Source organism: Strix aluco, chromosome 25 (genome assembly GCF_031877795.1).
Source record: "Strix aluco isolate bStrAlu1 chromosome 25, bStrAlu1.hap1, whole genome shotgun sequence".
NCBI lineage: Eukaryota > Metazoa > Chordata > Aves > Strigiformes > Strigidae > Strix > Strix aluco.
Window position 1 is genome coordinate 4,281,976 of NC_133955.1, and position 241,684 is coordinate 4,523,659.

At 48.8% G+C, this 241,684-nt stretch overlaps 7 protein-coding genes and 1 long non-coding RNA gene across 24 annotated transcripts; 4 read left to right on the plus strand and 4 right to left on the minus strand.

Annotated features, from left to right (window-relative positions):
- Positions 1 to 2,802: 2,802 nt before the first annotated feature.
- On the minus strand, positions 2,803 to 3,578 carry LOC141934788 (uncharacterized). The gene is made up of 2 exons (XR_012626427.1): positions 3,524 to 3,578; positions 2,803 to 3,079 (listed from the first exon to the last, which is right to left on the minus strand). It is a non-coding gene; the product is annotated as an uncharacterized LOC141934788 (long non-coding RNA).
- A 990-nt stretch (positions 3,579 to 4,568) lies between these two features.
- ANKS1A (ankyrin repeat and sterile alpha motif domain containing 1A) lies at positions 4,569 to 131,965 on the minus strand. 12 transcript variants are annotated; one of them, XM_074850434.1, is made up of 25 exons: positions 131,712 to 131,965; positions 104,167 to 104,247; positions 103,205 to 103,361; positions 101,221 to 101,283; positions 95,100 to 95,396; positions 94,342 to 94,417; positions 93,948 to 94,049; positions 92,561 to 92,656; positions 92,254 to 92,450; positions 90,336 to 90,431; positions 86,325 to 86,442; positions 78,700 to 79,271; positions 60,403 to 60,469; positions 51,636 to 51,742; positions 35,730 to 35,828; positions 35,174 to 35,326; positions 34,905 to 35,012; positions 31,398 to 31,562; positions 30,925 to 31,050; positions 30,641 to 30,712; positions 30,121 to 30,207; positions 29,618 to 29,755; positions 28,730 to 28,900; positions 27,395 to 27,492; positions 4,569 to 4,761 (listed from the first exon to the last, which is right to left on the minus strand). In XM_074850434.1, the coding sequence occupies exons 1-25, from the start codon at positions 131,918 to 131,920 to the stop codon at positions 4,755 to 4,757; spliced, it is 3,462 nt and encodes a 1,153-aa protein (XP_074706535.1). In that variant the 5' UTR covers positions 131,921 to 131,965; the 3' UTR covers positions 4,569 to 4,754. The 12 variants fall into 12 exon arrangements, with proteins under 12 accessions (XP_074706535.1, XP_074706536.1, XP_074706533.1 ...); XM_074850435.1 differs by lacking the exon at positions 4,569 to 4,761 and adding an exon at positions 21,246 to 24,355; XM_074850432.1 differs by lacking the exon at positions 4,569 to 4,761 and adding an exon at positions 21,246 to 27,288.
- Positions 15,982 to 21,158, plus strand: TCP11 (t-complex 11). Its single transcript, XM_074850444.1, has 10 exons — positions 15,982 to 16,201; positions 16,586 to 16,639; positions 16,717 to 16,850; positions 16,900 to 17,034; positions 17,107 to 17,569; positions 18,105 to 18,155; positions 18,473 to 18,561; positions 18,605 to 18,619; positions 18,740 to 18,823; positions 19,719 to 21,158. The coding sequence occupies exons 1-10, from the start codon at positions 16,003 to 16,005 to the stop codon at positions 19,968 to 19,970; spliced, it is 1,476 nt and encodes a 491-aa protein (XP_074706545.1). The 5' UTR covers positions 15,982 to 16,002; the 3' UTR covers positions 19,971 to 21,158.
- Positions 131,966 to 133,864: 1,899 nt separating the features above from the next.
- On the plus strand, positions 133,865 to 136,884 carry TAF11 (TATA-box binding protein associated factor 11). Of its 2 annotated transcripts, none has more exons than XM_074850557.1 (5): positions 133,865 to 134,093; positions 134,182 to 134,321; positions 134,635 to 134,722; positions 135,162 to 135,339; positions 136,443 to 136,884. In XM_074850557.1, the coding sequence occupies exons 1-5, from the start codon at positions 133,893 to 133,895 to the stop codon at positions 136,571 to 136,573; spliced, it is 738 nt and encodes a 245-aa protein (XP_074706658.1). In that variant the 5' UTR covers positions 133,865 to 133,892; the 3' UTR covers positions 136,574 to 136,884. The 2 variants fall into 2 exon arrangements, with proteins under 2 accessions (XP_074706658.1, XP_074706659.1); XM_074850558.1 differs by having other exon boundaries at positions 133,872 to 134,093; positions 135,243 to 135,339.
- Positions 136,885 to 137,172: 288 nt separating this feature from the next.
- BLTP3A (bridge-like lipid transfer protein family member 3A) lies at positions 137,173 to 173,227 on the minus strand. Of its 4 annotated transcripts, none has more exons than XM_074850553.1 (21): positions 173,105 to 173,227; positions 158,805 to 158,967; positions 157,164 to 157,202; positions 156,604 to 156,695; positions 156,204 to 156,393; positions 155,618 to 155,758; positions 154,843 to 155,013; positions 153,236 to 153,413; positions 152,128 to 152,214; positions 151,378 to 151,542; positions 150,725 to 150,867; positions 149,817 to 149,958; positions 149,094 to 149,287; positions 146,831 to 148,374; positions 146,392 to 146,588; positions 145,719 to 145,870; positions 145,465 to 145,612; positions 144,265 to 144,536; positions 143,256 to 143,364; positions 142,561 to 142,676; positions 137,173 to 141,150 (listed from the first exon to the last, which is right to left on the minus strand). In XM_074850553.1, exons 1-21 carry the CDS (start codon positions 173,146 to 173,148, stop codon positions 141,025 to 141,027), a joined length of 4,413 nt encoding a protein of 1,470 aa, XP_074706654.1. In that variant the 5' UTR covers positions 173,149 to 173,227; the 3' UTR covers positions 137,173 to 141,024. The 4 variants fall into 4 exon arrangements, with proteins under 4 accessions (XP_074706654.1, XP_074706656.1, XP_074706655.1 ...); XM_074850555.1 differs by lacking the exon at positions 173,105 to 173,227 and adding an exon at positions 171,927 to 172,053; XM_074850554.1 differs by lacking the exons at positions 158,805 to 158,967; positions 173,105 to 173,227 and adding an exon at positions 157,340 to 157,613.
- A 2,863-nt stretch (positions 173,228 to 176,090) lies between these two features.
- On the minus strand, positions 176,091 to 181,802 carry SNRPC (small nuclear ribonucleoprotein polypeptide C). Of its 2 annotated transcripts, none has more exons than XM_074850256.1 (6): positions 181,574 to 181,802; positions 181,279 to 181,321; positions 180,180 to 180,288; positions 178,701 to 178,793; positions 177,749 to 177,853; positions 176,091 to 176,484 (listed from the first exon to the last, which is right to left on the minus strand). In XM_074850256.1, exons 1-6 carry the CDS (start codon positions 181,579 to 181,581, stop codon positions 176,360 to 176,362), a joined length of 483 nt encoding a protein of 160 aa, XP_074706357.1. In that variant the 5' UTR covers positions 181,582 to 181,802; the 3' UTR covers positions 176,091 to 176,359. The 2 variants fall into 2 exon arrangements, with proteins under 2 accessions (XP_074706357.1, XP_074706358.1); XM_074850257.1 differs by having other exon boundaries at positions 178,701 to 178,790; positions 181,574 to 181,791.
- A 742-nt stretch (positions 181,803 to 182,544) lies between these two features.
- ILRUN (inflammation and lipid regulator with UBA-like and NBR1-like domains) lies at positions 182,545 to 215,398 on the plus strand. The gene is made up of 5 exons (XM_074850255.1): positions 182,545 to 182,849; positions 197,395 to 197,549; positions 201,191 to 201,388; positions 203,793 to 204,121; positions 212,838 to 215,398. Exons 1-5 carry the CDS (start codon positions 182,692 to 182,694, stop codon positions 212,871 to 212,873), a joined length of 876 nt encoding a protein of 291 aa, XP_074706356.1. The 5' UTR covers positions 182,545 to 182,691; the 3' UTR covers positions 212,874 to 215,398.
- Positions 215,399 to 237,679: 22,281 nt separating this feature from the next.
- SPDEF (SAM pointed domain containing ETS transcription factor) lies at positions 237,680 to 240,658 on the plus strand. Its single transcript, XM_074850254.1, has 5 exons — positions 237,680 to 238,127; positions 239,165 to 239,362; positions 239,454 to 239,501; positions 239,959 to 240,099; positions 240,188 to 240,658. Exons 1-5 carry the CDS (start codon positions 237,680 to 237,682, stop codon positions 240,364 to 240,366), a joined length of 1,014 nt encoding a protein of 337 aa, XP_074706355.1. The 3' UTR covers positions 240,367 to 240,658.
- Positions 240,659 to 241,684: the final 1,026 nt, after the last annotated feature.

The following is a 241,684-nucleotide window of genomic DNA, read 5'->3' on the forward strand; positions in this document are numbered from 1 at the left end:
GGGGGGGACAGGGGGAGGCGCACGGCATGGGAAAAGGCAATGGGTGGAAAAGAAAAGGGGAAGGAAAAATATATATATATATATATATAAGAAAAAAAAAAAAGTTTGCAGATGGCACGACCTGGCCGGGCTCGGTGGCTGCGGGAGCGTCTTGGGGTGCTGGGCCGGTGGAAAGTGGGACTGAAGAGCAGCTCTGCTGTTGGAAGGGAGAGGTGTGGAGGGGGGGACTGGAAATAAGCATGGAGGGGGGAAGAAAAAGACCTTTCTGAAATATTCAGGGGTTTTTTGTTTACTTGCAGGAGCCTCTTGTGGCCTGGCCCCCTGCAGCTGGCACCCCAGGGGTGCAGGGGGACCCTCTGCAACACCCCGTGACCATCCCTGTGCTGGGAGCTGCTGGTACCATCTCCTTTCCAGGGTGTTTCTGCTCCCTGAGTCAGGAAAGGCATCGCCAGCCAGGAAACTGCAGCGGGAGATAAGGCTGGGAGCCGGGAGCGGGGCCAAGGAGGAAGGTGTGCGGTGATTCCACCTGTCCAGGGACGTGGGGTCCCATGGCCCCAGGGGTTCTCCTGCCCATGGGGCCCTTCCCACCCACCGTGCTGCCCCTGCAGCCTCTCATGTCCCCTTTTGTCCTAATAACCCCTAAAGATACAATAAAGGGGCCTGGAGGAGATGGAAAACGTCCAGTTAAGCCAAGGCACCCGCTGCCGTCTTGCTGTGGAGAGGAGGGGAGGGATGGCAGCTGGACAGGAAGATGCTGGGGAGTCCCTGGGTCTAGTGATGCTTTCCCTACAAAAACACATAGCCCTTGGCCCTTGCTGCCAGCGGGTCCCCTGTGCAAAGCGTCGGGGTCCTAAACCCATGCGGGAACCGACCCCTTCCAGGGGAGCAGGAGACCAGCATCAGCTGAAGGACAGATGCCTGTCACACCCAACACAAATCTCCAACGTTCAAATTCACGTTTGCACGATGGCTGCAGGTGAACCTGGAGCCAGGGGAGTCTGCGTGGCTCTCATCTGCCTGGGCTGGCTAAAAGGGGCTTCTCAACAGGGCCAACTGGCTCTGTCATAGCCCAGTTGGATAAGAAATCCAGTGGAAGAGCACTTGCACTGACATGACCAGCTCTAATAACACACAGCACATCTTGAATCAAACCAGTAATGCAAAACCAGGGGCAAAGATGCAGAAATGACTATTAAAGCTGTAAAACTATTTTATATGTAAAAACACAAATGCAGAGGTGTCATCGTTAGGATGTATCGGGAGAGGACCGTGACCCACCAGTGGGAGTGTGCTATCCTGCTCGGCACTGCCGCTGGAGGAGGGTCCTGGTTCTCCTGCCAGCCCCCAGCTCCGGGGGATGAAGGCTGCTCCTCCTCACCTGCGGTGCCAAACGGGAAGGGGCTCTGGTCTTCGCAGCCCACGTCCTGGCACAAGCCGAGAATGTCACTAGTGGGATGCCACCACCCTCCCACGAGCATCAGCTCAGCAGCCGTGGCACCACTTTTCTGTCCAGGCTGGGATTTGCCATGTAAACACAAATCTCTCTTAAGGCTGTCGTAAGAGCAGAGTCAAAATGGAAACTCTCTGCTCGCTTACGCCGGCGGATCCCTGTGCCCAGCCCACCTCGGTGCGGGACACGCTCTATCCCATCCCGTGATCCTTTATCCCATAACCAGAGGAAAACTAAACAGTCCTTTTTTTTTTTTTTCTCTAACCTGTCTTCTAAATCTGGAGACCGATCTCAAGGCATGAGGGACAAGACCTTCAGCGACGTTGATTTATAACTGAGCTTCTAAATTACAGGTTTACGCATTAGTATAAACACCCATAAACCAGTCTTAAATACACAGTATCGTATGTAATCAAAACGCCAAAACACCGGGCAGCCACGTGACGGCACAGGGGGATGAGCAAACTCCTCGCTCGTGCCTGGACTGCCTCGGCAGGGATGGGTCTCCGGCCAAGTGCTCCCAGTTAAACCAGTGCTTTGCACTGGGGGGTGGATCTCGCCTTTGAAGGCAGGTCCTTGGCTGACGGCAGCATCGCTTATGCCACGGGGAGCAAAGGGGCTGAGCTCCATGTCTCGTTCCTCCAACAGGGTTGTAAAGCACCACGGCAAAGCAGCGGGGTTGGGGTGAGCTGCTGATGTTCAGAAACTCCCTAAAAATATATATATATACACATATATAATCTTGCTTTCTTCCCAAAGCATGTTGCCAGGTTGAGCAAAAGAAGGGCGGATGGAGGTCCCAGGGCTGCGCACGCCGCAGTGCCCCTCCGAGCGCAGGGCCGTCCCCCTGCCCAGCACGCAGATGGGGAAAGTCAGGCAGATGGAGATTCCCGGGATCACACAGGGAGTCTGGAGGGAGGGCTATGAATCACACTTAAATCGCCTGCAAGACAGCCCCACGCTTCGGCCCCGATGGCTCCTTACCAGCTCCTGCTGCCGCGGCGCGGGGCTGGCTCGGGTCCGGCCCGGGAGCCCTCTCCGGAGCCTTCAAAGGCATCGGGACAACCCTGGAGCCCAAGCCATGTGTGCACACGTGTGTGTGTGTGTGTGTGTTTTGGGCAGGGAAGGAGGTGGCAGAACTCCCCTCCCTGCTGCCTCCACTCCCCGTCGTGCACTTCTGGGCAAAATCCATTTGCTTTGGCTTCATGTAGGGCCAGAAGATTCGGTCCATTGTGCTGCGACGCTGAAGAGCCGGCGAGGGATTGTCAACCATGCTGAAACGGTTACATGGGGAGTAATGAAAATTTACTGCACCCTGCTCCGGTCCCTAGCCAAGAAATAAAAGCAAAAGATCACAACAGGCATTTTTTTAATTTGAAGCAAAATTAAAAAAAGAACGGATCCGCACTTAGAAAATAACAACCACATCCACAGATCAAAGCAGCTGTTCTCCGCTCATTCGGGGTTTTAAGAGGTTTCTGCAGCTACAGGGATGTTTACACAGGGAGAGAGATACATACATTGTGCTGTCTTGGTGCTGCCTCTCCCCCCTTCATCTGGCAGAGCATTCCCTGGGAGGCGATATGAGGTCATTCCTAGACCCTGTGTTGTTTTCCTCAAGCTGCAAGGCTTCGGGGCAAGAGGCAATTCATTTCCCATTAGCACACACACATTTGCACTTGGAACCCTCCCGTGTACATTTTGCCGGGGGAGCTCGGGACGGGCAGGGGACGAGCCTTCACCAGCTTGTTATTGCGTTCCCGGAGGGAATTCCAGCAGCCGGGGCTGCCGGGGGGGTCAGCGGCTCCGGCAGAGCCACTGGGAAGGGACAGGGAGCCAGGAGGTGGGCTGGCATCTTCTGCAGACCAGCATCTTCTGCAGACCAGCCGTAATGTTTCTGTGGCTTCCACCACTTTTATTAAGAGAGGGGCTGAGCAGCTCTGGGGAGCACTAATGGGCTGTAAAAAGCTTTTTCCCCTCTGCCTCCTTGGCTCGAGCCCAATTCAGAGCGGCAGTGAGCCCCGCTCTGGTGCTCACACAGGGACGGGCGTCGTGGGAAGACTCTCCCCTCACCTCTCAGCATCAGCACGTTGGTCCATCCGCTCCATGGGCAGCACCCACTTCGGCAAAGCGGGCAAAATCCTGCTTGTGAGCCACCTTGAACTGTCTGTGCAAATGAAAAAAACCCTTTGAAACTAGACCTCCCCATCCCTAGCATGAATTTAATGCCATGCACTACGAACAAGCTGCATCTTCAGCTCTGACTGTGCATATTTGTGTGATGCTGGAGCCAAAAGGGGGTTCTGAGGCTGCGCAAGAAGCTGCTGAGACACAACAGGCAGAAGCAAAACTCCCATAAAGGATCTTAGGGCTTGCAGAAGCAGTTATTGAATCAGGCAGGGATACTGGAGGAAGAAGAGGCCACAGAGCTGTGAATCAGGAGATTCCTCCTCCGCTCCAGTCCACAAGGACCAGAGGCACAACACGGCCAGTCCAGGGCAGGACCCGACCTCTTTGCTGCATCCAGAGCTCCTGGCAGTTGGGGTGATCGATGCTGGTACCGTACCCCGACACTGTGCGCCGGACGGAGCTGGCTCAAGAAATCAGCAGCCAAGATATTTCGATGCCTTAGTGAGGGGCGTGGGCTACAACTGAGAACAGAATAGACTATTTTTAAAAACAGAGAGGAAAACACTGTATTCCCAGTAATACACCAACGGCCCAGCTTGAGCGACTCAGCCAGTCCCCATCACAGCTCCCAGCTCCATCCCTCATTTCCCCAACCTACAATTTTATCAAGATGCCTCCAAGGTGGGTAAAAAAGCACCGAGTCCCACTAAATGACTGCCTGTCACCCTGTGACACCTTTTTTCCAGTGTCACGAAGCTTCCCAAAACGCTGCGTGCGGAGAAGGTCCTTGTTTGTAATTCCCAGTTTGCAGCAGGAGAAGGTGACACACGCTGAGGTGAGGTGACTTACCCAGCGTCACCGGGAAGGTCGATGGCAGCGCCAGGAATAGCCCCGTTCCCAGCTAACCACTAACCACACTTATCCCAGAATAAGGGTCCCTTTTTCCAGCTGAATTTATAACAGCTTTCCAAGTGACATAAGCTCTTACAGAAATAGGCAGGCTTTTATTCCAGAATAATTACTGGGAAATCGTACTGGAGCGGGTATAATTACACCGGTGTTGTTGCTGCTGGTGAGTCGGACCCTGTGCCGCCGTCAGACTTGCTGCACGCTCCGGACGGCTTTTATCTTGTCCTGCTTTTCCACGAGCATGTGTACGTCAACTGGCAGATTGTCAGGATCTGGGTGGAGAAGGAAGGGGCTTTGAGTAGAAAGGAAAGTGCTATATCACTCTTTAAAGCTCTGTTAATCGTATTTCCCATAGAAGATACACTGATAATAATAGGTTTTACAGCTACTGAATTCAAAATGAGTCTTTTGGGGTGCACTGGATCACACCCCAGGCAGATTCAGCAGCCCTCTGTGCCTCTGCTTCAAGTTCATCCCAGGCATAGCTTTGGAGCAGGTGTTTTATTTTAAATGCATTTTATGTCCCACACAGGTAAAATCAAACTCAGAGTTCAGGCTGAGGCCTGAAATGCATTTCTGACATAAGCTGTTGGAACACATCGTACTTAATACCCTTCGAAAATAAACTCACAGCATTTATCAGGTGTTGATATGTCTATATATTCGTCAAGAGCGCGATCTGCCAAGAACAGGGCTGCCTGCTCTGCTGCCGTTGATCCGGGGCCGGCACGCTGCGAGAAGGCAAGGGTTAACTCGGCACCAGTGACACCACTTTAACTCCAGGACCCAGACGCGTGTGTTTAAAAGTAGCACTTCTCTCCTTAAAATAGTTTATGAATCTTACTCGGGGATAAATCCAACACCCCCGAGCAGAAGGAGACCTATTAATTCCTGAGTTTTTTCACGCTGTAGTAAAGCAGCGATTTTATTTGCCCGCCTTGCGTAAGATGTCAGTCATTTTCCCACTTGCATTTCCATCTACAATTTAACAAGGCAGCAGTTTATTTCCAGAAGCCCCAGCCAGACCCCAGCCAACTGCGTCAATATTTTGTTGCTTACACAAATGCCACCGTTAGAGTCAACACTGCGTTTTGGGGGAGGCTTTTTTCTCTTTTTTTTTTTAAAAAAGGGTTCCTCCGGGATGATGTATGTATAGCTCTTAAAATACTAAAGGTAATATAAGCCTTTCAGAGCGGCTTACCTGGGTGCAGAGGCATTGCTTTAAAGCATGAAGCACACTACTCCAGGGCACTGACCTGACCAAAGGCATTTGCTAATTAATTCATTCTTCCAAGAGACTTAACTGCCTCTTGCCTTCGGAAACCAAGGCAAACCCGAGCCAAATCCAAAGCCTGTCGGAAAACACGGAGAGACCCTTATTGACTGCAGAAAACTTCAGCGCCAGGAGCCGGCTCCTGCTCGGCCGGTGCCAGCCACAGAGAGCTGACGCGGGGCAGCCGTGCAATTCAAGCCGGCCGCTTCGCTCTCCCGCACGCTTCCTCGGTGCCGCTTTAGGGGTAGAGGAGGGACACAGAGCCTGGCCGAGGCAGGGGGTCCCCAACGTCCTCAGCCCCCTCCTACGATGCTGTTTTGGGGTGTTGCTGCTCTGCTGCAGCAGCAGCAGCGCACGGGCTTACCCTGGCTGTTGGCTCGTTTGATGGGTGCTCCTGCAGCCCGCACCGTCCTGTTGCCTTTGGCACGCTCTCCCAAGAGCCCCCAGAGGTTTTCTGCTCCGGTTGTGAGCTCAGCACGTCAGGTTCATCCCTCTGCCCCAGCCTCCTGAGCACAGTTCCCGAAACACGGGGCTCTCGAGATCCCCCACAAGCGCCTCCCTGCATCCTCGCCCAGCGACACCCCCAAAAGCCGCGTGTTTTAACCCCGCACACAGCTAAAAGGTCTGACAAAATCCCAAGCCTAGCGCAAGCAGAGGAACAAGGGGAACCCAAAGAACAAGGTTCCCCCAGCACCGCCAGCCAGGAAAGCCCTGCAGGATCTCCTCCGTGATCCTGCACCAGTTTCGCACGAGAACAGAGCGGCCTTAGTGTGTCAACAAGCCCTAAACACCCGAGGGCAGCTGGAAGTGAGATGCCATTATTATTTTTTTTAATTTAAAACGAACTTCTTAACCTACAGGAAAGTAAACGTTCTTCTAGGATGGCCAAGAAAACCACGCTGGGATTTTCCAAATGGGTATGACTGACTGTTTATGAGCAGAGGCTTCCAAACGCAGAAATAAATGGCTTGCTCTCAGCAGGTTTTCCTTTCTATATTTACCCTCACCTGAAATGAACATTATTGCACACTGCAACATTTATTCCCTCTGATCAGGGGAGCGGGCGAAGAAGCTAACCAGCCGCAACACGTCAAATAAATTGTTAATCTGCTGTTTGTGCTGGGGCAGGGGGGAGGAGGGAGTCCCCTGGTTTTTGGGCAGCGCCCAGGTCCCGCTTACAACTTCCATTTCAGCTCGGCAGGAGCGCTTCGCTTTCCTGCTGCCGCTTGTGGCTGCCGAGAGCTGGAGCTGGGTCCTTCGTGGAGCTGATCTGTTGGTCCCTGACGGGTCTCTGGCCCCCGAGCATCCTTGAGCACAGGCAGCTGCTTTAAAGGGTCTCTCCCCATTGCATGGGAGGAACTGAGCTCCGAGGTGCAAGGACCTGCCTGAGGCTACACAAGAAGCCTTTTGCAAGGCAAGAAAGTGCACCCAGATCCCAGGTGAATGCACAAGCATGAGACCACCCTCTCCAAAGCACTGGGCTTTGCAATCCTCTTCCATGAGTCCCAGTTTCCACACTGGGTGTTTCTCTGCCTGTTCTCAAGGTGGGAAGTCCCTAGGGACATGTAAAATGGCCATAAAAGACCTAAAAAACCCCTTCCTGACAAGGGGCCAGGAGGGCTGAGCCACTGCAAACTGAATCTTAACATGAGGCTGGCCACTCAGCTGTAAAATCTCTCCTAATCCCAGCCCTGGGGAAAAGAGAGGACGGGGAGATCACCTGCTTCTCCAGGACGTCGCCCACATCACATGGCTCCCTGGGTCACGCTCGTGCCCACCACCACCTTCAAATCTGGGTTTGACCTCCAATTTACCTTGAAGTTCACTAACTAATTGTGCCAACCGCTTTGGCATGCCAGATGAAAAAGGGGTTCCCATTGCCCCAGAGACAACCGGAGGATTAATCCTTCACCAGCAGCGGGGGAAGTCGATCAGTCATTAGGGTACATGGGTGCCGAGGATGACCCTCGAGGGACCCCTTGGATTTGGGCAGCGGGGATAAAAGCAGCCTTGCTCTGTTCGCAGGGCTCGCACGTACTCAACACCAGACAGGACCTGTCTTTTTTTTTTTTTCCCAGCTCAAACTTTTCACTTTTGGAAAAGTCTGTCCTTGTCAGAATAGCTGAGCAAACCCTTCCCCAGCCAGCTGTTCCAAGAGCATTTGTGTTAATCCAGATTAACGAACATAAAGCAATTTAGATAAACTGCATTAAGCCAAAAACACCTTTGAACTTTTTTTTTTTTTTTTTTTTTGGATCAAAATCCCTCCCTGAGCGCTGTGTGTGGTTTGGGCCTCCCTGTACCGCAGCTTCGCCAGAGCTGAGCTCTCCACCAAGCAATAATTAAGTCAAGTCAGCAAATACGAAGATTACCCTGAGCCAGCGGCACCGGCAGTGAACTGGAGCTTTGCACATGGAGCCCAAAACCAATTCTGGGTCTGGGGGTGTCCGATGGGGTGAGATGCCAGGAGAAGCCTCTCCCCAGCTCCGTGGACATCTCCTGGCCACAGCTCCTGGGCTCTAGCCAGGCTGCCTACGTGACCACGAGCCAAACCCCTCCAAGCCTCCGTTTACCCAGTACCAACCCATCCCCTAAGTACGCGGATGACGGGATCAGTCTGAAATGCCCCGAGATCGGGCGCTGGCCACAGGAGGCTGGGCAGGACGGGTGAGGGTTTGCTCGAAGTGGCCAGTCCCCACGGCTTGGACACGTGCGCCGTGACTGAGGTGGCAACAGCCAGCTCATGCATAGGGGGTGTCTCATGGAAAAGGTCACGCGCCAGTTTAGGATGAGGGAATTAATAGATGCGACAGTCGTTGGTGAAGCATGTGGTGTGTTACGGGCACGTCCACACCTCACACACCCACACCAGAGCCATCATCGCAGCAGACACTCGCCTCTCCAAAGGACTCCCAAGCTGAAATCGGGGCTATGGCAGACCCGACACCAAGACATCCTCTCACCTCGACAAGGTGGCCAACGCCACTTCATCTGCCCGCAGGGAAGCTGTGAGCTCCTCAGGATCCAGCCACCTGCCCACATGTTTGCACCAGCATCCAGCACAGAAACAATCCTGACCTTGTCTGGTGCCACAGCAGCTCCTGCAAAAAGAGCTTTCCTGGCTGATGAGGCAGAGGAAAACTCCTGGTGTCCCCAGCGCCCCCCTCCACACCCTCCCAAAACACCTGCTAACGCTTTCTGCCCTCCATCCCGACTGCCTTCCTTCTGGAAAGAGAATTCCTAACAGAGCCCAAGCTGCAGCTTGCAGGTTCCAAATTCCCTCATTTTTTGGAAGCGGGGAGCTGGGACACCAACTGGGCTTTGCCTCTCCCGTTGGGACAGGGTTTGCTTTTTTGCAAAGAGAATGTTCCGCGGCTGGGCGGCTGCTCACAGCTTGGTGCACTGTGCTTGCTAAGCTTCGCTCCCAGGTGATTTGGATCAGGATACACCAGGAAGTTTGCTTTCGGCTGCCTCCGTCGGCGCGTGGGTGTGCAAACAGTGACCAATTTCACTGCCGGTTCAACTCCTTTAAATGGGGACTTTCACATTCGTCAGGCCTGAAAAAACAACGCCATCTTTTAAACAAAAAATCCATTTCCCTTTCCATCAGCTGCCACCAAAGGTATTTCTGTTTGGACGAGCAGGCCCTTCCCACCCGCTGCCACCTCGCTGCGCCCAGCGGGGTCGTGCCGGTGGGTTTGCAAAAGCGTGGCCGTTCCACCGGTGAGGATGCTCCAGCCACGGAGGTCTCTCTGCTCCTTCCAGGAAAATGGGAGGTTTTTTGGAAAGCTGATCCCTCCCCACCAGGCTGGTTTTGCTTTCTTAGGGGAGTTGCTTGAAACAGGGCAGAGAGGAGACGCACGGGCTCTCCACGGCACATCACTGATGCTGTCGGTGATGCAGACAGGTTCGCAGCTCAGATGGTCCCTTTCCAATAGGATCATCAGGGTTACAAATTTCTGAGGTGATAAAAGGGCAAATTGGAAATGTCCCTATGGAGTTTGCTGCCTGACACTCAAGCACTCACCCTGAAAGACTCAAAATCCCAATTTCCTCTGTTGGGATTTCAGCTAGACGGCTTGGCTAAAATAAATGAGATTAATCTAATCAGAGAGATGGATGGAGCTCATTAAAACAGTAGATTAAAAAAAACCCACCCTGCCTATTACCAGTGCTCCTGAGATCTTCTGCCTTTGTGGCAAGTTAAAGCCACCCAGGAATTGGATTCCCTTGCAGAAATCTGCAGGAAATGCATTAAAAGTACATTCTGCTATTACAATTCTTCATGCCACCAGTCACTTGGGAAAGGAAATGAATGCAGGGCAAATGCATATATATTTAAATATATACAATCACCTCCTCTGGGATCAGGATTTATAGGCTGGGAGCAGCGGGCTCTGCTCTGAAACAGAGAGAGACAAGAGCAAATTGAAGTCACCTCAAGATCTGTGCTGTTTTATTCTCTATAAATCCTATTTCCACACCCTCAGCTTCCTCACACGAAGCTGAGGATCAGAAAGGGGCAGAAGTCAGGTCTGTCAATGCACAGAGCTGAACAGGGAGTACTGGGGGGAATTCCCGGGCAGGATTTGAGCCAGACTGGTCCCATGATGACATTTACTGGTTTTATTTCTCATGACCAGTTGCTTTCCTGCCCACAAGCTGCCTGTCTGCCCCTTCCTGTGGCTTTAAGCACAGCAACCACCCCCCAAAGTCTCTTTGTGCCCCTGTTCGTGGGTACAGGAGCTCTCTGGGATGAACCCACTGCGTGGATGTCCCTGCATGTGCAAACATGACCTTCACATCGCATGCACAGAGCCCCGGCGCTTTCTCCTGATGTTGAGTTTTCCATGCGGGAGCCACCAAGAGCCGCTCCGGTTGCCTCTCCAAGGCATCACACATCGTATTTTTGGAAAGTTTCACACAATAATTGTCAGCTTGCACATGGCGAGCAGACAGCTCTGCTTCTGCCCAGGGTCAGCCTGCTACACCAAGACATGCGTTCTCGCTTGGAAAAATAGTTAAACTAAAAAAAAAACCCAACTAAAACCTCTGTCCCCCTGCTTGCAGAGCTCACAGAAATCAGTGCGAAGGCCTGTGCCGCTCAACTGCACATCCCTCTATTCGGGAGGAGGTGAATTCTCCCTGGGGCTGGGGGACCTGGCAAACCCCACACGCCAGAAGGGTCCTGGGGTGCTTTGAGTGAGAGGAAAGAGCTGTCTGCGCTTTGGGGTGGATGCTTTTCCCAGCTCATTTCTCAGCGGCATCCACCCCCAAGCCAAGGGCCAGTCGCCATCCGATGTAGCTGCAGCGCTGCCCAAGTCAAGCAGTTTTCCCTTATTGCTTTTTGATTTTTACAGCTCCCCAGGGGCTTGAGGAAATCACTGACAGTTTAAGCAGATCACTCCAGCACAGCCTTGTGCTGCAGATGTACAGTGGGACAGACGTGGTTTCAGGCTATGGCTACCCCTGGGCACGCAATCATTTATGACAGCTAAACCGGTTACAACTCATTAGCTGAGCTGCATTAATTGCACTCGGAGCTTGCTGCAAACCCAGAGCCATGGTGGCAGCTCCAACCACCTTTAAACCCACCTGGGATGCTTTCTTTTCCAAGGGCAGCAGGCTGAGAGAGCCACAGTGTGTTCATGCAGCCCAGCTGTGAAGCTGTAACTAATTAGGGCTGGTAATGGGGTTGTCTGTCCCCACATGGCGTGCCAGCCCTGCGCCTTTCATCCTCTCTATTTCTCCAGCCACAACACCCAGACATCTTAAGCGTTTCGCAGACTTTGGAGGCCGGAGCTGTGCCAGGGCTGTTTTACAAGGGGCAGATCAAGGCCCCAGCTCCCGAAGGGGCTCGTGCCCGTCCCTCGCACACGCGGGGCTGAGCACTGAGCTTGGGGGGGGGGATGGCAAGACCCCGAAACCCCCATCCCCTGCCCCATGGCCCCGCGGTGCTCCAGAACCTCCCAGCTCCTGCCCCGGGCTGCGCAGGTGTCAGCTGGTGGGTGTTATGGGGTGCTTAGGAAATAAATTAAAGGAAATTAATGCCGGGAGGGAGAAGAAAGGCAAATTGTTTATTGGCGCACAAGGAGCCTCATCCCAGACTGGGTGTTTTGCCCCACAGATTTAATGCCAATCCAGGCAGAGTCAAGGGGAGGTTATAGCAAACGGTAAGTGGCTGGAGTCAGACACTGCTTTCTGGGCCCACCAGAAAGAAAAATGGACAAAACCAGATGAATAAGGCAAGGAGGAACAGCTGTTGCAAGCCCAGCAACACTCTCCAGAGCCTTTCCAGCACTACCAGGGAAGGGATCTGACCCCTGTACTCGGCACTGGTGAGGCCGCCCCTCGATGAGTGGGTTCAGTTTTGGGCCCCTCACTCCAAAAAGGCCATTGAATGACTCGAGCGTGGCCAGAGAAGGGCAACGGAGCTGGTGCAGGGTCTGGAGCACAGGTCTGATGGGGAGCGGCTGAGGGAACTGGGGGGGTTTAGTCTGGAGAAGAGGAGGCTGAGGGGAGACCTCATGGCCCTCTGCAACTCCCTGAAAGGAGGGTGCAGAGAGGGGGGAGGAGTCTCTTGAGCCAAGGACCCAGCGCCAGGCCAAGAGGGAATGGCCTCAAGCTGCGCCAGGGCAGGGTCAGACTGGCTCTTAGGAAGGATTTCTTTGCAGAAGGGGTTGTTGGGCGTTGGAATGGGCTGCCCAGGGCAGGGGGGGAGTCCCCATCCCTGGAGGGGTTGAAGAGTCGGGTTGACCCAGCGCTGAGGGATCTGGTGGAGTTGGGAACGGTCAGGGTGAGGTTCATGGTTGGGCTGGAGGAGCTTCAAGGGCTTTTCCAACCTGGATGGTTCTGGGATTCTGTGCCACCGAGTTGCCATTTTCCCTCCATGCCCGCCGGCAGGTCTGAGGTTCATACCCTGGCAGCTCACAGGCACTAAACCCCTCACACACCTCAGAGCCCCCGGCTCGCCGACCCGCACCGAGGGCCTGAGGAAACTCCCCACAGCGCGGCCTCCCGTGGCCGCCGCCCCTCTCCTCCCCCCCCCCCCGCCTCCAATGGCACAGCCCCTCCGCGCCGCCTCGGCCGGGGGCCCGGCGTGTTCCATTCGCAAAGGAGGGGGGGACACACACGGGACCCCGCGGCTGCGGCCGGTCCCGTTGCGGGGCGGCCCATCGGCGCCAGCGCGGGGGGGTGCTGGGGCCACCGGGCTCCCTCCGCGAGGCCGCGGCCGGGACACGGCGGCTCCCCGCGGCGCCCCGCGGAGCGGCGGCCATTATCCGGCGCTGCCGAGGTGCGGCCGCCCGAAGGATGAGCGCGGGCCGCCCCCCGAGGCAACGGCAGCGGGCTCGCCCCCCTCCGGCGGCCGCGCCGTGGTACGGCCCCGTTTGAAGGGGTGGCGGGCCGGGGCCGGCGCGCGCCGCGGGGCTAATGGCGGCTCTGTGAGGGGAGAGCCGCTGCCCCGGCCCGGCCGCCCCGCCACCCCCGAGCAGCCCCCGCGGGAGGACGGCGGGCCCCGCGGCGACGAGCTGCCGGTTCCCGACCCGCCACCCGGTACGGGGAAGGGGGGGTCGGAGCGGGGGTAAGCGGCGAACTGCCGGGCCATCGTACCGTGTGGGCCTCGGGGCTTTTCCCCCAGCCCTGCCGCCGACATTCAAACGGGGTTAAATATTAATATTGGGATATTGAATTCGGTGTTCACCCGGAATGAAGTAGCGGCGCTTTCACCCTCCCGGCCGTCACTAGGTGTCAGCCGCGCTCCGTGGGACCAGCCCGCGGGGCTTCGGGCTCCGCTGGGCGGGTGTGGGGAGCGCTGAGGAGGAGGAGGAGGGTCCCTCCACACGTGCAGAAAGTGAGATGTATGGTCGATAGAGAAATCTGCGTATTTCCACTTAGTCACTTCAAAGTTTAGTAATTTTTTTAAAACCCGCTTCTCTCACAAGACTGCAGTTAGCATTCCTTCTGTCATGCATTTTTATTCTGCTTTTCTACAGCCTTCCACAAGTTCTCTCCATGAACAAGCTACAGGAATAACTAATGACATTTCCAAGTTGACCATTGTGCACAAAATTGTACTCAACAGTGACTTCAAACTGCAAGTGGGCAGCTTCTCCCCAAACGGGGGGTTGTGTGTATATGTGTGTGTATTATATATTCAGGCTTGGCTTCTCTCTGTCACGTTGCAGAAAACGTGAGAATGTGGAAGGGAGGTGGGTTTGGATCTGACTGGATAAGTAACAAGAAAATAAGCTAGCTCCTGAAATAAAAAAAATGTTGGAGCTTGTTTTATTTATTCATTGCTTCATACTTTACTAAGAAGTACTTAAATATGACGAGTGTCAGATATGACTCACGAATATTGAAAGATTTAGAGGCTTCAGCTGCGTAAGCTGTGACTTTGACATGAACAAAGCAGACTTTTCAGTGCAGGTCTCCTCTGAGGTGTCTGTGTTTTAGCTGAAGATCTGTTTAAGTGACTGATGTTCTCTCGTTGTGAGAACAAGCACTAGATAGAAAAACATTCTGTTCATCTTCTCTGAGGGCTTGGGGAGTTTCCTTGAAAAATGCTATGCTTTTTTTACCCTTCAGTTAAGACAGATTAAGTGCTGCATGTTATGAACAGGGTTGAAAGGAAGGAGTTCCACTTTAGAAAATTCTGGTTGAGAGAGATTTCCACAAGATAGGGAAAGGCGAGGTGTATTGCTGCCAGTTAGGAGGAAAGAGAAGAAAATGTCCAAAGACGTGAACTGCAATGAAAGCCAAGAGGAAGGGTCCCATCAAACTGAGAGGTTGTGTTTGATGTTAATAGAAAACCCCTCCCCTCTCTTTTCTTTCTTAGCCTGGAAAACTGAGTGAAGGAGACCTTGCACAAAGCCTTCTGGGACAGCCTGGAGGAACAGCTCTCTGTGAGTCCCCCAGTCTACACGGGGAATCCAGCTGCTGCAGGAGGTAAGGGGTGAGTTGTTCCTGAACCAGAGAAGGTGGTTACCTTAGAATTAGTCTTCTCTGAATCATCACCTCACCCCTGACATCCAGTATTCTTACGTGAACGTGCGTAAGAGGGAAGAGAAAATAGGCTCCCTTTAGTTTATAGAAACACACAGGTTACACAACTGCACCTTCTAAAACCTGTCTGAGAAGGAAACTCATTCTCTGGTCCCAGATCTTTAAAACACATAATTACCAAAGGATGGAAAGCCTTTGTTTGAACTGTTGGTTGTAGTAACAGCCACAGGCCATTCCCAGTATAGTGTCTGCCAAACAAAAACTGCAATTCTCTATCCAAAGACATCTCTTCAGGTATATGAGGAGCTGTATCTCCTATTTAAGTGTACGATATGTAGCGAATAAGAACATGGTTTAGCACTAAAAGCCGTGTTCTTAGCGGGGCATGAAGCTGTGTGTGGTTTGCTTTTTCAATCTATGCTTTCCTATCAGACTCCAGACAGCTAACTCCCTTCTTTCATGCATGACAGTAAAGGAGGTTTTGCAAGATTTGAAACAGTGGCCAGACACCCTGAAGTGAGTCATTAGAGTTGAGCATTCCCTTAAAGCGCTCGTGTGCCCCAGAATTTGTGTAGTGAGTAGTTAGTAGTTAGTTTAGTCTCGTACAAGGCCAGTATTGGTTCCTGTTGAGTAACTCTGGAGAACTGTTGAGTTCCTGGAACAAAAAGAGATTGCTGCTTCTTTGGGCAGGCCCTGCTATCGCTGCTGCTGCCACGGCACAACCAACTGCGAAGCCAGATTGAAGAGGCCTTGGGCAGGGAGTTGGTTCGGCAGGCGGCTGAGCGTGGGGCTCTGGGTGTCCGCGGGCTCACCACGGACGTCCTTGGCACAACGGCAAGGCCGCGTGCGCCCCGTGAGGTGAGGAAGTACGAGGGCTGCAAAGCCCCCCAGCCCCAGCTCAGCTGCTCAGGTGGGCGACGCTCACTGCCTGGGTCTACACAGGCCAGCAAAACCTTCAACAGTAAAACATTGGGTTAAGAGGAAACTGCCTTGGAATTACAGCGCAAGGACCCTTTCATGCATTCTGGGCTACAGTTTCCTTTTTTTTTTTTCCCCCCAGTGTAGACATATTCCTGTTGCCCAGCTGCAATTTAGACAGTTGAAGAGTCTTTGGTGAAGTAAATCTGGTTCATCTAGTAATTTTTAGGGATCACTCCAATTTGACTGAACAACCTTTTGTGAGAAAACAGAATCAAGTCAGAGGATCTGAATTCCCCTTTCTCAGCATTCTAAAATGGCCCCAACTGCAGCATTTACTGCCGTATTAAACCTTCAATTCACTGTGTCTCATCCCAGGGAGACTTTTCGGGTGTTAGGCCTGATGAAAATGGATATTCTGAATTTTACCATCCAGAGCCTCGGTACCCACCTGCAAGAGCACAACGTCCCGTATGAAGGGAAGAAATTCCAGGAACTCTTGGATAAGCTGCCTTGTAAGTTATTGGGGAAGGGAGAGGAGAACTGCCACTTCTACAGGTGCTGTTAAAGCCCTAAAAGGGAACCCGAGTATTCCAAAACTGATGCTTTCATCACGTGCTCAGTAACAGATGAGAGCAATACCTCTGAAAGCTGGAGGACTCCTGGGTCGCTTCCTCAAGGCTCTTCACTCACCTTGCAGAAAGGAAGTTACTAGTGTGCTTCACTTTCTGCATGCATCAGACAGAGTTAAGAGCTTTCTCATGAGGAGCTGTAAGCTCTCACGAGTTTAAAGTGTTTTGAGATCCTCAGAGGAATGAGCAAAATGCTGTTAGGAGGCATATTTAAAAAGCAAAACCTGCATTTGATGTACACATCTCTTTTTTTTTTTTTCTTGCTAGGCTGTAGAGGATTTCTCTCCGGCTGCCTCTCCCCTTCATCAGACTCTGTTAAAGGTGCTTCTTGGCAACTGAAATCCGATATAATGTTCTCTGGATACCAGTCTCAGTAGCCTAACGCTGTGCCCTGGCAGCAGGACGTTCATGCTGTGCGTTAGTGATGGTGAAAGCCATTCCCCACCGTCCAGGAGCCAGCACGAAGCCTTCGCCTTCCAAACGCACGTCCCCTTCGGCCTGCAGCATCCCACACCCGCTTCTTACTGACTTGGCCTGACCATCTCTTCCTATAAACGTCCATTTTTGTTACCCCCTTGCAGGCAGTGGGGATCGCAGGGGAGAGGGGCAGTGCCAAGCAGCAGCAGAAGTGTCTGTGTCCTCGCAGGCGCGTGACGGGGGGCAGCAGCAGTAGCAGAACTCTGCCAAGTCTCAGGTCCGTGCTGAATCGAGGAGACGTGAATCTACTCTGCTGGGAGCCTGGGCAAAAGGAATACCCTGAGGTAGGAGAAGTGCTTTGGCACCTTTAGAGCTTTTTCATAGACAAAAGGAACAAATGGACCGATTCTGCATCTTCTATAGAAGGAACTGGCCAGACTCTGTCCCCTCTACACCACGAGTCACTGCACATGTTTTTTTCTCCCTATGTGAAACAAATTGGATTTTTCACAGAACTAAACGTCCCTGCTGCCAGGCAGCTGCCTTCCACTCAGCTTCACAGGGACATTACAGCCCTGCTTCACGGCTTGAGGTCTGCCGAGTTACCACAGCTGCTGTTTCTACAGCGCACAACCCGATTTGGTTTCTGTTCACAGACACTGTTTAGGGATCAGGCCCGACTGCAGGAAGAACAAGCGCAGGTGAATCAGTTTACCATCAGGGCTGCAGTCCTGCTGGTGACCAGGGCCATGTGTGGAAGCACCTTCTGTGGCTCACCTGCGTTTGTAGCTAGGCTGAAATGGGTAACAAAGGTCCTCTTGGAAGGGCTATCTTGAAACAGGTGGGTTACTTTGAGTTTTCTTTTCCAGAAGGAGAAGAGTGAGTATGTGGGCACTGGTTGGTTGTGGGATGAGCAGCAGGAATCTCCCCTGGGAGTGGAAGCAGATTGGAGATCCAAATAGCAGCCAGGTCTGCAAGGAGCGGGGGAAGCCAGCCAGCCTTTTTGGCTGGGAGTTAACTCTCTAAAGCAATAGTCCCTTCTTGATTAGAGGGGAAAACTAGTAGTGCTGATCACTATTGCATGAGTTGGCCGCAGGGCAGCCCAGTGCTTCCCAAAGAGCCAGGAGGGGAAGCTTAGTTCACAGAGCTCTGGCTGAGTGTTGGCTGTCCTGTGCAGAGACGCTTCCCTCCCCGTGCCTGCAAGAGCCCTTCCCCACCCAGCACGTGTTGTGGCCAGAGTCCACGTGCCTTTGTACGATTTAGGTGTGAAGAAGATTTAGAAGACACCAGCGACCAAGTGCTCTGGGAAGGCAGCAGGACTCTCGCAGTTACCCTGCTTGTACCACTGCCACATGGGCTTCCCCCAAAGGCCAGATAAAAAACATCACAGTCAAGGGCAACGCAGTCTGGCACATCACCGGTGAGTCTCTGAGCTTGTCTAACTCGACCTTGAAGCCACTTTGCACTCCTAGGCCACAACTTTGGTTTAGGCCCGTGACTCTGGAGCGCCCAGGACAGCTCTAGGATCGGTCCTAGCAAACTCCCTGCGCTGAGCAGAACTAGTGCTTGAGGGAGGGAGCCTAGGTCAGTGTCTGGCCCCTCCACGGTCTGCACAGGAGAGGAGGGTCAGGGAAGCTAGGTTTAGAAACTGCCTTCATTTTCCTATTCCAGCCTGAAACACTCCCAAACAGTAATTGCTTTGAAAAATCTCTTAAACCCTCCCCTTCCTGCTAAAAGCTAACCAGGCCCAAGTGCAAGGTCTCTTCCTGGGTAGTGTTGAAATCTTCAGGCTAGGATACAGAGCGAGAGCTGAATCACTGGCTGTAGTAAAGCACCATGCTAAGATCTTTAAATAATGTTTATCCCTAGAGAGTGCACTGCTTGGTATTCAGCTAACCAGCTGCCCTATAATGCTGCTCCATCAAAATATTTATTCAAATGGTTTGGATAAGAGCTGGTTATTCTGACCTTTTATTAGTACTCTGAACGCTAACTCCGCGTCAGACTGCAGTGCCACAGGCAGCTAGTGTGCTACAGGAAAGATTATTTCCACATGGAAGACTAGCTTTTATCAGCTATGAAAATAAGGTGAGGCTCTTCCTGCCCACTGCTTCATCTAGTTAAGTATCCTTCCCAGCCCCTGTGGACTCCACCACACTGTTTATTTGGGTTTATTCTTTCCATGTCAGAGCAAGGTATTTTGTTTTGATGTAATTCAGAAGACTGAATTAATAGCCTAAACCAAACCTCGATAAACTACAGGCTGGGCAGTGTGTGACGGCCGTGACTCACCGACGCCGTGGCATTAGAAGCTGCAGAACTAGAAAACCTTCCCTGCTCCGTGTCTAAAAATCCAACCCGCGTTTTTGCCTGGGCTCTTGGCCACTATCAACATTTTCCACTTACTCACTTCAGGTGTGAGAACATCTGAGGCAGCCGGGTGGTTGAATCTCAGCTCTGTGTTCCTCAGAGAGGCTTCTGGAGTCAAAACGCTGCTGTGGCAGGCAAGATAAATCCTGGGCTCTGAAGTTCTATATTCCATTACGCTTCTAAGATGCTCGACACTTCAAGTGCAGCACAGAAACTCTCAGAGTGGGTGAAAAATCTTTACTGTTGACCTGCTCCACTTGAACATCAGGTTTGATGGATTTGACCCTTCTTAAGTCCTTCCGCCCAGTACCCCAGCGATCAGCCATGGTTAGAAGCAGCTACCCAGGACAAAGTGAAAACAAGGCGAGTACACCCGATACTCGAGTGCTCCCCTTGTGACACAGTTTCACCTTGGTTCCTGTGCTTGATGCTGTTTCATCTGCTTAGTATTTGGAAGAGGAATATGTTAATCCACTGTTTCCCTGAATCCAGCCAGAGCTACTTGTCCACAACATCCTGCCACGCCGTGGCTGTCCTCAGATTTGCTCGACTGCCTGAGGAAGCCTTTCTCTCAAAAGTAGCTTTCCGTGCAAAGGCTGATTGCTGATTTATTTTTTTTCTGTTTCCATACTTTTGCTCCCTACAGAGCACTGGATTCACTCCTTCCTCAGTCTTTTCATTTCCCCCGATGAACAGAATTCTCAAGCGTTTCCCACAGGGCCTTGATTCCATTCAGGAAGAGCTGCTGGAAGTTGGGTGCAGGTTTGGAAGCACGATCCACCACAGCAGGCAGGTGTTTGGACTGTACTACTCAGAAATTCTCAGGAAGGTGCTTCTCCCAGACGCAGGGATGGATTCTTTCTGATCATCTTCACCACAGACTGGGCAGGGGCAGAGCTCCTTCTCCAACAGTTCCTCAAATAATGTCGCAGCTCGTAAAAATCAGACAAATCCACTGGGGCCAGCATCGCTGCTGGGAAGTGACTCTCAGCCTGTCAGTATCTGAATAAACCTCTCAACTACAAAAGGTAGTGGCTTTTTTCCCAAAAAACCCTGCCACTATTTGATGGGGAAGGTGATGGGCTGTGGAGCTCATAAAACCGCAGTGCAGCTCAGGCTTTTTTTAATTCAAGGCGTTAATTCTGCCATGGGCCTGTAACCTACTTTGCTGAAACGTTAGTCTCAGCCCAGGGACACTGTTTGCATTTGATAAAGCCACATGGTATTTAAAATCATTAAAACTGCTCAATATATTTCAATGTTAGCTTGAAAACCTGACTTACTGAATTATTAGAAAAGGAACATATGGTATAAATTTAGCAGTCCCTGGTGTATTTAATATTTTACATCAGTCAGATTTTACTTGACATGAAAATCTGAACTTTAACCTGTATTTAAGTGTCTGGATTTCTTGCTCTAATTTTACATAATGAAAATGTCCTACTTCTTGGCAAGCCAGAAATCTTCGCTGGGTAAATACTATATACAATGGCTACCCAAACTGTTAAGAGTTGTTACATGAATCAGTTGCTGCCGTGCTGCAGAAAAGTGATTTGTTTATCAGGAGTAAATTCATGTCCTGGCAGTCCCCAATGGATCAGTCCTTGCAGATGGCCATTTGGGGGTAAAAATGAGCTTTTCCCACCATCACGTGGAGAACACAAAGTGACTGGAGAGTGCTATGGCTCAGTCTGCCTTTAACAGAACACGGGGATGCGTTTTCATGCATAAATTAGTTTGTCTAAAAAGAACTGAGTATTCAGTATTTGGGATGTTATGACTAACTGCAGCAGGAGCAGCTTCGTCCACAGCGACTCCTCGGCAGCCAGCACTCTCCCTCCTGGCAGCACAAACCCGTGTTCCGCTGCCGCCGGACTGCTCCCAGCTTCTCGGCCTCCTCTGCTCTGCTTCCACAACCGCAGCATCTCTGCCCCACCTCTCCTTGATCCTCAGCTTTACAAAGCGGAGAAGCGCAGGTATGGCGCTAGACTGAGACTAAACACCACGAAGCTGCTCGCCCTCACCCCTTTTCTGTTACCTTCACAGGCCGGGCCTGGGACGAGGATGAGAAGTGTTGCTTTAACACATCACACCAGGAGGCTTCGGTGTAACACTGAGGTCACAGTGACAACGGGGCGAATGCGTGTCTAAGTTTGTTTATTAATTCAGTCTGTTCTAAGTTGTACAATTATGAAAACAACAAAACGACTGCTGGAAGCCCAGGAATATTTACAATCTCGCCTTGTTGTAGTGAGGTCAGTCTATGTTGTTGCACAGATTGGTTATGTTTGGTACCACAAGATGTTTTAAAATTCAGACAAATTTGAACAGATTAACAATTGTATATACAGGAAATAAAAGGAAATTCAAGTATCAAAATACAGACAGATTAAATAACATTTGTATTACAAATCAGTCCCACTGCCATACATCACAATTAGCAAAAATGTCTACATTGCAAACTGAACTCGACTGTTCTCTGCCCTGTTAGGGAATCTCAGGTTATTCTTCCATGGGTAAGAAAAATGTTTGAGCTAGATCGACTTTGCAAGAGCAGCACAGTTACTTTCTTTTTTGGGGGGCGGGGGGGGAAAGACAGTAAGTACTGCCAATATGAGACCCAAAAGGGAGACCTTTTGCAACAAGACAGCATTGCAACCACCGTGCTTGCTCTAAAATAAAGATCTGATTGTGTGGAAATGATGCGAGCAGAAGAAAGCCAGGGGAGATTCTGCTGCTAGAAACTTCTGAAGTGGGGCAGAAGGAGCATTAAAGCAACTGACTCCACTTCAGCTGCACCCAGAACTGGACGCGTGCGGGGGGACTATTTGGCATCGGGTCTGTGTCTCAGCAGCCTGGTGAAGGAACAGACGTTTCCCTAGAGGTACATCCTGGAAGGTGCCGTATCTTCTCCCCAGGAGGGGGACAGGCACGTACCCCGCAGAAGTTGCATAATTTCTTCTAAAAAGAACGATCCCAAAGCAAGTTGAAAGACAGCTGAACAGCTAAGATTAGCTTTTTGTAAATACAAAAAAAGGATAAAGCAGCTTCAATTCGGAAAAAAAAAAAATCATCCCCTCCTATATAAAAAAAGACAACAACTGCATCTTAGTTTACTTCTCTGGAGTTCTCAGCCCGGACTCGTGCCATGCACAAACCACAGTCTGTGAAATACAACCCGGCCCTGCAAAGGGGAACAAGGCCCAGGGCAGCACCACCTCTTCCCAGGCCGGTAATACAGCAGATGCGTTTTGATTCAAAGTCTTATTCAGCACCAGAAATTTAGGGCACTTTCCTCCAGATGCCACAAAACTCTGGAGGGAGGAAGAGCCAGAATACTGTGGAAGGGAAGGGTTAACAGATGACCGGGAGTCAGTGACTGGCACGGTCCAGGATCAGCCTCCAGCACAAGAACCTTGAGAAAACCCATCGGAAAGAAAGGGGAGATGCACTGCCCAAACGACTGCTTTGTCCGTGAAGTGAGAAAGAGTATCTGGCTAAAGAACTGTTGGATCACTAAAGACAACCACAGGATTACATGCAGGACTGGAAAGGACCACCAGGGTCACTGAACCCAGTCCCCTGAAGATTGGAGTCTTCATCACCATGTCACCTCCAAGCCAACCTTCAAAAAGCTCATGCATCAAAAAAAGAAAGGTGTCCCTCCTCCCAAGCAGAGGTTCAATTTGCAATCTCTCCAAAAAGACTTGTTGCCAACACACCAAATATTTACACTTACACCAGTATGAATTGCAACATATGCATAACAAGGAATGTTAGGTTTCCTAAATTCATCAACTTTAAAAAAAACCACCTCCACTTCCCCCTCCTAATCATTTACAGGTCTATGCCCTTGGGATTACGGTTCCCTTCTCTCCCAGCCTTACTGGTTAGAGAGACTAAATGAAATCCTGACATACAGCAGCAACTGGAGTTAAAACAGAAATTATTCGGGCATATCACTCTAGTAAAGCAGCAGGGCACCACATCCCCAACCATCACAATGCCTGTCGAGGTGGTAACAAACGGGCTGCGTTACATTTTTGCGTCTGAAGCATTAAAATCACATCCATTTTAACATCTCTCCCTGGAGGGGAACAGTAGTGTGAAAACACATCAGTCACAGCCAAAACGACTGTTAAATACTCTGGTAATCTGAAAGAAAAGTAAGCACACAGCACCTTCGAGATGGTGGTATCTGGGGATACCGGACTTAGGCGGGGGCCAAGCCATCCTCCGGTTGAAACGATTTATCCTCAGGTATGGACTGTTTCAGTGTAATGCCCAGAATTTAACTCCTTATTTGTTCATCTTCTGAAACTTGCACTAATTAAATAATGAGCTAGTATCAAAAAAGTGCTAAATCACAATTGGATATATTTAAAAAAAAAAAAACCCAACCCAACTCTTCAGGGCATAACTGCATTTAAAAACAAGACAGGTGCACAAGAGGCTGGAGAAGGGAGTCGTCTCCAGGTATTCAGTGCGTAAATGGGAAGAAATTGTGTCCTTGCCATAGAAATGTCAAGTACTGCAACGCAACAGTTCTCTGTAGGGGAAGGAAGCTTTGTACCATCGGTAATACTTGGCCACAACCACTCTGGGGTGAAAGATCCTTTGCAGACTCTTTTCCTTACGTTATTCCATTTGCTAGAAAAGCGTGGAGTAGCTTTGAAAACAAAGGATGCAGACTTACCCTGCAAGGCTTCTCACACTGGAGGAAGTTATTTCCAAGAATTTGGCGTTCTCTACTGTTCACCCAGAATTGAAGCAAATTTAAGTACCATTAGAGATGCGCACACCACTCCCACTGCTAAGACTTTCTATTGTACTCTTTGCCGGACTGCGTGGATTCTCAGTAAATAAGGATATATATAATTTTTGTTTTCCTCGCCAAAAAACTGCAGTGCTACATTTAAACCGTGAACTGGATTTGCTCTGTATCATTTCACACGTTAAAAAAGAAACGGATCGAAAGACGTTTGTCTCAAACTAGAAAAGATGACATCGCTCTCGGCCTCGGAAGTTTCAACTTTCCTTTGCTAGAAATGGAGGGAGCTGCTTTCCTCAGCTGGTGGCTGGGATCCCTGTCCCCCCTCTGCTCTGGGAGCCCTCACCGAGCAGCCATGCACCCACTCCGAGGCAGACACCAGTGCCAGGTGATGATCTTCGTGTCAGCAGGCCACTGCTTCTTAGGTCTCTGCCCCGTTACTACATTTCCGTGGTAGGAGACAGCTGCCCGCAGATCAGCTTTGCAGAGGCAAACAGAAAGGAAGATAATGGAATGAATGATTTCCGAGTCATACAAAAACAAGTGCTGGGAAAGACGAGGCGTACGGCCCGGAGACGAGACACAGCCGTGAGGGTTACGGACACACAGTGGAAGCTCTAGTTTAGGCGGGGCTGCCTGTGATCCCAGCTGGGCTCGGACGGTCACCCTTCGAAAGGCACATGCTCTAGTGACCCGCGTTCAGGAGGTGCTGAGGAACCTGCCCTGCCCCGCCGGGGGAGCTGCAAGAGCTCAGACCCTCTGAAGTCAGGGGGGTGTGTGGGCAACTGCACGGTAAATGCTTACGCGCAGGAACTGCATCACCATCACTACCGTTGATTCAGTTTCTCTTTGAAGGATAACAAAACCCTCAGGGCACTCTTACAGCTTGGGAAGATGCTGATCAAACTCAAACCTGACCTCTTGGAGCACCGTGATACTCCACAACGCTTCGGCTGGCAGGGTGGCACGGCAGCGCTCCGGGGGGCTGTAGGTGGAGGAGCGCTGGCTCTGTGTTAAAGGGCTCCATGACATGTGAAATATCAGTACTAGACTGAGCTTTCCTTTTACCTTTTTTTTTTTGCTTTAAGACAATCCTTTTAGTCCTCTCACTTGAGTTCTCACTAGCCTGGCCCTCGGTTTGAAGTCAGTTTGCCACTCAGTGCCATTAAGCCACAAATGACTTGGGAGACCAAACTCATTCCTGAGAAAGAGCTAAATAAAGATTTTGAAACATCAGATTTTACTGCAAGTCTGGGGAAACAGAAGCTTTGAGGCAACAGCTCTAAAACCCCCCCAAAACTCGGACAAGCCTCTTCTAGCCCCTAAATACCAGGTGCAAATAACCCAGGGCTGCTCTTCTGACCTCTCCCCACTGATGCCAGCTGGTGATCGCGAAGGGAGGTTTGGGGTAAATTCTAAAAGCTGTTTTGGAAATGGAGCTTTACTGGAGATCCGAGCGCACCCTCTTCCCCATTTATGTCTACGATGCCCACCCAGACACGTCATGCCGAGGTGAGTGGGTACCTGCCGTCCACCTTTCTGCACAGCTCTCTACCACTGCCCCACCCTGACCACCAGCGCTCCAAAACTGGGCTGCGAGGGGATTCTGCCAAGATGCGAAACCCAGGGTGAGCGCAGACACTCACGTCAAGGGGCACATCAGCGAGTTTCGTGCAGCCCAACAACCTCCCCACGCTGCAGCCCCTCTCCCGCTGCCCCATCTGCTCAGCCCCTCTCCCCGGGAAAGGCACAACAGCTGCTGCCGGCGAGGAGCTGGTCGGGGTCCAAGATGCAGCTTTGCCACGAGGCTGCCTGCAAGAGTTAAATACTTCATCTGTCAGGAGAGCGAGGCCGAGCGCCGGGGGTTTGCTGCCACGGTGTGGAAGTCGCAGCACCTTTCACTAAAGGGTCTTAAAACTGCTGTGAACGGAGCGAGCCCTGCACCCCCAGAGGTAGGTCAGTACGTCCCTGTCCTGTACGCGGGGGAACTGAGGTAAAGAGAAGCCAAGTTGCTTGGACACAGAGCAAGTCAGGGAGAGGCAGCACCGGGGCAGGAGTCCTGCCTCCCAACGCTGTTTAGTCATCGGATCCTCCTCCTCAGTTTCATCTTGAGCTTTGCAAATGCAAGTGAAGGAACCAGGGGCAGGGCCGTGGATGGTTCATAGGGGCTTTCACGGGGCCGTGAACCGCCATACAGCATCCCCAGACCTCTCCTGGCTCTGCTCCGACCTGTGACAAGCGCCCTGCAGTCTCATGCAAATGATTCCCAGTCATATTCTGGAATTAAAAGCTGCTTCTACTGATATACAGAGAAATGGGGATGGTTTCCCAGAGGACAAACATGCGCACTTGAGTAACAGCCAGAAAAGGCAGAGGTGCCCACTGACGCAGGGCCATCGCTAAGTGAAATCCTCGCTCTCAAGGATGGAAGGCGACAGATGTTTCAAGATCCCTATAGCCCTCATTGTGTAGACTGAAAACAAGCTTTGGGATCGGCAGCAGACTGATTTCAATCACGTTTCTCCCTTTGGCAAAAAAAAGTACAACTGCAGGAAGCCTGCTGAACGCAGCAGAGCTCTGTCTGCTTTATCAGACCTCTACAGCGCAGCCTCCAGCCCCTCTCAAACACCTTCCCAACATGGGGCTAACAACATGTGCCTTTAAAAGCTTAACCCTTTACAATCTGCCAAGTGAGAACTACATCCATAGCTCACGAGAAGTTTGGTGAGTGTAAACAGGACTACGGGGGAGGGAAAAAAATCCTACAAGGGACTGAAATGCATGCAACCAAAACCACACCTCATCTCTGAGAGGGGACAGAGCTCACAGTGGGAACGATCACGCCCAGCGCTCCCGTTGGAGCAGGTTTTCTGCTCCAGGCTTTGAGGGGAGAGATTGTGGGCAAAGGTCCCCGTCAGGAAATCTAGTGAACGTGTGTTATTTGCAGACAGCATCACAGTGGTTAGTGTCGATTCGAACGGCAGGTAAGAAGAGGGGTGAGTTCACTGGAACAGTACGCAGCCGTGGCTCAGTCGGGAGGAAGAGGACCTAGGAGGAGGGAGTGCGTGCACCGCAGAGACAAGAGGTCTCCATCAGTCCAAGGATAAGAAGGTGAAATAGAAAAAAAGGCCTGGGGAGTGTCACGTCGCCCCAGGGATTCACAGTGCCAGAGCGAGGGGAAAGACGTGAAAATGGCAGGTGGCTTCCTGGATCCACATCTCCACGATTCCCCCAGCCTGCATCCCTCTGCACCTCCCACCTCACAGACATCTAACAGTGCGTTACCCTTGTTTCCGAGTAAGGAGAATTCACAGTGTTCAGTAGTGATCAGGTACAAAAGCCGTTTAAGTCTACAGTCTCCTAAGTGCTGCTGCCTTTGACGTAGTGCCTATGCGGGGCTCAGTGCGAGCAGCTGGAGGAAGAGGGAGTTTAGAACAGCAGACAGATCAGATCGCAAAGGCACGGTTAGACTAGGTGGACACGGGGTGTGTTTGCTTTAGAAGATAGTGGTCTCATACTTAGTGCTGAGGGTCCGCTTGGAGTCCTGTTTGGGGTCCACGACCCAGGAGACACTGGCATGAGACTGGGAGTCTTGGTCCACTTCAGGGGGCTCCAGCTAGAAAATAAGGAGAGAAAGGGCCTGTTAGGTCACCCATGCCTCTGGGACAGAACGAGCGGGGATTCAAAATACGGAGAGGCTGCTGCTCTGCCTAATGCCCATCCCAAAAATGTGCACATGTGCGGGGAAGCAGCTCTCACTGGGGAGGCGTTCGAGTCCTTCACAGCTAAAACATGTCTAGTCACGTCAGTCTCAACCCAGCACCCTGAGATGACTTCCTGCGTTAGGTCTGCGAGCCCCTATTACCGTTAGCGACAGCTTCACTTCATCTCTCAAACAAGCATGAAAAATTGAACGCTATAAAGATGGGACTATAACAAAAAAAAGAAAAAAAAAAAAAAGAGGCAGAGGGAAAGAGAGGGAGACAGCTCCTGGCAGGTGAGCTCCCATGTGATTTACTCTCCTGACCAAGCAAGGCTCTTTCATCTTGTCCTCCTAAATCGGGATCCTACAGGAAGGTTAACACCACCAGAAAGAGCAATGCAGTTAGTTGAGAGCTGCCACGCTGCATCAGCGGGGGCGGATACGAGCGGTTTGTGCCTGGGGTTCATCCGAACCCCTGGCACGGCCATGAAACGAGCAGGGAGGGAAGGCAGCAGCAAGGCAGGACACGGGACCACAGCAGGAGAGGCGGGAAGCGGGGAGGCAGGCGGGCCGGCGGCAGCTGGGGCAGCCCGGGTCGGTTCGTAATGGAAGATGGCAGGAAGGAGGGTAAAGACCTTCGCTCCGGGACTAACAGACTGCAGCGGCAAGTAGGAGGGGCGGTGTGTTGTACAGGTGTGACAGTAACAACAGCGAGTGTCGGGAGGGAGCGGCACCTGAGCGGGGGGAGCAAGCAGAACACAGACAAAAGGAGACATTAAAGGAAGGCAACGGCTTGTGCAACAAAACCCAGTCTTGGCTGGGTTTGGCTACAGGGGCACTCCTGTGCTGCAAACCGCAGGTCACCTACTGATCTTACCCAGGGAAGCTGTGCTGGACCCAGCAGGGCACTTAAGCCCCGTCCCACCCGAGCTATTTCCAGCTCCGCTTGCCCGCATCCTACCAGGGGAAGCCCAACCAGGACCGTCAGCAGAGCCGCGGACGCTGCGGCGCCAGCGCTGCCCAGAGCTACACAGGCACCTTGTCCGCATCTGGGCTCCCCCCACCACCAAGGGGGAGGTTTCAGCGTGTGGTGCCCAAGAGAAATCCCAGCTCAGACCATGCAGATCGCACCCGGCCCGCACATACGTACTGCAGATTTCCTCATGCCCGCTCGCGGTTTAGGCACCGGTTTGGAAGATTTTGTTTCGATCATTTCTCCTGCTCCAGCACCCAGAGGCTTTGCTCTCTGGGCTTGGAGGGCCAGCTGGTAGGCGACCTCGAACGCCTGCCCCAACGTGAGGATGATCTCGTATGTCAGGTTCTTCGGAGAGAACACAGAAAACACGAAGCCGTTAGCTGCGTACGAGCTGCCTCGCCCCGCAGACTCCTTGTTCTCAGCACCTTGCTCTGGAGACGCAGACCTCGGCCAAGCTCATCGCCTTGCCATTAGCAGGTCGCATCCTGCTGTACCCCTGGCAAAGCTGCTGAGCTCCTGCCCCACGGGGGGAGCCAGCACCCCCGCTGCCTCCACACTCACACAGCCCCGGCTGGCGGGACCACCGGCGAGCCTGCCACAGCCCCGTGGGCATCGCAGTTTAGCAACGTTTTGCATTGTAAAGAGAAAAAGCCGAAACGTCTCATACAGCCGATTTTGCCCAAGAATAAAAGCAAGTTATGCTTCTGCTCTCTCCATGAATTAAAAGGCTGTTAAATCAGCCTATTACGCTCAACATAATTGAGAGCGTATTAGGGTTTTCTTCACGGCGTATTCCCCAGGAGGGAAAAACTCTTGCCCTGCTTTATTCAGCACTGGAGACTGCAGTAATGAAGCCAGACAAATATTCTCTTTGTCGACAGAGCTCCAAAGTAAAAGCGTTTTAAGCCAGGACTCTAAAATGAATATTTTAGGGTAGTTAACAGGTAAAAGAGCCCTAGAACAGACCCGATCCTGGTCTATGACTTGCCAATAAAGCTGAACGATGAACCCAGTGGACTGCAAAGGACTGCAGCGTGCTGGGAGAAGAGGTAACCCACTCACCACATCCACGGTGCTGAAGACGTGGCAGTAGTGGTGGCTGGTCTGCAGGTCCTTGGTGATGTAGGCGAATGTGCAGAGATCCTCGGGGTCCTGAGCAGCGCAGGAGATGTTCCGGATCTCGTGCTCAGCAATGACATTCTGCCGGGGTCAACCACAAGCACCTGTCACCCTTCTGGGGATGGCAAATACACCCGGCGAATGGTGGTCGTGGCAAGCATGTACTGGGGGCTGGGAGCAAAACAGGCCCTGGCAGGGAGGGGGAGTCTTCCAGCCAGACCGGCTCCCTCCCGTGGCAGGGATAAACGGCAACACAGTCCACAAGCAGCCAGTCTGCCAAGCCTTCGGCACTCAGGTCACCATCACCACCCTGGTGCTCTCCCATTGCCCCAGCAGCTCCTCAGGACCAGCTGTGACTTCTGGAGCCACTAAGTGTGACCTGCATCCCCCCCAGGCAGGTGGGACCGAAGGTCTTGTCCCTCCAGACACCAACTTCTGAAGCTCACCTTGTTAGAGGCGTCGATGAACTTCACCCCTTTGTATGTGATGGACAGTATTATGGTCGGGATCTTCTTCATATGCTCTGTGGATTTCTTCAGAAACAAGAACATTCAAGTGACCAGTTGTGAATAAATGTTCCCTTCTTCACCACCGCCCCAGCCCACCCCAGAGACCCCCAGGCCGCTGCCCACAAAGGCGAGTTTTGGGGGTCCTGGACCCGGAGGAGGAAAGCCTGGTGGAAGCAGAGGGGAAGGAACAGGGACCTGAAGTGACCCCAACACCCCCTTCCCCAGTGAAAACACCCATTTCTCCCTCTGCAGAGACCTTCCCACTACAGGGAGAAGTGCTGGGAGGAGCAGCTCGGCAGCGGCACAGCCTCTCAGGTGGCCTGGGCCCCTGCTCTGCTCATGGGGAACCTGCAGCGTTTGGGGAACCACAGCTTCACTGGGATCCCCCCATTCCCGCTCCACATCGTCCACCGCAGGCTGTGAGCGAATTCCGCCCCCGTCCCCGTGATCTCCGTACCCTCATCTTGGCACAGGCGTCCTGCGTAGACTCCGTCCCTCGGAGGTCTTTGATCAACATGGAGCCCAAGTACTGTTTGGACGAGGGAGAGACGTTAAAGGCTTCAGGCAGGAAACCCCGTCAAACCCACAGCAACACCACGGCCCCGCCAGCGGCCAAGCAGCCGCGGCTGGGGAGGGACAGGTCAGCCAGGGAGGGGCAGGAAGTGTGACAACTCCAAACACAACCACCCAAGCCCAGAGCCTCCTCATCCTCACCACCCCCAAAAGCCAAAAGCCACTTACGTTGGCCTCGTACCCGCAGGACTCGAAGATTAGCTTCTCTGGCTGGTGCTGCCAGTTTTGGACTGGGGCGTACGGGGCAGCCAGGCTGGGGGGGCGCAGGGTCAGCTTTGACTCCCGACGGTCCTCCTGGAAGGGAAGAAACATGGATGTGAAGCCACAACAGAGCTAATCTGGACTGAAACACGGGTCCCAGGAGGACTCTTCGCATTGATGCAGTTGAGGTTCCCAACAGCTGAATCCCACAGGGGCTGGGAGGAAGCAGCACGCCGGGGTGAAGGTGCCAGCACTCACGGAAGTGCGAGTCACCCATTTTCAAGGTGAGACTGAGGCATAAACGAGTTGGTGGCTCTAACGCTTGAGCCAGCAACAGCGTGGGAAGCTGTGCCCGACAGCTCCCTGGCTCTCCGTGCGTCGCCCCAACTCCTCTCTGGCTCCAGAGAGGGGCCCCGGGACACACAAAAGCACCCACTGACCTGTGCTTTGTAGCGCTCAGCTCTGGAGTAGGGAGCAACCTCAGTGCCGCGGTCATGTTGCCTCTTCCCAGTGTCCCCGGAGGGCAGCAGGAGATCGGCAGATCTGCCCGTGCAGGAGTCGTTCTGACTCAGGGGTGACGACGTCTGGGACATCAAGTCCTGGCACTGAAACAAGCAGACACCACAAACCACCCTCGTCAGGCTGTGCCGCAGCTGTGCCCACCCCTTGCTCCGCTCTACGGTGCCTGACACAAAGGGTGCAACGAGCAGTTAACGGGGTCAGCTCCTGCTCTGCAGGCTCCCGCCTCAGTGCCACCAATCACACCATTTATTTTCCACATGATATTCCCGTTTTGCTCCGGGATGGTTTCAGGCAGGTATGCAGCCCTGAGCACGCCTCTGCCTCCCGTGAGCTCACCCCAGGAGGGCAGGAGACACACCGAGCTGCGGGCAGGGTGTTTATTGAGGAACAGGCTCTGCTAGAGCACTAAGCAAATCACTCAAAAGCCGCTGACGATCAGCCACCCCAGGAGAAAAGCCCTGGGAGCCCAGCGAGAGCCCAGCCCAGATGCCTGACAGCCTGGCTCTTACTGCAGGCAAGATTTGCTGCCTGTACGTGCCAACCGGCCCGGCAGACAATGCGGGAAGCTCACAGCTGCAACACGCATTACTTCTATTCAACGGACTTGCTTAATTTGCCATTGACGTCCTTCCGCTCCCCACGCCGGAGCCAGGCGCTGGATCGCACCAGCTGTAGCACCAGGAAATGCTGCAAATGGCCCATTCTCTCACACAGCCTCCCCGTCCAGCATATCAATCAGTGGATGCTGCACCAAAGGACTCCTCTCCCCCCTCCAACCACCCCGCCTGTAGTCTCATCGGCCTCAAGAGGACGTTTCAGAGAAGTGCAGATCCTCAGCTGGCTGCTGCCCGTTTGGGCTTTTGTTGTCTGAAAAAGGGGGCGGTAGAGCAGCAGAGTGAAGGTGCAGGGTTTGTATGTGGCACCTTCCCCGCTCCCAAGCACCCGCTCCCGGTGTGGTACCAGTGTGAACCCTTTTTTTTTTTAACACCTGAACCCCAATTCCTAAAAAAAATCCAGTGTGAGCAAGCAGGGCACAGCAGCCCAACTCGCTTCAGCTAAGACTGTTTTGGCTGAAAAGCCTTGGGAATCCAAGGCAAGAGGGAAGAGCTCTCCAGCAGGGCAAGGACCAGATGTTTGGGAGGGGAAACTCCAATCACTCCCAATTCCCGCTCCAGGAAGCTGATCTGCAAACACCAGGAGGAAGCAGCACGAGACGCTCGCGCTCCGTGGCACGCTGCCCTGCTCCCGAGCTCGCAGGTTCGCTGCAAGCTCCACGGGTTTTGCCAAACTCAGCTCTCAAATGTTGGTTTTCAGGAAGAACGGTGAAGGTGGCAGCTCCCTGCCCGTCCAACCCTGATAAAGAAGGGCCTGACATCCAAAGGCTGCCACTCTCGCTGCAAAAAAAGTCAACACCCACAAATCACGTCGAGTGCTATTTGGCAGCGAGAGCTCTAGAGAAGCCCAGGGAGACCCATCTCAGAGTCCCAACCAGCACGATGAAAATGCCAGGTCCCAGCTGCATCCCATGGCCCCAGCTGAGCCACGTCACATTCCTGCCTGCGGGAAGGCTGCCGGCCTTCTGGCCAGGAAACGAGGGGAGGAAACGCAGCTCAGCGTTCCCCTTCGGTGCAGGGCACAGCGCTGGGGGTAGCGCCCTGCTACCTGCATGGAGGCACCTGATCCAAAGGAGCTGCCTGAGCATTCCCCATGCATCCAGAATTGGACCTGCAAGGGCTGAATATTACCTTCCCCCACTCATTTCAATAGCAGGGTCATGCCTGTGCGAGTGTTTGCTGCTTGGGTCACTGCTAAGGTGAAGAGCTGAACGGTACAAATGGCCACGTTCAGATTTCTTGCAGCACTGATGCGTTTGCACGCTTCAGCTTTGTTTTGCACAGGGAAGATGGAGTTTGACCCGCGAAGAATCATAGAATGGTTTGGGTTGGAAGGGACCTCAAAGATCGTCTAGTTCCAACCCCCCTGCTATGGCAGGGACACCTTCCACTAGATCAGGTTGCTCAAGGCTCCATCCAACCTGGCCTTGAACCCTTCCAGGGATGGAGCATCCACAACCTCCTTGGACAACCTGTTCCAGCGCCTCACCACCCTCACAGTAAAAAACTTCTTCCTTATATTTAGTCTAAACCTCTCCTCCCTCAGCTTCCACCCATTACCCCTCGTCCTACCATTAGAGTCCCTTGTACAAAGTCCCTCCCCAGCCTTCCTGTAGGTGCCCTTCAGGTACTGGAAGGCCACTATGAGGTCTCCCCAGAGCCTTCTCTTTTCCAGGCTGAACAAGCCCAATTCTCTCAGCCTGTCCTCACAGGAGAAGTGTTTCAGCCCTCTGATCATCTTGGTAGCCCTCCTCTGAACTCGTTCTAACAGTTCTATATCCTTCTTGTATTGGGGGCTCCAGAGCTGGACACAGTATTCCAGGTGGGGTCTCATGAGTGCAGAGTAGAGGGGCAGAATCACCTCCCTCAATCTACTGACCCCGCTTCTTTTGATGCAGCCCAGAATCTGGTTGAAAAAAGAATCTGGTTGAAAGAAGAAAACTAAGGGTTGGTAAACTCGTCTACCGCTTCAGCGAGAGCGCGTCTGTCCAAACACACGGTGACGTTTGCTGTTGTGGGGCCCAGCCAGAGCACAATTTGTGCAGCACGACGCCAAATTTGTAATCTGTTTTCATTCTGCCCAAGTGCTCCAGGTGCTCCGGCCAAGTCAGAGCCAGCCGGGCTGTTACATTTCCCAAACTCTGCCTGACCATGCCCGGAGTGGGAGTACTGGGCTCTGCATCATCTCCAGCAGCAGCCAAGGTGCATCCATGGGAACTGTTTAACACAAAACACTCCCTCCTCCGCACAGCCAGATGTGCAGTTGCCTCAATGCTTCAAGAACTTTCTTCCTAAACCACCAAGTATCTGAGAACCAGAAGTAACCCAAGCTGCCAGGTCAAATCGATTTGTTTTAATAAGAAAGAAGCCATTTAGGTTTTACCCTTTCCTGTTTTTAAAAAGCAATGCAATTTTCAAAGATTACTCTCTGTGCTGATTACTCTCAATACTTACCTTCAAAGGAATTTTAACTTAAATATTGACATTTTTTCCCCCTTTTTTATTGATTTTGCTAGGCAGAATTTCCTGTCTGTGAAAGCAGCAGAGTAAGGCTGAACGTGCCTCCCTCTCTGGGTACCCATCCAGGACCTGAGCTCTCAGTAAACACCCTCTACAGATCTCCGAGTCCCCCAGAGGTGACAGCAGCTAATCAGAAAGGGGACAATTATTCCTGACAGACCCAGGTTAAGCACTTCAAAAGAAAGGGAGGAAAGTGAAGGAGAGCCAGGGCAGAAGAAAGCACCCCGGCCACCGCCGAGCACGCTCCGCACAGACACATCAGCCCGGCAGGGAACACAAACAGTGACTCACTCTCAGCTGCGAGAACCGCGGCGGCTTTGCCGGTGGCTCCTCGTAGGGTCTGTCTGCCAGGGAGGCGATGATCCTCTTCCGATGGCCCAGCAGATTCACCTTCAACACCTGCAGGGAGAGACCACGGTCACTGTAGGTTTTCCTGCCCTCAGCACAAAGCAAAGCTTCCCCTCTTCGAGCAGCGCTGCGCCCGTTTAACACGACTCCCCGCAAGTCACAACCCCCCAGGCAGGACCTCACGGCTGTGGCAAGAGAAAGGCAACACTCACGTTTACTATTTCAAGCTCCCAGAGGTTTTTCACAGTGTCAATAGAGCTGTAGCCGCTCGAGAGGAAGGACTGGATGTAGTCCTGCAGCCCCAAAGAGTCGAGCCATGCGGGAACCGAAGGCTGGCTGTTCCCATCACAGCCCAGGGGTTTCAACTGTAAAAACACAGGAAAGGGGTTAAAAGCCCCGGGGGGCTGGGATCCTAGGGCATACAGCATCAATTAAAATCAGTTTAAAGGCCACCATCGCCTCCACTAGCAGCTTTGAAGTAAAAAAACGTCACTGTATAAACAGGGAACGCACTTGGGATTGAGACTGGCAGGAGGAACAGCCACCCTCTCCCCAGCACGGAGTCACCCCATCCTCAGAGCTCGGCAGACCAACGTACTCCTCCTCCTCCCTGCTAGTCCCAAACCCCTTCCCACAGCCCCTGCCGTCCCTCCGTGGGTCGCAGGGCCGTGGCTGGAGTCACAGGGACTGGCTTTAGTTTCCTCTGCTTTCACAGCCGTGCTGGGCAATGCCCCGTCCCTGTTTCAGGTGAGGGGTGTCGGTGCTGACCTTGGGGAGGGAGCGAGCAGCCTGGAGGAGCTTCCGACGGTGCTGTGGGTCACCGATCCCGATGTCCCGAAGGTCCTGGTCCTCCATGACATTACAGCCCTGCAGGGACAGGAAGGAGCAACATGGGAGCAGAGGGCAAGAGAAGCCACATCAGCACCCTCCTGACCTCACCTCCCAGCGTGTCCCCACATCAGGAGGAGGAGGAGGAGGAGGAGGAGGAAGAGGAGGAAGGCTCCCACGCATGACAGCTCTGCTCCATATACCAACCTCAGGCACCGAGAGGGCTGACACGAGAGGGGCTGTGGCACACCCAGCACCGGTGGGGCAGAGCACTGCCACCCCCTCCTGCCTGCAGAGATGCTTTCATCACCGCCCGGGTAAACCCCAGCCCCGCTGCACGTGTGGAGCCTGAGAAGGGGCATCAGCTCTGCTCAGCCTCCCTCCACAGCCACAGGGAAATCTGAATTTCTTTCCGTGAGAGCAGACAACCAGGTGAAGGTCAGATTTATCCGCCATCCTCTGGGCAGGGAGGCAGCCCACCCCGCTCTGGCAGAGCAGCTCTCGTTGCCACACAGCGCTCTGTTAAAGCCCATTTTCTGCCCCCCTTCCCCCTGCAGAACAAGAGTGGGGGCATGCAGAGCGAACTGACTTTACCCCCCTCTTAAGAGCCTCCAACACAACCTGCTTCCCTGCCCCTCATACCTGGGGAGAGCTCAGCAGGAAGCCCGGGCACGTCTCCCCATGGCTGGAAGAGCCACGCTGCTGTTTGACCGAGGGCTTCGGCTCGAGCCTGGACCCCCCCCACCCCAGACCTGCCTCCCTCTGCTCTCAGGAGAGTCACAGCTGAAGGTCTGAGCTGACAGCGCTTCGCTGTTCCACATTTTGGTTTTATAAAAGAAACCTAATTAAAATTGGCTGTCGGGCAATACGCTGCTGCAGGGGCAGGCAGGCTGCGGGAACAGCGGGCTGAACGGCCAGGGCTTCAGGAGGGAAAGGCGAGGGGAAGATCGCCAAGTATCCTCTTTAAAGGGCAGCAAATGTTTTATATTCCCTCCCACCCCGCACTTTCTGCAGTATTTCAGCACGTATGTTTTGCTCTCCGAGCAGCTGACCCACCTGAGCTTGCCCCTGCGGGGACGATGCTGCCTCCTGCAAGGGCAGAGGAGGAGGAGGAGGAGGAACAGCCCTTCCCACTGCCCCGGCCACTCTGGGATGCTCCTGGACAAGCCAGGACAGCCCGTGGGGAGAGCTCGCCCTTGGCAACGGCTTTAGGAGAGTCACCCTGAGCACTTCACAGAGCCAGACGCCAGTCCTGCGGCTCGCTCCCGGCAGTGCCAGCAGCCGCTTTGCTCCTGCCTTGCTCGGTTTGTGCCTGGTCTACGACAGCCCCGAGCCCGGGCAGCGTCGCTGCCGCCACCTTCGCGGCCTGGTGCGATAACTGCCGGGTAGGACCCCGCGCCGCTCGCCGCCCCCGCCAGCCGCAGAGATAAGTGTTCACAGAAACACAGAATTAATGCTACAGATAAGAGATGCCCGGAGCAACACGCCGTAGCTGGGAGAGCTGCCCTCGGAGGCCAGACTGCAGAGAAACAATTATTTAGCAAATGACAGTGGCAAATTAAAGCGGCGGGTGGCGGGGAAGCGGGGCCCTGCAGACACTCCGCCACCGTCAGCACCCACCGCACCGAGGCGGAGGCTCCTCTGCCTCCATCCTCCCCTGGCAGGCAGGGATGCCCGACGCCCTCAATTCCTGGCAGGACCGAGCCCACAGATCTGGAGCAGCCAGTCACAGTACAAAAACATTTGTCTGAGTTGTTTAAACAGGAGAAAGAGCTGGGACTACAGACCCTGCAGCCTATTAGGGTGGTTCACTCCCTGTTTTCTAAAAGGTCACACACTTCATAGCAGGAGGCTGCAGTGCTGGTCTGCAGTGCCACTGCCCGCTGGAAAGAGCTGCTGCCACAGCTCGAGATGGCACGGTGGTGGGTGGCAGCTTGGCAGGGGCACGGGGCCACACCGATACCTGCCCTGCCCTTCTCGGATTGCACCCCACACCCTGCAAGCAAGGCCACGGGAAACCCCTGGGTCTCACCCGAGCGGCAACGCTACACACAAAGCTCCCTGCAAGGCGTAACTATGTCCTACGGGCTGTTCTGTGCACCCCTCAACTGCACTAAATACATTTTAAAAAAAGGCTTTTTGTTGGTTGAAGGCTCCGAGGGTGCCCATTAGGTTCAAGAGCAGCAGCAGGCTCTGTTGCATTGAGAGCAAACCCCCTGCGTGAGTAAAGCGGGGAGGCTGCTGCTGTCAGAGGCAGCGATCGCTCCGGCTCATTAGCAGCAACATCCCACCAAAAAAAATGAAAACACCCCTCCCCTTTCTTGCTCACAAATTTTAAGCCAAAGAGCCACATTTAATGTGCATTCTTGTAACAGCAGGAGATGGTGTGCTCAGCTCAGGGGAAAAGGGAAAGGATTAAAGGCAGCTTAACTCCCCTGACATGCACCTTACCTGGCACAAGCATTTTTGCACTACAGCGCTGCTACAGGGGTTGCCAGAAGGTCCTTGGGAGGCGGCATATGTGCGAGGAATCCATCTCCTAGAGGGAGATGGCTTTTAAAGGGCTTTTTTAAACGGGCTGAAGAGCACTAGAGCAAGTAATGGGATTTCTCCTGTAAGCCTGGAGAGCAAAGCACTACTGCCCTGCCTGGGGGAGGCAAAGGGAAGCACGGGAGGGACTGACCCACCGAAATCCCTGCGGCAGGGTAACGTCACACCTCGGGTACCCAAAACCTGCAGTTCCTGACAGCTCAGCCCGCTGCGCTCCCCCAGCCTGCCCATCGCCGTGCTCTGCTGCTGAATCCCTCGGTGAAGCACTCGAGGAGCAAGGGCACGGCTCACAGCAAACCCTTCACACACCGACCAGGACAGCAAGAACGATTCGCAGCCAAGCGAACTGCGACAACGGTGATGGGTAATTTTCATGTATAAAAAGTAAACAAGCTTGCTGGTCCTATTTACATTTTTACTCATGCTTATTTTTCCAATGTTGAGCCTTTTTGGTGCTAAACTGCTTTAGCACAGCGATGCCTGGCGAGCACAGCTGCGCTCCCAAACAGCAGCACGGGGCTGGCAGCTCACGCTCTCCCAGGACGCCTGTTTTATGCCAACACAGCCAGCGCCAGGCCCAAGACAAGGCAACAGGTGTTCTCCCACTTTTGGCGTCTCAAATTCAAAGAAAATCGTTTGCTATGTAGCAAGGATACAAGCTAGTTAAAAACCATAAAGCCTACAGCTTTCTCCAACACTCCTTATTTTTATGTGTCACATTAAATTCCCCAGTGCCAGTCCGTGTTCTCAGGGTACTTAACAAGGATAGACAAAGCATAGCAGCTCCGAATAAATCATTACAGTCTATTGTGCATGAGCCTCCGCTTGGAGAAACGTCCTTTAAACCCATCCGGATTTCGTCTCCTATGAAAAAAATAATCTGCCACTAAAATAGATAATTAAATGCAAACACACTGGAGATCTTTTAACCTTTGCCAACCGAAGAGATGAGTTGTTTAAACCAGACTGTAAACCTGTTTGCATTTAACACGCCCTTCAGACAAAAGCCAAGGGGCAGAGATGCTCCACCTGGGCCACCGCTGCCACCTGCCTCCGAGCCACACTCCTCAGGCACAGCAACTGCCGCGGGTTTGCTTAGTGCCCTGCCCTCTGCTCGGGCTAAACCACCTCTCTGCTCGACTGGCAACTCATGATGGAGCACAAAAAGCCCCTAAGGAAGGAGGGTTCCCAGCCACGGAGACCCAGCGGCTTTCGACCTTCCCGGCCTCTCCCAGCACGTCTCGCCCGCTTCTCACCGCCAGCCCCATCCTTCCTGACCCCGCAGCACTGGCTCACGCCGGGCACGCGGCTGCTGAAGGGTCTTAGGTCTGTCCCTGAGCCAGGCAAGAGCCATTTCTTTGCTGTACCGAGGAGGGGATGACCGCAGACACGTCCACACCCAGCAGCTCGCGGAGGAAAAGGGAACAAGGCATTCATCACCGAGATGAAACAAAGCCTCTTCGTTACAAAGGGCTGCTCCAAAGGGAGATTGCCCTGACGCAGGGCTGCAAAATTCCAGAAAGACTGCTGTAAGGATTTCTGAGGGGTTTTTTTGGGGAGTTTGTTTTTGATTTTTAAACAATATCCCAATACAGGTTTTTGTTTGATCATTTTTAGATTTTTTTCCTTGTTTTTTTTTGGTTGTGGGTTTGTTGGGGTTTTTTAAACAAGTTCCCTTCAGTGCTGACGCAGGTTGGCAGCCAGGTCAGAAGGTGCCACCTCCCAGGTGCCCGCTGAAGGCCACAGAGCAGCGCTGGCAGCCGGAGCCCAGGCTCACGGTCAGTCCCTCGCCGGGTCCTCTGAGGACAGGTTCAGCAAATACCCGAGGCAGGGGAGAGGACTCACTCTGCTGTTATCCCAGTCCTCTACACTCCTCCAGCAGCAGTCTCAGAAATGCCAATTAGAATCAAAAAGACTTTCCAAAGACCTATTTCAGACTTTATTCGTTGTGACAAGTGCTTTTTACCTTGCGCACTTCTCCCGGCTGTGGGGCTGAGTGGAGCCAGCGCAGCTCAGGGCTGCACCTGGACCAGAGCTCTCACCTTCCCCATCCCAACACCTCACCGGTTTCTCCTCGCTTCCATCAGGAACTAGCTCTCAGCATTTCCTGCACCACAGGTGCTTGTTCAGGATTTGTTCCTAGAACACGCATCCTTGTGTTAATCCAGATTTTAGTACAGCACCATGCACACGTGTTAATCAGTCTTGGTAGAAAAATCTTCAGCAATTTTTTATTCCCAGAAGAGCTGGGATGATCCCTAAAAAAATAATCCACCAGGAAGCAGAGGCTGAAATATTTTTTGCAACAGGCACAGGAGCAAATTTCCCCCCTAAGCTTCAGCTGCACACATGTGAGTTAGGTCGAGGAAGGGAGTACTTCCCCAGCGCATCTACCAGGGGGTGAAATGCATCACCCAGATGAGTCCTCCTGTGCTCCCACTGGCAACCTGAACAATCAGTCCAGCCGCAGACACCTGACCCTGGGCAAGGTGAATCCCACTCCCCAGGTCTAAACTGGCAGCGACTGGCTGCAGACAGGCCAGAGGGGGGGCTTTCATCCCCCACCCTGGCCTTCAGCTTCCTCAGAGCTGAACTGAGCTCCCGCCATGGAAAGGCACAAATGCACATGACTACGAGGGGCACTTCTGAACCCTGTCTCTGCCCTCCGCATTGCCCCAAAGGAGGGGCAAAGATCTGCCAGTGACCCACGTCCCTGTCTGGGCTGCCCCAGGGAGCCCCAAAGGATGCTGGTGGAGCCGACCCGCCTGTGAGAACAGCAGCTTTTAGAGAAAGGGTCTGCTTTAGTCACGCTTCCCATCTTGCACTGTAATTAAACAGCCTGCGAGGCTCCAGGTTTCTCATTAAAGGGAAAAAAACCACCAAAAAGCACAGTCAGAGGTTACACGGTAGGAAGGTAGCGTCCCCTCCTGCGGGTTAGGTGACCCCAAAGGCAAGCGTGCCAAAATCAGAGCTGCTGAAGTCTGCCAACATTCCTCCTCCAGCCGGGCACTCTGCAGGCACTTAACTACCCAATTTTCAGATGCTGCTTCTCGCACAGAGCCTGGCTTCAGTCCATTCTCTCTTTCCAGCTAAGGAAGGGCCCGAGGCAAAGAAAGTTTCGTATAGGACGCGTAGTCTTATCCAGCCAGCAACGCAGCTTAATGAATCCCGACTGTCTCACTAAGCTCACGCTAACACAAGTGCTGCCTCTGTTACTAAACCCTGTATTAAAGACAGGCGACGGACTGCAGGGAAGACGGGGACCAGAATGTGTTTGCTATTAAAAGCAACAGATGCAAAACCCAAACACAGCTTTTCCAGACTACAAAGGCTTCTGCAAACATCTATAGCAGAGTGCCTTCAGCTGCATGAGCCAAAGCATCCATTTTTTCTTAGATTAATGCATACAAAGCTCTTTTTCTTTCCCCCCCCTCAGTATATTCAAAACAATTTGCATCTTGTCAAGGATTTTGCTGCCACTGCTATTGCTTTACTTTTGGCAACCAAAAGCCTGGATGTGGGAGATGGAGACGCATCCAGCTCACCACAGACCCAGCCTAAACAGGGATAATACGCAGCAAGTCCTGAAAACGGAGGTTGCACCTTCCTCAGCCTCAACACCACTTCCAATTTCTCCTTTTCAGGTGAAAAAAGAATCAAGAATCCTCATTTTGGTCATCTTGGTACCAGCCAGCTGCGGCTTTCAGGAACTTAATGCAAAGCAGGCAGTTCAGGGTTTGCAGTCCAGAAGATAGTGGCTCAATTACGTGCCCAGCAAGGGGATTTGGTGAGCCCCGCGTGGCTCTGCCTGAGCTCCTGGGTGCTCCTCCTGCCAGACTTGTGAAAATCCACTGGGCTTCACGGCCTCGCAGCCTTGGGCAGCATCCGAGGATAAGGGAAAGCAGTGAAACTCAGAAAGATGAGCTATAGCGAAGGTATTTCTGGGAGCTGACAAAGCCACTGAAGCTGGCAACGAGCTCCCCGTCCCCAGATCTATTAGTGGTTAATGAGGAAGCACCTTCTTTCCCTGCAGGTTTGGAGGCTGCACATTTGGCCTCATCCAGCCCCTCCGAGCTGTTCAAACCCATGCGAGCAGGGTGCAGGGAGCCACCAGCCGAGCCCTGCAGAGCCTGGCCAGCCCACCCCTCACTGCACAGGGGCTCTACGGATCTGCCCTGGGAGTGAAAAGCCCCGCTAATATATCTTGTTCAACAGGACAAGAGCAGCTAATGCCTCGTTAATGGACTAATTTATAAGCTTGTCCTAGAAACAAGCTTGCATTCTGTCTGTATATCTGCATGATCTGCACTTGGGGGCTTTTCACCCGAGACCCCTGGTGATAGCACAGAGCATCACCCCCTTTTACAGACTAAAAAGTGCTAAAAACTCCAAAATAGAGCCTTGATTACAGGCAATGCCGAATCCCTATGGCTCCATCATCCACCCCTGGCTGCTCAGCCCCTCCAACAAACCTGTGCCAGTGGCTTATTTATCTCAGAGCAGGCTGACGACCCCAGAGCCGGGACCTGCACACCCCGATCTCAGAGCCAGGACACCAGCACTTGGTCACACAAATATATATTTGTAATCAGCCTTGTGATCCACAGGGTTTCATGCCTTCCCTTAATGGTATCTGCAGTTTGAGATAGTTCAGTGGAAACTAAGGGAAAAGAAGTATTTGTTTAGCTAAGGGCGCGACAACAAAGCCCTAGCTCTTCGGAGCACTGATTGTGGAAAGGGCTCATATACAAAAACCTACAATAAATCCTAGATTAGCACACAGCCACTTCATTTTTGTTTAATTTTCTTCCCCATGCAGACTGGCAGCATGACAATAGCAACGGAGGGAATCGGTCATGGTTGTCAAGTTCAGGCAATTTTATTGAGAGAAAAAAAAATTAACTGCTACTTTAATGGCTTTTTTAATGTTTATTGGGCCTGGAGCTACTAATGAATCAAATGTAAGTATCCTCTAAATTACCAGTTCTGGTCCACCCACTTTGCTCCTCAAAACCCCACTCCAAACTCACTGCTCTCCGTGAAGTCTGTTCCCATCATCTGCGGAGCTTCAGCGCAGCTCAGCCACGTTTCCCCGGTCAGAGCCGCGGGTGAGCGGCCAAAACGCTCTCTCAAACCCCGAACCATTGCACGTCTCTGCTCTCGCCCTTCCCTTCCAGAGAAAACCCAAAAGCCCATACCATCGTGGACAAAGCACGGTCCTTGTGAACCACCCAAGTAGCATCTGAAACCCACTTGAGAGCTGTCAAAAAAAATTCATTTCATTGTATGAATTGATTCCCGCTCAGACGCTTGGCAGAAACCCTCACACAAGGGTCCAATTCCACTCTTCGGGGTGTTCATCCAGGGCATCGAAATCAGTCTGGGGACCAAGGGAGAAATGCATTCCCAGTAGGTTGGCAGCAATGATAAACACTAGACAGTATCATGTAACATGGCTGATGTACTCCCTGCCTATGTCAAAAATAAATGAAAGCCATTTCAGTAATAAATCTGCCAGCCTGCATGAACCAGGCCAAAGAGATCCCCAACTGTGATTAGCAATTGTTAAAGGGTAGATTACCAGCACATCTAGGTATTAGCAGTATTTGCTTCCACCTGCAGCAGCTCAACACACACCCATTTACAAGCTCAGTCACCGAACGCTGCTGCAGGGCAGAGCTCTGCAGCTCAGACTTTGGGAAGACCAAGTCCAGAACCAACCTGGATGAAGAGAGCTTGCTTCAGCTTGAAACCAAGCCTACCTACGCAGGAACAATCTACACAGACTAAACTTACCTGGGTCTATGCTAAAATATCCTCCGACATGCCAAGTTGTTTCACCACGTGTAGAAGCAGTAAAACCTTCTCTGTGGGATCTCTGATAGGTCACTGTTCTTCATAGATCATTACTGGGTGCAAAACACTACTGGAATATGTCCGTTTTCCCCAGATGACTACTGTAAAATAACTTTTATATAAAAATAGATAAAAAAGCTCTGGGGCACACACATTCTCAGAGCATGCTAAAAGCCTGGTTGCTGCCCAGGGGACCAGTATCTGCCAGCCAAGAGGGGTAGGTACGAGGTGGATCATGGAAAGCAGCGATGAGGACCCCAGGAGACACCCCATGCTCCAGCAGGACGGGTATCAGGTGAAAATGAAGATCGTGTCGATGTCAGCCAGCACCCAAAACACGGGGGTTTGCAGGGCGAAGGAGACCCTGCTCCGTGCTGGCAGGGCTGTCCTCGGACCCAGCCTGGCAGACACTTGCTGGGCTCTGCTCACACACCAAGCCCATGCCTCAGCTCTACATTTTTATCAACTGTTTGCTTGCACACACACACACACACAGAGGGGAGAAGAGAAAGGCTCTTTCATAACAAAGACCACTGCAGGCTAATCTAACATGGCACTGAATTACATTTAATCAAATTAATGTCAGTACTCTAAATTATTTGTGGACATCCTGTTCTTCCAATGCCATCAAGTTTCTACCACTTCTCCCCAGTATTAAAAAAAAAAAATATAAAAAACACCCCAGAGGAGCCCACGGCACTACACAAGGAGAACAGATTTCCGTTTCTGATGCTGTCTCATTGAATCAGCATTAGCTGCTTTCCACACACTCCATGGGAATCCAGGCCTGAACAATAAAAAAAACCAATAAAAAATGGTTTATGTTCTGTTTTACCTGCTCATTTGTGAATCAAAATATCTTTGGACTGAATAAAAAGTTCAACTACAGAATCATCGTACAATTGCCAGAGCATGTGAGGTTTGCCCTTCTCAGATGTCAGCCTGAAAAGTTGTCTGGGGTAGCAGCAAACATTCAACCCTCCAAGGGAAGGAAAAAGCTTTTGCAAGTATCTCAGACACATTTATGGGATCCGTGGGATCACAAAATACTGCAGTGAGAGTGCAGGTAACGGCATTTCCTTCCCCACTTCTGCGGGGGAATTCCACCACAATTACCGCCATGCCTTCTCATTACACTGCCAACGTTCCTTCTTCCCCCAGAAGAGCAGAGTCCAGCCCGGCCTCTCCCTCTGGGTCACTCCTGTGTTTGCCATGGAGCACTGGGATGCACTGGGATGCACTGTGCATCTCAGCACAAAACCAGTTTCTCCGGGGATCTCCTGAAGAGAGCACCTGCTGCAGGGGCACTGGTGACCGCAGGAGACACGATGGGACCAAGCTCTAGGAGCGGGAAAATCCCTCTTGGTCCATATTCTTGTGACATTTTCCTACTCTTACAGCTCCCCCAGCTCATCACCGGTCAAGGACAGTTAAGTCAATTTACAGCGCATTTTTTGAATGACACTGCTCACTCACTGCTACAGTTTTGTGATCTGACCTTTTAATTTCCTCCTCCGGTGAAGGATGAAGCGATGGGTCTCCTGAAACCCCACGCACATACAAGGGCTGCATTCCTCCACGTGGGAGGTAGCAGTGCTGCCTTCTCTTGGGTGGTGGGGTATTCTTGGTTCATTAGTACTGTTAACATTTGGCATGCAATTCTGCTGAGGATTTTATTCTACTTGCAAAGCTGTATTTTTGCTAAGTCAAGGACAGCACAGCCAATGCCAGTAATACTCAGCTAGCAGCTTCAATTCAGTCATGTTTACCCATTGCACAAATAAACCTTTTCCCTCTAATGAAAGAATTCCAGTAGGCTGCGAAGCAGAGAAGGAGAATTTGAAGCACCATCTCCGTTTTAGCTTTTTTTAATCCCCAGCTGGCTGAACAGACTGCTTTTTGAATTAAAGCCCCATATTAAAAGCAGAAGCTGAGTGTCACAGTCCGATTGCCCCAAGCCAGCGATGCTGGCAGTGAAGGTCACCCAGTGGCAATGGAAAGGATGAGCAGAAGAAGCTGCTCCCTTGGACGATGGGGTTTGTGCTGGAGGGTAACAGCAAGAAAAATGGGGAAAGTCTCTTTCCTATCATTGCCCATAAACACAACAAAGCTACTGTAGGCAACTTAAAGGGAATATAAGAATTTCTCCAGACACAGAAACGTGGCCCAGTATGCAGATGTCAGTATTTGGAAAGAGAACTCAGTCTTTTAGAAAACTAAGCTACCTAAATCCATCTCTTACAGCCCTTTTCTTCCCTCAACCAAGGCAAAAGATGACACACAATCTGAAATAAACAGATTTCAGTCCCTTCCCAGAAACACGTACTGACAAGTAAGCTTTAAAGTCATGTCAAAATGTTTAAATAATCCCGCTGATTTGTGTTAGCAATATCCGCCCTTGACTGGAGTCAATCTTTGATCAAGATCATTTACCCTGAACTAGTCATAAACACTCCTGGGTTTGCATTTGACTGTGAAACCGGTCAGCGTCGCCGAGATGCTCTCGTGTGCCTTATCAAACGCTGCAGCATTTTGTGTTGTTCTGCAGATTGAACAAGGATTTTACATCATGGAAACGATGATCAAGAAACCCTGCTTTCAGTGCCAGAACAAAGCAAGACAAACTCAGCCCGGCTGCAGCGTCCCGCCCCAGCTCCAGTACCTGAAACACCCGGCAGCGGTGTCCAGGCAGGCTGACAGTCGCTGCATCGACGCGTTAACACTCGTGATTCCCTTCTCCTTACGATGGCTGCGTCGACTTGTTCTTCCCTGACAAGCAATTCACAAGCCCTCAAAAATCTCTGCAAGTTCCAAAAGTGAGAATATTCCCAACAAGCCCTGTCAGACACCGCTCAGAACCAACTGGTACTACAAGTAATACTCTTATTTGTCCTGAATTCCCCCCAAAAAGAGAAACAGCACTTGTATAGACACACACACACGAAGAGGATCTCCTGACTGCAGTCATCACTCTCTAACCAAAGCAGACCTGAACTGCAACAGAAAGTTTTAGTTTGCTGACAAGCGAAGCGCCGATCTCACAAGCCTGCGGGCAGGGGCTCCTGCTGGAGCACGAGACCTCCAGCTGCAAGTTCCCAAAACTCTGTCCCAGACGCCGAGCTGGAATTCCCAAGAGCAGAGAAGCCTCAGCTTGACATTCACAGCCCACCCCAGCTATCTGCTAAAATACACTCCGACCTCCCCTTTTTATAAGAAAACCTGTGAAAGGTTCACAGCTCACATTACTATTTAAATCTCCAACCCTGCCTCTTCCACTGCAGGTCTCCAAAGTCTCCTTCAGCTGCCAGTGCTGCCTGTTAGAGCCTACGAGCAGGCCCTGAGAGAGGGAGCAGGATTGTTGCCTCCTCCCCACTTCTCCTGGGTGCTGCTTGCACAGAGCTGTCACCAGCGAGACGGGCAGTGGCGTGTCCAGAGAGCGCAGTAACCACCCAACAACGCATCGCCGGATTTCTGCAAGTAACGGAATTATTACTCTTGGAAACAATGCATGTTTCTGCCTTCCTAGATTAACATCTAATTAAGCAGCCCAGTATGTTTACAGATCACTTTTCAAAATCACTTTACCATTCTGTGTGTCCATGAATCATTTCCCTTATCTGGGGGGTAAAGGCTTTTGTAATACAGGGCACAAATTAACGCAAGAGCCGGCTGAAACTACATGGGAAATTAGGAATTCCTGAAACCCAAACTAGCTGAAGTACAGGCTACAAGAGCACTAAAAAGCACCAGGCAAGCTTCTGCAACCCCAGTTTTTGTCTCTTACCTACTCTGTACTACCTGCTGGGTAGATAGTACATTTTAAACACATATTTTTCTGAAGTGAAGAACAGCACCAAACGCCACTGTGCCAGCAAACGCTGGATTTCAGCCAGTCCCCGCTGCGGTTAGAGGACACGCTCTTTCACAGAATCACAGAAACGTCTAGGTTGGAAAAGACCTTGAAGATCATCCAGTCCAACGACTGACCTAACATTGACAGTTCTTAACTCCACCAGATCCCTCAGCGCTGGGTCAACCCGACTCTTCAACCCCTCCAGGGATGGGGACTCCCCCCCTGCCCTGGGCAGCCCATTCCAACGCCCAACAACCCCTTCTGCAAAGAAATACTTCCAAATATCCAGTCTAAACCTTCCCTGGTGCAACTTGAGGCCATTCCCTCTTGGCCTATCACTTATTACTTGATTAAAGAGACTCATCCCCCCTCTCTGCACCCTCCTTTCAGGGAGTTGTAGAGGGCCAGGAGGTCTCCCCTCAGCCTCCTCTTCTCCAGACTAAACCCCCCCAGTTCCCTCAGCCGCTCCCCATCAGACCTGTGCTCCAGACCCTGCACCAGCTCCGTTGCCCTTCTCTGGACACGCTCGAGTCATTCAATGGCCTTTTTGGAGTGAGGGGCCCAAAACTGAACCCAGTAAATTTTTGATAGACTTTTCGTGATCCTACTGCAACTTACTATCTACTGCAGGCTGAGTATTCTTCACAAGTATATTAAAGAGCTCTTCTTCTGGGACGCAGCCCCCGTTTTCCAGCTGTACTATCCCCACACATCTAACAGTTTGCTCTTGCAATGCTTTTCTCGTCTACCCAACGTACAAGCTCCTTGTTTGCTCACCAACGAGACTGGGGCAGCAAAGGAGCATCCTCGGCGCACTGAAAAAACCCCACAGCACTGTACGTAGGGAGCAAAGCAGTGTGCAGTCTTACACAGAAAACGTTTCTGTATCAAAAGACACCAGCTTCTTAATTTTTACTACTAAAACTTAATTAGCCTCGTAGCCCATCTGGCAATTTGCAAACCATTACCCAGCATTCTTTGGACCTTGAAATATTTAACATAATGAGGCCCTAATAGGGACTAATCCTTTCACAGAAACCGTTTAACTTCAGGAAAATAATGCCACTTAGTTTGAAATATTCTTCATTAGCGATTGAAAGTGGCAGTTAATAAAGAAATTGTTATGTAAACCAGAGAAGGAATGGACAGCCTGCCATGTCAGGAGCCAAGCAGCCAGGTCCTTTCAGTACTTGCTGCACTAGCCAGCTTCAGTGTTTCCAACAATTTTAATAATTCATCTGAGAACATCAAAATCACTACTGAAAACAAGTTAACTACTTGCTCCTCATTTGTACTGTATCCGAAGGTTTCACACAACATCAGATGCTGAAGGCAAGTAACACCACAGAGGAAGAGATTCTTAATAATTAAACTTTCATTCTGGGCTGACTGTATTAGCTTGAAGTTCCCAGGCCGTGGATGAAAGGATTTAAGTCAGTCTTGGCATGGGTGCCAGAGTCAACTTCCTAGTAAAAGGGATAAGCAGCAAAATGGAAGTCAGCCAGGGTTTGCAGGAAATCTTTGTTAAATTATTTGACCTTTTAAATTTGAGAGGAACAAGCAAGGAGAGTGTCCCATTCCCCGAAACCAGCAGAAGCTGATTTCTTACACCGGGAGCGGTTACCCGGCATCGGATGGGGAACAAAAACATCCAGCCGTGAACAATATTAAAATGTAACTCCTACCACATACACCATAAAATCACATGGTGAGACATATACAACAAACCTTTTCTTTCATCTTACAAATGACAAAATTCTGCATCAGAGAGTTTGCAGCCAAGTGTTGCTATTTACTGCAAATAAGCACAGTCAATAAAAATCCCTGCTTCCGAGCCTCCAGCTCGCACCTCTCTGGGGACAAGTGGAAAGTTAATTTCCTTCATTATTAAAGTCCTGTGCTGAGAGAGATCTATCATCATGCTCGTCAGGCAGGGCCAGTCAGAGTAAAGGTGTTTTATCTGCTACCTGCTGGAGTGAGAGCAGCCCACTGGTACCACCGAGGTCACAGATCCATCACAGAGGATCCCAAGCAGGATCTACGGGGTGGTATTTAAATTAAATTTGTCGTACCATCTCCAGAGCACCCCAGCACACAGGGATGCCGAAACCTCACACAGAGCCGGAGGCACCTGCCTCAAGCACAGTGGTCCCAGTGGCCGAGGGCCACGACCAGCTGGATGGGACACGGTGGGGCTGGAGCCCCCCCGGAAGGGCCAGGGTGGGCATGGGGAGCAGCGGGAGCTGTCCCCCATCCTGCACGGCTGCGGGTGGTGTTGGAGCCCAGCGAGGGCACCTGGGATGTCTGTGGGGGCAGCTCGCCCCAAATCCTCCCCAGGGAAGAGGGAAGGTGCCACACAGAGGATACGGTGGAGGCAGAACAGCGTGTGGCAAGACCATCACCCACCGACGGCAGCTCCTCTACAGGAGGTGCACAAACAACAGCAGAATCCAGCTCTCGGGGGAGCGTTGGCCCTGCCAGGCTACGGGGACACAAGGGGTAAGCTGCTTGCCACGGGGGCCAGGAGGTACGGCTGTAAGTTGAACACTGTGGCAGCATCCAGGGCTGCTTGGGGATCCCATGACATTCGCAAGGACGCTTATCCTGTTGGTCAGGTCATTTTTTAAAAGAGTAATTACATCCAGCCTTTAAGTATCCCTACCAAGGCTGCTCCGATCTGCACTTCCTTGCCTCTCTACCCATGCCCTACCCAGCCTTCCTCCTTTCTCCAGCTGCCCCCACACCCCCTCCCCACTGGCCGATGGCTGCTGTGTTTTCCGAAACCCCTTCAGGCAGCTCCCAGGCACACAAGGTGAGATCCTCCGCGAGAGCAGCTCTCTGCACCATCCACAGTACCAAAGAGACACCCCCGCTCCCTTTCCAAGGCAGGATATTACACTGGCCCAAATGACTTTTCCGAAGGTTTACATCCATTTTTAGAAATTCTTTATTTGCAAAACTTGGGAGTCTACACTCAAAAAGCATTTTTTTAAGCCAAGCAGGAAGAACCCTCCTGCAGCACCAAGATTTCCTGTCTTTGCAGCTCATCATTCCATACCAATGCTCAGATTTTTCCACCATGCAGCTTTAAGTTTCTAGACACTGGTTATTAAAAAATCCCCTCAACATTAAGCATTACTGTGGTGTCATCATTAGGTTTCAGAGCCAACAGTGTCGATACAACTAGATACAGCTCATTAACATCCTGCCTGCATGCTTAGAGTAAGTATACTTCCAGCGAGAGGTCTACCACCTCCTTCACAGTCCAGAACTCAGACTGCTCAGTGATTTCTTCAAAACACAAGTGAATTTCGGTTCCCGTTTCAGGAGTAAATTGGATAGTAAAAATTTAGGGTAAATAAAATTTTATATCAAAGTTATAGCGAAAAAACTATAACACCTGAAATAAATGTGAAGATGACACACAACCCAACACAACCCTCATTTCTTCCTTTTGTCTAATCTTCTGCACGCCCCCAGGACCGTTCTGCCGGGCTGCAGGACCCCGACCTGCTCTGCAGCTGACACGGGGTTTGGCTAACAAGTAAAGGTTTGTTAGAGCCTGTGGGTCCCACCCAGCAACTTACCAGGAAGCGGACATCATCAAAGCCGTTCAAAAGCAGCTTACTCTCATATTGCTGCAGGCCAATGGACTCCAGCCACTCCCCGACACTCTGCTCCAGCATCCGCGAACCTGACGAGAGAGGAATCGGCAGACGCTTGAAAAGGGAAAAACCGTTAAGGCGGTAGCAGCGGCACTCTGAGGAAGACAGATGGCATTGCCACATCATAGTCATTACCATAAAGAAACTCAAAAAATTATGCTCAGAGTACAACAAATCAGCTGGCAGACAATTCCTCTTGTGCGCACAGACCATGGACCACAAGCTTCCAGTGCCGCCGCGGGCTCCGGGTTCAATTTGTATCCCAGTTAACACTCAGAAAAAGAAACACCTTGCCCGGGCAAACTGTTTAGAAGCACTCCTGGGACCATGACATCACATGCACTGCTCTCAGGGCTCAGGCGAGTTTCTTGCCAGGCAAACATACGAAGCCCAACCCCGCGGGGATGCGGATCCACTCCTTGGCTCATCTGAAGGGGGCGGGAGGAGGGCAGCAAACTTTCACCCGAGGCATTCCCAGCCAGTCGTAGGTGCGAGGGAAGGGAGCGGAGCTGCTCGCAAATGCACAGAGATGTGCAGGTCCTCTCATCCATGCAACTTCGGATGCACTACCCTGCTCAGCGGGCCAGCGGAGAGGGCCAGGAGCACTGGAGGCACAAAGCAGCTAGAGAGAAAATACATCTTCATGCAGCTGAGACACAAAACAGACACGACGGACTTTCAGAAAAGCAGCAGAAGCCAGACTAGAGCAGCTGTCCACAGGAAGACATGCAAGACAAAGAAAGCACACAAACTGCAGCAGAAGAAAAGAAGGGCTTATACTTTTTTTCCCCAAGCAGTCCTGAAAGAGGCAGACCATGGTAAGGGCTTTTTCTCGCCGTTATGGTGTTAAGAGGAGCAGAGGCGCGAGTGACCCCGAGCATGAGTCTGAGAGTCCTGGCACTGTCATTTTACCACCTAGGCGGGTGCATGGCATTTCAGCACGCTGCTCGGACCGGGCTGGCTGCACCGGGGAGTCTAACTACACCGCTGCACTGGGTGACAGCAAGAGAGACAGAGGAATCAGTGCGGTTTTCACCCAGTACATTCAGTCCCGCCAGGTGTTTGGTGCATGCTTGTATTTGCCCTTCCTTCATTTTCTTCAGCTAAGCGCAGCGGCTGCACCCGAGCCCCTCGTTCAGACAGGGAGCAGCTCTGGAGGAGGAGGCATTTTAGTTCCTTGTTTCTAAACCACGTCAAACCAAAAAGAAACCAAATGCAAGCACACTCTCTCCTCTTCCTGCAGCAGCTCAAGTCCGAGACATGCCCTGGCACCTCCTCTCAGCCTCTGATAAGTGAGATTCTTCCCGACACCCTATGGAAGCTGTGCAGACAAGCTCTCCCTTCCCTCACCCCTGGGAAGAGAGTCCAGTGACTTGTTACTCTCCTCTAGAAAAGCTTGAGACCTTAGATACAACCAAAAAAAGTTCAGAGATCTCCTTTTCATCGGGAAATTTGCTATGCAAGACAGGCAGAATTTTTCAGGCTTCTTAGCACATCTGTTTCAAGGGCATACGCAAATAAAAAGATGATCAGGAAAAGCAAGTTTGCTTTCTTTGAACCTTCAGGTCAGCTGAAGCTGTGTGGTACCTTCCAAGCCATCCTTCCCACCCCCGCCCGCTGCAATGGCTGCACAACGCAGAGCTCACGGTGTTATCTGGAAATTCTTGGGGTAAGGGATCCTGCTGCTCTGGTCCACAGGAGAGCTCCTCTGCCAGGCGAGCCGCGCTCGGCGAGTTCGAGAGAGCTGGCCAGTCTTTCTAGTGCACACTGCAGCACGAGAAACGCAGAGATCACAAAAGGTTTCCGTCTCCCTCCCCTACCACAGCCTGTGCAGAAGGGCAGCATCTAAACCTGGAATTCATGCAACAAGCTCCCGCTCGCCCGGGGTCTCCATCCTTCCCTTCCGCCGATCCTCGGCAGCAGCCAGGCAGCCGCGTCCCCTCACCCAGCGATTGTGCGTCCTTGCAGAGCGCTGCAGCGGCGTGCTTTGTCTGAAGGCAGCGAGCTCCACGCTTGCTGTTCCACTCTCAGTCCTGTCTCCTGCTCTCGCACTGCCTGTCCCTCCCTTCTCTTCATCCTCTTACCCCTCCCAGCTTTTCCATCCACTGTACGAGCAGCGAGCAACCTTCGCAGCAGAAGCTGCAGGAGAGGGGAGGGAGACAGCAGCTTTATAACTCTCTAGTGGAAATGACTGACTTCTCAATATTTACTCAATGATGGACTACACAGCTTGGGTTTTCAAAAAATGATGTTACAGGTCTGCTTTGACAGTTCCAAGTGATTTGTGGCTGGCTCATATTTAATTTATCGAGAGAGAGGTGAGGAAACTGCTTGCTGCCTACTACAGCATTTCTGGAAGCAGCCAGGGAATTGGCAGGGGGAATGAAACCACAGCAGTTCCTTCCTCTGAGCTCCTGAATTTTGTTTTAAAAAATTATTTACTCTACTCAGCATAGAGTGTACTTTGTACACTCATAAATGTATTTCTGCTTTTAAGGGGGAAACCTACAGTGACACCAAGTGCAGGTTTTCTGTTTTTAAAACCACTTCAAATCAAGACAGAACGAAGCAGGGGGTAGGTATCTGGAGGGAGAGGAATGGAGGGGTTTGCTTTGAAAAGAAAACGAAGAGAACAGATGCCCAAAACATCCTAGGCTGAAAGTAAATAAGCCCAAAACACGCTTGATATTTGCATGTTACAAGGAGGACACAAGAACAAATGAATCACAGTCACTGTGCCCCTCAGCAAGAGCCCAATCACAACTTCTGATGGAAACAAACTCCTAATTCTCAGGTCCACCCTTCTCCTTATGCTTCACATTTTAGGAATCCCACCTTTAAAAGGTCTGCAGATGGCAAAGGGGAAACAGTCAACAGAGTGTAGTTAGAAATAATTAGAGTATTTAAAAGTTGCAAAGAGAGCAAGCCAAGCCATTCAGTTCCTCTTGCAAGACATTTTTCAAGTAACACAGCATGCTTCAAAGAAAACAGGAAAGGGAGAGGGCTACCAGGGCTCAGAAAGGTCCAAGTTATTGTTTTAATAATGACCTTCAGTGCAAAGTTTGAGTCTGTTTGGAGGACGGAATAAGTATGTGGGCCACGCCGAAGAAAAAGCATCACCCTGTTTGCTCACAGAAACTGGAAACAGTTCAACGTGACCTGCTGCAGCCTGAACACACGAGCGTATGTGTTGATGAAACCACTGTCCAGACACAAAGTGAGCGTGCAAGAGAACCAAGTCAGGCAGTTATTGCCACAACTAGGGACATCATCAGCTCAAAGTCCTTAAATCCACTGAGGGGGCTGTAAAGTCAGTCAGTGCATTAGGCAAGATGGATAGGCAAGGAGGATGTAGTCATTAATGCTATCAGATACAAGAAACACAGCCAGCATCCAACTTTACTGGAACTAAGAGCAATTAGCCAAATGCAGATTGCTAACAGATTTCTCCCTCTTTTGTCAAGTAAAACACCAAGCACGTTCCTCATGTCTTAAGTCAACGGCAAAGTCACCAACCCAAATGCATGCCCTGTCCAGTGCAGCATGCCTCCTGCCTGCAACAAGCTGATTTATTGAGCAGAGACCACTCATCTCCTCTGGTTTTGGGGAGAGAAACGCTGCCCGACAAATCACCGTAACCCAGGGAGCAACACACAGGTTTCTTGTTCAAAGCCAGAGTGAGGCAAGACGCTGCAGTGCAGTGGGGTTGAGTTTCTGCTGCGAGACCTGTACTCCCCTACTCCTCTGACTCACATCTGGAAGGAAGAGATGATCAGAAGTGGGTTACTGGAGCTAAATGAACCGGTGACTGCAAAACACACATGCAGAGAGAGACAGACTGAACACAAACGTCTGCTCCCAGGCCAAAAAAACCTTTAAGGCAAAGGTTAGGTGGAATCCAGTATCCTTTAAGAGATGTTGTTCCTTGATTCCCCAACCTCAAAAAATCAGTGACAGACTTCTCCTCTCCTCCCGCCTGTACCACCCCACCCTTGGGAAATACATTTGAAAGACTTTATTACAGGCTCTACCAGGAAATCAGAGGGTCAAACCTGTTGGCCAAGAAATAGATTCTAGCCTCAAATTCTAGAAAGATGTCAGGATACATCTAATTAACGTATCATCCAGGGGCTTCAGAAGTTTAACGTGCTCATCTGTAACACCACAGCAAGACACGGAAGTTTTTTTACCCTGTTTTATGGAGAAAAGCTTTACGGTACAGAAACCAGCTATTTGCCCAAAATTGTACGGGAAGTCTGGGGCATGGCAGGGACCTGAAACTAAGCGTCTGTTCCAGCATGACTCCAGGGGTCCCTGCTTTCCCCAGACACAAATCAGTTGTACACAGTAACTGCCTGCACAAACAGACTCCAACCGTACTTCTCTCCGCAGTAACCGCCAAGCGAGGCATTTTACCTTTACAGACAAATTAGTGATTCCAGACACCAAACTCGTCTGGAGTCCCCACACCCTCAGAGTCCACCCGTTTTTGAGGATGTGAGAGCATTTGGAGAGTTCCCTGCAGCTCCCTGCACATTTGGGATGTGATCCGAAGCATTAAAACAGCCCTAACAAAGCCCTGAGGAGCAAAAGCTAAACACTGCTAGAAAACAAAAACATAAGGGCACACGCACCCCAGGCCACCCTTCATCCTCACAGCAGGGGCTGGCACAGCACTGCCCGCTCTCTGGCTGGCTGCACTCGTAGGAAAGGAAGGAGAAACAGGGACTATGTACAGCAGCTGATCTGCCTACGAGGGACCCCAAACCGAGCGGAACACAGCAGAGCCTGCAGGAAGATACTCGGCTTAAGGACAAGGCAGCTCCTGGGTCTGCCCGCTTCCAGAGACGGGTGTCCATTTTGCTGAAAACTCCCTGCACAACGGCAGCTTTTGCTGAAGAGCTGGCTCCTCCTCTCCCCTCCATGTTAGGCCTCTTCACTAAAGATATTGATCCATCACACATGCTGCTACAGCTACGGCCCGGCTTGGGGAGGGGAGGGCTTGTCATAAGGCAGGATGTTAAACAGTTGCTGTCGGATCAGACTAAAAACTACACAGCGTTCTGCATCCCTCTGCAAAGCCATTTGACCCTAGAAAACATAAGCCCTAATCAGTACGTTGTATCTAGGGCGGGCACAGGTTAAACTCCCACTGGGAATGCACGGTGGATTCCTCCTCACCAAAGCAAAAACCCAAGTGACAAGTGGATACGAGATAAGCTTTATTATGGCAAGCATGAGCAGCGTGTGCGGACACGTATTAGCATCTCATCAAGAGGAGACACTGCCCACCCGGAGCAGTTCAGCTGCAGCAGTTTGGAGGTGAAGGATTTAAAAGGACAGAACCCCTCGCGGTGGCAGCTCTCCAGCATCCTCCATCACGCTGCAGTAACGGCAGACAAGCTCTCAAGTTCTGCTTTTGTCTTTGCTGCTGATTTAAAGGCAGAGAAGGGAATTCATCCTTAAAGTACAGGGGGGAAGCACCTCTCCTGCAAGCAGCCTTGTTTAGAGGCTATCTGTTCCTACAGGAATACTCAGAAAAAGCCTGGCATCATCCAAGTTGAGGCACGTGGCAGACGAACCACAAGCAAAGGGCACGGCCACCACGACACCCGTGCTGACCTGCAACTGGCACCACCCCAGTCCTGCTCTCAGCACAGCCACTGCCCTAACAGAAGTGGCTGGGGAGGATGATCCTCCCCCCCGCAGAAATCCAAGAGGCACTGGGAGAAGGACGTGTCCCCAAACCGGCAGGACTGTTCCTGGCTATTGGGATGGTGGCACTTGGTCAGCACAGGAGTATCCCAGAGGACAGCACTGCCACAGCTGAACTGGTCCCACCATCAGAAAGCATTTCCTACGACAACATTTTCCAGATGTAGATTTTCTAAAACCCTTGAGCAGTACATGATATTTAGGCACCTTCAGGCCCTAGACAGCAGAGTTCATCAGCATCCATTTAATCAAGCTCCATACGTTCTGTCTCACTACAAACAGCTGTTTCAAAAGGCACCATTAAAGCCAAGCAATTATCTCCTCCCTTGAAGGCCGCAGAGTCGGCTCCATACAGGAGACAACGCTCCCGAGGACCCACAGCTCTGCCTGCAGCAGCGCAGAGGGCAGGTTCCTTAACAAACTGCTGGTTTCCAAAGTGAAGCTGCTTCCCCAGAAGAGAAGAATTAAAATAAACCTCCCAAGCAGCTTGGAAATGTAGAAGCGTTGAGACACTCAGCTGGGAACGGGGCAGGTTGTTTCCTTGCTCTGCAAACAGCATGGAGACACATCTAGGGACTTTTACACTGATATCAAAGAGTCCTTCCTCTATTAGTTCCACCTCCCCTTCACATCTACTCTCCTCAAAAGGAGGCACAAGAAGTATAGAAAAAAGCTGGTAAAATGGCAAAACGATCGTGTTTAATGTGCCGAGCCAATGCGTGCAGCGAGGTTGCTGCAGGAGCAATGGAGAAAGATTTTTAACTGAGACTTGGTTCTCTCTGCTGCTCCAGTCCGGATCCTGAACACAAACTCTTCACAGGGTTTGCTATTCCCCACATCCCAGCTGCCTCTACTTACAACATTTATGGAAATGAGAGTGTTTTAACCCAGGATTGTTTCCCGTCGCTCTGATGCTGCATTGCGGAGATAAGAGTTATAATAGTTGCAAACATGGCTGGAGGAGGATGTTGCTCTGTTTGAGGAAAATCAATGCACTAAATGACACTATGATTGCTTCTTCACCTTGTTTTATGGAAATTAGAAAAAGCAAAGACAAAATGCTGAACTAAACTGTCTCACTATTTATGAAGTTTTATTATAAAATTATAAAACTATATACTTCAAGGTCATAGAAGTATGTAGGTGAAATATATAGAAAAAGAAATTGTCGTGAATTTTATCTGACTTGAAGCAACAATACGGCATCTAGAGTTTTACAGGTGGAAAGTTGGAGAAAAAACGTTACAATATTCTGGCAAAAACATTTTATGGGCTGCAGAAAAACAGCAGTTTTGCTGGAAAATCACTGCAACACGCCAGCTACTCTGGACAGTTTGTTTTAGAGGCTGGGTGGCAGAAGCTCCTCTTTACACCTTATTCTATTCCAACCAAACTAAAACCTGGCCCTTGGTAAGCTCCAGTTAAGACAAACTGCCTGAGCAGGACCCTTTGCCCCACACAGGCTTTGCTCAAGCATTCCTGGTCCCCAGGAAACGTTCCTTAATCTGTGAAATACAAACAGCCTCCAAGGGACACCTCACACAACCCAGCGCACCCCAAACCCCACCGTGCCTCACCACACAGCCCCTCCGAGCCCGTGCAGCAGCTCTGAACCCAGCAGTGAACGTGCCACTGGGATGGGTGAATTCCCGTGGAGATAACACGGATATTTGACATCTTGGTTATAGTCTGATGTACAATTCTACGTACAAAATTCCCATCCCATCGTCCGAGCGCTGAAAGGATTTTGTGAGCCTTAAAGAACAAAATACTAGAATGTGGAGGGCTATAGAGAGGTTCTGCTCATTTCCAAAGGGACAGACCCACACTTACATAATGAAAAAAAGCCAGAAAAAAAAAAAGAGCATCTTGCTACTGCATTATGTATTTGAAACAAAAGCAAGACTGTTGTGGGGATTGTGAGACCAGCCAGAAGACAAATATGCAGCAGCTCTGTTCCAGACTGGCTGCTTAAGGAAAATTTTGTTGTTATCCACCAGAGAAGAACAGAAACTTGAGACAAACATATTCTGAAAGGCAGGAGAGAACTGTAAGCAATCAGTTCGACTTTCTCAGAGGCTATGTTGAGAACAACAGTAATTGTAGGAGCCAGAAGATCAGGAAAATTTCTGTCCCTAGGATACTGGCTGGAGTCTTTACACTATCTTTCAGCTGCAAATGAGATTTTTTTTGTACGTGCAAAAAACCTGATCTTCCTCCTACACATTGAGCAAAGACTCAGAGAAGTATCAGAGCACAGTGGCTGTTGGGCTGTGTGAGCCGGGGCAGCGAGCCAGCCACTCTGGAGCTGGTTTTACTGCTGCAAGCTTGCTGAAGAGCACAAGAAGCACCCCAGACCCCTCACACAAACCAGCAACTCTCATCTCCACCTAAAGGGAAGGACTATAAGAAGTCACTTCAGGTATTGGAAGGCACCAATAAAAACCCCACAATTCTCAGCAATAAGTCTTTGTTTAAAGCTATTCAAAGGTGTAAAATGTCACCACAAAATTTACCATATCCTAAACAGTAATACTATGCCCCAAAATTTATTAACAGGCAGTTTCAACTAGAAAAAAGACCCCCTACACACACACACACACACACATTGCTGTCACTGGGTGAGTATTAATCAATACTGGGGTAATCAGGGTCCCCCACCTTCCCCATCAGGCTGGGGGTACCAGCTGCAATGCTCTTCACCCAGCCCATTTCCCCCAAAAGCCTGCTGGGAGGGAAGAGCAGCTGCATTATATAAAATTAAATGAATCTACCTAGGGGAGTATTGAATTAAAATTGCTGGTAGCAGTATCAAGCATTAGGCTGGGAAGCCGAGGTCTGCTCCTGATGTGCCAGAGCCTTCCTCTCCCTTCTGGGAGCCAAAGCAGGTTAAAAAGATCTGACCACAGGAGCCTGCACCCTGTTTTTGTCCAGAGCACAACCAAGACGGACACACACGAGCTGGGTACACTACCTGAGATCCTCTGCTGCTCCTGAGAAAAGTCAATGCCTTCGCCGATGGAACTCATGATTTTCTCAATCTGAAAATAAAGAAAAAAAAAAAAGAAGCACACGCTGTATTATTCATAAAGCCTGAGGAAAAGTTAAAGGCAGCCCCAGGATTTCATCTGCCATGTGACTGCTGAAGAAATCCAAGAAAAGATGTTAAGATACCTCTGACACAGAAAAGGTACCCTTAACACCTTGTCTGGAAAAGTCTTCGTAAGGATGGATGACTCAGAAGGGATGCGGAGAGGTTGGGACTCCACAGAGCCTTCCCTTCCACAACCTGCCAGTGCCTGAAAAGAAACAGCTCCAACAAAACCATCCCTGTGGAGCACAAAACTCAGAAGAAAGGAACCCCAAACTCCTCAGCTCACCCTGTGCAAACATGCAGCCCCATCTTCACCAGCAGCAAAGCCTGAGCAATGCAGGTCACTAACTCTTTCACAGCATGCGGCAAGGAAACTTGGCTTCACCTCAGTCCGGGTTTTGTTGGGTATTTTTGTTTTGTTTTTTTAACCCATCACATTTCCCAATCCTGTGCATGTACGCTGCGCTCCTCACCGCTGCCACTGAGAGCAGAGATGCTTAGAAAGAGTTTGAAAATAGATCAAGTTTGCAAAAGCAGCATCATGGGGGCAAATGCCTTAACTACCCAGGAGAGGGAGCTAAAGACAATTCCATCCCCTGATTTAAGCGATTCAGTCAATAGCTCAAGGCAAACCTCATGCAAGTAAGAAAAAAGGTAAAAACTACTGCCTGAGATGGTGTCCACTTAAGAGTTGCATATAAATAACTGCATTTACACACAAAAAAAAATAATTAATGCAAGTTGCAATTTTTATACAGCCTCCAGGATACTTTCTAAATGAAAATAGAAACTTTTCAAAACCAATTCTTGAGCACAATTTGTAAATTGAGGCTTTCTAAAGCAATGCTGCAGAGGAAAAACTGACACTGACAATTACTAGGTTAATTCTGTTAAGATGAAAGACCTGATAAATTGTACCTCAGTTAGTCAATTCAGAATTTCCAATAATCTAAAGCTCTAAAGCCCACTATTTTCCAAAGAGCAATGAGACACTGAAGAGGCTCAGGTCTGGTTGCTTACCCCAGTCTTCAATCTATAATCAAGCAGAAAATTTAAAAAAAAAAAAAAAAAAAATTAAAAAAGGGCCCCCAGTGAGAGATTCCTGAACAGAAATCTCCCAAGAAAATACTCCTGTGAGGCACTTGAGAGCAGTTGCTGCTGAAGGCAAAGCCGATACATTGACTGGCAACAGAGAGTGGGGGAGAAATAAACTTCAACCCTTACACAGCTTCCTTTATTTTTTTTTTCTGGTCTTTTAAGGATAGATTTGGGGAAGGAGTCCAAGTTTTCCTGGACCCCCCCAGCATCCCAGCATGATGCTTTGCTTGGTGCAGCTGCATGAGCTCCCAAAACTGCCCGGCCAGTGAGTGGGGCTCCTGAAAACGCTGCGAGGGGCCGGGAGTTTGCCTTCCGTTCAATACCAGTGGCAGCTTGAAGCTGAACTCCACTAGGGAGGGTGTTTTTGGTGAAACAAAAAAAAAAAATAGACAGTCTTAAAAGGCTCCTGCCAAGTCAGATCTCCAATAAAGTCCTTCCTGTTTGTGGGGGAGCAGACAGGCAGTGCCCTTGCAGCATTAAATCTCACCAGGGAGAAGGCATTCAGGCGATCTACAGAAGAGTCATTAGGGATGTGGATCCTCTGCCCCTAGAAAACCATGAGGACAAGCACTTCTACAGGGTTTGAAATACAGTTAATGCTAGCTTACTGGGAGCTTTGAAGACCACTCTGGAAAAAAAAAAGTATTCAGAATTAAACCATGTAAGGAAAAGAAGTAAAGTGTGTTCTAAAAAGAGATTTTGGTTAAAGGAAGGGTTTTGAAGTCGCTGGACGCACAGGTCCTGCCGTACATAAGGCAAAAGTGTTTATTGCTCTTCTGTCCCTGGACTCAGCCAGAACTTGAACGTGACCTTCACTAAAACAGCCAGGAGATACCTGACCCCAAGGCTGGGCTCTCCATCGGGCTGCTGGAGCCGTGCAGGTCTCGGACAAAAACCAGACACCATCAAACGCTGACACAAGGGTTAACAGTCACTAACGGGGCGACAGGATGAGTGATCAGATCCCCTGTTTCGTAGGAGTAAAAATGACAAAGGAGAACTGATATGATAGCCTGGGACATGAAAGCTTTTACTTAGAGAAGTCACTCAGAACTTTAATCAAAAACTGCCAGCTAGCTGTACAAGAAATGGGATTTTTGCGCTTTAACTGAAGTTTAAAAGGATGCACTAAAAAAGGATGAGGCCACGTAAAAGGCAAAAATAGCCCGATTTCAAGTGGACAGAGGCAGCCCTTAAATGACAAAAATCAAACACAGACAGGGTGGTTCATTTTGTAGCTGCTCACATCACTAGCCATTGCTTCAGATAAAAATTACATGGCTAGTCATCGTGTCATCTGATCTTGCTATTTAGACTCACTGTGGCTGAATAAGGAAGCCCCAGAAATATAGCTTTGAAAACTGCAAGAAAAAGTCGGGTTTTTTTCTCAGCTAACCTAAAGCTCTTGTGTAAATCAGCAACTCTGCAGTATCAGCAACAGAAGTGTGGGATCAGCTAAACTGGAACCAGTTAAGAGGAAAAAAACTGAATTTAAAGCCTGCCTTGTGATGCTGAGTTTTGCTTCTACCCCAATGACGCCTTTTAACCGTTTCCAAGGCATCTGGGGCAGTCACCTTCACTCCACCAGCCCCACTCCTCTCCACGGGCTTGGTTTTAAAAAACTTTTCCACTTCTCATTAGTTGTGGTGGAGCCTGAAGGACGCGTGAGCGATGCAGCAGCTTCTGCTCGAGCCTGTAGACAATGTGAAATAACTGACAAGTATCAACTGCCTCGTATTTCTCAGAGGTTACTGACTGGAACCCAGAGGTAACTTGGGTCTCACGATGCACATTTTTGCCAGTCACCGTTTTGGCAAGAACCACCTGCTTTATCTGCTTTTGCCCTTCCGAAGCAGCAAATGCTCCCCAGCAAAGCCTTGGAATTTCATGGTGCCCTTATGTGTCATCAGGACATAAAGGCCATGCGAGACCGGAGGGAAATACAGGGATGGTGCAAAACAAGCCTCATTTCCAAATAAGACCAAGGGCTTTGGTACTGCCTGTTTTATTCACTTCCACAGGCAGCACCGAACCCGAGCTGGGCAGGATTGCTGGGATACTGCCACAACCCTGAGGGCTCGCGGCAGAATTGGGTCTTGAGGTCAATTCAGTTCAAGCTCCAGAAGTTTTAAGGGCATTAAGCTTTGAAGATTTATGTCAATTAGCTTCATTACAAGGTACATTTCTAAGCTGGAGCCGCTCTTGTACCTACTGTCTGGGATCTTTATCTGAAAGATGTTTACTTCAGCGGATCTGGAAGGCTGTGAGGTTCTTTAGTCTCATGGGATCATTTGGAGCAAGAATCACTTGGTTCCAGCCAAGCTTTTCCTATAACCAGTCACCAAGAGGAAAAAAAATAAATAAAAATAGGTGGGGAGGGAGGGAAGAGAGGAGGCGAGGAGAAAAGCATGTTTGTTCAAGCAGCCCCAGTTCCCTCCGACTGTCTCCCAGCAACAGAGGCAAAGCGCTTTGCAGATCTCTTACGCTGTGCCCGGACCCAGCTCTGAAGACGTGCGGGGACTGCTGCCGGCGCTGCTGGGAAAGGCAAAGAGCACAAGAGCATGTTTCCGTGGCAGATTCAAACCCCACATTTGCGGCCCCTCTTTGGTCAGAGCTGTGACTCTGAACACTATTTGGCAAGAGCCAGGTAAGCTCCCTCCCACCTGATGCTCATTACAAAAAAGTCCCATTTATTTCCCAGCATTTCGCCCTCCCCACTGCACTCCATGCCTGGATGCCCTCTTCCACCCTTACCCAGTTTTGCTCTTTCCCAATGCAGGATGAAGAACGAGAGTTTTAACTTGATTTTAAGAAAGGTCAGCTCCTCTGCTCTGCTGCTTCTGGGAAAAAGCAATGCCTGCTGCAGTACTATGGCCCTGGAGAGGATGGTGCAGGATAAAAGCACTCTCCCCATCTTTTCCTCTAAATGTAGATAAGAGGTTCCAGAAAGCAACTTCTCCCCCATGCACAGAGGTAACGGGCACTCAAAGCTGCAGACGAGAGGACAATGTGAATTCAGATCACAACCCGCTCTGCTCTCAGACAGGATGAGTTCCCCTGCCCAGGGCAGGTCTGACACCGTGAAAAATTTGCTTCCTTCCCTGCATCCCTTTTCCATATCTGGATTCAAACTGCAAATTAATTGAGTGCCAGGCCAAGTTCACTTGTTTCCATCGCACTGCCCTCCCCTAATAGGAGAGAGACTTGATGCTTTTCAAGGTTCAGACCCCAGCACTGACAACTCTGCAGTCAAAACACAGCGGTGAGGGCTTGCAGGTGCTTCTTCAGCACTAAACCATTCACGAACTTTTCCTCAAAAGCAGGGAATTGCCTTGTGCTGTATAAAACTGAATGGAAATGAAATAATCACATGCAAAGGATTGCCTTTCACAACCCGTCCTTTGCTAAACATCGGTTTGATCTGGAGGCGGTCATGGTTATGCACAGCCAAAACTGTATTACAATTAATGCAAAAGGAAATCCTGCTTCATGCCCTCGGCTCTCCATGAAAGGAAAACACTCTCCCAAGTCACACACCAAGTCAAACCCCATTTTATTGCTGATCATCTTGATTTAGCTGTTAGGAGGTTGCAAAGCTAAGAATACAGGGGAAGGACACAAGCCCAAAGAGAGAATGAGTGCTTTAAAGCATTCCTGTCCTCTGCAACTGGTCCTCAGCTGCACCCTACAGCACCAAGATGGGGCTGGAAGATAAAATACCTTGAAAATAGCCTACACTACAGTTTTTGAGGCTGTTCTTTCCCAGTGGTTAATTATTAAAATACAAAAATACCATGTTTAAATATAGTGCTGCAGTTCAGACTTAGTTGTAGCCTGAACACTCAGTTCTGATTTGTTTTGGCTTAACCTGTTTTTTTCCACTGAAGCATCAAGCATCTGACTCTGAACAGGTTGTGGGGTGGGTTTGAGGTAGGGTTTGTTCAGGTGGTTTGTTTTTTTTTTTTTTTTTTTTTTACACCCACAGAAATAAAACTGAAAAACGCTTTTGCCTCCTAAATTAATACAATCATAACTGTTATTCCTAATCTAAAGGGGTAGCTGGCTCCACGCTGTAAAAGTATTTTGGCCAATGAGCCCTGAAATCCTACCAGGAAAGGAGACAAACTATTGCAGAGCTGAAATACTTTGGGAGAAGGAAAGGCTGCAAGGATGGGAGAGTGTCCTTCGTTAAACCCCAAAACAAGGAACGTGATGGGAAGGAGCTGCAGAGCGGTTACCAGGATTGAAGCACACCGATTTATTTTCACATTTGCCTACGTTCTGCTGAAAAATAAAAATACCCTGTAAAAAGGAGCTGGGTGCGGTTGAGAGTCATCCCAGGGCTGGGGAAGTGGTCAGCTCTTCCATGCAGGCAGGCAGCCATGAAAACATAGCAACTGGCAATTTACTCCAAAACAGAACTTTATCTTAAAACAAACTATCCCGAGCAACTGAGCTCTGATTAGCGGAGAAAAAGGTATTTGTCTGTAGGCCAGTAAAAGCCAAGCCAGCTTGGAGGACATGCTGGATGCTGAGGTTTGTTCTGCTGGCAAGACAGAGGCCATTTCAACATCAGAGTCCTGCAAAGTAATTCCCCACCTCACAGAGCTCATGGCAGAAGCATCTACTGGCTTTCTACGTGAGCAGGATGCAAAAATCTCCTTTTCCTCTGATACCACCCTGCATGGCCAGCAGAACACCCAGAGATGGACAGGTCCCCCATCTTCTGTGAAGACAGTGGTGCCAGGTACAGGGCATCGAAGCCACGAGGGACCCTTCTCCCCCGACCTCCCTGCTCCGCAGCCAGCCCTGACGCGCTTCATTTCCACTCCCCTGCCCTGATGAAGCCGTGGTGTCCATATTAATAATCTCTCCAGTTTTTCCTCCCCAGAGCCAACGCTGAAGTTTGGAGCCAGTGAGTCCATTGAGAGAGACAGAGAAGGATTAAACAAGTCCCGGGGTCTTTTATCACCAAAATAAAAGACAGCTTCATGCAACACGAGCTGTCTGCAGCAACTCATTTGCATGCAGGGAAAGGAAGCTTCATTCAGAAAGCACAAAATTGAGCAGCGCTCCATTAGTGTGACACTCCCCCAGGGCTGGGGGCATCTTTATGCTACTAGAGCTTTCTGGAAGGGGCTTAGAAAAACCTCACCTATGGCTGAAAATCCCTTACACTTACCATCAATATAAATGCAGAAGTTTTGTTCTCAGTCTCTGCATGCAGCATCACTGATTCCCAAGGACATAGCAAGGTTGTCCTGAGAGAAGCAAAAATATATCTACACGTGCCTGCCAGCATTCAGATGACCAGATATTGCGGAGAGCTACAGCTATCCCACCCCAGACGGTTTCTGAGCAGGGTTTCCCTCTCTCTCTATCCCCTCTGAGAACAATAGGTGGTTGGAGCATCCAGCTGCTGCCAACAATGAACTTCATTGCTCTTCTGCAGCTCCACAGGCATATCCCCCCACATCCCCAGCCAAGCTCCAGGCTCTGAGCCCCACAAAACAGCTCTGTTCTGAGTAAATGCATCCTTCCTCGCTTCGAAATTAAGGCGGCCAACCAGGAGGGCAGGTTTGTGTATGTTAACGAGGAGGCTGGAAGCGTGCCTAAGACACCAGGCTACGGCGGCCAACCTTGTCCCACAGCACTCTCTTTCCAACACCTCCCTCACGCACACACAAACACACAGTCCTGTGCAGGAAGCTTATTTCTGAGAAGCCAAATATTACTGTTAAAATCCAGATATGCCTTGATATACAACGGAGAGCCCCTTTGATGTTTTTATCCTGGAAAAACATTTTTTGGAGTTAACTCAGGGGCACTGAAGAAAAACTCCAATGAAGCGTTTTCCCCTTAAATCACTATAACAACTTCAGGCTTGTTAAATCAGGTATGAACAGAACGAGACCTAACAGATTGCTTTATTCTGCTGTTTTTAACAGGCTCCTCACTGCTGCATCAGCCCCTGAGATCTGGGCAGCTTGAATAGGAGCAATGTGTTATCAACCAGGGGTGATAACGAGCTGAAGGGGTGTCTGTGCATGTGCACATACATACACGCACACACACGTAACTACAGCATGTTGTCTCTGGGAACCAAACCAGCAGAAAACGACTTTTTTTTTTTTTTAAACTTGAGGTGCTTTTTGTGGTTCAGCAGTTCACCCAAAGGTGACAGCAGCTTCCCCACCTCTGTGACACGAGGGGACTGTCAGCTTGTGCCATCCCCAAGAGCGTTAGGGGACAGTGTAACAGGGTGTCTCCTCAAAAACTCTCCTGTCTGCTGCTTCCTGGGCTTACCTTCCCTTACAATACGATTTCTGGTACCAGGCACCATTGCCCACCTCTGAGCTCCGCACATAGCAAGGAAAAAACCCTGTGTGGGGGGTCAATGCCTTCTGCTTCCTCTGTGGCCCCTTCCCAAGAGGGCAGCTTAGAAATCCCCAGTCCAGAGCCTGGTCACAAGGAAGATAAACTAGAGCATGCCTGCACATGCGTCAAAGAAACAGAAACACTGAGCAATAAAGTTATTCAGATAAAAGCCTATAATTAAATAAAACCACACAGAAACAAATGGCACGCTATCTACCATATGTATGGTATTAGTGCATTATAATGACACCCTGCAGCATAAGCATAATTAAGAATATATCAGGATTCCCATTATAAATCCTTATTATGAAGGGGTTCATAACCTATTGTATAAACTCGCCTGGGGCTAGAGCTCAGCAGACAAGATAGCATTCCAGCAGCATATTTTATTCTTGAAAGCGACTTACAAAGTTGGGTTTAAAGGTTATCTGTATTTTAAATTTCTGCAATTCCAAGCAAGTGTCAAGGGTTAAGACTTCATTATTTCTAAGCTTCTACAACTGAGGGATGGGGCAGATTTGGTTTAAACTTATAAAAAACCCCAGACAAGCTGCTTCTGCAGTTTAAAAACCCCTTTGAGTACAACAAACACTCCCCAGGGCAAAGTGAGCAGCCTCATTACAGGCTAACAGGTCAGCTCTAAAAAGCAGGGGAGAAAAATAAGGGGGTATTAGGTCAACAGGGGATGCTGGGGAAGAACAGAACGCCTCCACCCGATGCTTCCATTTCGTACCCATACCACAGCAACAAACCCCAAATACAGCAAAGGTAAGATCAACCAGCAGCTGTACAGTTGCCTGAAAAAAAGGATCCCGCCTGCACACAAAAAGTGACTCCCAAGCTTCAAGATCATGGTTGAAAGTTTGTGTCGGACAGTTACAAGGTGACTCTAGCTGAACACAAGATGCTGCTAGCAATTTCCAACTGTTTTATGGATTTTCTAGTAAACAAGAGCAAGTTATTTTGGGGTTGCTGGGAGGAAAAAAAAAAGCAGAGCTATTTAATCAAGATTTAGGATTTTCTGTTTTAATTGCTGACTTGTGAAATCATCTCTCAAGAGATGCAGTATACGGTCCGGAGGGGATGGAAGAGGTCAGCACAAGCAAATGACTCAAGAGGCAATTGCACAACAGTGCTGAATACCAACTGAATGAAAAAACAGCTTCGACTAGCCTTTTTGAGCATCTCCAAATTAATACCCAATTTACACAGCGTGTCCGTAAATGGCAATAGTGCCCCTTAGCTGACACTTCTACACTTGCCAGGCTTCTCGGTGCAGTGGTAATCGCCCTGGCCCAACTCCTCCAGCTTCTCGTTTCAAGTTCAGGAAATACATGGTGAAGACCCCTCGGCCAGCCTTCCCCAGCAGCCACACCACAACGAACTCGACTGCACATCTGACACGCTGCTTCACATTTATTAGCTGCATCTCTAAGCATCCGCTGCTCTTCCAGCCCACAGCCCAGTAAAGCGAGGCACAGTGGGTGCCCAGGGTCGCACCCTGAACTCGCTGCAGCTTCCAAGCATTTTGCAGATTCACAATAATTGAGGTTTGACGTGACAATAGCACAGATAACAATAGAGGGACCAAAGCCAACAAAGGCATCTTTTCTAAAAGCCAACACGACGCAGGCTCAAAATACCACTGTGATTAGGGCACTCACAGGCAGCAGGCAAGCCAAGAAGATGCTGTGTGCAGACATTCATCTGGGGTACAAGAGAGCAGGTGCTGCTTTACCAAGAAATCGGGTCCTGCCTGTTTCCCTGTTTATCCTGCTGATGCGAGACACAAGTGGTCCAACGCATTTTCCCCAGAAAGGTCTTTGGTTAATTGATTCCTGATATTACTAACTGATATTGCAGCCCTGCAGGTGGAAGCGAGGCTGCTCAGACCCTGCTGGGATACGTCCTCGGAGCAGAGGGATGGCTGAATGGCAGCACCCATCAGGATCTCTGGAAGGGATGGAGCCGCAAATATTATGAGCGGGAGAAGGATCTGGGACGATACCTGCTGGCTCCTCAGTGCAAGTGTAATCCTGGGAAATTTGGATCCGGGCCATGAATCCGATTTCTAAGTTGGTGACAGCACATAAACCACTTCTGGTTTAGTTTATGATGCTTCAGCTTATGTTCTCAACATCACCATCCCATAGAGCAGAAGCCTCGTATTTCATCGCTCAATATATTCTGCGTATACAAAAGATACCAGCCTGTGTTATGAACTCAGCATAACAAATACCAAAGGCCTGGAAAATATAATGCTCAATTTATTAATTCAAGCCTAAACTACAAAAGCAAAGCAGTTGTTTGAGGCTCATTTCAACACTTGAACTTGGGAGTTCCCATGCTATATCCTCCTCCAGCAGCACGTGCTTCCCACACACAATGCGAGGACTCACTGAATTTGTTATTTATTTCAAGATATCCTGCAACTGTTCATTAGTGATAAAGGCGCACGCATTTTCTGGCTTAATATGGTTTCTGAGAAAGTCATTTGGATCAGGATCAGGGACTGTTGCTTCATACCACTCTCGAGTCTGTGTTTTTGTACAAATCCCCAAATTACAACTCTGAACACATACCAAAAGGAAAGGAACCTATGGTATAAATTGGTATTTCACAACCAGTGTGGTGGATCTGCAGTTTCAGAGCCCTCCAAATATCAGTGGTTTTTTGACAAACGCCCAGTAAATGTGATGTTAACATGACAAGAAAAATGGCCAAATGCGACAATGCATCTCATAACAATGAAATGGCTGGACGCTGGTTACTTTGAACTCACAATAAAAAAGGCAAAACCCCTTAAAAAATACTGAATCAATTCACTGTCTTCCCAGCTATGTTTTCGTACTCTCGCATCCTAACACCCAAAGCCAAAAATGATGTCAGGCTCTTGGTGCAAAGGTTGTCTGCAGCTTGCAGGATGCAACACAGCACGGTGAAGCCCCCTTGGAGGCTTGAGACAGAGCTACAGAAACATTTTTTTTTTAAAAATGAAAGCTTCTGAAGTGCTGGAAGATGTGATGTAAAGTGGAAGAGAACATAATGAAAGACTGAACTTAGTAAGAGCACTGAGGCCAGACATTTCTGTTCCTGAAAAAGTCCTGAAAACTCTAATGATCACAAGATTGTTACATAACCAATATATCCATCAGAGCACGAATAATTTACATAGAAGAGTCAAAAGCTTCTGATTCAGAAATATTGAGTTAATATACTTGAAAAGTTAACACATAGCAGCAGCGGACTGAAATTGTTACATTATTCTAGTGCACAGCATGCACGCAGGCTAATGTAGAGCCACGTTCAGCCTGTAATTGGTGACCTATAAATAAGAGGAGAAAGAAGTCATTGTGCATTTAGATCTGTATCGAGGGCATTTTCACAAATCCTTCTGAATGCACGGCTAGAAGGCTTCTTCCATGCACAGGGCAGCTGATAAGCTGCAATGTCTCACTGCATTTTGCAAACCTGCCTTAAGGAGAGCTGCCCCGGATAGCTGTCTAGTTCCGGGTGAATTGATATGATTTTTATGTCTAAATATCTAAAATCTAAATATTACGTCTAACTATATCTAATATAATTTTTACATCTAAACTTTGCTGCTAAGTACAGGAATAAAGTATGCATGGTCTTTACATTTGCCTTCCAGATCAGAACACCAGCCAATTTTACCTACAAAACTAGTAAATTGTCCTAATTTGGCTTGGACTGGTTTAGTTCAGGATTGGTTTATCATGTTAACAGGCTGGCCATTTGCAATAGATACAAACCAAACCTGTACCGTGGAAACCCAAAAGCTTTCACTTCAAAAAGTTAATCAGGATGGAGAAAATCTTGCCATCGGAGGCAAAGGGAAAAGAGATTCAACATGAGGGATGATGTAAGAATTCCTGACCTTAGCACAGGAAAAACAAGAGGAAACATTGGGATCTGGAGATAATAGAATAATCAGCCCAATAATTAAGTTGATTACAATCCTGATGGACTTGCTTGTTTAGAACAGCAGAAATCAGAACAAAAACACTGACCACATTACTGCTTTTCCCCTAAATAAAAAAAACAATTCTAAAACATTCCAAACAGGCAAAGGGAAAACTGGAACGAGAGCTCCGAAACAAGGGCCAGCTCTAGGCAGGTGGTGTCGGCCCAAAAGCGTGCAAGCACACCTCCCTCTGAAAACAGGCTCTGCCTGGTCCCACAGGCCAAACCCAGGGCAAGGGAAGTGTTAAGATTTGAACACCTGAACCAAAAGAATAAATTAAACATTTTCAGGAGGCACTGGGCTGCTGGCAAGCAAGGAAGGAGCCTTGTGACCCACGCAGCAGGGATGTCCTTGGACCACGGCAGCCAGAGATGCGATGGCCAGCCCGCATGCTGCAGGTGGTATGAATATAGAGAGGCTGAACATATTGTTTTCTCAACTGCGTTTCTCACTGCAAATACCAGTATTTTGATCCACAGCATGGGCCATACGAGAGCCATTACCCCGCAGGTAAGCTGCAGGAGCTTGTCAGAACAAAAACCACTGAGCTTTTACAAGATGCAATTTCACCAGGCACAAAAATAGCAGCTCTCTTCCTGAATAACAAGGGAAATATTTGCATTTTCTTTCAACACCAGCTTGCAGCTCTGAATTTCAACTTCTAGGTGTCCTTTTAAGGCAGCGGCAGGTTTTGCATCAAGAGCTTTCCTGAAAGTTTCACATTTCCATGCAAATGTTCTTAATCCTCAACTGTAAGCTTGTAATTAAGGCACTAATTCCACTAGGTACTTAAGCACCCAAGCAGTCCTGACAAGGTTAATGGAGCTCAAGTATTTAAAGGCACCCCACAGCAGCCACAACCTCTAAAGACTTGCTCCCCAGCTCTTCAAAACCTGTGATGGAAGGCATGACAGATGTGCCATTTACTCCTGGCACCCATCCTTAGGTGACACCAAGACCCCCAAAATGGGTCAGCGACAGGTGAGACACCACATCCACAGTTACTGCAAATGGGAAAGAATTCCTTCTGCGAGACACGGAGCACCACTGCAAGTATTCACAGGAGATGACGGTTGTCCAGTGCTGTAATTAGCTACAGAATATTCATTAATTCTTCAACTAATTCACTTGGGGGAAAAAAAATGCATCAAAGTGGTGGACTGTGCATCTCATTTTTTCTAAAAAAAGCTAAAGTAAAATGCATGTTTTATTCAGTTCCCTAAGTTTCTTTTGAAGGAGGTTTAATCTCTTCCTAAAAGAGCTAAAGACAGAACACAAAGCAACTACCTCATTTTGTAAAATTGATGCTGGAACCTCTGAGCCCAGCGTTCATTACAAATTCAGCATCGGAGCCACTTACTTGATAGCAGACAGCTGGAAGCGGAGGATTAAGGGATGTCAGGAGCCAGGTCTGAGGCTAATTCTCAGTAGCCTGCCTCATTCTTTGCCCCTGAACACTTAACAGATCATTTTTCTTACTGACATCTACAACCCAGAAGAACAGCTAACTCAACGGCACCGCGCCTCAACTCCAGACGTCTCTGCTCAGAGCGTGGATCAGGTATGGGCTGGTGACATCAGACGGCACAGACGCGTCTCCTGGATCATACGTGTCTCAAGACCAACCACACTGCAATCCTCAGAACCAAACCAAGCTCCCCTGGAGCACGGTGTCCTGGCTGCACAGGCAGGAGCAGAAACGAACAACAGAGAACTGCAGGAGCAGAAACCTGGCATAAAGGCACTAAACCTGAATTCCTGAAGCCAAGACACCACCCAACGTCTCTGTGTTTTGCCGAAGCCAAACGTCTCCCCCTCTTCTTCCTCCTCTACAAACGGAGGCCATGTATCTGCTATTTGCATTTAGGGGTTTTCCTTCATCACCTCGCTTGCTCTTGCGAGAAGTGAGGCTGCCCAGGACGTGGCTTCCAAACACCCGCACATCACGTATCAACCTGACAGCATCTAAGGGACCGAAAGCGTTTGTCACAGCCCAACTTCTTCTCAAGCCACCGCAGTTTTCAGAGGACTATTTCACATCATCTTCAAGCCCAGCCATTGTTCTTCCGCCGCTTCCCCCAGGAGATTACAACCCTGCTAATTACTCTCACTGTCAGGAAGCTGCTTCCCCAGCGGAGCTATGGCAGCTCAGTGAGCGATTGTGATAAAGTTTTGCTTCGTCTTGGTCAGGCTCTCTAGCACAGACATGCTGATCTATCAAATCACAGAATCGTCTAGGTTGGAAAAGACCTTGAAGATCATCCAGTCCAACCATTAACCTCACATTGACAGTTCCCAACCTCACCATGTCCCTAAGCGCTATGTCGACCCGACTCTTAAACACCTCCAGGGATGAGGACTCCACCACCTCCCTGGGCAGCCCATTCCAAATGGATAAAAGGGCCTGGAAAAAAGTGCAACAGAAGCTGAGGCAGGGGAAAAAGGAACCATTCAACACTAAAACCTGTCTGAGAGTGATCAGATAGCATGGGCTCAGCACAAAGCCAAGTTGTTGCATACCGCTTAGCCTTTGTTAAACAGTTTACTATCCATATTAGACATGTATGTTGCCCTTCATCCAGAGACCTGAAATAGCTTATCAAGAGAGAAATCAGTTCAGCCCCTCCTGGACCACACCCTGCGGGTGGGAGGGTTTGCTGAGCAAACATCACGGGACCCCAGTACCATTTTGCACGACACAAGGTTTGCCAGCCTATGGCAGGGCTCGTGCACGAAGCCGGGCAGATGCGCAGGGCTGGCGCGGCTCTGCAGAGGAGGAAGGCAGAGCAAACGTGAGTTAGTCTGCCCTGGAAAGGGGGCTGGCAGCCAAGCTGGGCGCCGAGAGCCCCCGCTCCTCCTTCAGGAGTGCAAACACAGTTTCTTCGCCTATACAAAACTCACTGTGAGCTGCCACTGCCACGCACTCATCTGCCTTTGCCCTTGTTTCAGCTGGGATAGAGTTAATTTTCTTCCTAGCAGCTGGTATGGTGCTGTGTTTTGGATTTAGTAGGAGAATAATGTTGATAACACACTGATGTTTTAGTTGTTGCTAAGTAGTGCTTAGCCCAAGACAAGGATTTTTCAGTTTCCCGTGCTCTGCCAGGTGCACAAGAAGCTGGGAGGGAGCATGGCCAGGACAGCTGACCCGGACTAGCCAAAGGGCTATTCCATACCATAGGATGTCATGCTCAGTATAGAAACTGGGGGGAGTGGCTGGGAGGGCGGGATCGCTGCTTGGGGACTGGCTGGGCATTGGTCAGCAGGTGGTGAGCGACTGTGTTGTGCATCACTGGTCTTTCTTGGGTTTTATTTCTATCTCTTTTTGTTACCTTCCCTTTCATTACAATAATAATTTTTATTTTATTTCAGTTATTAAACTGTTCTTATCTCAACCCAGGAATTTGACTTTTTTTTCCCAATTCTCCTCCCCATCCCACGGGGCGGGGGGGGAAGGAGTGAGCGAGCAGCTGTGTGGTGCTTAGTTGCCACCTGGGGGTTAAACCATAACACCCATCTGCTAAATATTTATGAGCCAATTCCAAAAATCAAATTTATCACTTTAGCCCTCAGCCAATTTGGAAGGATTCAAATACTTATGCTGACTAGGAGCTCTACAGCCTCGCACACTTCCTCTCCCCCACCTTGCTTCCCACTTAAGTGGAGGATCAAGCATTTTCGGTCCTCACTCCTCTCCCTGGGCAATACATTGCTCTTTGCTTTAATAATTTCTCTGGTTTGCTTGCAAAGAGTTTCTGCCCAACAGCAGCTGAGGGGCACCCGCCGTATTCATTACGGCTCCCACGAAGGAGCCGGTGGGTCAGGAGGCAGAGGGGACACAAGCTGAGCAGACTCCTTTGCAGCTCGGAGCACAAAGCAGCGCTGTCAGCATCTGTTATTTGGGCCAGGTCCTTGGAGCAAGGGAGCTGCAACTGGGAACGGGGATGAGCTTTGCCAAGTGAATCATTTCTTCCCCATCCCACCCTTTTGGCAAAGCCGACACCACCTTCCACTTCCAACAAAGGGCATCGGCGGCGCTTGGCTGCGGAAGGGATGTGACCCTTTGCTTCCAAGCAGCAGATTTTCCTGCTGTCCCTGGTCAGTGAGACTAGCTGAGCACAGTCCCCCCTGGCCCAGAGCGATGCTAGCTCAGCCTCTGACACAGATCCCATCTGTCCACCGACATAAACACATCCCTCCCTAAGTCCCCAGCACCCCGAACAGACACACCTACTGCTGGCAAGGCCAGCGGGCAAAACCCTCAGCTTGCCTGCTACAGCTGTGTGTTGCACAGAGCTGCACATGGATCACTTTCCTCCTCAGTGGCCTGCATAAAGACTATTAAAATTAACAGAATAATGCATATAAATCTGTCATTGTTTCCCCTCAACACAGAGGAAGAGCCAAATCATTGCTAACAGGGGCAGCTCAACAAGGTTTTATATTAGCCTGGTAAATTCCGAGGCTGCAAGTTGCATCTAATTCAGAGCAGCTGCATTATCCCATTCAGTGAACTAATTAAACCTCCAGCAACAGTACTACATTTACGTTTAAATCTCATTGTTGCCATTACGACCAGCTAGATCAGCCCCTCTCCGCACATACAAATCACTGCAAAAAAACCCCAAACGCTCCCCAGAGGTACATCTTTACCATTTCCTAACAGTCGTAGGAGTCTGCTTTAGGATATTTTATAGCAAGAACTGGCCTGACCATATAAACTACTGACTATCAGCAGCTCCATTTTATGCTGCTTCTATAGAAGATTGCTCTGCCCCGTGAACCATGCCCCTCCTGCTGCCAGCATCGAAGAGTGCAACCGTAGCATCAGGAGTCAGAATGAGACCCCAAAGCTTCTATTACAGTCTTTGGAAATTAAAGAGCAAATCAAGCTAAAGGCAGTGAATCACCAGCTGCTGGCTTGTGATATATTGAGAATAATATGACAATATTTAACTTTACATAGGGATTTTCAGTGGGAACAGAAACTTTCTGCAAAAAGAGGCTATCGCCATCTCACAGATGGGGAAACCGAGGCAGAGAGGAGAAACCTTCATCCAGAATCATTCGAGCTGGTCTGTGGTCACCATGAGACCCCAAGGAAAAATCTGCATTCTAGCCACAGGATGCTACTACTAGATTAAAGCGATTCCACAAAATGTTTAAACTACGCCAGAACCCAGGAAGACAAATAAAACCATCAGGTTTTGATAATACACATTTTTTTTTGGAGTTAGATCTGCCCCATTGTAGACCAATGTGAATTTTTCACATTCTTTCTCCGATTTCCTTACCTAAACATAATGGGAAGGAAAAGCAGATTTTCCTCTTGTGGCTTGTTAGGCTGACACTGGGTGGAAATGATGTTTTTTGTTTACAAGCAGGGAAGCAGATCTGCGGGTTCATTCCTCTGAGCAGAGGAAGCACAGGCGCACTAACACTTGACCTCTGCTACTAGTAAAGTCGTGCAGCACTGCAAAGCCAAAGGCTTCTTCCCTTTCAACGTTTGCTGTAAACAGTTCAGTTAGGCACGAAAAGCACAGTGAAAATCATCCACTCCTTTCAAATAAGCCTTCTGCTGCAGAATCTTTCATTAACAGTCATGGTAGAACCGACCCAGGTAATTAACAGCAAAGCCTCTACAACCAAACCGGCTACGGAGGTAAATAAGACATATCTGACAGCCCTGAAACACTGCAGGGAGCGAGAGGGAGGGAGAGCATGAACTGAAGGATGGGTTTGTACTGAGGAGGGATTCCCTAGCGCTTTTGAATACCCCCCTCTTCCACAAAAGATGATTTTATCTCCAAGTCAGGATCAAGAAGCAGCTGAGCATCAGTCGGTGCACGGAGAACAGGTGAGCAGGGGCACAACCGTCCCACGAGTTTACACGCCTGGCACGCACAGCTCCACACCCCCAGCGCCACGCCAGGGGTTTTATTTCCTTTCAGTGTACAAAGAGTGGTTCATCTGAGCTTATCTCTTCTGCGGCGCTGCTGCTCTACCAGCAGAGAATCATCTCCAAAGAATGTTTCAGTAATGCTGCGGTGCTGAATTTCAGAGGGACACTTAATCTCGCCCGAGTGGTTCACCAGGGCCAACTTTCTGAGCATGAAATATTTAACTATCCGTGGGCCTCCTGTACTATAATAAAGTGACTTCTAACAAGCCTCTGAAATAAATATGTGAAGAGGAAAGCGGGAGCTATTAAATACCCAAAACACAGGCTAATTACTCTCTTCCTTCCATCCCCATGAACCCAGGACACTGCTTGGCCCCCTTAGCAGCAAGGACCCAGGAGTAAAACATCTCCTCCAGACGCTGGGAGAGTCCACAGGGGAAAAACTGGGAAGAGGAGATCAACATAAAGATTTGTGAGGAGCACTGTTCTCAACTCTCCCTCATTTTGGGGATGTAAAAAGCTTATCTGGTTTGCCTAAAAGAAGTCAAGCCCTGTATTTGAGCAACTTCAAAAAAACGTGGAAAAGGCCCTCACTTCTTGCAGTTCTGCTTCTCCCCCACTCCAGTTAAGCCTATCTTGTGGCATTTAACACCTTAAAGACTTACAAGTGAGCATTTGCCTGTTAATGCGATGCAAGAGTTAGTAAAAGTAATGAAAACCACCCAGAACCCCCTCCGAAGGCCAGTGTGGTAGAGAGGAGCTCGTGCTGTACAGATTCATTCCTGGCACAGAAGCTCTTAAGCAAGGTCAGCCTTACCTCATCCCACTCCGAAGCAAAGGACGGGGACTTCTCCAGCCTCTTCTTCCCAGTGCTACAGTTGGAGAGCGATTCGCTCCGGCTCCCCATGGCATCGTCCTCTGTTGGAGAGCAGGTCAGAAGATCAGAGTCTGATTTGGACAAGCTGCGGCTGAGTTTGAGCTCGGCTTTAGGCTTGTTCCCCGGGTGGGCTCTGCCCACAGCTCTGTCCCCCTCTTCCTCGGCACCGCTGGGGTGCTGTAGCACGTGGGGCGTGACTACAGTTTCAGGATCCGCCCGGTTGACGTGCGTGTGCTGGACAGTTGCGTAGACCACTTTCTGGTTTTGGTCCGGAGAGCTGGTCCGTACTGATCCCGAGGCAGGTAAGTCAGCATCCTCCAGCTGCATAGCAGGTGGGTGGCTTGTAGCTTCCGTGCCTCCTTTCTCCGTGGAGGAAACGAGCCTGAAAGGGTCCTCACTTATCTCACAGATGGGGGAAGAACCGTGGAGCAACCCTGAAAACTGCTCTGGAACCTGGATGTCCTGTCCGTCAGCAGAGTCCTGGCTGCGGCTGCCACTGCTCCTCCTGTGGTCTTCAAGGGGATGAAAACAGGGGAAGGAAAAAAAAAAAAAAAAAAATTAAAAATGTGGAAGAAGCAGCAAAATCCCAGCTCTCCCCCTGCCCTCCCTCAGCGAGGGAGGGAGAGATAAAGAGAGAACAGTTCAGTATTGTTCCGTGTGCTCAACTTGTACCCAAAGTCATGGCATTTATGAAATTCCAAACACTGGCCTGATTTATGCAATCTGGCAGCTCTCCTTGTTGTTTTATTCCTGTTAACACTAACTATCAGGCCTTGCTATATAAGGCTAAGAGAAGTGCTAACTATATCCTGCAGAGAGAGCAAGTGAGGTAGGAGAAGCAGAGACGGAGGCTCCTGGAACATCTGATACATTTCCATAAAGGCCAAAATGTTATTTAGAGCAGCACTCCCTGCTCTTGGCATGAGCTGCAGGGTGGGAAAACTTCTGGACTATAATCAACCTGCGAGTTCCAAAATCCGTTCCCCAAAAAAACCCACTGCTTTCCTCCCTAGTGGTTTCTGAGTTTAACCTCTCCTCCTTCCTCAGGGGAGAGAAATAAACAGTTTATGCAATAAAAAACTTGATCAAAAAAGTCTCTCTCTTCCAAGCAAACCACTGAACACAGAATTGTCTGATCTACTAATGCAACGAGCTGTGTGGAGCAGTGGCTGTCCCAGAAATGTGACACTGTTACTCAGCTACTCTTGCACCAACATCTTTAATATCAGATACCAGGGTCCTGCATAAATCATGAATAATTGACTGATCCCAATTGCCAAGCGTGTGCACAGACATACGTGTACTCACCTTGGTCACATCTGAATGTGCACTTGAACTGTAAAAGCAAAAGTCTGTAAAGCTAAGAAGTGTGACTTCTGTTTACCAAGGATTCCTATAACTGCCTGTAATTGCTTGTAAATTTTAACCGCTTCCACTTAGTGCTGAAGAAACACTCTTCAGTCTGCAGCATCGTTTTTTGGTCCTCAAAGGAACAATAAAGCAAAGCACCCCAATATCGTGGCTCTGAAATGCAAGGAGGATGTTTAGATGTGAAGAGGAAATTGCTTGTTTTGCAAGACAGCAGCTCTCGGAAACCAAGGCAAAGGAATCCTCATTTCCCATGAGGCAAAAATACACTAATGAATTTTACTTATCTTTAACTAAAAGCAGTCTATTAGCAACAACAGTGAGATCAACTCCTTCCCCCCCAAGCATCCTTTCCAGCACTAAGCTTGACCAGGTCATTTTCAAACACTAACACCCATCTGGTTTTGTGGTCTGTCCTTGCACCAGAAACGAGGCAGGAAAGGACCGAATTAGTCATTTGTCTTTGCAAGCCGCTTCAGATCCTGAGGTCTCCTGCGCCCTGTGTTTGACGAGCGGAGCTAGTCCCTCTCGCAGGCATTTGTTTACTCCACAGAAATGCTAAAAGCAGCTTGCCCAGTTGGCAGCCGAGTCAGGAACAGCAAAAGCCTGAACGGAGGTTAACCGCCAGGGCAGCACGCCGGCGGACCTTGCCTCTCGCTGGGATCAAGTGATGTGAGGGCTTATTTCATTCTGGATCCTGTGAGCTGAAGATTCCAGGACAATGAAGTAGCTGTTGATTATCTTGCACGGGCACATAAACCACAAGTTCTGCCACTGAAGCTGCCAAGGGGAGGCACATCCCCCACGGGCAGGTGGTGTCACCAGCACCATTCCCAGCGCCGGCTGGGGAGGGCCAACAGCAGCACCCGATCAGGAGATCTCAAGACCAGACTATGTTCAGTTACTTTGCATAAAGTTACGAAGCTGTAACGCTGGGGAGAAACCTTAGAAGAGATCAGACATGCTGCATTCATCAGACAGACTGGTATGAATAAGAAAAAGCTACTGACCTGGCAAGAGGGACACAGCATTGACAGGACAGTCACATTAACCTGACAGGGAGGGAAAAACTTGCAAAAATCAGCCGCCTTTCTTCTTATCCTCTTCCCTCGCTTAGAAATAATTTCTTCCATGCCCCAGCTTAACCTTTACTGACATTTCTGCTGAAGGCAGAGAGGCGGCTGGTGAAAGTTTATGCCACGTGCTGGAACACTTGGGTCCAGCCAGAACAAAGTGCTCCAAATCCAGCTCCAGAGACTCACAAAAGGGCTCCTGTTGAACAGAAATCACAGCCACCCATTCATCCTCACGCCACTGAGGGAGGGCTTCGAAATACAAGGCAGCTGCCAGGGAAGGAAGGGATGAAGCAAGGGCAGCAGCCCTCGCTCAGAAGATGCGAGGAACATCTTGAAGGAGATATTTCAGAGCACACAGCACAGGCCTGTGCTGGAAGCTGCGCATAGAAGAACCAACACAGGCAGGGAAGAGCAATCTCGTTCCTTTTCACCCCTGAGGGGCAGAACAGAGAGGGTTCCCAGGGGATCCCGAGGTTTCAACAAATCCTTTTGGGGTTTCAACTAAAGGTGCCTCAGGACGGCTAGCAGAGAGGCTAGAACAACCACTGGCCATCCCAGGAAGCTGCACCTTTTTTCGAATAGGTTACTGACATGTTTCAGCTCATGGGCTGATCACTTTTCTCATGGCAAAAAGATGAACAGTACTCATTTTTCAATGGTGTAGCAAATTTGGAGAAGGGGAAAATAATATTTAGGTGCTAGAAAAGCAGAGAGATCCCAGTTCTATCCATCTACTGCACTTCAAGGGATTTGAAAGCATTCTCCTCCAGTTACACCTTCTAACTCAGCAAGGGAGTCGTCCTTAACACAGTCATCCTTAACACTGTCCAACTCCCCTTGCTCATTTGACACCCAAGCAGAGACACAGCACTGGTCCTGACTTCTTCACCCAACGCCTGCTGCAGGTTTCACCAACAGGAGGAACTACCAGCACCTAAAGGGAACTGGAGCCCCTTTCCGGGTACAGACTGTCTGCTTCCCAGGGAGGATTCACTTAAGAGCTTCCCTGCCAGCAGCCTGATGATTCCAGATATGAAGCACTTCCCCAAACTTGTAACACTAAGCTGCAACTGCCCTGCCTCGACTGAATTTCTTTCCCTATATATCAATCATCAGCAAGATTTGTTTCACGCCCCTGGATTAGGGGGGCAGCTGCTTTTTGCTCAAGCTCCCCAACCTTAAAACTAGCACAGGCATATGCTAGCCTCTAACTTTCATATAGAAAAGGCTCCCCGTGCTACATCATGCCAGAATTTGTGAAGTGAGGAGCATGCAAATCTCTCTCTCGGGGCATAGAAGGCCAGAGAAGAAAAGGAAACTCGCCTTTAGGGTGCTACTTTAGAGGTGCAAAACTGCAGTAAAACTGAATCGAAGCCTCATTTACACAGCGAGGTACTGCATGCGAAATCCAGACATGTACAGTACACTCCTGTATCAGTCTCATCAGGCTCAGTTAATTTGGGCAGTTCATCCTCCAAAAGCTACTTGAACTTGTGCCCTTTTGTACTCCCTTCCCTACTCCCCTTTTAAGAAAGGGCAATAAAACACTGTCGTAGTTGCTTAGAGAGATCACTAATGTGACTCTGCACAGAAGCTTCTAAATACATCATGACAGCAGAGATGTAGGCTTGGGCCCGAGACGGACCCAAGGGGCCTGTCCTCCAGCCATGAGGGAACCAAGGGAGGGCATGTAGGCTGCGGTTCTGCACTGACATTCATCTCACAGCAAACCAAGAGGTTTCTGTCCCCTCCAACCTTTGTTTGCAATAGCACGTGTCCCCACAGATTCCCAATAGTGATACCCATCCCACTGCTGCTCTAGCCATACTCTGGCTCTCAAAGATATTTTCTTTAAGTCTCTTCAGTGTGTTCTGTCTTTTGTCATTGGCTCATTTCAGATCTCTGGTTTAGAGAACAGTCATACATCTGGTTGAGCCACTATAACCATAAAGAAAAACTCTAGCAGGAGGAAGGGCAAAGTAGGGACTTCAGTGATGTCCCTGCTCATTGCAGGGGGGTTGGACTAGATGACCTTTAAAGGTCCCTTCCAGCCCAAACTATTCTACAATTCAAGCTGGGCTTCCTACGGAAGCAGCACAGCAGAACCTCAAGAAATATTAGTTTTTAATAACTATCAGAAGGAACCAAGTCAGTCCTACCTGCAGGTGGTTACTGCTGACAGCACTTGTGGATGACTCTCCTGAGAAGCCAGCCAGACTTCAAAACTCAGAAGTATTTTCCGCATTCATCCTCCATCAGATCCCTCTGAACGCAGCAGGAGTTGTACAGTCTCCTCCTGGTCAGTTCACCACTCCTGGCCTATTTACAAATCCCGTTACAGTCTGAACGCCCTGACTTCATGCACGCGATTGCACGTAGTTTCCTTACCAAAGGGGATGGGAAAGCATTTGGCTCAAACCACTTCTGATACTCTGCCCAAAACATTAGGCCAACTTTTCCCAGTGCTCCAGCATGTGACAGCAAACTGCTGTAACATACACAAAAGGCAACCAAAGCCAGGCGGATAATACCACATTCATCTAGTCACTGGATACAAGACAACTTGCAGCAAGAGGAACAAAGGCAGCTATCACATATGAAAGGCACCATTAAAAACAGCGTGCCTGAAATTCAGCCTTTCAGCTGCCCTGAAAAGCCCTTCTCAATGGCCCGCAAGAATCAGAGTCCTTCTCTTCTGACCAAAGGCTCCTCCAGAACTCAAGTAACATCTAGAAGTCTGGCCTCTCAGATCCAGGGCCAAGAAGCAATTCAAAGCCATGCTTCAGCCTGCTCCTTGTCTTGGGATTGAGCTGCTGCCTTTGATGCTCCAGGACCCTTCTGATCCAGAGGTGGGAAAATTCTCCAACACCCCAATTAAGGCTTCAGTCCCTCACTCAGCCCTTGTTTAACTTTTTGCCAAAACAACTCCGCTACTGCCTAAATGCATCTTCTCCCCCTGCCATCAGCATATACCTTGCATTTCATACTCAGCTGTGTCTGCTTCCACATGCCCTTCTGGCATCTGACCCCAGCTACCGCAAAAGCCAGAAACATTTCCTTTTGTTCCCAGGGTAATAAAGCAGATTTCAAAGCTGATCCAGAGCAGTTATGCAACTCTTATACAGAAAGAAGCAACCTGTAATGCTGTGACAGAAAGCAGGGATGAACAACACAACAGAAAAATAGTCAGTGCTAAAAGAGAAAAGTAGTTGGTGCCTCATTTCCTACTGGGGTCGAGAGGCCTCAAGTCCCCGAGAGGACAAGCAGCAGGTGAAAGATGACATGGGGTCCTGTCGCAGCTCAGCTGCTCCTGCAGTCTGGGGAGAGCTGCCAGCTGGGGACACTGCCACACGTGCAGTCGTGCCACAGGGATCACTCCAAGATGTTTTGGAAAGCAGCTGGTACCCTCTGGAGAAGGGGGACAAACAATTGTGCCCCTTTCTCCAGGTCCACCACGAAGAGCCATGGGAGATGGCTCTGGCAAGCTTAAGGCAGGCAAGAGATGAGAAATACATCGGCTGGGCCCCTTCCCCCTTGGAGCAGCTCTTCACCTCCACCAGATCGAAGGCTCCACCGCATTAATCACAGAGATAACTGCATTTAAAAGAGCAGCCACATCCTAAAAGATGAGAAAACTCAACCGTATCCTTGTATTTCTCCCACTGCAACAGTAGGAAGGGCTCTAGGTTTGTTACAAACACAGTAGCACTTTCCACAGACTGCGAAGCCTGAAGTCACAGCTATTATCTTTGTGGCTGTACATTAAAGACAGGAATCTGCTCTGGATCCTTAACAGGCTATCAAGATGCTTCCTGCAACCTCTCCATGAAACGGGGCTTAGATGGCCTGCAGTACCCATGTCTTCAGGTGTTCAGGGGACGAGATTTGCATCACCAACAATCAGATGCATTACTTGGAAATTTTATTTTAATCTGACACAGCTACAACACACCTTCCCTTCTATTAATCAAGCCTAGACACAGTAGCCAGAGGAAGGAGCAAAGCAGTCCAGCACAGCTTGCACTTGAATCACCAGCAATAGCTGCACACTGAAAAGATACCCTGAAAGTTTCTGGTTCAGTGGCTGTTGCCCAAGGACTGTTCCTGGCCAAGACTGCGAAGCGCCAACCTGAAAAGCATCCTAACTTTGCCTCCAGCAGCAAGTGGCTTTGGCAAATGCTGGTGGGAAAACAATGACCTCTTGTGCCACCCTATACAAGCTAGGAGAGCAGCAGGACTCAAAGAATGAAAGTTATCATGCTGCAAGAAGGGGAAAAAAAAAGCTGCAGGTCTTACAGGACAGTCAATGAGGCATCACATCCAGTCCCCATTATCCTAAAAGTGAGATGGTTTCCAGGGTTAGAGTCCAAACTAAATCCTTCCAAATTCCTGCTCAGGAGTTTTGAATAAAGCAAGAGATGGTTTTCCTCTAAACAAATTTTGTTGTTGTTAAAGGAAAGCCAAAAAGCCCAGCAATAGCCAAACACAAGAGATAAAGTGTTCCCAGATCCTTTGTAAAGCAGAAAAGTCCCTCTGGGAGAAGAGAGACTAGTTTGATACTTAACTTGGCCATATAGTGGATTTTCAGTCAGTTCTAGAAATGGGTTTGCTCTACACATGTACGTTTCCCTCCTTTGTTAGTTAACACCTCGAATTAGCTTTAATACACAGCAAGATGTTGATTTTAAGAGCAGGATAGCAGGGCCAACCCTCTGCCGATAGGAACATGCAACGCCAGCAGGTCTTCAAATTCAGCTGGATGGAGAATACGGCTCATTTAAATGCTTGCATTGCTTCATCTCACTTGTAACAACATGGCACGGGCTTCACCCCTCTGCTTTTACTGACTGTGCACTAGATTTGCTTATTTTCTAAGTTAACAGAGTAGGTCCTCGCAATCTCTTCGTTGTCAAAATAGCAGAGTTGCCCTTCCTCCGTGTACATTTTGTACAGGAACATTTAGACCTCTCCTTTCTAAAAGTGAAGATTACCAGGAAACAAAACAATTGCAATCCAGCCGCCGCACCCAACAGAGTTTAATTGTTCCAGTTACTCTCTGCCCTCTCTATTTTCATTAAATGCATCTAAGCAAACAGCTCTGCCTTTTGGATGGTCACTTACCTTTTGTTTTCCTATCCACCGCAACTGGCTTTTTAGTTTCTGCTGTAAGCAACAACTCGTAAGGGTGTTCCTCTTCCTCAGCTCCACTTCCTCTGCTCTTTCCTCGTGCAACAGAGGCCTAGTAAAAAACAGCATAATGTAGTGCTCCGCAAAGCAATGCTATTTATCCCGGCAATAAAGCACAAGGCCTCTTTATGCCATGGTTTAAGCAAGGAATTGGCAGAGGCAACACCTTCGCTGTGAAGCGTGATCCAAAATGTAATAGCCCCTTTTTCCCCCGCCTCCCCTCAAAAAAACCCACCCAAACCCCCTTTATTTTCTAGTATTTAAGGTTGCTGACAGCTTTCTAGCACTGACCAACTGATTCACTGTGCAAGGTCTGCAGACAGCCTGGAGGGGGGAAAAGAGCTGAGACCGTTATTCCTGTTCATCCCCACTCAGACTTACTGTTGCTATTGGAATTTGCATCGTCATTCACTATTTAGTTGCTGGCCCTATTAGGACATGGCTGGGGGAAAAAAAAAAAAAAAAGCCCAAATCCCTGCCACCTTCTCAGAAGCCTCAGATCTAGCATTTCTAACTTCAGGATGCACAGCATATTTAGGACTAAAGAGCTCTCAGGCAACACTGTATAAAACCAGTTTAACCTCAGGATATGCAGCAGCAATTGTGCTCATTTAAATCCCAAAAAGCTTCTGATTAGAGCTTGTTTGTAATATTGGCAGAGCCTCCAAGCAAGCTGCTCTGGAAAGCCACCATCCATGTGCAGGGATTTGGTCTTGCTGCAGACTCGCACATTTTGGTCTACCTCAAGCCAAGAATGAGGAGGCATTCAACATCCTTGGAGAGCCACATGTGCCGTCCCAGTGCTAATGGGGCTGAACTGGGCTTCAAGGCACCCTGCCTGCGTGGTCAGCTGCCTTTCAGCACCATCTCCTGGCCAGACCCTGGCAGGCTGACGCAGCCCTGGCCCAGGAGCTGTGAGTGCCTACTGCAGCCCAGTCAACTGCGGTGGGGTCAAAGCCAAGCCAGAGAGCAAGAGATCCCGACCTGCTGCCAAGACCAGGAAGAACAGGTCTGAACAAAACATCCCCTCAGGGAGGGCTCTCACACTGCTCACAGACTCCTGGAACTGCCACTGTCTAGACAGCAGACTAAGCACCACCTCCAGTTTCTTCCCCAAAGTGAAAGCATCGGAGTTCCTTCAAGGGCAAATAGGTACCTACCTGACTGCAGTCGAGCCAGGACCTCTGGAAGCTTAGGGACTCTTGGGGAGCCACCCGGGAGTCAGCAGCACGGACAGGATTCCTACATCCGTGTACTGCTTCTGCGTAAGCCCAGCTGGCTTTTAAATCAACTTTTTCAATGGGAGGAAACAGGCCATGTCCGGTGAAGAAAGTATTTATTCTACCTGCTTTGAGCATGAGCCGTCAGGCAGAGCTGCTCCTTTTCAGGTGAAGGAGCTCATAATGAGCAAATTAGGGAAAAAAACTTCTGACCAGATGGTGGCACAAAAACATCAGACCATAACAGTAGGTAAGAGGCTCTCGCCAGAGATCTTGGAAAAATACCGCACAGCAGCAGCCTGTGATAACAGTTGTAGCCTGGACCTCAAGCCAGGCATTAGTACACTCCTAAGACTCCCACAGATGATGATTACTGTGCTGTCCTCTTTCAAATGCACTGAACACATTCAAAGAAGTAGCTCCCTGCCAGCACACAGTTCCCAGCTTTTGCTTTCTAAAACTTTTGTGCATGCATTTATAGGCCTATTTACACTTTATTTTCTCCATCTCTCATCCTTCCAAGCTTTAAACGGAGTTTCAGGTTCAGATTCACTCAAAATGAAGACCATTGTTGCTGGAGAACTGTGCTTGCTCTGTAGGCTCTACAACCACGAATAACAAAATCAAGTAAAACTTTCCTCCAACTCATCTTTCATTTATGTCTATGTGTTGGGTTAACATGTATAAATATTCACTATTAGCAAGGGCCAAAAATAAGATGCAGTTGGTATGAGGATGCTCTTTAAAGTGTACTTAATCCACGGCAGTGGACTTTGAAAGATTTTTAAAGGGTAACTCATCTCATTTCTCCCTCCTCCCCCACCAGAACTGCAGACCAAACTGCTAGAACAACCATGGCGCCTCGTCTTTTGTCTGCACTTCCCTTTCAGAGATGAGTAGTAAACAAACGAAACTGAAGTTTAATTTGACAATGCAGACTCTTATTCAGCTACAAGCCCAGAAGGTTTCTGCAGATAGTGAAAGACAGCACTCAAGCACCTCCAAACAATCAGCTCTTTTGCCTGTTTGTACTAATGTTTTTCCATGATGAAAGTGAAAAGTTTCTGGTTTACGCACATCTGTTTCGACTGATAGCCCCATCTTGGCAATGGAATAAAAAGACTACTTTTGAAACTAGAGTTTGGCCCAGCCCCAGAATATTCAATGACTAACTGTCCTGGCTCTAATGAGAGAGCAGGTCTGGAGGATGGCAGATCAGGATGCTGCTCCAAGACATTTCCAGCATTCCCTAAGCGTACTCCTGTTCACGCCTGCCTGACCCAGGGAGAACATGTACTGAGATGATAAATAATGGGCAAGAGTCAGAACAGCAGAGCACCCCAGAAGCAGCAAGCAAAGAAAAAGAATCAGACCCCAAAGTGCCTTACTGGCACATCTAGAAGGTCACTTCCAGGCAGTGACACACACTGTCTGTAAGCTGTATCAATGAAACTGGTGGCAAATCAAGATCTCCCCAGTGAGTCACTTTGCGTACAAGTCTATTTGCCAACAAGATTTCCTTTAATGGATCATGTTTCCAAAGCTGTTAATGGCAGGACAACACAGCAGGTGTTTTATAATTAAATATGGCAAGATAACTCAGCAGGAGCAGTCAATGCACGTTTCCCTCCCTCGTGTTTATCGTCATAAACAAGTTCTGCTCTCCAATTATGCTGTGACCTGCTACCCAGCTCTCCTCTGCCATGGGACTGGTTATCACACACTGCAAAGTCATTTTAAGAGCAGTGGAAAGATCAGCCCACAATTTCACATTTCAGTTTTACTGTTTATGCACTGTTCGGAGCTTTATTCTCTCTACATAAAGTCAGTTCCATTAAAGAAAATAAGGTTTACTCATGTCTCGTGTAGATTTGACATACGTCAGAAAACAGATCACATTTATGCCTTGTAGGAACTTCACCAGATCAACACGTTCAAAGCCAAGTGTCTGGTGAACTGGAGCCTGTTCTGACAGCTAGAGGCAGCATACACTCCACTTGTTTTACATACAACCCACTGCATTTGGAAAAGCAAGGAAATCCACAAGACTTGTTTTCGCTTTGAAGATTTTCCTGGGTGTCAGCAGAAGTTGCCAAGACAGATTTGTGGTTTCACACCCCCCCACACATGGGTCTCCCGGAGAGCCCTCACATCTGAGGTTCACAGGCTGGTGAATAAAAGAGCAATAGAAAGCCCAGGAGCAACAGTGCAGAACAGGAGAGCTTTAGTTTCATCAAAAAGCAGCTCACACGCATTGACCTCTCCAGAAGACAGCTGTAACATCTGCTGGGCCAGGTTCTCGGCTGAATTGAAGCCCCTGACCCTTGTCCAAGTCAGTGGGACCCACAAGCCCACGCATCCCCTTCACAGCTGGAGGCTAAGAGGAAGCAGGAAGCGACAGCCCTTTGGGTTTCAGTCTCAAGTGAAGAGGCATTTGGTGGGATCATTACAAGTGGGCAACAGTCCACATCGCAACGTGATGCAGAAAAAACTCTTCCTAAGGGAATTCTCAGCCAAGAATAGGAAAGTAAGGCTGAAGGTCAACACAGAGGTGCCCTGGAAGAAACGCGTAAAGGAAGTTCCCATGGCAAGTGACAGCAGCAATGCTGGAGTGACAGTCCTTCACAGCCACAACCCAACTTGCAAGGGAGGTAGCATCATACTTGGCTCCTCCCGATCTTTAAACGACGCTCCTATAAAAAACCCCAGATCAAGCCCCACATACCTCACAGGAAGCACCGTGGCCTATCTTCTTCTCCACATGCTGCTGCTCCTCCTCTTCATCGGGCGGTGGCTTGGCAGGCGGGGGTGGACGTTCTCTCTGTGGTTTAGAAGACCACTGTCAACCGCGTTGTGTTAAAGCACATCCCCTTCCACTTCCACCAACGCTAAGTCCACGCTGCTGTGAATGCAGCATGGTAAGGACCTCCTCAAATTAAGTTGGGTGGAGGAAAAGTTCAGTCCTAACAGCACAGAGCTTAGCAAGGGTTGCTGCCTTTCCTCCTCCTCCTCTCCTGCAGGACACCTGTCCAGGCCGAGCACCCTCCCTGCAGGTTCCTGCGGTCCCGGGGCTGGACTGCTCGGCGGCAGTGACGCTGCACAGGGCCAGCTCAGACCCACGTGAGCACAACTGTGCTTTCGGGAGAATAAAACTGCTCGGGTGGAAGTGCTGTTTACACAGGTTTATTGCTTCATTACTTAAACCAGTTCATTCAGACCCAGACTGGAAATCTCAATAGCAGAGCTTTCACAGTGAAGGTCAGTAATGAACTCATGCAAATGGGTAGAAAGGGAAGACTCATCGCTTGTGTCTTAATGAAACAGTAACAAGAATAAGTGATTCCAGAGGCACCTTTTATAGTGAAAAACCCTAGAGATCAAGAGACAATGCTGCACTGCATTCCTCAAATACCCCAAGATCGCCTGTGGGCAGTAAGAGCAGCGCTGCCTTGTCTCCATGCAGAGCTGAACACAGCTCTGGGTCATCTCCTGCCCTGCAACGGCTCCATCTAATGGCAAAGGGAAAGATGGCAGAGGCCAACCCCTCGCTCCAAAAACTCAAGGAAGTCTTGGGAGAAACTCTGGCAAGCTCCTGGAGAACGTCTCCTCTTTCTTCTCCCTTCTCACTGCAGTTCAGCCTCTCATCTTTTTTTATTTGTGACAGAGCTGAGCTTATTTCTCATCAGACACTATTAACACAGGACAGCACACAGATGGATATGCCAGCAAGATTTAGTTAGTAACAGAATAGTGCATCTTGTACTGCGTACCCTGAAGAGAGATCTGGCTGAAATGCCAGTCTTCTAAAGTTTTTGTCTCATTTCACTATGTTTGCTAATAGCACAGGAAAAGGGATGCACCTCTTTGCAGAGAGGAAACATGGTTACAGTACCACCAGCAGTTTAATTGTTCATTGCTGACTTGCCTTTTGTCCAAAAATACATCCACAGAACAGACTTTGTAGAACCAACCCGAAAACAAACCCTGAAGCTGACGCAGCATGCTGCAAGGCCAGCATCCCATCCGCCCCATAGCAGCACCGCCACCGCCTGCTAAGGGGGCAGCAGATGCAACCAACAGAAGGTGAGGAAGCCTTCTTTGGAGACAGTTCCAGGAGCTTTGCATTGACTTACAAAGCCTTGAGTACCCTCTACAGATTTCTGCAAGTAATACACAAAAAAAAAAAAATGTTTCGGCTGCCAATTAGTTTCCAACAGGATATTCTTAAAGATAATTTCTTGAGAGCCTTCTCTTGGGCAAAGCAGGGAGCAAGAGAGATAAGAAAAATGCTCCACACGCAAGTTCCCAAAGCTTTCTTCTAGACAAGAAGCTAGCCCTTCAGCTAAGTGCAACGTCCTGGTGAACCAAAATTCACAGGCACCAGTATTCAACTGCCAGCAAACAGAAGGATGCAACACCAGGTGAAAGTCAGGCACGTGGAAGTGGCTACTCGTGTTCACAGGAGAGGTTATGTAAACACGCCAGTGAAAAAGGAGAGGAACCTGCCTGCTCTAACAACGTCAGGGATGGGTTTAAAGATTTCCTCAAGCTGGGGGATTGGCAGCTTGCTGCAAAATCATGAAAACAGAGTAAGTTACCTGTCTTTCTAAGGCAAGCAGAGACAAGCACACAGAGCTACGTACAGGCCTGACTCCTGCTGCTTTGAGACCAGTTGATTCCGCTTCCTTATTCACAGACTCCCGATCTGAAGATCTCCCACTGGCAAGGCTGTCCAGGGAGTGGCAGGACGTTGCATTGTATAAAGCTTCATAGGGGCTCTCCTCTTCTGGGTTCACATCAAAATCTATGATCAGTTCCGTCACTGCTTTCTCCACATCACCTGTGAGAGGAAGAGACACACGAGTACATCACGTGGGGCTTCTGCTCTTGGAAAAGCAGCACTTGCAGGAAGAAGAGTGCTAGGGACTGCCGTGCTGTGTGGAAGCCTACCCTGAGATATTCGGCACACAGGATCAGTGGCTGGAACAAGCGGTGCTTGAACAGTCTTCTCTGCAGCTTTGGCACTTTTCTTCCCAATCGTGTAATCTGCAATGAGGTGGGGTGACAGGGTCAGTTTATCTCAGCCTAGTTCTATGTCCACTTCAGCATATGGTACCTCCTCCCTTGTGGATGGAAAGCCAACTGTCAGCTTATTAAGTCTCCAAAAAATAACCAAAGTACATTATTAAAACTTGCAGCTCAGATCCCAAAAATAGAAGCAGGCGGCCTCTTTAATCACATGCACAAGGTTAAGGATGGCTCTTTGAACTTTTACAGAGTCTTTAATCACAAAGCTGCAAAGCTCCTGTACGGACCCAACGTCATGGAGCAGATTACTTCACGTTGTAGACACAAGCTACATCACTAAGCAGAGATGTACTTTGGTCTTCTGGAGTCGTAAGACAGAGAAACCAATTCTAGCTGGGATCCCCTAAACACAGGCAAAGCCAGAAACATGAAGCTCACATAAATCAAGTCAGGCAGCAACATCTCACACAGCTAGCTCGCTCACAGGAGCAAACTAACAGCATTTACCTGCAAGAACTTCAGTTTTAAAGCCCATCTTTGTCTTCAGTTTCAGAATAGAGATAATACCTATCAGCCTCAGAGGCAAAGCTTAATTAAAAGTCTGCAAAGTGCTTTGAACCTGTAAAGCTCTCAAATACTAAGCATGAATAATGTACACCAGTTGCATACGCTTCTGATCTTTCTCCCCACAGCTGAGAGGAAATTGAGACAGCATAATTACAAGGTATGAATTGAGCTAAGATGCCACATTTCATACCCTAACTTGGACAGACACAAGGGGCCAAGCTCCTTTATGAACCACAAGTAATCAAGGCCATTTCTGTAAATCTCATCTGCAAAATCCATGCCCAAGCCTCACAATGAAGTGAGGAGTAGGATCTAAGACTATTTGCCTACGCAGACATAAAGGATAGTTAATCCAAACCCATTTCTAAATCTGTTACTTTACATTCTGCAAGCAGATTTAGGCTATCCTTAATTTTAATTAACTTCTGAAGTGAGTTAAACAAAGCTCAATTAAGCCCATTTAAACTGTAGAAGTCATGCCACGCTCCTTCAGCAAAGAAGCTAATCCCCCTAAATCCCCCCGAGACATCCCCATGCGAAGATCTGGTCTGGAGACAGTTCACCCAAGCATTTAAGCATCATTCCTTCCAACACCTGTAAGATTCTCATCGAGGGACCTGACCTGAAGCTGCTTTGCTTTCAGCACTTTCCAGGACTAGAGAACAAAGTCCTGTACTTGCACTGGCACAATTAGCAGCCCAGACTTTTCTCTCCTGCCTACACTCAGAGCTACACCACTTACCTTCGATAAGAGCTGCTATGTGTTGGCTTTTCTGAGAAGGAAGTTCCCTCACAATATCCAGAGCTGTCAGGCCTCTGTTGTCCTTTATGTTCACATCAATACCTATGGCAATAGGTGTAGAGAAGGTAAAAGCAAGAATATTTTCTAACTATGTGCAAATTCATGTCTTTCATCAAGTCAGATCTTGTATTTGTAATCATCACGGGGCGGGGGGGCACTAAAAAATGCCGTAGAGAGGCAGACCTAAAGCCGAACACCAAGAGATAACCTCTCCTCTCTCTGAGGAACTTTGACAGCTGGTTGGAGAAACACGCTGCCACTCTAAAGGGGTTTCCTCAAGCTCTGGGTGAGGGGATTGTCATGTTATTGCTTCAAAAGGGGATCATTCTCTCACCTGCAGCCAGCAATATTTGTACCACATCTGTCTTGCCAAACAAAGCAGCTTCGTGCAAAGCACTGCCTTTTTCAGTCTGCAAATTAAATGGAAAAATAGAAAAATAGCATGAAGCTAGAGAGTGGGGAATGGTGATAGAGGCATGTTTTAGAAGGTTACAGAAGCAATAAATATACAGCATCATATACAAAGTGTGGGCAACACGATCTACAGCTGAGGACAGACTATCAATATTATTACGATGCTGAGAGTTTGGAATGGAAAATGGGGATGGGCTTTTCAGAGAGACATGCGGGCCCAGGTTAGAGACCAAGAGAGGACTTTCTGCAGGTGAGCAAGAGGTCATGTCCTGAAAAGGAAAGACCATGACATACAAGCTATTGCTGTGAAAACAGCATATCCACAAGTGGCTTGACAGGAAGAGACACAGTTTGCCTCCATCACTATCAATAGCTCATAGTCCTGAGGGGCAGAATAGCTTCAGCAAAAGGTTTTTTCTCCCTCGCTATGCGCCTGGGGCTCTCTGTCCCACTAACAAGCAGGCGTGAAGCATGCACAGCACCAGAATCCCTCTGAGCAGCTTCTCAGAGCAACCAAGAGCTGAACAAACAACCCAGAGCAAAACAAAGCCAGCGCTCAACTTTCATAAACGATCCCTCTGGGAGGAGGGTGAAGTGCAGCTCTCCGTGCCACCACTACACGGGTTCTCCACCCCCCAGCAATCAGACCAGCCCTCCAAACACAGAAACACTAGATACCTGATAGTTGCTATCCATGCCAGCATCCAGGAGGACATGGACTACAGTTTTGTGACCGTTCCTAGCTGCCAGGTGCAGGGGAGTGTGTTTCTTAGTGTTGCAGCTTAAAAGATTGGGGTGAGCGTTCAAGAGCATCTTCACGACTTCCAGCCTCCCGTAGAGAGCAGCCAGGTCCAGAGGAGTCTCAAACTTGTTATTGCGCATGGTGGGGTCGGTCAGCTCCTCCAGAAGGACCTTCACCACCTCTGTGTGGCCGTACTGCGCGGCGCAGTGCAGCGCTGTCTCGTTGTCGTTGTTCTGGGGGGGGGGTGGGGGGGGGGGTGTCACAAACGCCAGCGCGTCAGAATGGGGAGAACAGAGCTGCTCCGTGCCTCGCTCAAACCATTGAAGTTTAAATGCAAAAACAAGACAAAAAAAGCAGTCGGGAAGCAGAGAGCCCAGTTTGAAACAGAGCCTGGAGCAATGTTTTCACCATCTTACTAGCCATTTACCAGGCACAGACATCCCCTCATGAACTCATCAACTGACCCACCCAGTAAAAGCTTCAAAACCAGTCAGAACAATAAGCTTTACTCAGATAGGGAAAATCTGCTCGATGGGAAATAGGTGCTGTATATGGAATAGCTTGCTTCCAAAGCACTGAGGTCAAAATCAAAGGACCACGCTAAAGTTTAAGAGATTGTCGAGCTGTATCTGGATTCCCATTAACTCTGCTAGCACTTGGGGAAGGCAGTCTGTTATTGGTGGCACCATCCCACACTTTGGGGTGCCACAAAACCAAAAAGCTGCAATATACGATAGGCCAACCGCAGCATGAATTCTATCTGCTGGAGTTTAATCGTCATCATTTTAGATTTAAACTTCAATTGTTTCAAATCCTACTTATCCTGATTATTAACAATCATTCCACCTTTTCAATTCTGAAGCTCGCAAGCTGGCTGGTTAGAGAAAGGGTGCGTTAAGTTACATGCAATTTGTGAATTAGAAAGCACTGCAATTAGATCACTCCACTAACAAGCCAAGGTCTCAGGTCAACTGAGGGAAGAGATGTCCAAGCGACAAGAGAACACCTCCACCGTGAAAGCCAGACCCAATTAACTCATGCAGCATCTGTCAGGTTAAAAAAATCAGCAATGCAAAGCACTGAAAGACAAGCAACCTAACACATTTCATTTGCAGGTGCAAAATAGGAACGTTGCCACATTTAAAAGAGCCTTTTCTCAAATTAAATTCACCTCAAGTTTCTAGTTTTGCTATTGCGTGTTATACACAGAGGGATTTCAGTTTAAGGACTTTAGAAACAAATAGTTATCTAACAATTTGACCCAAAAAAACTTCAGTACAAACCGTTACACACTTCAACTTTTGCTGAAAGAATCATGGTTGAATTTGTCATTTTAAGAACAGTTCCCATTAAAAAAAAAAACAAAACAGAGAATGTACTTGTCTTGATGAAATTTGGAATACTCTGTTAGAAACTGAATTTGATCAAAATACCTTCCTTTTTGCTTTGAGAGCACATGCACTTTTGTGGACACCAGCTCATAGGAGCAGTCAGTATTTTGCACCGTTTCACAACCACGCTGCAGAACTTGCTCTGTTGTACAAGCACCTTAATCCTATTAACGTGTTAGGTCATTCCAAGGATTACAGGAGTCATGCATGCAAACTCCCATTTGTTTTTATCTGGTATTTGCATCATTTTTCAGCCACGTGAAAAGCGTAAGGGAAGCAGGGAGTTCTGGAGAGGAGCTCTCTGCAGCTGCAACTTGTATAAAAGCAAAGACTGAGGAGGCAGGAAGGAGCAGCAGCCACATGCAGAAGTGAGATATTTAAGGAGGTAAGGAAAGCACGGCATCACTGTTAGCACAGAAGTTCAAAGTCAGACAACAGGCTTTATACTTGGAGTGGCAGAGGCAGCCATGGTGAGGGAAGGCACATACAAGTGGACAGAAGTTACTGCAGAATACAGGTCTGCACATAAAATATACATACGGAGTGAGAAGGGGAGAGAATAGAGAACTACAGAGATCACACCTAGCAATCAGCCTACGCTGCTGATCTCAAGGCATTTGAAAGGTTGGTAAATCACATTATTCTTATTTGACAGGGAATGGAACCCAGGTATCAGCAAGCCCACGACACGAGGCCCTCCGCCTGCCCCACAGCAAGAGGGAGGCTCGCTGCCAATTTGTGCAGAAAAAAATAGATAACCTCAGCCCCCCTCTGGAGCAGTGGGTATCTGCCAAAGAGCCACGGGGGGTATGCACTGCTCATGCCACGCTAGCCCTGGCTACCAGGGATTTCCACTGCTAGGACTGTCCCTGTCTCATCCCTCCCTGGCACAGAGGCCGTATCCCTCAGGGGCGCTTTAGAGCACGCAGCAACTCCAAACACCTGCCTGACACCTCAAAATGGGAACACAACATCCTTTAATAACATAATTGCTGGAGACTTGCCCCATCTTCATTGCAATTTAGTCTGATTTTCCTTAGGCAGGTCAGGGCTCTGACTCTCGGGGTGAAATCCCCAGACCTTCCTCCTGCAACAGCGATCACCAGGTGGTGAACTCCCCTGAATCACTACAGCAAGTCTTTCCCCACCACAGACTGTGTACTGGAAATTCCTGTTATTGCATAAGTCTTTATTGCCTCCATTTTGGGAGAGTTTTGAACAGCCAAAAGTACTAGAGCTGTGCCAGGCAAGGGACTTTGCCTCCCTTCCCCGCATTGCCTCTCCAAGCACAAACCAGAATGGAGCCTGCACGGTGAGCATGAGCACTCAGACATACATATTTATCAGAGATGGAAAAAGAAAATTTCTTCCCAGCAGCCAGAAGGCATATGAGTTCAACTTTCAAAACTTTTTAAGAAAAATAGAGCGCTCAACAGGGCTCAGGGGCTGCATTCTTGCAGGAATCCTAGCATCTCCCCAGTGCACAGTTGGGAGTGAGAAGCTGGGCTCACACGATGCCCACCTACAGACCACAAAATAGGAACACAAGCAGAAATGCCTCTGCTTTCATATGGGCTCCGTCAAATTTTCCAAGCCCTAGTAACTAGATACCACATACTGTAGCCCTTATGCTCCTCATCAGATGCTAAAATGGAGAATCTACCACCCTTTAAAGTATATCTGTCTGCAGGCCTGTTCCTAACACACTGTAAGAGGGCTTTGACTGAAGAAAGAGAGACTTGGTTTAAATAAGGGAAAGTTTTTGTATTTTCTAACCTGCAAAGATTTGAACGGTCATACAAACTGCCAAGGGAGACTATAGAACTGTCCCTATCTGAGGTGTTCTAGAAGCTGCCAGACAAACACTGCTCAGGAATGGTTTAGATAGACCTGATCCTGCCTCAGGGCTGGGAAAAGAGCCTACATGACCCTTTGGTCCCATCCAACCTATTTCTAAGATTCCTTTGAAAGGGTTTTTTCAGTGTGTGCATATCTAACAGAGGCTTGCCCTATTAAAAACCTGCTATTTTGCTGATCCTAAAGCACAGAGCAGGGATGTCCGGCTGGCACACACTCCACAAAGTTTCAGTTAAAGGCAGGCAGAAATGAAAAAGAAAAAAACATTAAGCAAAATCCAAACTTCACCAGGAGGTGCCACCCAAGGCACATCACAACCTCGGGCACAACACAGGCCAGGACAGTTGGCTGGAGCTGCCTGGTCAGTTGTACCATCTCCTTCCCTCCTGCAGCACACCATTTCCATCAGTATCCCACACAGCACTGCCAGGAGCAGAGTAAGGATGAACAGGCCTCATTCCTTCCTACAGGTGCCCAGCAATGCCAAATATATTTCAAAAAAAAAAAAAAAAAAAAAAAAGATCCCCATATGTCCAACAAGCTTTCGGGAGCTCTGCGGGTGGGTTCGCTGCCCGGTTTCATTTGCAGACTCCAGATGGTAGGCTTCCACTTTTCTCAGCAGCCCATTTAGATTTATAGCACTTTAAACCCAATCTGCATGATTCATTTGCTTCCAATTAAAAAAAGACCAGTGCACAAACCTGAGCTATGTGACAGCTTTTTCTACTTTGGCTCTGCTCAACTGGTTGGTTCCTTCATACAAATTAAATAACCAAATTCAAGATAGCAGGAGTTACTGAAGCAAAGTTGCTGCTCCATCTCTCAGCTCTGCTTCTATCATCTGCTTTTCAGAAGACCTTCAGGCCTGTAACAGACTGCAGGGACCTCCTATTGAACAAAAGATGTTGAAAAGGCAGGGGCATAAAAAGATAGCATTACCTATTTCTTTAACTTTTAGGACAGCAAGAAGCTTCTGGCTTTCTTATCTCTTCCTCAACAGGATATTAAATTGTAGTTCAGCCTTCTATAAATGCTTTCCCCCTCTTCTAAATATCCCAAAATGTTTGGAAAGATGAAACATGTCGCTTCAATCATTTCTGTATGACATCCCATCCTGCACGGGAGCTGGAAGCATCAACTAAGCAAGGACTCTTACACTCTGCACCTGGAATTTTTGTGGTTCTCCCACCTGCAGCCAGGCTATTGAGAAGGTTTGCACATCAAGGTTTGCACGATGGGGATGATTCCACATGCTCTTCACCAAACCTGGCCAGAAACTGGTGGAAAGTTGTTCAGAACTTGTGAGGAACCTAACGGATTGTGTATAAGTCCTATCTCCTTTAAACCAAGGCAAAGATTTTAAAAACGCTGGCCTTGGTCTTGAGAGCATTACAGCCATTCTTGAAAACTGAACTGAGAGTTTAAAATAATGCACTTGTCAAAAATGTAAAATCCAAATTAGAATACTTCATAAACAAAAATCCACAAGAAAGTGAGCTCACTATATAGCTCGTCTTTATATTCCTTCTTCATTCAACATTTTAACAGTGGAGTGTGTAAGGCTTTACTCTGTTATTGACAAGGCTTTAGAAAACTCCTTTCAGGCAACTGAACTGCTCACTATGATGTTTCCACAGAAGACATTTTTGTTGTAAAATTCCCATCTGGATTTTTGTAAAAATCACCAATAGGGCTGAGCTTCATGCAGATATATTTGTGCTTAAAGAGGTATGCACTAGAGTATTTCCTGAAGTATAAGTCTGCAAAAATCAAATATAATTCCCAGTGGTTAGCAAGCTCAGGAACTGCGAATGTGTGTTTTTAAGGTACTGCAGATCAAGCAGAGTGAAAGTTTTAACTAAACTTTGAGAGACAGAAATCTGCCATGGATGGCTGGATCTAAAATAATTGGCTGGAAGCAAGTGTGGCATGGTGGTTTACAGCAGAAGTATCTCATGATAAATCAGCAGACTATTATGCCATCGCTGGCCTGCAGCTTCACTATAAATAAAAATGAAAAATGGTGTCTGAGAAAACACCACCAGGAACTTTCTTATCTGCTTCCTCAATTGCTCAGCCTCGGTGCATCATAAGTGCTGATGTCATGCCTTTTTGTAGCTCAACAACAACTAAAAGCAAGAGAGGAGCAAAATAGGCAAGAAAACAGGAACAGAAGACTAGGGCTGAAGGGTCAGACGACACAACAGACTTAACATCAAAAAAGAGAGACTGATGCAATAAGCAGGACATGAAGGACTTGGGAAGGGAGGCATGAACACTACCGCCTTCCCTTCTCCCCACCACCACCACAAGAATTAACTGTCCATTCAAACGACAAATACAGCATTATGCATTTTGTAGGAGAAAAGGCATGAAAATTCACTCCAAACAGCCCACAGAGAAAATGCATCCATGTTTAAGCAGGGGGAAAAAAAAAAAAAAAATCCTTCTCTTTGCATTTATCAGCAACATTAGCACATGAAACAAAGCCTAAAGCATTTTAATTGAAATAACATTACCTTTTGGAAGTCATCCAGCCAAATCAAGCAAACTGACCATCACCGTGAGTCCTACAAGGCTAAGCAATGAAGGAGCCCCCAGGAAAGTAAGGAAAAGCTTCCCTTAAATTATGTTTCTATAACTGCTTTGAAGAAAGAAACCCACAGTAAATAAATGGTTGCATTTTACTTTTCCCCAAGCAGCTGCAAACTGAACAGGTATTATTGCAACTGGATGACATTGCACCTGGAAGCACACGAGTGCAGCTTGGAGTAATGATGCAGTGAAATGCTGACAGCAAAGTACACACCTTGGCATTGATATATGGGTCAAAGGGGCCGTACTTTTTGAGTTCTTTGATCTCAAGAGCATTCTACAAAAAGGAAGAGGAAAAAGAAAAAAAAAATGTGATCATGAAATGGGTGAGATATAGCAACAAAGCAATGGGTGACTCCCAAGGGGTGGAAATGACAGAACACAGCATCTTGTTCCAGTCAAAGCTATTAACAGCAGAAGCCATTCCAGCTGCCGATTCCTGTAACTTGAACCACCGTGCATTTCATTTCCAAGGCTCCAAACACAAGCAGCACAGGCTATTCGGCTGACTTCTCTCATTTAAAAAGGTTCCTACTAAACAGACATTAATGAAACATTACCTGGGAGAATTACACTAAGCTTTTAATCTTTTGCAAAGGTTTCCCCTGTACCTGCCCTACTCAGAGCAGAACAGTTTACACTCAGGGCCCTCAGTCAATTCTTATCAGATTGATTGTAAACAGCTAACTACACTTCTCGAACCTATTTAAACAGACTGAATGCCTGCAGCTGTGCCTGAAGACATTAATAACCACAGCCCCAAACTGGAAAACTATCAACAAAGACATTAAAACACACACTCGTAGTTATTTCTGCTCAATTAAGGAGTGGTAGTGAGTAGCATTACCACCATATTTTTCATTTTGTGATGGTTTAGAAGCAACCATTTAGCCTTGGAGCAGCCTGATGCACCACGTTAGCCATCATACTGAGGAACAGGAAACTTAAGCATGGCACTTTGGTCCCCACAAAGTATGGCTGGAAGCAGGATTAGGACTCCTAAGCCTGACTCAGAAGGGAGTTTGCTACTCAGCTTCTGTAAAGTATATACCCAGATCAAAATTAAACAGCAGAAAGTCACAGTTCCCAGCTGCTCATCTGGACTTTGACAGGTTTTGCTAAACCTGGGCCATGAGTATCTGACCTACTTGTGAATTAACTTCTGAGTGAATATACAGTTTTAGCCTTGTATTAAGGCAGACAAACTTATTTTGGTTTGCTCCTCCTGGATGAAAGCCTGAGTGGTTTAGGAGCTGATTCACAGGGACATTAGATATTCCTGCCTCAGGAGAACAGGACCACTAAGGGCTATTGTAGCTTTAACCATCCAATTTGGATCTATTACTGCATGTCTGCCCAAGCTCACTCAGCCATAAGTGGTTCAGTAACACTGCTCAGCTGGCCTCACTCAGTAAACCAGTTCCCTTATACCAAAACTCTTGAACAAAAGAAATATTTGGGTCTTTCAGCAGCAGCATTTCACAAGTTCCCTGGAATTGTAAGATACCTGCTGACTTCCACAGGGAAGTTACACAGGAGCCAGCCCTCCAAAGTGGACACGGCAGCCACTGCTGTCTCACACAAATCAATCCCTCTGCATCCTAACCCAAAAACTATCAGCTTGATAAAGGGAAAAAATCCACCAGATCTTTTTTCTTGCCTGATTGAGAAAATAATTCTTTAAGATTAAGCTAGGGATTTATCTGGGGGCAAGCAGGGTTCAAATTACCTTACAACTGACAAATTAGTTAACTGGAGCAAGTGCTAGAGACAAGCCAGGAGAGTAGCTCAGAGCGCATGGCCAAACAAAGACTAAACAAAGCTGCTTTGATTAGTCCCCAAAGAAGGGAGCCAGTGTATCCTCTGACAGAACTAGAAACCTTCTCAGCTATCCAGCAACTGAAAGGAAAAACTATGGGTTAGTTTCAGAAGCCCAGTATGAAAGCGGGAGACCACTTCTTAGGTGTGGAGTGGGTCTCATATTTCTGTATCTCTATATAAACATATATGCCTTACTCATTCAACCACTAGCTGAGAACTGGAGGTATTTGCTTTAGGCAGAGCCCTTCTTATCCCATTAGCAAGTAGGACTTTATAACAATTGCTACTAGTTTGGGAAGAGTCAGGCGTCAGCTGAAGTAGTCTCTCTCCATCCAAGGGAGGCGATTCAACAATATATTAAAGAAAAATACGCAGACCTGCTCATTCACTTTAGTATGTGAAGGTCCCTGGTGGATGAGGAGCTTCACTATGTCTGCGTCTCCTTTCCACGCCGCCAGGTGAAGAGGGTAACAGCCTTTACAGTCTGCTACGTTGGTTAGCGCGTCGTTCCTCAGCAGAACTTCTACCACATCCCTGCAAGAGAAGGAAACTTGAGTCCATAAGATATTCAGTCTTCATTTCACAGCTTACTTTCTGCAGTAAGTATTTTACAAAAAGTTAATCTCAGCAGGAGCAGCAGGAGTATTTCAGGGATTCTCTTGAAATGTCATTTTAAAGTGTTGCTATTAAATGCTGTCCAAGGGTGAGCGTGTGTGTGTGTGTGTGAAAGGCAGACTGCTGAGATGAGCTCAGGAAAGATCTATGTTACCTTCACGCTAATGGAGCTGAACAGGGACTGAGGTCATCCACAAGACACTCTGGTGAAAAGTGAATTGCACCAGCACAATGAAGATGAATAAAGATTTTTAACTCTATTCAATTTCTCAGTGTCTTAAGTAGCAATGAACAATACAAAATTTACCACGCTGAAGACTGGAGTTACTTAAAAATGTAATATGCACAAAAGCAAGTTTTAAGTGGTGCAGGAGCAGCAACACATTGGACACCAGACAGACTGCAGAGGACTGTTACTGGAGAAGCCACCTTTAATATGTTGATATATCTTACCCAAATTGCTTATGAATAGAAAGATGGTTGAAAACCTCAGGGTTTCGCCAAATTTTTAAAGAGATGTATGACCATACTGTGCAGCAGCCAATGCTTCTATGGCTTCACTGCACTGATGTTCTTCACTTCTTGTCCTGAAGATGGTGTAGTGCTGCACCATCGCCACATTTTCAGTGGAAGCAGTGAAGACTGGTGAATGAATTACACAGAAACCGTAGCTTGTAAAGCACACAGTATCCCCTATGATCAAAGGCATTGTAAGATGACTCACTTATGACCATTCAAAGCAGCATGGTGCAGTGGGGTGTATCCAGTACTGTCAACGCAGTTCACATTTGGCCCTCTCCAGATGCTGCAAGACAGAAAACGTACAGGGAACACTTAGGCATACACCAAACAGACGGAGAGCTGGCAAGGACAAGTTTCAGCAGCGTTCTCACACCAAGGTGGTTATCTGGAAGCAAACCCGTGGCTGGACAGCTGTGGTTAAGAGCAGTAATACAGAGAACGGAGCGCACAGCACTGCGTCGAGCAGAGGGGTTAGTGTCACAAAGCACACAGCCGGTACAAGGATTCACTACTCTGTGCTTTATCAGACCATCCCGGTTTTAAATCAGAGCTCCCACGTTCTCCTGCTACTAGACGTCTTTCAGCCATACATGTGCTTGCCAAAAAGCATCTTCAGAGGAAGAAGTGTCTATTAAAGTTAACCACAAGAGACAGTAAACCATCAACCACTGCTAATTCACACGCCTCTGAAGAATTTTGATGGGTCTGGGAAACCCTCTTCCCTCCGTGGCAAGAGTCACTAGGGGTGTAAGTCAAAGACTGTGGGATACAGAGCCCGCTCTTGGTCACCAGTGTGATTCCACACTGATGCCTCACTGTCCAAAAATCATTTCCATCTGACAGCTGTTGGCAGGCCATACGAAAGAGTAGGTGGTCTCTGAGCACTTCTGAGAATATTGTTAACTTCCCTCCCTCCTTCAAGAGTCAAACACCAAGGACTTAAGGATTAACCCTGTAGAGGATTAATCTTCCCTCTAACCCCTGCAAGGTGTCCTATTTAAAGCAGTGGAGAAACGCACGTGTAAGAAGCTGGCGCTGCTCTTGCTGTTCAAGGAGTTTGGGTTCTACTGCCACCCCTCACCAGTGCTACCACCCTCTCTCAGAAAGGGCACGTAAACTCAAATCCACATGTTCTTACAAGTAAATTGAAACCATTCACCTTTCCTGAAGGCCTCCCTCTCCGTTACAACACGTCGTTCCTTGTGTGCTGGCCTGTTTTAAACTTAATACATTCACGAATTACACAGGATTTATTATAAGCCTAGACAATGATGGTTTTGCCAATACAGTACATTTTCCTGCATTGTTTTCTTTAACTAGGGGTGGAACTTAACAGTACCCTCTAATGCCCAATTTAATTGGTTAAAAATAAAGTCAACTGTTGCTCTTTATGAAGTAGGCCTTTCCTGATCATTTCATTTCCTCCCCAGCATGTAATCGCCAGGACTCATTGTATGATACAGAGGCAGCCCAAGCAGTAACTAGGTTTTCTGAAATAACAGTCATTACTAGAGGGCTTCTAGCCAGAAAAAACTCTATACCACAGTGTATAAAAGCAGCAGGAAAGGCACCAAACCAACAGGAATCTCATGCAGACCAAGTGGAAATTCAGAAGTGAACTAAGCAGCACGCTCACTCTCAAGCACATTTCAGGTGGGACGCGGGAGCACGCTCTGAAATGGAAAGTCTCTCCCCTCCAAGTGACTCCTGATTCGGCAGAGCATTATAAAAGGCTTTGCAGTCCCGAGACAGACACGAGCTCCACTAGAGAGGCAGCTAAGGGGAAACTTTATCCAAAAGGACAGGGAAGCGAGCCACAAAATCCAATTTGCCAAGGATCAGAAGGCTTATCCAGAGGCATTCCCACACACCACCACACACCATCCCACGCTTCAGAAGCGAACAGCAAACCGACGCATGCACTGCATTTCAAGTGCTACTAACATCGTTTGCAGGGTGATCGCTTAAACTACATCCAGAAATGTGAGACACCAAAAAAAAACCAATCAGATTGAGTCCAGGAGGTGCCCTACCCCATCCAGCTGCAGCAGTCCTGAAGTATGAAGAGGCCCTGAGTAATTCTCAGGCTCTGGTTTATTTTTGGCAGTGGGCTCATGCAGTGTGGTTGCCCAAATAATTTATTGCTGGATTTAAAGGGGCAATTAATGGTTAAAACTAGTGCCAGAGAGACTTGCGTGTAGTCTGGAGCAGTTTTAAATACTGCACCTGTGCATCCCCTTGCACAGGCTTCTAACCTGACCGAAGCCAGAGAGTTCAGTGGTTTTACATATTAAACAGAGCTGGGTTTTGATGCTGAGCTCAAAAAGCTTCAGGGCGTCCATATGAAAAACCAGCAGCATTTCTTGCAGCCGAAGTCATGAAGTAAGGAAAACCAAGGTGAGTGGTGTAATGGGCATAAACCAAGTCACTTGCTCAGTGATCCACCCACTTGGCAGCAGACTGGGGACTGGAGCCCAGGCTATCCGTCCCCATCAGAGCATGGTCCCCCTGGGAGAGAATACACTGCCATAAACTTCTTTAAAATTTTTCTGGTTAATGCTTTAGAGTAAAATGCAAAGTTCACTCTAAGGTCTCAGAAGAGGAGAAAAAGTCGAAGTCCAGGATGAAGCTGGTTCAACAGCAAGCACTGGGTACTGCAGAAGTCAACTGCTAGGATTTGAAGATATTTAAAAAAAAAAAATAAAATAAAATCTGCTGTGTCCTTTCTTCCCCCTTGCCCTTTTACTCTTGCAAAGAAAGAAAGCTTTTATCAAAGAAAGGTCAAATCACCCAGAAGTTCAGACTGAAAGGATCCAAGAAGAGAACTACTTATATTTAGATGTGAGGACTGCAGTGAAGTATATCAGTCTCTTCCCTCCTCTTACTCTCCAGCTCCTCTAGGAAGGCCATACAGTTCTCCTGAGTTAACAGAAACCCAATCTTTCATCCCATTTTTATTTATGCTCTGCATAGCATTCGAGTGACAGACGAAGATAAGATCCCGAACTTCTCATGTTAGATCTAAACACAGGAAAATAACTCCACTATGGTCTGCAGAAACACGGAGTTGGAAAAACACTGGCATGGGAATGTTACTTCTGAAAGACACTGTGATTCCCTCAGAGCACTATTTGCAGCACCGGGTGCATCTGACTCAATGACATCTCGAGCATTATCTGTAGGAACTGTGGCAGAACTACTGGAAAAAAAAAAGCCCAGGCTCTAATCTAAAGTATTAGGAAAACCCCCTCAGACCACTTTGGGGAGGAGGTGGGTACTCTGGGATTAAATCTTTTAAAGTTACAAGTTTGTCAGGTCTTTTCAGGCCAGCCAGTGAAATTTAAAGAGGTTAAAGTTAACAGGAACAACGCAGCAAGATCTTGAGATGTCAGGCTCATGGGTACACAGAGCCCTGTTCAGCCACCCCCACTTTGGGAACTCTTATTAGACAAATAAATATGGAATAGTGTCTAAATCCTCTTGGTTCAGCCCAGCGCGAGCACATTTCACAACACGGAGAACAATAAAAATTTTACATTAAGAATCAAGTAAGCGGGTTTTATGGAGACATAAAAATCACTGCAGGGAAATCAGGAGTCCGCAGCAGCTGGGCAGGCTCAGTCCCTTTCAGAGGGGTTTCCTCTTCAAGCCACTAACCTCCCGCTGTGCTTAGGCACAGATGCTCACATCAAGGCCCAGGGCCCGCATCTCCACCTAGAATATATTACCTCCAATGGCTTGCAGATGAGAAATGAAATGAGAAAGAGATGAGCACTTATTTATGGGGGTGAGATCATGCAACGGTAAAGCCTGAATCATTTCATCTTAACAATACCTACTTACAGACCTGTTGCCCTGATTTTACAAGGCAGAGGGGAAGTAATTCAAAACAGGGCAGCATAAACGTTGCCTTCGGCAAAACTAGACAAGACAGAACCGAATGCAGGAAATCCTAACGCCAGACCACTGCGACACGCTTCCAGCCTTGCAAGCCAGGGTGTAGACGACTACTCTGGAAGCCACGAGGGCTTTATTCCCTGCTCTGCTACACAGCCTTGGGAAAAGCTTCCAGACCTCAGTTTGCCCATCTGTAAAATGGAAATACAGTACTGAGAGAAGCAGAGTACAAAGCCAAGTACGATCTGTGTACAGTGTGATTTTGGGCTGTTTCTGATTAAACAGAAAAACAGATCCCGGCACAGGAAGGAGAATGCTGTAAATACAAGTCTCCAATAAAGCTCAGAGAAGGTCTGGAGCCAATTCAACTACCACCACTGTTTGCCTTCCTTTCTCCCCCAACCCCCCAAAAAACCCTTCACATCAAAGAAGGGGTTTGCTTTTATATTAGCAGTCTCTGTTATGAAAGCAAACTTCTCAAAAGGTTACCCAGATTTCACTTCCCTTTTGCTGCACCAGGGTTCTACATTCTAATGACGTTTCTGATGTATCTGTTTGCTGAACATTAAGGATGTAAGGAAAGCTCTGAAAACTGCAAAATCCGTTCTGTTTAAACTAATTCTTGCGCTCAGTTTTCTCTTGCTCCATGATTCAGCAAGTGCTGCAGCCTTTTAAATAAAGCTTCCTGTTTGTGAAAATTGCTGAATAAAGCACATAGCTTTAGGTCACGATAAAACCCAAGAGTTCCTTTAAACAAGACCATATTTGTCCTCTTGCTTTCCCATTTATTTCTTCCTGACCGTAGTAACTTTACTCACAAAATCATCTGAGGCAGTGGGACTAGAGCAAAGGCCAAGCCACCTAAAGAGCAACTCAGTGTTTAAGTCAAACGGTGAGTCTTCAGAGCCAATTTATAGTCTCACTTATGTGGATTACAGAAGCCCTCAGAGACTTCAGGGACAGGTACTCTTACTCCTGCAGAGCAGACAGCAGAGGCCATTGCTACCCCAGTGTATTTACATACTCAGCACTAAAGACAAGAGGCACAATACTAGTGCTATCACTGCTTTAGATACAGGACACCAGCGTACATGAGTGGCTTGGCCCAAGGTCACAAAGGAAGTTTAAAGGAGCTGAGAACTGGTCCCAGATGTTTGTAGGCTTAGTTCAATGCCTTAGAGACAAAGTGTCACAAGGGCAGTTAAGGCTGGAGGCAGATTAACTCCTAGTCCATTGCCCTGAGGACATCACAAGCAAGTCAATACACACATCTCAGCTATTAATATCCATACAACTGCTAGATTTCTGCAATGCAAATGCAACCCTTGTTTGGTATTTCCTGCTTATGGACTGGTAATACAAACAGCCTCAATGCTTTGTGCAAGATTTTTGGTTTAGAAAGCGCACTTAAATTTTTCTGAAGAGTGAGAAAAGGCAGCGCTACGCCCACCTCACCGATGGGAAAGGGTACGGCGTGGTAGGGCTCTCAACGGAGCTACGACCCCTTTCCTTGCATGCCTCAACCACTAGATAATACAATAGCCTTTCCAAAAATAAACTGTTGATGCAAGGCTGGAGAAGATTAAAGCGGAATATTCCTGGGGCAGGGGAGAAGATGGCTAGATCCCAAGCAATACTTTCTCAGCCCCTCTTGGCAGGCTTCAGGAAAGACAGCGGAGAGCAACCCAGTTAGATTCCAGCTATTGGAAAGCCTGCAAAGGAAGTCAAAGTGGTGATCTTTGGCTTCTACACTCCTAAACTTCTTTGTCCAGATTTTTCTTTGCTATAAAAAAACCCCCAAGCAGTCAGTTGGGATGATTGCTCCCACCCAAAACTCCTTGGCTGTCCTCTTCCTATATTCTCGTCCGCCCTATCATCCTCTTACGCCTTTCACATCCCCCTTTTCTCTCTCTTTGGTAGATTCCTTCCAAACTTGGCTGTCCCCCACCCAACAAACCAAGGAATGTAAAATCTATTCATCTGCCTGGTCTGTTCTGCTCAGGCCTGAAGAGTCTGCAGAGCACCTTGCTCAATGGGAGTTTAATTTTGACTGCTGCATTGAGCTTATTGTGGAAAACCTGACAAAAAAAAAAAGCACTTTCTGCCTTTGTTAGTATTTTCCACTAACTGCAGCAGTTAGCTCTAAAAGCACAATATTTAAAAGCTTGGCATTGTCATTTTACAGCTGTAGCATCTTATCAGTTACAAAAACAAAATCAGACATACTATAGAAAATGTGGGTGGCCGCTTAATACAGAGGATAATTATATAATGCTTTGCAGAGAATCCAGGCATTTTAAACACATGCAGGAGTCTCACTTCACATTCCAGTCCTATGCATGAAGCATTTGCTGGATATAAAATTCTCCCACTAGCATCACTGCCTCCATTCTTCTATTAGAAAAAATAAAACACAGGAATTCACATTTAGCACTTCCAACATGATGATGTTGCCAAGCATTTTACAACCAGATTCAGTAATTACCTTCTACCTGATGTAGAAGAGCTCTGCTAAGGGCCAAGGGAAGAGGTACAAGTTGGTTTTGTTGGATTTGTTGTTTGACTTTGGTTGTTGGGGTTTGGGTGGGTTGTTTTTTTTTTTTTTGCAACAATTCAGACAAAATTTTCTTCTTGACTGACAAGGCTAAAATGCAGCTTCATACGCTTAAATGAAAGGGAAGAAGCTGAATGACTTGAGCTAATACTACACGTGCTTCTCAAGTGTCTCTAGACCTGGGAAAAATGCATGCAAGAACTGTCAGCAAGGATGCCATCCACAGATCACAGAGCCTGCATGACCTCAGGAGAGGTCTCAACCAGCTTTACATACTGAAAGAAGTAGGGAAGTTAGAACACAGTGTATTCCCAAAGCTGTCTGGAGGAGCGGTGGAAAAATCCTTCACACTGCAAGCACTTAATTTACATTGATAATTCTTGATGGCAAAATGAATCGGAAAAGAATTACAGAGCTTGAATGATTATGGGTAAATTAAAGAGCGGATCTGGACTGACGGGGCCGTCAGCCCTCCGACCACAGACACTGCGTACAGACAACTCAAGAGGCGCAAGGCTGAGTATCTCATCTTAAATTGGCTACGAGATATGACTGCTCACATTTCCTCCCGCTGGAGCTCACCGGGTCCTCAGTGTTGTGCTTAAAAATCTAAAATTAGAGGAAAAAGGAGACCATTGACTCCACACACAAGAATTAACGCACTGAAGAGTACAGCACTGCCCAGCTGCTACAGCATCAGCATAGACTGACACACTGCTTTTAATCTCTCTCTCCCTTCCAGAAAGCACCTATGATATGCAAAAAATCATCACTGAAATGCTGTTAGTTCTGGGCTGCAAAGCAGAAATTTTCCTGGCAATTAACACACAGGAGCAGGAAAGCAACACCTATAAGGAAAGAACACTGGGATCATAAACATCTGTGCAAAGCATCCACTTTTCAAACATGAAAAGAACAAAACCGCCAGAGCAGACAAATTGATCCTACTGGGATTTGAACACACCATTCCAGGAAATCTGGATACTTGAGACACGGTGCATAGGTTAAAGTCAAAGTTAAGGGGCACATGCATTAAACGTGCAGCCACTCAGACTGCTGAACCTGGACACAAAAGACTGGTAAGCATCAGTCCTAAACCGACACAGCATGCTAACTCCAGGCTCCTTCCAGGACAGGAGAGGATGCCAACGCCTCTGCAGAGGAGCCACTGGTGATGTGGGGATGACTCACCCCTTGCCATCAGCAGAAGTCTCCATCTGATCTCGCAGCTATGGGATTAATGTTGTGTCAGCCCATGCAAAGCGGGACTAAACGTAGAGGTAACAAAGCTACTTTCAGAGATTCACAAGGCAGCAATACGAGATCTTACTGTCTCTATTTTTCCACACTGTCAGAACATACCTTCTTTCCTTACAGAAATGTAGGCTTACACCAGACAGAGCTGAGTCAGGCAGTCAATCTATCAAGGAACGACAATTGTGTTTCCAATTAGAGCAAACAGGTGAAGACATGCAGTACATATATTCTAAAGAAGAATTCAGTGCCTGCTGGAGGTGCTTTTCCCCACTCCAATTGCAGGCAGCTCTTTCCAGAAAATTCCTTTCAAGCACACAAAAAAGAATACAGTTTCCCAGTGCACACATTTCTTTGCGCAAATACCTAACGAACCTTGAAAACTGAACTCAGTGGAAGCCTGCTGAAAGCATTATGTTGCAGCATGAAAAGATCTCCTTGAACAGGTAGTGTCCTCACCTTAGGGCAACTTCCAGATTTATGGACGTGTCCATAGGGAGAATTTGTTTATTTTGCAGCTGCATGTGTGTATCAAGCAACTTTTATGGAAGTAGTAAGTGTTTTCAACAGCCTTATCCATAGAACTCCCTTTAATTCTCACATACTCTCTGCGTACAACGAACAGCTCTACGTGGCAGGGTACGCTTTCACCTCATTTAGTAGCTGCAGTATCAACTTGCACTTCCCAGCAGACTGTTTCAACAGATTTTAGATCAAGTTTAGATCAGGATCTTAGTGAAAAAGTACTTGCCAGCTTCAGCAAATCTTAACTACACATCTGCAACTTTTACTGGAAATTACCACCTAAACTTTCCTGGCACCCAAGTTTTGAGGAGGGACAGTTAAGTAAGAGTACGAGACTAAAATTTCATCATCACAAACACAAAAATTAACAGATATTAAAACAAACCAAAGAGAGCAGGAGACCAAATCTCAGCTGGTTCTCTGGTAGGAAGGAGAACGTGGCTGAAAGGAGAAACCACAGCACAGCTTTGTAATGCTACAGTAACGAAGAAAAACTGGGGGCGAGTTTTTACTAGAGTGACTTTTTGATCTCCTACGTGCGCCTGGATTACTTTCCTTTCAAAATTTTGGCCAAAAGAAGTAGGTTTGGCACGTGAGAAAAACATAACTTTCTCTAGAGCGAAGCTGTCACACCGCCCAGTTTCCAACAGCGGGATGCAGAGCTGAAGCTTCCCAAGAGAGGAGAATCCATGTGTTCGGAAGACAGTCTTGTCAATGCATCAGGAGGAGGAAGGCACAAGCTTCTACCTGTGGGAATTACAGGACTTCCAATTTACGGTTATGGCTAACATCACATTTAAGGCTCACGTTCCCTGTAGTAAAGTATTTGCATATTACTAAGCATGCTGAACTGTGAGACCAAATAGACAGGACAGATTAAAAGACTTAATCCTATTGCACTAAGTTAAATATGCATGGAAGGGATGTGTTGATACCTGCAAGCAAGAGAGAGCTGATGGTAAGCACAACTGAAAAAGCAGCTACTGGGGGACGCTGATGCCTTGTAAAGTCTGAGCAGCAAGACAAACCTTTGGCCATTTCACCTCCCTGCACACCTCTTCCCTCTACAGCATCAGGACTAGAAAGAGAAGCTTCAAGCCATTTTGTCTTGAAAGCCTCAGGGCTTATTCTTTAGCACTTGCCATTTATTTGGCAATGGTAACTTTGCATGTCTGCAGCACAAAAGTTAGAGCTAAACATTAAAAGGACGAAGCCCAACCCCTTCCCTATACCCCATGAGATAAATTAGAACCAAAGACAGTTTAACAAGGCAAATTTTCCTCAAAGTCACAGGAGCACGAGCTCAATTGCACAGTGCCAGAATGGATGGGGAGAAGTGGGGACTTTAAGAAGGGCAGGACATGTGAAAATGACCCAGCTGACATTGCACAACACCCCAAGGCAGCCCGAGAGCTGCCAGAGCTCCAGAATCCGTAATCAGACACTTGCTCTGAAGGTGCCCAGCAGCAAAGGCAGAGCTACTGACAAGGGATTCAGGTGAAAATGCTCGGATTCAGTCCGACTTCCTGGCTGACACACAGCAGCAGTCAGACAGAGACCGTGCCTGGCCTGCTGCACAGTGTACGAGACCCCAAGCTCCCACCCCTCAAGTGCTTCCACTTTGCCAGCTCATTTTCAGCGTGAAGCAATAGTTATGAACAAAGACTGCTCACAGCTCCAGCCTCATTGCCCAACACCGACAGACAGTTCAGGCAGCCTAACGTTAACAGCGTGCTGTGAAAAAGCCAGCATTTCGACCAGTGGAGCAATAGCACGCAGCAACTGATCCTCTAAAGGCCAAATTGTTCCTTTTCTTTATGAATAGAGCGGAACCGCTCGCTCCTCGGATGCAGCAACTGGCTAAGGGCAGGCAGCAGGGAATCCACATGAGCTTTCAAAGTGACAGCAACCCCGAGAACGATCAGTTCAGGAATTGTAAAAGGCAAAAGGTAAACTCATCTATTTCTCTCAAAACCAGCCTACCAACTCGCACCCCTCATTTCCAGGAGGAGGGTGTTTCAGGTTGGTGCAAGACCTACGACAACCACACGTTTAACCTCTGGGCTTGCAAGCTCACGCTATAAAGGAACAAGATAGGATTGGCATCGCTAATAGAAAAGCATCCAAGCTAATATTCCCCACTAGGAAGAGGGCAGCCCTACATTTACAGATGGCTCCTGGCAGTGGAAATGCATTTCTTTAAACTTAATGTATGGTGGGGGATGACAGTGGGCTTGGTCACCTGCATTATGCAACAGGAGACAGAAAAGATGGGTCACGCGTGCATGTTATGCTACATCAAAGAATCCCTCCGAGCAGGAGGCAAAATAAATAGCTGCAGGAGAGGAAAAAAGCAGGTCTGATTTGAGTGCATATGCTGCCCTTTATTCTTAAAAGCATTACAGACACTCGCTCTGCAATCTGCTCCCATTATGGGAGCATTTCCAGCTGATTACATGCAACGGAGCAGAGTTCACATACAACACAGGCTTTACATGCTGGCACTGACTACAGGGGCCAGACCTAAACAAAGCTTTTCTGAAAAAACTGCAAAAAATTTCAATCATCAAGAGAGGGAAAGCCAAGCAGCGTCTCCAGGGGAGAATGGTCAGGAGCTTTGGTTTGTGATGTGTACGGTGTCAGGAGCATCCCTCTCTCCACACAGGGTCCAAGGGCAGCATGTTGGTAGGGGAAGAGGAGGGAAAATGGGAAGGTAACATCAAAATGGCATCACCCACAGGTGCTTCACATGTGCAGCTCACAAACACTACCATGCCTGACGACTTTGGCACTTAGCTCAACTGAAGACAAAACTCAGAAGAGGAGGTTTCAGAAGCAAAGAGAATGGAAAATGCTCACTGGAGTAATTTTAAAAAAGAGTTTGCATTTAGCTTCTAACACACGTAACTATGCAAGATGCAGTCTCCGCTAGTACCTTAATAACAGCAGTCTCAAACTGGAGTGCCTACATTTGCCAGGGAGCAAACCCTGACCACCCAACACGCAGATGTAGGATTTTACATGAAGTACTGCGGTGAAAAGCTGCCTTGCAAAATGCTTACAAACCTCTTAATGAGGTTTACTAAATAGCAGTACTGCAGAGCATCCTCCTCTCTTGCATCTGACTACATAGGGTTTTGAGGAATATGAGCAAAAGGAAGCAAAACATTCCTGCAGAAATTCAATAAACTGAGCAGCATTATGAATGTCATATAAAACAGCCTGGAGCTGACAATATCACAGAATTGCAAACTGGAACTAGCAGCACTGCTAAGGTAAGCATTCCTCACTCCTCATTTGAAACTAAGCTCTACTGTGGCCACAGTACTGGAGAAGATACAACTTAAGTGGAAGAAAATGTAGTATTTAAGGAAAAAAAAATAATCAGATGCAGAAAAAATCAGCAGGACACATCTAGACGGTGCAGGCTCCCAGATTCTGCTGAAGCACAATTCCTTAGAAAGGTGCCGGAGTTTCCCTTGGCCTTCCCTCCATGCAGCACTTCCAGAGAAATGGAAGCAAGCTGCCTGGGCAACCACAAATTCCTAATCAAAAAATACCAAGCAGCTCACGCTGCAGCACTGAGCTGACTACAGCTGGCAACCTCGCACTGTATTTTCCCTCCCCCTTTTGTGAGATGATTTAACAAGCTACAGAATCCCAAGAGACATGACAATCAACCAACAGAAATAGAGCATCGTGTCTTGAACTGTACATGTCCATCTGCACTGTTCCCTTTTGACAAGACTCAAAAAAGGTCCGAGTTTGGAGTAAAAATGTTGCCAAAAGGAACTTGTGCAAAAAAAAATTTCTGGCAGAATGCATTTCATTCCCACCACCCATCATTCTCCCTGCACGGGGGGAACTGATGCACCAATTAAGTGTTCCAGGATGGCAGAAAATGTGTCACCCTCTGCTAGCTATCTACTCTGCAAAATAGCTACATGTTCATTGTCAGATGAAATCAACAGAATTAGAACAAGTCAAAGTTGCTATTTTTCTCCAGCACCTGCAGCGATCTGATCCAACACGCATCTCTGTGGGAATCTGGGATTTCGAGCAGGGAACCTTGCGCCTAGAAGCGCATAGGAAAGGTGATGCTTTATTTAAACATGGACACCCTCCTCCTTGTTAAGCCTTAGATACACTCTATACAGAGAAAATAAACACGCCCCATCTCTCAGTGCCAAACAGACTGCTCCAGAGACCTGTCCTCTCCCCGCTCTGGCCCACGACAGCCAAGCTCAGATGGCCCACTTGGCCACCGTGCCCTCCAGCCTAGGCAAAGCCATCTCCACGTCATGCCTTGTCATCATGAAACCCTGCCAGCCCGCTCGCTTCCACAGCAAACCAGTTCTTCCTTTACAGACTGGTTGCTGCCTAGAACTGATGCCCGAAACACTGAACAGCAGCGCTTGTGTCTGCCCTGGAGTAGATGGGAAACAGGTAAATAGGCCAAGTGAGGCAGAGCCAGAGAAACAAAGATTCACTGGACTGAGTTACCCCTCCCCTACCTCAATTAAAAAGCAAATACAATTATTTTGTACCAATAACTGCATCTAGAGTGCACTTTTGCCTTAGGGAGACTAAAAAGAGACAGGGGCTCACACAACATCCCATTTCCCTTGTGACATTGCCAAGATTGGTGACACGAGGGCTTTGAATTTACGCTGGCATTGAAATGCTTAATTGTTCAGACAGATGGGGAGAGGGCACAGCACACGCAGGGAGAGACCCCACATGCCTTCGGGAGAGCACCAATCCCAGTACATCACGACAAGCAGGGAGAAATGTTAAGCTTAAGTAAAAAGGAAATTTGTTGCTCTGATATCGAAGACTGAATGCAATGGGATGGGAGAACAGGCCCTCAAGGAAGGGAACACGGGACTGGAGAATGAAGAGCCACGACAAAGCTTCCACTTAAGCATTTGGAGCAGACTTTGCCCTTCAACACAACCCACATCAGCAGTCAAGCTGTTTCACCCACACAGCTCAATTTAAGCATGTATCAAATCCCAGCGCTCCGGCTTAATCAGAAGTCCCTGAAGGCTGAAGAAAGACACGGCTGAACAAGAAATTAACTGGCAACAATGCGGGACACAAACAAGGCAACTACATACCACTGCACTGACTCCAGATGAAATTCCTTCTTGATGAGCTTTTTAACTGGATGCCCAAAGAGCAAGTAACAGGGAAACAACAGAGCAAAGACAGTAAGGGTAAGAAGGCAAACGGAGAAGTGACCCCACGGTGGCTGGGATGGGGACATTAAGGACACACCTGAGCGGTCACGTTCAAAGAGCACTGTGATAAGCTTCTCTTCGTTCTTGGTATGCGTCAAGAAACAGAGAAAGCATCAACTTAAGAGAAGACAACAGCTCTCAAGAAAGTTTAAGAGCAGGATGGAAACTAAAAAGGACATCCTTTACTCTAAAAGTATCTGCCTGGCCCGTTCAAAAGCAGGCACAAGAGTGAACGATTGAGGCAGTAAATTATTTCTGAATCTTGAGATAGCTCCTATAAAGTTGTCATTACTTGTCTATGCTATCTGTAGAACAGAGATAAGGTTAGAGCTTAAAAATATGAGTGTCTAAGTCAGCCAGCCAAATGATATGTATTAAATGCTAAGGTCCTCTCCCTGCTAACTGCTTCTGAAGAGCTGTGGGGAAGGCCAGAAGGGCAGGTACCGCTCCTCGGAGAGCTGGCAGAGACATCTGTAGGCATCGCTAACACTGGTAAACTGAATAAATAACAGAACAGGCAGCAAAGAGAGCTCTTTCCCACACATTTCACTGTACACCTTAAGCTTCCAGCTCTGTTTTTATCCACCTGTCAGATTTGATTTTGCCCAAGATGACAAGCCAGCCTTAAACAGCTTTTTTCCTCACCAGGAAAAAAAAAAAAACCCACATTTTCATTGGGGAACTTACACAACGTAAGATAATATGTTCCAAACCCCTTAAAATATTTCTGCCCACTTATTTGAAAGCATACAAAAACAATTCTGGGCTTTTTCTCTGTTAAATACAGTTCTCCCAGCCAGGAGCTGCTTTTAGTGGCAGAGCCTTTCCCAGCGTAACAGTTTTAATGTACAGAAGGAATGTATATATGCAAGTCAGACTACTAAATTATAAACTTATGCAGGGATAAAACTCTCCATTACTTCAAACAATTTCAGGGTCATTGCAACTCTATCCCAGCAAATAATTATATCTCAGCTGTAACAACTTATACCGTATAACTACCAGGATCCTAAGGCATTTCATACGGCTTCAAAAGCTTATCCACCGCTGACAGTGACAGCTATCGAGATGGAAAGCACAAACTCCTTTTCTCAGACAGTAGCTCTGCATAGCTATCTTGGAGCAGCACTGAAGACCATTAAATTGTACCCAACTTTCCTGAGGAATTTAGAAGAAAAAGCATAAGTCAAGGATGAGTGAATTGTGGGGAAAATCAGAATCTTTAATTACTTGAAACTGAGATAACAGGAGACCAAAAACTCAAGTCTTGTGAACGCACAAGAAAAAAAAAAAGCTTACTATTTGTTTACGCACACACAGTTTAAGTGCAACGTTTAACATTCAAGAGTTTACTTCAAGATTCAAATTTCTTTCATTTGTTAACTGCACCTCAAGAGCCAACATGCACCCCATTTATCTTTGCATCTGAAAAACTGGTTCCAGACGATGCCAGCCAACAAGCACGCGGCAGAGCCTGCGCTGTGCCGCCCGGCACATCACTAAAGCCTAACGAGAGTAGGATGAAACTCTGGGCACTATGATGTAAGAATGAGAAGATCACGGCAAACAGTGACCTGCCTCTTTTCTGAGTGATTTTGAAGTTGTACTTCTAATCTATGGCATCTTTGGGCTCTCATTCCTAGGCCTGACAGGAACGCGGGGCTGGACGCTTCACAGCCGAGCGGTTTCCAGCACTAACCTCAGCACAGACACCAAACACCACATTCAGATGACATCCTCCACGTTGGACCATCTAGAAGGCTGCAGTTCGGGTTTTTTTTAACCAATTCTCTTCTTTATAGGTCTTTATTTTCAGCGAAAAGGAATGTCAAGGATGCATTCCGTTTCACTCTTTCTGTGAAATAATTCCCACTGAGGTTAAAGGAAATATTCCCAAAATGCCAAATCTAGCACTAATTACGCATGTCCTCCAAGTTCTCTGTGTTTTCAGCTGTTTCTAACTCAAATGGAGATGAGCCATAGGAGTTCAGACATATGGCTTCAGACTCCACCAGGCTGAAACGAGGCTGTGAAGAGAGCCCAGTGTCACAAGGGGAACACAAGTAATTTTAAATCACGCAAAGGTAGTTACTAACAACACTCCAAGACAACCAGAAGTCATCCACAGGGGATCACAGGATGAATCGAGGTCATTTAAACGGCTGTTACATGACAGCCAACACTTTATCAGACTTAACACTGTGCAGTGAGAAACCGTGGCTTGAAAAAACACTGGGAAGAAGTACTAGCAAAAAAAAACCCAAGTCCACGGGACATATAGTCCCTCTCAAGTCATCTGATGGTCTTCACAACCCTTGCAACAGAACCAAGACCAGAATGCAAAGCTTTGAAGTCTCTAGAGTTCAAGGCTTTTTCATAATCTTGTTCCTAAAAATATTGTGCTGATTTCTGAAATTAAGAGCAGTAAGGAAGGGTCTGGGGAGCCCATCTGTATCATTGCACGGGCAGGCTTCAAACCTTACCAGGCACTAGGCTTCTTTAATCGGATTACATTTTAAAACCAGGCAATTTACTTTGCGATGCCAAACTTGAAAGGATTTCTCATAGTGTCTTAATTAGGATGAGGCAGAAGTCATTTCACCTAATTTCCAACCCACTTCAATATTAAATTTGAAAGACCACCTATGACATCTTCAGTCTTGTTTGGCCCGAGTCTGAAAAACAGCAGGCAATAGGATTAGATATAAATCTAATGAGATAATGTATTTGCATAATATTTATGGCACTCACTTTTAGACAGGGTTGTGCTCTTGCATCCTTAGTATGCAGCACTACAGACACTTCCTTTTAGCTGGAAAAAGCTTGAGGTTTATTTTTAAATTCAATTTCCCTTTAAAAGAAACCATGTGTTTAAGTAACAAGGGAAAAGTGCTAATGTAATTTGGGTTTACCAAACCTAAACAACATGAAGTCAAGCTCTGACTTTCCTTAAGCTAAATAACACAGACTCTCTCGGAGAGCCTGGTAAAAGCCTTGCACACACACTCCTGTTTTAAAAGCAACTTCTCTAGTTTTGTTAACATCCTGCTCATTTCACATGTATATACTGATTTTAATCAGAAACTCTTAATAGCCATGCAAGGTGGGATGTGTCATCAAGAATGTACATATACATGTGGTGGTCTCAGCACTTGGCATCTTAGGGCCCCCCCCACATTTAAGCAGTTCACCTTTAGTAACCGTGGGGGAAAACAGGCACCTCAACAGCACAGTATGTACTCGAGTCTGCTGCAACTCTTGGTTTAGGCAAAAGTAAAGTGAAAACCTACACAAATCTACAGACTGTATAGATAAAAAAAAAAAGAGTTTTAAACTCAAGCACCTTATCCAGCTGTCTGGATGCTCTACAGGATTTTCTTCCACGACACAAACATTTACAGAAAACTTGGCCCTGGCACACATTGTTCTGGAACATCCAGCTCCATATTCAGTTCGAGCTGATGAAAATTTAGCTCAGAAATTTCATCCAGACTTCTCAAAGGCCATCTCCCAGTTCATGCAACAAAGGGGTTCCCTGATAAACCCTGCACATTTCTCAAGCGAGACATGGTGATTCACTGCAGGACAGAAAGTCAATTTAAATTCAGGTTTAAAAGTGTGCACTTGACAGGGGGAACACCCAGGTACTGAATGGCATTAAAGCACTGCCTTACTTTAAGCAGGGCATTTCCCCACCCGTGAGAGGGTGGCACAGGCAAATTCAGAAGGCAGTCCTTTGGGAAATAGGATACAAATAGCTCTGAGGACATAATACAGGCTCTCCAGGTTTTTTGCGCAGGAGAGAGGGCACGTTCACACACTCTAGCACCAATTTCTTTCCAAACACAGCTCACACCTTCCTGCCCTCCATCTTTAATTAAGCTTTTTACCCCTTCATCAGTCTATTGAAGATCTTTCTTTTGCTGACAGCTACAGTCCCAGGTGGACTAACATTTCAATTTATGTTTTTCTCCCTTCTGCAGAGCAGCTGTATTAGCTTCTCCAGTCTGTTGCTATAGAAACAAATCAATCCTCAACAGTTTTATTTTTACCAGTTTCTGTGAAATAGGATTTATCTCATTTCCATGACTAAGCTGTACTCGAGAGCGAGCTCTCTGGGACAGTGACAGTGCCATCTCAAGCAGCGGACAGGACCTCGTACCCAGTGTCAATGACAAGAGGAAATGGCCACCACCCTTATTCAAAGGCACCTTCTTCATTTCAAGAGGACACTTCACCTTGAAGCGATTCCCGTAGCCAGAGCGTTACCGAGATGCAGCTGTATCCGTGGAGCGGAAGAGAGCAGAGGAGAGGATGGCACAGCCTGGAAGATCACGGACGTGCTGGGAAAGCTCAGCAGAGCACCCACCAGAAAGCTCGAGCACCCACCAGACATCACACGCTCTGTGCAGGCAGAGGGATCGTCTTCAGTGAGTCCCCGCAGAGAGCTGCACACACGGGCTGAACCCAGCCCGGCGTAAGCTCCTCATGAAAGGCGAAGGGCTCGCATGGGAGTCGAGGCATTAACACATGTTATCTGCTGCTAGCCAGCGAAGCAGCCCCTCCGGGCGCTACCATGGAAGGAGCTCAGCCTCCAGGAACTTGTCTTATCCTTGTCCAAGCGCAGCTGGGAGGGGGCCTTCCCTTTTGGTCTGGGATGAACGCAGGTGTAATCTGTATGTATTACCTCTATTCTCTATCACATCTTTCACTTCTTTTATACCCTGCTTGCTTTTCCTTCAATCTCACTAAAACAATGCATTATGTTAAAAAAAATCCCACTGGATGAACACTTTCTTGGCTCAGCTGCTCCTAATCTATCAAACACTGTTTCATACATTCATCTTTAGAAAGTTCAACTCTCTGCCAAACAGCCTTAATCAGCCGGAGTAGCACCGGACCCACGTCATCAAGCTGAGCAGCTCCACTTCCATAAATAATGCTCTTTAGGTAGTCCATATGCAGATATGAATTACTGCATGCAGAGCGCTGCAGCAGGACAACTGGTCTCCAAGCAAAAGAGAAGGGAAGGGGAGATCCTGCTCCTCCGCACTGTCACCTGCGAGTTTCTGCCATTTCCCTCCTATTGGATCGAGGAACTGTGCAGCCTCACGAAACAAAAGTTTTCTGTTAGATCAGCCAGCTGGAGTGATTCACTCTGGCACAGCCACACCACAACGCAAATGACTATCAGGGAAAGAAGATGGGGGAGGACAGGACCACCGCTCTCAGCAACTAACTGCTGGACAAGCTTTGTTGTAACCTTCAAATTTCACTATTTAGCGCCAAAACCCGTTTGTTAAATATTCAGCGTCCAGCTGAACTCGGCGTAGCTCCTGCCTTTCGAACACAGAGCAGTCTGGATGTACTCAAATCTGCAGTGACATTTCTTCAGTTTCGGGACTGCAGACAAAAGTAGAGGGGAAGAAGGCTATGGAAATGGCAATATCTCACTGCTCAAATATCCTATATTTGTTTACACGCACAGCTGTGGTTTTTGGTCCTGAAATTCCTACACACAGCTCATTAGTAGAATAATAACTTGGGGTATACACATCAAAAAGCCATCAGGGAATCTCACAAACATCCACTCAGTCCAGTCAATTCTCACAAGCATCCACTCTGCCACCAAGGTAAACACAGAGAAATCCCCCTGCATGAACATGCTGAATGCAGCTGCTAATTCCAGCATCAATAAAGCGAGCCCTAAAGTCAAGATGCAAATTTCAGGACTGCACCTGGCATTTTAACCAAACCGTCAGTGCCTAGCTCAAACTGCTCCTTTGGGCACCCTGAACACAAACCACCTTCTCAGTCCTCGGGCTTCTTACAGCCAGCCAGCTCTGGAGCCAGTCTTTCTGTTCAGGGCATAGAAAATAAGTAAACTGTGTGTCATGGATGCATTTCACTGTGTCTCCCATGATGGGGCACAGCACAAATCTTATGTGAGCCCTGTGAATGCTGAGAGCTGTAAAATGATGCTCCTGGGAAGGAGCGTAACCTAGCAATTGTGAAAAAAAACCCCAGGGAGCCCTGCTCCTGCCCCAGCCCCCTGCAACACGAGGGGATACTGCAACTATTTAGACCCTGGCATCTGTCAGCGGGTGATAACTGGCTTGGTTCTGACATCTTCAACACAATCTGACCCACCTAACACTCCTCACCTAACATCCTGGCCTGCCTAACGCTCCTCACACCACGTCTTAGCCCATGGAGTATTTGAGGTAACCTGTAAGAGCATATGAATATTTCCAAAACCTGTTTGGCACTTCAAAACACTCTGCTGAGAAACTCTCAAAGCAAGGTGAAAATCCAGCTAATGTCTTCTCACCCTCCGTCTGACATAAACACCTTGGCACTCCCAAGAGAGCAAGTCCCAGGACTCCAGAGAACTCAGCACGTGGGTAAAGACTGATGGGAAGTCAATAGCCAGAAGAATTCGCCCCAGCCTGGACACCCACCTATATTATAGAGCCAACATTAATCAGCTGGAAGTTTTGAGTTGCTGCCTACACAGTTAAGACACTTTTACTCAGCATTAACAGAGAGATTCCTATCCGACATGCTGCGCTCAGAGCATTTTGCTAGAAGGCTGCACCACTTCAATCGATTCACATCTGCTCCCAACTCCTTATCCATTTAATTCAGCTCTTGCACACCCTCCACAAGCACCACGGCACCTCCCTTCAACATCCAACCATCTTTTCTGCCAACCAAACCAGGCAGCACCAGGTCGCTGCCCTCTGCGTGCATGGCGTGGAAACCTCGGACTGCATACGGCGTGTCTGGAAGGAAGCAGGACAAAACTCTCCCAAGGGAGTTTCACAGAAAGGGAAGCCACCTACACAACAATTTTCATGTGCATTCCAAGCAAGCCCTGGGTGCTACATAAAAACCAAATCCTCCTCTAGAGAAGAAAATAGGTAGCACCCATCGCTTAGGTGAGCAAAGCAGGGCACTGCTAATCCGAGTTGTCCAAGGTCCCGCAGCAAATTTATGGCAAGAAAAACCCAAACCTCCCCAAACACAACCCTAATCGCAGAATCACGCTGACCAAAGCAAGCAAATAAAATGTTCCAAAGCTGAATTAGAAGATCACACAGATACAAAACTCTTAAGAGTCATTGCCAATAATTGCAGCCTTCCTGAATTATTTAAAAAGTGCTTAGAAAACAATTCACAAAAACAAGCAGGTGCACACCTAACGCCTGTGGCAGTAATACTCTTAGCAATACCAGTGTTCAGGTATCTAATTAAAGAGAGATCTGTCCTGCTTTGCTGTTTGTACGGTAGGGTGTGGATCAGAAGACAGTTTAAAAGTGGGCGAGATCATTAATCACAGCACCAAGAAGAGTGAAAGACCCAGTCGTGATTTCTAACACAGCCCTGTTTTAGGCGAACGCACCAGGAGCGACTTCCTTTTTATGGGGGAAAGGGAAGACAGGGAAATACTTTGTTTGCACCTTTACACAACCCTGTAAGCTTGGACCTTTGGAGCCTGGCTGCTGTTTCCTGCCACTATCTCCACCAAACACGGCAGGACTTGCCACTTAATCACAAGACCTGGCCCCACAAAAGGCGATAACACACCCGTGAGCGGACAGACACGCTGACAGCCTTGGTCCTTACTGCGAACGGGGCCATTCCTCTTTTTTCCCAGTCAGCCACACCTGGGTGTGGGACCTCCCTTCCCGATGGGAGCGCAGCAGGCAGAGAGGCTGCAGCCAGACCCTCAGACCACGGGGGGAATGTGTAGCACTAAAATCATTTCTTTATATCGTCCAGCTGCACAAGAACAAATGTGAAACCCCACTTTTTTTTTTTTTTTAAATAGAAATAATTTTTCTGACTCCTACCTGCATCTGGACTATTTGAAGCTACTTTAAGCGTCCAGCCATTACACCATGTCTTCTCCTAAACCAAACAAAATACTCACCAGTAATAACTGCTGCAAATTGACTAGAACACTTGCTGTGGCTTCTGTGAAGCACCAACCAAATCCTTTCCCACAACAGATGTATACAAAAAAGTCCTAATTCACAGCAGAAGTTTCTCCTTGATACACTTATAGAAGATTACATATACAATCTGGGGCTCAACAGCAGCCTCAGTTTCCCCTCTCATCAACAAAGATCCAGTCTTCTCACATCAATAGATGAAAATAAAAAGCTTTTTCTGCAGATTTGGCTTTAAAACAATTCATCCCTTACTGCTACTGGCAAAACCTACTGAATGCAGCTTGATATTTCAGGCCACAGATTGTTTTGTTGCTTCCTGCCTTGAACTTAACAGTGAGGAGGCAAAAAAAAAAAAAAAAATCCAAATTTGGCAGGCCTCGATGCAGAAGTGCCCCTGAAAACCCAAGAAACCTCATGGATTCACAAAGCATTTCTAATTTCTGGACTTGCTTTTGCTTAAAGCATTAAGCTGTGTTTATATGAAGCTGATTTTATCTCTAGATGCTCACTGATCTACGAGAAATGCTTTTGCCCATGCTATATGAGATACGTTCTGAAACTGGAGCAGCCAGGGTACGACCAAGGCGCAGGGATCTGCATCAGACTCCTGGACCCGGGTTTCAGCAGATTTCCAGGCCCTGAACGGATCCCAGCGATCACGTATTGTGAGCAGATCCCAGAGGCTGCGTGGACGGCAGCACGAAGCCAAGACTCCCCCCAAACCCTGGCAAGCCACCACCTCTTTGTGAGCCCCACCATCTGCTTTGGCAAAAGCCAGAAACCCATCTCCCTCTCCTCCGCTGCTTCTCATCCTCCCCATGTCCTTCCGAGTACCTTGACCTGCCGTTTGCGCTCCCTTCTTCACATTAGCTTTCCAGTGGGGTTTATTTTCCTGCTTAACATTTTTAGTGCTACACAGTGGCATATTCACCCCCTAGGGAGCGACTTTATCTTCAATTCTATCTCTGCGTTTCCTTCTTGTCTGGCTTATCACGGTCTATCACATCTTGCTTCCTGCTTACCTGCAGAAATCAGTGATTTCGTTTGGAGTTTGTCCACGTCTCTCACACCCAGAGGGCTCAGCTCAGTGATCGAAGCAGGAACTATGAAAGCCCCAGACCTTGACAAAGTTCACATTTAAATTATAATAAACATGGTAGGCTGAAGTTTATGTGATGAAACAATACATTCCACAGAATTTACTGCTGGGGGCATCTTCTACAACTTTATGGACCAGCATTTACTCTCTTTGTTAAAAATTCAGTCCCCCAGCTCAGACCAGTCCCCGAGCTCAACACAAACGCTTACCAGGTATAACAGTGGGAATGCAGCTTCCTGCACCATGCCCACAGACACGCTCGTTTCTGCCAGGAAATGCCTGGTTTGTACCTAATTCACAACTTTATTTTTGAGACATCTGAAACGCTGCAGCACCACACAGAAAAAGCTGGGTCTGATACCTCAGAAGCAGAGATGTTCTTTCGAGAACAGGTAGTCCAAGCAGTGAGACTTCAAAAAAAAAAAAAGAACTAAATATCATGCTGACATCAAAGAGACCTGAAATCAGATGGAGGAAGGAACAAGGGAGCTCTGCCAGCCCAGCTGAGCATTTATGACCCTGTTCTTGGAACGAGCTTCAAGGGGTGGAGGACAGCTTAGCAGCTCCCTTATCAGGAGATATATTGAAATACGTGAGCAGCTTCAGCAGGAGCAGGAATCAAAATGATCAGGCAAAAAGAGGAAGGCAGTCAAAAGTTGTTTGGGGAAGGGAAAACACAAAACTGACCACAGACAGGTTTCTCCACTGCAACCAAGGGGTAAAAAACCCTTAATTAGAAAAGTTCCCATGTTCTAGTGTTGTGCATTGTTGCTCCCACACAATGCACATCTCTAAAATTAAAGTAACCTGCCTTTTCTTTAGTTGATGTAGACCCCAACCCCATCAACTTCGGCCATCCTCTTGTCTTGCAGGCTGACTGCAGTTTTGCAAAGCAGTTGCATGGGTGTCAAGAGATGCTTTTCACAGGTGCCCAACCAAGATATTGTGTTTGACTCTTATAAAAGGCCCAAGGCCATTCTGCCAGAAGCTTGCAGCCCGACCCACTTCTAAGCAAGGATAAAAGCAGTCTTACCTCCTTTTCTAAATATTTCCAAATCCCAATGACAAAGCTTTGTAACCTAAATTCTCTCAGATACAGCTTTATCATACATACAAAAAAATAAATCCCTGCTCCAGGTACCTTTTTTGCGATTTCTTTACCCACAGCACTAAAGACATCTATTGTTCAAGCATCCTTCCTGCACTGCAGAGCCTTGAGAACTAGCCACTGACTGAAGCACCTTAGCCTTCTCCATCAACTTCTTCCATTAATGCTTCCACTTAATTGGCACTGTGACTGTCTCTGGGCACATGTCCAGTCCATATTTACTGGTTTTAATTTAGAAAATGCATCTAATCATAATCAGGAAAATAAATTAAGATATAGGAATAAGATCTAAGAGAAAACCCTTCAACTTTAAAGTTATTCCACAGTTGTTCTCGACCTGTTGCACACGCTGGGATGCTGCACTCCAGAGGAGGCAGGAGTTGGTGGAGTAGACACCGCAGACTCTTTTCTGTCACCTCCACCCTCCTCCCACAGCATCAGGTCCCTTTAATTTGCCAATCTTCGACTTTCCATGAAGTGTCAGACAGATGAAATTTCATATTCCCTGTTTCCAAATCCTTGAAGTTATTTTTGAAGAAGTACAGAAAGGCAGAGTTAGCTATAATTAAATACCGTGCCTGCTGCGGAGAACTTACTGCAACATCCTCCCTGCCCCGGGGAAGCAGGGAAACCGCAGGCGAAGGTGCTCTGGAGGAATTGCGCACCTCAAGAGATGAGCAAACAAGTCAGTAATCAGGCTTGGCACCAGGGCCAAGAGTTAAATTTCACACTTTGCAGAGTGAAAAGAGACCACAACAGAGACAGGGTGACACACAGGCAGAAGACAAGTGCCCAAATTTCTTCTCGGATACACTAAGGATAGTCTGGCTACTTTTTTTTGGAAACTAATCCCCAAAATCCAATGTTTTGCTGCTGTACTAAGGGACACGAAGGAGTATGCTTGCTACTGCAATAAACCTTTCAGCAAAGCTTGTACATCTCGGCCACCTCACAGACACTACGCAATCGCTTAAAGCCTGCGCTACAGAAAACAACAGTTTTTAACATTGCCTGGTTTCTCCCAGCTGCTTCCCAAACAATTGTGAGGCTTCTCCTTGCAGGTAAATTTAGCAGCTGTTTCTCATAAAAACCTCACCACTATAAAACAAGCAGAAATCTTCTCACATGGAGTCATTTAACCCAAAGTAAAATCCCAACACGTTGACAGAGCACTGGAAACAATCAGAAATCCTCTAAATCATGAGAGGTCCATTTCCAATATCTATCATGCATCATTCACTGCAGCACCCAAGCCCTCGAACAACCCCCAGCAACCTTCTGCTTCCTCAGTGCTGCAACCCCGCACACCACGGCCCCCTGAACTCCCACCCCACTGCTGGTTTGCAAGAGGTGACTGCAGGTAAGTGCAGACCATCCTCACGGTCACTGCCCGGCGTTCGGAACGCTGAGATCGAGGAATACCGCAGCCAAGTTTGCTGGATCAAACGTGGTACAGAGGTCACGATCCACACAGGTCTGAGATCGCATTCGGGGTGAGCATCCACATGGGTGCATGCAAACTCTTGTAAATCCAGGGATGCTGCAGCAGATTTCAGACAGCAAGTTAAGGATGAGCTGCAATGACTCCCAACATGCTGGGAACACCAACACGCTTCCAGAACGAGAGCCACTATCATAAACATGCAAAAAGCCTGACTAACTCAGCAGCAGGGGAAAAGAGGTTCAGGGATTGGGAATTTTGGTGGCAGAAAGGGATCATTGTAGTGTCAACTGACAGACATTTAAGACAGTCGAGTTAATGAACACAGAAGCTATGAATGACAGCTGGGACATTCACCACCCTTCAGATACGCGTCTACACACAAAACCACGTGTACATGTGAAAAATCACGCTAACTGATCAGACATCAAACAGCCTGCCCACTCCACAAATCAGCTGGTATCACAAGCAGTTGTCTTACCGGAGAAAAAAAGGTCGCCGTCATCACCACGCGTTGTCGGAAAGTGCGACGGAGCTGTTAGAACAAGAGGCTGATAACACTCGTGGTGTGTATTTAACTCAACTGACCCTCTCTACTTTATCTAAACACCCTGCAAGTACATCCATCTTCTAACGCAGATGAGCCTGAAGTGGTCGGAGCAATTCCCCACTCAAAACAAGGGCTCAGAGTGTTCAATATATTAAAAGAGAAGAATAAAGTTTGACCCGAGAGCAGATTTACATTTCAGAGGAGCAAATGTACGCGCCGGGAAAGCACAACCTCTCCGTGTCAGCGCGTCTCTGCCATTCAGCCCAATGTGCAACAGCAGATTTCTGATAAGGAAAAATGGATCAAATTTGGCCACAAACAGGCAAGTCATATCCCTCTAAAGAATCAGGTCGTGCAGTGACAGCGTCACTCAACACTGGACTCAAATCTCCTCCCCCTGTCCCAGTATAAACCAGTTGCTCAGAGAATAGGAACAGCAGCATTTCCAGCAGAGAAGCTGAAATGGCAAAAAGCTGCAACTCAAGAAACGCACCAGCCAGTGGTTTCCTTGGGAGATGCCGAAAAAAAGGGGAGGAGAAAAAAGCTAACAAAGGTCTAAGAGCTTCAAAACAGAGCAAATTACAAATGACTGTGCCCTCCATCTGCTTGTGCAGCCCCCAGCGCAGCAGAGCCGAGCCCCAAGCCCCACCAGCCCTCGCCGGTTTGAGAAGCGCAGCAGAGCAGTATAACCGCAAGCCACGAACACGACTGAGGGAGGACGAGTGTGCACGGAGCAAGAGCAGCGAGAGGACGCCTTGCCGAACACCTGGCTGCACATCTGCCCCAGTGAATTCAGCCAGCAGCTCTCCTCACCATGGGAACCTACACACGACCTGGCTTCAGAGTCGGCAGCCTCTGCTAGCACCCTGTCCCAGAGTCCTCCTCTGAAGACATCACATTTTCCCAGTTACACCAGTCTGCAGCTACACACCGTAACCAGCAGCATCCAGAACCTCATAGCCTGCAGCAGTCCGAGCCCCGGGGGACACCGGGCAGCACCCAGCCCTGGAAGCACCTGCTCCAGATGGGCTCCTCTCCTCTCCCAGCCCGCTGGCCCCTGCTGCTCCTCACCTCGGGGCACACGAGCCCAAGGGGCTCAGCTGCCAGCCCCCTCCAGCACAGCCTCCTCGCACCCCTGATCCCACAGACAGCACCAAACCCTCAGGGCTCCCCCAGCCCATCCTCACACACCCCACATCCATCACAGCCCACCGTAACATCTCACCCCATCCCCTCGGCCCTCAATTCCCATCCAAGGCGACTCCTCCCCTGGCCCAGCGCCCCAGGGGACTGGTCTCCCCAGTCCCTCCACGCTGGCAGCGCTGCAGCCCACATCCGTGTCCCCCAGGGCTCCAGCCCACACCGCCGAGCCCCAGGGACCTCCAACATCCCCTGATCCCACCGCCCTCTCACCCACACGCTCCACCCCAAGAGCGCATCCAAACCCCTACAGCTGCCCCCGCTACCCTACAACTCCCACCTCATTCCCCCAACCCGCACCCCCCACTCCACATCCCTCACCCCTTGTCCCCCAGCCCCCAGCTCACACCTTCTAGCCCCGACAGACCCCCATCCCCACACCTCCCGCCTCCTCCTGCCCCAGCCCCTACCAACACGGCCCCATAGCTTCACACTCCCTCTCCCTGCCCCACACTCCTACAGCACCCCAAAAGCCCACACCCCCTACTCCACCCGAAGCCCCCCAAAGCCCCCCAGCCCCCACCTCCTGCTGCATGACCCTACAGGCCCCCCAGCCCCCCCACACCACCCCCTGCCCCGTCACCCTAAATCTCCCCCAGCCCGTACATCCCTTCCCATCCCCACCCCCCTCCCCCAACTCTAAATCCCCACAGACCCCCTCTCCTGGGCTCCAACCGCGCTCTCCTTACCTCCCACCCCCCAGCCCTGCACCCTCACTGCCCCCCTGCCCCACACAGGCCCCTCCTGCCCCACAACACCCAGCCCCCTTACCCAGCAGGCCCACAGCCCCCTCCCCATACCCCCTCCCTCCTCCTCCCGGACCCCACAGCCCCTCCCCGGCCCTCAGCCCCACTCCCACAACCCCACACCCCCCTCACACCCTCAGCTCCCCCCCCCCCGCCCCCAGGCCGCGCTTACCTGAGGAGACTGGACAGCGGGTGCCCCACACCGCCGCTCCCGCTGCCTCCTCCGCCGCCTCCCCCCCCGGAGCTGCCTCCTCCACCTCCTCCTCCTCCCCCCCCGGAGCCACCGAAGCCGGAGCTGAGGCGTTTTCCCGATAACAGCTTCTCCACAGCGGGCAGGTTCCCGGTCCGGGCGGCCTCCAGCAGCTCCTGCTCCTTCCCCATGGCCCGGCCCGGCCGCCGCCGCCCGCCGCCACCGCCTCCCGCCAAGCCACGCCCCCCCCGCGGCCTTCCGGGGCGGAGCCTGCGGGTGGGCGGGGCTAGAGGTGGGGGCGGAGCCTGTCGTGAGAGGGCGGGGCCAGTGCCCCGCAGGCCACGCCCCCCCCGCTGGGTTATTCTTTCAATGGACCCTTTACTCCACCTCCTTTTGGGCTCGTTTTGTTTAATTTTATTCATTGAACGCGTAAATAATATAAAAGGGGGATTCCAGCACGTGCTGCAGGGTGAAAGGGGTGCGTTTTGGTCAACTTCCATCTCCCAGATTTCTGATACACTGGAGGAGCCGGGTGTAAAACACACCCGAGCGTTAGCTCACGGGTGTATATACAGAACAGATATTCCTCTTTCATATGCATCCTCCTGTATAACTTTGCCAGGGTTTTCCCTCTGCGTGTTTATTGAGAGGATGAACGTTCACAGATAATTTTGCAGCTATTTTCCCACACGGACGTCTTCAGGGAGGCGCGGTGTTTTGCATTGCACGCTGAGGATCAGTCTACACCGAGAAGTGAAATGGGTAGAAGCAGTTATCCACTGCATAATGCTATAAGCTAGCGTAAAAAATAATTCAAATGTGGCCAGATGGTTCATTTAAACATAATATTAACAGTATCAGCCCTTGCAGGCAGCTGCTCTCTCCCTTGGAGGGGATTTGCATCAGTTGACTCAGGCACTTTTTGATCCCTGTGTTTGGGGAAGCCTGTTACAGCACGGTTTGTGCTTCAGGGAGGTGAAGGGAGCTCGTCCTGATCCGTGCTGTGCCCCACACACAGGAGGAGACTCACAGGGGATCACACCCCTGGCATCCATCACCGGCCTCACGTCACTGAGCGTTTGTTTGGGCCTCCACACGCAGCGTTACCTTCCTGCCGGGGGGCTTGGGACCACGGAACCACACAGAGGAGGAGGAGGATGCGTAAAGGCACTGCTGGAAATTTCGCATATTTAAGCACTTTTTGCCAAAGGCATTCCAGGACTTTGCATGCTGGAGTGAATCCTGCAGGCCTATGTTAACGTTATCCCACTTTAGAGCACAACAAACAAAGAAACAAAGAGCAGCGGGGTGAGGATCCCGAGGCCGAGGAGGGGCTGGGACAGGTGGAGATGTGGGTGCTGAGCCTTCCCCACACCGTGCCCAGCCCGATCCTCGCTCCCTGCTGCCAGAGCGGGACCTGTTAGAAGGAAACACCGGGGAAGACGGGCTGTGGCAGCCTGTCCAAACCGATCCCTGCCTCCAAGACACAAAACTAGCGGGAAACCCACAGTGATAACTCGAGGAGCTCTGACTTGTTGGAAACTTTGATCTGGGCCTTGAGACCGAGCTGTGGACTCCCAACCTGCCCCACCGTAACGTGGCTCCTTTTGAACAGCCAGGTTTTCCTCTAGCTCTGCACAAAAGACTCACACAGCTGGAGGGGACTGGCCCCTCTCCCCGCTGCAGCCACCAGCCTGGCTCCCTGCAGGGGCCCCCCTCACCCCACACTCGCCCCAGGCCATCCCCATACCCCAGCACCAGCCTTTCCCACCCCAGTTCCCCCTGCTCCAGTTCCCCCAGTGCCCCCACCCCTTTCCCACTCCAGTTCCCACAGTGCCCCCAGACCTTCCCAACCCAGTTCCCCCCAGCCCTTCCCACTCCAGTTCCCACAGTGCCCCCAGCCCTTCCCAACCCAGTTACCCCAGTTCTCCCCGCTCCAGTTCCCCCAGTGCCCCCCAGACCTTCTCACCTAGTTCCCCCACTACCCTCAGTGTCCCCCACCTCAGTTCCCCCCAGCCCTTTCCACCCCAGTGCCCCCCAGTTTCCCCCCCCCGGGCCCGGCCCCACGCCTCACCCGCAGCCGCGTTGCCCTGGCGACAGGCGCGGCCCTTCGCGGCAGCCGTAGCGTTACGTCATCAGGAGGCGACGTCGCTGCGCCAGGCGATGGCGGATCCCGGCGACGCGGGCCGGGAGGAGCTCAGGGCTGTCGCCGAGGGCCAGGAGCCGCCGCCCGCGGCCTCGTCCCCCTCGGGGGATGGAGCGGCGGCCGTGGAGGAGCCGGCGGCCGCGGAGGTGGCGGGCGAGGGCGAGGCGGGAGAGGCCGGCGGGGGCGGCGAGCCCAAGGCCGAGGCGCCGGACGGGGAGGTGAGGCCGGGCCGGGCCCGCTGTGAGGGGGGAGCGGGGCCCGGCCGGGCTGTGGGGCCGCCGAGCCGAGCGCTGCGCTCTCGCCCAGGTGAGGAGCGCGGAGGGGGAGGCGGTGGACGGGGAGGACCCCAGCCTGCAGCCGTCCGCAGCCAAAAAGGTGAAGCTGGAGCTGAAGGAGAGGAAGGAGAAGAAGCACAAAGTGGACGAGGATGAGATCCAGAAGATGCAGTGAGTGCCGGGGCGGCGGGTGGCAGCGCCTGGGGAGGCTGATGGTCGGGAGGGCACTGCACAGGGTTGCCACAATGATCATTTAATTAGTTTACGAGCCCGTGGTTAACGAAGCCTGTAGCTCCATCCCAAGTCCCTCCTGAGCAGGCCCCGCCCTTTTGCATTACAAACCTTGGCACCACGGGAGCACCTGGCTCTGCTTTGTGCTTCAGGATGCTTGGGATGGTAGAAGGGCTTTGCAGGATTGTTGCAGGAGCCTGAAGAGCTTCAGACTTTTATCTTTGCTGTAAACAAACAATTCTCTCCGCTCCAGAATACTGGTCTCTTCCTTTTCTGAAGAACAGTTGAACCGTTACGAGATGTATCGCCGCTCTGCTTTCCCCAAAGCTGCTATTAAACGGGTATGACTTCAGTAACGCTTTGCCACAGACACTCTGAGCAGACCAAGCAGGCTGAGCCTTACTAAGCCTGGCTGTGGCCTTATCTGGGCCTTGCACGACACGAGCTAGCTCTGTGGCACATACAGGCTGTGGGTGCTCCCCCCTCCAGCTGTATCTCAGCCCCTGTGGCTGAGGCCATTATCAGATCAGCTTATCCCATTATGGTCTAGCTTAGTGCCCTCCCACAGCTTATGTAGTTTAAATAGGAGCTCATCTTAAATAACAGCGGGCTGGGGGCCCATGAGGCAACAGGAAAAAGTAATTGCTGGTACAGGGTCTGCAGCTGAGTGAGGGGAAGCTAAAACCTTGACAGCCAGCGTGTGCTCAAAGCTGTAGGACCTAATTCCAAAGTTCTATTACTGCTGTTCTGTTTCAGTAGCCTTTGGTTGATACTTGACAGGCTCAAACTGCTAAATATGAGTTAAAATGTTTCACTGCTGCTGTACCTGGCTCAGCTGACTGTCCTTCTCCGCTTGTCCAGCTGATCCAGTCCATCACCGGCACCTCTGTCTCTCAGAACGTGGTTATCGCCATGTCTGGCATTTCCAAGGTCTTCGTTGGGGAGGTGGTAGAGGAAGGTGAGTGGCAAACGTTGAGTGAAAAGGTAAGAATCCGGGGTGAACTCAACGCTCACAGCAGAGCAGAAGGACGTGAAACAAGACTGGACACTTTGTGGTTCCCAGTCTTGCTGTCCCGTGGGGCGCTCAGCCCCTCCAGCAGCAGCAGAACACTGCAGCCAAGAGCGGGGTGAAGCGTGGGGTTCCCACTCCCCTCTGCCCCTGCCCGCGAGGCAGCAGGGGCTGGTGACCACTGGCCTCCTGTTTCCTCCTCTCCAGGGAGGATAACTTCGCAGGTCTTACTCAGTAAGCTGGCCTGTAAGCAGGCTGCAACAACGTGGCAGTAAAGATCTTCTGTTAATGCTGCTGATGACAAATTCAGCCCAGAGGGAAATGAATTATTTAAGCCTCTTAACCTGTAAGAGCCTTCCCTTATGGGATGAGCCCAGATCGTTCTGGGACAGCGGTGGGAGGCTGACCCCGCTGTGCGCCTGCTCTGCTTGGGCTGGAGGAGGCGGTGGCGTCACCTTTGATGCCAACCAGGTCACACGGACTCGTCACACAAAACGTGGCCTCTGTGCCGGGATCGCCGTTACGGGGTGATGCAGTTTTGCTGTTCCTGTCTCTGCAGTGCTGCGTTGCCTGAGGCGGTTTGGAGAAGCAGCTTCACTGCTGTCGTTAATTGTTTCGTGTCGTTAATTGCTTCATGTCCTTGGCAGAAGGTGTAAAGGATACTTACTGTAAATGATAGAAAAGTGCACTGCAGGTTGTACCTTCCTGTCACTGCTGCACCCAACACCCCCAAACACACCACCCAGCCTAGGGGCAGCTTTAGAGCAGAAGGTTTAAGATGATAAATTCTTACATGACTCAAACCAGCATATTCCAGAGTAGCCAAGTGCTTTAAAAAGTTTATTCTGGTCCAGTACCGATGCCCCTAGGACTGACTCTTTCAGTCTAGAAGCACACAAAAGCAGTTTTGTTCTTGTGTATTAACAAGCTGTGAGCTGTAAACCCTGCATGAAAATGTTACTTGTTGCCTTTAAAGTTAAAGCTCCAACAGGAAGAGGCTGGCTAAGCTTAGCTGTCCTGCTGACGTGAACTCTTTGGGTTTTGGTGTGCAGCACTGGACGTGTGTGAGAAATGGGGGGAGCTGCCACCGCTGCAGCCCAAACACATGCGAGAGGCCGTCAGGAGGCTCAAGTCACGAGGACAGATCCCCAATTCCAAGTATAAAAAGATCATCTTCCACTGAAGTGTCCTGAGAGCAGCAAGAGAAGACAGAAGTTAAGGTTCCTGGTGTGACCCTCACAAGCTACGCGCCTGCAGCTCCTTCGGGAGCAGTGAATAGACTTAACGTCTGCGGGGAGGGGTCCTGCAAGGGGGCTGCTCGTCCAAGCACGACACAGCCTGGGGCTCGTCTGCTTCAACCCAGCCACGACAGGAACGTTCCGGGTGTTCCGTGTATTCACCCACCAGGGTCGTGCTTTCTGCTGGCACAGAGAGACGGGTGTCTGTGTGCAGCACCGTGTCTCCTTGTTCATTAAACTTGTTATTGCGGTCTTAGTCTCGCTGGGAAATACTAATTGTGTAATGGTGTTGGTGCGATTCCAAGTAGGGGGAGAGCAAGGGGATGATCTGTCTCAACCAAGCCCGACATGTTGGGGAGGCTTCGCCTTGCCTGGGGCAGGTATTGCTCCATTAGCATAAGAAAGGGAGCAGGCTGAAAGCTGATGCTTCTGAAGTCATCACCAGGCTCTTCTTCCCAAAGCCCATTTTATGGAGCTGTCTAGAAAAACAGTACAGTTAGGAAGGGGGAGGAAAAAAAAAAACAAACCAAAAAACATGAGCCTGTAAGGAGGTTAACAAGTTTAATTTCTTTTCGTGGTTCATAGAACCAATAAATGCATGAGTGGAAATATACTGCAACAAAGTTCCAATACTGCCTAAAACAAATTCAAGTTCAGACTTGCACATTACCCACCTGTACATACAGTAGTCCCCTGTGAGCACGTTTCTTCTAACTAATTGTAAAAGATGCTGAGGCCATGTGCTTATCCTAGGGTAACTAAAGGATTAAGCTGCCTCTCATCGTAACATAGAAAGAGTCCTTAAATGGAAGCCTCTACGAAGTAAACTTTGCTCATCAGCTGTGGAGATAGAGGAGTTTTAGTCCTCCCACACATATGCCTTGTAGAAAGGATGTGGATTTTGTTTTACAGTACTTTTTACTGGTACTTAAAAAAACCCCAAAACAATGGAAGTGCTTTAATTCTTAAACAAAACCAATTGACTTAAGTTGCTGGAGCAAGAAATTTGCTGTAAACAACCTGGCCCCAGCTCTGTTCGGTCTGCACACGTGGGAGGGAGCGGTAAGGGGTTGTGACACAGCAAGTAGGCACCACCTCTGAGAAAAGCCTTTGCACCCTACTCATTTCCCAAGGTAGCTGGAGATGAAGCTGGACACCTACTCAAACAAAATGTCATGGAAGTTGGAAAGAGAAGAAAAGAAACCTCCCATTTTCAAGCAATTAGTGAATAAAAAGTAATACCATTGCATTCCACCTAAGGCAAGCATTCTTATATTTCTTGCTTCATACAGGAAGAGGGAGCAAGCACAGAAGCATGGAGGTTTGATTAAAACTTCAGCTTTTGCTTGTGTGGGCTTTGTGCGGTTCATAATGGTACTTACAGTGAGCTGTTCGAGAGGTTTGTTTCAGAGCAAGTCTAGAGACAGAGACGCTTTGTTACCTCCTTCCTTGCTGTGAGCAGCTCTCAGAGCAAGAGTCTTATTTTCTACAGAAGATAACTTGCATTTTGGAACACCTGCTTTTATTTCTGAATTCTTCTATGCACGAGGCAGTATTGGTGAAGGAAATGCCCGAAAAAGTTAAAGTGCATTTTCCTCTCAAAAACAGGGTGACAGCCTGCTCTAGCCCATCTTCCATCATAGGCAGCACCACAAACCTGCATCGAGCAGGGGATGGGTCATGGAACGTGCTCCGGAGAAAGCAGCCAGGCTGTGGAGGAGTGACCCTCTCCCGTGGAGGAGGGAAAGCGACCGGCAGAAGTCCCAGCACCCCCACATCAGAGCTAGCGCAGGTCAAGCGGGTGGTGAGCGCGAAGCCTCCTGCAGCTCCCGTGCTTCTGCCAGAGGCAAGTCCTCCTCCTCTTAATTCGTTTGCGGCTGCCTGCTTCCAGAGGTTCTGTAAGGAAGGGCAGGCCCTCGCTGCTGCTGTCACATCTGGTTGTAGGCACGGGGCAGTCAGGTCTTGGCAGAAACACGACTCCGGCAGCACGGCCCGCCCCAGGGCTGGCTGTTGAAGCCCAGCGTACAAGGACTAACTCCAACAAAAGTTATTCAAAGCTACCTTCAGTCTAATGGAGTCAAACATGGAATTAAGATGATGATCTTAAGAGTGACAGTTGTTTCAATCACCATCCCTCTCTTACATACCCTCTTTTTTCAAAGTGAAGGTTAACAACCACAAGGAATTCACTCTTGGCTGCCCGCAAACCACAGAGAGCAGCGTCTCCACATCCAGCCTAGCGCTGTAAATACGTCCCCATTTCCCCTAGAGCTAAAGAAGAACTGAAATGATCTCAGAGTGCCTGTTAGGGGAAAGTGTTCAACAGCTCCGGAGCTGGGCAAAGGGACAACTATGTAAGAGCACGGTAGGAAAACCCAAACTTAACTCTCAACTCATTTGCTTGCTTTTGCGTAGTTTCCAGGCCTCAACTCCTCATGGCTTGTTAATCAGAGGCTGCTCCTTGCATAGCAAGCAGGATTAAAATCTTGTGTTACTTTAGCTAAATTAATTTCAGTGGAGTAATGCTTACATAGAAAAAATAGAAAAATCCATTAAAGTTTTGGGGAGTGTGTTCAGCTAAAACACACAGTAAGGGTTACCTAACCTTTACAGACAAGTGAAGTTTTCATCTGATTAATAAAGGAGAATCACTTATCATGTCACTTCTCCTAGCACTTAGCGGGTGGCGATCGCTGTCTGTTTTACACGCACCAAAAAGCCTGTGCATCAGAAACGGTACATTTACAGAACACAAAACACATCTGGAAAAATCCAAGTCAAAAGATAAAATCCAACGAATTCCGCACACCGTGAAGATAAAGGGGAAGGAAGGGGTGTTCATCCAGAACAGGCTGAAAGTCACACCCTTCCGTACGGGAGCAGAGAGCAAGGTCTGCTCTGGAACTGCCTCCCCCTGCGCTGCCACCTTCTTCAGCACATTGGCCACGTATTGCCCGGACCAGTAGAGCAAAGAAACCACGTACCAGTTTGTCCTCAGGAGCGGATTTGATTCTTGCAGTTGATAAATTTCCTTTTTTACTTTTTAAAATTAGTGTTTACTTAATATTTTACAAGGGATTTCTTTTTTCCCCTCCACACTTGTAGAGGCGATTTCTTTATAAATTAAGTCAGTCACTGACCACAGAGAGTTACTCCTCTTCAGGGAAGCAGCTCCAGAAAAGGTGAGAATACAAACCACGTTCAACCCAGCAGCTCCTGCTTCATCTCCACCTCACAGTGAGCAGTGAATAGTGTCAGCCTCCACCCAAGGGGGCTGGGTCAGCACCCTTCTCATGACCCACATACCAACGTCCCTGTTAAAAGTCACCTAAGACCAGGCAAGAGCTCAGTGCTAATAAAAATACACGACCGGGCAGGAACAGACAGCTCCTTCCTTGTGCGGCCAGTACTGCTCTCCCTCTCTCCACTGGTGAAACTCAAACAATGGTTTGAGGTCAGCATGCATCCCAAAGAAAACACATAGTTCATCTCATCCTGTGCCTTAACCAACTTCCTTCACCCCTGTTCTTTGATAGCAAAATTAAAGAAAGTTTAAACAGTGCTTTGTAATGAAATCAATTAATTCCTTTGTGTTTCTGCATCAATGAAGCCAATCATTGCAGGATTAAGTGAGAATGAACTAGACTAAGTCTAATATACTACGCAGTCTGTCTCAACACAACAAATTACTGGTGGAAAAAGAAGCCTGAAGGAATTTCTTTACTATCCTGACCCTGTTCTTGAGGGAATAGTGAGCTGTAGCCCCTTACTCCATGGGGGGGAAATCCCTTCTGCATCTCCCAGACCCACCGACCTCCCATGTTCCCGTTCCCGTGCCACAGTACACGTGCCTTCACATCAGAGCTCTGGGCTGTTCTCTGTCACTCCTGATGTGGTGAAGTAACTACGCTCCTTTTCCTGTGTTCTTTGGCGTGCACGATTGGGCAAGAACACAACAAGGAAGGTTGAAAGAAGCAGAAACCCCACTACAGACCATCTCTGGATGTTAGCATGAAAGGTGAAGGCTGAAAGCACACTGTCACTGCCACTCGTGGATGAATAGACATGGGGTGTGTCCCCCCAACTTGACCTTTTGTTTGTAGGCTGACTGCTGCCCTGGGTCAGTGACAGAGGCAGCACCATACTGCCAGGACAGAGGAAAGTGGCTGCAAACAGGTAACTCCTCCTTGTTCCTCCCCTGCTGCTCAGCCAGGCCTGCCTGCCTTCCTTTCTCCCTCTTTCAAGTTCATTTTGCAATCGCAGTTGGTTTCCATTCTTGGAGGCGATCAGTCTCCAGGAGGTTGACTCGTTTAGCAGCAATATAATCCAACTAGCCGCCTTAGTGCTGGTGGTGGTCTCCACTTCTCCCGAGCAGCTGCAGCCTGTGCCCTCGCTGTCAAAGCTGGAAGAGGGGATTGTATTTCCTAATTTCCTGCAGAAGGCGAGCCTTGTCCATGTTGGCTTCTGCAAGGGCTATTTTCATGGTCTGAAGCTCCCTTTGCAACTCTGGCACTTCCTTTAACTACAAGGGACAGAGAAAAAAAAAAAAAAAACAAACCAGGAGTTTCCAAAGGTAAGCAGCAGGGCAGATCTGACTACACCGATCTGCTCAAAGAACAACACCAAAGCAGGAGGTTTTGAGATTAATTACACTACGTGACACAACCACACAAAGCTCACTGACAATGTGACCCAGTTTGAGTTGCAGAAGTACTTGCCAACTGGTGCCTGCTGACTTTCATACCTGTCATTAGAGTCAGCCCAGGCTGCCACTGAGTCAGCCCAGGCTGCCACTGATGGCTGTCTCCCTGCTATTGTCTCTCCTGTTTCTAGGCACAGGAACAAGACTTGCAGTGGGCAAGGGTTTTTTCCTGCAAAGCAGCTACCTAATTCTGGCCAAAGAAAACTATACAAGGGAAGCAGGAAAAAAAAATTGGGCTCTGATCAGCATTCTTTTTTTATAAGGGGTCCTGACATATCTCTAAACATCTGTTAAAATTAAGATGATAGCTGGAGCAAGCCTGGTGATCCTATTTCTTATATCCATGAATAAAGTTAATTCTGTCCTCAAACACTGCCAGCGAGATCCCGCTGCAGTTCCATGGCACAGGACAGTTTTTCACTTGGTCTCTCAGAAATATTTTTACTCAGTAATTTAGCCTTTGCATTTGTTCCTATTAAGTTCAATAACATCAGAAAATAAGCTGAAGCTAAGCTACTATCATGCTTACATGCTCCAGTTCTGGTCAGGGCCCTGTTTCACACAATGCTAATGAACAGAAAGAAGAAAAAGTCCCTGCACTAAATAGGAAAGAGAAAGATGAGAAACGATGTGTCACCAACTAATGAACAGAATCCAAAGTCCCAGCCCAGTTCTGTATGTAGTCAGCCATGTGGCTCCCTTAATATGTAATTTTCCATAACAAGTGATCTATTTACTAAGTAGTAGACCTAGCATCAAACAGAAGTATAACTAGAGAACACTACGTATTTAAAAATTAACCAGTCATCTGAATTCCAGATATATGGATCAAAATAGAAAGAAAGTTCAAACTGAACAGCAAAAACTTTTAAGCAACTTGAAACTTCTTGGCTGTAAAACTTACTCTACTCTGACAGGACATCTCTTTCTTTGTGGGAACCTCCAGATCCCTGTTGTTCTAACAAGGAACGGGACACACTGGGAAGATGGAGCCAATCAGAAAAAAACCCAGATTTCTGAAAGGGAACAAGAGACTTTACGCTGGGCAAGGTATTTTTACTTCTTGAACGTCTGTAAAAAGGAGGTACAGGCTGCTTTTGTGTACCCTCCCTAATAGCAATACACCACACCTACCACGAACTGCAAACCCATGAAGACAAAAGACTTTTTTTCTCCAGCCTGCTGCCAGCTATTCCGTTGTCCAGACAGCAGCCAGCAGCAGTGACTCACCTGCAGTCCACGTGTTCCTGCTGCTGGGGCTGCCAAGACACACTCCGCTGGGGCCTTCTGCTCCTGAAGAACTGACACAGGTTTTTCCTGTTTCGGTGAGCCCTCCCCTCGCGGAGCTGGAAAGCAGCACAGAAAACATTCAGGTGTGGACATTTATTCAATGGGGTTCTCAAAACCAAAAAAGTTAAAGTTACTTTTTTTGTTCTCTTTTCCCTCTTTAACACGGAAAAAAAAGAAATCTCATTCCCATTTTAAAATGGAGAAACTAAAGTAAGGGAAGCAGCAGTAATCTGTCCCGACTGCCTGAGCTCAAGGAAATATCAGGCATGAATTCAGGCTGCCAGTTCATTGTTTTAGATGTGAACCTGTTCTGCCCGAGGTATCAAATTTGCTGTTCAAACAAAACAACAAAACCAGCAAGAGGCAGCAGGAATGCATGCATCCAGAGATTACCACGGCAGAGCAGACCTGGGTGCTTGCACTGAAGACAGAAGATTATTTGCCCATTGTGGTAGAAGTGACTGCAGAGAACAGAAGCAGGGACTGCTCACACACCAGAGCCCATCCTTCCCAGCAGCAACCATCACACTCCAGTTCCAGTCTCCTCCAGCACCAGGCACAGCAGAGTATTGAACCCCCAGCACAGCCCGAGGGGTGCCAGGGGAGAATAAAACAAATTTCCCAAGGTTGCTGACCTGTTAGATAGAACACCCCATCATCTCTGCGCTTCACAATGACGTGATCTACTGCCAAGGTGATGGGAACAGGGCCGGGGGAGGTAGGGTATACCCGGGGGCTGTCATCCTGGAAAAAAAAAAAAAAAAAAAAAAGACAACCACAGCAGAGAAGAGATTAACTGCTGTGACAGCTCTGGCAACTCTGCAAAGGATTCCCCTTGCCCCCAGCCTTCCCAGGAGTAGCGTTACCAATTGGCAGTGCTGCCAGAGCTCACTGAGGTCACCCACCATATGGAAAAGCCTGGCTTCACATACAAGGCTGCATGCGAGTCTTAATCTGTGTAGAAAGCACTCCCACAGAGCAGAACCAAGTTCTGTCATATCTGTAATAAAGGCTGAGGAGAGGCCTATGACCATCACCCCGAAGGTTGCTCTCCCAGTTGTCATCCTACAAATTCCCAATTCAAACCCCGAGCCAATACTCCTTAGCCAAAAAAAGCCAATATCCCTTTGTCTGCAGATTTTCATGCTGCTGTGCAGCAACACTGGTTCCTGCTTGTCAGTGGAGCCAAAGCACTTTTTTCAAAAAGGTTTAATCAAGAACTTCTGTCAGTGCCCCCCTCCTAAATAACAACCAGCTCTTACACAATGTTTTTCATCTGTAATTCTCTACATGTTTACAGAAGAGATCAAATATTTCCCATTTCATACAACCACTTGGAGGAAGAGGTATTTAATTCTCTCCCTTGAGTCTGCAAAACAGGTCATCCACAAAGCTGGGGAGAGAATCTAAATGTCAGGCTCCCATTTCTCCAGTCCGATCACTCAACAATTCCACTGTGTTACTCGTTCATCCCTAAGGCAGTTTTTAGAAGCAAAATAAAACAGTATCAGGAAAGCAGGACCACAGTAGACTCAGTAGAGGCTCACAGCAATCCCACAGCAGCCTTTCCCAAGCAGAATCTTGCCAGTGAGCTCTGCCCAGGCTACTATCCTGGGGCGAATCTCTGGTTCCCCAGACACTCACCTTCAATGTGATTTTGGCATCCACAACTTCTATCTCCATGGGGATCACCTCCGGAATTATTTCATCCTCAAGAAAGGGGCCAAGGTTGGTAAGGAAGGACATGAAGAACTCTGCTGTGTAGCTGTGGACCAGCAGATGAAGGAAGCCGTTCTGAACGGCGAGCGGTGAATGCACAGCAGCATTCGGTCCCACCTCAAGACGTAAGCACACTTCTGGCTGGGTCTTACTAGCTTCAGGGACCGAAGGCTTCTCTACTCCTGGATCTCCTAGAGCTGTAGCAGAAAGATCTCACTGCAGATGGCATCAGTAATAAGATATAAACTTAAAATAGATATCTTGAGAACGTAGTGTTGAGGTATCTTGAAAAGACACCTGTTTACCGTCCAGATGCAGAATGATGGTGAGCTCACAATGACAGCAGCCTGAAGCCATCCTTCACATGAAACCCAGGTTTCAAAAGACTGAGCGCCCACATCACAGAGACTAACACCAGAACTGGACTGTTTAAGCCCCCAGACCCATCCCCCTCTCTCACTATCTCAGCACACTTTAAAATTCGCCTTTGTTTTGCGTATGCAGGAGTTGACCACGGACGCAGCACTCCACTCCCCAGAGGCGATACCCGATCTTGTATTTCGCTTTGCCCCCTCGTGGCCATAGGCAGCACCGGTAAGGGGAGGCTCAACACTCCAAGAACTAACTGGTCATGCTTTCACTTGGAGTTTTGGGTTCTAATTGCTTTTGGTTTCGTTTCTTTGGAGTTGGGTTGGGGGTTTTTTTTGGCTGCTTGGGTTTGGTTTTGGTTTCTAGTTTTGTTTTTTTAATTTGAATTTAGCCCTGGGGAAGTACCCTAGCCCAGAAGCATTATTCTCAGGGCAGGAATAACTTCAGGATTTCCCTAGATATGTTTATTCACTCTTTTAATTCATTTCATGCATCCTAGCAGCAATTTTAAAAAGTCACATTCAACGATTACTAGGCACCACGAAGCTTTGTAGGCACTTTGGAAACATCTTTCAAATACCAGATTTGAACCACTGACATTCTTCACGTTCACCTTCGGTCACACACAAGTATTCAATCCTAAATACACTGAAGTACCAGTTAAAATGGAATATTGCCAGTGCGTGGCCACTATAAAAGCCATTTATAAGTAAGTGCAGCTATAAAAGCAGCAGACTCCAAGAGCCAGTGTCTTACCCAGATAGCCACGCAAATACTGCCACATCCCAACGTTGTTCAGCTGCTCTGGAACCGCGTTTGTTACTTGTAAAGCAACGGACAAGTCATCACCTCGTGCCTCTATTCCACAGTTCACCTCGTTCATCTTCAACACGAGGACAGACACCTAAAACAGCAAGTGACAAGCTCACTTATTAAAGCAAACACCACCGCACGGTTCGTTTCCAGATTCACTCAGAGACAGTATTACAGTGAAGAGGAGCAGAACTGACCAGCTGGAGGCTGGGGTCTTCACTCTGTGAAGTCGAGCTGTTTATCTCAGCAGACACTCCACCCTCGTCCTCTGCCATCAGGCTTGCTCTACTGCCTCTGTCATTCTGGGCCTGAGGAAGATGCCCTAAGGGAAGAGGGTCCAGGCTGGGTTCTGAAATGGAAGGAACAACAACTTGATCCTGTTTCTTTTTCTGGTTTTAAGAAGTCCTGATCTCAGTATCTGCCTAAATCTCATGGGCTATCAGTCTATACCATCCCCTAGGAACTCTCTCCAGCTCCTGCGATGAATTTTAGCAATACAGAACTGACGTGAAAGACATCCAGTGAAATCCTCAGTGTACCCTGTTTCCAACCAGCCCTTCCTAAACCCTTCCTAAACACTATGTACCACCCACCCACCTGCACACATTTACAGTCCTTGCTCTAAAGGCCTTAGAACACTGTTGTGATGTGCGGTGGGGTCACCCTCCCCACTCATTTACACTCATCTGAAAGAAAAGGCACCTATAAAAGCAGAAAGAGCCATTGCGGGTGAACTACTCATGGCCTTCAAAAAGGAGTGGCACGAGTGAGTTCCACACAAACACAGCATGACTCAGTTGCCCATGGCAGAAAACTGTTCACCGATGTGAAATAAGAGTAGGGGAGAGGATAAAGCCAGGTGCTTGTTACCAGAGTCCGTGAGCATCACAAAGCCGTCACTGCCATCGCTGTCCACAGACAGCCCGTCCTCAGCACCGCTCCCATCCACAGACGTGGTGTCAAAGGAATGCTGGGATGCTGTCCTCTTCATGGAGAAGAAACGCATTCGGCCGCTGCCACCCCCACCTGGAGTCACTGCTCCCTCTTCTGCTTTGGGCACAGGATCCCTACCAAGAAGAAAAAAATAAAAAAGGCAAACAGCTTAGCCTCCAGATTAGACAGATATTGGCCTGTACTCTGAACACTTGCAAGTCAGACTTCAGTGCACTTAGACCAATCCCAAGAGATGAAGATCTAACCTCTCTCTAATCCAAATGATACGGAAAGAAAGGGAGCAGCCAGCCTACATTCCCCCCTTCCCTGCAGCCTTGCTGCTGCTCTTGTGAAGCACAGGGGGTGGCCCACTCACTTGGCTGGGGGGAGAGAGAGCATTTTCTGCATGGTGGAGGTCATCTTCTCCCGGCTCAGGCTCAGAGCATCTTTTGTTATAGACATGGCTTCTTTGGTGAGGTCCATAGTCACATGCAGAGCTTCCTTCGTGGCATCCTTCGTGATATGCAGTGCGCTAGACAACTCCACCTCTATGTTCTTCAAAGGGATGAGTTCTGCCTGGCCATTGAGAGTGATGCTTCCTCTCCCCAAGGGCTGTGTGTCTGAGGTTGGGCTAGAAGGGAGGGCAGGAGGGCTCTGAGGATGGCCACTGGTCTCTGCTGGTCTTTCTGCAACCAGGGCTTCCACAGCTTCACGTGCTTCCTCTATCAAACCTTTCTCCTCTACGTTCTTACTCTGTGGAGCTGTACTCAGAGCTCCGTCGCTTGCGGATCTTGGGAGTCTCTCCAGAGGTCCACTGGTTACACTGGTATTTTCAATCCCACTGTCCTCTGGGACCTCTGAGGTACTGCATACTCCCTTCTCTGAACTAGTCTCTGATTTCAGCTCCTTCTCTTCAGCCGCCAGCCCCTCCTTGCTGTCTGAAGGCGAGAGCTCAGACTCGATCAGGCTTGTTGTGTCCGAGTCAAGGGATCTGGGTTCCAAGATGGACCCTGGGGCAGGGTTCATGAGCAGGGCCACTTCGGCACTAGGGAACGTAACTCCTACACAAGCAGACATGGGGTCTAAAGGAGACCCAGTCACTTCCTGGGTATCTTGGGCCAACTGCTCCTGTAGCGTTTGCAGAACTTCTTTCATCCTGAGCAGCACCAAGTATTGGTAGTGGTTGAGCCGAACTTTGACGTGAACAGAGGAGGACACAAGCATATGGATATCAGCAGAGGCTTCCAGCTCTTTAGTATCTATTCCATCATCAATTTCACAGTCAGATTCTCCCAAAACATCCATTGTCTCTGGGACCTTGTAGATATTCTTCAGATCCTGGTCAGTCTTTGATCTTTGACAAACCCCGTGCTCTCTGGAAAGGTTCTCATTCTTGGAGTGATTGCTAAAGCTGGCAGAAGGCTTGATTTTCAATTCAGAGGCAGCCAATTCCTGTCGTTTAGATATCTGAGCTTGCCCCCATCTCTTGGGAAGGCAGGCCCAAATGGAAAGGGGAAAAGGGTCAATAAAGCTAAGGGCTCTGCCCTTTGAGCTTTCAGCCCCCTCAAAGTCCAGGGAAAGCTCAGTGAAATTCATAGACCATAGATCTTCAGAGGCAGAGGTTTTGTGTAGTAGCTGGGGAAAGCCTGGATGCTTCTGAGGCCTATCATCCACCTCGTACGCATGGCGCAAGAAAAGGGTGTGGAGGAGGCTGAAATTGTCCTGAGACCTTGGGAACTTTGTGTAGCTGGAGTGGAAGAATTCTGAACTGGCAAATTTACGGAAGAGGCTCTGGAGGTCCTGACAGCTGCAGAAGGGAGCGTGGCGGGTGTTGGTGGCAGTCATCTCCGACGTGCAAATGCAGAGTGCCTGTGGACGATCTTGATGGTCAGTGACTTTCTTCTCCACGGGGATGTTAAGCTACATGGAGGAGAAAGACGTTACAAGTAAGGTGGTGAGAAGGGAAAGTAACAGAGGCTTATCCTGGCCATTTACACAGAAGGTCAGCTGTGGAATAAATAAACAATTGAGAAGTCTTGGTCTCTACTAAAATCCCAAGAGCTGGACTAGACTCTCAATTTATCCCTATCTGAAAAATTAAATAAAATTTACGAATCAGGGAAGAGGAATCGGACATGAGGGAAATTAAATGAGTTTTCTTTTAGGTTCTTTTACCACCCATGGCTTATGTTGCAGTTCAATTTACAACATTCACTTTGATCTTTCTCTGCAAGGATTTACTATACTTTCAGGCCTTTAAGCCTCCTCACAAAACTGCTAACAAGGGTAGTCAATGACAAACACCGCAGGATGCAGGCCCGTTGGGAACAGTACGAGAGTCAAAGTTGTTTCCAAAGGCCAGAAAACAACTTTTGACTACTTGAACCATCAATTTCTCCTTGAAACTGTTTTCATAAATACTGACCTGCCTGCCTATTCTGGACTAGAACTCGAGCACCTGTTTTACTGCCCACAGACCACCACACAACTAACACAAGTAGTAGACAGAAGAAAGTTAGAGAAAGGCAGGGATTTTGTTTTCTCATTCTGGACTCCAGCTATGTCCTGGCCTCGTGTTCCTTCCACAACAGGGAGGGAGAGAACACTGAAGACTGGGAAAGGAAGGAAATTAATGGTACCTTCAGTCGGAAGCCATCCAGTCGAACATCAACATGCTCATCATGCTTGCCTGAGTCCTCCAGCTTGTAGATGGCTTTGAACTGCTCCAAGCTGCGATAAAGATCCAGACAGAAGAGGTTTATCCAGAGCACGCTTGCTGTATCCAGGGTAAGCATCAGGCCATTCAGCTGTACATACAGGTTTGGGCACGGAACTAGAATGAAACAGAATCGAGACAGATTAATAATAGTAGAAAAGGCACTTCAGGTGGTCTGCAGCTCAGTGGATAACCTGCACTGACAGCACCAATGCAGAGGGCTTCAACACCCACTGGAAGACAGATCTCTTGATGAAAGGGAGAAGCTGTGGTGCACCAGAGAAACAAGGTGTTCCAGGTCTCACATCAAGCCAGCTGCAGAGCACCCAAAGCACCCTATAGTCCTGCTCCAGTGGTATTCAATAAAGCAGAACCCTGAGAGCTGGGCAGACAGCAGCTGCTTCAATATGTTCCTGGGTACATTATTTTTCAAGCACAACTTTGCCTCTCCATTTTGCACCAGGTAAACTCTATCCCACTTCCCCACAGGCAAAAAAAAAAAAAAAAAAAAAAGCAAACATCAGAAAACTAAACAAAAATGGACACCCAGAGAATACGTAACAGGGTTAACACACCTACATAATTAAGAGTTGACTGATTCTTTAAAAAAAACTTATGAAAGAAGGTGCTAACCTTGGTGTATTACCTGGAAAGTCCTGATTGTCTGGGAAGTAATACTCTGTGAATTCAATATGGATGGCAGAGACCTGATCAGGAAGCTTGAAGAATTTTCTACTACATGAAAGCAAGGTGGAGGGTTTCTTACTCTGTTGACCGGCTGTAGAAACCTGAAAACACAATGGTATGCAGTTATGTAGAACTCAGATTTGGCAAAACAAAATGTTCCAGTAACCCTGCAGTCTCCCGTATTCAATCCATCTCATTTATACATCAAACATACTGTGCTTTCAAGTAAAAATAAAACATTTTTCTACCTGCTAATAACGCCAACCCCTCTCCTTTGAGGGTATTTAGTTCTTTATGTCTCCTGTCACTGCTAGTAAGAGTCATGACAATCAGAATTAGGTGACATGAATAAACAGAACTGAAAACTATTATAGCTTTCTTCAAGATTAACAGCACATTGTTAAGTCCATTATAATATCTGGTACTGATTATGCTCTTGCAGTGGTTACAGGGTATAGGGATGTAGGGCCTCATCCAGTCTAGTGATGCTTTCTGTCCTGGGTCAGAAAGCATGAGGTAAGACTTATTCCTCCTCTGTCAAAAATCCATATACTAACTTTTCAAATGCATGAAATCTTTTACTCTGGGCCCACCTAATGCTTGATGCAAGTTTAGATGTGAACAGACACAGAATGCAGAAATTCTGTGGTTATGCATGCAATTTCCTCTGGACATGAAAATTATCAGCAGTTCATACTTGGTTTAAAAGTTTTACATGCAATGCAGTAACGGCATTTGGGTTCTCTGGGGACAGTTTTTATTGTCTTGGATGACACAGGATTTGCATGACTTATCTGAATCCTATCAGATTATATTTCTTTTTTAAAAACGACATGAACATCTCCAGACACTGCTGAAATGGCTCACCTGGTGAACATCCAAGTCGTCCACCCGAACTACCACACAGCTGGATCGAAGTCGGTTCCAGGGAGGGTGCCGGAGTCGTGGCAAACTTGTGGGAGGAACACAGCTCTTCTCTAAGGGACTTTTATGAGGACTCAGCGACATGTCTGGGGATGGAAAAGCAGAACCAGCAGGGTTTTACTCATCTCCTTTGCAGAAAACTTCACCATCAATACCAACACGTATGTGCTTACAGAGCAGAATTAACTGCCCTAAAATTAGAAACAGATGGGCACAGCTAGGCGGGAAAAGAAAAAAAAAACCCAACTTAAAGCTACTGAAGAAAGAACACTGTGAAAGATGAGTCTGCTCTGTAGCAAGAACACAAATCCTTCAGCCAGGCTTCAAGTATTTAATTTACTTCTTATATACTCACTTATTGAAGAAACTCAATAAATAAGCTAGGAAAGCGACTGCTGCAGTCTGTCCATTCTTGCTGCAGTGTTTTTCCAGTATGACAGCCACTTTCCTTTACCATTTTATTTATGATTTTTAGTGTGCTATGGATTTCTGCACCAATCAGCCTGCTAAATTGGGGAGAGGTAACTAGAGATATTGCTCGATGTAGGAATATTGTTACCATCTCCTGCTTTACTAGTTTTATCAAATACCATTACCTGGTTTCCTTTTGAAGGGGGAAAGTGGAGTCCTGGCAAATGCAGGGTCCATTTCTTCATAAAGCTTCTCAATCTTGCTTTGAAATTCACTGACCAACTTCTTTGCCCATTGTCCCCGTGTTTCCATTGCTTCACTGTACCTCACCCAATGCTTGCAGGCATCTCCTGCATGAAAGCAAACATCCTGGCATTAAAAATGAGGTTCCTGGATACACAGCACTCACCTGTGCCCCTCAAACGTATGCAGATCTGTTCAGCATTCCTCTTTATTGATATCAGATCTGGAATATGCAATATGCAGCTTACTAAGTGCTTGTGAAACAAGTGCAGGCTTTCACACACAGAGCTGCTTCTACCAGCAAGCGTTCCAAATTCAGGAGTTGGGAAGAATGCCAAGGCTACTTTTCCTTGATTCTTCAGTTAATCACAAACAGATTTTCTCCTGGGATACATCCTATAACCCTTCCAAATTGATCAGGCACATGTAAGAACCAGATCCTAAGCAACTGAAAAGGAACCCAAATTTTATGTCCTTACAACAGACAGCAACTTATTCCCCTCCTTGTACTCTGCTCTGCCAGCAACTTGTCAGCCATCCACTGACAGGTAAATTAGATTAACCCTGCCCATGAGGATTTAACTCCTTTGTGTAGCCTTTCTTCCAGCCCTGCCTGAAGCCATATAGCATCACTGTTCCTCAAATTATTTTTCATCCCCCTCCTCAAGTTGGGAGGTCACAAGCTCCCCTACCTGCCCTGTGGAAAGGATAATAGTCAAAAGCCATCCTCCTGAAGGTCAGCTGCATGGCACCTCCCAGCATCCCGTGCTTCAGAGCGCCTGTGGAAAACAGAACCAGGAAAGTCATGATCAGCTCCGCAATCCAAGTCCTGCTCCAGGAGAATTCAGAACAACATTGCTTTGATTGCCACTGTGGCCAGTATTAGGGTATCACCTTTTAGAAAGCTGTATCAAAATCTTGTCCTAAGCAAGGAAAAGGACAACTGAATGTAACAGGCCAACAGTTTATATCGTAAGAATCGGACCTAGACTCTCAAATACCAAAACGCAAGATCCCGTTGCTTCCCAGGCCCCTATCAATTACACTTCCCACTACAATAACCAGCACTCGTGTTTCAAACACTTGCTGGTAGGGCCAGTGAAACAGAGACAACAAAACTGAGCTGAGATGTTGATAACAGCAGCTCAGGAGCCAGTGATACACAGACCAATTCAAAAATACCTGGAATAGCGATGCACGTAGAGAGGAGATTATATTTTTCTTTTTTAAAGGGAAGATGTGTGAAAACAAACAGTACAACTTGGATCAGAGATGACTGTGCAGAGAGACAGGGGTACATTTGCCTCAAAAAAGTATATCCCAGTAGGGGGGAGCTCAGTGTAAAACAGACACTAGTTAGCAAAGCCTTGCTTGAAAACAACAGGGTAGGCAGGGGAATGGTCTGTCGAAGGTGGCAAAGAATCCTTGTAGCTATGCTACTGTGAATGTCCTGAACACTGTCAAAAAAACCATTTTCTCACCAAGTGGAACGATCACACTTTATTCCCATTGCTCAATACCACAGGGTTCCCACAGCACATCCTCTGTCACTTCAACTAGTTCACTGGCACAGATGGACTTCCCCATGTTTCTCCCACAGAGCCAAGAAAGATTTTCCAATACCTAGTTCAGACATACAGATCTCTCCATCAGCCTGAATGACTGCCTATTGCCTCACTGGGAAACAGAACCAAGCATCTTTCATGTTACTAAGAGGAAAATCCTCCTTCCAGACAGAAAGCTGATGACTGGATCAATGTTTGCCTCCTGCAGTGTCCTCCTGACGCTGCTCTCAGTTACCTGACTCGCGAGTGTGGCTGTCATCGCAGATATGCAGATCCAAGCGTGAGATGAGGAGGTGGTATGATGACTCTTTCATGTCATGCTTATCAAAGTACTGACCAATGCTACTTGCATTCGGGCTGCCTCCGAACGGCTGAGACCAGGACTGCTGCGTACTTGGGGCAGGCGGTGTGATCTATTAGAGAGAGACAAGCTCAGTAAGAACTAATAGAAAGAAGAAGAAAAAAAAAAAAAAGAAAAGAAAAAGGAAAAGAAAAAAGAGAGAGGTTATAACATAATTAAAACCAGCTCATGCACTCTTCCTGACTGCAAGGCACCAATTTATAGAAATTTAATTGGGAGTCCAGAAATCTAGATCCTTTCCTACGAGCAAAACTCTTTGTCTGTGCTCCTGCCTCCTCTACATCAAGCTACTGTTCACTTATCTTGAAATACGCTTTACGACTCCTAGACAAGAAGGGCTAAGTGTTCCTGATCCCCTCTTCTGCTTCTTTAACGAAGTAACAAGCGCCAGGACAAGAGGGAATGGCCTCAAGCTGCACCAGGGCAGGGTCAGACTGGCTCTTAGGAAGGATTTCTTTGCAGAAGGGGTTGTTGGGCGTTGGAATGGGCTGCCCAGGGCAGGGGGGGAGTCCCCATCCCTGGAGGGGTTGAAGAGTCGGGTTGACCCAGCGCTGAGGGATCTGGTGGAGTTGGGAACAGTCAGGGTGAGGTTCACGGTTGGACTGGAGGAGCTTCAAGGGCTTTTCCAACCTGGATGATTCTGGGATTCTGTAATCTCACTGCACTATGGGCACAGCCCTCCTTCCACAGAGCTTCCACCATCAGCAGCGACATTCCTCTTCCATCATCCTTGTCTCTGAAAACATCTTTTCTCCTCTGCCCTATGTATTTATTCTGCGACATTTGTCAAACAATTTCTCAGCACAGCATTTTGAAAAAAAAGAAAGTGGTAAGGGAAGTTCAAGGTTACTGGCAGAAGCAGCTGTTCTGAGGTTGTCATACACTGCTAAGCTACATGCGAACCAAAGATCCAATTGCAAAAATCAAGAGCTCTCTCCAGAGTATTAGGAAGAAAAAAAGAAACCAGAACAACAACAGCGAAATTGGATGCCAGTGTTTTCCCTCGACATCACAGCTTACTACGGTTTTATGTCACAATTTATTATACCAGTCCCTTCCTCTAGGCCTATGTAGATTGTCACTGAGAGGCAGAAAAGATTATTTCTAGAACATATTTATTGCTTATTACCAAATCCAATCCTCATGGGACCCTCTGCAACTTTCCATGTGCCAGCCAAATCCGGAAAGCCATGCACCTTAACACCACTTTTTCCCCGCCATCAGACAGAATCTAGCCTGCAACTACGTGTGAACATTTTCTAATGCTTACTGGCAATGAATCCAACTCCTCTGGTCACTTCATTACCCAACAATAGCCCCTGATCCCCGTGATGCTGACCTGACACGGAGAAGCCTACCAGTTCCCACTCGGGAGATGCTCTGTGAGCAAGGCCGAGATACCACACAAACAGAAACTGTCTCCTTCACCTTGTCTTTTCCTTTCTCCTGCCAGACCAACATCCAAATCATGACTCGCTCACCTGGACAGACTCTGGTGCCAAGCTTTTCCTCTGCTGTGCAGACTTCTCCATGGCTTCACTCAGAGACTCTGCATATTTCATCATTGCTTTCAGCTGAGAGTCTGTCAGCACCCAGAGCAGGTCATCAAGGAGAAACATCAGCTTAGATGCCACCACATTGCAATCTTTGGTCTGAAAGAGCAAGGAGGAGTCAGAGACATTAAGAACTGCAACCACAGACATACATTCTTCACAATACACAGAAGCTGTAGCAGAAACAAGAGGTGCTGCTCTAGAACTCATCTGAGAGAGAAGTTAACTCATCTGGTGGATGGCCACAGTACCTCCTCTGAGAAGGAAAGTAGTCAAAGTGACCTCCTCTTTAGGGGGCAAATTGCTCACTGGTTTAAAAAAAACCAAACCACCACCAACGGAAACAAAAAAAAAGACGGTTTAATCTTTCTTTTTGTATCTATCTTCATCACATTTCCGTTGACAGCTAAAAATAAGGCCACCAGGCTTTAACCTCCCAGTAAAGAGATGACAGGTCTCCTTAGGATGTTCGAAAGGATTTAAAAACCTGCTCCATACATGTTATCCTCCTCTGGGGAAAAACTGCTTTGACATTTGTTAAGAACACAGCTGTCTCCAACAGAAAACACAGAGCGATATAGCAGCTTGGGCTCGACATTTATGAAGGAAAAGAACGGTTGCTGAGGAACGTGGGAGGAAATATGCATCATCACTGCACCAGGATACCAGACGGTATCCTGCAAAGTATGGAGGAGACTCTCACCCTTCTCTTGAGAGAGATCTGGATCCTTCCCTGGTTGGTTATGAGTCTCAGAGGAGTAGTAACAGGATCCTGATCACCATTGTCAGTGGCATCTGCTTCTATCCGAAGTGTCTGCCAGGTGAGCTCTTTGAAAGTCAAAACCTACCCAGAAAAAAAAAGGAAAATGTTGAGTTTTTCAACAACTTCAAGGATGAAACTACACACTTAGAAGATGTGGAATGAAACAAGGCCACAGAAAATCATTCAACACACTTTTCTTCTGTGATTCCCAGCACAAAAACTGAAATCAAGCCCCAGGTAACGTCTAACCCCATCTCTCACACTGAATTTAAAACCAGACAAACCACAAGGACATTCAGAGCTTCTCCAGTTTCATTCTCTCAGATTAGAAGAGCCCAGAGAAAGCCCTGAACACAAGTCAGCTCTCAGTCACCCTGTTCCAGCAAACAGTAGGCAAGCTCACTGAAGCTCCCTTCCATCACCGTATGAGAACTCAGACAACGGCCCGATTACCCCAGAGGACTGGGGTAGCGCGAGTGCCGCTCTTCTGTGCTCGTTATGACAGGCAACATCATCAACTCCTCACCTCTCCTCTCTGTGGATCAGTAATGCGGGTGAGTCGCAAGTCACTCTGTTGCCAGTTTGGGTTGACACTGTAGCCTTGGAGCTGCCATAGCTCGAAAGAGGCATGAAAAGCCTTGGAGTGAATCTTGATGGTGATGGAATTGACCACAATAAACATCCCCTCCACGACCTTTTCGGCAAAGCCATATTCACTGCAAAGAGAAGAGCCCTCAAAGTCACCCCCTGTTACAGCAAAAGGCCTGGTAGAGGTAAGGTTATGTACAGAGAGACTCCAAGGTCTATAAGCCATATTAGAGGCACGTAACCTGAGTGCAGAGAGGCCAGTGGTTAACCATCAAGAACAACAGCCACCCATACCCCAGTAGCAGGGCAGAAAGAAACCACAGGGCTCAGGGTCTGACCTTTGACCTGCAGCAAGAGCAATGGGAGACTGTCCGTTGGGTGGCCGAGGCTCTTCACATGTTCGCATCTCTACCTCCACTTTGTCCAGGTACTGCAAAGACAGAACATGGGAGCAATAAGTACAAGACCAAGACTCAAGCTCAGCCTAGCAGCCTTGGGTCTGAGACTCTAGAGCAGGGATAACCAAGCTCTGGAGTCTCCTGACTCTCCAAGAGTCTCATGTGTTAAAGCTCTCACACCATCAGTGCCAGGATTGTTGAGTAATCTGAATCCCCAGAAGTGGGGGGAAAACAAATAACAGGCACAAGGTTGCCCTGGACTTCACCAAGAGCTCAGCCCAGCTCCATCCTGCAGTGAAATGTGGGTCTCGTGGGAGGTCACTCATCACCAAACAGGACTATTCTCAGAACTCCCCTTCCCCTGTGTGTCAAGGGCCTGGAGGATTTAGGTCAAAAAAATTTGAGCATGCACTTCAGTTTGCCTTTGCAGAATTTTTCTCAAGTAAGAGAGATTAAAAAGAGCAAGGAAGAAAAGGAATGAACAAGAGAGGAAACATTACCAGGCAGATTGGGTGTGTTTTCAGCTTTGTCCACTGGATCTGAAACAATAAAGTTGAGGTTACAAGAGTTATCTTCGCATTGGGAAGTTTGAGAAACTGCAGGAAACCATCTGAGCCCAAAGTCTGAGCCCCATTTCTCTGAGAAATGACCATGGTGACAATCCATCATGTCTCACCATATCCAGGTCGGACAGGCTCACACAGACAAGTGAAAAGACATTCCAGCCACCAGACCTATAAATTCAGCTTAGCTTTTGGATCTCACATATCACCATGAGTAAGAGATATTCTGCAGGTCAAATTCCAATTTTTCACATTCCTTTATGGAGAATATTCTGGTCCTTAAAGGGTTTACAATTAATTGCTGCTGTTACTGGAAGTCAGATAACTCTTGAAGGCTGTGCACAAACCAAAAAGATCCATTTTATTTTCTTACAGCAACATTTATTCTGCAGTTTTCGTAGGAGGAAGAACAAATGTTTGTTACTAAATTAAGCAGTTCTGCCTCTAAAAACAGAGCAGATCAGATGAGTAAGACAGGCTCATTTTTACTGTCACTTGGCAGAGTAGAACCATATTTCTTTTATAGCAAGTCTCTTCAATATACTAAAAACTTTTGCATTCATGTAATGCAACTATGGTTAGTACCAACTGAGATTAAACAATCTGGCATTTCATATCAACTGAAAAAAAAAAAATCATTTTGCTCTAAGAAGCACAAGGAGGAAGAATTTTTGAAAGAGTCCAGTGTGCAAAAGTGCAAGTGCATGCACAAGTTCAGCAATTGTGCACGTGAATGGGTAACTGTGGGCATAGAGGCCGAGTGCAACTTTTCACAGGCACTACTCACGCATTTCTTACAAATTGCCTTTTCAACAATCAAGATTTAAAGTTCAATGTATTTTTACCATACCTCACAGCATAATTAGGCTTTCAAAGAACTACACTCCATTTCTCTCTGCTTCCTATTCCTGTTGGAGGTCTGTGTTTCTTCTTTAGCATTAAAAACAAGTCAGTGAGGACGAGAGAAGACACAGAAGACTCTTCCGCTACCAAAATAGCAGGGAAATGGGAGGGAATGACCAAACAGAGGCCTGTAAAATCCTAAGTGACATGGAGGTGATGAACAGGGAATGACTGTTCAGTATTTCTTCCAATAACAGTACCAAAACTAGTACATGCAGGCTGGATACAAGCAAAACCAGCTGTAGTTAAGCTGTGAAGTTCTTTGCCATAGCACACCCTGCATGTGAAGTAAGTGGGTCCAGAAAGTGTCTGGGCAAATTCCTGGAAATTCATCAGTGGCTATTAACTACAAAGACCTCACTGCTGGCTTAACAAGTCACCTGAAGGGGAGGCAGGACCACAGCACTCTCCCTGTGCTGCTCTCAGCATCCCCTGCCATCTGCCGCCAGCTGCTATCGGGGCAGAGCGCTCGGCAAAGGCGGCCTTTGGTGAAACCTGCTGCGGCTCTCTCCTAGCATTCAACCGGCAAGTCTCACGCCTAAAGCACAGCGCTGGAGATGTGGGGATCAAATCACACCCTGATTCTTCAGCAGAAACTCCCAAGTGTCAAACAGAAGCTGCCCAAGGGAAGCCTCAGCGGCACCTGGGGACACGTGTGCAGCCTCCTCTGCTCACCCTGATAGATGCCTTGTTACAGTAGACGCGAGTGATGGCCAGCCAGGTGGGCAGCTCCAGCACATTCTGCAGCACCTCCTCATCCAGCTCCAGGTTGGTCAGCTGCCCCTGCCCTTTCAGCGTGCTCAGGTTGATTTTGTCTGGAGAGAGATTCTTGGTAAACCTACAAGAGAAGAAAGAGGAGACTCAAAAACAACCCCCAGCAGAGCTGCTGAGACTAGAGGAGCCTTTAAGAGAGCTATTTTAAGTATAAGAATCTGCTTGCTGTTTTGTTAAACCCCTTCTGACATTTTTAAACCCAGGGAATATTGGTTGCTCCAGAAAACAATGTCTACACTTTGACATTTGAAGGACTTTGTTTGGTTTTTGTTTTAAATCATATTGAAGTTTGAGAAACTGAAAATTCCTTCTAAAGCACTGGGAACCTGGAAACCAGCAAAACTGCTCTAGGACAAAACCAGAGCCAAACTGCAACAGGTCAGTTTTACTCCCCCCAGAAGTGCCATATCAGCAGCAAAAAGTTTAATTATCTAAATTCTTTTTGAAGTTTTTGACATGGGAGATTAGAAGATCATTAATAAATTATTTTTATGGCTGTCTCTTTAAACACCAGCCTTGCAATCCAGTCTGCTCCTCGGCTGCATGCTTGGACCTGCTGACCAAACTCCCCTCCCCAGTGACCAGTCCCAGCTCCCATCCTCCTCTCCTTTTGGCAACCAGCAGCTGCTGCTCTCTCTGGTTGCAATTCCTCCTCCCAAGGGCTTCTGTTGTTTCCACCTCCCTTGTATGCAGCCTGGTGTCTTCAGATCCCCTGCACGCCTGAGATTTAAATGCAATGGATGAAACAATTTCTGCAGGACTGCTCAAGAGCAGTGTATTCTGGTGTGGATCTGAAAAACCTCTGACTTCATTAAAACCACCATGGCCTCCAAGGAAGCAGAAGAGCCAGTTCAGAGGGCGGTAGCTCACGAGGGCTGTATTTGTGTCAGCAATACCTCGCTGGGACGGCTGCCTCCATCAGACAACCCTCCTGAGCCGGAGGGGCTGCCACCAAGGGAGCAAGGCAGCTTGCGCTCCGCAGTCACAGGACTCAAAGTTGGAAGACTTCCTGCCAAACAACTTACCCACTACAGAAGCCAGGGCTTATTCTACACATTCCTCCATGCTAATGCCTAATTCTGTACAGTGGTCCAGAAAGCGGAAGAGAAAGAAAGACCCCATTGTCAGTGTAAGCAGGATTAGGCTCACAGTTAGTCACACGCTGCCGTCCTCTCTCCTTTCCCTGCACCAGCAGCCTGGGCTAGTTCTCTGTGAAACACATAAAGGGCATCTCGAAAAAAGTCACTGCTAAAAGAGGGGAGGGAGGAGGAACCAGAGCAACACTGGCAGCTGATGTGGCCACCGCAGGAGCACGAGGTGTAGCACAAAACTGGCTCAGGCGCCACAGCAGCTGCTGGTCAGTCAACCCCAGGCTTCCTGGGGTGAAAACGCCTTTCCAAAGTGAACATTTTGTTAGGAAAGAGTCTGACGGAAGGGGAAGAGCCACTGATGTCAACCCTACGCTACTGATGCGGCAACTCCTGGAAGAGGAGGGCAGCACAAACAGCTGTGAGTTTGCCTACTGCTGCTTTTTACCTTGATCCCTGCCACTGTTGAGTCTTCTGCTGCCACAGAAGCCTAAGTCAGACATTTACTGTGCCATGCTGCCACCTCCCTCCCCTGAGCCAAAGGTACACACTGACAGCTGATTAAAGACCATGTTTATAACACACCTGCCAGCATCTCAGGCTGACACATTCACTTTAAACTTGGTACCCGCTTTAACCAGAGGCCTCCTTCTTTAAACACACCCAGGAAAGCAGCCAAGTTCAACACTGCTCCTCAGCATCTGTACAAAGAAATAATACATTCCAGAGGGTGCTACAGCAGCTGCTCCACTGGTGGGGAGACACAGGGATATGCTGAGTGTCTGTAAGATTTGCACTTTGTCCTCTTGTGAACACCCACAACCTCAGACACTGCTGAAAATTAGACGAAATACCTCCTGAGGCAATACACAAGCATCCTTGTCTTGCATTAGAGAACCAGCTCAGTTCCACTTGGGATTGGATACTAAGAATACAACAAATACAACCAGAACAGGTAGGTAATAAAAAGCCCTTGGTGCTGTTAAGCTCACAGGCTGCTGTGGGTAGCGATCAGTTTACAGGTGGGGAGAGACTGAGGCACAGAGCAGCTTTCTCACACTTGTAGAGCAAGGAACAAAACCCCGGTGTCCCAAATCCTCATCCCAGACTAAGCATGCTGACATGGGGAAGCTGCTTTCAGCTGCTAAAGCAGAAGAAAAATATAAGGACATGTCTAAAGCATTACTTCTGTTTAGTGGGTATGTGTATCAAAAAAAAAAAAACCAGTAAGACAGTGAAAGGACGCTAAAGCTGTGAAACAGGACACTGGTGGAGAGAGTGGTATGAAACATGATCTAGCTAAAAACAAATAACTACTTGTAATCATCTGCAGGGAAAGGCTGCAGAGATCCTGCTCAACAGGTAAGAAAACCACCACTACTACTACCAAACTTTACAAAAGAATCCTTTTCATGAGACATCAAAATGTGCGGTTCCACCCGCAAAGGAGAGGTTACAGACCCCACCAATGATGGGACAACAGAAGCTGCAAGTTTTGTGAACAAAAACCCAAATGTGAAACCAATTCTTTTAAACCACACAGTCAAAATTCCTGAAGGAATGCCTATTGCCAAGTCCCCTGCTCTCAGCTGCTCCCCCTGTAAAGGAATCTGAGCTCTTCAGATGGAATAATCTTCACATTTAAGACATTGATACATGTAATGCATGTTAGATGGGGATTACAAGAGGAAAACAGATGAGGTGTGCCTGTGAACTTGGGACTTCTTAAATGCCAAATCTTCACTGCTTCTTGAAAGGAACTCCTTTGGTCACTGCCAGGGGAAGGAAAAAGCAGCGAGAGCAGACAATTTTAGATGTTTGTTGGCAGACTGGCTCCATTCATAGTCATCAACAGCAACGTATTTGGCAGCATGGATTGCTGGCTTAGAGAAAAGTGAATGAAAATGGTAGCTATTAGGAAAACTGACAGTGTGGGATATTTGCACTTTTTTTTTTTCCCCCCAACTCTAACAGAAGTCACGTAGCGCTAAGCCAGTAAACTCAAAGGACAGCACTCCTTTTGAGCTTGCCAGGATTACCATGACAAAAGTCAAACCAGAAAACCTTTTTCTATCTTCTATGGAATTGTCGCTGCAGAGTCACAAGGGCATTTTGCATCTGCGCACACTTACACGAGCACGCATGCATCCACACTAACAATACCACGAGCAACATTTTGTCTCTGAAAGTGTCTGCCAGCCAGAAGCTGATCTGGTGCACAATAGCCAAATGGACCGTCACAGCCACCAGCATCCACAGAGAGCCTTCAAGTGACTAAAAAGGTCTGGCTGCATTCACAGTCAAGGCCATGGGAAGCTTGTAACAGCTATAGCTCTGGAAGTCCTGCTAGGTTGAGCCTCTCAGCCCAGTGGTTTGCAGAGAAGAATCTTCCCTAGAGTCTGTTTCTCACTGTTTCTCTCCATTTTAGACGACATGATCAACAATCGTAAGAAGCAGACAGATGCAGCCATTAACAGCACTACCCGAATTTCACAGACTGAAGGTCTTCTCCTAAGAAGCTAACAACACCCGGACAATTTAAACCTCAACGCCTTCTTGGTATTTGGCCTAAAAGAATGATGTCTGTTACAGAAACCCTCAGTTTTCCTCGGCAGTTTTTCAGATCATGATTTGATTTGGTCTGAAGCCTCATTTCAGATGGGAAAGGCACAGGAGTCTATTTGCTCAATCATCACCTTGATTACATATCAAAAACTGATGTCACTACTAAAATAATGACTACCCGATTCATCAGCTTGCATATCCAGAGGCCACAAACTCAGTGATTGCAAGAGGGAGTTTGGCCAAATCTGATTGCTGGCCCAAAGCCAGGCTATAATCATAAATAATAAATTTATGTTCACATTTGTAGCTGTCTGGCCACACTGTCTCCAACCGAGCAACTACATAGACAGATAATGTCAGGAGAAGACGTCTGATATCATAAAACTTCTCTTCAGATCCATCTCTCTCATTGCCTTGCTGTCACGTGGTACAGGAACCCTCTCATCAGTAGCTTCGTATGCTCAAACTAGATTTTCTGCCTCAGCTTCTTCTGCAGTTCTTCAGTAATCATTGTCTATTGTATGTAACCACTACCTACAGCTAAACACATTTATTTCTATTAATATCTTTGTTACTATGGTTATTATATGCAAGAACTAATTTAGCAGTACATCAGTGACCTTGATTTTTACTCAATGACAAGCATCATCTATTGGCAGAAGCAAGTAACTGTATGGCTGGCAATACTAGCCGCAGTTGCAGAGAGCAGATGGAAAAATACTCAAAACACAAATAAGCCAGGAAGGGGGTAACTTGTCAGCTGCAATCTGAAAACAGACAAGCAATATTAATGGCCCCAGGGAAACTGCTACAGACAAGGTTTTTGCCTTCATAAGGGTAACAGCAAGGGAAGAGGTGAAGATTTTCTGCTTTAATTTGTAACACAAATACATAATCTAACTATGGCAGAAGGACAGAAATGAGACACAGAAAAAAACACCCCTATATTCTGGCCAATGCAGATTTGCTCCTTCCCCAAAATCTTTCCCAGAGTCTTCGGTTAGGTTTTAGACAGGCCATTTAATGGGATTTCCATCTTCCTTGGGAAGATCTTCTACAATCCAAAAATATCTGTGATAGGACATTTCCCCTCATATTAAACCTTCTTGTCCCAGGAGCCAAAGAGCATATTTACTTGGAAAAAACGGTTCATGACTAGTGAAAGAAAAGGTCAGTAACTTTCAGAGGAAGACTTTCAAGGAAGGCAGCAGTAGAACCTTTAACTGGAAGGTAGTGTCTGAGAATGAACTGAAAAATAATTTTGGAGGGAAATGAAACTGGGCAAGTGATCAAAACTTCTGTAAAAAGGGAAGAAATAGCTGCCTCGAAGACTCATAGGAAGAAGAAGCAAAAGCCCTTTCAGGAGGAAAAGCCATTTTGCTTACGCAAGCTTTTGGTGTAACTGTGGAACAATCTGTCTGGTGAGCACACACAGGACTACCCAAGATTGAGATTCAGAGTTGCAGACAAGGAAGAAGAACACACTGAATTAGCAGAAGACGAGACTAATTTATGCACAGTACAGATGGTATCTAGTACTAATCTAGTTGGTATCATACCAACTTAGTATAAAGCCATTTAGAATTCAATGGAATCTGATCAATACCAAACTAACCGATTGTTTAGAAGAGGGAAAGCACCACATCTTATTATTGAAAATCACCTCCATAACTCTAGCTCTACACCGCGCACAGTACTGGTGCACCCCAGATACACTGGTAGGCAATAATATTTTCCTTTGTGCACAAAGTGGTCCCAAAGCAATAAGCCTGATGACTTCGCCCTACTCAAGTTACACAACAAACTCTGTACATGTCACCATGTAACCTGGTAACAGCCTTTAGCACTACTGATAGGCTCCTTATCAGGATAGGTTTAAGTGCATTGATGTGTCTGTATACACATGCCACAGGTGGCTTTAAATTATCAGCTTTCTGTTTTTCCAAGCTTCAACTACATTGAATAAAAGGCTGGACCACTCAACCACGCAGAGCCAAATGCAGTTTCACATGGGCCACAAAACATCGTTATGAGTAATCAGTTGTCTTGGCTCTAAGTTATCTATTGCAAGGTAAAAGGACTTAGAAATTCAATTCAAAGTTAAACTTGCAGAGGGGAAAAAAAACCCCAACGTTTCCAAACAGATCGGGAATGAGACTGAACTGTTACACAAAACACGAGCGTCAGCTCACTCCTCCCTGAAGCCTGCCTCCCCATGTACTCCCCACGTCCCTGAGGACGCTTTCTTGTCCCAAATGTAAATTAACTTTAAACACTCTCAATACTAGAAAATTGCAAAGGCTCCAGTCTAGGTGAGCCTCTTGCACCACACCCACTGATAACTAATTTGGTACTAGGAGACGTGTAAAGCAAACCATAAACTAATCTGAAAGGAAGAAAGGCTGGGGTTTTGGCAGGGGTTGAACTCCACCTCACTGAGGAACTGTTTTGCTATTTCTAGTTCATCGGCTGGGAGCTCAGTAGAGTTTAAATGCCAGCTGCCCCATCCTCCGAAATCTGGAACGCAAACCCCTGTCAGCTGCCAGGGAATTTCCCAAGACTAAACCTCAAGCAAATAATAACACGCGAAACAAAACTAGGAAGAAACATGTAAGTGCACTAGTCAGAAGCCCCAGTGCTCAGATTTTAAGCAATTGTTTGCCCAGCAATCCAATCTGCATTTTTGTTTTCAACCTGCAGAAAATAACAGGTTACTACATAATTCAGACTCAAGCAAGCAGCTGCAGAGGAGGCAAGAGCTTAAGGAGTCTAGGAGAAATAAGATGAGGGGAGAAGAGTCACATTTAACAGCCCCTTTTCCTGACCCAGCAGCTGATGTGAGGATATATCCAGCCACATTTCCCTCCTGAGCTACTGAAGTGCAATTTATTTTTGCTGCAACGAGAGTCTATTTAGCATTCCAGAAATGGCACACACTTCTCTCTCGAGCCGAGTGGAAGTGGCTGAAAACACCTTGCATCGAGCAGCTGACACACACTTTGTAAAACTGACGATCTGGTTCTTCTGGTAAACTGCAGCATAGCAACTCTGATTTGAGAGATTACTCTGTGAAAGGAAAATGCCACGTCCTGTTACGTGCGCACTCTCTCCCCACTCCTGTCTTGAACAAAGGAGTGGTAGCTGTTTATTACTTTACTCCATAACGACCTGGTGTTCAGTCTTTCCATCAAGAATTCCTCAACACTAATTTTAAAAAAGTAAAAAGGCCATCAAAATGTACTAATGAAATAAGACATTTCTGACGTACGACATTAAAGGGTTTGTATCCAACCTTAAATGCTTTGGTAGACACAGCATGTAAGAACTTAAGAGACAAAGTTATTACTGGTGGTTCAATGCTCAGTACCTCAGAAGCTCTGCCTGGCTGCCTGTAAAACAGCAGCCACTGCTGGGACGGAGACATGACAAAGCTTCTTTCTTATATAAACTGGCTCAGAGTTTCTTGCTACATACTGTTTCCACGCCATTCCCCAAACTACTTCTATTTGCCTGTGTTCCCAGGGCTATTTTCAGAGCAATGTACGAACTGGCTCGTTAGTATTATCTCTACTTAACCACCGGGGAAACTATGACACCAAGTGATTAAGCAACTTCCCCACAGCCACATGAAGCACCACACTGCCAACTGCCCTCCAGACCCGACCACACGTCCTGCCCAACACAGCCCCACGGTAGGGGAGCTGCAGGCATCTGCCATCAGTCCCCAAACCCTCCCACCTTCTGAGACACATGTCCTGCTGCTCTCAGCCACACGAAGATCAAGATGTATACAGGGAGGCTATCCACACCGGGGTTACCTGCTCTCTGTAACCTACTTGTGTTGCTCAAGCCCTCCTCAGCCATGCCAAAACGCACGCAAGCCCCTTGCAGGTGAGAACACCACCACATCCCTCCTCTGCTATTCTCTGCCGTTGTTTGTCCAAGTGCTGGCTGCAGGAGGGGGTTATTCTGGGCTTTAGCTACCAGATTTCTTCTTCAAGCCTTCAAGCTTTGGATTCCAACTTTTTTGGCACTGGGGCACCATAGAAACTATTACCTGGCTGAAGAGAATGCTGAAAAGCAGGAACAGAATACTCTGCAGATGGAGAAGTAATGGCTTTTTTATCATGAATTTTTAACTGCTAGCAGCTTTGTGGTTTCACATATTTCCCATAGCTGCAACAGTTACTTTAGGCAAATTATCGTCTTTAGCAGTAGAAGTTTCCCTGATCACTGAAGGAGGATATTAAGGCAGGTAAAGCCAAAACTGCAGTCTTGGTCTCAATTCTAGCAAAGAGACTCTGTCCCAGACAAAGGTTCTCCAGAGGTCCCTTCTACCTAAAATCACTCCACGATTCTGTAGCTTCATCAGGCCATTCCCAGATGCAATTTTCTTGCTTTCCTCCCTACCCACCATGCTCTTGAAATTTTTTCCAATTAGCTTTGAATCAAGGTCAGGAAACTGGGAGAAATCCGAAGGGTTAGGTGGTAAGCACACACCTTATACTGACGGTCGATCTTTCAGAGGGTTTCCAACACTTTTTACTCACTGAATGTACCATCACTTTGACTGTCACTGCAAGGGCACAGCTGCATCTCAGTGTTCAAGCACGCAGCGATGCTGCAAAACACTTGAGGACAAGTGAGAAATAAACAGATCAGAGAATTCAGACTGTATTTTCTTATAGCAATTTCCAGTTTGCAGCATTTAGACAAGAAATCTAAGCACTGAGGGAGGAAAAAAGTGCTCTTTGGACTTAGGGAATTTCCCACCCCTCTGTATCGGGCAAACGACGTGTATCTCATAATGTGATCTGACCTTCTGCTCAGTGCAAGCCACAGAGCCCATCTCAACAATTCCTGAATGGCAGAGACCAAATCCCATTTTATTAGCTGAAGAACCACACTTCTGTCTCTTGTACCCATCTTTTCTGAGGAGAAGGATGGGTCCCCTCAGGATAACACATCTCACTTCTGTCATCCTGACTTCAGAGAGTCTAGTACCACCAAACAGCAGGATGACCATCGGCTGCAACGGCCCTTCTTTGTCCCGTCTTAGCCTGAGAGCATGTCTTTGATGGTGGGGGCGGATAGAGGGCAGGCAAGGAGATCACACACTTTCGAGCATGGAGGCACAAACAGCTCCAAGACAGACTGCAAGCTAATCCAGTAATGCTACAGAACAGGCAGGGCTCACAGGGCAGAGAGCAGTTCTGGGTCTTAGAGCCAGCCCTGAATTCACAGAATCACAGAATGGTTTGGGGTGGAAGAAACTTTACCACCTAGTCCACCCCCCTGCCACAGGCAGGGACACCTTCCACTAGCCCAGGTTGCCCAAAGCCCCGTCCAACCTGGCCTTGAACCCTTCCAGGGAGGGGGCAGCCACAGCTTCTCCAGGCAACCTGTGCCAGGGCCTCACCACCCTCACTGGAGAGAATTTCTTCCTTATATCTAATCTAAATCTTCCCTCTGACAGTTTAAAACCATTACCCCTCATCCTATCCCTTCACCCCTGATCAAGAGTCCCTCCCCCCTTTCCTGTAGCCCCTTTCAGTCCTGGGAGGCCGCTCTAAGGTCTCCCCGGAGCCTTCTCTTCTCCAGCTGAACCCCCCCAACTCTCTCAGCCTGTCCTCACAGGGGGGTGCTCCAGCCCCCTGATCATCTTCGTGACCTCCTCTGGACCCACTTGAGCAGGTCCGTGTCCTTCTGATGTTGGTGCCCCCAGAGCTGGACACAGCACTGCAGGGGGGGCGGTCTCTCAAAAGTGGAGCAGAGGGGGAGAATCCCCCCCCTCCCCCCCCCCCCCCGACCTGCTGGCCACACTTCTGATGCAGCCCAGGATACTTTGCGTGTGGTACAGAAGTAGCACAACTGCCTGAAGGGGTGATACCAAATGCATTTTTAGGGCCAGGAAGATTCCGAGATTCTTACATCCAAGTTATGAAATACCAGCCCACACAAGCCTCTGCATTCCTAGCTCGGCACACTCTGTGACACCCACGTGTTCCGGACTGCTAAATCGATCTAGAAGAAACTAAAGATACATTATAGGTTTTCCTGATATTTTCACTTACGTACTAGCAGTGGTTTTATCCGTTGCAAGGACTAGGTGCAATTGCCAGTGAAAGATGGGAGGAGTCAAGGCAATCTTGTCTGGAAAAAAGGGATACATGGCCTAAACCACTGGGAACTGAGAAGAAAGCCTCTAAGGTCCAGTACAACTTATGAGGAGTTACGTGATGCTGTTTCTTCTGGCTGTGCACTTGACCTACATCTATAAGCATCAAAGTATTAAATCCTGCACATGCTACTCAACTGCTTTGTTTTCTAGAATTTTTTTAAAATTCTGTTTCTAAAGCCCATCTTATTCATCCAAAAACGTGGCTCCCATACTGTGCTGTGAAAGACAGTTCTGCCAACTTCATGTCTTGTCTTCCTCCGTGTGACATCGGGATGGAGAAGAAGTGACAACTGATGGTATGATCGATAAACCTGGCTGTGCAGCCTCGCACCTGCCAAAGGTAATTTGGTTTCAGCCTTCATTGGAAAGGTTGTACTGTCCAAAACATTGCCTGTCACTCAGCAACCTCCAAAACCCAGGAAAGGAGGAAACAAACCAACCAACAGAAGAAAAGGAAAGTATAAAATGACACAGAAAACCTTGCTACAAACACTGTCTTGCTCCCTTCCACAGTTCCCAGTCTTGCTCCACAGCAACACAGCACCTTGCAGATACTGTCCCAACCAACACAAGAAACAGCAGCTGAGATCCTACGTGTCTGGTAACCCTGTGTAATAGACTGGGAATAAAAGAGAGCAAAAACCCCAGTGGCACTCAAGCACTTCATAAATGCAGGAGTAAAAGGCCTCAGCACACATCAGGCCCTGTTTGCAAGCACAGCTCTAGCAAAGACAAAGCCCAGTATCGCCTGTATTTCTGTCGTGCACATTTGTTATCAACTGGCTCAAGCCCCACACTCTTCCCTCTATAAACAGGTCTCGTTCCCCGTGCTGGTTTTTAATCTGTATTTTCTCAGCGTTAGTGCTGGTGTTACCTCAGCCAAGTTTTCTCTCTTATTTCTCCTCTGCTTCCTTCTCACCCTACTTTCAGAGATTCCTGAAGTTTCTCCTCAGCTGCAGTTCTCCAGGGCTCCTGTCAAAGCTAGAGACACTCGTGGTCTCCTTCCCCTGCATCCAAACCTGCTCCCAGAACCCCACCCCAGCTCCTCTGCTGACACAGCTTTTATTTCTTTCCAAGGCTTCTGACTCAGTGGCTCTTTCACATTGGCCCCTTGGAATTGGAGCAAGTAAAGCTATTATCTGATTATTTTCTCCACCTGTTATTTTTCTCTTCCAAACAGAAGGATCACATACTGCATTTCCTCTGGAAACCAGGCAATGTGAGCAATTGGATGGCCTATTACTCCACAAGCTCACACATTTCAACGTATGTAAAAAAAGAAAGTGTCACAAAGCAGTTGTCAGATGCAGCAGTGGATAAAAGCCTCCTAATAAAATTAAATAAAAATAATTTTGGTAAGGATTTCCACTGCAGCACTGAGAACTCAAATCCCGAAGTGTTATATTAAGTTTGGCCTCCCACAGTTTCGCTGTTTACCAAATGGGGATAAATACCACCTTTGTAATACTCTGAGATCAAGTATCTACTACAGCTGCACTGAGCACTGTTTAAAAAAAAATAAATAAAAAGAGGCTACTTTCAAACAAAACCAGAAAGAGGTAAAGGCAAAGCACTGTTTTTGTTTTAAAGCAATAGATGTACTGCCATGAATAATTACAGGCCAGTAAACAAACACAACCAAAGTGCTGCTCTTGTTGTACAGCCTCGGAGGAGTTCAAGCCAGATTCAAGTTCAAACCACATTCAAGTTCAAACCAGATTCAAGTTCAAACACCCAGCAAGCAGCTGATGCTTCAGACAGCTCGTAGGGAGAGCGCTTTGTCCCAGCTATAACAATTTGATGTTCGGTTATAAACAACCTCCTGCGGAATCTGCCACCCCAGTACTGCAGCCATGTGCCAGTGGAGAAGAACCAAAAAGTGAAACCACCTAATCTGTTTTCTTTTCCAAGCTAAATATAGGACAAAAGAGTGAAAAGCACAGATGGTGAAAGCACTGCAAGGTTTTAGGCTCTTCTGCTCTAGGAATTTAAGCTGCTAAAGCACAACACAGGCTAAGCCTTCTAAAAGACATTCATAACACGGCTCTGTCACCGACGGCAAAGCCCAGCTTTACAGATCACCGCAAGTGACCACTGTCATCCTATTAGACATGTGATTCACTTAATCTGAACAGTTGGTGTGAAATAACTCTTTCATATTTCCCTGATCTTGCCGTCTCTTGTGACCTTTCCTTACAAATATCCAGATAGAAAAAGAACAAAAACACAACCTGTGCAGAAATGGCTTCGAATGAAGACATAAAAAGAGGAACAAGGAATTATTTCATATGCAAATCGAAAGCAGAAAATAAAGCCAGATTAATGATTCAGTAGCAAAATTCTCCTGGGCAAATGAGCATAGCTGAAAGACCCAAAGGGAGTATGAAGCTGAGGTATTTAGAGGAAACAAAATGAGAATGGAAAATCCCAAATCATCTTTTTTATAGAACATTAAACCGTGTTCAAAGTGCATTTCTGCAAAACATCCACAATACTTATGCAAGAGAGGGGCAGGATCTGACCAACTACCCCAAATGAGTAAGTCCAGTTAGTAGGAAAACAGGTAGAGCGGCAGAATTTTGCGTGACTCCCTGGAACTGCACAAAGGAGACACGGGTGAACACCAACAACAGGCCTGAGCAGAGCGGAAAACAGGGGCCCTTTGAGCAGGAACGTGTTGCAACAGTGCAGGGTAAGGGAGAGTGAAAAGCAAAATTAAGTAAAAGCACCAGCAAGAAAAGTGTACTTCTCTAAATAAAGAGAATTATCCGTAAGAACAACACAAACACTCTTCCATCCTAGGAGGAGTGGTACCTAGGAATAAAACCCAGCTCTATTTCAGCCTCCATTAATAACTGCTCTCATCCACCTCCCCTTGATATAAATACTTCAGTGCCTCCTGACAAGAAGGCTGAATCCGTAACGAGCGTGACATGCTGATTTGAGGTGGAATGAGACAGAAAGCTGGGAGATTTGTGATGTCAGGTCTAGCAGAAATTCATTTCAATGAGTGCACTGAACAGATCAAGCAGCAGGCTCTATTAGATTCCTTTTTGGTACAGTGCCTAGAAAGCTGGAGTATTGAGCAACTAGTGACTCAGAACTGCTGCAGACAGACACTTTATTGAGGAGACTGCTCGCTTAAAGTTTGTGGGGATTCTTCTGAGGCTCTGGAAACTCAGGACTTACTACCAGAGAAGTCTCAGAGCGCCAGGATTCGCAGGTCTTAACTCCTTGCTCCAGCATGGACACCACGTAAGCCCCTCGCTTTGGATCTGAGCTTCTCCACCAGTAAAAACGGAAAGGACTTGATCACCTGCAGCTCATAAAGCACAGGGAGGAAAAGCACTGTGCAACACTGTGCCTTCAGCAGAGACACGCTACCTTTGTATTTCATATTATTCCAATCTTGCAGCGACGCAGAGGGAGGACATGCCCATGGCCATCAGATAACACAAGAACCCCTAGCTCTCGTGCAGCTCGTTTTTTTTTTCTCTCCAAATAGCAGGGAAACTGAGGCACCACGATTTGCCCAAGGTCAACCCCCAAGTCAGCGGCAGAGCCACAGCCGAAGCTGTACTCACTGACTCGCAGTCTTACACACCCGATGATGGTCTTCAACTCACCTTTTAGTGCTTTTAATGAACTTCATTAAAAATGACACAACATCAACGAAAATGCCGACCAGGTGCCTGAGTGTGCGCTAGGTCTATCAGGTATTACAGCATTCCTTCTTGCCCTCAGACTCGGTACCTTTTGCTGTTTATATTCTCCTCTCGTCTCTTGAACTTCTGTTCATGCTCACCTGCTCCCAGCCGAGCAGGAGCTGCTGTGGGAAGCGGCCCAGGCCTACAGCTCTCGCGAAGGGTCAGCAAATGCAGCCCCCCAGGAGCAGCTTTCCCTGCACCGAGGCGACACCGGCAGCGGCGGGAGCCAGGCCGGGCTGGAAACCTCCACCGCAGCTCCCGCACATCTCGGGGGTGGGGGGGAAGCACCAACCCGGGGGTCTGAAGGGCCTGACCCCCACACGGCGCGGCCCTCAGGGGAGGGCGGCTGGGCCCGCACCCCCCGGGCCCTCAGATCCCCCCCGGGCCCCACAGCTCCGAGCCCTCAAATCCCCCCCGGCCCTCAGCCGCCCCACAGCCCCGGGCGCTCAGACACCCCCCAGATCCCAAGACCACCCTCGGGCCCGGCAGCTCCACAGCGGGGCTGCCAGCCGCTCCCCGCGCCCCACGGCAGCCCCTCGGTGGCCGGGCCCTCACCCACCGCCCCGCCTCAGGCCCGGGCCCTCCCTCACCCGCAGCGCCCCCCCCCCCGGGGTGAGGATGAGGAGAAGGCGGAGGAAGGACCGGGCGCGGGTGCCTCACCGCGAGAGGTGCTTCAGGATCTGCTTCTTGATGATGCCGGCCATGCCGCGGGGCGGCGGGGCTCAGGGCCGCGGGCGGCGGGACCCCATCGCGGCGGCGCCGCCGCCTCCCGCCCCGCCCCGCCGCCACCTCCCGCCGGCCCCCGCGCGCCGCCACCGCCCCGCCGCGCCCCCTGGCGGCCCCCGCCCCGCTCCACGCGTGTGCGCGACCCCCGGGACACCCCTCCCCGAACAACCCCCCCAACAACTACACACACCCCCGGGACACCCCCCCCCGAACAACACCCCCAACAACTACCCCTCCCCCCCCCCCCCCCCGGGACAACCCCCACCCGGGGACAGCTCTTAATTACCTGCTTTTGCCACTTATAAAAATGTCGATTATTAAAATGTTGATTATTCGCTTGGAGCTGCAGGTGAAAACCCACCCGACACAAAGCAGTTTAGTTCCACACCTCCTCCTCGTACAGCTCCCTCCTAAAAACACCCCAGGGCAGCCAAAAAATAAGTTGTTTTTTTTTAAAACAGGCGCTCACACTGCAAAAATAAAATGTCCAACATAAAACCAGCGAGGCTGCTCAGAAAATTAGGGATCTGGTGTAGTTGGGATCTGTCAGTGCTGGGTTAACGGTTGGACTAGATGATCTACAAGGTCCTTTCCAACCGAGATGATTCTGTGAAAACAAAAATCTTTGTTTCGGTTTCTGTCCGACTTGGTTTATGTTCACATTGTGACTCTGAGGGAGGACAATGAATTGGAGCGTTTCACACACTGGGGGGGGATTTCAGCTGGGATTACAAGGGAGCGTTTTACTTTCAAGGCCACGCTCGGCCAAGGGAGCCCCACATAAACAGCTCCACTGTTCTGCAAGCACAGGGCACCCTCGGCAGGGATCAGTCACGCCTTGAACAGCTCCACGACAGGAAAACCACGTGCTTCGTGCTTCACCCAGTACAGAATCACAGAATCACAGAATCATCCAGGTTGGAAAGGACCTTGTAGATCATCTAGTCCAACCGTTAACCCAGCACTGACAGTTCCCAACTCCACCAGATCCCTCAGCGCTGGGTCAACCCGACTCTTCAACCCCTCCAGGGATGGGGACTCCCCCCCTGCCCTGGGCAGCCCATTCCAACGCCCAACAACCCCTTCTGCAAAGAAATCCTTCCTAAGAGCCAGTCTGACCCTGCCCTGGCGCAGCTTGAGGCCATTCCCTCTTGTCCTGGCGCTGGGTCCTTGGCTCAAGAGACTCCTCCCCCCTCTCTGCACCCTCCTTTCAGGGAGTTGCAGAGGGCCATGAGGTCTCCCCTCAGCCTCCTCTTCTCCAGACTAAACCCCCCCAGTTCCCTCAGCCGCTCCCCATCAGACCTGTGCTCCAGACCCTGCACCAGCTCCGTTGCCCTTCTCTGGACACGCTCGAGTCATTCAATGGCCTTTTTGGAGTGAGGGGCCCAAAACTGAACCCAGCCATCGAGGGGCGGCCTCACCAGTGCCGAGTACAGGGGTCAGATCCCTTCCCTGTCCCTGCTGGCCACACTAGTGCTGATACAAGCCAGGATGCCATCGGCCTTCTTGGCCACCTACATTCTGCTTTAATCTGACAGTAGGTGGGGGAACTCAAGCAGGGTACAAGCCCTGAACTTTTATCAAAGCCCAGTGCTGATCATCACTAATTCCCAGCTCTTTTTTTTTCCCCAGGAGAAAATCATTAATATGCACTGATGATGTGTTGTACATTTGATATAAAAACAATCCAGCTTCAACGCAAAGCTGAAAACCACTCAGATTATTGATCAGGGAGATGCATTCACCTTCCAAGATGTGCACTGGTACAACCATTTCAGCTCCTTGCCCTCCACACGGTGTCTGAGGCGGGAGATGACGCTGCACCACGACCCCTTCGCTGCCAGGCACAGGAACTCGAGAGCAGCAGGATCCCCCGCACCGGTGCTGCAGCACCTCAGCGCCAGTCCTGCCCCAGCACTGCAGACATCTTCCCCAGTATGGTTTATTGGAGAGACTTTTAACTCTTCCTCTAACTTTTGCCTCACCTGAATGTTTGTTGAACACGGCTATTAAATATTTGATGTCTCAACTACACATTTTTTGCAGGAGAGTGTTGAAAGCACACCACCTCCTAAAATATAATCTCTAAATGATTGGACTGTCCTGGCCCATGGCAGAGAGCCACTCAGAAAAGGAGCCCTCGCAGTTCTGCTAACCAAACACTTTCTTGTAAGATGCAAATCACCCCCACGCTTTCTTATTATATGCAAATATGTCAAGAATGAGTTGGACAGCTCTGCAGTCTGAAATGGATGACAACCAACAGAGCAGCCGGTTATGCAAACAGAATAAATTCTTTTAATTCAATTGGAATTGTGCACCTGCACTACGTACGGCTCATCAAAAGCAAAATCCTTTTAATAAACTAAAAGTGCCTGGGATATGTCTTCAACAACACATCCCTTTACGCTCAGAAGGGCACTGAGCATTAGTAACTACTGACACAACTCCACTAACATAATCAAATGGGTCCACACAAACGCCTCAGTACCAATAGAAAAGCAGAAATATGTTTGGCAGCATCTACACAATTACTATAAGAAGTAATCTTTTAACAGCATCTCTTTGTTTCCCTCAGTGAAGAATCCAACCTTTTATTAAATTCATTCTATTTTGTGCTAGTAAAGTCATTTAACATTGCAGTCTCCTCAGCTGGAGATATCACTGCAGCCTTTTCAGATGTCACGTCTTTTGGTTTTTATTAAAAACACACATACTTGTTTTGAAACAAGAATTCAAACTGCAGACAGTGATACATCTCCTGAGGGGTATGACATGAAAAAGAGAGACTACCTAAGGACTAAGGAGAAAAAAACACCCTGAAAAATTCTGTACAAGACAGGTAGAGAGGGAACAAAGAAAACTGACATCGTTCTGCCAGGCAGAAAAGCCACATACAGAGTGAGGCTCAGATTCTCCGTACGTTAAACAGCATCAATGTTTTATTGTTGTAAGATTCAATGGGGGGGGAAAAAAACAAATAAAAAGAGAACCCACAAAAACCACCCCAGACCAGGTACAAAAGCATCAGTCCAGTGTGTATCTAGGTCAGACCGTCTGCAGTTCGAAGTAACAGCAGACCTCCTCTACACACTGTTTTAATACAAAATCCTAGGGACACAGGACTATGGCATTTTATCATACGGAAGATCGTAATATGAAAAAGAAAAGGTAGCTCCATTTCCACCTTTATCTGTCTGGACGGGTCATTCCCGGCCTGGTTGGCACCATCATGGGTCTGGAGGGTGGTCTCATCATGGGGGGCCCTGGCATCATTGGCATGTGTCCTCCCATCGGCGGCCTCATCCCTGGGGCTACGAGGGGAAAGAGGGGACGTCAGAGAAGAGATCTTGGGAGTAGCAACATCAATACAGCGTGTAGGTTCGGTCCCCCACCCCCCAGGGACCTCACGTTTTAGAAGGGCATAAGCTCTGGTCTGGAAGCTGGCTGAGATGGATGACATTTCCCTGAAGAATATGAGCAATCAGTAGAGGAAGAACCAAGTTCCTGGGTTATATGCCCGCTTTTGACAATATTCACTGATAAATTATTTTCAACCACTCAAAAGAGACACCAGCTTAATTACTGAATTGGAGAGTTCATTTGGAAAAAAGTGCTGCAAAATCCTCCAGTGTGTTAAAAAAAAAAACCCAAACTGGTATACTTCTTACAGCTGGGTAACAGCATTACCGTAAAAAAGCAGGTGCTCTAGTAAAAAAGCACTGAAATAATGGTTTCCATCCAACTTCTCCATTTATTTTCAGTCAGCTACTACGCTGCCTAGTATTGCGGATTATGCACGTATTTTGTGCCTTTAAAAGACACTTAAAGAACAGTTTCTACCAGCAAGATGATAATTGCAAAGACACTTCACTACGTTTAGCGCGCATGTGCGTATTCCTTTAGATTTGTTCCAGTAACTGCTTCAGTAAGACATCCTCTGAGAATTCTTCAGATGCCAGTAAGCTCAGAAGCGGAATGGATTAAAGACATTTTAGTTTGCCTTTACAGTTCTGGAAAAAAGCTTTTCAAGGCACCTCATTTCCCTGGAACACATTATCTTAAGACATTTTAAACAATAAAATTCATCTAGTGCTGAAATGTACCGCTTGTGCAAAAACATAAACACTACAAACACAGAATTCCTAAACAATTCTAGATCGTACTGCTACGACTAGAGGTGGAAAAGCTACAATTTACCAGAGCGATAATTTCAGTTGTACAGAGGGACTAGCAACTCTCAACAAGTAGTAAAGGAACTTTAACTGGCCGTTGTAAGACTGTTTTATGTCTCACCATGCAGAGAATAATAGATCAAACATGCATACAGAGTATATGCAAACTGAAATACTTCCACAGCTTGACACTTGGGGCTGTCTATCCATGTCTGAAGGGACCTGAGCTGTAAGCTAGAGCGCACCACTACAGCCAGCACCCAAGTACTGCAGCTGCTTCACATTCTTCACTGGGCTCCTTTCACAGCTCTTACTCAGCGAGACAGAAAACACAGCCCAAGCACCCTGCAATACAGACCATGCAGCTCCACGGTTACAGAGATTCACCTGTTTCCAGACTTACCGGGTCCGACCGGCATCATCCCTGGCGGGGGTGGGCCCATCATTGGCATCATTGGTGGTCCGCCCATATGGGGGGCTGGCATCATGCCAGGCCGCGGGGGGCCAGCTGAACACATACACAGATTGGTTATGATGCATCTGGCTGTTTTCACACCCACCGACAACGCGCAGTGCACAACAGTTATTAAACTTTATCGGAAATTTTAGTAATAAGATTGGTTTACGACTGCCTGCCGTCATTTTCGGTTTCAACTCTGACTTCAGGTGCCAAAAAGTGAACCTGAGGAAGAACATGCTCTTATTTCCAACTTTGCATACAGAATCACAGAATCATCTAGGTTGGAAAGGACCTTGAAGATCATCTAGTCCAACCGTTAACCCAGCATTGGCAGTTTCCAACTCCACCAGATCCCTCAGAGCTATGTCGACCCGACTCTTAAACCCCTCCAGGGATGGGGACTCCACCACCTCCCTGGGCAGCCCATTCCAACACCTAACAACCCGTTCTGTAAAGAAATACTTCCTAATATCCAGTCTAAATACCTAACGCAGATAACTATCACTTCCAACAGCAGGGCTCTAAGCAGAAAGGGATCTCAGCCATTTGCCAGCTGAAGCACAAAAGGAGGTTATCAATCCCATTCTATTTTTTAAAAAAAACCAAAAACCCCATGCTGGAAGTTTTAATGAAGCTATCTACATGGCAGCTAACGAGTAATAAGGGGGCACACATTTCTATTAATGTACTCAGAATTACTAAAGTAAGACAAACTAGAGATTAAGATCATTGCTGAAACACTCTTACGAAGCCTTCTCTTACATTTTGATATTCACAAGCTCAAAACGCCTTTGCTTGATTTCAAGCTAAAAGGACTTTTCTTTACAAGTCCAAGAAACATGCACCACGGCCGAGGGCAGTCATTCCCCTCAAAAACTGTCCAGTTCACACTTACGGATGCTGGGAGGAGGTGGTATCATGGCTCCTGCTGGAGGCGGTGCCGAGAACGGTGTAGGTGGGATTTTTCCTTGCTGAAATGCAGCCGCTACATTGGGGGGGAAAAGAAAAAAAAAAAGGGAAAGAAAGAATCCCAGGAGAAAAACCAGTTACTAGGCTGAGGAAGCTCCTGCGTCAATCTTCCTTCTCATGCCCCGCGGTCAGAGCATACTTCATGTCATGCTGCGCGCTCAGTTGTTCTAACTCTGGAACAAATCCCTGGTTTATGCTGCTTGTCCTGGCGGAAGGACCTGATATTCTTGAAGACAATTATTACAGTAATTACTCCAGCTGAGACTAGAGAGCTCCTTGATGAATTTCACACACCTAACAGGAAGGCGGATGGTAGAGAAAATACATCACGGGATTTGCAGCTGCGACTTTCACCTGGGATCACTGGGTAAAGACATGCATCCTGAAAATGGTAATAAGGCAGTGGCTTAGGTAGGTGACAAAAAGCATGAAAAACATCTCATGTGAAAGGGAAGAGAAGAAATTCAAAAGACTGGAATCGACTAGAAGGAAGGCAAAAGATGTGAAAGTTGGAAGCATCACGAGGAAAATGGACACAAGAAAATGGAATGAAGCTGTGTCAGGGGAAGTCCAGGCTGGACATTAGGAAAAGGCTCTTCACTGGGAGGGAGGCTGGTCACTGGAACAGGCTCCCCAGGGAAGTGGTCACAGCACCAAGCCTGGCAGAGCTCAAGGACTGCGTGAATGACACTCTCAGTCACAGGGCTTAGTTTTAAGCAGTCCTGCGAGGGGCAGGGAGTTGGAGCCAGTGATCCTTATGGGTCTCTTCCAACTTGAGATATTCTATGATCTAAAGAAAGTTGCCATAAAGTTAATCTCGCATTTGTATTTCTTTTCACAGAGAAAAGAATCATTATTCAGAGGACAAGCGAGAGGAAAAGAACCCTTCAAACTGACAGAGGAAAAACTTCATACCTTATTCAAGCCTTTAACAGCAAGAGAGAGGAAAAAAAAAAATATCCCTAGGGAGTTGAGGGCAAACAACTACAGCATTTTAAAAAAAATGCAAAAATCTATACATTTTTATGTCTGTTTTCCTATCTTTTGGATTTTTTATTCATGCTCTTTACATAAATGTGCTACTACCAAAAGCAAAAATGTGTTATGTGACCCTGTACGATGTTACTATCAGTGCTAAAGGCACGGGTGTCCACAACCCTCCTGACCCCAGTAAAGCAATGCCTGCTCACAACGACCCCTCGGACAGAGCCCTCAGTCTCTTACATTCACACTCTGACCAGTTCAAGATTCAGACTCTAAGGGAAGTTTTAATCCGTGAGTCAAAGAGCAAAGACTCACCAGGGAAGCGAGGAAGAATCAACACGGAAGAACAGAAAAGCAGCTAGAGGAAAGACAGGGGAAATAACAGGAGAGCAATCCAGGGTCACAGAAGGATTAGCCTTACTTGTTTTGTCAATCAGGCTCTGAGCTTGTTCCTCCATCCATTTTTGATAGTAGTCTTTCACATTCTCTTTGTGTTTTCGGCCACTGCAGTGGGTTTTTCTCACGGAGGGCTGAGAAAGATCACGTAAACCCAAAACTTACATAATATCACATAAAACCAAAGTTTACTGGGAACTATTGCATAATTTTAAACATATGCAGTTTAGCAGTATAAAACAGCCTCGTTTCTGTGCACAGAGCACAGGTGATGTGCAAAACCTTTACATATAAACTATAAGTGTTAAAAGTCCAGTTTAAGTAAACGCCCAGCCTGCTGCCTGCTACTAACTCACCATAACATGAGCCTCAGCTGCCCTTGAGTGTTGAATGCTACTCAACACTAGATGCTCTCATTCTTTTTGGCAAAGAAGTAGGAGAGGACAGGTAAGTATGCCATAATATTTCAAGTAACATGGGTTTAGCCTATGCAAGTTTTAACGTTCCTGATACAACCGAGAAATTCACAGAATCACGGAATCATCTAGGTTGGAAGGGACCTTGAAGATCATCTAGTCCAACCGTTAACTCAGCACTGACAGTTCCCAACCACACCAGATCCCTCAGTGCTATGTCAACCTGACTTCAACCCCTCCAGGGATGGGGACTCCCCCCCTGCCCTGGGCAGCCCATTCCAACGCCCAACAACCCCTTCTGCAAAGAAATCCTTCCTAAGAGCCAGTCTGACCCTGCCCTGGCGCAGCTTGAGGCCATTCCCTCTTGTCCTGGCGCTGGTTCCTTGGCTCAAGAGACTCCTCCCCCCTCTCTGCACCCTCCTTTCAGGGAGTTGCAGAGGGCCAGGAGGTCTCCCCTCAGCCTCCTCTTCTCCACACTAAACCCCCCCAGTTCCCTCAGCCGCTCCCCATCAGACCTGTGCTCCAGACCCTGCACCAGCTCCGTTGCCCTTCTCTGGACACGCTCGAGTCATTCAATGGCCTTTTTGGAGTGAGGAGCCCAAAACTGAACCCACTCATCGAGGTGCGGCCTTACCAGTTCCGAGCACAGGGGTGAGATCCCTTCCCTGTCCCTGCTGGCCAAATTAATGCAGAAGATTTGGTACTTACCGAGTCATGGGTGAGATACGTGTCACAGTAATCACAGTAAAACCTGAAGAGGAAAAGCGCCTGTTATTAAGAAATCACTTCGCACTGTGAGCGTTAAAACACGACCCGTCGCACCGGCTGCGCCCGGGGGCAGCCAGAGGAAGAGGCTGGAAGAGGCGCCCCAGCCCCCCCCGCACCCCCCTCTCTCCTGCTGCCGCTTCCTCAGCCCTGAGCAGCCCGGGCAGCCCCTCCCCGCGGCTCCCCCGAGGCCCAGGCCCCTCCCGCAGCCGCCCCCCCGGCCCGGGGCCGCGCTCACTTGGGCATGGTGCTCCCCACCGCCGGGCCGCCAGGAAGTGACGCACTCACGGACCGGCACTTCCCGCCGCTTGACCCCCGGCGGCTGCCGTACAACAACGGCGGCGCAGGGCGGGCTCAGCGCTCGACGGCGGCCCGCGAGGGGCAAAAGAGGCGGGGGAGCGGCTTCGCTTTTCCCGCCTCAGACGCGGCGCCGCCCCCGCCATCGCGTCTCCGGTCACGCCACAATTGATCCACCGACGTCAGAGCCGGGCACGGGGATCGCGGCCCCGGTGGGTCCCGCTGAGCGGGGGTGGGGGGGGGGCGGCTCAGGGCTGGGACTGCGCTTGGGGATGGAAAACCTTGACATGACGCAGCGAGTTTGCGTGAAAAGCCATTTATTGACATTAAAAAAAATAACGTCTAGCAGACGGCCTGAGAGCTTGTGTCCACCCTGGTGCTGGCGGGGCGAGAACCGGGGCTGATTTGTTGTCTCCAAGGGCAACACCCGCTGTCGGCGGTCACGGAGCAGCGGGGCCTCGCCCCGGGGGGCCCAAAACTGCGGGAAAAGCGTCACTGGGGGGGAGGGAAACTCCCGCCGAGGCGGCGGAGCTGCGCCAGCACCCGGCAGGCCTTGCGCCGCCTCGTTTGCATAGAGCCGCGACCCCACCCGCGCCTCATTTGCATACATAAACACGCGCGCTCACCGCCCGCGCCGCCTCCATATATGGAAGCGCGCGGCTGGGGGCTTATGCAAATTTACCGCCCCCTCAGCGCAGCGGGGCCCTGCCCACCTATGCAAATCATTTATTTGCATACGAGTCCCCACCCCCTCGCCGCTCTCCGTCCGCCGGGGGCGGGCCGGACCGCCGACGCTCCGCCCCCTCCTGTTTTTCCCGCCTCACGCCGTGCGTGGGGTGACGCCGCGGCGCCCGGCGCGGTGGCGTCACGGGCCGCGTGCCCCCTCGCGCGAGGCGGGGCGGCGCTTGCGCAGTGCCGGCAGCGGCTGGCGTCGCCCGCGCCCCCTCCCCTCCCCCCCGCCCCCCGCCGTGCCCGCGCTCCCCCCTCGCCCCCATGCGGCGCTGAGGCGGCGGCGGCGGCAGCGGGGCGGCCCCGGGGCGGCGGGGCCCGCTGAGCGCCATGGAGGGCATGGACGTGGATCTGGACGCGGAGCTGATGCAGAAGTTCAGCTGCCTGGGCACCACCGACAAGGACGTGCTGATCGGCGAGTTCCAGCGGCTCCTCGGCTTCCAGCTCAGCCCCGCCGGCTGCGCCTTCTTCCTCGACATGACCAACTGGTGCGGGGGACCGGCCCTGAGCGGGGCTGCGGGGGGCCCTGAGGGGCGGCGGGGCCTCGGGGAGGCGGCGGCGGCGGAGGGGAGCGGCGAGAGGCCGCCGGCCCTGAGGCGGCTGAGGGGAAGGGCGGGAGGCCGCCCGCCCCGCCGAGGCTGAGCGCCTGAGGGGAGCCTCGGGAGGCCGCTGGCGCTGAGGGGCCGCGCTCCGAGCCGGGCCGGCCGCCTTCCCCCCGCCCTGAGCCGCCTCGGGGGGCGGCAGGCCCGTCCCGCCGCCCGCGGGGCCCCGCCGGGGCGGGGTGGGGGGGGGGGGGGAGCTGCCGTGAGGAGGAGGAGGTGGGGAGGCGGTGTTTGTTGCGGGCCCCCCCCTTTCCCCTCCCCTTCCCCGGGGTGGGCGATGGCGGGGCGAGCGGACGGTGGGCCGCTCAGCGGAGCGGGGGGTGTGCGGTGGGGAGGGAGCTATCATGGCAGCGGGGAGGAGGAGAGGAGCAGGACGGGGCTGAGGAGGGACTCGGCTTCGCCTCCCGTCTCCAGCTCGGAGTTGTGATTTTGCCAGTTCGTGGAGCTCGTCGGTCAAAGGGCTGCAAAGCTGTTAAAGAGTGACTAATTGATAGGAAGAGGGGCATGTGATCCAGCGGACCCAGGAGCTCTTAAAGGGCGCTTTCTCAGCGGAACGGAGGATGAGCTGAATTCAGGGATGGTTTATGGTGCCCTGGACCCTAAAGCGGGCTTCGGAAGGAGGGAAAATTGTGGTGGAAAGGCTGTATGGAAGTCTTAAAGCTACCGTGGTCTCGTTGTGAAAGTTACCTAGGTGTTTGGCAAAAACTTAGCATTTTCTTGCAAACTAGGCGTCTCTCTGTAAATACTCTGGCTTTTGGTGTATATTTTGGCTTTATAAAGGCTCTCTGTCGCTGCCCTAGAAAAAAAAAAGCAGGTACAGGTTATCAGGGAAGCTGCAGCTGGAGAAAAACACGGGAAAGCTGCAATACAATGGAGAAAAACAGAAACTAGGAGTGTTAGTGGTGCAGAGAGCCCAGTGACTGCGAAAGTAAGTTGTGAAAATGCTGCTGAGTTGTGGGGTTTGACTCGTTATTACCACTTGCATCTTTTAAACCATCTCTTAACAGCTTTGCTGTTGTGTAGGGCACTAATCAAAGTGCGACCCTCTCATCAGGTTTGCATCTCTTCACTGTGATGGATGCAGGAGAGCAAAGTGTTTTCTGTTTTAGATAGTAACAGAGATTACTTAGCTAAGTTTGTAGCTGTTATTTTTTTCTTAGTGGTGTAATATCAAACCCAGAAACCTCAGGTTTGAAACTAGAAATCCAAACAAAGGCCTTGAAATCAACAGTTGGGAAAAAACTTGTGCAGATTGTTGAACTAATAAACAGTAATAAGACAACTTTGTCACCTCTTCCCTTTCATCTTCTCCTCCTTCTACAGCTTTATATTGGCAAATCTGCATCTGCAGAGGGAGTAAGGGAATAGCAAATAATACCATGTGCTTTGTAAGCTGATACAATGCGAAAGCAGGTCTCTCTCAAGGAGTTCAGGAGTTTGCTTTGGAGAAGCGGTTCACAGCAGATGATGCTTCCCACTTTATTTGTGTGTTGATAATATGAATAAAACTACCGACACTGCAGTGTAATACTATGCGTTTTTTTTTTTTTTCTGTGATGATCCTTGGGAGAGCAGAAAGCTTAGAGCTCAACCTGAGAGTTCCTTGTGAAGATACTATGTATAACCCTAGTATTCCTGGTTTGTGTTGAAGAAGCTTGCTTTTTTTCAGGAGTATTTGATTTCTTCTTGAAGTAACAGTATCTCAGATACGATCTTATAGTCAATGGCTTTTTAAAAAACTTTTAATTTCAGTTGAAGAAAATCTCAAGTGATTAAAATAGCTTTAATTTCACAACTTCAGTGGCTAGTTTGGTTCTGAAAATGTTAAGTTTTCAAATTTTTTTTTTTTAAGTGTCAGTTGATAAGCCTTGTAGATGGATGGGGATGTGTGAAAGGGAAATCTGTTAAATTGGTGCAATGTGTACAAGAATATGTGAAAATTAGCACAGGCTATAGTGTGATTACTCTTAGAGTGGGCTTAAAGCCTGGGAGCGTTTAACCTTTCGGCAGCAGAGTTGAGTTAGGTATGCTGACAGGTGCTGCTCGTTTTTCTCGTGTGTTCTTGCCAGGGCGCTGCTTTCCTGCCCTGCGGTATCATTTGTTGTGCCTGTTTTTGTACAGTTTGCAGTTCTGCCGCTGTGTTTCTGTCCCATTCTCTAGCTCCCACCTCTTCTTAGCGCGGCCTTTGGGTTATCGGCCTGAACATACTGACCCTGCTCAGTCAAAAGCCGCCGTCAAGACACATTTTCCTCTTCGGGGAACACCTTTCCTTTGTCATGTTGAGGGACCCTGTGTAATCCACGCTGCCCCAGGTGATGTTAGGCAGTGGCCTAGTGGGTTTGTTTTTAGGGTCAGAATCTTTTATCACCAGCCTGTCCTGCAAAAAACTGCGTGGATGAGACTGTCAAGTCACTTTTCCTTTTGTTAAAGGCATGGTGCTTTTCTGCAGCGACTCTCTCTGCATCAGGATTAACGCTCATTTGCAGGAAATGGTGAGGGAGTTCCCAGCAGGAGTGAGAGGAGTGCACGCACTTGGTAGCCTGGGTTCCTTTAAGCTATGTCCATGTATGGGTTAATTAACAAAGGCATACATAATTTTCACTAGAACTTTTTCCACAAGTGTGGCAAGCTGCTCTTTGGTGATAATTAGGTAGTCTCCAGACCTGAAGTTACTTCCCTGTTGTATGCCTCTCACATATTGTGTAGTAAATAATCTGAGATGTGTTTTTAAAGAATATTTCCAATAGTTAGTAATTGTATTTATCATTTTTAAAGTGAATTTGCAGTTCTGCTGAAATAGGGGAATTATTTTAAGATAGCTTGTTCAGCCAATTTGGGGAAGAAAATTAGTGGTTGATTGTGGAGCAATAGATACTTGTAAATAGCCTTTGAAAGTCTGTCTGCTTCTCCCGTTTACCTGGAATTGTTCAATGCGCTTCCACAGTTCTGGGAGACTCGGGACAGCACTAAAAAACCAGCCAGCTGGTGTCATTAACAATACTGCAAAAATGCTTCAGGTAGAACATATATATGCATTCTAAGTTTCTGAGACTGTTCCTTGATCTTCAAGAAATACAGGTTAAACACTTTGGTGAGTTGTCTTTTCCCCTCTTATTTATTAAACACTTTCCTAGAGTTCTGCCTCTTTTTAATTACGCGTTGAGTTCTGTTTGTGGGCTGTTCCAGCTGCTCAGCTTTCTGCTACATAAATCCCGCTTTGCCCTTTTTGAGAGTCCCGGCTGTACGTTCTTTAAAGGCAGCACACGTTGTCCCTCTTTACTATCCATTTATTTATTTTTCATTAGAAGTTGTGAGGCTTTAGAGTGAGAGGTTGAGCTTTCGCTTTTGGCCTAAAGCCAGAAGCGAACTCCTCCAAAAGATGTTTTGGCACCGAACCATTTCTTCCTCGGGAGGAAAACCCAGGCACCGTAGTTAGGAGGGCATTTTGCTGCCATTGCATCTAGGATAAAAATCCACCCTCCATTAAATGGCACGCTTAACTCTCGGGCTCCCTTCCCCCCTCCAGATGTTATGCAATGCAGCGGCCCGGCTGCCTGCACACCGAAGCACATCCAGCACCGCAGGTCTGCGGGAGGGGGCTGCTACCAGCGATTTTTGTGGTAAAGTGAAGTTCCAGGTGTTGACTACAGCTCTCTGCAGTTATGTGATAGTATGGCCAGGAACGTGTCTGAACTTGTCTAGACTTAGTCTACCTACATAAGAAACTCCTTTTGAAAAGCCTTTGTGCTAATGTTTTTAAAATAGGGATTGTTTAGGTCAGGCAGTTGATGCTGAATGAGTCTGCGCCGAAATACTGACACAAGAGGGGTTGGAGGGCTCTGAGTAGATGGTACCAGGACAGGTTGGACTTTCTGAAAACACTTGCGAAACAAGTTCTGGAGTGTCAGCCTAGCCCCGACTGGTTTTCAGCAATATGGATTAGTGTAAATGTAAGAGCTGAGGAAACTTTGCACAGAACCTACACTTCACTTTTTGCTGACACTCAGTTTAGGCCTATTTCATAAAAGTCATTAGATTTCTCTAAAACTGGTATGGAAATGGTATTGTGACAAGGAAGAGGAATTTTTTTAATTGGAGAGTACACTGACTTTGAGGGTGAGCAGCTGCAGTGTAAGGCTTGGAGCTTCTTTAATTCTGTGAGAAAGTGAATTAATTTGATTTCAAGTAGCTAGTGGTGCTGGATTTAAAATCCCTATTTCAACACAGTTGGCTGTGAGGGGATTCCTAATTTGGAAGACAATTTAATGTATGTATATTTCAGTAATTTACATGTAATATTTCTTTAGATTCTCTTTTTAGTTTTTGTTTAGAAAGCTGAACTTTTGTTAGTGGTGTGATATTTAATTGAAATGTGTCAGATAATGCTGGTTTCCACTGTGTATGGGGGGAGGAAAGTTTTATTGTTGCGAAGCCTAGACATTTTTGATCTAGCTTTCTGCTGAAAAAGGTCTTTTTAAGGTCATTACTTGTAAGGTAGTCAGATCTCTTCTGGAGATCCTCATTTTTTTTCACATGCTTAAAAGAGTATGTACCTGTGTCATGGTTTAACTAGTACTCTAAAGATTATGTTTTCCATGTAAATATTTATACGTTTATCTCTGAAAATACTACAGAAATCTGCTGTAAAACCTTTTTCTATATTGTGTAGGATGTGTAGGGCATTTCTGTATGTATGAGTGAGGGGAGCCACGGTGAGGTAGGGATTAGCTAGTGGTGATACCGATTTTTATATCTGAAATAAGAAATTTTCAAGCATAGCAAGGAAAATGTATCTAACATTTTTGTGCAACTGTTTTATTGGTCTTGGAGAACAGACAGAATATTGGCTTTTAACAAAATTAAAATTGCCTTATAAATGCATGTTTTTATCCCTGTGGGTCATCACCTGTATTGCCCAGAAGTGGATGTACTTGGTTGAGAGTCTAAAGACATGTTTTAGCTAATAGGATTTTTTAATTGCTTTTACTTTGACTTTGGGTGTTTAATTTTTGCTTTCTAGCAAAGATGATAGCGTGGTACTTTTAAAAGTGGGATCTGTGGATGAAAGCATATCTCCTTACACTTGATATCAGTGCTGGAGTATAGGTACTATTCGGAGAAATACTTGAAGTATATTTAGGTAAGACATCAGGACATACAGAATTTAACATAACAGACTCAAATCAACAGGGTTCACTCACACATGATGCATTTCCCAGAATGGGTAGCACTGGTATTCCTGGTCTTGATTTCTAACCTTGCAGGTGTCTGCAAAACTGCCATTTAAAAAAAAAAAAAGTCTTGCAGATGTCCTCTGTTAACAGATTTTTTTGGACTGTTTTTCAAAAGAAGATCTCCAAGTGTGTGTCAGGAAAAAGCTGGGTTTGAAATGCTCCTTCTGAGCTCGGACACAGACAGGTTCCCACTGTTGTACCGGTGTGGAGCGGGCAGGCTCCTCATCTCGGCATCCTCGGCTTTCCTGCGCTTACTGTATTGAAAGGGTTTGCTGGTGCAATACCCCAGTCATCCTATGGTATGGCACTTCTGCAGTCTTAAATAGTTGTGTGTTATGTTTCAAGATCTATGGAAGAAGCATATATAGAAGGCAAATATAAGGCCATGCGAAGTCAGACTGTGCAGCCGTGAAGTGTTTAGGCATTACCTGTCAGGATATGTATACTGCGATGGAATGTGGGGCCTTAGCTGCACCGTGAAATCTTTGATTGTGTGGTTATCTCAGAAGCCAGTTTTACTGATTACAGCGTGCCTCTACATGATTGCTCTGGTAAAGGGGTTCACTATGACCAACTGCTGCCATTAAAATGCCTGCATCTTTATTCCAACCCTTACTTGAACACCAGCAACCCCTCAAAAATGTAGCTGATCTCTTAAATCAAAATACTGGGTTTATATCACTCTTTATATGCAAATATGTGTCTCCTACTGATTACAGACCTAATATGGTGTTAGATTTATATTTGTTGTTCATTTGTTTTGGGGGAGAAGTATTCTTGTCTGGTCTTATATCAAGATGTCTGCTCTAGTTTTTGTTTGGAAATCCTGACTGAAGTGTAAACAAATTAATTTGGTTTCCTCAGCTGTTTGAAGACAATGTTTTTGTTGATGTCCAGTAAACTAGTCGACTGCTATCAGAGAACTCCATCTGGTTTTCAACAGATGTTCTGTCTTGCTACGTTTACTGAGTTGGCCTCTTTTTCTGCACGTGTGAGAAGTCAAAGGGAAGGTAGGATAAGACAAGTGGTAGGATTGTCTCTTTCCCTGAACTAATTAATATAAACCGTTCTTTCATGTTCATATTAGCATTGTTGTATTTGCCACAGAGATTATTATGCCATTGTGAGTGGGGAGTTATGGTGTGTGTGCTTTACCTTAGGAGAGTTCAGGGGTCCCTGCTGTCCCTGCTTTGTCTTCGCTTTGTCCCTGGGACCCCTGTGACTGACTTTTTGCTAATCCACACTCAGATAAATCTGAGGGAAACTTCCCCGCTGCTCGGTATAAATCTCAAGCTCAATTTTGATACTCCTTTCCTTTTGAGAGGGCCGTGGGGAGAATCTTTGTGTCATGGAAGAGGCAGGAAACCTGAGACCTGATCTTTCAAGTCAATCCTCCTCCTTTCCTGGAAACTTCTTTGGGTTAGTTCAATACTCATCCAGGCATCTATTAAGGAAACGGTAGCAGCGGGTGGGAAGTCATATTACTTTGCTTCTCTTCTTCCTATATTGGATGATAAAAACAAACCAGCCTTGCATTCTTTATGTGTCTCAGTACATAGGAAGTTTTTGAAGTAATACAGGTCCTAATGTGACTCTAGTTGGATTAATATTTGTAGGTGGTGACCAGTTGAGCTGAATCTGGTGAGAAGGATGAAGCACTTGGTTTAAAACATCCTTTGTGTTTTGATAAAGTTTAGTAGTGGAGAAGAGGGCAGATGAGAACTTAAACTTGTTGACATTCTTACTCTAAAACAATTGGTGAGCTGCTGTACTTACAGGCAGAAAAGACCAGAGAAACAGGTCCAGTAGTTCTTGATGTACTGTTGCCAAAATGCAGAACAGACTGGCAATCTCTGAGCTATGGCTGCTGCTGAGCAGTGCGTGCGTAGGGTCATTCATACCCTGTGGCTGGGGAGCAGAAAATAGTTTTTAAACTGTTTAATCTCTTGTGGCTAACTTAAAGCATAGTGGATGTCATCTTAGTACATGTGAACTGTTGTAGACTGTTGCATCTCTGGTGTCCACAACTGTCCCCTGATGCTACTAAAAATAACCAAATTAAAGAATTAAAAAAAAAATTTCCTGGACAGCTTTTATCTAGTGCACTAAAAAAAATCACACACACCTCTTCTCCAGAATAACTCAGATATTTGACCTGATTATTTTGAATGAAAACTAGACTTTAAATATATTTTTAATTATGGCACATACTATAATTGTGCTATGCCCCAAGTTACAAAACATTTAAAAATTGGGTGCATGTGAAATGGAAATGTAAGCAGACAACTGTAGCAGAAGGAATTGGGTACAATATAATTTTAGTCCAGCTGGACTGCCTTACATGCCTGAACTTGTTCTCAGACAGTTTCTGTAGCTTAATCCCCCTTTACTTTAATGCAGACAATTATAGATTGGTGACATAGTTTATACTGAGGAATTAGCAGTTACAGAATCTTTTGCGTGGCAGCTCTTGATTACTTTCCACTGGGAAGAGCTGTTGCCTGTTTTCAATGGCAGCAAGTAGAAAGCAGCTCCTGCTGTGACATTCTCAAAATATTTTACCCCACACTTAAAGCTCCTGACCACCTGCTTTAGGAGGGTTCAGCTGCTGGGGGTGGCTGTGTGGACTTGTGCTTACAGCAGCATCACAGTATTGATTCTCGCATTGAGCCCGCTTGCCGCCGTTTGGCCAGGTACAGCGCTCGGCCAAGCGCAGGCACCGCGGTAACGGTTACGCTGCCGATGTGCCTGTTTGGATGTATATAAAAGCCTGGTAAAGGGATTTCCTCTGGCGGTTTGGGGTGCACTGAAAATGGGGTGCCTCTTCTGTGACCTCTCAGTTTCTTTCCTTGAGCTGCCGCTGCAGAGAGCACAGCGTTGCTTCTAGTCACCACAGGTTTCTGTTGTCTTCCTGGAAATCCCACTCGTATTTGGAACTGGCTGTTTTCAGCTAAAACAATGAAATGTTTTGCTGTGGCTTCATATGAGAAAATACATAAGCTTCAAATTAGCCAGCTCTTTTTTTTTTTCCCCCACTCCTTCAGCTGTGTAAGTTCAGCTTAAAGCTTTTAGCTTCCCTTAGTGGTCTTTTTGGATCATCTAAGGTAGTTTTCCCAACCTCATGGTTTAGTATATGAGATACCTTAGTGTAAGATAACTGACATACAAATTTTGCTTTCTGAAATTAGGTCTATTGAAAGCTATTCACTGATTAAAATTCCAGTCCTTCAAAGCATCTTGAGACTTTCCACTTAATTGCCATGTGTCATCTCTATTGAAAATGTTGGAATTGAAAACTCCAGGTAGAAGTGTGCTTCCCTGTGGCGTAACGAGTGCATCTCCTCCCCCCACCCCCTTCAGCTTTCTCTGAGGCTTTTGGTGAGGTGTCTCCCACTTCAGGAGCGGTAGCTTGGCTGTTTGAGATGTCTTAGCCCGTAGTGTCATCAGTCCCAGTTCCCCAATAGCTGGGGCAAATAAAATCCAAATACAGCAATACTAGAGACTGAGACAAAAGGAGTGGTTTCAGGCTTGCCTCATTTGGATGTCCTCCATATACATTTTTAGTCTCTCCCACCTGTACCATGTAGAGATGTTCCATTATTTAGGAGTGAGAAATTACCCATCTGCTGCACTATTTCCTTTGCACATTTCTTTCTGTTTTTAACACCTTACGGGGTATTATAGTGCCTGGTTACATACTGCATTTGGAGAACGAGAGAAGGGCCTGTAAAGGCTGAGAATTCAGTTACAGAAAGAGCACAAGGTGTTCTATGTAGCATATTATGTTCTTGAGACTTTATTGTACTTTTATATCACTGCTCAGTTTTTTTCATTGCACGTTTCCAGGAGAATAACACCTGAGTTGCTTTCCTCATGACACAATGTTGCACCATAGGTGAGTGCTGAGAACATACAATGAACATACATTACAGCTCGGGCACTTGCCTGGCTTTTCCCTCCCTCCACAGAGGGAGAGAAATGTAACTTGGCATTCACTTCATTACGGTTGCTCTGCACAACAAAGTGACCGAGTCCATTTGTCAAAGTGCTTTCTGCTCGGCCTAATAAATGTCCTCTACTTAATGTGTATGATCTAAGGACTACATCCTGTGTGAAATGCTAAATTGAAGGCTAACTCAGTATAGCCTTTGCTTTTTCTGACAGCTCGGGAGAAACAGAGCACTGGGAACTTGCACCCCTTAGCTGGTGATAGGTGATGTGGCTGTAGGAACAGGCAGGAGCCAGGAAGAGCAAACTTTTGCCTGCTGGAGTTTGAGCTTAAACTGTGACTTAATTTGAATTTTTACCTCCCAGAAATATTTAAAAAAAAATCTTTTTCTTTGGATCTGTCGTCAAAAAATTTGACAATAAATGAAAACTTAAGATTCCTATAACATTTATAGTTAAAATTTTAATGTTAAAGTTGTTGCTTTCTACTGTAAATGTTACTTTGGAGTGGAATTCTTGTGTGTTACCATATATATTAGACAACCTGCACAGCATTAGGGATTTTTTTCGAGTTCAGCTCTTTAAGCTGCTGGATTGAGAAATAACCAAAATACCGAAATAACCATTCCTTGTGTCAGCCGTGCACGATGGTTGGTGGGAGAGGTGTGTGGGAAGGTTACAGCTGCTGCATGGGAGATGAGGCCTCCGATTCACTTCCCCTCTACCTCTTTTGAGAGTGTCTGTTTGCCGGGACTCTAATGTCCCTTGTCTCTTACGTTGGGATGACCTGTTTGTATTGCTTTCCTTCCAAGATGCTTAACTTCTATATGTTGAAAGAATCTTGTGTTTTATTGGTAACAGAAGGATTAGTATTGTGCATATGCCCTGCTTTGCATAAGGCCGCAGTGAGTAAGCCTCAGTGCTTCGGTTTCTTCACCTAAAAAAAGAACCTGGTTCAATTAATTAAAAAATATTTCCAATTATCTGTATATTGCTTTTTGTTTGCACAACAGTTGGGTTGTATAAGATGGCCTCTAGTTTGTGAACTGATTTGGAAGAGTTTTTTATTTTTGAACACTGCGTGGTGACCTAGTTAATTGGGAGTAATTACTGTCTAAATATATTGGTTTAACATAACAAAAGGCTGTCTGGGAAAAAACAGGGAAGGGAAAGAATGGCTCAAGATAAACCACCCCTTTGCAAACACTTAAGAGTTGTTAAGGGACATCTCCAGAGCTATTAGCAGGGAAGGTTTTAACTTCACTATTGTAATTTAGCTCCTGAGGCTTGAAACAAAGCAGCAGAGCAAAAGAATTGATCTGAAAAGGATCAGTTTCTCTGGTTCTGCGGGTAGTATTTTGTTGGAAAAGCACTTGACACGTAAGAGTCAGGGATGCCCTTGGAGAGAAGGGAGTGGGATACCCGTGGTTAGAGTGGATTTGCCTGATAATATGGAGCTATAATCTTTATTTGCTGCTTTCTCCCCTCTGTCTTTCCAGAATCTTGCTATTAGGACTAAAATTGAGCACTGCTGTGATTTTAAGTAGGCTCACCTGGTAGCTGGGGTGATTTCTGATTGCAGGCTTTTTTCAGGAGTTTGAGCCTGAATCCTGTCAGACCTGCTCTGTAAGTATGGCAGAGCTACTAACTGTTGCAGTCCGGGACTGCTCTAAAAATGAAAAACTTGCTTCATTTAGGAAAGGTAAGGAGGGCCTGACACCTGAAGGGCTTTGTTAAGAAAGAGATGTATGGTCATCCCTGTAATTAGGAGAGATCAGCCATGTAAATTACACCGGCTGGGTTTGGCATGCTCATCTTTGTTTCAAAGTTGTTTGGTTTATAATAGTAATTTATCTCATATGGCAGAGAGCAAAGGGGTAGTGTGGTGCAAGTCACACCTAGGAGGAGTGAAAGAAAGCAGGCCTGGATGTGTAAGCAGAAGCCTTTAGGTGATAACCCCTTCCTCTCAAGAGGTCAAACTCTTCGTTCCTGTCCCTGAAGTACCTGCAGTTGGTGCTGTGCGATTACACCTGGGGCAGAAGGGTAAAGACCTTTTTTTTAAAAAAAGGTGTGTATATATATATTTTTGTGAAAGAGACAAATTTCAGGGCCTTGAGTGTGTTTGACCTTGAAGCCACCTCTCTCGTTAATGTTTGCATTTGCTTGTAAACTCCACTAGTGTTGTGCCTATAGTAGAAAGGCAGAGCAGCAGGGTGTACTACTTAGTCTCGAGAACCTGCAAGTAATCAGATAGCAAATAGTTTGCCTCTGGAAATGGCACTCAGTACTGCATTCAAACCCATACTTGAGGGGTTTTGGGGGTAGGGAAGAAGGGGGAGCACTGTCTCTTGGAAACAAAGCTAGCCATGATACCTTGCTGGCTTTGGTGGTTGTGTAAGCAGAGAGCATGACTAAAATGTGAGCGCTGTGGGTATCTCTTGCAGCACAGCAGTGCCATACGGCCTCTCAGTGGCTATCTCTTAGGGTTGTCTGTGTCAAAGAACTTGAACTTAAGTCAGATTTGCTTTGTCATCCTGACTTTGGCTCTTGCGACTTTCGATTTCTCTTTAGTTTCTGGAAGCTTCTTTTTAATTCTCTAGTGGGAAGGCCAAGATGTATCTGAACATCTTGTAGATGTAGGCTCGCCCTAAACAAAACCCGCTGCACGTTGATCAAAACGGTGGGAGCGGGAAGGTGGGTTTGTGAATATCTGATCATAAAAGGGTGGCAAATCTGTTTTTCAGCATGTGTTCTTCTTTAGTTAGTTTTTAACTAAATGCTGCAGACAACTGGGGTTGTTTCCCAATGGCAAAGCAAGCAATGAAATATGACACAGGGAGGGGAAGAGGGTTGGCAGCGAGCCTATGTGCACAAATAGCCCACTACCTTTTGAAGTGTATTTGCAGCCAAGCAAACAAAAAACAGTGCAGGCTGCCTTACAAAGAATTACAGTAGAAATCTTCCCCTTGGAACTTTTAATTTTTCCTCTCAGTATCAATAAAATGTCATTACTACTGCTTCCAGAATCATAACTCACAAGATGTTGTGGTATGTCTGAAAATGGGTTTATGTGGTAGTGGATTAGGGAGAGGAGGAGCTGTGTTGCTGTCTTTTGTAGCTCTTAGAATACCTTTTGCCTTGGGTTGCTGTAATACGGGAAGAAATCCTAGTGAAAACTAAACTCTAGATCATAGTGTTAGCTGGTTGAGCGAACAGGAGTCTCTTGGCACAGCCCTGTTGCGAGTTATGTAAATCTTGTGCAGTGTATAAGCAACAGGCGGTTGGTGACGTAAAACTGAGCATTTGTCTCTATTTATTGGCTAATGTGACATGCACCCTTCCTGTAGCATTTGACTGAGCTGGCTGTATTAAATATAGCCCTGACACTCCTAAGTAGAAAATGCCTCGAGCTGAATAGTGGTTTCTAGTCTGAAATTCATTGTTCTAAACATGGAAATCTTACACGGTGGCTCTTTTGTCTCCCCTTCGTATCAAAGTCCGTTCTGCGCGATGGCGAAAGGCCTGGCGGTAAGGCTCGGTTTGCTGAATTTGCCAGTTGGTCGCCGTGGCCATGTTGTGCAGAACATTCCTCCAGTGCCTCCTAACGCTTTGGCTGTTCGCTGGGAGACTTAGCAGGATGTCAGTAACTCGCAGTGTGATTATCTTTTGTCATTTGTGATGGATTACCGAAGTGATACATCTGTTGTTTAGGTCCTCTCCCAGCCGCCCCCATTGTGGGTGCTTCACAGATCTGCCTAATACTGCTATTACCCCCTTTGACCCCAACTCCAGTGCTATTAGCTACTACACTTGGAATCCCCTATGTTTTCTGTGAGGAGAAAGCAGTGATATTTCTCCCATGCAGTTCTGATTATCCAGAATGTCTGATTTTATTTTTTTTTCCCCGTGAACACTGTAGGAATTGAACAGGAGGCAGTTTCTTTGCTCACCGTTTCGAGCCTCTTTCCAGCTGGCAAGCAGTCCAAAAAGCCCTATGTTTGCTCTTTCTCAGGGTCATACTGCAAATGTTTCTCTTGCTTTCACCTTGGATTTCTGGCTTTGGTTTAGACACATGACGCTCCGCCACACAATACAAACCCTCGGTATATCACCGTACCCATGCAGTGCAGTTTCTGACTAGCCTTCCGCATGGCTTTGGTTTTGGTGGTGGTTCCCAGTTCTTGAAGGCTTTGGGTTTTTTTTCTATCCTGCTCAAAAAAGCAACACAGATTTTTGTAATCATGAATAAAAAGCAGTTATTATGCCCATTGCATTTGGTGAGATTTTACTCATCTCCATTCTCACAGCACCTACTCACAAAGTAAATTAGGGGCACAACCTCACAGACATGCGTAAACAGAGGAATTACATGACTTGCCAAACACTTACATAATAACTTAATAGTATATCGTGGAGCAGCAGCTAAGACTCATGAATCCTCTTCCTGTTTGACTGTTCCTCTTTTCAAATTAATTATCATATGAGTTTCAACTACACCACGACTCAGGAATCAATAGCATTTGTGGCTTTATGAATGTCCTTAATCTATCACAGACTTCCACTGTCATTTGTCTTTATTCAGTCAGAACTTTCGACTCAAATGGTTTATAAGTTCCCTTGAGTTGTCACTATCCAGAGCTGAGCAGGCACTTTAATGATTAATAAATAGTCTTAGAGTACTCATGGCTCATGCATGACCATATGTTTCAAAAGAGACAAGGCTTGAGTTACTATCCGTAGTTGCTGATGCCCTTTGGCCCCAAGAGCCATTGTAAGAGTGTTCTTTGTGTTTTGTTCATCTTGTGCTCTTTTTTGGACCTTTTGTGCCAAAATAAAATGGAGAGGTTCAGTCCTTTGGAAATTAGCTCAGGAAAGAAGGCTGGTATAAGTAAACTGCCTGGTTGTTTATATGCTGCTGCATTGCACTTCACTCTGTTTCTTGAACTTTTCGGCAAATTACATAAAGAGCTAATGGGGTGGAGGTCTTCAAGACTTGTAAGTTCCGAGATTTCCAGTGAAAATAAGAAGCAGAGTAGAAAAGGGCTCTAAAATAGTGTCCCTGGCAAGTAAAATGCTGTATTTTGAGCTCTGTTATCTTGGAGAATCCGTGTGTGATAGAGAGAAAAGCTTTAAAAAAACATGAGTAGCAAAGCTAATATAGTCTGGATAGTATTTTTGCTTAACTGTTTAGGATGACATATGTAAACCTGTACTTTAGGTTGTAATCTCTTTTTTTTTTTTCTTTCTAGGAATCTACAAGCCGCCATTGGAGCCTACTATGATTTCGAGAGTCCAAATATCAATGTACCCTCCATGTCCTTTGTTGAAGATGTCACCATAGGTGAAGGAGAGTCCATCCCTCCTGATACCCAGTTTACAAAAACATGGAGGATACAAAACACAGGTAAGGCTTTTAGACTGTAGCAAAACCCACATAGCATATATTATGGGATAGGATGGCAGATCTAAGGGAAGAGGTGCTGGCTTAAGGCAGGAGGTTCACTTAACTGGGAACAGAGCCACCCTGTTCCTGAAGGAGGTAGCCTGCCAACCCATGCGTGTTCCCCTTCTTACATTGGCACAAACATTTTGTTGCAAGATGTGCAGCTCAGTCAGTTCACCAGTCTTGTTCCTTGTGCCAGCACACAAACAAAATCTCGAGGACACTTCCAGATAAAAGAAATTGAAGTACAAGGTTTTTTGGGTTTTTTTATGAAAGTAGTTAGATCTGAAAACAGATTAAGAATCCTTAGCCAGTCATGTTTCTGATCACTTGATGCAAATGGAATACATTTAAGTCAATGAAGAGATGGCTTTCAATCTGAAAGCCTTTTAGCTCATGAGCAGCCTGTATGTTACCACTACCCTTCGTCACACCATTTCTCTGACCGTCCCTGTTGTTTGGGCGTTGGGCTCTCTACAGAACCGTGTTCTCTGTGGAGGCGGTGATGCAGTGAGCTGACTCTGAGAAGAGGTAGTGATGCAAGGGTAATGTGGCAGGTACCCTTTACACTCTGACAAAATTGTTTTCTTGTGCTCTGAGAGGACGCAAGGCTGGAGAGACCACATTCCAGTATGAAATAAGTCAAAACAGTGACTGGGATCCAGGAAGTGAGACTAAGCAAAATACATTCTCAGGGCTTGATCTGTTGGGATGTAGTCAGAGAGAAAAATGAGATCCATGGATGCAAAGTGGAATACCTCGTCTTCAAGCATGGCAATGACAGGATGTTGCATGAATGTTTAAGCTGTGTGTCTGAATTTAATTGACCTGCTTGCACTTTTGTGAAGAAGAATGATAGCACAACAAGGTATAATGTCATGAATCATCATGAGTAAAGTTCAGCTGTGTTAGTATTTCTACTTGTAAATAACTGCAGTGCTTGAGTGCTGTACAGATTTGTGCTGAATATCAAAGTATAATAGAGACTAAAACCATATAAAAAAATCTACGAGTATTTCATCAGGACATGGGAGGTGAGAAGAGGGGGTGTGTGTGTTTAGGAACACTAATTTATAGAGACTGTATCTTAGAGAAAGGGCTTAATTATTTCAGTTTACTTTTCCTGCCTCCATTTGTTGGACTTATTACAGTGGAAAGGCAACACATATGGGTTGCTTAAACTCCAGTAATGTGAAAAATTGACTGGCAATTTTTTTATAAATGTCTCAAATACAAGTCTTACAAATGTAGTAAGTTTGACAGGTCTTGTTTCTCCACTACTAGTATCTTAATTTGCGTGTGTTATGACTGCACCCCTATCTTTCTCCTTTCAGACTCCTTCTTCTTGTTCCTCTGATGTATTCTTTCCTACATGCAAATTGTGCCTTAATTTAACATCCTAGTTCAAGCAATGTTTCATTGTTTTTGGAATGTTTGACCTTCTGAAATCCATGGGCCTTCTAAAATGAGGAAAGGGAGTTAATCTTGACTTACGAGTTCCTGGCAAGGCCAGCATTTGTTTTGGCTTCTGTGAGGGTTAAAGCTTGACTTCTTAAAATGTACATCTGTACTCTTAACAGTGGTGCTGGAGGCCAGATCTTGTTAAAACCATGCTGTTGAGGCATGTTTTAGTTAAATGCAACTTCACATACTGTGTTATGACTGTGCAGTTTAAGAAGGACCGTAGCATTTTAAAACCATTTTATGGCTTAATTAAGGTATAATATCAAAGGACTATAGTGTTTCCAGATAATATCTGCTTGTTAGGTAGATAACTGAAGCAAAGCCAAGGTTTTTAACAGCTCTACAGGAACCCTTGGTTAAATGACTTTGGTTCTAGAACATGAAATACCTGAGGCATGTGTCACCGAAGCGTTTAGTGTCTGACAAGTATGACAGGCAGAGCTCTGCGAGATTGTCAGTTTTAAGTGTGCAAGCAGTAAGCTAGGTTCAGTCAGGTTTTCATATGTGTTATTAAAAACTAATACCCTGCTCTGATACCTTCCAGGACGGTGCTTGGCTTGTCTGCCAAAAGACCAGTTTGTATAGTAGAACCATTGCTGAAAGAGCAGCAGGATTTAACAGACTTATTTCCTCTTCCCACTCTACCTCCAGCTGCTGCTGGCTCTGCAGGACAGTTACTACAATTTATCATCTCCTGAGAGATGAGTGTACTGAAATAGAATGACATAATCATCATTTCATTTTATGGGGCTTATCAGTTGCAGCGTTCTAGGCACCTTGCAAACCTAAAGCCATTAAAACCGATAAAAATCACATAAATTATTTAAACTAAACCATGTTGCTGGGCTGCCAACCTTTTCAGATGAGACTTCATGCTCAACTCCCACACGCCATAGTCTGAGGTCAGCTAGTCACTCGGCTCCTCTTTCAGAGCCTCCCTATCTCAGCACTGTTTCCAACTGGAGTGATATATCCCCCCACTCTGAATATCCCACTTTACTTGTTCACATCATGCTTTCCCTGCTAGATTGTGAATTCCACAAATAAGGACTTGACTAGAAAACCAGTCCCTGCCATGTCTTCACTGAAGTATCCCCAGGGATTAAATTAGCAGGCAAGCTGTTGCAAAGGATGCTCTTTGGGGTAACCCAAGGTCAGAACAGCATCCATCATTCTCATCTCAGACTAGACATAGAGCGGTTCCAAGCTTCTTGGTGGTTCAGGCTTTCCGTGGCTGTTTCCATTGACCTCACCTAAGCAGAAGGTATTCTTAAAGTCATTGGCTTAGTCATGTCACATTACTGTGGAAGAAGCAAAAGAAAATCCTGCTAAACTGATTTTTCCCGAGTTTCAGAAGCACTTTTCGTCTGCCCCAGTACTTGTTATCTTTGGCAGAGATGACTGTGCTTTCAGGTTGTTTTCTGTATCTCTACAGATTGCCAGGTCACGCAGTCAGTCCTGGTATCTGCAGTCTAAACATTGATCTCCACAAATAAATCATGTGTTCACAATCCTTTCCACCTTTGCACAAGGCTGAGAGAAGGCTTGGTGCAAGAAGGGAAAGAAATCCATTTAGAAAATAGTACTAGCTCTTCAATTATAGTTCAAACTATGAGTTCCTCCTGAGACTGCTAACAGGCTTAAAAAAGAATGAATCCCTGAAAGAAAATGTTTCCAGCACTTTGTATTAATAATGTGTATTTTGATGTTGCAAGGCTCAGGAGCTGCATGTAGGGAGGCAGAAAAAAATGAGGGGGGGGGGGAACCCCCACTGAGGTTTGACCTTATCTTTGTCTCTAGCATTGTTAAAATATGTGTGTGTTGGCTATGTTGATTTTTTTTGCAGCTGTTACATTGTGACTCTGAGAATTTTTCTGTGTAATAAAGACCTAGAGATTATTCAAATAGAAATACAAATTGCCCTGCTGGTCTCAGAATGGACCAGTTAAACCTTGTCTGAACACTGCATTCTTCTTCAGCATCCATTGCTGGCTGTGTTGTGTGTATCTTGGTATTCCTTTGACTGTTCAACAATTGCACAACTGTTTTAATAAGCATGTTTCATCCAGTCTTACACAAACAGACACAAAGCTTTTCCTGGTGCACTGTCAGTAATTCTTTCTTCTGTTTAATCCCAGGGACAGAGGCGTGGCCCCCGGGGGTTTGTCTGAAGTATGTCGGGGGAGACCAATTTGGCCACGTAAACATGGTGATGGTCAGGTCCCTGGAGCCCCAGGAGATTGCAGACGTCAGCGTTCAGATGTGCAGCCCCAGCACAGCAGGAATGTATCAGGGACAGTGGCGAATGTGCACCGCCACGGGACTCTATTACGGAGGTGAGTGATCCCTTTTCCAGCACTTCAGGCTCTTCTTCACGATATTCCCACCGCAGACAAAATGGACGCTCCTGGCCCTTTGCAGACGCTCTCCTGATAACCACATGGTGAAGGTAGAGGTCTGCCAGCTCTGAGACTAAATATAGAAAATAGAATAGATAAAACATCAAGTGAGCTGCTTTGTTGTCTTGGTCAGCACAGAACTGTTTTCTAAACACTAGAACAAATTGCAGATTACACAAAGCTGTGAAAAACAAAGGGACTTGTGCAGTTCTCCTGGAGACTCTTTCCCAGTCGGTCCTTGTCAGGATTCATTCCCAGTTTTCCAGTGTTGAACATTGTGAACTACATATGAGCATAAAAATCTATTTAAGTGGTGAAAACCTCATCTGAGAAGTTAAGGCCCAGGTTTTAATACGGTAATTTGGTGCATCTACTGTGAACATTTTCCTGTGTTTAAAAACCACTTTTTGATATTTTGCCTGGTGCCTCAGCCTCAGCCACCAACATCTTCATTCATTTGGAGTCTTTCAGTCATTTTTAGCCAGCTTTAGTTTATAGCGAGAACATCTTTGTGTCTGTTTTGGCAGTTGGGAGTATCCCAAGTTACATGGCTTTGAGTGAGAGATGTTAGCACTCGGAGTCAAAAATAACTCTTTGCTCAGAAGCACAGGGTTTTTGGCAGAATTGTCAGTAAATGCACAACTCTTCAGTGTCAAAAGTGGATGTAACTTGTCCCTGACGAAAGGGCATGAATTCCTCTGCGCAGGTTGAAAGGCCTGTTCAGCTTGCGTTGCGGGCTGCAGGACTGTGTGTCTATAAAGCCAAGGTTTTCCCAGCTGCTGACAGTTCAAGATCTTATTAAACTTCCTGAAGTTGCACATTTTGCGAGAAAATGACCTACAAATTAAAATCCCTTTGGCTACCGAGCTTTGAGTCAAAGATGCCCTTCCCCTGCTGGATAATTAATGCCTTTTATGCTAGTTATCCTCCAGAGGTTAGGCCCAACAGCAGCGTGAGGCCCTGGCGAGCAGCCGGGGCTGTGGCCCGGTGTTTTTTCACCCTGGCTCGCCTTTGATAGCCCTGGGGCTACTGAGGCAAGCGGGCGGGCCGGGCGTTGTGCCGCGGGCGGGCAGCAGGGGGCACCGCGGTGCCGCTGGCGGCTGTAGGGGGGAGGTGGGGGGCGGGGGGTCGCGGTGTCCTGGGCTGTTGTGGAGCATTAATGGTCTTTATAAGGGGGTTACAGCCCTGGCAGGGGGCTGGGGGGCCTTAAGCAAGTCGTATTTCTGGAAGGTCACCCCCCCATCTTTAATTGGGTCATAAAATGCAAACTAATGAGCCCCAGCCCCGTTCAACCTGGGGAGGGACTGGAAGGAGAGCTTCAGCGAGTTAATGCTGCTTGAGAAGCCTTGGTGGTAAAACCCAGCAGCAAAAGGACCTGCTGTCTGCCCCCCCCCCAGGCCACCAGTGGCAGCACGAAAGAGCCCCTTGTAGGTTAACACCTGATTGCAGAAAACCTGGAAACAATTATGTGTGATGTGAGGTGCTGTTATTAGATCTGCTGAGATGAGATAAGGTATTGCTGCTGTTCTTTTTAATTCACTCTCTCCATGCAGCAAAACAAAACTGGAGCACATTTAATGGAGAGGTGGGGGGGGGGAAGCAATAAAACTGAATTTGGGTACATACCAAGAAATGTAAATAGGCCATAATGTTTGCATGAAGTGTAAATGAAATGGTAAGTAAAATAACAGTCTTATCTATGTACAAGAGACAGACGCGCATTAGGTAAGAACTGTAAATATGTTCCTTATTCTAACCAGTAGTTTGCAAATTTATGTAATAGTCTACCAAGCTGGGGTATCTTATCCACCTACTGTGAACGTTTTGGAACTGGAATGGAGAAATTTTGCAGTGAATTGTCATAACTACCTTTAAGTCACCCTTCTGTTGTTTTACTTTAATAGCTAAGCCTTTCAAAGCTCAACAAAAAGCATTGCCTTTTCTTTACCATCAGAGTAGAAGATTGGCAGTGATATCTTCTGGCTCTCATTTCAGTCTTGCTGCCTAGCCTTGGATTAAGTCACTTAAGGTTTTCTTTTTTCAGTGCATCCTATTGGTAATGTGAAGTGTGGAGCTTCAAGTTGTCAAGTTTGGTTTTTTTATGTATTCTTAGCTGGTTCATGTAAGTTCAGAAGGAGTAGAACTTGCCTGGTTTTCTTGAAAGCTTGGATACAAAATTAATGTTTAATCCGTTCTTCTGATGCTTCATAAAAATGTATTTTAAACAGTCAGTCTTTTTTTCTTGCTATTGTAAAGGATAGAATTCATGTTCCGTTTTTCTCCTTCTGCCCCCTTCTTCATTAACTCCACCTAGTGACAACCTGAGTGTCTCTTTCCACAGATGTCATCTGGGTGATCCTCAGCGTGGAAGTTGGAGGACTTCTAGGTGTAACACAGCAGCTGTCATCCTTTGAAACAGAGTTCAACACGCAACCACATCGCAAGGTAGAAGGAAACTTTAACCCATTCGCCTCTCCACAGAAGAACAGGCAACCAGATGAAAACAACCTAAAAGACCCTGGGGGTTCCGAGCTAGGCACAATCAGCAAAAACACATGGGGGCCTGCTCCTGACCAAATCGAACAAGATCAGAATGGACTGTCACAAAACTCTGTAAATCTCTCCCCCAGCAGTCACTCGAACAACTTGTCGGTAGTGACATACAGTAAGGTAGGTGCCCTGGGAGAACAGGAGAATGGGTAGGTGATGAGACTGTGATGTATGTAATAGTTCTTCGTTACAAACTGCAAAGCCCTTCCCTTCTGCTTCTGCCAGACCTGCTAAGGAAGGTTTTGAATTTGACTGTCTGACTCTGCCAACTCCTCATGTTATATTAAAATATTTTTGCCTCTGATAGACTCTACCAGATCAACCTTTTTGGTTTTTGCTTCAAGTCCTTCTTAAAATTTATATAATCTTGTCTGGGTGCTGTAACTATTAGTGGCTGGAGCCTGCTCCAGTTGCGTGTGCAAATAAGTCAAAATATCTCTCTAGATGTGCTCCTGAGTTTTACATAATTTTGAAAAGAGAAGAAATAACCACACCCCCCAAACCTAAGATAAACCAGATAACTTCTTTTTAGCTGGTGTGGGGAGACTACAGAGCTCGACATTTTGATCCCAGAAGCTACCTGTCAGGAATAGTCAATCAAAGGACTATTCCTGTCTGTCCTTGTCTTGTTTATAATTGTAGGTGACTTTTAAATTATCTTTACTTTAAATCTCTCTCAAAAGCTTGCTTGGTGGATGCTATATGAGTCTGAGTGATATTTTGACTGGTTTTATTTGCTTGTGTGTGAAAAATGAATTGCAGGATTATTTACAATTCAGAATCCACCTGTTAATGCAGCCAGTATGTGTAGGTGTGTACTGTCGTATGTCAAACTAGTTTGATTTTTAAAATCCTTTAAAAATGCTTTACTGTACTTTAAGCAGGCTGTGTAGGACAATAACACTTGGTTGCTGAATGACTTAATAAAGCCCTAATGTTAGTTCACCTACAGCACTTTAGTTCCTAACTGGATGAACTGCCTGTCCTCTACCAGTGGATCATATTTTAGTGACCTACTTTGCACCAGGGCTATGCATTTTTTTTTTTACTGATGGCATGCGCGGGATTGACGGTTTGACAGACTACCAATCACCCTTTTTGTGTTTTGCACCCCAAACATAAATTGCTATAAGCTGTATTGGCTCCTGCTTCAAGATTCTCGCTCACTAAAAGTGAAATGGATGGCTTAGGAAATGATTAGAAAATAAAGCCTTTCACCTATCAGTTCAAATACAGCCTGAATTAGCAGTGACCGAAAGTCACAGCCTTTTAGTGGTTGCTTGGTGGATAGTGGTGTTCCCTGAGGAGCCAGGCCGTTGTCTGACTGCAGAGGCCGTCTGTATACTGATACAGCTTCTCTGCATAAACTTTATCTCAGGTGCTTCAGGTGGGGAGCGCTGCTCTGCGGCTGCCTGTTGTAGTATCCCGGCAAAGATTGGTAACAGCTCTGTGTGTCAGCTGATGAAGAATAAAAATCAGTTACTAAGTACAGCTTTGGTGAGATAGTGGGCTTACCTTAAGCCTTTCATAGCTGAAATGCTAGGTTTAATTTAGGTGGGAAAACTCAATTCCATTTTTGGTGGTCAGCTTTAGGCTGGAGGTGGCTTCTTTTTCCCCCTTGCCTATTTTCTGAGGGCAGAGCTTGGCGATTGCTTCGTAGTTGATTTGCACTTGCAGATGGATGGATGTGGAACTGCTAATGTATGCACTTCTGGAAAAGTTCCTGCGTAGAAATTCTGGATGTGGCGTTTTGGCAGTAACGTGGCCTTCAGTTTTTGCTAGGTCTCTCCCTGTGGTATATATCCTTACCTTCCTAGTGAGAGGGGAGCGGGGTGGGCACCAGGAGGTGGAGTGTACCAACAGATTCTCTCCTAAGAACATAGGTGTAAGAAACTGATACCTATTGGAGGTGCAGAGGACATAGCAAAGGTCAGCTATACTGTGGAAAAGAAAAGCCAAAAAGGAGTGTGAAGCACTACCAGAGAGGATTTCACTAAATTTAAGTAAGCTGGTTTAGCTAGTAACCCAAAGTTCATGATCAATACTCTTAGGAGATGTGAGCCATTATAATCTAACCTCAGATATAGGGTAGGTGGCCTTTCTCCCCCCCTTTTTTTTTCCTCTTGTTTTGGGGCTTTTGTTTCTTTTTGTATTTAGAGAATACTCTTGGGTGGATTTGAGGTAGATCATATGAGATAAAAGCAGAAATTTTGTTTTTTGCTTGTTTCAGAAGGGATAATTTTATAGTCCTTTTTGGAGATGGGTGGGGTATGTGAAAGTTCACTGATTTTTTGAGGGGTTTTTGTCTCTACTACAGTGTTCCTATTTGTGACATAATAAAACAAGTTAGCTTTTCCTTTGGACACCGTTATTAAGGTAGGTCTGAAGATCAGAGTCCTGTTCCAGCCTTGTGCCTCCTGTCCAGGGCAGGAGGCATTCTGCCATGGACTCGATATTCACACTGGTACAATACTGTTTCTGTTTGAGTAGGTTTGACATCCTAGATACTTGATCTCATTTAAAATTGCCAGGTGAACACGCCCACCTTCCCTGGTACAGGTCTAGCGCTATCGCATGCCTCCTTCCTGCAATCTGGAGATCCTTCTGGAAAAGATGATACTTTTTTTTTTTTTTTTCTAAAAAGGAGTAATGTGTAAGCAGCATCCCCAGCTGGGACTCGGACTAAGTGGAAAAGGGCTTTTTGGAGGTGATGTCAGAAGTATTAAACCACCTAAGCAGCAGATGGTGTTCCGGTACCTGTTAGGAAAAGCTGTATCTGGCCCATCTTCCCCACTTCCCTGGGGACTTGACCTGTACTCTGCTGCTTCAGAGGGGGAAAGAAAATACAACGTTTTGAGCTGTTGTCTTGTGATTGAATATTGATGTGAAAGGCTTTATTTCAATTTCTAGGAGCAGACAAGAGAGTACTGTGGGTTGGTTATGTAGTTGCACATTAAGATTCCTGGATTTTATTTATCTTGAGCAGGACCTCTAACATTTTTGTCTGCTTTCATGTACCCAGAGAATGGAGTGAATCCCTAGTCATGTTTGACACACCATTTGGTGAGATACAGCAAAGGGGATGGGTAAGGTCTAGTTAAGGTGTTCAGCAAGGCTTATGTCCCATATTTACAAGTAGTATAAGCCCTTAAACATTTCTCAGATCACTGTGGAGGCTTCTTCTCTGCCAAGAGATCGTGGAGAACCCCAGTCATGCAGCTGCTTGAGACTGTGAAATCTTTTGAGCTAAAACTAGCACTTTCTGGCATCTGCAGCTGTAAAAACATACTAGAAGTTGCCAGACCTTGTCTGTGTTAGTTCTCCCTCTGGTGCAACTGAGCAGGTGTGACTTGTCCTCTGAAATTCCCCACTGGAGTAAAGATCTTAGCGACACTGGTGTGCCATCTGCTGCTGGATTAGACAAGTGTATCAATGTTTCACATGTGGAAACATCCAAAATGCTTTTATGCAGCAGCACAGAGTACGAGGTTTGGACACTCTGCTCAGTGAAACAAACTTTTCTAGGCAAAACCAAGCAAAACAAGACACTGAATTCCCTATAAGCAGATAAGATGAAACCTGTGATATGGTTGAAACAAACTGAGTGTGATCTTTATTCCTGCTGTAATGTATGCTTTCCCTGGGTCCACCCTGCTCACCTTATCAAATAAGCTGCTGGAAGGTTGTAGATCAGGGTCTGTGTTCAGGGCATTGCTTTAAGCATGTTGTTGTTATATCTATTCCCAGTGGAGTTTTTGCATGTTCTTAGAATTAAAGATGTGCTTAAATGCAGGATAGGATGCTTATCTCGGGATAGGGATGAGCTGTATTAGAGTCCAGATATACCCATGCATGGGTATTTTATTCTCCTCTTTGGCAATCGCTTTCTCTCTGTATTCTCGAGAGAGATGAGGCTAATATAGCTTCCTTCTATTTACTCGCTCCTGTCTCATAGCAACACTGTCGAGGTCACTGCTGCTCTCTTGTGAGTGTCTTTTACATTAAAAGCGCAAGATGCAGTCTTACAGTGCCTGGGGAATTAGAGTTAAATTTCTTAACTAAGGAAAGAAACGTACAGGTTTAAATGTCTAAAAAGATCTGAAGTGGATAGCCATATACTGACATTCAGATTGTACTTGTCACCTATATATAAAAAATATATATATATCTAAATCTGTTGCCCATAAGAATTGAGGAATTGGTGCCTTCTGTGTAATGCAGAAAACTGCACGTAGAAGTTCTGATTCTGCAAAGATTTGCCCCTACAGAACTCTTATATAGTCACCGCCGTAGCAAAGGGCATTCTACAACTTGTCTGGTATTAATCTGTTCTGTTCGTTACTCATGCTACTCTTAAAAGCCCAATGAAATATAAGCCTATTTGGAGTTCACTGAATTAAAATCTTAACACCTCTTTTCCTGATGTATTTTTGCTCCCCATCTTCGTTCTGTGTGGAGCTGAACTCTGATCCATGCTACCTGACAGCTTTCTATACATGAGGGGGAACCAAACCTCTCTCTCTCTTCTTAGAGCCTTTGACTGGCTTCCCCTCTCTCAGTTTAAAAGTTGCTGCTGCTTCTAGATGCGTGCTTCTTCCAAACCAGGACGCTCCAATTTGCCTATTTGGGGAGTACCTCTAAACTTTAGACAGAAATTTTTCCCCTGGAAACTATTTGGGTACCAAACTATATTTGTGGGTAAGGAAGACACCCCAGAAACATTTGCTTCCATGTAGGAGAGAAGCTCCTTCCATCCTGGTATCTGGTCCTTAAACTGGGCTAGTTACCGTGTAGTTAAATTCATTTAGAACAAAGTGGGAGAACATTGGACTCAAAACTACCATAGGTACTCTTTGACAGCCACACTGCTGCATAGCATCTGCAGGCTAAACTGATGTTGCATGAGCTGGTTTGCTTATCTGGTGAAAAACTACTGTGTTTGGATGCTGCATGTTAGCTCATCCATGAAAACCAACAGTCCGAGTGCTTTTGGACTGTGGGAAATATGAGATAATCTGATTTTAGCTTAACTTTGCTCCATTGCAGGCCAACAGTTTCCCTGTTCTTTTATCTCTGCAGACTAAAAGCACGCCATTGATTAAGTTACAAGAGCTGAGTTGTTGCATGGTAACTTAATCATGTACCTGAGCCCTCATGTACTTCATCAGCTGTGTGCATCTAAACCAGCCCTACGAGTGGCTGCACTGTGAGGGGGTTCTTAACTTCCTGGTGGTCTTAACTGCCATGCCATGTTTGCACAGCATGCATGGAATAAAAATTTAAAGAGTGCTCAATACTTTGTTCTTCTGTTTGTGTTCAGTTTACGTAAGTTAGTCAAGAAAACTCTGCGTAGTTTGGAGAAGCACTGACTAGGAGCGGCCCAGGAGGTGATGAGGAAACGGGGACTTGTAGCGTTGTCTGATGCTACTGTCAGTGTACACTGGGAGACGCCTGTATTGCTTTGCAGCTGTGCATCAAACTCCTGTCTCTCTTGAAGTGTACCTTTTATTGATCTTGACTCAGTCACAAAGGTGAAATAAAGATAGCTATTTGAAAGCCTGTGTTGTGATGGTTTATGAAAGATTAACTTAATCTTCGTTTTATTTCTAGCACAGGTGCCTTCTTTAAAGAGCTCAGTATTTACAAAGGCCTTTAACTTTCCAAAACATCGCAATTCCCTTCTAGATGCAGAAGTCAAATGATAATTTATACCAATAATATTCATGTAGAGTCTTGAAAAAACATGGTCCTCTGTTCTCACATACTTATCTGTATGAATAGCCAGTATGCTTTCACTAGCAAGTTAGCAATTACTTCTGTGGAAGATACTGGAAGAACTGAGAGTAAATTTGCAAAGCTGCAGCTGAGCTTCCCATAAAGACAGTGATCTCATTTTGAGAGTAGAAGGGAATTCACCAAAAATAGTGTGAATAATTCCTCAGTTGAAATCGCTCAGAAAAACTGCAGTGGTATGCAGAATTATTTTTGCATGTTTATGATGTAAAATATTGCATACAAGGGATAATTATTCTTGAAAATGTCATGTAATGGAGTTTGGTATTTTCATTGCAGCAGTAACAAGTTTTCAGGTATCAAGACGCTATTACACTGTGCACGTTGAATAAATGCGATGAGAATTGCTCTGCAGAGAGCTTGCATCTTACTGAGGAAGAAGAAAGAAAGTATTCTCATTTCACAAAGGGGAGTAAGAGTTTCTTGCTCAGGGTCTGATGTTAAACCAAGTCTACGCTTGATCTTAAAGGAAAGAAACAAGTGTGGTTTAATTTTGTAAGTTCTTGTGTACACTAATAAATCTCATGGGTAAGTGAAATGCAGTGAAGAGTGGCAATCCCAAAAGCAAAGATTTTGGGGCTTTTTCTTCTTGGTGGAATTCATTGCATCGGGAGAAGCTGACCTTGATCACAGAGTCTGGGACTGTTCTTGGAATTGCTTGTGTGAGAAGCTCGTCTAGGTATGGCGACCTGTTAAGTGCAGTGTAGCCAGCGGTACAAAGCTGTATATACTTAGTAATCTGACACTCCGAAGGTGAGCTAAATTCTGGTTTTAATTAACACACGGTTAGCATAATTGTGTACCTTTAAATTAGATGCTACAGAAAACAGCATCTGAAGATCTAGAGGGTTTCTCTGAAAACAAGGTTAATAGCCTCTTCCCAGGGTCCCTCTCTGCATACAAAAAGACTAATGAACTGTTCTCATGTCTGACTGAAGCCCAAGCCTCTGGACTGTGTACTGATTAACTGCGTTAATTCTTTTATGTCATGGGGTGATGCAGATGTCTTGGCTTCCGGCATGCACAAATTAGATCAACAAGGTTTTACCTGGGACATAAACTGTAAAATACATAAACGGTTCTGCGCCGGCTCCGCTGTGCAGGCGGTAGCTCCCGGCAGAGGGAGCAGGCAGCTGGGACCAGTTGATGTTTAAACCACTCTGGTGAGCCTTGCGAGTACTTGCCAGTCAGTGTCAGCAAACAAAGCCTTATGGGCAGGTGACTAAAAGATGAAGCAAATTCTGGCAAATGTGACTGTGCAGGTAATCGCCAACAAATCCTGTTTCTCTTCTGCAGAGCAGTAAGTGCAATAGCTTAACCCCTTTGAGGTGAGACTGCCTAGGATCTGGTTTTTAACAGTTTTCCTTCTGTGTCCTTAGGGGGGGTTTTGTGCACCTATTCACATTATTTTACTGTTTCTCTTCTGCTCTTCCCCTTCCCCCTGTTTCAGTGACTGTATTTTTTGGAAATGTTGAATATCTCAGTCTCTTGATTCTGGTGGGAGCTTCTCCTTTCTGAGGTGAACTATTGTGCTGGAATCTGCTGGGTGTTAGCTTTTTGAAAAGCTTGCTCTACAAACTGGGAGTGCAGCATATTCCTAGGGTAGGAGCGTGTTTGTTTTTCCATCACTTGCATGTATTTCTGTCTGCAAACAGCTTCTCCAAGTTACCAGTCTTCCATACTTCCCACGCAGTTGATGAATGTCCTGTTTAATTGCGTGCTAATCCTCCTCTCTTGGTTAAGTTTTGAGAGCTGCTCACAGATGCTTCATTTTATCATTGTCTTGTATTTTGCCACCTGATATATCCTGAAGAATTAACTTTTTCTCACCGGTTGTAGCAAGATTACAGGCTTCTTACAGCAGTGCCTTTGTAACATAGATGTACAACAGAGCTCTTGAACTTGGGTTTTTGCAGCTGGGCTTAAGCTAATGAAGTTGATATGTTCTTTATATGAGTCGTTCGTTGCTGCCTGGCTCTGTGGCTCACACAGCGAGATTGTCACAGAGTTGTAGGAGAACATGTAGGGAACAGTGTTTCCTTTGAGATTTGCCCTGTTAAAGGCAAAATGGTGAAAACTGAAGTCAGAGTTTCACTTAAAGACCAAGAGTGACTTTGTGCTAATTGGACTCTCGTCTGCCTTACTCATCGGCATGCCGGGAAGAAGCTGGTCTGTGTTTTAAAAAAGCATTTGCATAACAGTCTTCCAACTTTGACAATGAAATATAATGAGCTTTTCTCCCTCGTCTCACTTCTGACCTGAGTATGTGTCTGGATCTTACAGGAGGATCTTGTGTGTGGTTTGTACCTTCATCATTATGACAAACTTTATATCCCTGTGACTTGGGAGATCTCTTGCCTGCCTGTTGGTCGCTTTCTTTTGCTTCCTGATGAAACCCTGAATAGCTGATTGAAACAATAGACACTACAGGAGGGAGTTCCTGTTAATTTGAGACCTGTTACTAGATCTGTCATTTAGGTGACTCACTTCAGGATGTAAAGGCGTGAAAATGGATTCTGTAGTAAGCATTTTGATTTTTTTGGTTCAATGTTGTTGACTTTCATGTAAGGAAAAAGTGGCAGTTGTGGGAATGTGGATTTCCAAATCTTAATTGTTTTCTTAAATAGACTCTTCTACCAGTTACAGCCTCTTAACTGTTTGCTGTAATCTTTAGAATAGAGTTGTGAAACTGCAGTTGCTTGGCCTCGCAGGTATTGTAGCATCTGTGGGGGATTTTTGCTCTGGTGTAGAAAATACAAGTTCCTTTGTGGCCCAGTAACACCTGGCTATTACCTGGCCTAAATAACACCTGAAAGAGGTAAGTGGATAGCATCTGACATCTCTGAGGAAAGCAGCTACAAGCACATGAAACCTGCGTTTCAGGGGTGTTTCATAAGGCTGGACAACAAAGGTGACATTGGTGGGTAAAGGGTTGCATTTGGTTTAGAAGTACTGGGATGGGATGGTCAGTATTTGTAGGTGTGCACTGATCAATTTTATTTCTTGCCTGTTGAAATTGATTATGTCTCCAACTTTCTTTCAGGGTTTCCACGGTCCTTATCCCTTCGGACAGTCTTAAAACATAAAAACACAAAACGGGTATCGACAAGAGGAGAATTTAACAAAGAACTGACTTTTGGGGGAAGGGAGGGGGATTCATGTGGCAGACAGACACAACGTGGACCCCCCCTTCTCTGCCTCCGTGTTCTGGATAAAGAAGAAAAACAAAAGCCCAGTAACTTAAGACTAGCTGTTTCCAGAGGAAAATACAAAATCTAAGTATGCATGTGTGAATGCTGGATTTCAGGAGTGTTGTTAAATGCTATGAGAAAGAAAATATACCAACACCATGGGGTTTTTTTAGAAATCATTCTCACATAATTAGGTAGCTTAAAAAGTTTAAAAAATGAAAATGAAAAAGCCATCTTTAAAAAAAATATTTTGCCTACAGAGCGGTTGTAGTTTGAGCAAATGTTTAATTTCTGTTTGTTTCTTGTTCATATTTTTTTTAAATAAGGGACAGCGTGCATTTTTACGGAACTGTCATGTTTTGCTTGCTACCGACTGGGAATTTGCTTAGCATCTTCTGGGGGTTGTGCAGTGACTTCTTTTTGTCAGACATTTTTTAGTGACAGGTTGGGTCTGCACCCAGCTCTGCATTTTTAATATCATCTGCTGGTTTTAGTTACCAACTTTTTAATCTTATTTCTTTTTTTTTTTTTTTTCTCCCTTTTGGTTTGGGTGTTGCTGTTAGTTGTCCTGCATGTCATTGGAAATCATGCTGAAGACCAGGTCTCAGTAGCAGAGTTGGAGAGAAAGACTGGGACTTCTAGGATAACGTGGAGGGCTCATTTCCCTTTCCCTTGTACATGGAGTACATGCAAATACACACCCATATTAATAAGAAACAGAATTATTAAAGTTCCAGAGCTGTCCTATGTGGTTAGGATTTTAAAAATACCTTTTTGTTAACTCTTGATGTACAGTAGCTGTGCCTAGAGCAAGCAAGCGTATCGGTCTTGTGCCAAGAGGAAACTCTTTTTCTGTAGCTATAATACACTTGGTAGTAGTTGCGAAGCTTTACAGAAGTCATGTCCTTTTAATTTTGAATCTCCCATCTTTCTCTTGGAGTATAAGTTCACATTCATTTCTCCTGTGATAAAGCATTAGCTTAGAGGCTAATTGTTTTCATTTTTGAATGCAGAACAAGAGTTAGCATCGTCAGCTGGATTCCACTCTGTCGCCTTGTATTCATTCGCCTTTATCATCCTGGCTTGTAGCTTCATTGAGGCTCTAACCTTCTAAACGGGCTCTCCAGGGGGAGGAATTGCTTCTCTAAAGATTCGGGTTGCTCTGCTGTTCCTCCAAAAAATTTCCTTCAGTTATGGATTGGGAAGTCCAGCGTGAGGGAAGGAGAATGGCTGTGAGTGCTGCGCTGGATTTCTGAAGTGCTGTGTCACCACAGATCCCGCTGAAGGGGATTGAGGTGAGGGGACACTGTCTTATTCAGAAACGTGGACAAGGCTGGAACAGCCATCTGCCAAAGATACAGTAATGTGCAAAGCTCCCACTACCTTCTTCCACATCTTCCCAGTGAAGACTCTTGTTGTCCTTGTTGGAGCAGAGCGCAGGCTTAACTGCATGGTGTGTGGCTTTACGCTGATTGCTCTTGCTCTTGACTAGTTGTATTTTCTTGGCTGGCTTTCAATGGGGGATTCATTTTCACTGCAGCTACCAAGGATTCTCTTATCTTAGTGCATACAGATGGATCTTGTGGAGGACAGTGGGAGTTCCTTGTATCCAACAGAGGAAGAATCGGGCGATAGATTTTGTTTGCATTTCAGAGGTTCAGTTGTTAAAGGTCACTGTTATCTGAAGTCTCCCTTCAAAAAGCCGTTTGCTGGGAGAAACAAGTATAATGTAAGAAATTATCTGCATAAGAGGCGCTGCAGGCTTTGGACTGCTAGCCGTTTGCACTTGCAGCTTGGTGGGTGCCTGGGTCTGTCTCGGCAGCTTGCTAGAGCTGGGTGAGCGTTAGGAACCCGTGGAAGGCAGTGCTGTGCCGCCTGCTCTGTGCAGCTGTAGTGTTTGGTTCTTGTCCTGTAACGTCATTTTGCCTTGGCTCAGTTATCTCTCAGCCTTCAGTCTAGGCAATGATTTGCATCACTGGTGTAGTGTGGACAAGCGGATTCTTTCTTCCCTCCCTCCTTTCCAAGCACGTGGCTTGTGCGACAAGCTCTGAAGCCATGAACATGTACCTGACCATCACACTCTTGCAATGCTGAAGGTGTCTAAAGCACTGGAGGCTGCTGTTTGTCCAAGTGATGAGGTGATTCCTTATCTTTATTAGCTCCTTTTATCAGCTGTGTAGTGGAAGGGGGGAAAAAGTTAACATCTGAGTCTGTATGTATAGCTGGTGCTGCAACCTTTGCCTTTTGTCAGCTGAGGCATCTGGGACACCCTTGAACTCGGATACCCCCACGCCAGCTTTCTTCTGCTCCCAGCCACCTCTGCTCCTCCCGTATATAATGGCTGCCACATCTGTGTTCCTGTGCTCCTCCTAAGACTGAATTTTCCTTGAGGGAAAAAAAAAAAACAACCAAACAAACTTGCATGCACCCCAAGTAGTCGTGTGCTTTCCCGCTCAGAAGGCATACTTGTTCTGCACAGACCTGAACTCTCTCTTCTCTTGAGTGTTTTCAGTCCGTGGTGTCCTTGTGACAAGGGTCACTTACTCCAGGGGGTGAAGAAAGGCAGGGCCAGATCCGAGTTGCTGCTGAAATCTGCAGCCTCTTGCTGCTCACATCACCGCTCTTCCCCAGGTAGCTGAGTGTGAGCGCTCTTGTCTGCGGGAACGGTCACACAGAGCGCTGCGTGCTCTGAGGGTTGGGGTTGTAACCCTGGCTGTGACAGTGCAAGGATGTTTAAATTAGTGGTTGCTCTACCTCCGGGTGTTTCCTTGAGTAAAAAATTGTTTTGCTGAGGCCAAAGGTGGTTTTATCTCCTCTGGTTCCTTGGAGTTCAGTGGTGCAGCCAGCCCTCAAATTGCTCTCGCTGTCAGGTTTCCAGCTTTTAAAGAGTGGGATTTGAGATGTATTCAGCAAAGCTCTTTCCAGGTGACTTCAGGGCACTGTGATTGTATTGGTTTCCACAGGGCTGATGCATTCAAACTCGTGGAGTCTTAACATCAGATACATGAAACAAAACTGCCCGGCTTTTCAAAAGTGCTGAATGTCAAATATTTTGGTGAGCCTGAAGTGTGTGCAGTGGCTCGGATAACCCGATCCACGTGAGTTATGCGCATAGAACTCAGGCCTGTTCAAAACAGGAGGAAATCCTTACTGGGCTGAGACTGGTGAACCAGTAAAGAGGCTGTTATGCCAGTGAGGCTGGTGCTCCTGACTGGGGCAGGCATGGGGCTGGTACCCACTGGTACAGGAGGGTGCGGTGACAGAGAGGCTGCAACTGGCTCCAGTCTGATTAACACCCATCTGTCTTGAAGCCCTGAGGAGGAGGGAGAGAGAGATCTTCCTAATCCCCCCCACCCCTCTGAAAGAAAAAAAGATAACACAGGACATCTCTGATGGTCTCTAAATGGATCCCTGTGTCAGCGTGAGCCACTTGGGGTGCGGAACTGTATCACTAAGACGACTTGAGCAGCCCAGGTACCCTCTCTCAGCCTGGGCAAACTGGAGCACAACAGCCCTAGGGCTACCCCAAAACTGGCAATGCCACGTGAGGATCTGGGGGGAGCTGGAATCTGCTGCCCACATCTCGGGAGCGTTGGATTGAGACCCCTCCAAGGTTTGGAAGTTGCAGCTCCACCAGCGAGGAGGAGCAAAGCCGTGCGGTCGGAGAGCACGTGGGCATGAGAGCAGCTGGAGTCTGCAGGGTTAGGAAATGCACGCTGTCCCACGTCTGGGTTTCTGTTGTGTGTTTTAATTTTTTTTTTCGTGTGTGAGTGCGTGGGTGGTTCTGCAGCCTGTCTATTCTCTCCGGGGGGAGTGCATGTGTAGAACAGGATGGTGTGTTGCCTCATTGAGTCTGAGAGAAGTCCTATGATAGCACATTGGGGGTAAAAATAAAGGAAGCTTTTTCCTTAATGTATAAATGAATATTTGTATGATTAAATTAACACAGAAAAAAAAATGTTCTGTAGCTGTTGAGAGTTTTATTGAAGCCACAAAAACTTCTGAATCTCATCTTGTAGTTATATGTGGTGGAGCAAGTCTAGAGGAGGCCACGAAGATGCTCGGGGCGCTGGAGCACCCCCCCTGTGAGGACAGGCTGAGAGAGTTGGGGGGGTTCAGCTGGAGAAGAGAAGGCTCCGGGGAGACCTTAGAGCGGCCTCCCAGGACTGAAAGGGGCTACAGGAAAGGGGGGAGGGACTCTTGATCAGGGGTGTGGGGATAGGATAAGGGGTAATGGTTTTAAACTGTCAGAGGGAAGATTTAGATTAGATGTAAGGAAGAAATTCTCTCCAGTGAGGGTGGTGAGGCCCTGGCACAGGTTGCCTGGAGAAGCTGTGGCTGCCCCCTCCCTGGAAGGGTTCAAGGCCAGGTTGGACGGGGCTTTGGGCAACCTGGGCTAGCGGAAGGTGTCCCTGCCTGGGGCAGGGGGGTGGAACGAGATGGTCTTCAAGGTCCCTTCCAACCCAAACCAGTCTGTGATTCGAAGTGTACCCAGCTTCTATCTCCAGGGTGTTTCCAGACTCTAAGGCAGAGTATCCGTGTACCCAGTTCTAGCCCTGTCTTTACCCCAAATTACTTTAAAACCAAACCAAAATGAATTCAGTCCATATTGAGTTTATCAAACAACCTTTCTAGTCCAGGCAGAGGGGTACGAGGACAGCCGAGAGGCCCATATGGATGATTTTGTGAGGGGGGAGGGGAGCCTGTGAGGAAGGGAGGGGGCTCACTGCAGCATCTGGTTCTGGAGGAAAGTTCCCACCAGGTGCACGGTGCCGGTACTGACCCTTACGGCATGTGGTTACCCCCGCTCGCCGATGTCGCCAGCGGATGTCCCTCGTGTTGAGGTCAGGTAACTCCTCCGCTGTAACGCTGCGTCTCCTGCCTGCGCCAGGCCCCCGCCGGAGCGTGGAGGGAAGCACCAGCTCCGCACCGTGGGGCCGGCGCCTTCCAGCTGTAACCGGGGCTGAAGCAGGAGGGGAGGCGGCACTGGGAGGTCTGGGTGCAGCTGTGAGGAGGAGTGGAAAGCTGGTTTTGGTGATGACCACAGGGGGGTCACCAGCACGAAGCAGTGCTGCAGCCACGGCCGGGTGCTTCCATGCTCTTGGCGTGGCTCTTTACTCAGAGCCTTGGTGCAGCACGTGGTGATGCTTCAGACTTCCACCAGCAACAGATCGGACCTGCTGTTTCAGGAGGCTCTTGGTGAGGCAGGAGAGGAATTTTGAATGAGAGGAGTTTGGTTCTTTTCTTTTTCTTTCATATCACAAAGGGAACATCTAGCATTCCTGTAGATCAGGATGGGGGCATGTGAAGGTCTCTCCTTTGGTGGGCACTGGCACGGTCATCTCGGGCTGATCCTACTTCCCAGGCGAGGCCTTACCACTCGGGGCACCCAGCCCAAACGTTTGCCTATATAAACTATATTGTGGAGCAGCTTAGACAAAGCCCTTTTTTTGCTTACATGTGATTTTGTTACTAATCCTTGCAAGAAACCTTAATATGTGTGCACTGGGTTTGGTTTTTAACATTTGAATAAATGCCCGGAGCTTTCATGTGCTGTTTAAGCTTGACTGAAAGCCTTACTGGGAGCAGACATCCTGCTCCCTGTGCCTACGGCTGTTTATTTTGTGTCTTGAAAAGAATGCACCCCTTAAGCTCTTGGTGCTCATGGGTCTCTTTAAGACCAATCTGTTTGGGTAGGTTAGGATTGCCTCCCCTTCTCTCTGCCCAACTTTTCATTTACTAGTTATTTGCTTGAAAGAATCTGTTTGTCTTTAGGGTTGCAACCTGTCGAAGTTTGCCAGTGCAGGACAATACCATCACACCTTCCAATACTATCTCTTGAGCAGGCAAATAACTTGAGGGATTGCTGTAATGGAGGTCATCCTACCACCGTGATCCCTGCGCAGAGCCTGGGTGTGGTGCAGGGTGGCAAGGCAGGAGGCCAAGTCAAACGGCTGCCACAGTCACCTATGAACTACTTGGGTTTGCTTTTTCTGCTTGCTTATTTTTTTAAGGGAAGCAGATCGTTGTCCATTACAAGTTATAAAAATAATTCTGGTTTTAAGCAGCTTGCTTCGGCCCCCGAAGCGATGCTGCGGTCGGCAGGAGGATGTTCTTCGCTGTAGGGGTTGTGTGTGATGAGTTACAGCGAGGAAGGCGTGCTCAGCGCCCTGGGTGCTGCCCAGGACCAAATGGTGCCGTGCCCTGGGCCTCGCTGCGTGCCTCTGGCTGGAGGGTGCCCTGCTTGCCCGGCTGACCACGGAGCAAAGTGCAGGACCTGCTCCAAAACCTCCACAGCATCACCGCAGGCGTGGGCCTGAGGGCTCCAGCAAGCACCAGGCCTTCCAGGAGCAGCAGCTGTAACTGCAGCAGAGAAGAAAAGGGCAGGTTTTAATGCAATTTTTTTTTCCCCCCTCCTATGTCCACTAAATGACACGGCACACAGCCTGCGGTGCACAGCAAGATGCTAAGGGAGGGATCTGTGCTCGCTTCAGCTCTTCTTCCCTCTGCTCTTGCTTCTCTGCAAATCTTTTGGGGATGTGCAGTGAAATATTAACAGGCCAAGGGGGAAACCAGGCCGTGCTGGTGAAGGGGATGCTGTGAGGGAGTCTGTGGGGAAGGAGTACAGGGTCTGCACGTACGTACACGGGGGCAGGAGTAACTTTTAGTGTAAGCTTTCTCTGGAAGCTTTCTATAACCTGTAATCTGTCGTTCACATGCTCCACCTGTGTGTTAATTGGAAAATACCTGGTTAAACAGAAGTTATTTAAGGAAATCTAATCTCAAATGTTTCCTACCCCATTCATAAAGCAGTTGAGTAGTGAAAGCACGCAGCGGAGACCAAGCGGGGAAGCAGCTGGCACACGCAGGTAAGGACCAGCCTTGTTTGCCCCATCGAATGCCCTGGGCTCAGCTCTGCAGAGCAGCGTGGAGCAGGGCTGGCTTAAGAGCTCTCTCACCTGTAGCGTTTCCTTATCTTGATTACGTCTTCCCTGCAGAAGTGATACCTTCACAATAACTTAAAGGCTTAAGTGGAGGGGAAAAAAAAAAAGTACATTTTTCACCTGTTTACAAACAGAGTAATGGTGCAGCATCCTGGGAGGCAGCTCAGCTGTGCTGCGAGTTGGTGACACTGTAGAAATCATGGTTCCATCTTCTGCCGTGGTGACGGTGTTGGGGAAAGGGCGATGCTGGGACCTGGGTGGAGGGGTGGACCTGGATGGGGTGTCCTCCAGACAGAGGAAAAGCTCCCTGCTTGGCTTTTACACTTCACAAGTTTCCCAGAGGCAGCAGTCCTGGCTCCTGCTGGGCAGGACTGTATGTTTGAACACCTTCTGCGTAAAACCAGTTGTATAACCAGCTTCCCAGAGGCCCCCATGGGCTGCTCGGGCTCTTCTCCCAGCTGAGGTGTGTTAACATTCAAGCTAAGGGTGTTTGAACAAGCCTGAGGCTGGAGATAGGATGTAATTATTCTCCTTCACCAAGTGGTGTGGGTTTTTTTTCCAGCAGTCAAGTGCCAACTCTTCATCTCTGGGACTGTGCTAGATTGGCTGTTCATGGGAATTCATTAAGGATCTCTACAAACAAAGATAAAAACCTTCTCAAGGGCTTTCCCACTTGCTGGCAGGGCTCAGCCCTGTGCTAGCTGCTCGCTTGGCTAACTTTAGGTGTGTGTGTACTGTCCTGGGAGAGCTGCGTGTCTGCAGGAATGAGCCGAGGGATGCTGAGGCACCTCCTAAGACACTGTAAAACTCTGCAGAGCCACCGCTCGCTTGCAGGCAGCTGTTGAAAACACTGTTAAAGTGTCCATAAACCCCAAGCAAACCCCGAATTTGGATGGCTGAGAGGAGAGCAGGTGTGTGGGTGGGGAAGGCCATCTAGGATGTCTTGCTGAGCCACTTGGCACTGGTGGCTGCTGTGTCTCCATAGCAATCTCCTTTTATTGACTTAAAAACAAGGATCCTGCTTCCCAGCTGCTGCGCTGGAGTGTGGCCGCTGTGGGTCGAGCAGGGTAGGTTGGGGCTGAGCAGGGTAGGTTGGGGCTGAGCATCGTGCCTGTGCGCTTTCCCCTCCGCCCCGCTAAGGCACGGGTGATGACGTGCAGTGACGGCCAGGGGATGCTTTACCCTGCAGCTGGTGAAAGGTTGGGCTGGTTCGTGCCCAGCTCTGTTCCCAGCAAGGTCAGTGCTCGCTCTGTTTTATAGGTGAGAGAGGCTGAGGCAGGAGGACCGAGTCCCCAGCCAGCGCTCTGGCTGTGCGACCATCCCTTGTCCCACAGGACTCGTTGAATACCAGAAAGAGCTCATGGGTGTCTTGTCTTTGCTCCTCAGGGCTATGGCTCGTCCCTACTGACCCTCACCAAGCAGTTTCCTCACCTGTAAGACAGGAATAAATACCCTGAGCAGGCCCCACGGATGGGCTGTGTGTCCTTCTGCTTAACAGGCCGTTTGTACTTGGTCACAGCGTGTGGCAGGAGCTGGGGAGCATCTTCCCAGCTTTGGGCTGGGCGTGTGGCACAGCGTCCTGCAGGCAGGGAGAGCTGCGGGAAGGTGCTTGGAAATATTATTTATAACTAGGATTTGCTGGGGAAGGGCCTGGCCTGAAGCAGGTGCCAGCAGAGGGAGCTGAGGTTGTTCCTTGTTTGTAAAACTCTCCAGAGCTGCTGGACTTGGCTTTTCCAGGCTTTGGGACCTGCTGGTGACTGGGCTGGGGAGGGGTTTGCACGTTTCTGGGTGCATGGGGTGTGTGTTCCACACAGGTCCCACTAGGCAGGGGGGTGTCACTCTGTCACCTGGCTGTCACCGCTGCTGTGGGGCTGGGGTGATGCTGCCAAGCTGGGCGGGAGTGTGTGCTGGGCAGGGACAGCGTGGGCAGGACCTCCACAGGGCTGAGATGCTCTAAAGGCAGAGATATCCCATCAGTGGGGATGAGGAAGGTGTCTGAACACCGGTGCATCCATGTTGTCTCCAAGTTCGGAGGGTGACGTGCTGCTGGGGAGCAAAGGGGGTCTGGGTAACACAACCTGGAGCCAAACGTTGCTCTGATGGGGAGGCTCAGGTGCAGCCAGCCAGGAAAGGGTGAGAGTTTCCCCTTTGTTGGGACCCTGAGCCTGTTATGGTGCGGTGGGGGCAGTAATTCTGCTGGCCAGGACCCTGCCCTGGACAAAGCAACAGGTCCTGTGCCCCCTCATAGCAGTCGCTCCCCCGTGTCTCCTCCAGCAGCAATGGGGAGTGGGGAACTTGCTCTGCTCTCACCGCCTGCCCCAGGGTGATGCATGGCTTGGAGGGAGGGAGGGGACACCCAAAACTCGAGTCTGGGGTAAGCCAGACTCTTTTTAGGAAAGCTGTCCCACAGAAGGTGGATTTCAGCCTCTCCTGGGGCTGAGCTCCCTGTGCTGCTGGCAAGGAGCAGCCCGGGCTTGGCAGGGTCTGCCCGAGTGGGCAAGGCTTGCCATCCAGGGGGAAAATACAGCAAGAACCGCACATTCCTTGTTATCTAATCTGCCCCGTTTCCCTCCTCGTTGTTTACCATGGCTGGGTTTCCTCAATTAATTCTGACAGCTGCAGGCTGGGCTGTGACGTCAACCTGCGGTCGCAAAGCCCAAAACCCCAGTGTGGCGTTGGCCGGGACCCCGGGAGGTGACCCCGGGGACGAGCCCCTCGCACCCCAGCTGAGCCCAGCGGGATGTTGAACCTCTCTAGTAGGTGACAGCGAGAGATGCCTGTGGACCAACACTCCTGAGTTCGACAGCAGAGAGGGTCTCTGTCCCCCGCAAGGCTGCAGGGACGTCCCCTGTCCATGCTCATGGGACGCTTGAACCCATCCCCCCCTTTCCCCCCAGCAGCTCTGGGTGCTGCTCTAATTGGCCTTGTTAATAGCCCAGAGCGGTGCTTGGCTGGACTTTGCACGGAGAAGTGTTGGGCAATCGTGGCCAGCTGCTGCCGCTGCCTTTCTGGCTACCTGGGCGAGTGCCCATTGCTTCACCTGCCCCGGGGCACTGGGTGGAGGGGAAAAGGGGGCTTGGGCAGCACCGGGCTCGTCCTTGCTCCCTCTGATCCTCAGTAAAGGCCTCGTGCAGCGACTCCGAGACCTCTCCGTGGTGGGCAGTGAATGTGTAATGTCACCTTCCTTCCTGCCCCCCTTGCTGGTGTCCCCCCACTGCTCCCTCCCTATGGCTGCCCCACCTTGGCAGGACTCAGCAGCACCCCGAAAGCATCTGTGTCTGCTGCTGTGGTCTGTGGTGGGATGGGGAGAGGGGCACGAGCTCCCCAAACCACAGCTGTGGGGCATCCTGGTTTGTCCATCTCAGAAAAGAGGGGGTAAGCGGGGGCTCGATGGCCACATGTACCTCCCTGAGCAGGGGACCCTCCTCCGGGACGAGCCCGGCCGCTCTGCCTCGCCCGCAGGCAGCGCAGGGAGCAGGCTGGGAGGAAGCGGGTGACGGTGCCTGAGAAGCAGGTTTGTCAGAATTTTAAAGGGATCTAAATAAATAGCGATAAGGAAACAATTATTTAAAGAGCAAACAAATGGAAACTGCTAAATGTACTACTTTTTTTTTTTTTTTTTTTGCGGGTGAAGGGTGCAGGGTTGATGCTGCTGAGTGCCCGGAGCGGGTCCCTGCAGGGCTGGATCTCATGGCCGGGGTCAGTGGCCGGGCTGGGCTGGAGGAGCCACCCCAGGGTGGACAGCGAGGGGAAGCGTTGCTTGCTCAGCCCGCAGCCCCAGCCAACCTGGAAACGAGCCTTGCCATGACAAAGTGTCATTTCATCCCACCAGGAAAAAGGTTTTATGGTTCATCAGAAAACGCCAATCCTCAGGTGAGCCCGTTCGTGACGGGCTCATGGTGTCCCAGCTGAGTGCTGGGTCAGTGGGGACGAGGACGGGGACGTCCCAGGCTGTGCGGAGGGGAGGTTTGCTGCAAGGATGCTGCAGGGTGTTGCCTGCACCCGCTGGCTTCAGTTTGGTTACAGGGAGAAAGAAGCCTTGACTTGCTGATGCAATGACTTTGGAGCAAGGATGTTTCTTGCACCTCCGACATGTGCTTGGGGTCCTGCTTGGGTTTAAGAAGGTGCGTTGGTTTGTGGCAGGGCCAGGCTGCAGCTGGAGGCCGTCCCTGCTCTCATGGGGAGAGCTCTTCCCCCTGCCCTGTCCTATTGCAGGGTGCTGGGGCTGCAGGGTGCCCCCAGGGACTGGGGTGCTGGTGGGGGGATCCCTATTCCCCTCCTCTCCCCAGCTGCACCAGCCCCGCACACCCCAGAGATGCCATCCCTCCCTTCGGGGCTGTGGCTGTCACCACCGGGGCTTTGTTTCAAAGGGCAGCTTATTCCCATCCTTCCCCCGCCATGGCTTTTTTCATCGGCTTTTGGTTGGGGATTAGGCACGTGTTGACAGAACAAACATTTTGCTGCCCTCAGAATCCACCACTGAGGAGAGAAGCGATGTCCTCGCTCTGCCAGTGCCCCGAGCCAGCGCCGGGATGGGGAGAGTCGGGCTTGGGGAAAGCAAGAGCCATTTCGGGTCACGTCCCGCGCCGGGGCTGGAGCCTGGCCCCGGCTCTCTGCTCCCTTGCAGAGCGTTAATCACTTTCTGCTTTAATACCCCGTCCTGTGAAGCCAGGGATGCTGTCAAGGAATGCTGCCTGTCTCCGAGGGGGCTTTGGCGTGTGCCGGTGGCCCAGGTCTGCCGAGAGCTCTGTGTCTGCCCTGCCCGTCTCCCAGGATCTGTTCTCCCCAAGCCAGGCTTTGGCAACCAGGGCTCCTCGCAGTGTTGGGCTGGCAAGGCCGAGGCTGCCCATAAACTGCCCCCAGGAGCTCACGTTTGCCAGGGAAAAGCAAACTCCTCCAAGCTTCGAGGCCAACCCAGCGCCTGGGGAGCTGCTGTGACTCCCAGTCCCCAAGCACAGAACTTCGTTTGGGGTCCTGCACCCCTCCTGCACCCCTTTTCTCCTATCCAAGCCCCAAGTCCTGGTTCCCTGCTGAGCCCGGGGGACAAGGGTGCCTAAACTGGGCGATGCTCACCGGGAACAACACGTTTCCTTCGGAGCAGGGTGACTCACTGCTGAGTCATGGCTCTGCTGCAGCTCGGCACCGTCTTCATCCCCAGCCTTCCTCCAGCCCCGCGGGTTTTTCCCCTGTCCCCGGCGGGGGACCAGGAGCGCGGTGCCTTCACCCCAGACCCACAGCTCCACGCGATGCTGCGGGACGTGGATCAGCGTCATCCCTTGTGGGGTTCCTGCCCTCTGCGCCTGGGGGGCACGGAGGGGTTGTCCCCCCTCTGCTCCCCCAGGAGCTGCAAGCCTGGCTCAGCGGGGTTGGGGCTTTCTGAGCCCAAGAGTGACAGGAGGGGGGTGACTCTGGTCCCTGCTGCCCCCCTGCCTCCCCCTCTCCATCCAGCCCCACCAGCTCATACTTTGAGCTGAGACAGGGTTGAGGGTGGGTTTTAGGGGTATTTTTAGGAATTTCCCCCCTGGGACAAAACCTGCAGGCTCTCCTGGGATGAATCGCCCAGAACCAAAGAGGAAAATGTGGCCAGGAGCCTCTCCTGCTCTCCAGGGCATTGCATGCTGCCCTGGCCCTCCTTGGCTTTGAGACTATTGGAGCTGCTCGTGCCGCCTGCTCCCACCTGGGAGCCGTTTCCCTGCCCCAGCAGCTCCCACGCTCTCCAGGGCTGTCGCTCCGTGGGGCCGTTATGCCCGAGGATCGTTTTGCATGCAGGGAGAAACAACAGCAGCAGCAAGCAGAAGAATGAATTTGCATTTCTTAATGGCAACCAGTGTGGGAAACAAAGCCGCCGAGGGTTTCGCTGCTCCTCGGCCCCGCACCGGTGCTGTGTGAAAAGACAACATCCCGTCTGCTGGCACGGGGCCCTGCCCGTCTCACCTGGCTGCCCGTGTGTGCCTGGGAACCGCCACCACGAAACGGCCCCGAGCCCACGGCACGGGGAGGGGGTGCTGGCCCTGCCGCCCCATCGCCCGGCCCTGTCTGCGGGATGAATGGGTGACAGTAAGAAAATGGGGTTACGGTGCTTGTGTGGGTTATTTTGGGAAATTCCCTCATCCTGGATGGGATTTGGGGGTTGCGTGCTGATGTAGCAGCCGTGGGCCGATGCATGGAGAGATGCATGCAGCCATCCCTGCACTTGGGTTTCCCTGATTCTGCACCCAAAATCGCTGGTGATGGTGCAGGGGGGGGGCTGTGACCTTTCCTCATCCTCCCTCTGCCAGGGTTCACCCTGCCGCCGAGCTGGGTGCACCCTCAGCCCTCTCTTCCTGGCACGGCCGGGCGACCCGCAGCCATTTCCAGGCTTTTAATCCCGAGAGACAAAAGCAGTTTAATGTGACCGGAGGAAGAACAGAGCAGGGCTTTGAGCAGGGAACAGCAAACATGCCAGTGGATCCCGCTGCTCCCAGCACAACCAGGCGCCCTGTGACCTCCCCGCCTGCGTCACCCGGGGTTTGCCCTGGCAGTGCTCAGCCTGGGGGGGAGAACTGACCCTGTGGGGTGCCCGAGGGGGAGTGGGGAACCAGTGATGTGGGCAGGGGGGAAGGCAGCGGGGTGGGGAGGGTGCTGGGAGCAGGCAGGATGGTGTGTTTGGGTGAGGAGCTGGTGGTCCAGGGGCTGGGTTTAGGGTTGGGAGGTCAGGGTGGTGTTAGCATCACCCCGGTGTCTTCATCTATCAATGGCTTGTCCTTCCCCAACCGCCCTCCCAGCCACGGCCAGGCTGAGGGAGCAGGGCTGTGCCACCCTGGAGCCAAACCTCAGCACCTCCTGCCACTGTGGGGGGCGAAGGAGCCTTTGCACGGGGCCAGGCCAGCACCGACACCTCCGTGCTCAGCCAAGGGATGGCTTCGGGACCTCCCATGCCACCAGCGCAGAGCAGACGCCCACCCCTGCACCCCTGGATGGGGCTGGGTTCTCCAACACCCCAAATTTGCACCCTCAAGAGCTGCCCCACAGTGCAGGTGACACCCGTTTGCGTTGTGGTGCCATTAACTCTCCTGCTGCTGCTCTCTTTGTTGTTTTTTTTTTTCTCAAGTCTCCCTGCTGCAGCACGGGAAGGCCAGGAGCTGCCTCAGGCAGTGGGGACCAAGTGCCGGAGCCCTGACCATGGCTGGGAGCCCCGACTCTTTTATCAGGGTGGGCCCAGCAGGAGGGTGCCAGCAGCAATAACGGCGGCTGTTTGCCTCAAGCATACACACGTCCTCCGTAAATAACATTTATGGCAGCATCTGGGAGATGGGGAAGCCCAGCAGAGGCGGCCCACAGAGGTAATAAAGAGGAGCGGCCGTGCTCAGCACCGGGGCTGCTCAGGAAATGGGTATATTTGACTGGGGTGAGGAGGAATTTAAGGGGATTCAGTCAGTCTCTGCTCTGGGGCGATTTTAGTTGTTCAGGAACTCTGAAGGCGCTCCCTGGTAGATCTGCACAGGGTCATTGCACAAATAAAAAGCATGCCAGCTTCTCCATGTACACCTCTGAGTTATTTCTCTTGCACTCTCTGGCCCTTTGGTTAACTTTGGGGTTGCAGCTCTGCTGGAACATCCTTCTTCCCCTTCCAGGTCCCCCCCAAGGGTAGGAGAAGCCTCGGCCGGTCCCCAGCTCGGGAGGGTGTGCTCAGCCCCACTTTGCAGCACCCGGTCATGGTGGGGGCCAGAGCTGGCACCTCCGTCCCTCTCCCCGTGGTGGCGGGGAGGTCGCAGCAGGGTTTGGGGGGATCCCTCCAGCATCGTGCCTCCTGCTGTTCACCCCGGTTTGGTGGCATGGGGACGCTATGCAGACACTCTGGCCATGGGAACTGTCACCAGAGGATGCTGCTCTGCACCGGGAGCTCTCGCCAGAGCACCTCCAGAGCTCGTCTGCAAAAAGCAGCCTGCCCTGAGCATCCTCCTGGAGAGCAGGACCCGCAGTTGGAGGGGTGAGTGTGCAGAAGCAAGGGCACCTCTCTGAGGGTGGGCATGAGTCAGGACCGCAAAGCAGATGGGAGATGGGATGGAAAACGTGACTGGTATTCCCACCTTCTGCCAAGCCCGTTGCCCTCTTTGGGGAAAGAGGAGCTTGCAGGCAGCGTGTCTGAGACCCGCTGGCTCCTGGGCCCTCTGCCTGCTCCTCCCTGCTCCGCTCCTGCCATCGAGACTCTTTCTAGGATCGCAGGGAGCACTCCAGGCTCTGTCCTTCCATACCTGTGTTAGCTTGAAATAACACATGAGTGAGGGTGATAAACCCTCTCAGTGCTGGCCGGGAGGAAGCAAATTGCTGTTAGCAAACAGTCAGTGAAGAGCAATTAAGATTACGGGCAGCAGGAGGGGAGTGAGCAGCTGCCACTTCACGCTGGAACCTTCCTCCTGCGCGGTGGCTTTGGCCCCGGGATCCCGGGCTGTCCCTTGCCCTCAGCAGGGATTCCCTAAGTCCTGGTGCTTTCCCGGTGGTTACTGGTTAATTTGAAGTCTGGTTTCTGCCTTGGTCTTGACCCAGCATTGGGAGCATCCCCCTGCACCCAGAGCCCCTGCGAGTACCAGGGTGATGGTGCTGGGGAGGTGGAAGCCCAAAGGCTGCTCGGTCCGGTGGCAGCCGGGGAGCATCTCTCCTGGTCACGGCTGGAGCTGTGGCCCGAGTCTTGGGACAAAAATATCCTCTAGATCTGGGGTTGGCATGGGCTGAGGTGCTGAGTGCTGCAGATGTGGCTCCCGCGGGTTCGCACCTGCGGAGCAGGACTGAGCTGGGGGATGCGTTAAAAACGTTTCAACCATTCCCAGTCTCCTTGCTTCGCAGAAAAGCCTGAGAGAGCCCGTCCTGCAGCCTGGGAGAGGGGACTCAGCTTCTCCCTGAGCATCGCCTTTGTACAGCCCAGAGGTGCGGGCACGGGATGCAGGATGAGGCCTCTCGGAGGGACCCAAGCTTGTGGGTTTGCTTTGCACGGGGGCTGCTGCTGTCCCCAGATGCTGAGTGGGAGCCAAAGCAGAGGAAACCTCGCTGCTGTGGGAGACCAGGAAACACCCTCAGCTTGGGGACAAATCAGGCTCGATGGCCTCTGTGGTTTTTTCAATGACATCAAGAGCTTTCAATAGTTTTATTATATATTATACAGCTGCTTATCTATTATTCTTGTGATGGAGCCAGAGATTAGCTGCAGGCAGGTGGGCAGAGAGATTCTTCTAGGCTGATTCATGAGTCGTTTCTCCATCCCTCCCTTTCAGCCGCGTTCCCAAGCGTTGAAGTTTCAGCCATGGCAAAAGGCACCGGAATTGGAACTGATGGGTTGACAGGGAGGACAAGGAAAAAGCGTTGAAATCTGCGCACATGGGGCAGAAAAGCCAGACTTTATTTCCCCTCTTTTGTTGTTCTTCAGGTGTTGCAACGTCTCCTTTTCCTGGTTTGCATATGCAAGCAGAGCTGTGCCGAACCTCTGATTGCGAAAGGCAGCACGGCATGGCCAGTGACGTCGGGCAGCTGCAGCCACCAAACCTGCTCTGGGGAGGAAAGCAGAGAGCTCATTTTGGGGGCTTCTGCCTGATTTTGCAGCTCCACGTCATGCTGCCCAGCTGGCCAGCTCTCCCCGAGCACAGCAGAGCAAATGTTTTTCCCTTTAATCTCTTTTCCTTATCGAAATCTCCAGTGCTACCGATAAGAGGAGCAGGGAAAGCTTTTTCAGACCTAGATATGAGTCAGGCAACAGGTTTCCAGACAGACCGGGATGACCCGGGTCCGGGATGCTCCAGCGCAGGGACCCGGCACTGGGCACTGCCAGCACGTCCCCTCTGCCTGGTGACATCCTGCTCTCGCGTGGTGTCCCCAGTCGCGCTGTCCTCCGCTTGGTTCCTGGCTCCTTCGGGTGCACTGTTTTGATGTTTGCTCTGGTAACAAGTGGTAATTAAACCTAATAAATGAGGGAGACCTGCAGGTGATGTCACAGCGAGGAGGTGAGAATCCAACTGTAACCCGCTTGGCAAACTTTCCCCTGAGCTGGTAGCCCGGCCGCGGGGCAGCAGCGTGGAGCGGCCGCAGGAAGGTGTGGGATGGCTGCAGTGATTTCCCAGCACACGTGGGTGTAGAGTTTATAGACGGTTTTATTCTGTATCTTAATTTTCCCCAGTCGAGACGCCTGCATTTCTATGCTATGATGAGGGTATTCGTGCTTGGAGGGCTCCAGCCTCGGCTCTGGGGCTGTGCTGGGATGCTCCTGCCGCTGGGTCCTGCGTGGGGATGCTGGGGTGGGACACAGGAGCAGGTTTGGGTGCTGCTCACAAGCCCCTGAGCCCCAGCATGGTGCCCAATGCTCCCAGCTTCCCGCAGTGGCTCTGGCTGGGAGCCAGCATCATGGGTCAAAACCAGGCAAGAGCGAGCCGGGGGGGGCCGTGCCCTGGCAGCCCGATCCACTGCAGCGCTCTGGAGCTTTGCAACGGGCTCTGAGGGGTGCAGGATCAGGCCTGCTGCTGCTGATCTTGCACACAGGGCCGTGCCCAAAGCAGAGGGGAGATGCTCGGGGCAGTGCGGGGGGCTGTGGGGGGCTGTGCCGTGGCTGCCATGAGCCCACAGCACTGGGGGGGACACTGGGTGGCCAGGACCCACCTCCTGACTGTGCCACATCCCCATCCTATGTGCCCACCCCACAGCAAAGCCCAGACAGGGGCTGGTGGCTTCCCCACCGCGGCCACTCGCCCCTGTGTCCCCCCCAGCCCACATCTCCCCCCGACCCGCCACCACATGTTCCGGGCCTGGCTGTGTTTACCAAAACAGGGGAGAAAAGCTCTCCTTGGACGGCAGGAGCCCTAATCCTGGGGGAACGTTTTCCCCACCGATAAGATAACATTGAGGCATTTTAAAAGGGAGGCAGAAACTCCTGGCGCTGGCGATAGCGTGGCAAAGCCCTTTGCCAACGCGCCGGGCGGGCCGGGGAAGCCGTAACTCAGGGGTCGCCTTCCTACGGGGTTTTATTTTTCTCCCGGCAAATAATTTGGATGGACGCCTTATCAGCTGTGCTGCGCCACCGCCGGGCACCGGCCCTGGGGTCAGGGCGGCCGGGGGGTGCTGGTTCTGCCGTGGCACTTTCCATGGGCTGGGGATGCAAAGCCCAGGCGTGACGGGCACGCGGCTGCCGGGACGTGGTGACGTGAGACCGACCTGGGTTGCACTGTGGGTGTTTGTGGCCGGGGTTTTGTCTGACGTGGGGGTTTTTAGGGCAAGGGGGAGTTTTGTTTCGGCGGCGCTACGTGAGAACTGCCTGAGCTGCCCTGCGTTCTTCACGTGTTAAAAAAAGATAATAAATACCAACTTGGTGTCTGTCTCGGTCAAAACAGCTTTTTCCTGCTTATGCCGGTGGAGACAACCCGGGCCCGGAGCGCTGCACGTCCTGGCTGTGCCCCCGGCGCCCTGTCCTGCCTGCGGGCAGCAGCAACGCGGCCCCCCGGGGAGGTGAAGGTGCCACATCCCTGGTGTGAGGGGTGGTTTGGTTGGTGTGAGGGGCTCCTTTTGTCCCTGATGGCTCTGAGCATCCTCGCTCGCAGCCTCCAGCACAAGCCCCTCATGGCCGCAGCACTTGCGTAGGGGATGCTCTGCGGGGATGCTCCTGGCCAGGGATGCTCCTGGCCCCAAAATGGCCCAAAATGTTGCTGGGGGAGCAACTTTGTGCTGCAGGGTCCGGCCAGGGACTCTTGTGCATCCAACAGGTCTCTGTGCTGCAGGGTCTGGCCCCAGGAGGAGCCTTCGGTCTCACCCCTGTGGCATCCCCATCTCTTGGGTGGGTGTCCCAGGTGAGGGTGGGAAGGGGTTAACGGTGCCCGGATTTGCCCCACTCCCCTCCCAGGGCCTGTCTGGGTCTGAGCCCGGTGCCTTGACTCACCCCTCAAGGGTTAACCCCGGCTTGGGCTATTCAAACACCTCTAGCTGAGGTAAGCACCCAGCTTGTTTGTTCAGGTAAATAAGGAAGGAATTAGATATAATGGGCACAGGAGGCATTCGCTGAGCCACTTGCACTCAGCTGCCGGCTTCCCTCTAGCATACCTCGGCACGGCCGCCGGCTGGCTTCATCCCCCCGCCGCCCTCGGAGCCACTCGGGGTGCCCCGTCCTCATCCCCGTCCCCATCCCCACCCCACTGGTGCCTGCTGAGAGCCGATGTGGCTCAGCCCGGCCACCCTACTGCCGCGGGGCCGGCGTTGAGCCGGGCAGGGAGCTGCTGGCCACCCTCCCAGCCGGTGCCGGGGCACCCCGCTTCGGGCCATGCCCACCCTGGCCACCATGCCGAGCATCACAGGGACGGCTCTTCCCACCCTACGCTGGGACCCATGTGGCTTCTGAGCCGCCCGCGCACCCTCGAGGTAAGCCCCACGCTGCTGCTGTGACCTCCCAGCTGCCCAGGGCTCCACCAGCACCCACCAGCACCCACCTTCCCTCCCTCCTGGTGCTCCTACAGCCTGTTGGCACCAATTCGGAGCGGACACGGTGCCATCCCCAACGAACATCCTGTCCCACGGCTCCTTGTCACCCTCAGGTGCCCTTAAGGCTAAACAGGGACAGGTTGTTCCCCGGTGGGTGGTTCCTGGCACTTCTCAGGATGGTGTCACCCAAAATAAAATGGGATTTGCCAACTTTGGGTCTTCGCAAGGAGGGTGGGGTGGGAGCCAGGAGTCCTGGGCCCAGCTCCTCCCAAACCCACCCAGTTCCAGCAGGGACGCTGAGGGTCCCACAGGCCCCTGTGCCCCGCGGGAGGCAGGGGACAGTGTGTTTTGGGGCACTCTGTGACTGATAAGCAGCCAGGACCCTTTATAGAACATCCCAGGTCCTGGGCAGCCATTGAGGTGTCTCTATAAAGCACTTTGAACCCCTTTACCAGACCTGCACCATCTCAGTGCTGCTCTGCTTTTCTGCTGGTTTTTTTTTTGTCAGTGCTAAAGGCACGTTGGCGCTAGGTTTGATTTTTACGGTTCTGCTCGGTTAGTGAAACACAAACGCCGCTCGGCTGCCAAATCCCCCACAATACGGGCTTTCTCATGGGCAGGGAGCTCACGGGGGAGGAAGGTGCTGCTATAAATAGGGACTCCCTGGCCCTGCATGGAGAACACCAAGCTCTGCTGCTCACCTGGGGGACACCGAGCACCGGGGCTTTGCTCAGCTACTGGCAGGTTGTGCCCGTCCCCCCTCCTTGCTGCTGTTTGCCTCCCTGAGCTGGTGGAGAGGGCAGCCTGACCCGGGGCGTGGGGACCCGTGGGGACTCTTGGTCCCCGTGCCAGCAACCATGCAGGTAACAGCAAGAGGAGCCGGGGGGACCTCGGTGGTGTTGGAGAAGGCTGGGGGGGAGCTGGGGGTCCAGGACCCCTGGGATGGGCTGCATCCCCCTTGGGCATACATCCAACGTGAGCCCTGGGCTTGCCCTGGCCCCAACCCTGTCACCACGCAGGTACTAGGGCCAGACCCCCCGGATTGTCACATCCCCAGCCCCCCAAGTGCCGTCGCAAGCCCCTGCCCCAGCTGTGGGAATATTTTGGTCAATTCCTCCTCCCTCCACCCAGAGATGAAAGGGGTGTGTGGTGAGGCACAGGGAGGCGGGCAGGGTGGGTGGGATGTTCTGGCAGGACCCCAAATTGTCAGCAGTCTCTGAGCCACCCGGGTGTCTGCTGCAGCCCTGGCTCATGCAGGGACTCCAGGTCTCTTTTCCTGCCTAATCTGGGCCCCCATAAAATGGCTCATGTCTCCTCATGGCCAGCAGCCCTCTGGCAGAGCCAACAGGCTCAGTCGCCTCTCTGGGCATCACGGCGTGGACTGGCCCCTCCAAGGTGGAGAGCTGAGCCCAGGGAGGTGGCTGGGGCAAGAGTCAGACCAGAAAACAGGGAAAACCCACCCAGATCATGGCCCCAAATGGGGCTTTTGAGCAAAGAGAGGACTTCTGGGTCCGTGGGGTCCCCATCCTCTCCACCCCTGGGGTCCCAGCTTGCTGTGCTGAGGCACGTGGGGCAGGTGAAGATGGAAGGATCAGTTAAAGCCAAAGCCCATGGCCCGTGGGGCTGCTCGGGGCACTCTGAGACAGCTCTGGATTCCGCACATCTCTGGTTCCCCCCCAGGAGAGCACAGCACGTCCCTGTCCCCATCCCCATCCTCAGCCTGGGTGCTGGAGGTGACCCCGGAGCCTGGAGCTGGCCCACTGCCCTGGCAAGCCCTGGGACTGGCTGCCCGGGAAGGGCTTTCAGAAGCACCCAGGGATTTGGGAGACATCCTGGGTGCCGCGGGCAGCACCTCCTCCCGCAGCGAGCCAACCTCCGCCGGTCCCACGGGGCTTCCCGAGCTGTGCTCCGGCACAACCTGTTTAACCGCAGATTTAATTTTAATTAACGGACCCATTGTTTGAGGGTGGTGGCTGGGTGGATTTCTTATTTATCTTTTCTTGCTCCCAAGGGCTGATCTCAGCTCTCCACCATCACCGGCGCCCGCATTGCTACCCTGAGCGATGGTGGGTTGTGTTTGCCAGGGGAGCTGGGGGTGTTACGGGAGGTCCTTGTCCCCATCCTCGCCCCTGCCCGCTGCGGCCTCCGCTGCTTCCCCAGGCTCCGGATGGGACTGAGTCCCTGCAACCCTGTGGAGCTGAGCTGTGACCCAGCATCACCCAAAACCCTGGGCTTGCTGCTGGCCCCATGCCTCGAGGAGCACAGGGAGCCCTGTCCCAGCTCTGCCACCCTGGGTTTTTTGCTCAAAGGGAACGTGTGGGTTCATTTTCTCAGCGGCTGTTGGAGCCATCCAGGGCCGGGCTGTCACGGTGCCCTTTTCCTCCTCGCCCTGCTCCGTGCTGCCGTGGGGAACGAGTCCTGTGCCGGCAGCTCAGTCCTGTGCAGCAGCATCCCCTCAGTGCCAGCAAGAGCTGGGAGCAGGGACACCTCGTGCCTGTCCCAGCTGTCCCCTCTGTGTCCGTGGGTAACACCAGGGAGTGATGCAGAGTCACTCATCGTTTGGGAGCTCAGGGATGGCAGGTATCTCCCAGCTGTGCCCCAGTGGGGGAGCTTTGTTGCGGGCATGGAGAAACACTCAGGGGACTCGATGGCAGCCCAGGGATGGCATCGCTCTCACCTGGAGCCTCCCCATGGGTTGCTGAGCCCCCAACACCACATCTTGGCCCCTGTACGCCCACGGAGGCAAAACCGCGGGGGCCTGGTGGGCTTTTACAACTTGGTGGCGACTGTTTAAGTTCTTGCAAGAGCGAATTCCCTGATCGCTTCCCCTCTCACCCGGAGTGCTGGGATGAGCAGGAGGCTGCGATGGTGTGGCTTTGAGCTCTGGTGCGAAGCCCGTGGGACCGGGGCTGGGCTCGCCACCGGCAGCGTGCCCAAGCCAGGGCTGATGCAATTACCAGTCCAGCCTCATTTATCTCGGGCAGGGAACGTGAAGGTTTTTGGGGTGCCATGCGGGTCAGTGAGCATCTCAGTGTACCTTGGGCTGGCCCTCCAGCTCTTCTTTTCTAGGGAAATGCAAAAAGGGAGAGGAGAGGGAAACGGCCGCCCAAAGCGGCTTCTTAGAGCAAACAGGTCCCCACCCAGCCCGGCCACCTGTGTGCCAGAGCAGGAGAAAGTCAAACAAAGGCCCCCGCCCTGAGACTACAGCACCGTTTGGCGGGTGATTGCTCAGGCTTTTGGGGCCACTTGCCCAAGGGATAGGGTCCTCTGGTCCTAGGCGGGAGGAGGGGGACGGGATGAGGATGAGGAGGGGGCCGTCCATCCCGCCGCGTGCCCAGGGACGGCTCCACCACCCTGCTCCTCCGTGTGTCTGGCTTACAGCTGCGGAAGCGAAGCCCGGTGGAGGTGGGATGAGTGGAGGTTGCACCACAACCCCAAGAACATCCTGGAGGCCTTGGGGACGAGACCCTCATCCCCTCCTCAGAAAGCCCCCGCGGCCAGCACTGTGCAGTGGGCTGGAGCTGCACAAGCTGTTACCGCTTCCCTTTTGTGCTGGGAGCAGCGTGAGGCTGGATTTAAGGCTGATCTCCTAAAGCTCTTCTTTTAATCCAGAGCAAATCAAGGAGAGGTTTGGAAACCGGTGCCATCTCTCAGGGAAACTGTTTGGGTGGTGGGGGCAGCTCAGTGGCACGGGCACCCCTTCTCCCTCCTCCTCCTCACTGTGGTGCCACCGAAACCCCTCGGGGACGTGGGTTCCAGCTCCCGAACCCACAACCCCACCCTGGGTCCCCATGGGGTCAGGCTGTGGGTGCTGTTTACGTGGCCATGGTTTCTCTATGCATTTTTCCATGCTTTTTGGGCTTTTCCAACAGTGAAAAGCTGGGCAGAGCTTCCTCATGGTGCAGGTGACGCAGAGCTTCAAAAACCATATTTCTAGGGGCATTAAAATCCTCAGCGACTGCATTAACTCATCCCTGGGGGTGGGACATGGGAAGTGCTCCCCGTCGGTACCGCTGTGGTTAACGGGGCTGCGGCGCTTGGATATTAATGACATTTGACGACCTGCCACGCCGCGGGGAGCAGAGCCGGGCCCAGCAGCGTGGAGCCAGGCAGCGTTTGGCACAGCAGAGCTGCGGGGACAGTCACTCGTGTCCCTCCTAAGCTGGCTGCTTGGCTCCGGCACTCGAGGGATGCGTTCTGCCCGGAGGAACCTGATGTTGTCTTTTCCTCTTTATCTTTTAAACCCTTTTTTTCCCCCCAGCTGGGACTTAGAGCAAACAGAGCACCCCCTTTCCCTGGGCACTGTCCCCCATTCCCCTTAGGGAGCTGCCTGGTTTCCTTAGCAGGGTTTGGGGTTGGTTCAGGCTTTGCATACTCCTTTTTTATTGCAGGATCCCTTTGCAAAAGCTGCTACTTTATCTGCTTTTAAATCATCAATTTGGGCTGGATTTTTTTTTTTTTCTTCCTGTAAAAAGCAATGCTGGAGGCAGGCAAGGAGCTCTGCAGTGCCCTGGCTGTGCCCGTCGCCAGCCTCTCCCCTGGCAGGGGCTTTCTCATCCCAAAGCCTCAGGATGGCTCTTGGGGAGGTTTCTCCACGGATGGAGCCGTTCCCTGGTGTTGCCATGGAAATTCAGCAGGCTCATCCTCTTCTCCACGGCCTCCAAGACTCCCTGCATACCGGAGACAGATGGGGACAAGCTGATTTTGGGTAGTTTTTTCTTGCAAGAGAGTAAAAGCAAAGTTCTTGTCCGGGGGGTTGGCAGAGTGGCCCAGAATGGGGTGCTGCAGAGCTAGGCCTGGTCCCCGGCCTGGGGGAGCCGGGTTTGGGTGCTGTTGTGATGGGGCATCCTCGGTTGAAAGCAGCAGATGATGTTTTCCATGAACAGAAATGTGCCTGCGTGGTTTAGGCATCCTTTGATGCCCACGGGCATCCCCCAGCGTGCCCCACTGCCTCCTGCAAGGACATTCAGCACCCGCTGGGACTGAACTGCTGCCAACCTGGGGTGCCACTCATGGGAAGACCCTCAAAAGCCGCGGTGGTTGGGACCTGCTTGCCCCCTGGGCTCCTTCTTCCTGATGGCTGCTGCGGCTGGTCCTCCTAAAATCAGGACAGCCCCCCCAGCCCCATGGCTGACCCCGAGCCTGCATCATCCGAGGGCTTGCGGGGCGCCGTGGGTCTCTTTGGAGGTTTTTTCCCCTCTAACAGGCTTAGTTCCTCCCTTTGTGCCTGGCCGCTGGGCGGGAAGGCAGGAATCGGTGCCGGGACGAGCCTCTCCTCCTCTCCTCCTCTCCCGGCAGGTTTGGAGCCGGCGCTGAGCAGAGGGATGGGCAGTGCCAGCCCTGGGCTGACCGCTCTACCCCCCAGCCGCCTCGCCCGGCCAGACGCTGCCCTGCTGCCCCCCCCCCAGGACCCTGATACCTGGAGCTGGGGCTGCCCAGATAGCCCCAGCCCCCCTGCCACCCCTGAGCAACCCCTGCCTGCTTTCTGCCTGCACTACTTCGACATGCTCTACTCGGAGGACATCGCCTGGGCCACCAAGAGCATGGGGGAACCGTCCCAAAGCGATGCCCAGGGGGGGCGAGGGGAGGCACAGAAGGAGCCGGAGCAATGTCCCATCATCGACAGCCAGGGCTTGGGGCTGGGGGCCGAGGGGGACCTGCAGGCCAGCCTGCACCTGGAGGAGCACTCGCTGGAGCAGGTACAGAGCATGGTGGTGGGCGAAGTGCTGAAGGACATCGAGACGGCCTGCAAGCTCCTCAACATCGCCGCAGGTGGGTGCCCCCCCCGCCCCAGCCCTCCCTGGGGGGCTGCAGGCAGGGTTGGCCCCGCCATGGGGTGCAGCAAGCGAGGGGATGTGCCGGTGCGGGGGCTAAAGCCGTGCTGCAGCTCGGGGGTTGCAACCAGGTACTGGGGTTTGGGGGAGCGCGGCTGCTGCCTGGCTCCCCCAGGCATCGCTCCTGGGCACGGCTGTTTGCCAGCACCTGGGGATGCCAGAAAAATACCCCTCTGGCTGGTGTAACCCTCCGCTGGCTCGGAGTTAAGCTGAGGCAGGGGTTAGCAAAGCTTTACGCAGAGCCCTGTGCTGGGTGTGGGGTGTCGGTGTCACCCAGCTGGTGCCACAGAGGTGCAGGGACACAGCGACACGATGCTGAGCCCATCCACTCCCCTGAGCGGGGGGTCCCCTCCCCTCCCAGCGCATCATTATCGAGGTGCTTTTCAGCCTTGCACACACCTTGGGGACGGTGTGCGGTAGCAAGGAGCAGACAGCGGGACTTTTATTATCTTTTTCTCTACCCCATTTTCCCTGGGACATTAGGAACAGCCGGATGAGCGTGTGGGGTTGGGGACAGCCTGGAGCCAGTGGATGTTGCCTGAGCTGGCCATGGAGTTGGGTGCAAGGGGAGCAGGAGAGCCCAGGACTGAGTTCCTTGGGGCGTTGCTGCCACGGGGCATCGCTGGGGTATTCTCGGGGCATCGCTGCTGTGACACAAACAGTCTTGGGGTGTTCTTAGGTTTACGTAGGCTCTGCCACCCACTCCCTTGAAGCATTTGGTGTCACCTGGGATGGTGCAGGGAGCCAGCGGGGCTCCAAACGCCTGGATGAGGCATCGCAAAGTGAAGGAGGTGGCGAGGGGGTGGTCCTGTCCCCGGGGTACCATGGCAGGCTGAGAGCGGGATGGTCCCATCCTGGTGGGTGATGCTGTAGCAGGGGAGAAGGGGATGGTTTCCTGGGGCTGCCATGGGGTGAGCTGAGTTTCCCTGGGCTTTGCCTTGGCTGTTGCTGGCCACACTCACCCTCTGCCTCCAGACCCCACGGACTGGAGCCCCGGCAATGTGCAGAAGTGGATCTTGTGGACAGAGCACCAGTACCGGCTGCCGCAGATTGGGAAGTCCTTCCAGGAGCTGTCGGGGAAGGACCTGTGTGCCATGTCCGAGGAGCAGTTCTGCCAGCGCTCGCCCGCCTGTGGCGACATCCTGCACGCCCACCTTGACATCTGGAAGTCTGGTAAGTGCTGGGGACCGGGAGGGAGCTGGGGGGGGTGGGTGATGCTGTGCAGCGGGAGATGCCCCTCTGACCACCCTCTCCTCCCTTCCAGCTGCCTGGATGAAGGAAAAAGCCACCCCGGGAGATGTGAGATACTGTGGTGAGTTCTGCATGGGCTCAGCTCCACTGGCCTCGCTTCTGCCTCAGACAGATCCGGGTATTTGAGAGGTCACTCCCTGCTTAATTACAATTATCTGGTGCATTGCAGCCGCTGCTGCAGCAGCATCCGTGTGGTTGCACTCCCTATGCCCTAGAGCAGCCCCTGGGCTGTCTGCAAGATGCAGTGAAGGGGAAATGGCTGCAAGACCCTCGCCAGCCCCATCCCACACCCTGTGCATCCCTGCGGGGCTGCGCAAGGGCAGGACTGAGCTGTTTTCCCTGCCCCAAGATGGGGAAGAGAAAGTGGTGCTTCCAGACCCAGCTCCTGGGCTGAGCCTCCAGAGACCCACAGGCTGGGATTTCCCAGATTAGGACTCATGTGGGTCCTCGGGGTGGTGCAAAGCAGAGAGGCCTCTCCCCACCCCCATCTCACCCATTCCCATCCCTTCCCATGGCAGGAGGTGATGCCAGCTGGGCAGACAGCGAGGTGGACTCATCCTGCACCGGCCAACCCATCCACCTCTGGCAGTTCCTCAAAGAGCTGCTGCTGAAACCCCACAACTACGGTCGCTTCATCCGCTGGCTCAACAAGGAGAAAGGTGGGTGGGTGCTCTGGCAGCCCCGGGGTGGGCGCTGGGGCAACAGGCAAGGTGGTAACCAACCCCCCATGCCCCGTTCCCCTCCCAGGCATCTTCAAGATCGAGGACTCGGCGCAAGTGGCCCGTCTGTGGGGCATCCGGAAGAACCGCCCGGCCATGAACTACGACAAGCTGAGCCGCTCCATCCGGCAGTATTACAAGAAAGGAATCATCCGGAAACCCGACATCTCCCAGCGCCTCGTCTACCAGTTCGTCCACCCCGTCTGAGCGGTGCCGGTGGGACAGGCTGAGCCCCGGGGAGGGCCAGGGGACCTTCGCCGCCTCCCTCTGCCTCCCAGCCACAGAAACCCTCTTCCAGCAATAAGGACCTTGGCCGGGGTGCTGGGAGGCTCATCCATCTCAGGAGCTGCTGGCAACGGACCACGGGACCCCCCCATCACCCCCTAACCTCGGGGGGGAGGGATGAGCCCCCAGCTAAGGGACCATCACCAGTGTGCCCCGGTGCGGGGCGAGGACTGTGCAGAGCCCTCGTCTCCCGCGAGCGCTCCCAGGGGAGGGTGGGCACGGACTTTGAGGCCGGTGGAGGAGACGTGGGGTTGGTTGGGGTGGGATAAAGGCAGATGAATCTGTGGCTGTCACGGGGCTCCCCACAACCTTGGTGCCCTTTGGCAGGGATTGAAGGTGGGAGAGCAGCTGGGGTCACCCAGGGGAGGAGCTGGGGGATGCAGGAGTCCTGCCCCCACGTCTCTTGCTCCCCAGCACATTGTCCTCTCACCCTGCAGTCCCGGGGCATTGTCAGGACACAGGGGCCAAGGGCATGTCCCAGCAGGAGACCTCAATATTCCTGTGACATCATGCCCCGGGGCTGCTTTGGGGGGGACCTGACACCATCGGGGTCACACTCCCCTCCAGCCAGATCCTGTCCCCATGCCACCACTGTGGCTGCGGGACTGGCTGCCCTCAGTGCCTGTCAGGAGTGACCCTGTGCACTGCGGTGGAGCTGCTCTGGATTTACCCCAACAAGCAGCTCCTGGCCCTCAGCCCTGTTTGGGGTGGGGGGCAGCGTGGTGGGGAGCACTTCAATGCTCAGATGCAAAGAAAGGGGCTGCCTGAATTTTGGGAGGGACGGTAGCTGGGATCGTCCCTCCTTTCTCCCCTCCCTCCCCAGTGCTGGCTGCGGGTGGCTTCGCTCCGGCCATTGTTCGGGGAGGACAAAGCCTGGGCCTGAGCTGGGACAATGGCATCTGCGGGGACAATGGCACACTCGGGGACAATGGCACCCGCAGGGACAAGGGCACCCACAGCTGGGCCCGCGCTGACCCGACCCGCACAGGAGCATCCTGGCACCGGCAGTACGGCAGCACCCAAGGGTGCTGCCTGCCAGGGGGGCTGGGTGCGAGGTAACTGTGCCCCAGGGACCACGGGCACCCCCTTGGGACAGGCTCACCCCACCTTCGCTTCTCACTCCAGGACACACTCGGCTTCTCCGCTCCACAGGGATTTGGGGCTGAAAACGGGCATTTTGCAGCTGTAAAACGCGGGCACGGGGCCGTGCACCAGGGCACCCCTGCAGCCATGGGGGTCC

Excerpts from the sequence above, each read along its gene's own strand:
- TCP11 (XM_074850444.1), top strand. The coding sequence starts at position 16,003 with ATGGCCCCAACTGCAGCATTTACTGCCGTATTAAACCTTCAATTCACT. Across the intron at positions 16,640-16,716 it reads TTCATCAGACTCTGTTAAAG|CAGGACGTTCATGCTGTGCG; the intron begins GTGCTTCTTGGC and ends GTGCCCTGGCAG. Across the intron at positions 18,824-19,718 it reads TTATCAGCTATGAAAATAAG|TTTTTTCTGTTTCCATACTT; the intron begins GTGAGGCTCTTC and ends TGCTGATTTATT.
- ANKS1A (XM_074850442.1), bottom strand. The coding sequence starts at position 131,920 with ATGGGGAAGGAGCAGGAGCTGCTGGAGGCCGCCCGGACCGGGAACCTG. Across the intron at positions 94,050-94,341 it reads ACAAATATTGCTGGCTGCAG|GTATTGATGTGAACATAAAG; the intron begins GTGAGAGAATGA and ends CTATTGCCATAG. Across the intron at positions 79,272-86,324 it reads GGTGGATAGGAAAACAAAAG|ACCACAGGAGGAGCAGTGGC; the intron begins GTAAGTGACCAT and ends ATCCCCTTGAAG.
- TAF11 (XM_074850557.1), top strand. The coding sequence starts at position 133,893 with ATGGCGGATCCCGGCGACGCGGGCCGGGAGGAGCTCAGGGCTGTCGCC. Across the intron at positions 134,094-134,181 it reads CCGAGGCGCCGGACGGGGAG|GTGAGGAGCGCGGAGGGGGA; the intron begins GTGAGGCCGGGC and ends GCTCTCGCCCAG. Across the intron at positions 134,723-135,161 it reads CCAAAGCTGCTATTAAACGG|GCTCAAACTGCTAAATATGA; the intron begins GTATGACTTCAG and ends GATACTTGACAG.
- BLTP3A (XM_074850553.1), bottom strand. The coding sequence starts at position 173,148 with ATGGCCGGCATCATCAAGAAGCAGATCCTGAAGCACCTCTCGCG. Across the intron at positions 157,203-158,804 it reads GTAACAAGGCATCTATCAGG|ATCCAGTGGACAAAGCTGAA; the intron begins GTGAGCAGAGGA and ends TTATTGTTTCAG. Across the intron at positions 143,365-144,264 it reads ATGCCAAAATCACATTGAAG|GATGACAGCCCCCGGGTATA; the intron begins GTGAGTGTCTGG and ends TTTTTTTTCCAG.
- SNRPC (XM_074850256.1), bottom strand. Across the intron at positions 180,289-181,278 it reads CGTATCTCACCCATGACTCG|CCCTCCGTGAGAAAAACCCA; the intron begins GTAAGTACCAAA and ends GATCTTTCTCAG. Across the intron at positions 178,794-180,179 it reads GAGCCTGATTGACAAAACAA|TAGCGGCTGCATTTCAGCAA; the intron begins GTAAGGCTAATC and ends TCCCCCCCAATG.
- ILRUN (XM_074850255.1), top strand. The coding sequence starts at position 182,692 with ATGGAGGGCATGGACGTGGATCTGGACGCGGAGCTGATGCAGAAGTTC. Across the intron at positions 182,850-197,394 it reads TTCCTCGACATGACCAACTG|GAATCTACAAGCCGCCATTG; the intron begins GTGCGGGGGACC and ends TTTTCTTTCTAG. Across the intron at positions 197,550-201,190 it reads ATGGAGGATACAAAACACAG|GGACAGAGGCGTGGCCCCCG; the intron begins GTAAGGCTTTTA and ends GTTTAATCCCAG.
- SPDEF (XM_074850254.1), top strand. The coding sequence starts at position 237,680 with ATGGGCAGTGCCAGCCCTGGGCTGACCGCTCTACCCCCCAGCCGCCTC. Across the intron at positions 238,128-239,164 it reads GCTCCTCAACATCGCCGCAG|ACCCCACGGACTGGAGCCCC; the intron begins GTGGGTGCCCCC and ends CTCTGCCTCCAG. Across the intron at positions 240,100-240,187 it reads CTGGCTCAACAAGGAGAAAG|GCATCTTCAAGATCGAGGAC; the intron begins GTGGGTGGGTGC and ends TTCCCCTCCCAG.